We start from the raw sequence: 288,358 nt of genomic DNA, 5'->3' as shown, positions 1-288,358 counted from the left end.
GAATTATTTTTCCTAATCCTCTAGATCTGCGAAAAATGGATGAGATCTGCAGCTTCTGCTTCATTTACCTGAAACACTCTCTATATTAATCCACGGTAGGTAGTTATCTTGTATGTGTCACTGCAACTAATGTTTACCAATGTCTGTGTACTCGGATGTACGAGTAGTTCCGAATGCACTCTACCGTAGATAGGAGTGTTACACTCTTACAAAGCGGTGTCAAACTTAACCTTTCTCAATTGCAAACTTTCACTTCCAATCATTTGGGGAAGAATAGTTTAACACAGCGATACTACCTGTGTGTTTGCTCGTTCCTCATATTGAAAGCTCGTGTGATGAAGAAGACGGATGAACAAAATTGACGGTAACGGAAGTTGTGGAGTTTTTGGTTTTTCTGCATTGACTATATCCATTGCTTTATTGATATAATGTAAGGATAACGGCTACTCTATCGGTCGGTAGTAATGTGTGTGTGGCTATCTGCTGGATTAGTGGATCCCAAAGTGTTGCAATAATCCCCTGACGGATAAAATATAATTTTCTGACTGGTAGAAACAAAAGGGTTCAATTCGTATTTCGGTTACGAAGTTAAAACTACCAGACCTCAATTTTTTTCTAGAGGAAGGAAAATTTTTCTTTGTGCTCTGATGCTCTTAGATGATTTTTAGTGATTTTAGATGCATGATTTGTAGACATAAATATGTCTGCTTTCAAAACATACTTTGGGCTCTGGCTCTGAGCACTATGGGACTCAACTTATGAAATCATCAGTCCCCTAGAACTTAGAACTACTTAAACCTAACTAACCTAAGGACATCACACGCATCCATGCCCGAGGCAGGATTCGAACCTGCGACCGTAGCGGTCTCGCGGTTCAACACTGAAGCGCCTAGAACCGCTCGGTCACACCGACCGGCAAAACATACCTTGTGCAGTTGGTTTCTTTTTTATGGACTAAAATAATTATGAAATATTCACTGTCATAATAAATAAACTGATAATGCAATAATTACCATGCAAAATAACAATAATAATATTTGATTATATAGTGGAATATAACTAACCAATCAATTCCGAACTAACCAGCCACTTCTGTTTATTTCTGTTTATTCTGGCGGCCACAAGATATATTCACTTGATGATACTTTCATAGATATGCCCAACACAAGTGCTTGTGCATGGTGAAAGGCCTAAATATTCGCAAATGTGTACAAGAGATTTCCACTGAGGAAAAATATTTCTGTTGCAGCTAATACAAAGTGAACATTAATGTACACATTTGTAGGCCGACGGTCTGAAGGAATAAATTACGCTTAACACATCATTACTGTTATCGCTATATAGTGAGACTAAAATATTTATTACAAAAGTTACGAGTAATTACGTTTTGTTTTTCAAATGCTACCTTTAACGTGTGACACAATTTGGTAGATGTTACAGCTCGTGAAACGAATTTATGAACGTCATTTCCTCAGTCTATTCACTACGCACATACTTTGTACCGTGGTCTAGGACACTACCGGCACGGTAGCTTAGCATCTTGGCTCAGAGGGTTGAGTGCCCTCTTTAAGAAAAGAAACTGAATGAAGTATTGAACGATGAACATGAAGTGTGGACAAGTGACGTTTGCCCAACCAAAGTAGCCAGAACAATAGGGCATAGTGAGAAAAGGATAGCGTCTTTGATTACTAATCCGAACGTCCGCCACCACATGTTCGAACATCACCCTGCTTAAATTTTGAATTAAAGTCATCTGCAATGGCCGCCGAAGGCTTCCACCATAGTAAATCACCCGCGTTCTGCCAACGGCCACGTCAAAGAGGGGGGCAGCAGTGGATAGAGGTCACTCTATTGCCCTTGGGCTGGGAAACTGCCACGCAAAAGGCGGAAAAATCAGCAGTGATCAACGGCATGAAGATGCAGAAGGCAATGGAATTCACTACACTAAAGACACACGATCTAATGGATATGTCGCCTGTAATTGAAGAAACTGTCATCATGAGCTCCCCATTGGCAAATATTTCTGACTAGTCCACCAGTCGGATCTTCGGGCGGGAACTTCCAGCGGCAGGGGAATGTGAGAAAGGAACTGAATAACCAGCGGAAGGATAGCGTTCTACTTGTCAGGGCAAGGAATATTAGAAGATTGAACTTGATAGGGAATCTAGAAAATGTCAAAAGGGAAATGTTATGGCTCAAACTAGATATAGCGCGGGTCAATGAAGTGAAATGGAATGAAGACGAGGATTTCTGGTACGATGAATATAGAGCAGAATCGACAGCAGCTGAAAACGCTACAGCAGGAACTGGGTTTGCTGTGAACAGGAAAGTAGAGGAGAGAGTGAACAATTCGGTGGTAGAGTTGTTCTTTTCAGAATCGGCAGCAAACTAATACTGAACGTATACATGTCGATATCACAAGTATAACATAAAGACAGATTGAAAGTATACTGGGATACTGAATGGATAACTTTGTACGTAAAGGCAGATGAAAATAATCAGGGAGGACTCGAATGCGGTTGTAGGGACGTGAGTAGAACAAGGAGTTACGGGAGAATATGGATTTTGTAGTAAGCATGAAAGAAGAGAAAGGCTAATAGAGTTCTGCAATAAGTTGCAGCTTAAAATGGCGAATACTCTGTTCAACAATCATAACACGAAATGGTATACTAGGAAAAGGCTGGGAGATACAGGAAGATTCCAGTTAGATTACAGCAGGGTCATGCAGAGATTAAGAAATCAGACATTGGATTCTAAGGCGTACCAGGGAACATATACAAACTCAGGTCACACTTTAGTACTGATAAAGAGTGGGCTTAAGTTTAATAAACTCGTTAGGAAGAATGAGAATGCAAAGAAGTGGGATACAGTATTACTAACAATTGAAAATATACTCTTGACGATCTCTTAGGCTATAGATGCTGTGACAATGTATAGCTCAGCACGGAGTTCAGTAGATGAGAAATAGACATTTCAGAAAAAGAGAATCACAGAAGTTGGAAAGAAAAATATAGGTACAAGGAAGGTAACTGCTAAGAAACGCAAGGTAACAGATGAAATACATCAGTTGATCGACTAAAGAAGGAAGTAAAAGCATCTGCAGGGAAATTCTGAAATACATAAGTACACGTCAATTACGAATGAAATCAGTAGGAAGTGCAGGGAAGCTAGAGCGAAATGGCTACAAGAAGAATGTGAAGAAATCGAATAAGGATTTTCTACTGGAAGGACTACCCCAGAACACAGTCAAATCAGCCTTCGGTGAAATTAAAAGCAAGGATGGCAACACTAAGAGTGCAGTGGGAATTCCATTGTTAAGTGCAAAGGAGACAGCAGATAGGTGGGAAGATTATATTGAATGCCTTTATTATGGGGATGATTTGTCTGATGACGTCATAGAAGAGGAGACATTAGCCGATAGGGAAGTGATACGGAAACCAGTATTAGAATCAGAATTTAAAAGAGCTTTGGAGCACTTAGGATCGAATGAGGCAGATGAGACAGATAACACTCCATCTGAGTTTCTGTAATCGTTAGGGGAAGTTACAACAAAACGACTATTCACATTGGTGTGTAGGATGTATGAGACTGGTGAGATACCACCAAACTTTCGGAACAATTCCAAAGATTGCAAGATCCGGCAAGTATGAGATTTATTGCACTATCAACTTAACAGGTTATGCATCCAAGTTGCTGACAAGAATGACACACAGAAGAATGGAAAAGAAAATTGACGATCTCTTCGATGAGAATAAAATTGTCTTTAGGAAAAGCAAAGTCACACGTCCACAGGATTTGTCGACCTGGAAAAAGTGTTCGATAATTTAAAATGGTGCAAGATATTCGAAATTCTGAGAAAGATATGGGTAAGCTTTAGAGAAATACGGTTAATATACATCGTGTACAAATCCCAAGACGGAACAATAAGACTGAGAGACCAAGAACGATGTGCTCTGATTAAAAAGGCTGTGAGAATCGCATGTAGTCTTTCGCCTCCACTGTTCACTCCACACATCGAAGAAGCAACAGGGAAAATAAGAGGAAGGTTTGATTAAAATTCAGGATGAAAGGATATCGACGATAAGATCCTGTGATGACATTTCTTCCCTTAATGCAAATGAAGAAGGATTAAGCGTTGACATCCTGAAGTCTTCCAGTCTGTTGAACTAAATGAACCGCGAAATCGGTATTGAATCTCGTTCGAAAGTATATTGAAAAAAGACGAAATTAATCGGAACCACCAGAAACCAGGGCAGCGATAGACTTAAATTCAGTATCTAAGATCACGAAGTAGACGACGTCGATGAATTCTGATACCTCGGAAGCAAAATGACCCTGACAGAAAAACTGAGACACCTTTCATCAGATATGCTCATATATCTCCGGGCTGCAGATCTTTACTGCAATAGAATAGAAATTCCTTCATTATTTATTTCGCAACAGTACACAAACTAACTGACAGAGCAACACAACAGTAACTATGTTGAGGCTATTATACAAGTGTAGGGCCAAGGCAGTATAATTATTAAGCGTTGACGTCCTGAAGTCGTCCAGTTCATGACATTTCAAAAGCCAGTAGCCTCGCTGTCAAGTGATTTACAAATACCAGGTCGAATATTTTTGTTCATTTGAAATATGGGTGCAGTGTGTGGGTGAATCAAGTGTCGGTAGAGAGAGGCGTCGGGCAAAGCAAGAATGTTTTTCAACAAGTGTCTACCGCTATTGTGAAAAGTAAGTTATCTTTCTTGAGATGGAGTGGTAGGCAGCATTCGCGATGCACCGAGAACAGCTTTATTATTCTATAAGAAAAAGGTTGTTGGATATAGACAGTGCCAGTTGTCTCACTATCATTAATTCGTCATTTAGTAAAACCGCTACAATTCTAAATATATTTTTTGTTGTTTTAAAAATAAATGTGTCCAAATAATTAATTTTAATCGATACTCATTTCATCATTGACTTTCTGCTACAGCAACTAGTTATAATTTTTTTTTAAATTAAGGCAGTCTCGGTTGCACCCGAGGCTGCCTTTGTTCAAACAAATTCCATTTTGCGCTGCTGTTGACTATGGCATGGGAAGTGTGGGAAGTGGCGGGACAGGGAGCTCTAGAAAATATTTCATTGCAACGAGGTGGTCAGAAAGATTGGCAACCACTGCGCTGGAGTGTTAGAAAACTGTTAAAACCTGTCTCTAACAACACGGGAAAGATCTCTAGTACATAATATCTCTTTTACCAGATTCTTATAACTTTAAGTTAGAACTTCCGCGGCAACAGGCCGTGTATATTGTATATGAAAACTTTCCTTTATCATTTGCTCATTGTAAACGTTGCTTTAATTTGGTTTGGCGTAACCATTTTTTAATATGGGCCTACAAATGACACTTCGAAGAACATACTAAGTGCATAAAGCTGGACTAAAACTGCGTTACGAACAGATTGCGATGTCGATATTATGAGTAATACTAGGATTTCTGAATGTTTATTGGTCGTGTCCCGGACCGTAAGCTGTCTCCATTTTTGTAGAAGTACTACAAGAATAGTAGCTCTGAAACTTCCACATTTATTTCTGAAACTGCTGAATGCTGCTGAGTACAACTGAACATACAGACTCTTTGCTTGTTTTTATCATTACAACACGGATCTACAGAATTTTCCCTGACAAATATAACTCAAAATTATCCTATTCATTTATGACCCACAGTATACAAGCACAACGCAATCTGACTGCAAATAATTAACACAACAGAATGGCCCTGAATTAGAAGAAATCCTAACAGTAACCTACACATTTTCATGACTCATTTACCTCACAGACAATCTTCATGACACGACTATAGCAAATACAGCAAGTATACAGCCAGCTAAACAAAAATATTCTAACTACTATAGGCTCTAGCTTCTAACAGACATGTCGTCAGCAAAGGAAAGATTTTGTTGCCGAGCAAACAATGTATTTAGCAGATTTTACCTTAATCATGTGACATCCAATTCCACAAATTATATAATCAACAATAATTCCATTTCCCAAACGTTAGCAAACACATCAATCATCATTTTATATCCATGTCAAGGCAATACCAAATCTTCATGAAGGACACACGTCCAAACCGTCCGCTAGCGCTGCTAACCTCCATCGCTGCTTACTATTAACCTCTAACTGCAAGACTGTCCAGCCACAGAATCTCTTAGCGGGGCTGCAGAGCGCTTTCAATGATATTAATGTAGCCTATAGCGCTGCCAACATACATACACCTAAACAGGCTACTTACATAGCCTCTCTGCTCCTCTCAAAAATTTTGCAACGTGTTTTGGTCAGTGGCCAATACTAATTTATTAAAAATTTTTATATTAACAATATCAAAGAGATCAGATGCACAGAATTATTAAAATACTAATGGCCAATAAAGCAAAAATTCTCCTCTTAGTCCCGAAAGACAGTCCTAATCCTTAATTAGAAGAGTAGTCTATGACAGTTTTATGCATAAAGGCTGAGCAGTAAAAAAATGCAAATGTATGTAGTGGTTCACCATGTAGTCTAGAAGTAGTGTTGTCCTCCCCATGGAAGCACAGTGCTGCCTCTTGATACGAAGATTTCAGTTGAGAAGATTGGTAATGGACCACAACAGAGCAGACCCACATCAGAGTCAATCGAAGTCTTGATGAATACTGGTAGAACTGGTAAGTACCACAGAACAGATCCACAGTATTCCTTGTGAAGAGTATGGTAGTAATGGGCCACCAAAGGAGCAGAATCACTGTAGTCCTTATACAAATTATGCTAGTAATGAGTCACCAAAGGTGCAGATCCACTGTAGTCATTGTAGAGATTATGGTAGTAGTGGGCCACCAAAGGTGGAGACTAACTGTATTCCTTGTAGAGATGGCCAGCAGCCATCCGTTGCGACTGTTCAGGTGCACAATCACAACTGAAGAGTCCTGAGGATAATGTAGCAAGTCAATGACCCACCACCTGTGCACTATTTTTTTTTTTTGCAATTTCCTTAGGGCGAGCTGTGCTGTTAACCAGTCCCTTGCTGAATTATTAACACACATGCAAACACTAACACAGTGATATAGTCTTTGGAACAGTATGACCAACAAACAAATGTGTACATTAAAATGAATCCCTTCCATTTATCTAACTTGGAAAACTGGTGTCTATACAATTACAGTTTTACAGCATAAGAATACAATTACAAATGTAAAGAAAACGTCACTACAGTAAAGAACATGATAATACAAAGAACATTTGTAGTGATACAGGCTTTACAAAAAGAACGGAAATAAACATATATAAGAGTATTACAGCAATTATGATATAAGTAAATAAATGAAAAATATGAATATCAGTAGAAACATTAACAGGACACATGAGCAACGTAGCAGAATAAATAATGTCTGAACATTATGCCAAAGCAAAGAATGTTGTATAAAAACAGATTAGATTTGAGGATACAAGTATTCCTCATCACAGTGAATACAGCTCAGTACTAGAGGAAAAAAATTCTACCAAATATGTCTTATCAGGTAAACACACAGAGACAGGAAGAACACAGAAACACAAGGGTATGGATGGACATAGTGGAATAACATAAAAGAAAAGGACAGGGACTGTATTTAGTGTAACATTTAGTACTGCAGTACTTGTGGTGAGCATCTCATACTTCTTTTTCATTTTTCTCCTTTCAATAATATCTTTCATGCTTATACCTCGTTTACTTTCAGTCAAGACTACTTCATTTACAACCAAAACATCATTTAATTCTCGCAAATCTCTTATTATTTCAACATTTGTACTCACAAAAAAATCCTGTGTAAGCATGCTTCCTGTATTTATACTTTCATATACTTCTTAGCTCTTCATTCGTTTCCCAGAAAATCCTACCTAAACCTACTGTCTCTATACCCTACTTATATCTGTTCATTTCCTATGTCAAAACAATTATTCCTCACTATACAATGCTTTTTTGGCCAGACATTTTCCTTATAACTTCTTAATACATTTCTTTCCAACTGATCACAACACATGTTATTATATAGCATACCCCCACTAAAGCTAACTTAAATCTACATAGGTCAGATACATAAACTACAGAATGAGGCAATGCAGCAGCACAAAACATTAACACAAACAACAACGACGGAAATACAACTTGGCAAAGCAAGCAGCAGCATATCTAAATTAGCAAAGCAAATACAACATTACAACTAATATAAGGCAATATGCAGCAAACTAGAAAAATAAATCGGTGGTGAAACTGGCTTAGCACAGTAATACAAAATAAAATTCAATATGACAATGCCTGACAAATAGCAGCAGCAAACACAATAACTTATACCTAAACATGACAAAGTACAGGCAGAAGGAATATTACAGTAAAGACAGTAACACAGATAAAGGATATGACTATTCACATGTTAATATCTATGTCACATCTTAACACTAAAGTGGTGAACCCCAACAACTTATTCTACCAAAAAAAAAAAAAATTTCCAAGTAATAGAGTGTCGTGTTTGTAGTGTGTTATGCAAAGAAATGTCAATAGCGAGGTCAACGGCCTCTCTTCTCTACAGCTGTGTCAGTGCTTGCGGGAGTGCAGTAAGATTAAAAGTAGCTAAAGCAACACCAGTTAAGTTGAAAGGCAACACAACAATGGGTTTTTCCTGCTAGGTAGCGCGCCACCCAGTGCAGCAGAGCATTACGTCAAGGTCACATACGATAAACATCACACAAAACACTCGCAGTATTACCATGATTCCTAAAGTAAATATGAACTGTTCCCAACATCCAAACATAGTACAATTTCATAAGTGCAAACTAATGCAACTGCATAATTAACTAGACATGTGTCAGATTATTTCTCTCAGATAAAGGACCAGATCGCTGTGCAATTCTGTGTTAGAGAAATATGGTACACGTGTATAAGCAAATACCATATTAATAGTGCTCCTTGTGCTTGCCTCATTCGTGGTACATAAAGTAGGCGTACCCCCATGATAGATAATCTAATTATGCTTCAGATATTACAGATTAAACTGTGGATGAAATGTATTACCGAAAACCTTCTCTGTATCATTGCAGTTCAAAAAATATTTCTAAAAAATATTCCAAGTAAAAAAAAATAATCACCCAAATGCGTGTCCTGCAGCGCTAAACTATAGTTCTTGTTGTAAGAAAATTTCTGTCATTGCTTAACGGTAAAAATATACTTAGCAAGTGTCGTAGTTTCCGTCGTCTACAAGCAAAGTTCTTCAAAAGTCAATGTACTTAGCGTGTCATATACAAAATAAGGTGTTTTGCGTGTAAATGTCGTAGTTATTACGTTCATTGCCATGACCTTGAAAGTACTATACTGTAACGTATTGTTGTGTTACGAAAATATCTGTCTCATTGTAGCTATGCAACAAAAATCATTACCAAAGCGTGTTTTACTTTCCAGAAGAGCGTAGAAAAACTGTGCAGACGTAAAACAGATACAGCGTAAAAGCAAGAATGAAAACCGTGTCACCCATTAGTAGCGTCACAGTATAGTAGTGTAGCTGCCAAACAAACCAAATACTCTGTCATATGTGATCCCTCATAAAGTATTTTAATTAAAACTGTGTTTTTTAAGTAAACCAAAATTTGCAGTAAAATCTCATTATCAGTATATGTTCCAAGAATGTGATCATTATAGTCGTGACGTAATCGTGCAATTAACAAGCAAAAATGTACACACAATTATACTTTATCGTCTGTTCCCTATAAAAGTGAGCTTGTAAAATTACTGTCTTAATAAGTTCCATAGGTTGTTACTAGACAGCTGACTCCGAAACATCACTGCATGGTAAACGTGACAAACCTTAATAGAGACATGAAGTGAAAAGCTTTATACGAACGACTAAGTCAGAAAGCAAATAATTTCTCAATAAATTTACATGGGAAATATGTTGTAACCCTTTGTTAATTTTTTTGTGCTCTAGCAACCAATTAGGAAGAAAACATTGATAAAATTGATGCAGACAAGCCTGTGGATGTATGTCATTACCAGAGTTTTACGTGTTATGATAAAGAGCTTGTAGTCAAAGTCATCGTAACGCCGAGTCGCAAATCGATAATTCTTACGTCATGTCGGCGGTTCAATCTCAAGGCTCGCTGCACCTTGCCACTCTTTTCAAAATCTCCGAAATACAGTGTTATTACTTTGTAACCTATCTGTGTTTCTAAATCCCTCTTCCCGTGTCGAAATGCGAGTATCCCCTGAAATATATAATTCTTATATCAAGTGTACCAGCTGATTTTGTACTTCCCGCATTTCTCTTTTGTGTTGCGTATTAATTTGTTTCTGATTCCGTTTGAATTTTCCAATTATCCCGTACTCTTCTGTGTCAGTAAAGGCTACCGGTCTTGTATCATTCAAATCATCATCTACCATCGTAGATAAATTTGTTAAAACATCTGAAATTTCGGCAACTTTTCCGATAATATGCTAATTTCCTACGTGTGTTTTTCTGAGCCAAGTTTTAGAGTGTCCATTTGTGTCATAATCGTATCTACTGTGTCTTTTTAAGTTTTTCTTTTTGTGGGACTTGACATCTGAGGTCATCAGTCCCATAGACTTAGAACTACTGAACCCTAACTAACCTATGGACATCACACACGTCCATGCCCCAGGCGGGATTCGAACCTGCGACTGCAGCAGCCGCATGGTTCCAGACTGAAGCGCCTAGAAACGCTCGACCACAGCGAACGGCTTCGTGATCCTATCGGTAGATGCAACAGAGTCAATTTTAGCTTGCAAGGTGTGATTTTCATGTGCAATGATCTGCAGTTCTTCTATGGCTGCTTCATGGTTTTGTAAAGTGTTTTCATGTCGCGTAAAAATAGGCTGAAAATGCTCACAAATGTGTGTTTTTAAACCTTCAGAATTTTTTTGGTATTTCAATTCCGTTTTGAGTAAGTCGGAGGTTAAAACTTTACGTGTTTGTTCAAGTTTTCTTCAATTTGTTTCTGATTTTGTTGCATTAATTGCAATAACAATGTATTAGTAAATGAAACATATTGCTTTTCGCTTTTCGGCAGTGCATTTTCACCGGAAAATACTAATTCTGAAGAGAAAATAATGAATCTTGACTTAATTGAGAAAATGGGAATAACGCAATACCTGAATCTACGGTATTTGCACGATTTGGTTCTGTTATTTCGCATTCCTGAGGCGATCAGTTACGGACCGATGGATCGACAATACTTCCCCTTCACTGATCATTTCAATGTCCACACCGTTATTTACTGCCTGCTCCGTGTCCCTATGCACTATTATCACATTATTACTTTGAAAATTTGTCAATTCGTTACATGGTGTTACTAACAAGCTACACTCACGTCACTGTCGCTTCCTAATTTGCTTTGCACCCTAGTACTACGCTTTTCACGTGCTCTCATTATCAAACTGTTTCACACGATAACGAAGAAAAAACACAATTTGAGAAGCAGAACTAGGAAGACACACTAAACTGGCACTGAAAATAATAAATATCTAATTAATTATAAAAGCGACTGCGAAATATTTGTGGAAATCCCAATTCATGCCACAAATGCTTTACTCACTACAGTACCATACAACAATAAGAGACTACAACTACAAAGAAAATTCCAAATACAATTACACACTAGCAGTGAACAATAACTAATCTCTACACATGCATTAATTATTCAGACTACAAGAAAATCAGGAGATTCCAGTGATGCACCCTCGGCTAATGGTCGACAGGTGAAACTGCTGAGTGCAGCTAAACCAATAGTATGTTTGCTTGTTTCTACAATTACAACAGTGACCTACAGAATTTTCACTGACAAATATAACTCTAACTTATCTATTCATTTATGATCCACAGTATACAAGCGCAACGCAGTCTGACTGCAACTAATTAACACAAAAGAATAGCCCTCAGTTAGAAGAAATCCTAACAATAACCTACACTTTTTCATGACTCACTTACCTCACAGACAATCTTCATGACACGAAGTACAGCAAATACAGTAAGCATACAGCCAGCTAAGTAAAAGAGTCTAACTACTAAAGCCTCCCATTTCTAATAGGCATGTGGTTAGCAAAGGAAAGCTTTTGTTGCAGAGTAAACAGTGTATTTAGGAGATTTTACCTTAATTATGTGACATTCAGTTCCAAAACTTACATAATCGTCAATAATTCCATTTCCTAAACATTAGCAAATACGTGAATCATCAATTTTCTATCCATGTCAAACCGATACTAAATCTTCATGAAGGACACACGTCCAAACCGTCCGCTCGCACTGCTAACCTCAATCACTGCAAACTATTAACTTCTAATTGCAAGAGCGTCCAGTCACAGAGTCTCTTAGCGAGAGCGCAGAGCGCTGTCAGAGATATTAATGCAGTCTATAGCGCTACCAACATACAAACGTATAAACAGGCTACATACACCACAAAGTGCCACCGACACAAAATGGGACGTGGCGCTTTACTCTGCGTCAGAACCGCTGGCAATCGTATATAGTTCTACAACATACACAAGACAAAACGAATATTTTAAAGCTCTTTTGACAAAAAGTCTTCCTTTACTATGAGCGCTGATATCAGAAGATAGGAACTGAAATAATTTCACATGAGTTTCGTAGAAGGACGTTACGACGAAGGGGGACATCTAAAGGAGCAGTGTAAAATTATTGCAGGAGAAATGCTGACGTAGAAATCTTTCCTTGAGGGGCCTCACACACACACACACACACACACACACACACACACACACACACGCAGGGACAGAGTGTTTCAGGTTTCAGGTGCGCTTATGGTATAACCATAATCAAACTCCCATGTACAAAAGCGGTTTCTCACTATCTAATTTCGCACAATGATCTGATTTCGCAAGTATATCCAGTGGCATATGTGGATACCGTCTGCAAAATATATCGCCCGTACAGTTAGTGGCGAAGAAGTAATAAATTCAAACGTCATTCTCATCTTACAATTATATTGTGTGAACAGCGAAAATTTAGTATGCAATACACATTTTCTCCTTCCGTCATTTGCGATGGGTGTAAGCGAGAATCATGTGTCAAGTTTGTTGTAAGTCACTAAGTTCTCTCGACCCAAACAATGAATGAGTATAATTTTGGTAGTTTTCACTTTGTGAGTTACGCTGCATCAGGATGTATTTACATTTTCTAACTGTTGTACTTGACTCAATGTGTTAAACGTTTCGGTAAGTAATGTGATATCTTCTTATGCTTTTACAAAATTAGCTACAAACTGTTTATTGCTTGCTGTTTTTACATGGATTCATAACAGGCTTGTTTCTGTGTTTTCGCCATTTTTAAGTGTTCCTTCTAACATTACATTTATGAAGCATTTTATTCTACGTCTATGTAACAGTACTATAATGCTTTTATCCTGTATTATACAATACTTACGACCAGACAGCATTGTTAATGTACGCCATGTATTTACTTTCTATAGGAATTTTGTGTCATTTTTAGACAGTTGCCGAATGACAGATCGTCCCATTAATTCACTACGTTTACAAGTAAATTATATCTTAGATAGTCAGAGATATGTTTTTGCCAGAGATGCTTCTCATTATGCAATCTTAATGCTGTCTATCGACTTTTGTTTATCATGTTGTGTTCATCTCGTTTCTTTTCCTGTTACGTTTATAAAGTTTAGCAGATAATTTTCATGTTTGAGGTCTATATGTTTGTTTAGGATGTCATTTTGATATACATTTAGCATCTATGAATTTCTGTTCTACCAAAATTTTCTTGGTTTGATTTCCTGGTGTCCTATGTAGAATTTTCAGAGCGTTTTCGACTGTGTGCAGCCCGTGCTTTTTATTTCTTAAGTGTGGGTAAAAACTTGATTGGTTACTTTCGGAATCTTATACTAAAAGTTCGTCCTGTTTGTCCAATTTAAAAACTACTGCAGTCGTCACAAGGTATATTTTATATACTTGGATTAGCAGTGGTACGTACGTCGCATTTTCCTAATATAGCCTTTGTTTGTAAGCTATTGGTAGTTCGAAAAGTAGTTGCATTTTTGTATTCTTTAACAATTTGTTTATTTTGTATGATAAAATGGCACAAATGCCGACAAGCTTGTCGTGGACCCAGCTAATCTTGTAAAAGTATAAAAAGAAATCACATGACGACTGTATGTGGGCTGCATGCACAGCAGAGAAGTTATTTGATATACCCTTTACGGAAGAGACTATGACAGAATTTTTAGTTTTTAAATACGGTCTGTAACTGTCTGTAACATCGAAAATCAAGTTTTTGTCCCGCTTTTAGGTAGACAACCTCTACCTGGCACCTTGTCCGTGGCGAAACGTTTAGTAATACAAAAGGCTAATTTGGTAACGAGGTGAGCATTACAAGGGATATATTACCTGTGAAGATAGTATAACAATGAAACAGTCAGAGCATGACTATCACCTGCTAAGGTAGTATAACAAAACTACTTAACAGGAACGGCTTTGGCTGTCATTCGTCCATGAAATGAGTGTCCAGTGACTGAAATAAGTGGGCGAAGGGATTTACAAGCCGACCAACCAAAGACTTAACAAAAATTTCAATAAAGCTAATTGCCGTCATAAGCAGCAATCTTTGTGTGTGTAACGCTGAAATGTAGATATGCAGGGCGATCAGATGCAGACCGAGAAGCTTGTAAGGGTGTTGAAGGGTAGTTCGTACTGATAAATAATTTTTAAGGAAAAGATACGCTATTATGCACCATTTTCGAGTTAGTTAGCTATGAAGTTTGGCAATGAGGACGTTACACGAGCAAATTCAAGCGGCCCGCCAGAGTTGGTAGCAGAAAACGTGATCTTCATTTGGTTCCCTAAAATCGAACAAGAGAGCGATAGAAAAGCTGGACAGAGTACGGTAGTAAGGAACGCCCACCAGCCAAAGGCTGAGCAATCTGGTGCGCTATAATCTATTCTAGGGAACTAATTACACTAATTGAGGGGGTCAGAAGCAAAGGTGTATTAGTGACATATCCCACAAAAATAAGAAAAGTGCATCTAGAGCTTGGTAAGGCTTGCAAAATTATTCAGCCAAAGAGATATCAATGAAATCCCACTCTGTTCACATGGTGAACAAAAGAAAACTAGTTAAAAGACATCACGAAATAGTTACGTTCGTGTAGGGCTATAGTGGTTTTTACGTTGTATATTATCCTAATAATCTTCTTATGGTGCAGGAGAAGATGGAAGGGACCGAGACGGTGTGAAATATTTTCAATGATGTGTAATGCATCAAACAGTATTCTTTCTTATATTGTTTCACTGCTGGAAGCCACAAAATGCGTGGTGTTCATGTAGAATTACATAAATGTGGTATTCTAGCTCTAAACAGCAATTTGACGATACCTGAATCGGTAACAACAATCAAAATAGAATTTTACAGAAAACCTAGGACACATTCACCAATGTACCTTAAATTAGGAATGTGGGTTCACTCAACGGCTATGATATGAGTTTAAAATGACAGAGCAAAGCAATCAGTCGTCCTTTTCTTACAGGTTTTATTAGGCAAATACAGATTTCGGGAAGCGCCTAGGCATTATCGGTACACTAATTCATGGAATCAGGACATTGATACCATGAAACAGTGCATTAATAATGCCTAGGCACTAGCCGAAATATAGATTTGCCTAGTAAAACGTTAAAGAAACGGACTTCTGTTTGCTGTGCTCTATCATTTGAAAGCTAAATCACATTCATCTTAATTCACAATATTCTGCATAATACTTTTAAAAGTTTTGATACAAAACCTCATTTATTTTGCCCTGTTATTTCAACAAGTAAACAGAAAGTGCTACAAAGTATTTTTATGTCTAGCGTACCCAAAAAATTGAAATTCCATTTTCCAATCTCTAGAGAATTCTGAAACCATGTGAACTTCAATTGTACCCCTTTGCTTCTGAGTCCTTCAATTGTATCCTACCAGGCGCTTAAATTTGTGAGCGTTACGCTCTGACTGGCTAACTGCAATGATAATTATCTCGGAAACGGCGAAACGTTTAGAATTTTTTCTTAACGATTATTTGTCAGCACAGCCTACCCTGCAACGCCCGCACAGGCTTCTCAGCTTATTTCCGAGCACCCAGCATATATTGTTGTGAACTGTCTTTCACGCATATACTCACACTCTTATTCACGTAATACACAGAGCCCTGCATATTATCGCGTACAATATATGAATCCTTTGCGTTTACACACAGACCGGACGTCACCTACTATGAGTCAAAATTCAATTACTTGTTCACATAAAATTCATCATTGAAACATTGTGGAAATAAAATTTCAGCTTTGCCGTATGTGCTATTCCTCCTCAACTCTATTACTGATTTCGCAATAACCTTTCGAAAAAGTCTGAGGATGAATTTATTAGCAGGTCGGGGTACTAAGCATCAGAATGTGCACTGGAATTATAATGTAACGATTTAATACGAATTATAATAAAAAGACACTCAAATACTCTCTTTCTGTGAATTGAGGTCAATATGACATTAAATGTATCCGAATTATCTGCAAATGCACCGTAATAGCGAAACCTCAGTGCTACGCGATAACCTGATTACACGAAATGAATCCCAAATTCAAAGCTACTGTGGAACGCTGCAATGAAACGTCCATGGATGAAAGATCAGAGCTTAATTTGTGTTAGTCACCCTGCGTTAAGCACCACCAGTAGCGATTTGGCCGAACTGGTCGCAGTAATTTGCATACCTCTCATTAGCGGGGAAGATTTGCATCTGTACTATAATTCATGCCGCCAACCACCCGTACAACAACAGAGAGGAAGTACCGAACTAAATAACTTGCATGTTAGGCAATATACCATCCTAAAACCGCGCAGAATTTCGGTATGATTCCCGTGCGATAAAAACAGACGTAATCAAACGTGTGTACTTTAGAATATGCGTCTGCTAGCCTAGACGTAGAGGACCACATCTCTTAACGCTGCGCTTCATCAAATGTATCCTCTGACAATAGAATAACCCGTTTCCATTGCTTAAGTGTATGGTAAAAGCGTAGATATATAAAAATAGGGGCAACTTAAAGAGGACCCTTAGTCTCGATTATTTTCGTTATCCCCAGTACTCGAAGTACTCGTACGTACTACAGCGTATGACAGGATTCGTGAATATGCGGTCCGCGGGCGGTATGCACCGTGAATCAAGTATTCTTGCGGTCGAAAGTTCTCAGCCGTATTTCATAATAATATTCCTCTAGCAACTATCCTTTCAGAGGATCCTGACTTCGGACTAAAGATGTTGTGGTCTTCAGTCCTGAGACTGGTTTGATGCAGCTCTATATGCTACTCTATCCTGTGCAAGCTTCTTCATCTCCAAGTACCTACTGCAACCAACATCCTTCTGAATCTGCTTAGTGTATTGATCTCTTGGTCTCCCTCTACGATTTTTACCCTCCACGCTGCCCTCCAATGCTAAATTTGTGATCCCTTGATGCCTCAAAACATGTCCTACCAGCCGATCCCTTCTTCTAGTCAAGTTGTGCCACAAACTTCTCTTCTCCCCAATCCTATTCAATCCCCCCTCATTAGTTACGTGATCTACCCACTTTATCTTCAGCATTCTTCTGTAGCACCACATTTCGAAAGCTTCTATTCTCTTCTTGTCCAAACTAGTTATCGTCCATGTTTCACTTCCATACATGGCTACACTCCATACAAATACTTCCAGAAACGACTTCCTGACACTTAAATCTATATTCGATGTTAACAAATTTCTCTTCTTCAGAAACGATTTCCTTGCCATTGCCAGCCTACATTTTATATCCTCTCTACTTCGACCATCATCAGTTATTTTACTCCCTAAATAGCAAAACTCCTTTACTACTTTAAGTGTCTCATTTCCTAATCTAATCCCCTCAGCATCACCCGATTTCATTTGACTACATTCCATTATCCTTGTTTTGCTTTTGTTGATGTTCATCTTATATCCTCCTTTCAAGACACTGTCCATTCCGTTCAACAGCTCTTCCAAGTCCTTTGCTGTCTCTGACAGAATTACAATGTCATCGGCGAACCTCAAAGTTTTTACTTCTTCTCCATGAATTTTAATACCTACTCCGAATTTTTCTTTTGTTTCCTTTACTGCTTGCTCAATATACAGATTGAATAACATCGGGGAGAGGCTACAACCCTGTCTCACTCCTTTCCCAACCACTGCTTCCCTTTCATGCCCCTCGACTCATATAACTGCCATCTGGTTTCTGTACAAATTGTAAATAGCCTTTCGCTCCCTGTATTTTACCCCTGCCACCTTCAGAATTTGAAAGAGAGTATTCCAGTTAACGTTGTCAAAAGATTTCTCTAAGTCTACAAATGCTAGAAACGTAGGTTTGCCTTTTCTTAACAACAACAAATAGAGCAGATCGGATGTTGAGTGGATAGTTACAAAACGTAAATGCTGCGCCGCACCTTTTGTCTTTTGTTATGAGACAATCTCTTGGGGGGGGGGGGGGGGGGGGGATCTGATATTGTGTACTGTAAATGTACCACACTGACTATATAACAAAGAGCGGAGCATTAGGTTACAGATTCGTATTTAACACATGATCATGTTGCATAGACTACACACAAGCTATAAGAATGAAACGAGGGAAATGTTTACTCCACAGTCGCCAGTACCGTGGATAAATTTCTATTTCGCACCTCTCGTGTCTCGTAGTAGAGGTAAGATAAAAATTTAGAAGTCTTTCCTACTTGATAACCGATTACCTGTTCAGTATACAATTAGATTTTTCGTACGTATCCTTTGAACTGCACCATAAGTCTCTGGAGGGACCCGTGGCAGCTACACAAAGTTTGTGTTTCTCTGTAATAAACAAATAACTCTATCATGCGTTCTGGAAAATTGTGCTTTTTATAAATCCAGATGCGTTTCGCATCCAATGCAAGTACAGTATCGCGAACCTTTTTTTACGTATGCTCGTTATTTTCATACTTCATGTCGGCACAGACTGTCGTACAACGGCGATCGTCATCCTGCGCTGAATCTGCAAAGGGAAAACTAACACACTCTTCCTAAACAATTACATGCCTGATAAAAGTACGGTAAAATTGCGAGCATCCCAAGCTCACGAAGACGTTTGTCTATGGCCATATTAATTTCCTTTATTTAATTGCTGAGTGCCTGACGTTTCTCGGATATCTATTTATTCAAATCTTCTATTAGTCCATCACATCCCTCACCCTTTCTCTGTCCATCTGAACCTCCACCTGTTCTCTGTCCATCTCCTCCTCTCCCCTCCCTCTGCCCACCTCTTTTCATTTCTCTGTCCATTTCCTCCTTTCTCTCCCCCCCCCCCCCCACCTCTTTTGGTTCATCTCCTCCTCCTTCTCTCTCTTCCTCTCTTTCTTCCCTGTCTCTGTCCATCGCTTCCTCTTTCCATTCTCTGTCCGTTTCCCCTTCTCCCCTTCTCTGTCCATCTCCTCCTCGTCCATATCTGTGCCCATCTCTTCTGTACCCCTCTCTCTCTGTTCATCTTCTCCTGCTCCCTTCTCTATGCTATCACCCTCAAGCCAATAAGATGCTTGTATTTGTTACCTCCACAGTATTTCGTTCCAAATCATAACTAATATGTATTCCAATTTTAACTGAAATCATTCCAGCCGTTTAGGATGAGCTTTTTCCCTATGGCTTTGGCCACGTACACACTTGTTAAAGATGGACCACTAATACTTAACGCATGTCGCAAGAATTTGTAGATATATTTCCCCTGTACTTCCAGCGAATATTATCCTGCAGTTTCATTTTTACGCAGCTTATTGTTTATTGCGTCGTATCTCCTAAACTCTGTGTTGCACAATGACATAATTTTGCAAATACATCCAGTGGTATATGTGGATACCGTCTGGAAAATGTGTTGGTAATAGACTTACTAGCAATGAAAGTAATACATTTAAACGTCTTGCATGATGCTGCAGCTACTCACGCATCTCCGTGTTTAATACCGTCATATCCCCTGAACTATGTGTCGTACAATGATATAATTTTGCTGGTACATTTAATGGTATACGTGAGTATTTTCTGTACGGCATGTATCGAATGCAGTTAGTAGTAAATAAGTTATAAATTAAACCGTTATGCATCATGTAAAACATTTACTGCATGAACAGCGAAAGTGTACTAAGAGATAAGTTTTATTACTTTCATCATTTCGCAGAGCTTGTCAGCGTGAAAAAAAAGTTCGTAAGAGTTTGAAATGATGTGTAGAGTTTGTTCCAAGTCATTAAGTGTTCTCATTCTGAAGTAAAGGCGACTAAATTGAGGGTATTGCACATCCACCCTCACCTCTTTGATAGGTAGGCGGGTCTTACACCCGCAGCAAATATTCGGACACAGTATGTGGTATGAGTACCAAATTTGGCTCAAATTTCTCTGATGGTTTACGAGGAGACGTGGTACATACGTACAGGAAAAAATATACTTACATTCGTTTTTATAATATTTAAGGATTGTTCTACATCTGTTAACGTACCGCAGGTAGAATATACAGAACATCAGCAGACATTCAAATCATGTAACCGATGCTAGCAATACGAGCTAGTTTTATCCTGGCCATGCGATGCAAGTCTACGGAAGGTGCTTCCCCAATATGGCCGAAAGCGGAGATGTATGTTGCCACGGTAAAAAGAAAATTCCCTTTGCGCAAGTGCGAAAGTAGAATATTCCTAGTGACGAACGACAAGTGTCTCATTGTTGGTGTGACCGTGTTCTGCAGCGTTCAACGCAGAGGTTCGTTTCTAGCAGTGCGCAAATCAAGCTTCTGTCCGCTATCATCATTTCCGCTTACGTAACGCACCATACATAACTCATAATCTTCTCCATTTATGACATCACTGATCGCCGCTGGCGACTGCGTCCCTCAATAGCTCCTTCTGCTATTTTCCCGAAGATGTTACTGTGTCTTTAGATGTGTCCTACGAGTTTATCTCTCTTCGTTTGGATGGGCAGCAACTTATCTTGAATGGAGAAGCATTAACATACGTAAAAGTAACTTTGGATGTGATTGCTGCTCATGCTGTGTATTTATGACCTTGCAGACAATACTAACCTTTTGTAGAAAATGCAGTTATATGAAGTGAAATACGAGGGGTGTTCAGTAAGTGACACAACACGATTTTTCTGAAAGCAAGGTTGGTTTCATTCAGCCACTATATTATTCCCCCTATTAAACTTATTTTTCAACATAATCTCCGTTCAATGGGACGAGTTTACGCCACCCTCTGGGAACGCCTGTATTCCGCCATGGTACCACTCTAAAGGTCGACGTCGGAGCCAACGTGTGCTGCACCAATATCCTCACCATCACCCATGTACTGCTTCCTGCAGAGTTCATCCTTCATAGGGCCAAACAGATGGAAGTCGGAAGGTGCAAGATCCGGGCCGCAGAGTGGGTGAGGAAGAACACTCCCATGAAGTTTTGTGAGCTCCTGTCGGGTGCGCAGATTTGTGAGGACTCGCGTATTCATTTGCATTTTTGTGGCAACGGATACGCTGAAGTCGTTTCTTCAGTTTTGTGAGGGTAACACGGAACACATCGTTGCACCATGAGGGAAGACATCAGTCCCCTTCAGCTTCCCAGAAAACCGTCTTTATGACTCAACAGGCTGAAGGTGCTCCTCTGAAGCAAGAGTCTCGAGGGACCTGACTTAAAAGTAAGTCCACTGCCGATCAGAGAGGAGGGACAGGAGAGCTCCATAAGAAGCGATTGAGATCCCCGGACACTTGCTACAACACAGATAATTGCTGCTCGAGGACTATCTTCAAGCCGCGCTGCATTAGCCGAGAGGTCTAGGGCGCTGCAGTCCTGGACTGTGCGGCTGATCCCGGCGGAGGTTCGAGTCGTCCCTCGGGCATGGGTGTGTGTGTGTTTGTCCTTAGGGTGATTTGGGTTAAGTAGTGTGTAAGATTAGGGACTGATGACCTCAACAGCTAAGTCCCATAAGATTTCACACTTATTTGAACATTTTTGAACTTTCTTCAACAAAAGCAACCGTTTGTCCTCTCCTGCCCCATCTCAGGTCTGTCAATAGCCTAGATGCCTACCTGTTGCTCCAAAAGACTGGGGACAGGTTCCACCTCTGACACTGTGGGCGCCACTGATGATGTTAAGTATTAGGGTAACCCTTCTCTTAGGACCAACTCATCCACTACACCTGTCACATCCAACATGTTAAGCACCTCTTGAGTGTAGTGCTGTGTTTATTTATCCAACTTCTGTTGAAAATATTTTTGGTCTCCCTTAAGACCCTTGAGAAGGGAGCAGTACGAGACTTAAAATAAATTTTGTTTCTTATTTTTGTATGCCTTGCTGCTTTTCTTTCATTAGGTTAAATGTAATATTTTAAGGGACAACACTATTTACACATGTGTACTGGGATGCAAGGTCACAAAAAACAAATATACTAACATTCAAAACATCTTTTGAAATTGACTCATGTATTTATCTTGTCTTTGTCATTTACGTAAATTTTCACTATGTTACACATGTCACTCAAATATTGTTAACTCTATGTTATGTTGTACTAAAATATCCATATGCACTGAATGCATGTGTAGATTTTGTCATATTATGCCCTCCATGGAAGATTTAATCTCTGTGAATACTTGGGCGAGGGTAACAAAATCTCTGAGGCAGAGAATGCTCAGTGCTCAACAAAATTCTATTGTGGTTAGGGAAACGAATCATCTCTTATCTAAGTTTCGGTGTGAACGGGTTAGTTAAATGTGTGTATGACCTCTTAACTCTTCATTCGTTGTATTTATAGTCATGGGTGTACGTCAAAGACTTGAGGGTCCACAGAATTTTGCATAAAAAAACTTTTTCAGTGAATGTGTATGACCCCTGGTTGAAAGAGGTCAACAGAAAGGGTAGTTTTTTTGTTTTGATTGGTAAAGCTGTCATGGCCCAGCAAGTCGTTCTCAGAGATGCAGTTCGGGTGTCATAATTCCTTCTGCTTCGTGGCACACTATACTCTTTATTGAGGTGTGCCACTCCCTATGCATAAATTATTGGATGGGTGGCACGCCACTCTCTCAATTTAAAGACACTGTCAGTCAGATTAATATACGTACACTATGTGATAAAAAGTATCCGGACACCTGGCAGAAAATGACTTACAAGTTCGTGATGCCCTCCATCGGTAATGCCGGAATTCAATATGATGTTGGCCCACCCTTAGCCTTGATGACAACTTCCACTCTCACAGTCATACATTCAATCAGGTGCTGGAAGATTTCTTGGGGAATGGCAACCCATTCTTCAAGGAGTGCTGCACTCAGGAGAGGTATCGATGTCGGTAGGTGGGCCTGGCACGAAGTCACCATCCCCGAATTGCACTTCAACAGTGGGAAGCAAGAAGGTGCTTAAACCATCAATCTAGGCCTGTGATGAAATAGTGTCACGTAAAACAACAAGGGGTGCAAGCACACGCCATGGAAACTCGACCATACCATAACACCACGATCTCCGAATTTTACTTATGGCAGTACACACGCCGCCAGATGACGTTCACGGAGCATTCGCCACACTCACACGCTCCCACATTGTGTACCGTGATTCGTCACTCGACAGAAAGTTTTTCCACTGTTCAATCGTCCAACGTTTACGCTCTTTACACCAAGCGATGCATCGTTTGGCATTTACCGGCGTGATGTGTGGCTTATGAGCAGCCGCTCGACCATTAAATCCAAGTTTTCTCACCTCCCACTGGGCTGTGATGGCACTTTCAGTGGATTCTGATGCAGTTTGGAATTCCTGTGTGATGATCTAGATAGATGTCTGCCTATTACACATAACGTCCCTCCTCAACTGTAGGCCGTCTCTTTCAGTGAACAGACAAAGTCAGCCTGTACGCTTTTGTGCTGTACGTGTCACTTCACGTTTCCACTTCACTATCACATCGAAAACAGTGGACCTAGGAATGTTTAGGAGTGTGGAAATCTCACGTACAGACGTATGACATAAGTGACACCCAGGCACCAGACCCCGTTCGAAGTCCGTGAGTTCGGCAGAGCGTCCCACCATGTCTATGTCTACTGAGGTCGTTGATATGGAGTACCTGACAGCAGGTGGCAGCACTATGTACCTAATATGAAAAACGTATGTTTTGGGGGTCGGCCGGATACTTATGATCACAGTGTATTTTAGGTCATGGTCTTGGTGTTACCCAGTACTGCATTTGGTATGTGTGGTATATGACTCTTTTACACGAGTAAATTGTGGGCAGAATGATCATAACTGCATGTGTAGCCGGTAGAGAACTTGTATCCATGGGGCTCTAGTGGAGGCGACGGAGAACAAGGACAGAGATGGAATGAGGGTCATAAATGTTGAGTCCACTGCCCTGGCTGTGCCAGTGATTCTGGGAAGCCACACTGTATGGACTGTACGTGTAGAGGGATTAGAGGCCATGACACTCCCCTCTTTCCATTTTGGGTGGGAGCAAGAGAGCGTCAGTTCACAAAACATTTTACCCGAGCCAGGCAACAGTCCGTCGCAACGGCGGCGACTTAGAGGGAAGTGAGTGGAGGAAGCAGTTTAGCAGAGACTGGTGTAATCAGAGCTTTTCTGCAATTGTGGGCAGTTAATAAAACTCCGACCATTCTGATGATAGAACCTGGGACGGTACATACGTAGGGGCTGGTGTGCTTGTTTAGTGGAGAGAAGACTGTAACTCCCCTGACTTCAGGTAGTCGCTAGGTTCTTCAGAGGGAAAAACATATATTTCATGAGCACGACACTCTCTGGGAAGCTTAACGTCCTTCTTTCAAAAATTGCGAATGGTTATTCTGCAAATTAGACCTCCCTGTAAATGATTGACTGTGGTCCCACGTAAATAGATTTTTTTTTCCGAAACATGACCATGCTTACCGTGAGAACGACGCGTCCCTAGACTAAAATCTTCGTTCCCAGACAACAGCGATTTGCTTCGCTCTGTATATTCAAAGCAAAGAATTGCTTCTCCTGCGTGAGAACCCCAGTGCTGCGCCTGGATTGGCACCAAGCAAAGAGAACAGTCAAGAGGGGAGATCGAATGGGTAGAGGACAGCTCGATTGGCTTGTTCAGTATGGAAGTGGTTTCGTTTTTGCTAATTCAGCTCCCTTGACTAGGTCTGGTGGAAAGTAGATGGGATTCCTTGCCTTCTTCGTCTTCTGGTCCTCCGCTGGTGGAGAACTTCAGGTCTTTCCCTAGAGGCTGAGACTTGTGGTGTAGAACTTGTGGTGGACTAAGAGCCAGCGACAGTTTCCAACTGTACCGACAGTGGAACTGCTTATCATATTAGGCATATCATATATCACGAGTGGACTTATTCGTTCTGAGTCGGCCATCTGATGTTTGACACTTCCAACATGCATCGTCGTACCTGTGAGTCAAGTTGGTTTGACCATACCAGGGAACGTCGCACTGAAAAGTATCGGGATCTCTGGTTTCTGCTAGAGGAGTTTCGTGCATTCTAATAATCAGTAGGCCATCCCTCGTAGTTTGCAAATTTTCGTGGACAGCTGCTGCAGCGTGGCGTCCCTCGTCCACAGCGCACTGTTTGCTGCTGTCGCTTGAATCAAGGTGAAAGGGTAAAAGTATTGCTGCACAAGCGTAGCGTTGTTAAATGATATTCACGGCTCCCTGTTCTTCGTTAACGATAGTTTATGGTGTACTTGGTTGTAGCTGATTCCATTTGAATTTAATTGGTCATCAAAGCGGATTCATGTAAAAAAGTCAGATTGAATTCTAAAAGGTAATAATTCAGGGGAGAATATATATAGTTTCTACCCCAATGAATGCTTTGCCAGTCAAGCACCATCCCTTCTCTGTTTGTTATTTTGTAAGATTTATCAGCTTATTGTAGTTGTAAAAGGATTAATAAAAACTTGTCATTACCTTTGTAAACTTAAATATGTCACTGTTCTCACTCATGCTCATGCCCTATCCACTGTTTTTATTTCGTTGCGGTGTTACATGGATACACCAGCAATTAAAGGTTGAATCTTATTAAATTAGTTAGTTTGATTATTATTTTGAGTCCTGAAAGTGACCGCAGGCATAGGCAAAAACAGTGTAATGAGGAAATTCAGTAGTTTCATTTATAAAAATTAAGGGTGTATCTCACGATTTGAAAAAGATAATACTTTTTCTTTATGTAAAGAAATTAACATTTAACATCACTTGCTCGTATATTTACGATTGAAGCAAAAGACGGCTTCCACCTTTCAGTCAGTATGTTATTAATTTTATATCCAGAATTCAAAAGCCTAATATCTCGATAACAGACTTTCAACCAGCGGTCCCCTTTATTAAATAATGGGACAAGAACTGCTGTTTGCCAAGTCACTGTCGTCATGCTGTATTTCCAATATTATTTATTTTGCGAAATAAAATATATAAGTAGTATTTTCTCGTATTATTTGGAAGTAGAGTAATATTAAGTACATAAATACAGAGCCGCACAAGGGCGAGTAGGCCTCGAGCTCTGTAATTTCGTGTGCCTCAATAGCCTGGTGCCAGTCTACTACTGGACCCTACCAGAGTATCCTAAGTTGAGCTCACTACATTCAGAGGTAAAGTCTTGGTTAAAAGAAAGACTGGAAAAAAACTATGTTTCGACCTGTATTCAATCCTGCGACTAGCATGAGCCTCACAGTTACACTACGAGGTCCGATATCCGTAAAGACAGTTAATCGGTGGGTTCTGATGACAGAGTGTGCATCAAATCATTTGATGCATGTGGCCGTATCTTTTGATTGCATTGATTTAGATGCTTAAATCATTTACAGGTACACCTCCAAGGGACAATACACATTTATATTCGGCGTAAATTTAAAGTTGGTACCACCCCGCTCCCTGAGAAAAACGGGTCCTATTAGTTGGCCAGACAGAGAGGAAGACAGACGAACAAGCTAGTGATCCGGTAAGGGTTCCATTTCCAGTGTTTAAGGTACGGATTCCAAAAAGCATATATATCTACATCATACTCCGTACGTCACCTAATGGTGTGTCTCGGAGGGTACTTCTGTTACACTCGCGAAAAGCGTCTGGGAAAATTGAATGTTGATAAGCCTCTCCACTGGCTGTAATTTCTCGAATTTTTTCTTCTTGATCATTTTTTGAGAGCCAGCCGGTGTGGCTGAACGGTTCTAGGCGCTTCAGTCTGGAACCGCGCGACCGCTACGGGCGCAGGTTCGGATCCTGCCTCGGGCATGGATGTCTGTGATGTCCTTAGGTTAGTTAGGTTTAAGTGGTTCTAAGTTCTAGGGGACTGATGACCTCAGATGTTAAGTCCCATAGTGCTCAGAGCCATTTGAACCATTTTTTGAGATTATATGCTAGGAATGAATATTCTGTCTTCCCGGAAAGTGTTCCATCGAAATAGCAATATTAAACATCTACCTGACGCCCGACGTCTCTCTTGTAACGTCTGCCACCGAAGTTAACTAAGCACATCTGTAACTCTCTCGCACCGGCTAGATGGTCCCATGACGAAATGTGCCGCTCTTCTTTGGATCTTCTATATCTCTTCTATGAGTGCTAGATTGATGTACAGCACTCAGGAGTTATTTATGAGATACTTCCTTCGTAGGTGAGTTACATTTCCTTAAGATTACTTCTATGAAACTCAGTCGGGACTCTGCTTTTCCTGTTTATTTCATGCGGTAATTACACTTAAGTTCGCTCTGGATAGTTACTTTTAGATATTTTATCGTAGATATTGTTTCCAGCAATTTTTGATCATTAGTGTAGGTGTAGAGCTGTATATTTCTTTTTCCTAGGTATGTGCGCTGTGTAACATTCAATAACGTTCAGGGTCAACTGCCAGAGCTTGCACTATTCATCAGTCCTACGCAGGTCATTCTACTAACTGTCATCTGGCGTTGCTACTATTTTATAGACAACCCACCATCTGCGAATAGTAGAGTATTAAAGAGGCTGAACGATATTTCCACAATTTGAAATAACTTCTTTATATTACTGTCATAATTTCGACCTTAAGCCATTGTTACATTATCAGTTACGGCAATTTTGGGTGTACTTACGCTTAGTTTATTCAAGCCACCCTGAAGAGGTATTGGACTGTGTGTCCCAGCATGTAGATAAGCACAAAACCATCGAAATGTGTGGTAGACAAGAAGCAGAGCTGATTTCCAGCCATAAAACCATTAAGCCGCAAAGTAAACATAAATAGAGTGGTTATATGTGCAGCGAACATGGTCTGAAAATATAGTTTCAGCATGTTCACTGTACATGTAACGAATGTAGTTATCTTTATTCTCTGGTTAAATTGTTCTATGGATGAAAAACATGTCTGCCACTCTTGTGCCAAACATTTGGGTTATGTTGTACTTATTTACACACTGGGACACCCAGCTCAGTACGTCTTGACGATGATTTCACTTTTAAAAAATCTAATTATTTTAAACATTATTATACTTCATAATGGCTTAAGGACGAAATCATGATTTTAATATAACATAACGAAGTTTGTGCTGTCGAGTGGCGGAAATATCGTTCAAATATTATAACATGAATGCGACCCAAAAATATGAAAATATTGTCATCCCTAAAGAGCTTCTGATGCTTTCTACCACACATTCTATACACTCTGTAAATAGAATAGGACCTATCACACTTTCTATGGCTATTCCGGGAATTACTTTTACATTTGTCGACTTTGTTTTGTTAAGGGCGACTTGTTGAGTTCGACCTGCAAGGAACTCTTGAATCTAGTCGCAAATCTGGTCGGATACTAGATAAGCTGTTTTTTAAATTTGCTAACCGACATTGCGAGACGGTGTCAAGCACTTAAGCACTTTTCTGAAGTAGTGGAACATGGCATTAATTTGCTATGGATCTCATGTGGGAAAAGGGCGAGATCTGTGTTCGCGGAATCTTTGCTGATTCTTGTAGAGGAGGCTTTTGTTCTCAGAAAAAAAAGTAAATTCCTAAGGGACCAAACTGCTGATGTTATCGGTCCCTAGACTTACACAATACTTAACTAACCTATACTAAGAACAACACACACAGCCATGCCCGGGGCAGGGCCCGAACCTCCGTTGGGAGGGGCCTCGCAATCCGTGAAATGGCGCCTCAAACTGAGCGGCCACTCCACGCGGCGTTCCCCAAAAGCGTGATTTTTGAGCATACAATGAGCCCTTATTATTGAACAAAGACTCCAGTCTATCAGTGCTGAGGTCCTGCGAAACCTGAAACCGGCTCTTATATATCGACACAGCTTAAACTGAATATTATTCCAATAGGCCACAAATATTCACTGTTAACAGCTCTCGGCTGTTTTCAGGTAAGCTTCTAAATGGGCGTGATTCCCCCGGATGGCATTCGATATGAAGAGCAGCCACACAGAGTTTCACCTGGCAAAGACCGTCGCTGGCACGGGAATCACTAGAGATGTGCAAATGGCTCGCATTACGGCGCGTTATCTGCCACTCGAAGCGGCCCGCAGCGCTTTTGCAACAACAGAACGGCTGCGAGCGGCGGGGTCTCCGGTGTCATAGGCCGGGGCCGGCCGCGTCCGCCGGGAACCGTTTTGGTGGCCTGTCGCTCGGCGATAGCCGCACCGGGGCGCCCCGCCGCGCGCCATTTGTCAACAGGCCGCGCAGATAACCTGTCCCGGTATATTGCACCACGCAATCGCTTTCGGAAAATCAAATACCGTATCGCACGCTTCGGCACTGTTCGCTCCTTTCGAATAAATAAATAAATGTGCTGGCGAAATCGCAAACCGTGCACGGCACGAATCGCTGCCATCAGGAAGGTTTCTCTGCTCTCTGTATTCCACGTGAGGTCCCAAGTCAACAGAAGGCCAGTTCATCACGTGAAATTTTAGCCATGTAGCAATAGCGTTACTTTCGGAAGACGGATTTCTTCGCGGCAGGCTTAGAAATGGTTCAAATGGCTCTGAGTACTGTGCGATTTAACTTCTGAGGTCATCAGTCGCCTAGAACTTAGAACTAATGAAACCTAACTAACCTAAGGACATCACACACAACCATGCCCGAGGCAGGATTCGAACCTGCGACCGTAGCGGACGCTCGGCTCCAGACTGTAGCGCCTAGAACCTCACGGCCACTCCGGCCGGCACGGCAGGCTTACCTCGTGGCGTTAAATAATGCTTCGTGATGTGTATCAAGGTAAACAGGCTTCACCTAATTGTATGAGCCATGAGTTCAAATGGTTCAAAATGGCTCTGAGCACTATGGGACTCATCTTCTGAGATCATAAGTCCCCTAGGACTTAGAACTACTTAAACCTCACTAAGCTAGGGACATCACACACATCCTCGCATGAGGCAGGATTCGAACCTGCGACCGTTGTGGTCGCGTGGTTCCAGACTGAAGCGCCTAGAGCCGCTCGGCCACAACGGCCGGCGAGCGATGAGTCTCATTGTCGCGTTCAGTAATTATGCTCTGGGTGAGTGGAGTGACTGATTATAAATTTAGAGTTTCATGCAAATATTATATTCTACCAGTCAATACGTGTACTGAATGCACAGTAGCATGTAGGACAATGTGGTGTCACCGCCAGACACCACACTTGCTAGGTGGTAGCTTTAAATCGGCCGCGGTCCATTAGTACATGTCGGACCCGCGTGTCGCCACTGTTAGTGATCGCAAACCGAGCGCCACCACACGGCAGGTCTCGAGAGACGGACTAGCACTCGCCCCAGTTGTACGGACGACGTAGCTAGCGATGCACACTGACGAAACCTCACTCATTTGCAGAGCTGATAGTTAGAATAGCTTTCAGCTAAGTCAATGGCTACGACCTAGCAAGGCGCCATTAGTAGGTTATTGCCTGGATCTACAGAGTCTCACTTGCATCGTCAATAGCGATGTACAACAAGGATGGATTAAAGTTAAGTATTCCAGCAGCTACGTACTTTTCTTTATAGCATTCATTACGTATCCTGTTTCAGACCTATCTCTAGCCTGCGTGAGTTAACGCGTGCCTTTCGGCTACTTCCGAGTGGCGTGGCTGTTAACCTACGCCACTACAGACAAAAACTCGTAAACTGGTTATTATCTGTACTGACTCGAAATTATGTTTATCGTATACGACAGTTGTCTGATAACGAACTACACATATCTCCGTATTAACTCTACACAATAGAAGTAAATCGTCGTAGCTCCGTCGTATGATGGTAACTATTTTCGGACACCTATGCCCACTTTCGGACCATCCGTATCGTAAGTGTGGCAATACAGGTGAAAGTCTATGTACAAAAGTTGCCTCTCCAGTGACGATGAAAGGGTACTATGGCCGACGCACTTTTGTGCATAGGCTTTCGCTTGTAATGTCACACTTACGAGACGGATGGTTTGTGAATGGACATAGGTGCCCGAAAGTAGTAAACAACAAGAAATTAAAAAAAAAAACACTTCCCAGGTTTCACTGAAGATTATCAGTCGTGTCTTCTACATCCACACGGATACTCTGCGAATCATATTTAAGTACCTGGCGGAGGGTTCATCGATCCACCTTCAAGATTCTCTATTATTCCAATCTTGTATAGCTCGCGGATAGAATAAACACCTATATCTTTCCGTAAGAGCAATGATTTCCATTATTTTATCGTGGTGATCGTTCCGCCCTATGTAGGTCGGTGTCAACAAAATATTTTCGCATTCGGAGGATAGAGTTGGTGATTGGAATTTCGTGAGATTGTTATTTAGTGAGAAGATTCCGTCGCATCGAAAAACGCCTTTCTTTTACAATTTCCAGCCCAAATCCTGCATCATTTCTATGACACTCTCTCCCAATTTCGCGATAATACAAAATGTGCTGCGTTTGTTTGAACTTTTTCGATGCATTCCGTCAGTCCTACCTGGTAAGGATACCACACCGCGCTGCACTATTCTAAAAGAGGACAGACAAGCGTAGTGTAGTCAGATTTTTTAGACTGATTTATCGTGTAACCGAAGTTTAACGAGTTCCTTTTAGCACTCATGTGGATGAACTCACACTTGTCGTTATTTAGGGTCAACTGCCACTTTTCGCACCATTCAGATATTTTTTTCTAAATCGTTTTGCAGTTTGTTTTTATTTTCAGATGACTTTATTAGCAGATAAACGATAGCGTCGTCTGCAAACAACCGAAGACAGCTGCTCGTATTGTCTCCCAAATCGTTTATATAGATAAAGAACAGCAAAGGGCCTATAAAACTACCATTGGTGAACGCCTGAAATCACTTCCGTTTTACTCGATGACTTCCGTCAGTTACTACGAACTGTGACCTCTCTGATAGGAAATCGCCAATCCAGTCACATAACTGAGTGACTGCACTGATTGCAGCTACTACCACCACCTGAAGATGTCGAGCAGTTGCAGTGATGAAACACTCTGGGATTTAAACAATACGATCCGGCGTCAAACCCGAGAATTGTATTTACAACAGATCCGTTGGGAAAGCCAGAAAAACTGCAATACAAAAGATACTCGTTAATGCAGTTTGTGGCGGAGCTACAACCATGTATTTCAATCATGAAACCAGTTACAGACCAATCATTCACGTGCAGCGTACTGAAAGTTCGTAACCCCACACAAACCCAGTACATTCTTATTATGCCACGCAGAACCCGAAAGGATCGAAAATAAAAGTAATTCACGACAACAGATTCGTTTTTGTATTGCAGTCATTGTGTCGAAGAGTAGAAGAAAAAATTGTTGAAATTTGTGTGAATTCCTAAGATACCAAACTTCTGAGGTCATCGGTACCTAGACTTACACAGTACTTAAAGTAACTTATGCTAAAAACAACACACACACCCATGCCCGAGGGATGGGCCGCGCAGTCCGTGACATGGCGCCTCAATAAGCGCGGCCACTCCGCGCGGCTATGAGCGGATGATCAATAATGTTGGCGAGGAATGTATTTTAATGGTACTGATAGCCGTGGTGTACGACAGTTAATTACACATAAAATATTGCTTCTTTATCGCGGATATTTGTTAATTATCAATATACATCCGAAATATACATTTAGGATGGTTAGAATTATTTTCCGTTTATTATCACATATGAAATTATAACGGCAGTATTTCCGTGCACATAATATATCCATATTATACATGTTTGTATATTCATTGAACCTATTCTTCCGTATGGTGTGTGGCTCGCCGTTGATGAGAAGCACACGATTGCTGGTCAAATAATGCTATTTGTTCAAATATTACGTGAAGTACTTCGCAATAGTGGTCTATACAGAAGCAGCATAAATCGACCTCCAGACGGTCAGTATTGTAGCCCATTAAATGGCTCAAAGCACTATGGGACTTAACGTCTGAGTTCATCAGTCCCCTAGACCTAGAACTACTTAAACCTAACTAACCTACGGACATCACACACACCCATGACCGAGGCAGGATTCGAACCTGCGACCGTAGCAGGAGCGCGGTTCCGGACTGAAGCGCCTAGAACCGCTCGGCCACAACAGCCGGCGTAGCCCGTTACTTTGCCGTTTCCGTCAGCGCAGTAATATTTAAAATATGTAAGTTACGTGTAGAGCTTGCGCAGTAAAACTCAAAGATATCAAAAGTTTTCGAAGTGTGTAGCGCTATCTGAGAACTATTGTGCAATCTGTGGGTAGACTGACAACTTCCTTACCAGTCGCTCACGTGGTTAATTGAAATACAGTACAATCTCTCGGCGTGTCTGTGTACGTTGTTGTTTGTTTTTGTGTCAATCTATTAAAATGAGCTCAAAATGTCCGCCCCCGGTAGCTGAATGCCGGCGCGGTAGATCAGCGTGTTCGGTCAGAGAGCTGCGTGCTCTCTCTAATAAAAAAAAAAAAACTGAGTCAAGGAATCAACGATAAACTTGATCGGGTGTCTTTTGACGTCCGCTCAGACCAAATGCAACGAACTATATCGATCAAAATGAAAGTAAAAAAAAATGTTCTGCGTGACAGAACGTCGATCCTTCGGGTCTGGGTCATCAAGGGTACAGGACTGGGCCTTCGGCTTCAAAAGTGCGCGTCATTTATGTTGGCGGCCGAGTTTAGGTTCGTTCTGCGCATCTGACGTCACAAAACACAGTCAGCCAATGAACAGAGAACGACGTTGCCAGATCTCGACTGCAGTGCAGAGCATGGACGAGTGTCTTCAGTTTTAGAAACGTTCAGTCATAAATAAAGTAATAGAACAAAAGCAATGTCTTGATAGCAGACTTTCTTTTATAGAACGTTTGGAAAAATCATTCTTTATACCAACTGCTTCATATTCTATTAATTAATTAAACAAAACAAGCAATAAGACTCCTAATTCAGGCGATAGCAAGGAAAGGTCTTTGTATCAATGTCACGAACGGCTTTTTCGCAATAAAGAACAGCGGTAATTGTTTATTTCCTATTGAACGTCGACGAAGCGTGAATATTCATAATCGTACCAACGGTGTTGGTCAGTATTTTGCGTGACGTGTTATACTTCTTAAGGAGTAACGAATTCATGTGAGTTGCGGTAGCGTAATGGTGTAGGTGCTGGGCTCCTACGCATTATCTCTGCTTAGCAACGTAAACAGAGATCGCAGTTTGGTTCGCATTGTGAAATAATTTAAAAATATAATTGTATTGGAGCCAGTTACACTTTGAGCGGTGTCCATTATCGTTCATAGCCTTCTGACAAGCAATTACACATAAGTTTCGCTTATTTGGAACCAGAATATCGGCTTTTCCGGCCGTCCTGAGCGGACGCGCTGTGGCGCTTCTGTTTGGAATTCATGACTCTGCGTAACAGTGTTGTGTAAAATTGTGATTGTGGTGATGCAGCATTTTAGTTTCCTTGTATTCGCGAACTGTTAACTGCTGACATGGCAACAATGTTTCCCAGAAAGCTTACCCTAAGATTTGGATTTGACAAAGCAACCTGTAATGTTCAGCCAAGTTCACTAGAAATTCATGACTGGATCGTTGACGTTATTGGCATTACTTCGGATCAGACGCACACTGCTTATTATGAGTTGAAGCAATACTGCTTTTTTGTGAAGCTGCTTTCCCCGTTGGTGTTGGAACGGATTTTGCAGAAATTTGAAGGAAATTCCGCCATAGCGATAATTCTGTGAGTACAGTTACTATTTCAAATGCTGATGTTGATTGTAAACAAGTCAGAGTATTTAATTTGCCTCCTGAGGTAGAAAACTGCTACTTAAAAGACGCATTATCTAAATACGGTGACGTCAGACAAATTCGTAATGAACGATGGTCAAGCCAGCATAGATTGAAATGCTTTAGTGGCGTTCGTTCTGTCGATATACATGTCAAACAAAACATTCCATCTCATATTTTGGTTTGTGGCTACAAAGCGCACGTTATATACAATGGACAGACTTTGACTTGTCATATATGTAATGAAAGTGGGCATCTCCGGCAAAACTGTCCAAAAAAGGTGTTTGTATTGCAGAATAATTTACAACAGCGTAAAAGGTTAGCACTGACCGAACTTGTGACTGAAAATCAGATGACGGGTGGTGAAGTTTCCAGCATTTCGGGGAATGTAGAAGACAGGCCACAAAATACTCTTGAAGCATTTCCACCTTTACTCAGGAAAGACACTGTAGACAATCCGGCTGGAAAAAGTAGTATAGCCACTAACAAGAGACGTCGAACTTGTGACGGCAGTAGCACAGATGAAGAAGATATCAACCTATCGCTAAAAGCTGTAGGTGACATTCAGAAAACAGTACTGGAAATTGTTTCAGACAATATTGTCAGCATAGATTCGAACTCTGAGTCAAGTACATCAGTAGACAGATCGAATATGCTACCATCACCTGAACAGGTCGAAGTGACATCAGAATCCCATTCTGTAGCGCTGGACGCGCCAGTAGATGGCAATGCGCTGCTCTTGGTGACGCCACAACCCCGCGCTGCAGTACCCGTACGTCAATCAATGCAGACAGATTCACTCGCAGATGCAACTGAAAGCAAACATGACGAGGTAGCGAGTGATTGTCAACATCAGGCGACGTCACAGCCCAAATCCCAAGACGAAGAAGCGGAGTTTTACAACAATAACGCACAAACAGTAAACGAAAGTGTTCATAGAAGTGATGGGGCATTGGAAGAGTGTTTGCAAACTGCTTCTGCGCCGCCTTTGGCAGACGAGATGGTGGCACACGACTGCATCTCAGATCCACCGACACCGCTCTCGGTGGAAAACTGTTCAGGGGGTGGGCGGAGCAGACATTCGGTGAAGGCTAGTGTCAATGCAAACCGCAAGAAAAGTAAAAAGAAAGGTTCTAATGCAAACCGTGACGGTGGTCTCCAGTCAGATTCTCAGGAAGTATCCGGCATGGAGTGGCATGAAATGATAGACTAGCGGGAAAAAGGTCACTCCCCTATGTTACAGTCATATACGATTACCACGTTAAACATTAATAGAATACAGTCGGATGTTAAAATAGCTGCTCTGAAACAGTTTCTGTATGAGTCAGCGACGGATATTGCTCTCCTACAGGAAGTGGTATTCCCACAATTAAATTTTTCCAATTACGTTAATTTTTACAATATTTCCACTGAAACGAATGTTGGCACGGCCATTTTAGTTAAAGAAGGCATCCCCGTACATGACGTTGATAAATTAGAATCGGGGCGAGGTATTGGAATAAATGTAGCAGGAGTTACTATGGTCAATTTATATGCTCCTTCTGGCAGCAGTAATAGAGCTGCAAGAGCCACATTCTTTAACGAAAGCGTAATTTATTTACTGAGGAAAAACCCCCTCCAACTTATAATAGGGGGAGCTTTTTAATTGTGTATTGAGTCGAAAGGATCAAACCCCCAACTTCAATTACTCAACTGACTTGAGACGTCTTGTTGTTGATTTAAAATTAAAAGATGCGTGGGAAATAAGATACCCAACAATGGTGAACTTCACTCATATTGTTGCGAATTCCTGTAGTAGAATTCACAGAATTTACGTATCGGTAAATTTAGCAGATAAAGTACTGAAAACAGAAACTGTTCCCGTTAGTTTTTCCGATCACAGTGCGTTGCTGACCTGCGTAAATTTAACACCACAACCTACCCGAAGAGTAAGAAGCCAGTGCAATCTAAATATATCGTTATTATCAGAAGAAGACTTAGAAGATGCCCTAACCAGAGCTTGGGAAATGTGTCTCCGTTCACTGAACAACTTTCCAAGTGTGATAGAATGGTGGACCCAACGAGCGAAACCGAAGCTAAGGAAAGTTTTAATATCTTTTAGTATAGATATGGCCAGAGAAAGGAAACAGACTGTAGAATTCTACTACAGCGTGCTCAGGGACCTCTACGATCAGACAGATGCAATTCCTACAAGATTAAAAGACATCAAGAAAATAAAAGCAAAGTTAATAAGTCTGAAACGTAAGGAACTGGAGGGACTTAAAATAAAATCCAAAGCAAAGTCAGTCACTGAAGATGAGACTGCTGCATTGTACCACCTTGTCAGACACGCCAAAAATAGAAGAAGAAGTTTCATGGATGAACTTCAAATAGATGATGGTACCATAATCACCACCCAGAAGGAAATAGTTAAAGAGATCTCAGCGTACTATGAACGTATGTATGCGTCAGGAGAAACAAACGAAGAAGAATACGATGACCTCTTTGGGACATATCTTCCACGAATATCGTGAGATGGTGATGAGAACATTTCTTCGGACATCACCAAGGAAGATGTATTAGAAATCGTGTGCAGCTCCCCTGCTAGAAAATCTCCAGGACCTGACGGACTGCCCATTGAATTCTATAAACGATTTTGGACCCTAATAGGAGAAAAGTTCACCGAAATTGTCAATGAAGTCTTACAAGGAAAGCCAGTGCCTGCAGAGTTCAAACAATGCAAAATCGTGTTGATCCCGAACAACAGAGGCTGCAAAAAATAAACAACCTACGGCCGATTTCGCTTTTAAATTCAGATTATAAAATTATAGCTCGAGTAATTAACAAGCGCTTTACACCATGCACTGCTGACATCATAGGCCAACAGCAGACTTGTGCTTTTAGAAGAACGATTTTATAAACTGCGGCTTTGTATCGCGATGTCATTGCGCTAGCGCAGGCAAGTAACATAAAATGTGGACTGCTTTTCATAGACTTCCATAAGGCATTTGATCAAATTAATCACAAATACCTGATAGAGATAATGCGCCGAATGGACTTCCTGCCAAAAACCATCGACATCATCAAGAACATGGCAATGGGTGTTACTGCACAAATCTCCGTTAACTGTCAACTGACAAAAAAAATTGAAATAAAAAGGGATGTTACCCAAGGAAGCCCCTTATCCATGCTCCTGTTCGTTATATCGCTGGAACCTTTCTTGAGACAGCTACAGCACAGGCTGACAGGCATTACCATTCAAGGAACAAAGACCGTGGTAGGTGCTTACGCGGACGATGTAGGCGTAATCATCAGAGACCAAACAGATGTGACAAAACTAGAGATGATACTTGAAAAATACTGTTCCGCATCAGGTGCGAGGGTAAATGAAAATAAAAGTAAATTTCTAAATATAAAGCGGCTTGCTAACTTACGCATTGAGTGGGCGAACCATGTTAATGAACACAAAGCTCTTGGAATGGCATTGACAACGTCCCTTTTAAAAATGATAGCAATAAATTGGCGGGACGTGGCAAGAAAAATCAAGGGAGCTTTGATTGAAAACTGTTAACGTAGCATAGACCAGTTCCAGAGAATATTGTTTATCAACATGTATATTTTATTCAAGGCCTACTACATAGCACAGGTTCTCCCCATTCCATCAATGGTAGCGAAGACGATCATGTCCACCTTAGCAAAGTTCTTGTGGAAAGGGGAATTGTTTCGAGTGCCGGTGAAGACAGCTGTTTTGGGTCCAAGCAATGGAGGAATGGGTCTAACCGACATCAAGTCTAAACCGATGGCATTGTATGTCAAACGAACATGGAGCATAATGTGTAATGATCCAGGGTGCATTACAGCAAAACTATACGATATTGTCAGGCCAGAAAGTGTAGAGCCGCCGATAAATATACAAAAAATAAGTTTTAAGCTGAAACACATTATGGAGTATTATCTTGAACTAAGTTATCTCAGCAAAATTATTTTAAACTCCAAAAACGTTACAGCAAAGGCGATTTTAGCTGAAAGGCGGAAACATGAAAGGAAAAATAACATAGAAACCAAATATGCTGGAATAGCATGGAATGTGTTCTGGAAAAACATTAGTAGTGATGTTCTTTCGTCTGACGTGAGAACAGCGTGGTACAAGGTAGTCAATAACACCATCAGCACTAATGAGCGCCTCTTTGCCGTCGGTTTAAGTGACACTAACCTCTGCAGCAAATGCAACCTCGTTGATAGTGTGCCTCATCGTTACACTTGTGGAGATCGGATTATCAACTGGAGGTGGACCAGGGAGAAAATTGCTCAAATAACAAGAACTTCAGCAAACAATGTACCGACTAACATTTTCTTCAGACCAGAGGAAAGTTACTACCCTCAGGCAAAAAATAACGCAGTGATTTGGTTAATGGGCAAATATACAAGTTATGTTTTAAACAATATTGGGAGCGATGAACATATTGAATACAAGATGTATATGGAAAATGAATTCGAGAAAATACTCAAATATCAGAATCACAATAAGAAATATGGTAACATGCTCCGAATTGTCTTCAACCGAATGGGTATAGGTTAGGAACTGGATTCCTAGTAGAGAGGGAATGGATTGGGTCACGTTCCCGACCCTAACCTCACCTGCAAGTCACACATGAAAAATAAATCAGCAGTACAGCAGATACAAGAATATGGCGAGAAACATCTGGAGTCTGATATAAAGGAAGATCTTGAACTCCCTATAGATGCGTTTAGAAGGCTGGAACTGACAAAAATAACAAGGCAGTGAAATATTTTGCGATGTCGCTGTTCGGGACTTCTCTTCTGTCCATGTAATTTACCCTGGAAAGAACACATATCAAGGATTTACTGAATGATTAATTTGGGTCTGGGAAATGATGATGAGGAACCGGCTGCAGAAGAAGAAAATGTGCGTGCTGAACTGTCACCAGTTGAAGGTGAAAGTGAAGGTGCTAAATTGTGCTACTACTAAAGACTCATTTTTTGAATGCTGTAATTCATGACTGCAATTATCTGTCACCTTATTTATGTCATTTCATTGTAGCCATTTTTGTTACTGTTTCTAGTGAATAAAAAAAAAAGAAAGGTTATGAGTTCAATCCTTGTGAGGTGCATAATTTTTTTCTTTATTTAAAAACAATATTGAAGTGCCATACTTAACGAATTTTATTCGTTTGAATGCAATTTTTCGAAATTTCTAGTACTTTGTCTCTTCATTAACCCTTTCGCTGCTGCAGACACGTGCTCCCCGCATTCCGCGCTGTGCCCGATTTTGTCATCACTGCACTGCTCGCCTGTGCAGACACATGGTGTTCCCACTGTTTTGACACATTTATCATTCGATTTCACAAAAACTATTTGGCCCAAAAATTTGATTTTTACACGTCTTCTTGACTGATACCTTTTCCCCATAAATGACTTAATTTTGTTTCGATGTTCCACGCAGTTATTTTGCATCATTAAATGTAGTAAACCATTGCACGAAATTTTGAAGAGTTTGCAGAAGTAAAGTCCATAGCGTATACTTTCCGTATGGTCGATTTTAGTTGCCACAGTGTTGAGAATGAGATGTGGACAAGATACCTAAATTTCATATAAAATTTACTGTATAACATCATCTCATTTGATTTGAGTACCACATAGGTGTCGTACGTAATATTGAGAAATATTCCGTCTTTCGCGACTGTAATAAAAATTTTATTTACACCGGGCGCGTTTGGCTTTATTTTAAAGCACTTCAATCAATGAAAGGTATGGCACATACACAATGGTAATCATGTTCTCTTTCTTGCTTTTGTTCCACAGTCGCAGTTTTACCAATGGTATTGAAATATATTCCTCTTCTGTAACTGTAATAAGCGACTTATTTAGACCAGACGCGTATCTCTCTTTTGAAGCATCTTCAGTGGACAGTATTTTGTCTCCTCCATTGCCAAGTCACCTCTCGTAGTTGTGTGCTGCGGTTACACAATATTCAACGTTTGTGTTGGCTAATCAGTGTTTTAGCAAATAAATGTTGTTTGTGTGTGCCACACACAAAAATTATATTTGATATAGCTCAGAGGACTTTACTGATAGACGGTATATTCAAGTCCTAATGTTTTTGTTAAGTCCACAGTTTTGTTTAATGTATTTTGTGTACCGCCTTTTGATTGAAGTGCTTTAAAATAAAGCCAAACGTGCCCTATGTAAATAAAACTTTAGTTACAGTCGCGAAAGATGGAATATTTCTCAATGTTACATACGACACCTATGTGGTACTTAAATTAAATGAGATATTGTTATACAGTAAATTTCATATGAAATTTAGGTATCTTGTCCACATTTCATTCCCAACATTGTGGCAACTAAAATCGACCATACGGAAAGTGTACTCTATGAACTTTTACCCCTGCAAACTCTTCAAAATTTCGTGCAATGGTTTACTATATTTAATGCTGCATAATAACTGCGTTGAACATCGAAACAAAATTAAGTCATTTATGGGGGGAAGGTATCAGTCAAGAAGATGTGTAAAAATCAAATTTTTGGGCCAAATAGTTTTTGTGGAATCGAATCAGTCGGAACACGATGCGTCTCCACAGGCGAGCACGTCTTTGTAGCAGCGAAAGGGTTAATGCGGCCGTGCTGGCTTTACTTCATGTACTGTGCGCTGCCCCCTAAACGTAAGCTTGCGAACTATACTATACTATGGCGCTGCTTCTCTTGGCGCGTGCGTCGTGTGCAACTGGCAACGCAGCAATCTCCTGCGTCTGGGCAGGCATGCGCGAGCCGCCAAGATAAAAGAATTCAACTATAACAATACCACCACTTGCAAAGTAGGTTAGAAATAAGATTATTAATGTTGCTCACGCAGCATATGTTCGCTTTATCGGCAACAACAAAGTTACTGACTGTCGATGGTATCGTCAGAATGGAAATAATAAAGTCACTGCAAAAAAGTCATTAATTTTACTGGTATCGAGAAATGGAATTGGAGTGCCGTAATGGTCACGTAAATAAAGAACCATTACAGGTTCCGAAAACCCATATCGACCATGTTTCGTTGAATGGTTCGCGTGCAGTCACTTGTTGATGGGCCAGCATTTAAAACTGCAGCAGTATGCGGAGGGGTTGCACTTCTGTCACTTCAAACCATTCTCTTGTTTACCGCTGGCGCGGTAACTCAGCTTGTTCGGTCAGAGGGTTTAGCTACTCTCCGTAGTAAAAAAACTGAGTGAACGGATCAACGAACAACCGGAACGGGTGTCCTCGGACGTCCGCCACAAACAAATTCTACGAACAATACAGAAAAAAAATAGATAAAATAAAATGGTCAGCGCCACAGAATGTCAAACCTAAGGGCCCTGGTTCGATTCCCAGCTGGGTCGGGAATTTTCTCCACTCAGGGACTGGGTGTTGTCCTAATCATTATCATTTCATCCCCATCGACACGCAAGTCGCCGAAGTGGCGTCAAATTTAAAAACTTGCACCCAGCGAACGGTATACCCGACGGGAGGCCCTAGTCACACGACAACGATTCTCTTCAGTCGTCATTGGTTCAGTTTTTGCAGGATCTTTCTCCTGCTGCAACGATGTCGGAGAGTTGATGCTTTACCGCATTCCTGATATTCACGGTACACTCGTGAAATGTTCGTAAGGGAAAATCCCCACTTCATCGCTAGCTCGCAGATGCTGTGCCCATCGCTCGTGAGCCGACATAAACGCCATGTTAAAACCCACTTAAATCTTGATAACCTGCCGTTGTAGCAGCAGTAACCGATCTAACAACTGCGCCAGACCCTTGTTGTCTTATATAGAAGTTGCCGACCACAGTGCTGTATTCTGCCTGTTTACATATCTCTGCATATGAATACGCTTCCCTATACCAGTTTCTTTGGCGCTTCAGAGCACGTCCAACCATGGCGAAAAGTGGAAAGACTAGATTCTAAAGGAAATTAAAGACTGCAAGTACACACACATCTTCGCCAGTTTCAATAATGTTGAAACAGGAAATACTTATAAACTGAGAAGAAAATATGAAACTGTTTTCAAGAAATATATTCATAATTCTCTAAAATAATTTATATAATTTCATTTTCTACATTAAAATGTCACTGTTTCTCTTACTGTAATGTATTTAGTCTACCTATGTCAGAAATGTACAGAAGACAAAGCAAGTGACTGACAACACTAGGACAGATATATCGACACTTAAATTGAAAAAAGATTTGTTTTGTCTGCCATCTTGTTTTTGCTGCACAGTAGAGTTAATTGTGAAGTCTTCTTTCAAATATGCTTAACAAGTTTATGAACAGAGGTTAACAAGATCCAAAGAGCTATTGCAGTACAGATAACTGAACACTCGGCAAGGAGACAGCCATTTCAATTGGAAAAAGATGTACACAGCACATACCAATACTGTACAAAACAAGCTTAATATCAATGTTTTATAACTGCCATTATGACCTCAAGATGAGATTTATACGTTGGAACATACAGCTTCATTAAATAACTTAAGAAGTCTAAAAATTTTGTTACTAGCAACGTCTTTGAAAAATCTTTTCAAATCCTCAATTTTCTCAACAAGCTTTTGTGAGTCAGTTATTGAGGCTAATTTTACCATTTTTTTATCCTTGTTTCTTCTTCGGCTTGAAAGAAGGTAGAGCAGTTATACAGCAACAGTGCCTGGACAACCCAAAATTCGGAATCAGAAAAAGGAAAAAGCATTAATTTATATTAATAATGATTGTCCAAAGACTTTCTGCAGCTGTCCCTTCCATAGACTTGACTGTGGACCGTGATGCGGAGTGGTCGTGGGAAAAAAAAATGCTATTTTCGCGATTTGAGTGATGTTTCAAGGATCTAGATAGAAGTGGATTCACGTCGTGAATAGACACGCGGTATAGAATTTAAGTGTGAAAAGGTTTAGTCATGCCTCGTAGCATATGATCTGTTGTTCTTTTGTACGAGCCTCTGTAGGGCTCTGGAAGACACACGAACAAATAAAATTAGCATGATTATGCTAAACATAACTGTTCTTATTTTGGAACCATAATTATCTTGTTCATTACGGAAGAGACACTGGTTTAGCGAGGAGAAGAATGGTCATACAATAGTTTTATCATTTTTCAGTTGTTATCTTGTCCTGTCTTATCCTATCACTTCCAATGTTTGTAGAGAGCACCCATTTCTATGAAGCACTTTGACTCTAACATAGTTCGAAAACTTGTTTAAACTAAAACAAGCAAGTTAACGAATTATAAGCACAGGCTAGTGGGAATGTGGAAGCATAGTTTGGCCAAAGACGGGGAAGTAAATTGGTAGCCGCCATTTGAAAGTAAAAATGTATCCTCAGATTGATGTACCATTTAATCCAATACTATAGATGTGAAGGAGATAAAATTGTTACCACGAATGTATGACATAATGGTTGAGATACTAGACCCATTTAATACTACCTATTATGTATATTACAAGGTTTAAGAGTATCACATCTTACATTTTAATTTTTATAACTTTTTCCTGATAAAAATGTTATTTTTTCTATACTTTAGTTGATGCTACAATAAAGCTTAGATCTACTACATACGTGTGGACTATTGCAAGTTACAGAAAAAAATTAGAGCAATGCTTTATAACCTTTGGAAGTATTTGTACCTGAATTCTGAGAAATACAACTTGCAGGAAATTGCGACTGAAGATATGAGTCCAGTTAAACTATGCCTCAGAATATTCCTGAAGCATAGTCTTCATCCTGCAGCATTTCTTCATCTTCAGGCTTCCTCTTGGCATTCCTTTTTAGCACTTACTGCTTCTTTGGTAACTTGAAGAGCGAATCTTCCAACTTCATGCACCCATTGTCAGACGCAAGCAATTGATCTTCCGTATTAGAGCCACATTTTGTAACCAAATTTCTCAGGACTTCCAACCTTCCTATCACTCCGTCATTCAAACATATCATTGCATCTAGTACACCAACTTTTAATGTATTTAGTCCCACAAAAACATTCTTGGGTAATCTTTCCCATATGCAATGGCTGAAACTTTCATTTGTATTCTAAGTGCACCCATGTAGAGATTTACTATGAAAAACAGTGTCACACAGGTCTCTAAAAATTGGTTTTATTTCATTCATAACAGACTCAGGATGTGAATGGTTTTGATGGCATATTTGACCACTTTCTATTGCTTTTTGGTAACGACACCAAGAATCTGCCCCTGAGGGCTAAGTCCGTGAACAGCCATCGTCTGTGGATAATGTATGAAAGTAGGTGGCACATACAGCTTTTCTCACTGCTGTAACATCATTCAGAGGTGCAGTTCATCTAATGGCCAGCCCATAAAAAGCTCTGAACAAAGTCTGTTTCACTTTCTGTCAATCAGCCTCAGACAGGTTCTAGGCGCTACAGTCTGGAACCGCGTGACCGCTACGGTCGCAGGTTCGAATCCTGCCTCGGTCATGGATGTGTGTGATGTCCTTAGTTTAGTTAGGTATGTAGTTCTAAGTTCTAGGGTACTGATGACCTCGTAAGTTAAGTCCCATAGTGCTCAGAGCCATTTGAACCATTTTGCCTCGGCCAGACAGAGATTTTCCATCAGACAGAAAGTTTCCTTTCATTTCTCTCCGTACCTTCATAATTCTAGCACTCACCTTCTTTTTCACAAGTTCACAACGCTCCAGTTTTGTTACCAAGGTATCACCATAAACATTGAATTCATTAATATTCAAAATATGGCTCTAAGCACTATGGGACTTAACATCTGAGGTCATCAGTCCCCTAGACTTAGAACTACTTAAACCTAAAAAACCTAAGGACATCACACATATCCATGCCCGAGGCAGGATTCGAACCTGCGACCGCAGCAGTCGCGCAGTTCCGGACTGAAGCGCCTAGAACCGCTTGCAGCGTCATTGTTATCATAAAAATTTTTATTCACCAGGAGGTGTGCCATATGAGATTTTCTTTCCTGAAGAACTGATACATACGTTACTTTAAACAGTGTGGGTTGCTTTGTTTGTGAACTGGTTACCACGGAATTTCCTTTCACTGAATTTCTTTACGTGTGGCATAGTTCGTATTTATTGTACACTGAAGGATTTTCCACAAATATATGTAGCATTTGGGCAACAAACAGTCAGTAACGCGTGACCAAACTGCTTCAGTGAAACAAAAGTAAATACTAGCAAAGATAATCTTTTACAGATACTATAAACCTGCACTGTTACCAACATATACAATGTATCATACGTATAATCGCTGGAAACACAAAGTTCACAGTTCTTTTCGAAGTAATGCTGGTTTCTACAATGTAAATAATGGAAGCGTGGTGGCACACATGACTGTAGCTTTAAAATTTGGTATATATCGGTCATTTCTCATTTGAAAGAAAAGTGCTTCAGATGGCTCTAAGCACTATGGGACTTAACATCTGAAGTCATCAGTCCCCTAGACTTAGAACTACTTCAACCTAACTAACCTAAGGACATCACACACATCCACGCCCTAGGCAGGATTAGAACCTGCGACCGTAGCAGCAGCGGGTTTCCGGACTGAAGCGCCTAGAACACAGCGACCGGCTCTTTCATTTGAAACCCTATAATGTATATATCAATGTAATCAGGAAAGACTATAGAATTAAATATAAAGTCATAAAAAATTTCGATTTTTCCACCATTTATTAGCACCCTGTATCCTTAGTCTTCTTTAATAACTCTGCTTTACTGGAACTGCCAACGGTAACCATACCGTTTCACCTATAAATGTGGTAGAGTAGTTAGTACACTGGACTCGCTTTCGGCATAACGACGGTTCAAACCTGCGTCCGGCAATCCAGATTTAAGTTTTCCGTGATTTCCTTAAATCGTTCCAATCAGAAGCTGCGATGTTTCCTTTGTAATGTCATGGCCGATTCCCTTCCCCGTCCTTGACACAATCGAAGCTCATGTTCTGTCTCTAATGACCTCGACGTCGACAGGACGTTAAACTCAATCTCCCTTCATTCTTCATTACTTCAATACCGTTGCTACTGCGCGGTGATGATATTAATTGTTTTGCCGCTGGTATACTTCAAATACGACCAGAAGCTCTTCGGATTTTATAACTGATTTCGAGACATAATTTCACTGTGCACACTATTGAAAGCGTCTCGCACTGAAGTTCGCACTAAATTTCTAACCAATCTTAGACATCACCAACCTTTGGGAGTTTTCTTCCCTTGAAATTTTATGTGCCGTTTCCGTGGCTTCAACTGTTTTCTAGCCTGTTTTGTGTACCAATGGATTCAGTTATGTCTATTTTTAATTTATTAGGTATAAATCTCTCCATTTCTGTTGATACATTTCTTTGAATGAAAGCCACATCTGATCTACACTCTCATAGTTTAGAAGGCACCAAGGGATTTTTATCTGGTTTTATAAATGTGTATAAAAAACATAAATTCCGTCCACAGTCCGCGCCGGACGCAGAGGTACCGACCGATCGCCGCGTCATGCTCCGCCAACAGGCGTCACCGGATGCGGATATGGAGGGTCATATGGTCAGCACACCGCTGTCCCGGGCGTATATCAATTTCCAAGACCGGAGTGCTACTTCTCAATCAAGCAGCTCCTCAGTTTGCGTCACAAGGGCTGAGTGCACCCCACTTGCCATCAGGGCTCAGCAGATGGGATGGTCACCCACCCAAGTGCTACCCCAGCCCGAGAGCGCTTAACTACGGTAATTTGACGGGAACCGGTGTTACCACTGCGGCAAGGGCGTTGGCGTAAATACATATACTTTGTGTTTATTTTTACGTGGTTTTGGGTTTCAGGGTATACAGTCTCGCTACAACGACCTTGTCGCTAAATGATGTATCAGTCGTAATGCTCCCTATTTTCTCACAGTTATTTGTTACTAACAGGTCGATTATGTTTTCGAAACCATTTACACTCGGAGTGGGTGCCTGAAACAATTGTTCTAAATAATTTTGAGAGAAAGTATTTAGTAGGATTTCCGAAGATGTTTTATGCTTACCACCGAATTTTAACATGTATTTTCCCCAACATATCTTCTTAGTTTGAAGTCAGGCTTCTTCATTATTGTGAAGGTATTTTCACAAAAACGAGGCTGATTGTAGCAACAAATCGAATAAATGTTATTACCATTATCACTCTGTAACACCAGAATATTCAGAATGTAACGCTGCACAAACTCTGAAAGATTGTCGGTGGAATTCTGGTTCACCAAGTAGAGTGGAAGTCATACACCGAAGAGCCAAAGTAATTGGCACATCTGCTTAATATCGTGTAGAGCCCTCACGAACAGGCAAAAGTGCCTCAACAAGACGTGACATCGACTCGACTAATGTCTGATGTAGTGTCGGAGGGAACTGACACCATGAACCCTGAAGGGCTGTCCATGAATCCACAAGATCACGATGGGGTGGACATATCTTCTGAAAAGCACACTGCAAGGTATACCAGATATGCTGAATAATAGTCATGTCTGTTCAGTTTGATGCCCAGCGGAAGTGTTTAAACTCAAAGAGAGTTCCTGGAACCACTTTGTAGTAATTCTGGACGTATAGGTGTCTCATTGTCCTGCTGGAATTGCGAAATTCCATGGACTTCACAACGGACATGAATTACTTACATATGTGCGATCTCTCTAAGTCATATCTAGACGAATCAGATGTCCCTTATCACTCCAACTGCACACGCCCCACACCATTACAGAGTCTCCACCAGCTAGAACAGTTCCCCATTGACGTTCAGGGTCCATGTATGCATGAGGCTGACTCCACACCCATACAAGTTCATGGCTCCTACGGTGAAGACGTAGTGAGCGTCTAGAAGTGAATATCTCGCAAGCTGTGTTGTTGTTCATAACTTATTACGTGCTGTAGGAATCTATTGTTTTCTTGTTATTCAACTTATATTTTATTTCACTGCTGCACCATCGACACCAATAAGTGTTTTGTAGAAATATACCACATTCTCAAAAGTATTTCTACTATCGTACTCATCATTTAAAGTCGTTAAGGTAGAACCTGCAGATTTTATTTAATTGCAATCATTCATTTATAAACGTATAGGTTACTTTCATAATTCGCAACTGCCGAGTGATAGAAACCTTCGACCATTTGATTCATCTGTGTATTCTTATCGTATACTGTAGACTCAGCAATATTTGGCCTGTAATGCGGCAACTAAGTATCCCAGCCCCTAGAAAAAAAAAATCAGCCAAAACTTTTAATATTTCAACTCTGAGTCGGAGGGTACGTAGCTGAGGGCCACCACTAAAATCATTTCATTTCACATTTTTATATTTCGAAAGCTAACAGAAAATTACTATAATCTATATAAATAGAAACCCATTGCCGTATGTATGACAGATCATCATATGAGAACGACTTTCCTGATTTGGTTGACATTATTTTCTTGTTGTGTTCGTTATTGTTAGGACAAGGTTTCTAAAGAACAATTTCGGAAACTCCTACGAAAAAGTCGGTAATTAGCTACAATTGTCGCACGTGCGAGGAACATCAGTTATGAACGCTCGACAGGTCTGGCTGATTATTGTCTTTGTTGTGTCAGTCATTGTCAGGAAAAGGTTTGTATCAAAGAAAATTTTTCGAAAATCCACCAGAAGAGTCGGAAATTAAATTCTGGAAGATCATCACATCATCACTTGAGAAAAGCTCAACCGATCTGGTAATTTTTTTTATTGTTGTGTTCGTAATTGTGAATGATAGTCGTATTTTTGGTATGAAAAAGAAAATTAAAAATAAAATGCTTTCAGTTTGACATTTCTTCTGTCACATCTTTTCATAAGAAAAAAAAATCAGTTTGTCTATTTTATATAAAAAGGGGAAAATCTGCTACCGAAAATCTCGAACAGTACTTGACCAATTTACTGCAGATTTTTAGAAGACACTCTAATGAAAGTTCGGGCGGACATAGGCTACATATTTTTCTGAAATGTGCATGATGTCCCATTTATCTTGCTCGCCTAAAATAACTTTTTTTCTCATCCGTTAAATGTAAAATTGTTTCAACCACTCACGACCTAACGCGCCAACTGGACATAATTTGGCACAATATCACACACGAGGACATCCAACAACTCCGTCTATCAGTAGCAAGCCGAACAACTGCTTGCATAGGGAACTCACGTGGACTAACGCTTTATTGATTAGCTCGATTTGTGAAACTGTTTCTCTTAAATATATCATCCAATTTTTCTGAAATTGTTATCATTTGTTTCTCTGTAGATGAACATCACATCTACCGATTGTAGTTCCATTCTGATAATTTCTTTGTGGTGTGTTGTTTTTCTTTTTTTTTCTTTTTTCGTCTTGTGTTAGAGAGTCTACTGAGATGCAGTGTAATGAAGGATTAATGTAAGCTTAATGCAATGTGGCAAATTTATTTGTTTTATGACCATAAATACATACACTGCTGGCCACCGTAAATGCAACACCCTGAAGGAAGCATCCGAATCAAGTGAAATTTACACCATGGGTTTGCAGCGATGAGATATGCAACTGATTAGAATTTCAGCGCAGACGCACATCACGCGCGCCTGTGGCGCCACCTCATAGCGCCATTTAAGGCTTGGCGATTTCGATGACTGTACGTTCGGCACGTGTGTTTACCTTGTGGTTGTTTCACAAGACGATCAGTTATGCCTCGTAGACAACAGCGAACATCGTTTGATCAAGTATCCGAGTTCGACAGACGAAGGATAGTGGCTTACCGAGATTGTGGATTATCATACAGAGAAATCGCTAGTCGTGTTGGACGAAACCATACAACCGTAATGCGGATATGTGACCGTTGGATGCAGGAGGGTACGACGGACCGACGTGGTCCATCGCTTTCACCTCGGTGCACCACTGCACGTGCTGATAGGCAAATTGTGCGCATGGCAGTGACGGATCGCTCAGTGACATCCCGAACCATAGCACAGCACATTGCGTCTGTAACGCATCATCCAGTGTCTACGCATACCATTCGACGCCGTTTACAGCAGAGTGGTCTGTCCGCAAGACGTCCATTGCTTCGTCTACCATTGACGCAGAACCGCAGACGTCTCCGTCGCCAATGGTGTGATGACAGATGGATGTGGACGGCAGAATGGAATGACGTTGTCTTTACTGACGAGGCACGCTTCTGTCTGCAGCACCATGATGGTCGGATTCGAGTGTGGAGACACCGTGGAGAGAGGATGCTGGACAGCTGCATTATGCACCGCCACTCTGGTCTTGCACCGGGTATTATGGTATGGGGCGGTATTGGATATTACTCTCGCACGCCTCTAGTACGCATTGCCAGTACTTTAAATAGCCGGCGCTACATATCCGAGGTGCTGGAGCCAGTTATCCTTCCTTACCTTCAGGGCTTTGCCACAGCCATACTTCAACAGGATAATGCGCGACCACACGTGGCACGCATTGTCCGAAAGTTCTTCGTCAATAACCAGATTGAATTGCTTCCCTGGCTGGCTCGCTCTCCGGATCTTTCGCCGATAGAAAACATGTGGTCCATGGTTGCTCAACGAGTGACCCAGATTACATCCCCAGCTGCCACACCAGATGATCTTTGGCAACGTGTGGAAGCTGCTTGGGCTGCTGTACCCAAGGAACACATCCAACGTCTCTTTGACTCAATGCCGAGACGTGTGGCAGCGGTGATCTCCAACAATGGCGGCTACTCTGGCTACTGCTTCTGGCAGGAACCACATGTCACAGACGTCTGTAAACGTAATCATTTGATACTTGGTCAACATGTTATCTACAAAATAAATTTCGTTGTGCTACCTCTTGTCTTTCTTGGTGTTGCATTTACGGTGGCCAGCAGTGTACATCAAAGGAAGTTTAGCATCACCTCTTTTCCGAGAGTTCCGCAACCTGTACTGAAAACTGGAATAGTGATCAACGTAAACATGATTTCCGCCCTTTTTATTTGTCATGGAAACCACACATTGCATGTTGTAGCACCATACAGCGAGACCTTCAGAGGTGGTGGTGCGGATTGCTGTACACACCGGTAACTCTAACAGCCAGTAGCTAGTCCTCTTACATTGATGCTTGCCTGTATTCGTCGTGGCATACTCTCCACAATATCAACAAGGCATATTGGTCAAGATTGTCCTACTCCTCAACGGCGACTCGGCTTGGAACCCTCAGAGTGGCTCGTGAGTTACGTGGTCCATAAACAGCCCTTTTCAAACCATCCCATGCGTGTTCGATAGGGTTCATGTCTGGAGAACATACTCGTCAATCTAGTCGAGCGACGTCGTTATCCCCAAGAAAGACATTCTAGATGTGCACGACGGGGGCACGAATTCTCTTCCATAAAGACGAATGCCTCGCCAATATGCTGCCGATATGGTTGCACTATACGTCGGAGGATGGCATTCACGTATCGTATAGCCGTTCGGCCGCTTCAATGACCACCAGTGGTGTACGTCGGCCTCACATAATGCCACTCTAAAACAGCGGGGAACCACCACCAGGGAACCTCCACCTTGCTGCACTCGCTGGAATGTGTGTCTAAGCCGTTCAGACTGACCGGGTTGCCTCCGAACACGTTCCGACGATTGTCTGGTAGAAGGCATATGCGACACATCGATGAAGAAAACGTGATGCTGATCCTGAGCGGTCCATTCGGCATGTCGTTGGGCCCTCTGTACCGCGTTGCATAGTGTCGTGGTTGCAAAAATGGACCTCGCCATAGACTTCGGGAGTGAAGTTGCGCATCATGCCCACAGTTTGAGTCGTAACACGAGGTCCTGTGGCTGCACGAAAAGCATTGGTGGCGTTGCTGTCAGGGTTCCTCCGAGCCATAATCCGTAGGTCGCGATCATTCACGGCAGTAATAGCCCTTGGGCGGCCTGAGCGAGGCATGTTATCGAGAGTTACTGTTTCTCTGTATCTCCTCCATGTCCGAACAACATCGCTTTGATTCACTCTGAGATGCCGGACACTTTCGTTATTGAGCGCCCTTCCTGACACAAAGTAACAATGCGGACGCGATCGAACTTCGGTATTGACCGTCTAGGCATGGTTGAACTACAGACAACACGAGGCTTGTACCTCCTTCCAGGTGGACTGACTTGATCTAATCGGCTGTCGAACCCCACCAGTCTAATAGGCGCTGCTCATGCATGGTTCTTTACATCTTTGGGTGGTTTTAGTGACATCACTGAAGAGTCGAAGTGTCTGTGTCTGTGATACAATATCCGCAGCCAACGTCTATCTTCAGGAGTTCTGGAAACCGGGGTGATGCGAAACATTTTTTTGGTGTGTGTATACGAGATACGTGATACTTAAATTTGGTAATGTGACAATGTGACGCTTATCAAGCCGATAAAATAAGACTCCTTTTAGGACGAGGCTCATTTGTGAATATGACGTACACTATATAACAGTCCTTGTCGCATTTCTGTATTATACAGATTTCGAATCCTTTGTGAAACAACAGCAAGCTATACTACTAGTACCGTACGATTATTACATTCTACATCTACATCTACATATATACTCCGCTAGCCACCAACTGTTGTGTGGCGGAGGGCACTATTCGCGCCAAAGTCATATTTCCCCCCTCAGTTCCATTCGCGGATCGCGCGAGTGAAACACGTCTGTCTGAACGCCTCAGTATGAGCTCTAATTTCCCTTATCTTTGGATCGTGATCATTGCGCGATATGAATGTTGGAGGTAATAATATATGCTCTACATCCTCAGCGAAGATCGGATTTTGAAATTTAGTCAGCAGTCCTTTCCGTTTAACTCGTCGTCTATCTGCTAGTGTGTCCCCCTTCAAACTTTCCATGAGATTTGTAACGCTCTCTAAATGTCTAAATGTACCAGTTACGAATATTTCCGCTCTTCTTTGCACCTACTCAATATCTTGAAACAGACCCAACTGGTAAGGGTCCAATATGGACGAAAAATACTGGACGAACTGAAGTATTGTAAGCAATTTCCTTTGTTGAAGGACTGCATCGCAATCTAGAGTTCGTCTTACCCGTTACTTGTGTAATCTGATCGTTCCATTTGGGACCATTTCGAATAGTCACACCCAGATACTTGACGGATGTTACCGCTTCCAAAGACTGAGAACTTATTTTGTACTCGTACATTGATGGAAATTGTAGCTTTGTTATACGCAGTGGGTTACACCTACTAATATTGAGAGATAACTGCCAGTCATTGCACCATTCTTTTATTTTCTGCAAATCCTCATTGATTTGCTCACAAATTTGTGTTATACTATTTTCCTGTAGACTACAGCATCATCGGCAAACAGTCTAATGCCGCTGTCAGTACCATCAAACAGATCGTTTACGTAAATCGTAAAAAGCAGCGGACCTATTACGCTGCCCTGGGGCACACCTGATGTTACGCTTGGTTCTGTTGAAGTCACCACCTTCAGAACGACATACTGTTCTCTGTTTGTTAGAAAACTTTCTATCCAACCGCATAAGTCATCGGATAGACCGTAAGCGCGAACTTTTTGGAGAAAGCGACGGTGTGAAACTGAGTCGAACGCCTTTCGAAAGTCGAGGAATATGGCAACAACCTGGGAGCCAGTATCTAGAGCCTGTTTTATATCATGCACAAAGAAGGCCAGCTGTGTCTCGCATGACCGCCGTTTCCTAAAACAGCGCTGGTCTCTGCAGATGAGCTTCACAGAATCTAGAATAGGTCATTATGTCTGAGCGCAAAATATGTTCCATGATACTACAACAAATCGATGTCAGTGAAATTGGCCGGTGATTATGTGCATCCGATTTTCTACCCTTTTTATTGATTGATATATCCTGGGCATTTTTCGAGTCCCATGCAACTTTCCGCTGTTCCAGTTATCCAGAAATGGTGCTATGTTTGTAGCATCTTACGGGGATACCGTCTGGGCCAGATGCCTTCCTGGCGTCTATCGATCTTAACTGTTTTCCTAGCTCAGATACACTAAATCTCTGTCAGCCATCCTTGCGTTTGTTCGATAATTAAAAGGGAGAATGGTGCTGCAGTCATCTACATTAACCGAGTTTTTTGAAAGCTGGGTCTAGAATTTCGGCCTTCTGGTTATCATCATCCGTTGCTTACTTGTACTGTCAGCAAAAGAACGTACTGAATTATTTGTAGTGTCCATAGATTTGACGTACGACATTAGTTCCCATAAGGATAAAAGAAAATTATATTTATTGAAGTCCCTGAATAAAGAAAGTATGTAATATTTAATACTGATGTAGGTACAGTTTTACGTAAAATTCAGAAAATAAATACACTAAAACGGAAAACGTATTGCATGCTAGAATATGATAAAGACGAAACCAATTACAAAAAAGTGTAATGGAAAAATGTGAGTCGATAAATAGTAGCTTTTCATAGCGCCAAATTCCAATTTTGGGCTTGTGTAAATGAGTTGGCAAAATATTCGTAGGTACAAATTTTTCCTGTTACTCCTCAGAAACTGTCAAGTGCAGTAGAAAGTCTGAAAAATGGTAACGGTTATTCCTTCTTTCCCTATAAAATAAAAATGACACAAACACATAGAATTTTATTATTGAATTAGATATTAGACTCCATTTGGCCAAAAATAAATGAAAATGGTACCAGTACCCTAGTTCCGACTAGGTTTTCCGTGAGGCTTTCCATGATCATCATATAAGTGCTGTAATTAGAAATTCCCTCCCAAATATTTCCAATTGGGTCCTTCTCTGTCCATCTCCCAGCCTATTCAGCTAATTGCTTGAAAATAACACAGTTTTACATCTCGCTCAGCTCTCATGTACTGTGAATGAAATGTGTGAAAAAAATAATAAATTAAGTGAATTTTCCGTTTTGGAGTACACAGAATTACTTATTCTCTCGACATTTTTTACATTTACGAAGGCTTTTCAGTTGGAAATAAGCACATGAATTTCCTTCATAAATTATTAAGATGTCTCACGACGCGCACATAGAATTGACGACACTTTTAACGTCGATCTGTCTGTGCCAGCGATGTTAACACATTCAAAACCTGCCGAGCAGTTACGGTCATACTTGAAGGCGTACCTGTGTGGCATGATCTTCACAGGAAAGTATACTGACAAACAAAATCCCGTTTCGGGCATCTCAGAGCTCACTCCAAAGATATTTCAACTCTACGGTACCAATGCAAAGCCCCCAATAAAGATAAATGTCATTGAAATATTTGGCCTCATACAGAGAGCTATTTCGCAGGGTCACACACAATGACAGAAAAAAATCGCAGCACCAAGACATGTTTCTACACCTGAAATACACTTCTGGAAATTGAAATAAGAACACCGTGAATTCATTGTCCCAGGAAGGGGAAACTTTATTGACACATTCCTGGGGTCAGATACATCACATGATCACACTGACAGAACCAGAGGCACATAGACACAGGCAACAGAGCATGCACAATATCGGCACTAGTACAGTGTATATCCAGCTTTCGCAGCAATGCAGGCTGCTATTCTCCCATGGAGACGATCGTAGAGATGCTGGATGTAGTCCTGTGGAACGGCTTGCCATGCCATTTCCACCTGGCGCCTCAGTTGGACCAGCGTTCGTGCTGGACGTGCAGACCGCGTGAGACGACGCTTCATCCAGTCCCAAACATGCTCAATGGGGGACAGATCCGGAGATCTTGCTGGCCAGGGTAGTTGACTTACACCTTCTAGAGCACGTTGGGTGGCACGGGATACATGCGGACGTGCATTGTTCTGTTGGAATGCCGGTCTAGGAATGGTAGAACGATGGGTTCGATGACGGTTTGGATGTACCGTGCACTATTCAGTGTCCCCTAGACGATCACCAGTGGTGTACGGCCAGTGTAGGAGATCGCTCCCCACACCATGATGCCGGGTGTTGGCCCAGTGTGCCTCGGTCGTATGCAGTCCTGATTGTGGCGCTCACCTGCACGGCGCCAAACACGCATACGACCATCATTGGCACCAAGGCAGAAGCGACTCTCATCGCTGAAGACGACACGTCTCCATTCGTCCCTCCATTCACGCCTGTGTCGACACCACTGGAGGCGGGCTGCACGATGTTGGGGTGTGAGCGGAAGACGGCCTAACGGTGTGCGGGACCGTAGCCCAGCTTCATGGAGACGGTTGCGAATGGTCCTCGCCGATACCCCAGGAGCAACAGTGTCCCTAATTTGCTGGGAAGTGGCGGTGCGGTCCCCTACGGCACTGCGTAGGATCCTACGGTCTTGGCGTGCATCCGTGCGTCGCTGCGGTCCGGTCCCAGGTCGACGGGCACGTGCACCTTCCGCCGACCACTGGCGACAACATCGATGTACTGTGGAGACCTCACGCCCCACGTGTTGAGCAATTCGGCGGTACGTCCACCCGGCCTCCCGCATGCCCACTATACGCCCTCGCTCAAAGTCCGTCAACTGCACATACGGTTCACGTCCACGCTGTCGCGGCATGCTACCAGTGTTAAAGACTGCGATGGAGCTCCGTATGCCACGGCAAACTGGCTGACACTGACGGCGGCGGTGCACAAATGCTGCGCAGCTAGCGCCATTCGACGGCCAACACCGCGGTTCCTGGTGTGTCCGCTGTGCCGTGCTTGTACAGCCCTCTCGCAGTGTCCGGAGCAAGTATGGTGGGTCTGACACACCGGTGTCAATGTGTTCTTTTTTCCATTTCCAGGAGTGTATGATGTCTATTGAAATGTCGCACCAGTGGGTAGTATCGCAACTATGAGGACATAAATCAGGTTCGTTTTAAATGCACGCTGTAACCATCGTGATCGATACTTACCTTCGAGGTTTGGCGTCGTGATTTAAGTCAAGAATACCTTTAAATTGACGAAGACTCCATTATCAACACCTCGCTGGGTTTGAACGAGGTCGTGTAACTGGGCTACGACAAGCTGGATGCTCCCTCTGGGATACTGCAAAAATTCTTGGCCAGCGTGTAGTCACCCAACATGATTTCTGGTAGCGGTGGTCACGAAAATGTACAGTCGCTAGAAGACAGAGCTTTAGGCGGTCACGTGGCATTACCGAGAGGGAAGACCATCGTGTTCGGCCGATGGTCTGGTGCATAGTACTGCAACGGCAGAAACAGTCTGAGCAGTAGTTGCTACCATAGTGAGACAACGATCTGTTACAAATCGGTTACTTGAACGTCAGCTCCGACCCAGACGCTCTGAAGCGTGCGTTCCACGTACCCAAAACCGGAATCATTTGCGACTTCTGTTATTTCAAGTGAGGCTCACTGGAGGACAGGATGATGGAGGCCTGTTATGTTTTCTTATGAAGGCTGGTTCGGTCTTGGTATGAGTGACGGGCATGTGTTAGAAGGAAGCCAGTTGAGGGCGTGCAACCAACAAGACAGTGTGCTAGACGCATTGGACCAACACTTGAAGTTATGGTCTTCAGTGCGATATTTTACTACAGGAGCGTTCTTATCCCACGCACCGAGACTGCGAAACTGTACGTCAGTCTGCTGATTCTTCCTGTGGTGCTGCCATTGATCAACAGCACTGCAAGGGGTGTTTTCGAACAGGATAACGCTCGCCCGCATACCAATGTTGTAACGTAACAAGCTTTACAGAATGTCGACACGTTTCCCTGGCCTGCTCGATCGCCAGATGTGTCACGGATGAAGCACTTATGGGACATCAACGGACGAGAACTACAGCGTAATTCGCAACCAACGCTAATGATCCCTCAACTGACCGATCATGTGCAACAGGCATGGATGACATCCACCACCTGTACAACACAACGCATGCACGTTTGCAAGCTTGCTTTCAACAGTCTGGCGCTTAGAGGTGTTACTAATGTACCATCATTTCACTTTTGCATTGGCTTATCTCGCACTTACATTAAACGGTGATCTTGCATTGATAATTACTAAAATATGTTACCTGGACAAATTTATTCACGAAATTTCATACCTATACATTGAATATTCTTTTGTGTTGCGATATTTTTCCGTCAATTTAGTTTAAATGTTAACTCAGAACGTTGTGGGCACCATTTTTTCGCAGAATATTGGGATTTTCCAAGCCAAGGGATATGTGCCATCCGAGAAACATCAGCAGCAGCGCATGGTGGTTCTTAAATGTTACTTTCTTCAGTTACTTATTAAAAAAACCTCTTCCCTGGACTCAACGACGAAAGCAATGACACAAAGAGTCTCTTAAGTGGGCAACCTGGATATCGAGAATGGACACTGTAATATTGTATTCCTGGTATGGTGAACGGACTATTGAGTTAACGTTGTCAAAGAAACAAAAACACAAATTTTCTCAGTCTTCGTGAGGTGTTCCACATACGGCTTTTTCACCGTTCGGTGGGGCTACATCGAAAAATGGTGCACCTTTATAGGCAAATGCCATTCAGACAATGAAGACGGGAGAGATCTTCGAAAGCGAGAATTATCATCTTTATCATTAGCCGAGCAAACGGTATATAATTCATAGGCAATACGAATTTGATTTTGTATATTTAATTTAATTATTGAAAGATTTTAAAATTTTAAGATATTCATTAATAGGTGTAATCTTATGTTAAGGATATACCACAGTAAGACTAGTACTACGCTTAGTATCTGTGTATATGTCCCCGAGGCAGCGCAGATCATCAAGTGCAGATCGCTCGGAATGTAGTCATCCAGTACTTGACAATGAGAGCACCTAGCGACTTCCAAAAATCTTTAAACATAATTTCAAACCTATATCGAACATTTTATCACTACTCCCAGCACAAGATAGCGAAAGGAAACAAGTTTATCGCTTACGATACATTCCCTGTTCTTGCATTTCAACTTCACCAACAGGCAAGACGTTTTACTTTGTTACTTATTTACAACTAACTGAATTAGCAACACATTTTGCAGTCGGTATCCACATATAGCAACTAATAAGCTTATAAAATTACATCATCGTGCGACACATACTTCAGAGGTATGTCGTCACAAATGTTGACATATGTGAAGAAACTAGCTATTGCTTAAAATGAGTCCAAATGACACATACCATGTTCATCCAGTGTTTCATAACGAAAGAATTTAGCGATATACAACAAACATAAAAAATAATATAGAATATAGCCAAAACTTCTTCTTACTTACATGCTTAACTAATCTGTAAAGTACTCAGATGTTTGAAGCTGTTTTGTACAAGGAAGTGTTGTTCTTTAAAGGATCGGTGGTATATTGGTTTAAATCTAACGCGGCGAAAAAGAAAAAAACTGATCGAATATTTTCTCTTGTGTTCCTACTTCTCCCTTCGTACTGACACCTGCCACCACTTACTTGTAATGTCAGACGAGATTAATGATATACAGCACAAGTAGCACAAAAAGGCTCTACTTTGGAAACAAAATTACAGCATCTTAAATTAAACAACAATTAAGTATTCATAGTACGTTACACGAATTTTTTTAGATATAAGTGAACTCTTGTAATTTGGCGATGACAGGCCAGTACACGAGAATGAGATTACAAGTCTGACTACATCGCTCGTGAAATATTCAACGTCTGTGGTTTGTAACACACAAAGTTTTGAAAGGTCTTGTAGAACAACTTTCGGCAGAACTTTGCCCTGGCTCATCGCAGCCACAAAGGTTGTCGGTTATCCCTTGCTCGCCACGTCCCGAGCAAAAATGGAATAACTTGGCAGCGAAGACTCTGGCGTTTGAAGCATAGTTTAACAGCAATCAGCTACAGCCGTAAATTCTCAGGGCTTGTCGCTCAGACGCAGCTCCTGTTACACTGACAAAAATGATTGTAAACACCCACACCAGAAACCAGGCCTCATGTCTTACCAATAGTGAATCCACTAACGTCATTAATTAGCTCTTATGTCAATCTGACGACCTCTACGTCAGTGGAGGGTGTAAACAATAGAATGCACTGTTTTACTCTCTATCCTGTGCTGCAGTGCAGTGTCTGACTCAGCACCCATATTAAGACTAAACTCGTAAATTGCGATTACGGTTGCGCATCAGCTGTACAGTATTTCAGAACAATTGAAAGGAGCCTGCCGGGACTCGAACCCGGACTTCATGCTTCTCGCTAGCTGTTGCGGAATCACGATCGTAAATTTAGAATTCATTCTTAATATAAAGCGTCTCTTGATCGTCAGTGCATTGTTCCAAACATTAGACTGCAGTATTTCATGCCTTAGCAAGACAGTTACCAGAGTTAACAGAGTGCATCCTGTGCAGTAATCACGGTAAAATAGAGCGAGCACAAGGGAGAGTAAATACCAGAACGAATGGAGATTAGGGCAGCTCCTATGAGCGTGCTCGGAGAACCGAAATGGTCAAAACGGCTGCTTGCGACAAGTGGGAAATACGTCTTCGAGTCCTGGTTTGGCATAAATTTTCACTTGTTCTCAAGTATTGTATAAGTGATGCGGAGCAGTAATAGCAACTTATGAGTTCACTCCTCACATTGTATTTACTTACCAGAGATTCGTCCAAGAAATGTCAGCTTCATCCAATGACATCCCTATAAGTTCCGCAAGCAAAATGTTACTCTTCACGAGAGCCACTTTTTGAGTTTACGTTGATACCTGGCAGTTGCAATGCGCTGGCGTGGCAGCTTCCCAGGCCTACCTCAGACGGTAAAGTAAATCGATTTTGTAAATGTCTCCATGGCAACGCCTCACTGTTGTCATAGCTTTGTGGATGGCTACAGTTTTCCCTTCAGTCTGTAGCTCTTTGCAGCTGAAATCTTCCAACAGCCCTCCGAGCTGTGAGAGATCTTCTGCTCTGTGTAAGCATATATTTTTAATATATATGAAACTATCAGCCTCGATTGCGGTAATGAAACCAACGCTCACCTAGGTTCAGGCTGTTTTAGTTTTATTTCTAGACCATGGCCTCGTAGACATATTGTAAAATCAGGTTTATCTTCTGAAGAAGGATCAATTACTTAGGATGAAACCTAGGTAAAGGTTGGTTTCATTACCGCAATCGAGGCTGATAGTTTGATATATTAGACTATCACGATTGCTGACTGGGCTGCAATGTTGAAAGTGCTGCCATATAATTATAGTTACCACCTCTGAAAAAAAAGTCATCGATCGAGGTAGTATTGTGCTTAGCATAGTAATCACGCATTCGGGAGAACGACGGTTCAAATCCGTGTCGGACCACTCTGGTTTGGATCCCCCGTCCCTGTAGGAAAATATCGAGACAGTTCCTTTGAAAGAAGCCACAGAATCCTTCTCCACCCACGAAACAATCTGAGCTTGTGCTCCGCCTCTAATAACCTAGTTGCCGACCGGACGGTAAACTATAATCTTCCTACCTTCTTCCTTTCGAAAGCCGGCCGAAGTGGCCCAGCGGTTCTAGGCGCTACAGTCTGGAACCGCGCCACCGCTACGGTCGCAAGTTCGAATCCTGCCTCGGGCATGGATGTGTGTGATGTCATTAGGTTAGTTAGGTTTAAGCAGTTCTAAGTTCTAGGGGACTGATGACCTCGGAAGTTAAGTCCCATAGTGCTCAGAGCCATTTTTGTTTCCTTTTTCGAAAAAGTCTAGCGACGATGATGAAATTTTGTCATAGTATTAGGCAGCTTAATATTCACCCCTCAATGCGACACTTTCACTGCCGATGGATGACTTGGCAGAAATCTTAGTTTTTAAAGTCAGGAAACGTTCCATCTAGAAAATCACATAGATGTCTTTTGGGAAATGTCGCAACGCAACAGCTTCTTCATACCAGTAAAGAGGAAGATATTACCGGGTGCCATTTCGGGAAAATACTTGGGGTGGGACAAAACTTGACAGCCCGAAAGAATCAAGCTGACGCAGATGTAACAGATCCGCTACTGCCTCGATACATCAGACATTTAAAAAGATGTGTGCAGTCGCGAAACCTAGCGAGCGGCGATCGTTGTCGTATTCAAAACGTTATGCAAGACTAGCAAAACGGATCCTAGACAGATTTTCAATTCTTTTCACTACCGCATCGACTGTTGCACGCCTCTCTTAGCTGAGCGGAGCGGGACGGGCAGCGTAGAACGTGGGTCCCCACACAGGATGCAACACAAAGCTATATGGCGATGTGGTAGAGTTCAGCCGGCAAGCGTTTCCGTAGGCGCGTGCAGTTGGCAGTAAGAGCATGCAGCGGGGCGTGTGCTTTCAACACAAAACAGTTCGTGTTCCTCGAGCGTGCAGCGAGCGGCGAGCCACGTTGTTTGAAGAAATTACCACAGCGGTACAAGACACATCAGAAATTTGGCAAACTAATCATTCTTAGTATAAAGCTATGTCAACTGGGAGGAAGATATGAAGTGAAATAGCAGTGAAGCCAAAACTGAGAGTAAGGAAATATTTTTATAGCCCTATATACTGAAGCGCCAGAGAAATTGGTATAGGCATGCGTATTTAAAGACAGAGATTTGTAAAAATGAAGAATACAGCGCTGCAGTCGGCAACACCTTCTTAAGACAACAAGTGTCAGGCACAGTTGTTCGATCGGTTACTGCTGCTACAATGGCAGGTTATCAAGATTTAAGAGAGCATGAACGTCGTTTTACAGTCGGCGCACGATCAATGGGACACAGCATCTCCCAGGTAGCGACGAAGTGGGGATTTTCCCCTACAACCGTTTCATGAGTGTACCGTGAATATCAGGAATCCGGTAGAACATCAAATCACTGACATCGCTGCGGCCGGAAAAAGATCTTACAAGAACGGGACCAACGACGACTGAAGAGAATTGTTCAACGTGACGGAAGTGTAACCCTCTCGCAAATCGCTGCAGATTTCAATGCTTGTCCATCAACATGTGTCGGTGTCCGCCTGCTTAGATGGGTGTGCCGGCATGGTAGTTCAGCGTGTTCGGTCAGAGAGCTCGCTCGCCTCTGCCATAAAAAAAACTGAGTGGAACGACCAACAAAGAGCTTCAACAGGTGTCATGTGACGTCCGCTACGAATAAATACGACGAACAAATGCAAGTCGCCTAATGTGGCGTCGAATGAAATGAGACTTGCACTTGGTGGCCGAACTTCCCCAAATATGACCTCCCGGACCACGATGCCATACGCTCACTTCATTTCAACATGTGTCTTCGTGCGAACCATTCAACGAAACATAATCGATACGGGCTCCCGGAGCCGAAGGCCCACTTGTGCATCCTTGATGACTGCACTACACAAAGCTTTACGCCCCGCCTGGGTGTTGACAAAACCCACATTGGACTGATGGTGACTAGAATCATGCTGCCTGGTCGGACTAGTCTTGTCGGGTATGAAGACAACCTCATCAATCCATGGACCCTGAATGTCAGTAGGGGGCTGTTCAAGCTGTTGGGGGCTCTATAATGTTGTGCGACATGTGCAGTTGGAATGATATGGGACCGCTGGTATCTTTAGATATGACTCTGTCAGTTGACACGTACGCTAGCATCATGTCTGATCACCTGCACCCATTCACGTCCTTTGTGCATTACGACGGTATTGGGCGATTACAGCAGGTGAGTGCGACACCCCACACGTCCGAAATTGCTACAGAGTGGCTCCAGGAACACTCCTCAGGGCTTAAACACTTCCGCTTGCCTCCGAACTCCCCTCACGATATTAGACAATCGTATAACTTTCTTTAGCTGTTCAGTGCAAAATGCATTTTAACCATCAGTTGTTTGGTTCAAATGGCTCTGAGCACTATGCGACTTAACTTCTGAGGTCATCAGTCGCCTAGAACTTTGAACTAATTAAACCTAACTAACCTAAGGACATCACACACATCCATGCCCGAGGCAGGATTCGAACCTGCGACCGTAGCGGTGGCGCGGCTCTAGACTGCAGCGCCTAGAACCGCACGGCCACTCCGGCCGGCATCAGTTGTTTATTTGTCCCATTAGTCATCTACCGACTTCGCTTATTAACCATCATCCAGGATGTAGGGTGCCACAGATTAGTTAACAGTATCCCATACAACTCTCTGGATGCTTTTGGGGGCGCTTTTAACCAATTTGTTGTACTCTGCGTTAATAACCGAAACCGGTATGTTACTAATGGGACAGATAAACAGCTGATGGTTAAAATGCATTTTATAAAGTACTTTACGACTGTTGAAACTCACCATGTGGAAACATTTTTATTGTGTTTTTCTGTTCAGACGAAAGTAATTTACAAACATGTGTCGCACACTTTTTGCCACTAGTAATGTTAGCCGGCCGGGGTGGATGAGCGGTTCTAGGCGCTTCAGTCTGGAACCGCGCGACCGCTGTGGTCGCAGGTTCGAATCTTGCCTCGGGCATGGATGTGTGTGATGTCCTTAGATTAGTTAGGTTTAAGTAGTTCAAAGTTCTAGGGGGACTGATGACGTCAGATGTTAAGTCCTATAGTGCTCAGAGCCAGAGCCACTAGTGGTGTTAGATGCAAATTTTGAAACTGAGTAATACTATTTTAATTTAAAATTAAATTTGAAAAAAATTGTTGAATACACTATCACTAGCGTCGGGGTAACTGCAAGTTCTTTCTCTGGCAACGTACTTGAATGGGAAGGTGAAGGGTACTCTCAGGCGTACACCGATTGTTTTCAAAACGTAATCAAATGAAGACAGAGACATTCTCGTATATTGACAGAATTTATCGGGATCCGATCGTAAGCTCTCTTACAATGAATTAAACACTTCACACAACTGTCTCTGTTTCACTAGATAACTTGGAACTTACCTTACAATGAATAAACGGACTTTTAGAAATGTGTTTCCTTCCAGTATCGAATTGGACTTCGATGCATCCGTCAATATTGTTTGTCTGATAACTGCGGAACGCTAGAATACATGACTGAATAAGGCTGCGTTCACAGTGGCACCGACAACCACTCGATAACATCGCCCAACAGCGCGATCATAGTGCTTCCGATCCCATTCGTCGGTTTTTGCCAGATTCAAGAAGGTTACCTTTGGTTAGAATCTATTCTATTTAATAAGTTGGTTGGATTTTAACCTCTTATGGTGTGTAGATACCTCGACGCCTCTGTGCTCGCCTACGGGTACTACGAGGTAAGTCAATTATTATCCGCTAAGTAGTTATAAAATTTTATTGTAATCGAATAGGAAACTTACAAGAACATAATTTTTCGACGTAATCACCTTGCGTTTCAACGCACTTGGTCTATCGTAGTACAAGATTCCTGATGCCCTCATAAAAGAAGATTATCCGTTGAGCTGCGATCCAGGAATGCACTTCTTCTTTCACTGCTTCGTGCGAGGCAAATCGACGGCCCCTTAATGCATGTTCGAGTGTACATAATAGGTCAGAAGGGGCAAGATCGGCAAGATATGGAGGATGACCCAGTAGTTCAGATTTGTGTTTCTAATGTGTTTCAGCAGTGTGGGCAGCAGTATGCGGACGGGCATTGTCGTGCAATAACACATCTTTTGACAGCAATCCTCGGCTGTTGCTTCGTATTGCTGGCTTTAGCCTGGCAGTAAGCGTACACTGTTTACCATTGGTCCCCTTTCCCAATAATGTTCCAGTACAGGACCTTGTGGCTCTAAAAAACTGTAGGTATCAGTTTCCCTGCGGACGGTTGGGTCTTGAACTTTTTCTTGCACGGCGAATTTTGATGTTTCCATTCCATACTCTGCCATTTACTCGCCGACTCGTAATGATGGATCCATGTTTCGTCTCCAGTAATGATCTTGTGTAAGAAGTTGACCCCTTCGTTACCATAGCGATCGAAATATTTTTTACAGATGTCCAATCGCGTTATTTTATGCAACTGTGTAAGTTGTTTTGGGACCCATCTTGCACAAACTTTATGAAACCCAAGTCTGTTATAGATGATTTCGTAAGCAAAGCCGGGACTAATTTGCAGAAACTGTCTAAGAGAATCATTTCACGTGAACTCTCAATGGTTTCTTCATTTGTGGCGGTAAAGAGTTGTCCGGCTCCGTCATCATGCGTAACACTTCTGCGGCCATTTCGGAAGTTTTCAATCCATTCGTAGACACTCCGTTGTGGCAAAACACTGTTCCCGTACTGTACCGAAAGTCTTCGACGAGTTTCGGCCCCTGATACGCTTTCACATCACAAGAAACGGATCACTGAACGTTGCTCTTCTTTGGTGTAAATTGACAGCGGAGCAGCCATGATTAACAGAACGCCAGCGATAACGAAACTAACCTAGCAGCTTGAAAACTGCAGATATCTAACAACAAATAAACAAAGCATGCGCCATCAACGTAAAACGACAGTACTACCAAAATAAACAAATATATAACAAAATTGGGGATAATAAGTGACATTCCATCGTTCATAGCAGCTTCTGCTACTGAAGAGGCGCCGAAAGCATGCGAATGATGTTTCCTGTCTCGTGAAGTACGTGGCGAGTAATACACACTCTCTCCTCAGATATCGGATTAACCAGACAAGTTTTACGAATTTATGAGATGACGGGGGGAACGTTCTGTTAGATACTCGAGATAAATCGTGTTGACGTAAAAAGCAAGCTATAAATCCTCTGTTTAGCTGTATTTATTTAAAGTCGTGCATACGTATACTTAACCGTCAATGACTATGATTTAGCACACAATTGGAAGACAACCAGAAACCCTTTAAAGTGGAAATACATACCGTACACCACATTCGCAGACCACTTCATATTAACAGAATCACTGCACAAATGGCCTAAAACGCCAGTAAGTAATATAATAATTTGTAGACAACTAATGACAATCTACCACAATGAAGGTTCAGTACACCAGCTTTAAGCATATAAGACAAGTCACCCTTTTCACTTGAACAAATTATTTTTAAGGTTATAATCTACGCCAAAAATTTTCAATAAAGGTTTTGCCTACTTGAGGTTTCAAATAAACCTGAGACTTCAGTCCATAGATTCCGAACTGTATCGCGATTATGATATTTTCATCCTCAGGATGGCACAAACTCACTCTTTCTTGGACTAAACTTGTTTCTCACACTCCATATTTCGTGTGGGAGAGCGTTGGTCGATTTGACCGAAGAACACAGATTAGAACTTCACCAATTGTCATCCGAAGTCTGTAAGATCGGGAGATAAGATTAGCCATAATGTGACAGCGCACATAGGGCGTACTAATTTGATAATATCGGTCTTCTCCGGCTGATGCCGGTCGTCTGCGGAATGCACCGATACCAGCTCCACTATGATCGCAACCTAAGTGCTGTTCCAAACACTTCAAAATCAAATGGCTCTGAGCACTATGGGCCGTAACGTCTGAGGTCATCAGTCACCTAGAACTTAGAACTACTTAAACCTAACTAACCTAAAGACATCACTCACATCCATGTCCGAGGCAGGATTCGAACCAGCGACCATAGCAGTCGCGCGGTTCCGGACTGAAGCGCCTAGAACCGCTCGTCCACCACGGCCGGTTGTTCCAAACACTACAGCGGACCCTAGTTTATGACGTCATAGAGCGTTCTACCCGGTCTCTGACACGCTGCATTCAGGCCGTAGTCGGTTGTTCACAGAAAGATGGTCTTCAACTTTTTTCTTCGTCATTCAGAGGTGCTTGACAACACTTTAGGCGCCTGCGTCATGTCAACCACAGAGTAATATGATGCTGTAATGCTGTCGTACACTTCCAAGAAGGCACGGACTTTTGTAGTGCTCTTGCCTTGCAAATCCAGATAACGGATTATCGCACGATCAGCCAATTTATCAGTGGGCTGTCTCACTTCGACGTGGCTACTCTAACGGCGTGATACGGTATCACGTCGTGGGGGTTTCAGTGTGTAAATAGATTACAGACGTGTTCCTGCTAACAAACAAAAAACAAACAAAGCTTAATTGTTGAGGAGTGGTATTTAAAACATTCTGACTGCCTCTCGTACTTTTGGATGTACAGATCCTTGCAGCGCGTCAGACTTCAGTGAATGCCTCCGATCGGAGAACTTGATAAGGAGATGGAACACCGAGTATGTACTTCTCTGGTATCCGACGCATTAGAGACTTCGAAGTGGCTTATTTAAAATTTTCACAGAATCCTCGAACGAACCTAAGTCGCTTAGTAGAAGCAGTGCAGTGACGGCACGGCTCTGTCGAAGTCATTTCCAGTGTGTACTGTCTGAAAGTGCGACAGGCCAGCTCATGAGCCGTAGCAGATGGTCTACTTCTGCAATTTCTTGCGACGTCGTCTTCATCCTGCACTGTGAAGAGAGCGCCACCACCAACTAACACTGCATCCCATCACCTTCTATGACACTGCACGTGCTACATGGCGAATCCCGTGCAGGAGATCCAGCGAACATTACGGCGGTGTTCGTTCAATGTGAGTCCGTGCGACTACGACCTGTTCGCCAAAATGAAAAAAATCTCTTTGTGACAAACACTACAATAGAAAATGTCAGCCGTGCCATAGGTGGTCTTTTCGAGGCAGCTGCACGCGCTGACGATGTACTACGCCTTCCGTCTGTTTGAGGGAAGGTAATCCAGAGGCGTGACGGTTATATTGAGCGCATCTAATATGGTAAACGTCTGTCGGTCGTGTTTGGTATGAATTATAAAGTATTGCCACTACTTTTTATCCAATCCATGTACGAGAGTTTGTAGCCTTTTCCACAGGTGTATATACCGGTGACCGACTCCAGATGTTTCTTACTTCCGCTGTAGTCTGATAAGATTTGGTGCTTACTGCTTTCTACGAAAACTACTTTACATTATCAACATTTTAGGACAGCTACCATTCAGTGAATCAACTGAACGTGCTTTTCAAGTTATTCTGCATTTACGTACAATCGCCTGGTGCCGACACGTTCCCGTATATGAAAACATTATCGTTTCGTTAAACAACCTGGAAGTGCTGCTGAACAAGGCTTTATGGACCCTGACTAAAAAAAACCAGCGCGACAGTAGTAGGGTAGAGGAGCCCTAAGTGCCATTTTGATATCAAACTGATATGCAGATTTATTAAATTGATCACTTAACCATTCCTGTCCTCACTCACCCCCGCCCACTCCCAATCACCCCCACACACCCCCGGACATTCCCGCCCTAGCCACGCCCACCCCCAAATGACGTCATGTCTAACATTCTGCGTGGTGTCTGTTTGTTGTATATCGTGTCTCCCTACCACTTTCGCGCAACGACGCTCTGAGCGTGTTTTTTAGGGAATTGACTAGTTTGAACCTGGGACCTGTTGCTGGTAAGGAGACGCCAGACCACACATGACATGTAGAATTCAGAAGAGTTCAGTGAGACTAGCGATGATATAAACAAATACTTCATGATTTCAGCGTCAGCTCCACTGCACTCCCTGTAAAAGAATCTTAATACTAACTAAGTTTAGTGGAAGGGGTTCAAGGCTTTCCTATTTTTAGTTAGCTGGTAAAATAAGGTCGAAAAAACAGTTAAGTTTACCATTGGAAATTTTATTCTACTCACAAAACATTGTTTATAAATTGCACTATTGATAAAAAGAAATGTTTTAATACAGGATGATAAAAACCAACTGCGTTGAACAGAAATGTGAACGAATATTCCCTGAGTGGGTTTCCAAGTTCTACAATGGATCGAAGGATGACCTATGCCGTATCACATCTATAATCTCGGTTTAATTTAAGTTTCACAAGAGAGAAAATTATCAAAATGGTCTACAGTGACCCTCAATTATATTTAATTACTTATCTAACTTGTCGTTAATTACAGTGGCTGATGTGGCTTCTCAATAACTATATAACAGAAAAATCATCGTGTTTCAGATTTTTACTTCAAGTGGCAAATGTGAACACCATGAGCTTTAATTGACGATCGACACTAGTATTACGCAAAAAGGGGGTGTAACAGATGAGACTTCTGCAGTTCTGAGTGAAGCTTTATGCGCTGTTATGCGGCATCGCGTGCGTTCATTACCTTGTCGGTGTTCGTCAGGGGGCGGCGGGCAGCACAGCTCCGCTCACCTCGCTGTCTCGGAAGCAACTCTCTCCTAACTTCTCTTTACTACAATTTACCGAAGTTGGTTTAAAAAAACTATCTGGCTGTGTTTTCATCTGACCAATCAGGGTCTCAATGTTAACCTTAAGCTCCGCCTACAAAAATTCTGTCTATCCAATGAGAAACGTTATACTTTTCATGGTGGGCCAATGTTTTTAAAGTTTGCAACATAACAGTGTAATCGTAAGATCTATACTGTTCTTCTGGAGGACTCTATCTTTTAACATGGTCTGGGGCGTGGTCCTGACGTAACAGAGACGCGAAAATGTCTCACGCTAAAACTTGCAGCTGGGGTGGCCCTTTTAGTGTTATCGTAAGATCTATACTGTTCTTCTGGAGGGCTCTAGCCTTTAACATGGGCTGGGGGTGGTCCTAGCGGTTAGCTGGAGACTGGGGTGTCCGTCCCTTATGGTAGGGCCTTCCAGCTTAGCACGGTTCTGCTCTTGGCTTCTGTTCTCGTTTCTCCCCTCGGAACTGTGTCTGTCTCACGGTGGGAAGGTATGACATGCATTTAGGCATTCATGTGTTAGTCTGTGGTATTCCATTTGCTCACTCGTTACTCGTATTACTTTGGTTAATATAATGTCACGATTTATTCGGAGCTATGTGATATGCTACTGGATTGGCTTATCATGTCAGGGTTTTCATGGAAGGTGTTGGATTTGCCTGACACCTTACACATGTGTTTCCTCAGCTGCACATGTGCCCCAGCCCCCTCCTCCCACTCACCCCTCCCTTCACCCCTACCCCTCCCCCCAAACGTTCCCTATGGGTGGGAACTCCCAATTTTGTCTGGAAATTAAAATTGACAGTATCCTTCCCTGGACTCGAACCATGGTCCTCCTGGGTGAAAAGCTCATATAGATAAAAAAAAGGGCGTTGCTATTCTTTCGGCTATCTAGTTTCAGCTAATTTTCCAGGTCACCCAAGTACACACTGATTTGCAAGAACACATTATCCTGCCAACAAGCGATAAATAGTCTCCTATTTACGATAATCCACTCACATATTTTGCATAGTTATAGTGCAAAGCAGCAAAAATAAGTAGATGGGTGACCTGGGAAGGTACTTGAAATTAGGTAATCGAAAGTATAGCCATCTTTTCATACCTATATGAGAGGGGCTGTTCCAATAACTCAGACCTGAAAGTGTACCTGTAGCAGCGATGGGGGGAGGTTTTCTGAGAGGTATGGGGGGAGGGGGTGGGGGAACAACAGGTTAAGGACCTGTCAATCAAAAGGAAGGATCCTTTCAGCAGAACAATATGTTAAGTACCTGTTAATCAAAGGAGAACAATAGGTTTGCCCATGAGTGCATACCTGCATCTGATGTAGGCAATCCACACTAACAAAATGCGCTGGTAGCGGCCTTCGTCCACTACTAGCAGTAGGGTAGTGGGGACCTTGGTGCAATTTTAATATCAAATTGATATGGAAAGTAATTAAATTGATCAATTAAGGACCCCCACCCTGTCTGACCCGCCCTCTACCTGGCCCAACCCCAATCCCCAGATGACATCACGTATTTTTTCAGCTCCACATGTGCCCCAGCCCCTTCATCCCCTCCCGCCTACACCACCACCCTCCCAGCCTATCCCATGGCGGGAATTTCTAATTTTGGGCGGAATTTCTTTGTCTCAGGGCTGTGCTGAGATGTCCACCCTATCCAACACCAGGGAATTGACAGGAAATTAAAAATTGGCAGTACCCTTTCTGGGTCTCGTACCTTTGTCTTCCAGCACGGTGATATGCCATGTTCCCATTTCTAATCAGTGGTCAACACGCGCTCCTGTCGCATTAACTTAGGTCGCCTGTTTCCCTACAGGATGCAGAAGGTCTTAGATATAGTGCTCTCCAACTTCCGTAAAAGTCAGACTTTAATTTGGCCGATCACATAGACTAAGCTGCTTGTGTGGTGGGGACATAGAATTACGTGCAGTTACAAGATGCAGAGCGACAGTCTAAGAAAAAATGTTCAAAAGTCTGTGAAACCTTATGAGACTTAGCTGCTAAGGTCATCAGTCCCTAAGCTTACACACTACTTAACCTAAATTATCCTAAGGACAAACGCACTCACCCATGCCCTAGGGTGGACTCGAACCTCCGCCGGGACCAGCCGCACAGTCCACGACTGAAGCGCCTAAGACCTCTCGGCTAATCCCGCGCGGCGACAGTCTAAGAACTAGTGCTGGAGTTTTTGCCGTATGGGAACCTTAGGTGACAGGTTCGAAAATGGTGACTCATTTCGAGATATGAGAGTGCCACGAATATGATTCACCAGTGGCTGTAATCATTAAAATATGACTCTACAGGATCCAACGCATGTAAGTGGTTGAATGGGTAGACTTGGGCCCAAATCGCAAACAGTTTTTCTAAAAGAAAGCTTTACACAATCAGTGGCTCGTGTTTGTACCTGTAGACTCAAGACCGCTTTTTATGCAGGGTGATGGTAACATAGTGGCGACGATCGTATTTTTAATAGCACGATCCTTACGCGATATGTATGATGTGGGCTGTAGAATCCCTCTGTTGTCAGCTTCATATGTCATTTCTCAAATCTTTTCCTCGAAAAGAACATTGTGTTCCCTCCACGGGTTCCCACTAGAGCTACCTTTTATGTATAATCAGACTACAGAAAAAAACTACTTGTCATGCAAACTGACTCTCATGGTCAATTTAATTTCGAAATAGCAAGGACATACTGCGGTGATCGGTAGTTTTCGCATCAAAGTAGTCGAAGTTTATTTCCTGACTTTAAGGGTGGGTGTGTCTCCGATGATCATTTGTGATCGGTGGCGGTGCACTTCAGTGGACGTCACAAAATAATGAGATGCGATTGCAGCTGAATGTAAAAACTGTACCGATTTTGTTCACAAAACTAAATGAAAATGGATTTTGTCTATTTTAGAGGAAAGAGGACTTTTATTATCATCAAGAATGTTTTTTCTCCTTATTTTAATAGTTGCTTTATTGTAAGAGTTGATTGGAAATAGTCCAGTGGAGAACGGCGGGCGACTTTCCTCCCTCGGTCCCATCTGGAGCATCCGGCGGATGGGTGGGGTTATGCTACTTAATTTCCCTTTTGTGTAGTCTAGGACTGCCACCTGAAGGCATGGCGCATATTGCTAGTGCCACGGAGGGCGTACAGCTGTACGAGGGTCGGCAGAAAAGCAATAAAGGGTGCTGAACACAACTGCTCTCTGTCTACGGGAGGCAGTGCTTGGGGGCTCTGTCGCTTTATTTTTGACGAACAAGTTACATTTTGGGAGGAGACCGTCTTATCTCCTGTTGTTTAGCTGACTATACACACTTCTGTTCAGACGTAGGAACATCACCTTAAGGCGGCGGGTAGATGGTGGAAAGCCGAGTGCGGGCAGTCAGTAGAACCGATCTCCAGGATTTCGTTGTTGTTAGAAAGGGCTTTGGTCATTCCGAGAAATACTTTCAACAGACTGCAATAAAGAGTTGTTGACGTTGAATAAAAGTGTTTTCATCGTAGAATGAGAGGCTTATTGGAGGTGCTGGGGACACACCTAGTCTGTGTCCGACCGTGATAATGTGCATTGACATCAGTTAGCTGGGCAGTAGGGTGAATTTTAGTAGGTGTCTGTAGCGAACTCTCATGTCAAACAGCGATAGATACTGTATGCTTACGGGTAATACACTTTTAAACTCCTCTCTATCCAACACCAGCATCTCGTCAATTGAACATATAAAGAATAAAGGTAGTACCCTGCACCCCACCCTTTTCCATGGCAGCTTGTAGGTGTAGGGTATAGTTTGAGTGCTTCTGTCGCTGGTTTGGTGCTGCGAATTTTTTTCCCACCACCATAACACCAGTTGTATGGTATCATCACTTTTTGCGGTTTATTGAACCTCTTTTCCGTCCTTGTGTAGCGCTATGCATATTGTTGTGTAATTAGGCCTGATCTTTGTGATTAATTACGTCATTAAGATCGATATTTGCGTCAGTTTCGAGTGGTATTGCGAAATTTTTTCCCAGCAGGATAACAAAAGTTTTATGGTATCATCAGTTTTCGTGCTGTATTGCACTTATATGCCGTCCTTGTGTAGCGCTACGCATATAGTTGTGTAATTCGGACCGATCTTTGTGATTAAATATGTAATTAGGGTCGATATTTGCTTCAGTTTCGTGACCAAAATAAATAAAGTACACTAACCTAACCTTCCTCTCCCACATCTGGACAGTTTCCGTGTGTTAGGGGGTGCGCTTGGAATTTCCATCCAGTAGAATCAGGGGTCGATTGCCAGAAGGGCACCACCATTTTTAACTCCCTATCAATTCCAAGCGCCTCTGGTGATTTACTTGCGCTAGGAGGGTACATTTCGGCTTTCAGTGCAGGAGGACCAGGGTTCGAGTCTCAGAAAGGGTACTGTCAGTTTTTAATTTCCCGCCAATTGCCGATTCCCGGTTGGGGGTGGGGTGGGTACATCAGTTCTGCCCTGGGACAAAGAACATCTCATGAAAATTCGAAATTCCCGCTAAAATTCTGCCATAATTCTAAATTACTGCCAATGGGGTAGGTTGGTGGGAGGAGAAGGGGGATGGGGGGGGGGGGGGCTGGAGCACACGTGCAGCTGAGAAAACACGTGGCGTCATGTAGGGGTTGGGAGTGTGTGTTTGGCGTTGGGGTGGGTTTTGGGCGGAGGTGATTAATTGATCAATTTCAATAATTTGAATGTCAATTTGATATCAAAATTGCACCGAGGTCGCCACTACCTTACTACTCCTGACTGCACACTCTCATTCAAGGTGATCGACAGATCATAATAAAACACCTAGCTGTTCAGCTGCAAGTATGTGCTGGTAGTGCTGACACACACATCCTCCAGTTCGGGAACTTAAAGATGTGTTCTCCCAGAATTCCTCATCCCCTAACAGAAGACCATAAAAAGCAACAAAGGACTACCTGTGGGGAGTTGTTGTACACTGAAGTTCAAAAATCCATGATAATGCATTGTGCGAAATTAAAAATTGGAGACGTCGGATGGCAAGAGATTTAAAAATTCAAGATGTCAGATGGGTAAGAGATTTAAAAATCCGGGATGAGCGATGGGGAGTAAGTTTAAAGTTTAATGATGGCAGACGGACAGCAGAGTTTGAAGTTGTAGATGGAGGATAGTGGGTAATTTAAAAGTTAAGTACGGCAGATGGTGAGAATCTGAATATTAAAGATTCTGGTAATGATGAATATAAAAAAGGGCAAGAAAATGCTGGTGATTTAAATTAAAAAATTAAAAATAGCAGCTGGTGGTAAATTTAAAAACTGTAGGTGATATGAGGGTCACCGCTCAGAACAGGAGGTCCGTGGGCATTGAGGTTCAACAGGGGAGGCAGTGATGTTGCAAGTGTTGGAGGCCGAGCTCTGAGGGCTGGTGATGTTCCCGGCTTATGACCAATGTGTCACTGAAACCAAGCCATTGGTATCAAATGGCTCTAAGCACTATGGGACTTAACATCTGAGGTCATCAGTCCCCTTAAACCATGGTATCTTTAGTAAGAGGTTACTAACGTGATTACTAGATTGAATACTGCTTCCTTCTGTGCACATGAAGTGCGCCGGGCTGCTCACTCAGGCGCCGGCAGTTCACGTACCTTTCAGCAAGTCACGCACACTGTCTGACAGCGAAATGGTGCTGGGCGATGTACCGGGAGCCAGAGAGGTTGCCCACTGCAGTGCTTTTATGGATACAGTGGGCGTCCGTGCTCTCGAAGATGCGCATTTTCAGGATGGCAGTTGTTGGGAATGTGGAAGCCCAGAGATTCCTCAGTACACATGAGATACAGCCAGGAATGTGGAACACATACGGGCTAGGCAGTGGCACTGAGGTGGTCATCCAACAAGCAGAAGATGCAACTTGCATCAGTCAGCTTAACCCCTCCCCAGATACAGTTCTAGTACGTCCACATCTTCTATCAGTCACAGCTGTGACCCATCGATAACAGTAGCATGGAGTGACGAAACCCAAACATGGCATGCAGGCTGCAGTATTTTAGATGATGTCTTTATACAGGCAGCGAGGAGCACATCATGGTTCACAAGAACAGAGTTAACTGTCAAGATCAGTGATGCAGACAGAGTGACCAGACACGTAGGCCGACATATCTGAAATATGGATATTTAATGTAGTGTTGGCAGAAGAGCCAACACTGTGTTGCTAGAGGAGGCCGAAATGCACGCGTTTAATTACACGCTGACTGGCGTGAGGTCTGGAACAGTTAAAGGAATTAATAGTAGCGAATAAAGTAAGTAGTTGACATAATACTTAACTTTAATCCACAATTGTAGAACATCGCTCTTGATGATACATGCTTCACATAATAAATATCAATTGAATACGGCGCCCTGCTAGGTCGTAGCAAATGTAGCTGAAGGCTATGCTAACTATCGTCTCGGCAAATGAGAGCGTATTTGTCAGTGAACCATTGCTATGAACGTCGGCTGTACAACCCATCGATAACAGTAGCATGGAGTGACGAAACCCAAACATGGCATGCAAGCTGCAGTATTTTAGATGATGTCTTTATACAGGCAGCGTCCGTGCTCTGGAAGATGCTAGTAAGTCTCTCCAGACCTGCCGTGTGGTGGCGCTCCGTCTGCTATCACTGACAGTGGCGACACGCGGGTCCGGCGTATACTAATGGACCGCGGCCGATTTAAAGGCTACCACCTAGCAAGTGTGGTGTCTGGCGGTGACACCACATTTAAAACTAGACCTCATGCCATTTTAGCAAATTAGGCGACCTTTTGCTCTCATTTAAACAACTTGCATGAGCGGTCCTGTCCACTCAATGATGTCTCAGTTACCGGTAAGTTCCCCTACCTATCCATTTCTCACAAGTACTATAATGGTTTGGAACGCATGTTATTACTCTGTACTGTACAGGTTGCAGAACTACGTCCTGGTTGCAGTCATACTCCACTGTTTGCGCTCCTTGCGTTGAGCGATAGCTTTGAAAATTTATTACTGTAGACCAGAGTGGGGTTGGTGTTCAACGACGGTTAATAGAACATCAAAAACTCAAAATGGCAGTTCTAGCTCAGCTGTGCACTGTAACACTTCCCTATCCCCTCACGCCCCATCCTCTAATTGTAATCTATTAGTTTACGGGCCATTAAAATGAGAAGCCAGTCTCAACGCAGTCATGTTGCTGCATAGAAGTGCCCAAGCACTATGAATCACTTTGGTCTCTGAGCGCAACTATTTACCCAAAAAATTACATAAATGACATTACTAGCAACATAATTGACCTGTCCCGGAAGGATCCATTTGCTCTGAATTCTTTACGCTACGTTCAAACGCAATTATTCAAAAAATTATGTAGAACACTACTTCCATACTTGCAAAATTCGATTTCTGTTCAAAAGGCGATTTAAGGCGAAACAGAGCCTCAAATTAAATAATTTCCACAACTAAATTCTTGTCAAGTCTCACGAGGCCGGCAGGCAATCATCGGCAAAACTGAAATTGCTAAATGATTGTTTTGCGTGTTCAGACAAGTCTTGTGTTGCTTTCATGTAACGCATTCGATTATAATCAGAACGTAGTTTGAAACTTAATGAAACATTGCAGAACACACATGGGCTCTACTGTTGCTTTAAGTTTCAGGTTAGAGCGCACTAGTAAACTTGATTTACCAAAGCAGGCTATATTATTCCCAATCACATTAGTCAAACATTATAGTAGTCTCGTGCTAGAGTGTTAACCTCATCTTGTTGCTAAAAATGTTTGTCATCGTCTACTGTCTTGTAGTGGAAACTGGGCCTACATGACACTGTGATGCAACAGCCCACTGAACTGTAATAATACGTATTTTCACAGGTAAGACCTGACGATTGATATAGTTTCAGTTAGTCAGATATTTAAGTGATCCCATGTATTCTGCAGAACAAAAATGTACCACCTTGTAATAATGGCTCAAAAAATGGTTCACATGGCTCTGAGCACTATTGGATTTAACATATGAGGTCATGAGTCCCCTAGAACTTAGACCTACTTAAACCTAACAAACTTAAGGACATCACATACATCCATGCCCAAGGCAGGATTCCAACCTGCGACCGTAGTGGACGCACGGTTCCAAACTGAAGCGCCTAGAACCGCTCGGCCACATCGACCGGCTGTATTAATGTTAAATCACGCTGTCATACCGTGGAGATATAGTGTGTGAACTGGGACATTTGACATTTTACTTGCATTTGCTATGATTTAACAGCTATGGGGAGTGTCATCTAGTGGGGGTGACATATACTGGATGGCAGTCTTCCAGTGTAGCAACAAAACAGCTAACAGGTAGTGCGTAACAGGTAATAGTAAACAGTAATGGTAATTAATAATGGGTTATGGTGTAGTGGGGTAATAGTGTAATGGGATAATGGCATAATGATATAGTTGCCGAACTGTGTGTGAGGTATAGGGCATGGTGTAAAAAGTAAGAGATAACAATATATGGGTAACAGGTTACAGGGATAATAGAGAAATATGGTACAGCGTAGTCAAACAACAGTGTAGTGGGATGATGGTGTAAAACTGTAATAGGGCAATGGTGTAAGGGCGTAATGGCATAATGCTCTTTAGGATAATAGGAACTACCATTTGGAGTAACGATAGTCATCATGAGTAGGTAATGGCAGTCACTATGTGTGTTTAGGATAATGGTTGTCACTATGACTGGGTTAGTGGGAGTACCTCTTAAACCATCCCTCTCCCGATCAGTAATAATATTCACCACACATTCAGGGTAATGGGATAGTGGTAGTCACGAACTACGTTCAGTATGTTATTTCGTCGAAGTGTCATGCAATTTTTGCAGTGTCACCACGTGATTCAGCATTATTAGTAGAATACGAAAAAAGTTTTGTACTGCAAGATAAAGCTAATACTGTAGCGTGGGGTCACTATAATTCTTGGCTGACTTCGAATGTGTGATGTTGAAAACTTATTACTCTTACCCATGTACCTTTATCCATTACATATTACACACTACGAGTTATCCGTTTTCCTTTTACCATTCAGCATTAGTGAATTTCACAATTACCGCTTGCAGTCCTCGAACCAATCTTCCATTTACTGTTTTCAGTTACCCATTTACTATTTATAATTACCTTACACCCTTACCGGCCCATTTCTTGGTTACATCGGAAAATCGTCCCCCAAAAGCTGACAGCACAGGGGAACTGCTAGTAAATTGTGTAAAGCTCTTAGAAGAACTGTGATGTACAAAATTTCTAGCAAATTTGTAACCTGAAAACACTAGTTTCCACTACGTAACAACGTGATGTTGCATTAGCGGCAAAAAATGACAAACGTTTTGGAATGAAAATTAAAGCTAATACCCCGCATGGACATCACCGAGGTGCTTGGCTGACTTTGATGTACGTTTTAGTGGCTAGCTTTTGACATGAAAATAATGTTCTTCAGTATTCTAACTGCCGTCGACAAGTGCACTTTAAGCTGTAAGTTAGATCAGCTGAAGTGCTCAAGCGCATTGTGCCATGTGGAATGCTTCCCATATTACATCTGGACGAGAGCGAAATGTATCGAATGCAAGGAAGGCAAGACTTGTCAAAACAAGCCAATTACTCACTCAGTTCTGTCCTGTTGATGCCTGATCACGTGGTACAGAAAATTCAGTTTGTCAGTGTAATGTCAGTGGAGTCACTGGCCAGAGTCAATGAACACGAAAGTTTTCTGAGTAATGTACTGTGTGACACTGTCAAAAACTTTTACTGACTAAACCAAAATATAAGTCATGGTTAGCGTGTTCTTCTGTATCTGCTTGTGCACCAGAAAACTTTCATTTCAAAATTCGGGACGTTGGCTTACTTTGGAGCATAGGCAATATGAGTACATTGTCATTTGTTGTGTAATTATAATGCTCAGCAATCAACGTTTAGTATGCAAGTTACGCCTTCTACAACATTTTTTTTACGAGTATTTTTAAACATAGCACAAAAACATTTAGGAGCTATGTGTAGTTTTTAACAGCAAAATGGTTACATTGTGACCGGATATTTCATTTTAATAGTAAAGTACTGCACTCTGACTGGGGCAGAAGAGTGGGGAAGGTAGGGAAATGTGTTAGAAAGCAAAACTGAGCTAGTTCCATCATACTAGACTATATAAATATTTTTATTCATGTTTAATTGTTCAATTTACCACTGCTCACCATCTTTCATTTTTAAATTTTTCGCCAGTGACATTTTATCGTATTATTTATCACCGCTGTCATATAAAATTTTTAAATTTTCTCCTCCCGCCATATATAATATTAAAATATTTCATGATACACCACCTATAATTTTCGAAATTTCCAGCAAAATCGCCATCTTCAATTTTTAAATTTCCTGTCCATTCGTCAGCTTGGATTTTTAAATTTATGTCAGCCATCTTGGATTTTTAAATTTCCAGCCACCTGACGTATTGATGCAGCCATGTGCTCAAGGTCGTTGATGAAGACAATGTCCCTATAATGTAGCCAGCCCCTGCCCCTTTGTGTAGAGAACCTGACTGGAGGAGGTCAAAGTGAGCTGGAGTTTTCATAGTTTTGCTACTTGTGTAATATTTGAAATATTGTTATACGAAACAGTTTCGCTTAAATCTTGTAGTCTGATGGAATGAATCAATAATTTGCAAATTAGCGTACTTAGTATGCGTATTATACATGGGGCTAAGAGAGATTCACACAAATTGTAAGACCACTCATAGTCCACAGCATATGACAAGCCACGTGCAGTACATATTAATAAGACAGCGTACTCGAAATTACTGGTCGCATTGTTGGAAGCCCAAAGAGTGATTTCTTTTCTACACTTCTGGAAATGGAAAAAAGAACACATTGACACCGGTGTGTCAGACCCACCATACTTTCTCCGGACACTGCGAGAGGGCTGTACAAGCATTGATCACACGCACGGCACAGCGGACACACCAGGAACCGCGGTGTTGGCCGTCGAATTGCGCTAGCTGCGCAGCATTTGTGCACCGCCGCCGTCAGTGTCAGCCAGTTTGCCGTGGCATACGGAGCTCCATCGCAGTCTTTAACACTGGTAGCATGCCGCGACAGCGTGGACGTGAACCGTATGTGCAGTTGACGGACTTTGAGCGAGGGCGTATAGTGGGCATGCGGGAGGCCGGGTGGACGTACCGCCGAATTGCTCAACACGTGGGGCGTGAGGTCTCCACAGTACATCGATGTTGTCGCCAGTGGTCGGCGGAAGGTGCACGTGCCCGTCGACCTGGGACCGGACCGCAGCGACGCACGGATGCACGCCAAGACCGTAGGATCCTACGCAGTGCCGTAGGGGACCGCACCGCCACTTCCCAGCAAATTAGGGACACTGTTGCTCCTGGGGTATCGGCGAGGACCATTCGCAACCGTCTCCATGAAGCTGGGCTACGGTCCCGCACACCGTTAGGTCGTCTTCCGCTCACGCCCCAACATCGTGCAGCCCGTCTCCAGTGGTGTCGCGACAGGCGTGAATGGAGGGACGAATGGAGACGTGTCGTCTTCAGCGATGAGAGTCGCTTCTGCCTTGGTGCCAATGATGGTCGTATGCGTGTTTGGCGCCGTGCAGGTGAGCGCCACAATCAGGACTGCATACGACCGAGGCACACAGGGCCAACACCCGGCATCATGGTGTGGGGAGCGATCTCCTACACTGGCCGTACACCACTGGTGATCGTCGAGGGGACACTGAATAGTGCACGGTACATCCAAACCGTCATCGAACCCATCGTTCTACCATTCCTAGACCGGAAAGGGAACTTGCTGTTCCAACAGGACAATGCACGTCCGAATGTATCCCGTGCCACCCAACGTGCTCTAGAAGGTGTAAGTCAACTACCCTGGCCAACAAGATCTCCGGATCTGTCCCCCATTGAGCATGTTTGGGACTGAATGAAGCGTCGTCTCACGCGGTCTGCACGTCCAGCACGAACGCTGGTCCAACTGAGGCGCCAGGTGGAAATGGCATGGCAAGCCGTTCCACAGGACTACATCCAGCTTCTCTACGATCGTCTCCATGGGAGAATAGCAGCCTGCATTGCTGCGAAAGGTGGATATACACTGTACTAGTGCCGACATTGTGCATGCTCTGTTGCCTGTGTCTATGTGCCTGTGGTTCTGTCAGTGTGATCATGTGATGTATCTGACCCCAGGAATGTGTCAATAAAGTGTCCCTTTCCTGGGACAATGAATTCACGGTGTTCTTATTTCAATTTCCAGAAGTGTATATTGTGAAGTTTCAACATAGGTCTGCATCTTTGGTGATTTACGAATAAACTATATCTTTTGATTTTACTCTTAAGTAAGAAAATATCGACGTATCTGCCCATTCTGTCACAGTCTTAAAGTTGGTTTTGAAGGCACTGTAGACACGTGATTGGTTCACATTTGCCCAGTAACATTCTTTGTTTTTTTTTCTTTTTTTTTTTTTTTGGGGGGGGGGGGGGGGGGTTAGCAGCACAAAATCGAGGTTATTAGCATCGCTAGATCCCGTGCCTCATTTCGTCACAAAACTGCATTCAGTGTAGAGCCAAATATAATTGGACGATAAAGATGCAAACTCTATAATAGCCATGTGTACGGCTTTATACATCAATCTGTCAGCACTAATTACCTAATTACGCGACGATGTGTACACTGTCAAATCAAATGACAAATCCCTGATCGATGTGCGCTTCTCTTCCATATGTCATTACACCTATGCTAGACTTCATTGTATGGTATATATAATGCTTTTCCGTAGAGTTTTAAACTACACCTGTTAATGCAGCGGACATACACATGCTGAGAAATATCTGTTGAAGAGCGCAGATAATTAGTACTTGTGGTTATAGAAGTTATTCATGTAATACTGTAGACTTATCTGCATATGCAACGTCGATGGTTGAAAATGTAAACTACTGTTAGATTTATTCTCACGTAAGTCTAGTTATTCTATAAGTTTTGCCATTATTGCGATAAGCTGTACCATGTCACGTTCCTTCCCAAGAGTTCATCCAATTAGTCGAGCCTGGTGGTCTAGCGGATACAAGGTACCGCACGCTATTAAAAATTACTAAATAGAGTGAACCGGGTAAAACAAGACAGCATTCAACAAAGTTAATGTTAATTCACACAGACGTCTTGCTAATAATGAAGGAAAACAGCTTCGGACTGTTTTCAGGACTATTTCTGAATGAAAGAAATTTGTAAGTAGAGGAGACTAAGTCAGCATGAAGCGAAGATGTTGATGAATGTATTTGTTTCGAAATAATTCAGACATAAGTTTCGTATAGTTTTATAGCATCCCCCTTATTAACAAAAGGGAGTGAAGATGAGAAAATAAGTGCTATTTGTAAAACGATTTCAGCAGGAAGCAAGGAAGTTAAGCTCTCAGTAATGCAGTTGTGTGTGGAAGATATTTCCACATTGTATGTAGAAACCTACAGAACCAAGGAGAAAAAAGACTTTGAATTGTTGAAAGTAGTCCAGAACATAATCATACAGGTAGATCAGCTTCAGGCACTAGCCAAACATCTATGCCAAGATTTGCAGTGCAGTGCGGTGCCTCCTTCAGGCATGGCTACTTGGGTGACGTCATAGATTTGTTGTTTACTATACTGCAGACAATACTTTTTAATAAGATATACAATACTCTAGACGAAGATGCAATGGAAAAATACGACATGATTCCAGTTGGGAACAGGACCACAAGTGATAAGTCCCCATCAGTACTGTCACGGTCAAGTATCGTCCTTCTGAATGCATGATTTCTTCTTGTTTCAGAGTGAATAGAAGCTACTGTACTCCATTGTTCTGCGTGGTGAACGTTTTCCAAAACTTGTTTGTATCATAATGATAAAAGGACCTAAAGTTGTTTTGCACCCTGCATTTGGACCACAAGCCAAAATTTTCTAGTTCAGCTAATTTCCAGGTCTGAAACTACTGTCTACAATGATCATTATCAATACCTTAATGTCCAGGAACATACTTTGTCAAATTTCCTAGAAATAGTTGGACAACATGATTACTTCCGACATTAGCTGGATGCTGAATTTGGAAGTGGTCACTGTAGTGAAACATGCAAAACTTCCAGAAATTTTCATATGCTGTCAGCTCAAAAATGCTTTCTAATAAACCTCGTAGAAGCCTGTGGAATAGGCCCAGAACCAGGAGTGGAAGAACAGTCCATAGGCCAAATTGTTTCAGACACAGAAACAGAATCCGGTGAAGTTGTGGAAATAGCAAGCAAAGTACAATACAGTGATGGTTATTGTAAAGCTGAAGGTGACTAAAGAAGAAATTAGTTTAATACTTATTGAAGTTACGTGCTGGGGCCATTGATACCGTTCACTATTATATGAAATATGACGCTATTGTGATGAAAGAACGGAAATGTTTTAGCGTTATTATTATTATTATTATTATTATTGTTATTATGAGCTGAAAAGGAACAAAGGCAACAACCCTGACATATTTAAATTTTACAACAACAAAAAAAAGAGGTAAAGCGCTTGAGTGGAAAACGAGAGGTCGCAGCACCGAATCCTGGTCAGCCCTTGGATTTTTCTGGGTTTCAACCAAGTCATCAGTTCTCAACGCCGTGAGAGGTCACCAGAAATACTTGTGGTTCCAACTGCACTTGAAGCTATAGGTTTCCTTACCCGCTTGGATAACTGGGGTATTTTAGATAAGAAAGTAGCCCAAGTGGAGTCCAATTAAGACTTGCAGCAGGCCAATGAGCCTACACGAAAGAAAAATATAAAAATGCTTATTTCTGAAGTATCTGTGTAGAACAGTTATATAAAATTCCTATGTATTACTTTCATTATAAGCTAATATTTATTTTCAATTTTTGGCGTAAAAACACGGATTTCGGATTTACAGCTACTACGTTTATCGTGACCACATTGTCCCCAATTGTGAAGTGGACGTATTTCTAAATGCTTCCACTACTTTCTTTACCTCTATTACACTCTTGTCTTTCTTTCTCTCTCTTGTTTCATTTCGACCCATTGTTTGAACATAATCTGCTATTTAACTCGCCTGTCAGGCACTTAACTTTAATTTCTGGATAAAGGCATTCTCTCCTAGATGTTTAGTTGTATTACCATCATACGATGCATGCGCCACATTTCTCAAACAGGTTTCCAAATTTTATCCACCCTCCATGGATTTCTCGGTCAATTTGGGCTTTTATTATCCCCTGGACTGCAATAAAGAATTTTCTTCGTCGGTCTAAGATGAATTTACCTGATTATAGATTTAGGAAGTAATTCTGAAAGTCCGTAACACAGCGTAGTGTGGATGTGGATAATGGTTTACGCAGGAACCGGAGAAGAACAGAATCGAAGGCTTTCAGACGTGGTGGTGTAAAAGGATGCCGAGGATTAGATGGCTTGATATTAGCTGAGGAAGTTTTCCACAGAATCGGCGAGAATATACATACTAATATATCCTAGAAATAATGTTGTTAGGTGCAAGAGATACTATCATACGAAGAAACTGGCAGAGGAGAGAAAGTCTTGGGGGGCTGCATCGATCCAGTCTGAAGAGTGATTAAAAAAGGGTCACACATACTTTCATATAAGCCTCTTTACAGTCACAATTGCATCTATCGCTCCAGTTTTTTCCCATATCCATATGCTTCCTTTAATCTCTCTCCTGATAATGCGCTACATGTATCTAAATTTCCCGCCGAATGACTTTAATTTTTGAAATCCCAAGAAGACTCTATGTAACTTACGTAAAAGAAAGTTGGGTACTACACAAACTGTTTGCACATTGGGAGATCTGTTGTGGCAAACCTACTTTGTTTATCGAAAGCACAGCGGCCATTTTTTCTGTACTGTTTATTTATTCTCCTATCTACCATGCCATTGTTTTCAACTGCTCTGTAAAGAAAACTTACCACCAGGCGCTATGAATACATTGTTAATTTGTATTTTTTTCATTTTGTTTATTTTAAATATTCCTTCAATAGACCACAAAAACTCAACTTGATGTTTTTCATCGCATGGAAATTTAATTTTTTGATGAATGTGTTAATAGATGACGCTTTACAGGCGCAGACATATTCCTGGTTAGGTTGCACATGATATGGACATCTGAATAGACTTTTTTTCGAATGACTGAATTGGTTAAAAGTTAATAAACTATCAACAGTTTGTATACAGGATTCGTAAGAGCGCGTCTATGTCGGCCTTTGAGGCTATTAGCCAGTCATGGAGGTCGTAAGAGAAGGATAATTTCGGCGTCGGTTCAAAGACCGGTAAAAAGGTGTAAAAGAGGATTCATGTCATTGCTGGTTCGATGCCGGTGCCAGAGAGAGCGTATAGCCTGGAACTAATGCTTCAGGCGGTAGCCACCAGATAACACTTGATTTATCTCCGTCACACCCTATTGGCTACCGGCAGCAGAGTACAGAGGCGCTTTGCCAGCAGACCTGCGTTACTGGAACATACAGCCTTTGCTGAAGATACTATCGCACTCGCCACGTTAGCCACAACGATGACCGGTTATGTAACCTTCCCATTGCTTTGAGCGAATTGGTCCTCTTCACCCTACCGACAGGCATAAATGCTCAAGCATAATTCGTGAAGCCTACTACCATTAGATAAATTACTAACTAAAACAATTAACATCTTTAAATGCTGAACAAATGTAGAACTGTACATCTTTTAACATACACCCGGTCTAGATGTGTCGCGGCGTGGTGGCGACGTACCCATGATTCCTGTTTCAGTGTTTGCCGAGAACGTACTGTAACGCCGTATTCGCAAGAGCGTAGGGCGATGGTGAATCGTGCCAGGCCTCAGCTCACTGCCCTCTCTCAACGTTACCTTGAAGGAATTTCTGGTTTGGGCGCACGCACGCGACGGGTTAGTGCATAAGCTTCAGTCTACGAAAGTATATGCACTTCGTGACAGCGGAGCGGCGCCACCATTGGAGCACGTTGATTGCTGTTCTCACGACTTATGATTAGCGGCGCTCAGATACTCAACGCAATGTAAGGTCTGTCCTCCATGCACATAAGTCACACTGTACTCTACACAACGTCTCCACACTGCCAACATTACGGTGGTCTACGGACTCTCCTATGGGTCCGTTCCTGGGGAAGCTACGATGGATCTGCTTGCCGACGTCACGGAGGAAGAAGTCTATGATGCAATCCAGTGGGTTTTTACAACGAAGTCGTCCGGCCTTGACATCCTCCCACTAGAGTCTTATCGTACACTTCCTTCCCTGCTGGCGCCGGTGTGGACGGAAATTTGTCAGGACCTTAACGGCGCCTCATGCAAATCCCAGACGGTTTCTTCGACGGTCTCCTCATTGACATCCACAGGACTCGAGGTGCATCATGGACTTACGATTACCACTCCTTCACGTTCCTCAACAGCAAGAGAAAGATCTTTACCAGGCTATTGGCTGCACGGATTAAACGAACTGCTCGGTATGTGATTTCTCCTTATCAAACCTCTTCGGTAGGTGGCAATAACTTCTGCTCTGCTCTCTGTCGCTGTCGAGGCATAACCACTGTTGCTCACGCTCGTCGTGTGCCTAGACTTTTGGCCACTCTTGATTTGAGCCAAGGCGTTCTATCAGGTCGACCACTACTACCTAGAAGGGGTACTCCGTAGTATAGGATATATAGGATGTCGTGATACTGCTGTCGGCGTCACAGTGCATCAACTTCGCGGAGCGGCGTCCCGCCTCACTTTCCCCATCTTGATCTGTTGTTCGGTTCGTCAAGGCTGTCCGTTCTCTGCTGTGTTGTTTGCTTTCGCAATGGAACTGTTGTTCTGCGGCTTCCGTCAACGACAGTCTGTGATGTCTCTCGGTGGCGCTGTACTTTGGTGCACTGCTTAAGCGGACGATCTCGTCCTCGTTCTTCGTAGCGGTGCTGAGGTCAGGGAACTATTGACACGCGTTACCACCAACGATGAAGCTTCTGGTAGCTGACTTAGTATCCGAAATCGAGCGCCATGGCTATAGGTGCGGGGCCTCCTGAGGACGGCACTGCTCAATTCCGTGTAGCTGCACTATCCGATGCTGAAGATTCGGTTTCGAGAGTGATCTGCGTCGCACGGTTGCCCTCAACTGCCACCGCCTACTGTCCCAGTTACGAGCTGAGCTCCAAGTTATCGTTTATGTGCCTTCGATCTTCTGTAGCGGACACCGTATGTGCATGTATATTTGCCGTCAAGCATTCTCGCATGGGGCAGACGCTCCCCATTCCGCCATCCACGACCCGCCGAATGCTACCTGCATTGTGTTCATATGTTTACCATGGCTTGCTGTTCAAGATATGGTGTGGGCTGTGCGGCTGGTCCCGGCGGAGGTTCGAGTCCTCCCTCGAGCATGGGTGTGTTTGTCCTTAGGATAATTTAGGTTACGTTTTGTGTAAGCTTAGGGACTGATGACCTTAGCAGTTAAGTCCCATAAGATTTGACACACATTTGAACATTTTAAGGTATGGGACTCTCACCCTCCCGCAGTGCAGGGTGGTTTAGGCCTGTATCATGTTCCTGACAGAGAGATAGCCTTTTTCATCAGCTCTCACATGGAGCTGTGCTGTGCACTGCTGTTCTATGTGCCCTACCGGCCTGTTTCTGGAGGCTCTTGCACCACGTCCTCACTCAGCCTCTATCCAACTTTCGTATGTGCTGCCTCCCTACTTTTATTTCCGCCATTTTTTCCTCGAAATGAGCTATGTCCATACTGTGGTATTGAAAAATGCGCTTCTATACTCACGAAGACAATCTAGGACTTTCTTCGTCAGAACAGGTCACCGAATGTGGTTAGGGGAAATGCTCCTTTGTTTATTGGCGTGCCATCTAGCGACTGGCATGTGCTCCTTATTTTGCCACTGACATCCGGGCTTTATGTTACCTCACTGTCAATGAGAAGCAAGTATGCCAGTCACCTCTTCACAGGGTTCGCCTTGCAGACGCCCTGTTTGGTGCTGCCTCTGATGTTCTGGACACCAACGACCATGACCTGGTGTACGAATTGGCAATAAGTGTCTGGTTCTTGGTGCGGCAGTGAAATCCCCTGCTATACCCGCAGGACAGGACAGATAGTTTAATTTGTGGAAAGGGGCCAAAATGAGCGGCTTCCAGTTGCACTCGAACATACTACTTTATTCATTTGACAATCTTTACAAGAGTAAAGAAAACATTAAAAACAGGGGTAGCCAAATACAAATTTTAGAGATTAATTTCGGTCTAAATGTGCCATTAAATCTCACGCCTCAATGGAAAAACAACTTTAATTTAAAACCGGCTGAAGGCAATTTCTTAAGACTCAAAAACAAGAGTTTGGATATTAAAAGGCAGAAGGCCTCGTCTTAAAACATATCTCTAAATTAGGCTGAAGGCCCAAACAATCTCACGCCTTAAGGGCAAAACAACTTTGATTTAAAATAGGCTGAAGGCCAGTTACTTAGAACTCAAAAATAGGAATTTGAAATTAAAAGGCAGAAGGCCTTAAAACATTTCACTAAATTAAACTAAAGGCCCAAACATTCTCGTTTCATAAGGGAAAAACAACTTTAATTTAAAATCGGCTAGAAGTTATACATAAACAAACAACAAAGACAAATAAGAAAAGGCAACACATCAAACGGCTCTCAAAAGTTTCCAAGATTCGGCCTGGAATTGAAACACTAACGCTCGCTTAGGTGAGACAGGCAGTCGACCCAACAATTCTCAATCCGACGGCAACCCAACCGACAGACAGTCAACGGACCATGTGACAGGATAACTTACACTCCACTCAACCAGCACAAATTAGGGAGTTCAATGGAACAAAAAATGATTCAAATGGCTCTGAGCACTATGGGACTCAACTGTTGAGGTCATTAGTGCCCTAGAACTTAGAACTAGTTAAACCTAACTAACCTAAGGACATCACAAATATCCATGCCTGAGGCAGGATTCGAACCTGCGACCGTAGTGGTCTTGCGGTTCCAGACTGCAGCGCCTTTAACCGCACGGCCACTTCGGCCGGCTTCAATGGAACAACACAGAAGGTATCGGCGCCCACAACGAATTACACATTCAGCTGTCAAACTATACGCCGTGCTGGACAGCCACATCACGACGAAGAAAATACACTGCCTGAATTTATGTCAACGGCCAGGGCAGGTAACTGGAACGTTAACGACCACAAGGCAGAGCACTTCAATTCAAAAATAATTAAGTTAAACTCCACAGGAGGGCGGCCAGAATTTCGCCAACTTGAAAACACACGTTGTTGCTTGCGGGAATGTACCAACAGCCCACAACGAAATTCCAACGACAAAATGTGTTAGTTGAGGCTGGCTGGTAGATTAGTAAAGACTCAACTTTCGTGTCCCGGACCGGTGAGCCACGGACCTCGTAGCAATGGGAACAGCCCCTCACACTCGGAGCGCGCGTGGATACTGCCAGACACGCGCCACGGGGACTTCATCGCTGCTCCGTGCCAACCGACAAACTCCCGCACACAACACAACCGGAAACTACCAGCACGAGGCCAAACATAGTAGGAGGGTGCGAATATCGATACACACTGCTGCTGCCACTCGTGGAGAGAGAGAGGATAACAGCATAATCGCGATAACTACGGCACTCGGCACTCGGGATACTTCCAACAAACGGAAACGACTCCGTGAAGTGGATTTGTGGACATACGGTTCATTACTTGTTTGCTGACCACGATGAAGGTGTTAACTGAAACTTCTGTCGGTTCTTGGTAGAACAGCATTATAATAAATGAAAAGCACTAATTTGCTTTTGTTCTTGAGTATTTACTGTGCAATGCTCATAGCATTACCAGTATAGTGTCAAAGATGTTACTTAATGTATGTTTCTGCTTCAATACAGGTGTGTAACTTCTCTTCGAATGTTGTTTACAAATGTTGCAACGTATTTGGTGAAAATAGTAAATATCTGAAGATGCCCTTGTAAGCCGAAAACTGGCTAACACAATAAAAGTAATACTGTAGAACAAAAGCGAACTAGTGCTTTTCATTCATGATAGAGATGTTCGTGATTTTTGGCTTTTGCCTAATGAACGACATTGAGCAGTTGTCCTCAATCCCAAATACAAACAGCTTCTCTCTACCTTTCTTTGTGGTATCTTTTTTAACCTAACCAAGGGTTGGGGTTGTCACTGCTGTGAGGAGTTGATTCACGCATTTTTCACTCTTAGTAACGTTATTCTCTGCTCAGTGCAATGTTCTACTCCGAAAATCTATGCGTCGATAGTGTCCACGAGCGTGACAAATTGCGATTCCCTACTCACTGCAGAAGAATGAAAAAAATAGGTCTCATTTATGTGCTTTGTAAGTTTACTCCCCCATGAACCATGGACCTTGCCGTTGGTGGGGAGGCTTGCGTGCCTCAGCGATACAGATGGCCGTACCGTAGGTGCAACCACAACGGAGGGGTATCTGTTGAGAGGCCAGACAAACATGTGGTTCCTGAAGAGGGGCAGCAGCCTTTTCAGTAGTTGCAGGGGCAACAGTCTGGATGATAGACTGATCTGGCCTTATAACATTAACCAAAACGGCCTTGCTGTGCTGGTACTGCGAACGGCTGAAAGCACGGGGAAACTACAGCCGTAATTTTTCCCGAGGACATGCAGCTTTACTGTATGATTAAATGATGGTGGCGTCCTCTTGGGTAAAATATTCCGGAGGTAAAATAGTCCCCCATTCAGCTCTCCGGGCCGGGATTACTCAAGAGAACGTCATTATCAGGAGAAAGAAAACTGTCATTCTATGGATCGGAGCGTGGAATGTCAGATCCCTTAATCGGTCAGGTAGGTTAGAAAATTTAAAAAGGGAAATGGATAGGTTAAAGTTAGATATAGTGGGAATTAGTGAAGTTCGGTGGCAGGAGGAACAAGACTTTTGGTCAGGTGATTACAGGGTTATAAATACAAAATCAAATAGGGGTAATGCAGGAGTAGGTTTAATAATGAATAAAGAAATAGGAGTGCGGGTTAGCTACTACAAACAGCATAGTGAACGCATTATTGTGGCCAAGGAAGACACAAAGCCCATGCCTACTACAGTAGTACAAGTTTATATGCCAACTAACTCTGCAGATGATGAAGAAATAGATGAAATGTATGACGAGATAAAAGAAATTATTCAGGTAGTGAAGGGAGACGAAAATTTAATAGTCATGGGCGACTGGAATCCGTCAGTAGGAAAAGGGAGAGAAGGAAACACAGTAGGTGAATTTGGATTGGGGGGAAGGAATGAGAGAGGAAGCCGCCTTGTAGAATTTTGCTCAGAGCATAACTTAATCATAGCTAACACTTGGTTCAAGAATCATAAAAGAAGGTTGTATACCTGGAAGAATCCTGGAGATACTAAAAGGTATCAGATAGATTATATAATGGTAAGACAGAGATTGAGGAACCAGGTTTTAAATTGTAAGACATTTCTAGGGGCAGATGTGGATTCTGACCACAATCTATTGGTTATGAACTGCAGATTGAAACTGAAGAAACTGCAAAAAGGTGGGAATTTAAGGAGATGGGACCTGGATAAACTGAAAGAACCAGAGGTTGTAGAGAGTTTCAGGGAGAGCATAAGGGAACAATTGACAGGAATGGGGGAAAGAAATACAGTAGAAGAAGAATGGGTAGCTCCGAGGGATGAAGTAGTGAAGGCAGCAGACGATCAAGTAGGTAAAAAGACGAGGGCTAATAGAAATCCTTTGGTAACAGTAGAAATATTGAATTTAATTGATGAAAGGAGAAAATATAAAAATGCAGTAAATGAAGCAGGCAAAAAGGAATACAAACGTCTCAAAAATGATATCGACAGGAAGTGCAAAATGGCTAAGCATGGATGGCTAGAGGACAAAGGTAAGGATGTAGAGGCTTGTCTCACTAGGGGTAAGATAGATACTGCCTACAGGAAGAATAAAGAGACCTTTGGAGAGAAGAGAACCACTTGTACGAATATCAGGAGCTCAGATGGCAACCCAGTTCTAAGCAAAGAAGGAAGGCAGAAAGGTGGAAGGAGTATATAGAGGGTTTATACAAGGGCGATGTACTTGAGGACAATATTATGGAAATGGAAGAGGATGTAGATGAAGACGAAATGGGAGATAAGATACTGCGTGAAGAGTTTGACAGAGCACTGAAAGACCTGATTCGAAATAAGGCCCCGGGAGTAGACAACATTCCATTAGAACTACTGATGGCCTCGGGAGATCCAGTCATGACAAAACTCTACCATCTGCTGAGCACGATGTATGAGACAGGCGAAATACCCTCAGACTTCAAGAAGAATATAATAATTCCAATCCCAAAGAAAGCAGGTGTTGACAGATGTGAAAATTATCGAACTATCAGTTTAATAAGTCACAGCTGCAAAATACTAACGCGAATTCTTTACAGACGAATGGTAAAACTGGTAGAAGCCGACCTCGGGGAAGATCAGTTTGGATTCCGTAGAAATGTTGGAACACGTGAGGCAATACTGACCTTATGACTTATCTTAGAAGAAAGATTAAGAAAAGGCAAACCTACATTTCTAGCATTTGTAGACTTAGAGAAAGCTTTTGACAATGATAACTGGAATACTCTCTTTCAAATTCTGAAGGTGGCAGGGGTTAAATACAGGGAGCGAAAGGCTATTTACAATTTGTACAGAAACCAGATGGCAGTTATAAGAGTCGAGGGGCATGAAAGGGAAGCAGTGGTTGGGAAAGGAGTGAGACAGGGTTGTAGCCTTTCCCCGATGTTATTCAATCTGTATATTGAGCAAGCAGTAAAGGAAACAAAAGAAAAATTCGGAGTAGGTATTAAAATTCATGGAGAAGAAGTAAAAACTTAGAGGTTCGCCGATGACATTGTAATTCTGTCAGAGACAGCAAAGGACTTGGAAGAGCAGTTGAACGGAATGGACAGTGTCTTGAAAGGAGTATAATTTAATGTAGTCTAATTAAGTCGGGTGATGCTGAGGGAATTAGATTAGGAAATGAGACACTTAAAGTAGTAAAGGAGTTTTGCTTTTTAGGGAGTAAAATAACCGATGATGGTCGAAGTAGAGAGGATATAAAATGTAGACTGGCAATGGCAAGGAATGTGTTTCTCAAGAAGAGAAATTTGTTAACATCGAGTATAGATTTAAGTGTCAGGAAGTCGTTTCTGAAAGTATTTGTATGGAGTGTAGCCATGTATGGAAGTGAAACGTGGACGATAACTAGTTTGGACAAGAAGAGAATAGAAGCTTTCGAAATGTGGTGCTACAGAAGAATGCTGAAGATAAGGTGGGTAGATCACGTAACTAATGAGGAGGTATTGAATAGGATTGGGGAGAAGAGAAGTTTGTGGCGCAACTTGACTAGAAGAAGGGATCGGTTGGTAGGACATGTTTTGAGGCATCGAGGGATCATAAATTTAGCATTGGAGGGCACCGTGGAGGGTAAAAATCGTAGAGGGAGACCAAGAGATGAATACACTAAGCAGATTCAGAAGGATGTAGGTTGCAGTAGGTACTGGGAGATGAAGAAACTTGCACAGGATAGAGTAGCATGGAGAGCTGCATCAAACCAGTCTCAGGACTGAAGACCACAACAACGACAAGAAGTTTACTCCACGTTTCCTGCGCTTTCCTTGGTTCCTGGGGGAGGGAACGGGACATGGTGCGTAGCCTCGGGCTTCGTCCCCTGCCAACTTCGTCACCATAACTTCGTTTGCGACGCAGGAAGGCTCCACTGGATAAAAAAAAGAAAAAAAAACAAAGTTAGCATCTTTGACAGTAATCAATTCGCTCTCAGTCCGGGGTTCCAGCCTCTCCACTGCTTAAATTTTGAACAAAAATCGTCTGCGATGGTGGCCGATGACTCAGCATAAGATGTTACCATCGTCTGGCATCTGCCTTATCAAGAGGGAGGAGGAGGAAGAGAGGTAGAACTAAGAGAGTATAAGGACCCTCTCTTGCCCGTCGTGTAGATGCTGCCACTACAAGATGGAAATCAGCAATGGTAACAGCATGAGGACGTAGAAGGCAATGGATACCACTGCAAAAAAATGGTTCAAATGGCTCTGAGCAGTATGGGACTCAACTGCTGTGGTCATAAGTCCCCTAGAACTTAGAACTACTTAAACCTAACTAAGCTAAGGACATCACACACATCCATGCCCGAGGCAGGATTCGAACCTGCGACCGTAGCAGCAGCGCGGCTCCGGACTGGAGCGCCTAGAACCGCATGGCCACCGCGGCCGGCTGATACCACTGCATCAGACACACATAATGTGTATCTACAGGACATGTGGCCTTTCATTAAAAACGTGTTATGATGATCTCTCCATTGGCAAAATATTATAGACTAGTCCCCCATTTGGATCTCCAGAAGGAAACTGCTAAGTGGGTGGCGTCCAAGAGAAAGAGACTCAATAACCAATGAAAGGGCAACGTAGGGGCGCGGAATGTAAGAAGTTTGAAAGTGACAGGGAAGCTAGAAGAACTGAAAAGGGAAATGCAGAGGCTCAGTTTAGATACAGTCTGGGGCAGTGAAGTGAAATTGAAAGAAGACAAGGACATTGGGTCAAAACTGTGTAGGTTAATACCAACAACAGCAAAAATGATACAACATAAGTAGGATTCGTTGTGAACAGGAAGGTAGGGCAGAGAAAGAGTCACTGTGAACAGTTCCGTGATAGTCTTTGTTGGTCTATTATGGATATGGGGTATCGGCCAGTCCCATATTTACCAATGAGAATCGCCAAACAGTCGTATGTTTTGAGAAGTTATTTTATTTTGACAACCAGTATCGGCATCTCTACAAAGCCATCTGCAGACCGCTGCATATTGAAAACGAGCGTTTATGAAGATATACTATAGCTGAGTTTACAGAAAATGAAGCATTATAATAAAAGTTCTTAAAACCTACATTACTCAGTGTGCAGCCTTAAGACAAGTACTTGTGCCCATACAACACAACAAATCAAAATATCTACATATAAAATACGCAATAGCGTGCCTATCTGTCGCCTAATATTATCACTGATGAAGATATATTATAATTAGTTGACCCAACATCAAAAACTCAGCCAGATGGGAAACCCAACGGCCGACAAAACGGCAAGTGACTAGCGGTATGCAAGGAACATGAGAAGAATACTTATGAAATGCCTAGAGGACACATGTTACATACCAAATCAAAAAATTAAAAGATATGACTAGGTGCTCTTACATAAATTAATGGGCGGGCAATTACTAGAGTGGAACAAACAAGGATCTCCAATCTATATTAATAAAGGGGAGTCCTACAAAACCTCATTTCCCTGGAAATGTATCATGCAATTCACCAAACTATAAAATGACGCACCCATCCAAAGCAGAACTGCCATAGCAAATTATATCGCAATGGGTATTATAAAGATGAAGAAAGTTAAAGGCGAGGTAAGTGTGTGAAGACCAACAAGACGCCAAATCATAAGCCCAGCAAATAAAGAACATACAGGTGCAGAGAGGGGCAACAAATCTGAACGAAAAACAAGTTGTTAAATAGCCTCATACTATAAACCAGTCATGGAAAGAAACAATACTAAATCAAAACCTTGTAAATCATGAGGGAAACCAAGGCTGTAGACCAAACAATGTAATAGCACGAGCCTGATTATGCCAGGAGCCTCGAGCCACACAGCAAAATTGGTGACCCACAGCAGTAACACGTAACATACTCAAAACTCACAGCTATCATGAGGTTGACATCAATCAAAAATCCATAAAGATCATAAAATACGGTTGTATGGTAAGAACATCATACAATTCTCCATAAGGGGTATGGCCAAGTAAGAGTCACAAAGCCAGAAATATAATAAGCCAACCAAATATAACTCATGAGACGCAGTCAGGAAGCGCCGAATACTCCCCACAGGACCTGGGGAATATGTCAGTTTGGGTCTATGAGCCAAAGAAAATACAACTAAATAACGAAAGAAAACATACTAAAATACCTGTTATCCTGGTTTACCTATATTTGTGTACTCTCTCATTAACTCAGTTTCTTATGTCTTTGACCATTATGTTTCCAATATTCTATACCTTTCTTTATTTGTAGTATTTTGTCTTCGATTCTTAGTATGCATGTGCTATGTTACTATTAATGAAATGCGTTGCTTTGTCTGCCTGTGAGTATTCGTACAGCTCACAGATCTTTGTTGTTTCTGCAACTCTGTGAATCGCGCCTTATAACGCTCTGTACTATTGGTATGCAACATGTTTTTATTATTGACCATGTTTTGGTCTTTTGTAGGCTTATATGCTTCTGTGATCAAATTTTCCTTACGTTAGTGATGTCTTCTTGATTCAAAGGACGGTGAGGTTCCTGCTGCTTCGTTGTGGTCTGCTTTTTTGTAATCAGTCCATTTTCATACCATTTTAGCCTGTTACATTTTTGACTCAAACTGACATATCATCCGGGTCATGTGTGGAGTATTAGGTGTTTACTGACTGCGTCTGGTGAGTTTGGTTTAGTTGGTTTAGTATTCTGATAAGAACTGTGACCGGTTAGCGTAGTGGTTTAGTATATTGTAACTTTGTGAATATTTTATGATCCTTGTGGATTCTGGTTTGAAGTCGACCTGTGGTGGGTCACAAATGCTACTGTGTGACTCGGAACTGCTTGCATATGTAGGCTTCCACTACAACAATGTTTGTTTAGAATCCTTGGACTTTCTTGGGCTTCCTCATTATCCACAATGTTTTGATTTAGTATTGGGCTATACATATCGAAATTGCAAGCATAGGACAATGAGGTAGAGAAAATATGCGAGCGTACTGAATGGGTAATTCAGTACGTAAAGGGGTTATTAAAATCTAATGGTCATGGGGAATTGGAATGTGATTTTAGGGGAGGGAATAGAAGAAAATGTTACGAGAGAATATGGGTTTGGTAACAGGACGGAAGAGGAGAAAGACCAATTGAGTTCCGCAGTAAATGTAAGTTAGCAATAGTGAATAATCAGTTCAAGAATCACAAGAGGAGGAAGTATACTCGGAAAAGGCTGAGAAATACGTCAAGATTACAGCTAGATTACAACATGTCAGGCAAAATTCTCAAATCACGCGTTGGGTTGTAAGGCTTACTAAGGAACAAATATAGGCCCAGAACACAATAAAGCTAAGATGAATACATGCTCAAGAAAGTGGGATACAGAAGCACTAAGGAATGAAGAGGCAGGCTTGAAATTCTCTGAGGCTATTGATACTGCAATAATGAATAGCTCAGTAGGCAGTTCAGGTGAAAAGGAATGGACGCCTCTAAGAAGGGCGACTAAAGAAGTTGGAAAGACAACCACAGTTACAAGGAAGATAACTGCCAGAAACCGAGGCTAACAGAGAAAATACCTCGATTGATCGACGAAAGAAGTGACTACAAAAATGTGTAAGGAAATTCATTAACACAGAAATTCAGGTCACTTAGGAATGAAATCAGTAGGAGTGCTGGGAAGCTAAGGCGAAATAACTATATGAAAAACGTGAAGAAATCGAAAAAGAACCGATTGTCGGAAGGACTAACTCAGCACACTGAAAAATCAAAACAACCTTTGTTGAAATTGGAGGCAAGGGCAGTAATAATGTGGTATAAAGGGATTTTCACTATGAGGAGAGAGGGGATGGACTGCAAGAGTATGCTGCAGACCTCTGTGAGGAGGAAGACTTGTGTGATGACGTGATAACGAGGAAACGTGAGATAACAGGAAAGATACGGAGATCCAGTTCTAGAATCAAAATTTAGAATACCTTCGACTGACATAAGATCAGACAACTCAGAATGGGTAGACAGCATTCCACCGGTATTTCTAAAATCGTTGGGGAAGTGGCTAAAAAACGACTATTCAAATTTGTGTCTTGAATCTACAAGACTGGCGATATAATATTAGACTTTTGGAAAAATGTTGTCGTACTTCTGACCTTTGTATCTGCACAGTGAGTGTACTAATGTGTGCAAATGTAGCCCACCACTTAGCGCGCAACTGGGCAAAACACATGAACTGTCTTCTCAAGCCCAGGGTGTCAAATAGACACACTAAATAACTGTGACCCTGGCCCTGTAAGGCAGCTAATATCAGGTGTGGATGGTAACAAAATCATTAGAAATGCTGCTGTCACGTACCTATAATGCATAAATTAATAAAAGTGAAGGTTGGGAGTCTATTCTAGAAATACAACACAGCTATTCCCTTTTTTATTCTGTATATAATTTATCAACTGTGTTTCCAGGGGTCAAGTGATAAACAACAATCATGTTCAATTACCTCTGACACTCAATAACAAAATAATTAATTCTTGGACATACTGAAATTACGATTATTAAAATTGGTATCTCTATATATGAAAATTTTTATCACAGGAGAAAATGATTACTGAAAATCCTCATCAGCTCATTTAAATCTACGTTGTCATAGCTGGTGAATGCACTGAGCTGATGCAGAATAAATTCGCTTTTTTAACCAATGGAAAAAACCTCTCATATACTCAATGTGAGTTTAGGTTAGTATCCTAGCTTTTGATAGTCAATGGTCAAAGCGTACGCTATTTGGAATGAGCAAAATCTAAACTCAACATTTACTGTGGCCTAATGCACGATGGTACTTTACCAAGCAGCATCTGCAATGGTGTTACCTCTGTGCTGAATCTGAAATGCTAATTCCCTACTCTGGCCTTCACTGAATTCACGCAGTTGCACCTTTCCTGCATTCCATAGAACATTAATCGTTCCCTACTCAAAATAATGGCTATTGCACACTCACAATGGGTTGGAGCGACGTGACAATTTCTTTGCCCTTAATAATTCCCACAGGAATAATTAACTACTGCTTTGCTATCTGTCGCCACGATACATGAGGCATATCGTTCTCACTTTGCAGAAAGCAAATCTCTCGGCGCCCTCACTTATTTTCACACTCTTGTACGGTCCACCACGAGATGAGAGACAGAGATAGATATTGTACGTCTCAAAACACTTTTATATAGGGGGATCTCCCCACCTTGTCGCGTTTGCGTCACCAAGTAGGGCTTCAGCCAATCACTGGCTTGCTGGAGGTGAATGTATTTTTAATTTTCTTGCTGGGTTGCAGCCTAGCCCTGTTAATGATGTGCAGCCACTTGTCCTCGGTCCTGGCCTTATTTACGTTAAGAGGAATAATGTACTGTTCTCGCCTTATCCCTTTGTGTGCTGAAGCTCGCAGTTCTCATGCTAAATGGGACTTTTACGATATCAGTAACCACCTGCTTAGTCATCTCCAAAAATGTGTTTCACTTTAACTTGTTTTTTTTTTTTTAAATCTTTCATGCCAGTCCATATATTGGTAGATATTGTTTTGTTAGTTTTCGATACACGAGATTAACTACAATTGCCTTTTGTTGATATAATATAATTATTATTTTCTGAGGATCTCATACTGTATCGTCCTGTATCTATGGATCAAGCTCATGTAAGGTCCATAAAATCCGAACGCCTTACAATACCATTCCACAAGTTAGTAAGAGAAGACAAGAGCGAGAATGGTCACACATTCAGCTTTGCAGTTCATGCATTCAAGTTTCTGACAAGACTGGTAAACAGAAGAATTGAAAAAAAAAACTGAGGAACTGTCAGAGGACGATCAGTTTGCCTTTAGGAAAAGTAAAGGCATTATAGCAGGAGTTAAGACATTGCGAGTGATAATGAAAGCAAGAGTAAAGAAAAGTCAAGACACTTCCATAGCATCTGTCGACTTGGAAACAGTATTTGGCTGTGTAAAGTGGTTGAAGATGTTCGAAACTCTGAGAAAGAAACTAGGGACGTGTTATAAAGCAAGACGGGTAGTACACTGTATGTATATACAATAAGACTGGAAGACCAATAACGAAGTGCTATTACTAAAAGGGGTGTAAGACGGAGGTGTAATTTTTAGCCCCTACTGTTCAATTTATACATCGAAGAAACAATGAGAGAAATAAAAGAAAGGTTCAATATTAAGATTAAAATTCATGGTGAAAGGATATCAACAATAAGTTTCACTGTTGACTTTGGTGTCCTGAGTGAAACTGAAGAAGAATTGCGGGATTTGTTGAGTGAAATGAACAGTCCCTAAGTAAAAGCTGTAGATGGAGAGTTATCCGAAGAAGGACGACTGTAATGAGGACTAGCAGATACGAGAACAACGAAATAGTTAACATCAAAGTAGGGGATTACGAAGTAGAAGTAGTTAAGTTATTCTGCTAACTAGGCAGCAAAATAAGCCGCCACGAACAGAGAAATGAGGACATAAAAAGCACATTGGCTGAGAGAAGTCTGCTAATAGCAAAATATACGAGTAGATCTTAATTTGAGGAAGAAGTTTCTATGAATGTGTGTTGGGAGTAAAACATTGTATGGTAGTGAGACATGGGTTATGAAAAAAACGAAACGTAAGAGAATCGGAGCCTTTGAGACGTGCTGCTACAGAAAAATGTTGAATATTAGTTGGAGAGATAAGGCAAGGAATTATGAGGCTCTCTGCATAATCGACGAGGAAAGGAACGTATGAAAAACATTGACAAGAACAATGGATATAATGATACGACATCTGTTAAGACATCGGGGATAACGTTCCATGGTGCTAGAGGGACGGTAGAGGGTGAAACTGTAGAGGAAGACAGAGACTCGAATACATTCAGAAAATAACTGAGGACTTAGGCTGCAAGCACTACTCTGAGATGGAGGGGTAGGTACAGGAGAGGAATTTGTGGCGGAACGCATCAAACCCGTCAGAAGAGTGTTGATTCAAAAACAATGTAGAAATATATTCTCCATTATTCTGGTGATGAGAAAAAAAGGAATCATGACATTCTTGGTTAGCTTATTCATGAAACCCTCACTTCTCGATACTGAAAATTAAATGAAGTTTTATAGAACTGAAACCTATACTGCAGTGTCTGGCTAAGTTCCTCTTCAATAACTGCGTAGCAGAGAACGAGAAATCCTTGGATCGGACAAGACTTAATTTTCAAAATGTTCGTTGCCGGTACGCACCTCTTCAACCATAGAACCTCCCCACCTCCCCCCACCACCAATTACACGAATCACATGTTTCGATTTTTGAAAACACGTGGTAAATGTTACAACGAGAAATCATGTTTTGAAAACACTGTTTGATATTATTGCTTTTAAAACATAATTTCTTATGATAAAAATAAATAAACGACAAAATTTAATATAAACAACAGGTGCTACACAGTAGCAGTGTCACTGTGCTCCGTAGTTCTGCTGGATACACGTCGGCACCAGTCGGTAATCTCCATGTCTGTCAAGTCATCTCTTCAACAGCTGCCAGCCGCAACGTCAGTTGCGTTGTAGGTGCTCGGTGAACGTGAATACGGCATTGATTTCTTGGGTACAGGGAGGTAGTTGAAAATAATCTATGTGAATCTCTACTTACCTGGTTTATACTGTGGATCTATTTGATAGTTGGTAGTCGTAAGCAAAAGACAGGCTACCTGACGGTTACTTATCTCGGGTGTATTGTACACACACACACACACATATACGTGCGCGCGCGCGAGCCCGTGCGAGCACACAATGCCTCACCCCACGCTCCCGCCCATAGCGCCGCATTGGTGTCTTGGAGCAACGCCAAATTATAGTTAGTTTGCAATTTAATACACGCGTATGGTTTGAAATCTCCGGTGCCGACTTGTTCCAATGAGTTAAAAATAATATCCGGAGTTCCGGCCGGGATTAAGCCCTGGGATAGGTCACGAGATACCCTGACTGCAGATGTAGTCACGTTGTGGGATTATATGACATATATCCTACAAATGATGTACACAAGAATCGTACTCGAATGTGTGTCAAGATGCTGCAGCTTATCATCATGCCATACATAAACAGAATAACCAATCTGTGTGAACCGTGTACACGTAGCACCGTTATTTATGCTTTTCCTTAGTAAACCTTTAACACATAAATGACCTTATTTCATACCTTTAATATTTTCTAAGTTTCCAGTTTAAATTAAATAAATGAATGTAAAAAAACTATTAATATTTTTAGAAAAAAATATTACACTTCTAGCTGTCTCGACAAGTAGATCATAACGAACAGCTCCTAATATTTCAATACTTTCTTTCGACACAGCACTAACACGCGAAATTGTCAACGTGTAGTCAGATATTACAAACATAGCATTGCTGCTTTGAGTTTCATTTGCATTCCCACTCCTGCCTTTTCAATCGCATGTGTAGTTAAGTAAGTTATGATTTCTACCACAATACATGATGTTCATGGTTTTATGTGTAACGTACTTCCAGTCCGATTCCTATCGAAACAGAAACTGAAAGAGAAAGCTGAGCTCTTGTATCATTCCTGGGAATCGAATAACAGGAATATTTTGATTTCCAGGGTAACGGATAACACATGCTTTGACCCCTAACATAGCTACTGCGTTTTTCAGTAGCTTTCCCGCAATTCAGGTCCGATGTACCGGCACATCACATTCAAGCTTATCAACGCCTCCCATGTGCTTGTGTTCGAATCAGTCTAGGCTGTGAATTATGATGATCGGTTTTGTTCAGACTTCCTCCGTCATTTGCCCTGAATCTTTAGCTACAGACTTTCTCCGTCATTTGACCGGAATCGTTGGCTACAGTTCCTGACAGTTAAACAGCACTTTCATACAACTGTTGTCTTTTTACATTACTGCTAGTTTTTCGGTTTTAGTGTCATAACTGTGATCATAGGTTCCCCTTTCTTCATTATGTCATTCTAACACTCAATGGTGAAGGTATTCATTGTGTTTGAACGGGAAGTGTTGTTTATCCAACTTACATTTCTTTAAGAAGATCTGTCTGGCGAAATCTCGTAATAAAATAGGCGAAGTACTTTTTATCATCTTCAGGATTGTCCAACAAGAAACTCTTCTTCTGTAGCTCCTACCGCAACAACTGAAACGTCATTGTAATCACTCGTTTCTCCTTCATGTAGCGTCTTCTAGTGGCAGTAACCTCATCACGGACAGCGTGTTGCACACTGCTTGAACCAATATCTCACTGGCTTCCCTCTAGGGAACTGTTTGAGAAGATAATGACCACAGTATGAAACTGTTATCGTGTTGATATTTAGGCACGGACAGCGTGTTGCACACTGCTTGAACCAATATAACACTGGCTTCCCTCTAGGGAACTGTTTGAGAAGATAATGACCACAGTATGAAACTGTTATCGTGTTGATATTTAGGCATTTAGAGTACTCTGAGTACTTGATGAAACTGTTTTTGGGATGAATAATAAAGAGACGAATTTTGTAGCGTTCGTCCCTTTGTTCAGGTTTATTGCTACTGAGGGGCGCTTTGTTAGTGAGTATTTATTTTGTCAACAAGGAGCATACTAACTATTTACTATATACTCCTTTACTCCTAACTGTCTCGCTCGCTTTTGATAGATACATTACTGTTAATAGCTTCCAACTTCAACAGTCATCGTTGAAACAAAAAAAAAAAAATAAAATAAAAATAAAAATAAAATACGGAAACAACTAAACAGGCTGCGTTTTGTAGTACTTGACACCTTATTATGGTAACAAGATACAGAATTTTTTGTTCTGTTGATGACTGTCTGGAGTTGGGAATGGTCAACTGTAATGTATCTGTCAAAAGCAATGAAGTGTTTAATTGTTGAGATGAAAATACTGCTTTACTTCTAGATCCTCATCTTCGTTCGAGTACAGTTACTTTTGTAAGACGACGTGGTATCCTCCTTAAAGCAATATCCATAAAATCTTTCTGAGGCAGTTTTTCGGCAGATGGAAATCCCACAATGAATACTGGGCACATTCAGTGACAACCAGAATCAAAACTGGTACATCAAACAAATTGTCTTAAACATTTCAACTATGACTCTTCAAGCTTTCCGGGCGGATATCCTGCCAATAGTCTTCACTGGTGTGCCGCCGGCTGACGCTGTGCAGATTCCACAATATTTTGTTGCTTAATATCTGACATCACCGTTAGCACCTCTCATAGGCAATTGTGACCATAATAATCGAATCTATGACGATTTCCTAGATCCCCAGAAAACTCTTAGATTGCGATCGTCGGATCTGTTTGCAAGTTTTGATGTTGTTTCTTTATTTAGAAAGGCACCCTTGAAAGACTCTTCAGAGCCCATTAGCAACATGTTTCAGGAGGATATAGTTGCCTTATTTAAACACATGCTTACTTAAACCTACTTTTTATTTCATGACCAATATTGTGAAGAAGTGGACGGTGTCGCCATGGAAAGCCCCCTGTCTTCTGTGGTGGCCAATTATTTTATGGAAGACTTTGAAGAAAGAGCACTACAGTCAGCCATACTCAAGCCCTCTTGTTTTCTGCGGTATGTGGATGATATATTTGTGGTGTGTCCACATGGACTTCATACTCTACCTTCGTTTCTTCAGCATTTAAATTCGCTCCATACGAATATAAACTTCACACTGGAAGTGGAAAAAGATGGTACCTTACCTTTTCTTAATGTTCTATTACGAAAGAAAGCAGATGGAACCTCAGGACACAGCGACTGCCGCAAGCCAAGGCATACATATCTATATCTGCAGGCCAAAAGCTGCCATCACCCTGCACAGTGAAGGTGTGAATTACGCATGTCAGTTATAGACCACGTGTGGTGTCTGATCTCGAAAGCCTTTCAAGTGAGATACAACGTTTGAGGACAGTGTTTCGACAAAACAGTTATTCCTGGAGACAGATGCGTAATGCATTCTGGTCCAAGTGAGTACAGTTCATGGAGCAGAATGAAGATACGAGGACACCCACCACTTTGACCGTCTCGTCAAGAATCGAAAGTGTCCTTGGAAAATATGACATTAAATGTTTTTTTCGACCATCTGCAAAACTGAGGAACCTATTGGGTTCTGGTCAGAATGACCTTGGCCTGAGGAAACGTGGTGTGCATACGATTTCTTGTCAGTGTGGGACGGCATATATAGGCTAAACATGTCGCACGGTACAAGTACTCTGCAACGAACGTCAGCGTTATACACGTCTACGCCAATCGGAGATATCGGCAATTGCAGAACACTGTCTGAATACAGAACATAGCATGATTTATGAAAATCCCCGGCATCATCCTTCCGGGATTGCGTTATTAAGGAAGCAATACAAATTTTAAAGCTGATAATCTCGTCAATAGGGAACGTAGCCTGGAACCCAGCATTGGCCGCTGTTAAATCACGATGAGAAAAGAGATTATCAAGAATTGTCGCAAACAGTGTACAGCGCACGCACAGGAATGTCGCTCTGCGATTGTCGCCAGAGGACGCTTGAGTACGGCGCCATCTTTCTGCAACTCATTACGCAAGCGTGTTTTCCGCCCCTGCGCATTCTTCGCGTGCGTGTGTGGACGTGCGGATACTCCACCTAGCCACCAGCAACGTTCAACCACCTGAATATGTCGGACAGTTGCTCTGAGGAAATATTTTTGAATTTGCAAGTCATCCAGGGGCAAACTCGTAAGGACTATTTACAATTCAACAACTGTCTTTCCTTTTATAGCAGCCGCCAGACTGCTTTTCCGCTGATCAGTTGCTTCACAAGTAGGTGGCTGTGTCTGTGGCTAGCGTCTTTCCTTCCACGCTTTTAATTCATACGAATATCAACATTATATCTTACGCTTCCATTGACATTTGTAAACTGCAGAGATGTGTCGCTATCAAGTGTGGTACATCGGATGGAAACTCTTCCTCCAAAACATTTTATCAGTATACAAACAGTCCGATACATCATCTACCAATTTGGAGTAATTTCTACCATACCAAAGAATTTATTCGTCATCAGTATTCACGGTGTTACGATCATAGAAAGTTTCTTTAATTTCAATAACACTCAAGTCGCTCCAGTAACAAACTGCAATCAGAAAGGTAAATGAGAGGAAGTAACCAATTCACATTGAAGATATCGTGAGTGCTAATCGGTAACGAAAGTTAAAGACTTCCTCATGGAAAACTAAAAACTATTTGTAAGGCTAAAAGTGATGATCCCCCCCCCCCCCCAAATTCATCAAAAAAGTTTAGAAAACAAAGTAGGAACGGATGCGGCAAACCGTGTATACTCCTACGTGGCTAACGATTTTCAAAAACAAACACATATTGTAAACTTCATAAAACATACATTTAAACACAAAATAGTTACCACACCTCACATGTTTAACAAGATATTCACAATCAACCTACTCACAGGTAGTCCTCTGCAACATTGTGAAATAGTTGCCATTTTTACCAACCTACAGATAATGAAATAATGCACACAATAAAGGAAATCACCAAATCCATATCGTGGAAGTTGATGGACAGGAGGGGATTGACTTAGTACTGCTACTGTGAGATACAAAACAATATCGTTCACCTTTTTGATGTCACATTTTGCGTGTATTTTGTTATAACGACACAGTTTTCTCCACAACTTATAGTAAGTGGACAACGTTTCCGCCAGAGTAGGTAATTACTTTCCTTAAAGGCAGTACCGACTCATGTTATCTTATTAGCAGAGATCTAAGGAATTTTCACAGACACTTTCCTTAAACTTTCTTCTTATATTCCTTTTTAGGTAATGTTGCGAGGCGACACTACCTCAAGGGGCAGAAACAGTTTACTTTTATCTCTTGCCTGAAATAATATTCTGTGAATACCGCGTGGCGTTATTCTTTCTTCGCAATTATAGTCAAAGAGTAAGAACTTCTTTCCAACATGAAAGGCAAGTTTTTAAGATGTAGACATGTTAAGAGGGAATCAAAATAAGAGACGGTGGTTTCTCGTTTTGCATTTATCGTTCCTACATAGAGGTTGCAGGGTCCTTGATGCAGTTTCTCGTATTAGTTAATACGCATACCATTCCTACGACAGCCACTTCATTTTCTTAATAAATTCCTATTTCGTGAAATGTTTATAAAAGAACCTGAGAAACTGTTACGGGTACGTGGTAGCCTTCAGCAGAAACGCAATATTCACTCATTTATCAAAATGTAAAAATGAAATTGTTACTTAGTCTTGAGTTAAAAGCGAGTGCAATCGTTACCTTTTGTTATTTGTGGTCATGAAAAGCATCTTTGTTTTAATGAATTAAATCTGTATTAATGATTAGAGAAATTTATAAGTGCATTTGTTGCAAAGAGCAAAAGCAACTGTATTAATAAGAGACCACAAATAACATTCATGTAACTATATACAGTATACATACTGCAATATATAATGAACATTTAGCCTGCACACTGTGGTTGTTTTACAGGGAGGAGGAAAATCTATAATTAACATTCAGGAGTTACGTTGATTCTTCTTTCACATTATATGGAAACTGAAATATCGGTCCAGTTATCCGGATTTAGGTTTTCTGCGACAGCTTTAAATCCCGTAAGACAATCACCAGGATAATTTCATACAAAAGACATGGCCGACCTTATTCACCATCCTTCCTCCATTCTTAGCTTGAGCTCCGTCTCTGAAGATCTCATCACCCACGAGACATTAAACTTTAATCTTCCTATTCCTGTTTCATACAACATCTAGAAACATTCGTGAAATGTGGATAAGGAATGATGAAGTTCTATCGCTTTTACTCATTGGTGCCTGTGCTGGGATACTGTGACATCCCGACGAGTGTCACACACTCATAATCTTCTAGTCTACAGTCGGAATATTCTTCGTCATCATTATAATTAAAGTAGAGCTACTCGGAGTCCATGGCACAATACTAGTGCGAGCGTAGAGGAGCTCCATTTGAGAACGGTATCTACAGAGTTAGTCAGATTAATACATGTCACTTGTCAAAACCTCGAGATATTTCAACACTGCTCACCGAAGAGAAACCGGAGAGTTTTCCATTGACATGTACACAGTTTAAAAAACCATTCCCTTACATTCGTAGAGTTTTATCAGAAAATGGTACGTCATGGTTGAAATATGAATATGTAATACGTTTGTTTGACGAAGATTCGTCAGACCTGATAAATGTTTGACAAGAAGTAATTAAAAAACAAAACAGCTGGTTGCTGCATTTATCTTCATATATCAAATGCCTCTTTTGCGTGTTTGGTAAATATAAAAGTACAAGCTGGAAAAAGGAACTCTTCTTTTATTGACATGATTATGTGGAGATGAAGTAACAATGAGCGTTGAAAGACATGTGGAAACATGTTTACAAAATGAACATGAAGAAATAATCTTCATAGGATTTATAACCTTTCATTATGGAGCAATGGTGAATAAGTAATAAAAATGAGGAACTGACAATGTATTACATACTTCTTCCTCTTTAGGTAATGGTCACGAATGCTCAATTTTCAGAACATTTATTGCTCGAGGGATCTGGAATTCACAGATTTCTTTTTTCAATAAAAAATGTAGGTCACATAGTATAAAATAACAGATGTATCGTTTGTTTTAAATAGGTAGTCCACGACCTCTCATTCGTTAAGTCTTTGAGGAATGGAGGATATGAGAGAGCTACAAATATTTTGAGCTACTTAATGCACTGACACATGGAGACTCCTTAATGTTTGAGACAGATCCTATAATCCAGGCAGAGAATCTGAAATCTGATTGCCATCTTCAAACCATTTACTGGGGCAGATACAATAATTTATTCTGAAATGCACAGCACTGTGTGATCTGCAGATCTGAAAACACTTATATCGATTGTCAGTAACATGATTCAAGAAAAGTAAAGAATTTGTATGTAATTACGGTGCCGATGTCTGATCCATGTCAAGTGGAAGCATAATACAGCACTGATCAGTTTCACAGACGTTCACGTGGTTTCAGGTTAACTGGAAAGCTGGAAGCAGAGAAATGGAACGTTTATAAAACCTTATTAAAACAGGTTGGGAGAACATGATGACTTTCAATAGTTTACAAGACTGTTTGAGGGGGTGAAGCAGTCAAATTTACAATGAATTTGGCAGTATGAGGTCATTAACTACGTAGTATGACGTTAAACACCGCATAGTCCGCACGCATGCACTATTTAGGTCGAAGAGGCTTTCATAAGGCCGTAGCATTCACTCCTGAGACAAGCTGGCCTACAACTGTTGTGACTAGTCCTTGACATACCGGATACTGGCATTGGGACAAAGATGACGTCTGAGCTGCTACCACACTTTTTCTATCGATGACCCTCCTGGGCATCTTGCTGGCCGTCGGAGTACCTCAATGCAACGCGTAGCTCATAGGGACACATGCCAGGTATGGGTGGCAATATCCTGTTGAAAACTGGCACCACGATACTTCCGTTAGAGAGTTAACACATGAGTACGCAGGATTTCAATGACATACTTTTGAACCGCCATAGATCATTATATCAGTGTTGACAGTGACTTGAAGTCATATCCACTGGCTACCTGGACCATGACTCCAGCAGCAACACCATTGTACTTCTCTACAACATTACGAGAATGGGTCCTCCCCCACGTAAAACGTTTACAAAGTGTGATGAAGCAGAAATAACGCCGACGCAGAGGAACAAAAAACGGCTTCAAAAAAGACGAAAAATTATCAAGAGCGAATGTGAAAGTAAGTTTCTTTTGATGTCATCTTCCGATAATTACGAAGGAGAGAACAGAAGTTTGTTGAAGATCTAAACAAGAGGCAGAAACATCTTAAGTAAATTTAATATTTTAACCCTCCTCAGCAACTATGGTTATATGTAAAGAAATAATAAGCCACCAGCTGCATAAAATAAATTTAATTTAGTTTACGGTTTCACGCAGCTGGTACCCTTCTTCAGAATGTTATATCTATCGCATTGTTTGTGAATGTCAACAATAAGAAGCACGCCGAAAAATGATATGGTCCTAGACAATTCAGGAGCAATAAGTAATACACTACTGGATCCAATTACAAAATAAGAGCTCGTAGATGCTTACATGTGGTTTATAGCGTGTACTATTTTGGTACACTCACTATGAACCACGTGTAAACATATACGAGCTCTTACTTTATTAATGGATTCAGTAGTGTATTACTTATTGCTCCTGTATTTTTTTTAGGACTGCGGTATCTTGCTGCATGCCTCTTATTGTTGACCTTCGTAAATAATGCGATAGGTATAACCTTTTGAAGAACGGTAATAACTTCGCGAAACTAGCAAATAAATCGATTTGTTTAATGCAACTGGTTGCTTATTATTTCGTTACATAAGTATGTCATCTTTAGAAGAAAATACTGTCTTTCATCTATAAAGATCAATAAGTACAGATAAATTATACATCCATAGTTCCAGAATGACCACAGAAGATAATTCATAAACAAGCGAAACACGTCTACCGTAAAAATACTCTTTGATGCCAGTGGGCTTAAGACGGAAAGAAACCAATAATAATTGATTATAGCAGCTGCCACGTAAGATAGCATTGCAAACAAACGAATCAGTATTTAAGGTATATGTTTATATTATCAGGAACGGCCACTCATTGGATATTATTCGTTTACAATACACTGCCGGTAAAGGAAAGCATCACCCTCAGGGACAGCGTTCATTTGCATTGGGATATAACATGTGTATACTCAAGCGTTGTAAAGTTATTCATTTGTCACTGTCATCGACAATCACATAGCGCTCAGGAGGTCTGTCTGTGCACACTGCGTGTTTACCCCCCGCGCCAAGAGGTTCGGGTTCGATTCCCGGAAGGGGCGGGAGATTTTCTCCACTCAGGGACTGGGTGTTGTGTTGCCCTCATCATCATATCAACCCCCTCTCCGACGCGCAAGTTGCCCAATCTGGCGTCGAATGCAATAAGTACCTGCCCTTGGCGGCCGAACTTCCCCTAATGGGGGACTGCCGGCCCACAATGCCGTACGCTCATTTCCATTTGACTCAGCAGGCAGAAACTGTGTTGAGCTTAGAAATGCACAGTTTTTGGAACAGTCTTTCTATGGTACAATCATGCCCCACCACCGAGTAGGTACTCGTTTTTGAACAGCTTAAGCCATATGAACGGGGTCGCAGGGAGGACGTGTCGAAGAATTGCAGCACATGTTACTCACACTGTATTGTGTCGTTGCTTTCAACATTGGTCTGTGGACATTCCCAAACCTAAAGACCTTCTTCTGGATGTCCTCGTAGTACAGACACACGTCAAGATCGAGGATTGCGCGAGCAGCGGTGGCCGATTGAACATCGTTAGGTGCCAAACAGTGGCACATGTTGCACCTGCTACGTGATCAGAGATCACTGGAAGCCGTCGGCTTGAAGCAGGTTTACGACTGCTTATGCCTCTGTCCAGATAATCATGCCTACTCTGGTTGGCTGGAGAATTGAATGGCACTCTGTTGTCTTCAGTGATGATATAGATTATTCCTATATGCGTGCACTGGACGTACACATGTGCGGCGTGGGCATTGTGAGCTGCCTACTCCAGAGTGCATCCACCCATGACACACCGATACGAACCCTGGCTTCATGATGTAGGGACCTATCAGTTACAATTTGCTGTCATATTTGTTTTTTCTGCAGGCTAAAGTAACAAGTAGCCACTAGACTGCATAAGCTGTTATCCACATGCAACTACCATTTCCTCGACAGGAAGGTGATGTGACTTTTCATCAGGACAACTCACGTCCACATACACCACCTGCAAAGCATCGGACCCATCCTGTTGTACAGAAACTACTCTGGCGAATATCCCACCAGTTCTCTCACCAATTAACACGTACTGGACGTGATTAGAACTTACTCGTTCTACAAGACCTGCGAGAACCACTGCTGAATGCATCGGAAGTGCAATGTCCTTGCGACAGTCTATCGTAGAATACCATTCTGCACATTTAGGATCGTCTGCGTTCGAGAGTGCATCCCTGCGTTGCAACCAGAGGAGGTTACACTGTGTATTGATGCGACTCTTCGGTCAAGCATTACTTTGACACGTTTGTTTCATTCGGTCTAAATGTGTTACTATGTACTCCTACAGTGATGAACTACCTATTACCTCATTTGTAAATAAAATGACCTAGCCCTTTTTAACTGTAAATCGCTCATATTCACCAGTTCATCGCTCATCAATTTCCACTCTCTCGCCTTTATCCTGTCCCACTGGCACTGTCTTCTTCATTCTTTTCCTAGCACTGTTCTGTCAACTATGTTCCACTGTAACTGTGTTCCTTCTTTCTCTCACACTGATAATATCTGCTTTGCTCTTTCTATACCAAAACCACTGCCTACTATGTTCCAGTACTTATATTTAGACTCTTTCCCAATGCTACTTTCTCCTTCTCTCTTTAGCGTAAAAAGTGCGGATATGTTCGCATGGCCAAAGTTTTGATAACATTTTTAAATATGGTCGGGAAGACAGAATTTGGTACTCAGTAGTCCACTTTTCAGTCAGAATCTTATTATAAACATGAGTTTATTCAGGATTTCTGTGCTCCGATACGTGCATTTTTCCGCTGGTTGCATTATTTTTCCTGCTACAACAGGGAATGTTACTCGTACGAAAAGAACTTTATGTGTCAGTAGTACTTTCATGATTTGCTTATGTGAAATTGAATCAACCCAAAACTACAAAATTTGACACCTCAGACCGCATTTTATGAGCAAAAAAATTTTGCGTTTACTTCAGCACTATAATAACATGACTTCACTACAGCCCTTACGAGGCACTTTGCAACAAAATTCTCCGTACCACGTCCGTTTATAAACTACGTTTGTACTTCACATCAGATTTAACGTGTACAAGTGGGATCACTCTGAACCTCTGTGCCTCGGAAACGGATACAGATACCACGAAAGTATTCAGGTTTATTCAAGATGACGATCTTAGAGATATGTCGTACAAATTTTAGCCATTTACTGTGCATGGTCATCGTAGAAACCGCGCCTTCGTTTTGGTTCCCAAAGACAAAATATTTCGGGTTTTTTTGACATACCTTCATAACCTAACTAGCGTCTTTATAGGCCTCTTGAAGCCCACCATAGAGCACATCTATTGCGATAAGCAGCAATCGGTTTGTTCCATTTACATAAGTTCGAGGAAGTGTATAATACTTAGACTTCGATCCTGCATTGTAGGATGGTTACAGTAGGACGAGTCTTCTGCTGGGTACACAAATAGTCCCTAGCCCAAAGATTACCTAAAACACTCGAATATGCATTTTTATCATCAAAAGAAATCGAGGAACAATCCCCTGAAAAATTGAGATTTTATGCGCAGCGCTATGAAACATACTAGTTAGCGCGTACTGTCGTATGCGTACTATTTTGAAGCATTTACAGGACAAACAAAATAGAGTATCGCTGCCTGTTCTTTCAAGTTTACCATATCAAAGCCTGGCGGCGGTTGGGGTGGTATATCACACGCCCGTCTCCTCTTTTGTTATGTCCCCTACTTCATCTCTTCTGTTCTTAATGTATCGTATTTGCTACGTTTTCCTATACATTTCATCCCCGCACTGTGGTATGCTTTCATAAACGTACTAATACTTGTAAGTAAATGCCAATTTGCTTAAAAAAACAGGGCGAACGGATAGTGTTTCCTTTCTTTTTCAGTATAGAAAAATTAACTGTAAAATCGTATTTCACTTCATGTATATCTATTTTAGATAGAAATATAACGCTCGGTATTGGTTACTTGCAGCACAGAAGGAAGGGGAGACGTTGGGAAAACAAGACAATTCCAGTCGCCAGTTATTACCCGACGGAGCATGGAGCATAATCTCGGAGAGTTATAGTCCCGCAACTACTGGCTTTCTCATTATTGCGGAGCGTCGTGTTTCGTAGAAATCACGTTCCGAGATATTCCTTTGAGACTCCTCGCAGTATACTGTAACTAATGTTCATAGCTGAAGCGAAGGGATAGAGGTGCTAAAGCTACAACCGCGTCTTGCACTGAGGATGCCCTACATTTAACAGAACTATTTGACTGTAAAGCAAAATTTAAATCAATTATTGGTTCTATATACTGTTTCATGTTAATGAAGTTAAGGGCAGTTGGAACGCCCTATCCCGATAATATTAAATTTAGTAACTTGGCTTCCCTGTATTGCAGCAACCACTGTAGCCATTGACAAGAAACTTTTACAGGACATTAATCTGTGTGTTCTGAGTCTACTGAACTACAGTAGTTGCATTTCAGCCACTGATTTCGTAGATATAATTCTTTAAGTGTACGGTGAAAAAGAAACTTTTACAGGACATTAATCTGTGTGTTCTGAGTCTACTGAACTACAGTAGTTGCATTTCAGCCACTGCTTTCGTAAATATAATTCTTTAAGTATACGGTGAAAATTCTGTGTACATAACATTATGTTCTTCTTTATTTCAGTATACTCATTATATGTATGTTATTACTCCCTGGAAATTTGAATACTCTACTGGAAGTGGTTTCTGAGATTTAGGGAAAAATGCAACAGAAAATGTAAATTTTCAGGAACGGCTTCTAAAGTTTCAAAAGACTGTAACTCAATATATGCTTACCTTTTTTAATTTTTAGTCACTCAGAAGCACCCTACACCATACTGTATATCATCCTTTTGATCTATTTCCAAGTCTTTTCTTCTTTCTGTACTCCTTAGTGGCCGACTGTGCTTCATACTGTGCTTTATCAATGCGAACCTGGTCCATCCGTTCAAGTTCTCTGAAATTAATTGCCATATGCTGTAGCACGTTCACCCTACCTATGTTGCCATCATTAAAAGCAATAACAGCATCACTGACCCCCGACTTTAGTATCTTCATTCCAACAAAAGTAATCATTTTATTCGGAAAATTTCAAATTTTATAACGAGATAAAAAATTTGTTTTCCTTTCTAACTCCCCTTATTTGTAACACACCTGCACACTTTTATTTTTCGCCAGAGGGACAACATACAGCAGATACACATTATCTTATTATCATGTTATAATTGGTACCGTATGTTAAATTATTTTGTAATCTTATGAAAGGCATCGCCGAAAAAAAACTATTTGAGTTTAGCAGTACTGTCACGATAATACTTAAAAGAAAAATGATTAAATAGTCCAGCATCGAACCACTATCCGGTGTCCAGCACTGTACATTGAAGTAAGTGTTACTAATGTTAGTGTTTCGGCTTAAAGCTGCATGAATGGTGCTGTTCAAACCAGTCCCACCTGTACGGAGAGTAAAGAGGCGCGAGTGAGATTAACAACTGACAGCGTGCCATTCAAATGTCAGACGTTTTTTAAAAAATGTGTTACACTTGATATTTTTTGCGTTATTTATAAACGAGTTATATTATTGCACCTGCTCATACATATCTGCAACTGTGTTGCAAAAATTCCATGATCCCATTTAAAAAAGAACACTGGTGCACTTTGTATATTGTATTCTGGAACATTTCGTTCAAAAGATTTTAACTAAATACCCATTTTCCAGACTCGTTTCTTGTCACATCAGCCTAAACATATTTCTTCCAGATGTCAGAGTTATATGGACATCCTGTTTATGTGTTCGATTAAAGAGCATCTAGAAGGATGACTGGTATTCATCCTAGGCCTTTTGTAATAACTGGCTAGGTGCTATTTCTAATAGCAATATTAGTACTAATACTAATAATAATATTAATAACAGTAATTATAGTAGTTGGATATATGAATGTAATCATGAGTAGTGCACTAAAATGACACATTATATCACAATCAGAGCTAAGTTCGCTACGATCTCTACGAACTGAATAACACAAGTATGATGCATGTAAACGTGAACCTGGGTGGGGGGTACTTTTGCCCCACCATACTTCTCTATGTGTCAAATTTGCTCCGCTTCTCCCTCTCGGCGACCTGCTCTAAAATTAGTCAGGTTAAAATACTCTGACTTATACACGCGTATTACTTGTAATGTCTGTGTTATTAAAAATCTTTATCTGATTGTGATCTTTGTCTATGTGCTTTCGTATTCGGACACTGACCACAGTGATGTACCAGTAAATAGTCGCAACGCACTATCTGCGCGGATTCGAATATATCACCGCTTTTCGAAAGCAAAATATTACAATCGCTACTTCTTCAAAATTGAAGAAATTGCAATTTTTTTAATAAATAACAGATTCAGCTCTGCAGTGCTGACATCTGCTCACCGCTGCCGAGATGTATTTCAAAGGATCGCATTTTCTTCATGTGTCACTGTATTTGGCCTTACAAGTACCACGCACCTCTCCACAAGTAGACAGTCTTGTAGCAGAAGCAGGGGGAATTTATTCCTGGCAGAAAGCTCTAAGCTAACTTTAAACAGTAGCCATAAAGTCAAAACCCATAGTATCTTGTTGGTAAAGTAGTTATCCAGCACATAACCTGCTGTCTTGATATCACTTACACAGTTTCAGGTGAGTACGATGACTGCTAGATACCTATTTGTGTTTTTGATACTGCTACATATGATTCCGAGCCGATAAAGTGTCAGAAGTCCGCCAGATAAAGGTAATTTATTCTGAAGAAAAAAGTATTCTGCAAAATCAATTGCGTGCCTAAAATGGAGTTTCCGATCTTTACTGAATCTATACCAAAAGTTGGAATTCTCTGAGCCAACGCACACATTGAGTTTGCGCCTGATTTATAGGTATGTACCTAACCACGTATGTCACCGTATCATACCCTGATGATGGTGACGACACGTTGAGCGACGGACCACATTAGACACTGAAAATGCTAGGACCTGATCCCGATCCTTTACTTCACAGTCGCCACCTGCAAATGCAAGGAACTTGTTCGTGGCTGGATCTACCTCGCAAGATACTCTACCAGCTGTCAACAACCTCGTTGCTAACAGGTGACATGGAGTTGGAAAGAAAACTTTTTCTGTGTGTAGAGGGATGGGTGGGTAGAGGGTGGTGGCAGGATGGAGGGGGTGGGCTAACTTCCATCAGTGCATCATGTTCATCAAACCCTTGTGTCAGAGCTCTTGTGCGATGAAGCAGTACATTGTCGCGAAGGAGACACGAAGACGTAAGGAGCCCTATGAAGTTTAATTTACAAAACCCGTCCTGTTTGCTAATGAAGTGTATCTCCTCGCGAGCGTGTCGAGATACGCGTTTCATGCTATTAGAGTGTAGCTAAACAGATGATAATCACTGGGATGTCCGCCCCTGTTAGCTAAGAAGTCAGCCCGACAGAATGTCATTCCTAAGGGCCCGGGGATCGATTTCCGGCTGTGTCGGAGATTTTCTCCGCTCAGTTACTGGGTGTTGTGTTGTTCTAATCATCATCATTTCATCCCCATGGACGCGCAAGTCGCCGAAGTGGTATCAAATCGAAAGACTTCCACGCGGCGAACGGTCTACCCGATGAGAGGCCCCCGCCACACGACATTTACATTTATTTATCACTGTGATGTGAGATAGAGAAGGAAACATGCATCTGCATTCAATAGCTACGTGATGTTCATGAGTAATATACACTGATGTGCGGAAACATTATGACCACCTGCTCCATAGCCTGTTTTTCCCTTTCTGGAACGAAATATATGACTGATTCGGTGTATTAGGTCGCCAACAGTTTGTTGGTAGGTTTGTAGAAGTATGTGGCACTAGATGCCCACACACTGGTCACGTCATTCGAATAAATGACTGGCAGCTGAGCTGCGCAAGCGGTGATGGCGATCGATAGTGACCCAGAGGGGTGCCGTAGGATTTACATCAAGCGAACGTGGTCGCCGAGATATCAACGTAAGTTTACTATAATGCTCATATGAGAACTGTAGCATGGTTCTGACTCCGAGACATGAACAATTATACTGATGAATGGTGGTATCGCCTTCGGGGAAGACATCAAGCATGAATGGATGCAGGTGGTTTGAAGCTGTCAGCGTGTCTTCGCTTACTACCAAAGGGCCCGTGAAAGGGCAGCAGAATGTCTCCCACAGCATAGTACAACCGCCACCAGACTGCGTCCATGGCGCGCTGCACGTTTCGAACCGCCCTTCATCTCGATGGCTTCTTTTGGGGAGACAACGTATTGCAGCAAAATAGCGATGAGTCGACATATTTCCTTTGATTGACGGTGGAATTCCGATGCAATCGTAACTGACAATGTCGTTAGGTCAACATGTAAACCCATAGGGGCGGTGGTTTGCTGCGGGGCTCTATGCTCAACAATGTGCGATGAACGGTGTGCTCCGCAACACTTGTGCGTGCACTAGCATTGTACTCTTTCGGCAGAGATGCCACAGATCACCATCTATCCTACTCAACAGAGCAGACAAGCCTTCAAATGCCACATTCTGTGAAGAGTCGTGGACGTCCAACCATTTAGCGCCTAGTGGTAGTTTCACTGTGCTACCTCTTTCCGTAGATGCTCACAACAGTAGCACGTGAACATTCGACCAGCTTCGCCGTTTTCGAGATACTCGTTCACAGGCCCTGTGCAATGTCAATCTGTCGAAGTCGTTTATCTCAATATATTTCCCCATTTGCAGCACATCTTCTAGCTAGGGTGATTCCCCGTTCGTGCCTCCTCTGCTTACAGTTTTTCTTTACCGCATCACGTATCCACAACGCCATAAGGCGGCATCCAACGTCTCGGTGGGCTGTGTAACAATATTTTGACTGATCGTGTACTGTGTGATGTAATTAAAGTACCAGTTTCAAAATGCTGTAAAAACAAAAAAAGAGAGAGAGAGAAAAAGAAAGCGTATCTTTAAAATGAGGTCAAATAAGGACGGAATATTGTCGAAGGAAAGGGAAAAGTTATGGAAAGAAATACATTTAACGAAAATTTAACCGCTAGACGCCGCTGTCAGCGGAAGAATATGCAAAATAAATGACGTTGGGTGTCCGGCTGTTCCTCAGTTTGTGTCTGAGACGTTCTGAATGACATTCTCGAAGCAGTGTCGCAAGCTGCTGGTAAAGTTGTTTTACGAAATTGTTGACTATACAACAATAGCTGTGCAGAAATTCCGGACCCTTAAGGATACGCAAAAAGGCATTCGTCCGATACTTGCCAAGAATCTGGAGAAAATGATAACGAAATTAGAAATACAGGTTCGGGTGACAGAGGAAAGCAATTGGTCCTACATTAATAGAAAATGTGGCCACTGCACTGCCGGAGGGGTCGAGGGTGCTGTGAAGACAAGCAGTGCGCGGCGAACTGCCCTTACTTTGGACAAGCCTATGAGCATAGTGCATAAACTTCTACAAAACATCATGCATTGTTATCCATACAAAATCACCTATGTTTAGGAGTCGCTTCTTGCTGATTTGCCATAAGGCAAATGTTGACTGTAGAATTTCTTGCTCACGTGGAATAGCCATTGAACATGCGGTGGACGGATGAAGCTCATTCCCATCTCGAAGGAAACCTCAATACACAGAATTGCAGAATATAGGCAACAAAAAATCTGCTGGCACTTCAACGGACAACACTCATTCTGCGAAGGAAACAGTTTCGTCCAGGTTGACGGTAGTGTCTATCGGAGGGCCCTATTTTTGGGAGGAGATGAGTCCTGCAGGTCTGCTTTCCTGTGCCGTTACTAGTAAACGCTATGAGAGTCTTTTGTGCATCAACGTCATTCCACGCATTAAACAGCTCAGAAATGTGAGTAGGATAATTTTTATGCAAGATGGCGCTCCTCCGAAGATTGCACAGCCACTGCAGAGGCAGTCTGAAAATTATTCACTTATGAGCCTTCATTTCCCTATAGCCTCGCGGTCGACACCAGCTGATCTTCACGCTTTACAGTTATCTGAAAGATGCTGTGTTCAGTGCTCCAATTACAAACGTAGTTGAACTGAAGGCACATATTGCGTAACGCATTTTGAACATTGCTCCCGTGACACTACTACGTGTTGAGGAACATGCTATTTCTCGATATTAACTTCTGCCAAGGAGGTGGCCGGCCGCGGTGGTCTAGCGGTTCTAGGCGCTCAGTCCGGAACCGTGTGACTGCTACGGTCGCAGGTTCGAATCCTGCCTCGGGCATGGATGTGTGTGATGTCCTTAGGTTAGTTAGGTTTAAGTAGTTCTAAGTTTTAGGGGACTGATGACCACAGATGTTAAGTCCCATAGTGCTCAGAGCCATTTGAACCATTTGAGCCAAGGAGGTGGTCAACCTACTAGTTATGTCTTGCGACAGTCTCACGACAGTTAAAATCCGATTTGATCGTTGCTTTCCTTGCGTTTTTTTCCTCAGAACAACAAAAAATGATTTTTCCCTCAGATGCGGTACAGTGCCACAGCTGTTAAATGTTAAACTTGTGCGGTCACGCATATTGCACAGTACTGATCTGTCATGTACAACTCACACCACGGGCCGTCGTTTTGCCACTCATCTGTCATTTGTAACAAACCCAATTACAAAATGACGTTTACAGTGCCACTATTGGCAACATTTGCGTTAACTTTTTAGTTTCCATGAAGTTTTCCCCTTCTTGATAATATTCCGTTCGAATTTGACGTCACTACGAGCAGCAGTTTTTTTTTTCTTTTTAACATTATTTTGAAACTGTAACGTTAATTATCACCACCTGCATGTATTTGACGACTACTGTCCACCAGTGAAATGCAACTGATTTTGCTGCGCGGCGTCGGCCAATTGACTGATACGACTCCTGCCATTACAGTAACAGGTGGCGGCTGACGGGCGACGCCGTTTCCCAGAATCGAAGTACAGCCTCTGCAGATTCTGCGATGTGACAAGAGATAATTACAAGTGCTTCATCGGAGATGATGTGTACCTTTCGTCAACAGTATAGTGGTTACTTCAATAACTGGACAATTAACCAGAATTATAGTATTACACCTGTAATGTTAGATAACTGCAATAAAATACGTCATGACGTCATGTAGGAAACCAGTACGGAGCTGCACTGGCCAAGTACTAACCAGCTGGTTACTCATGATGAACAAGACAAGTAGTCTCTGAAGCGATAATGTTTACAGCGAGCTGCAAATGTAACAATTTCACCCACTCTGTGCAGGCTGAAGTATAGCACACTACTGATCGATTCACTGTAGGCGCTTTTCGCTTGCTCGTCTTTGTAAGCCGCACGAAGCGGCCGCGTGGTTTTAGTCGCCATGCCACGGATTGCGCGGCCCTCCCGCCAGTGGTTCGAGTCCTCCCTCTGGCATGGGTGTGTGTGTTGTTCTTAGCATAAGTTATTTTAAGTTGTGTGTAAGTCTAGGGGCCAATGACCTTAGCAGTTTTGTCCCATAGGAACTCACACACATTTGAACATGGTAGCTTGGTGCTGGTGAGGTTGGAAAGATACTGTGCTCAGAGAAATTAACACGTTACCGTAGCTTAGAAGCATACTATATTACATCTGCATATGTGACGTGAGGTTTCGAAATCGATCATGCAATTAACTTGTAACATTACACCTTCAGCCTGAGCGTAGTTTTATTATTCTCATTAATATAAGCAGGAGCGTTCTCATCTTCACACCATCCACTCTGATGGATAATGAAGATATGTGTCAGCTGTTCCTTGGTTGTGGAACATGTTCTTCATTAGAGCCAAGATTTTTCCGTGTTTTTCCTTCAGATCTATATTGGAATCCTTAATGGCTTATTTCACACATTCCTGATCCACTCTGAAATGGGGTGTACACATGTTGTCAGTTGTTTCACCGCTCAAGAACTTCTTTGAAAACGATACCAAGAAGCAAGGGCTTTACTCATTACAACTTTATCGACTGACATTCATTTCAAAACCTTAGTCAATAACTCACTAACTCACCCCGTCAATAACTAATCAATACATTAAATTAAATATTACCTCTGTCAACACAACACATCTTTGAGAGTCATAACCATGAACGCAGAAGGTATAAAGGGAAGAACTTTCACATCATAGCTAAGCCAAATCCATCTCTTGTTCCTTCCATTAAACAAACTATTAAATTAAAATACATCCACAACCTATAATTTATGTTATTACTATCGTTATTTAAGCTTGCAACAAATTTAAACAAAATTTCTTGTATGCTTTTCACTTTTTTTTGAAAATTTGCAACAAAAAATTAAAGAAATATACTAGTAGTAAAAATGAATTTGTATGAAGGAACATGTGAAATCACACAATGTACGGCCTGCTATATAATAACCGGCAGCAAGTCTTAACTTAAGAAATAAATAAATAATAAAATAAAAAAGTAAATAAATAGTAATAAAAATGGTTCATCACAAACAAAGTTTGTCTGCAAATTAGAAAAGGCCACAGTTCCCGTTGTAATTAGGATTACAGCTTGTGCATAGTTACATCAGTAGAAGCCTACTGGATAGGAGCTGCCTTCAAAAAGGAGTAAAAATTGGACTAGGAGCCTAAAGAACACGGTGCACCTGTGAATCACTAATCCATCAAGAAAACACAAAAAAATAACAAGTATTGGTAACAACTGTGGAAAAGTGGTATGCAGTTGTCATTTCGGACAGATTATGATGTACTTAGAATGTTGTGAAGATGAGTAGATGTATTGTGCTGATTTGATCATTTCTAAGCTCAATAAAACTAGAATAAGTATTTCATTTTCCTTTTTTTACCATCACTGTAGAAATAACAAAAACTGAGAAATAAATGAAATATTTCTGTTGTATTCAGAAACATGAAATTAAACGGTATGTCCCAGAAGCGTTTAATAATGAAAACTAGCAATAGCATGTAAGTTGTAAAAAAATGAACAAGCATACGGTAACAAAAAGCAGTTTAAAACAAAATGTTGCAAAATATATAATGCTGATTTTTCTCGCACACAACTTAAGAAACAAATTCTCATTAGATGTATACGACCCATTAATAATAAAATCAGTATGGAACATAACAATCGGATGTTACAACAAAGAAATGACTACAGAACGCATCAATAAATAAAGTGCTCCAGTAATATGAACTGGGGTCTTGAAAGACCCCAAGTGACGAGTCACGTAACTTTTCCAACGCGGCCAGCAGTGGCTTAACATCTATGCTGTTTACTCATATCACTTCCCTCGTGATTCTCTTTCACAGTAAGACCCTCACAAATCTTTACACTCACTTGAAACGATAGAACTCTCTTCTTAATCTCATCATACTCCTTGTGAGACGTATCCCGTATTTCAGGGTATTTATTCACCCCTTCAGTGACCAACTCAGTGTCCATAGCGGCTGCATTCATAACACGCTGGCGGCAGCTGTTGCTGGCGTTTCAGACGCGTCTTCTGTGCCTCATTCCATTCCTCGCGGCGAGATGTCAACGTCACTGAAGTAGTGTACACGGCTCGATTGTTTCACATGCACTGCTGGATCGCGCGACAAAATGACTCTGGGAACTCGCGATACTAAACTGCTCGTGGGCATCGAGCCTAATATACCAGGCTAACCTAGTGAGCACTTCATCAGGAGCGCTCTCTCTCCGACACAATCTCTCTAATTCATGTCTTTGTAATTGTATTTCCTTGGTGAGGATACTGGTGGCCAGAACTGAGCATTAGCTTCCAGTCTGCTGTGACTCTACACAGTGAGAGCTGAGCCTCGTGTGTGGCGCGTGTGTTGCAGGGCGCGGAGCGGCGGCGGCCCGCGGGCGCAGATGCGGCCGGGCTGGAGGATGCGCCCGCGCCCGCCCCGGCCCGGCTAGCCTCACCATGAGAGCGGCCTGCCGCTGCTGTCTCATCGCCATGGCCGCTCACGTCGTCCTATCCCTCACTCCAGGTGCGGCTGTGCGTTAGCGCAAAGTGCTCCGCAGGTGTATCTTAGCCCAATGTGTCACTCAAAAAAATACACTGCTGATCATTAAAATTACAGCTGCGTGACTCTCAGTATGCGCCATAATAAAATAAAGAATAAATAAATAATAATATAAATGTTTCATGACAAACAAAGTTTGTCTGCAAATTGTAGTTAGGGCGACAGCTTGTGCATCTTTACATCAATAGAAGACTACTGGATAGCAAGGGCCTTCAAAAGGGAGTAAAAATTGTTAAAGACAAGTATACTAAAAATTTTTTAGGGCAGATAAACAGTAAGATGAAGAACAGCCTTGAACAATAAAAACCTTGCAGCAAGAAAAACATCTTACTTGTCTAGGATTACTTACGAATATAGCCATGAAGTCGACCAAAGATTAAATAAATTTACTTCCACTTATGGAAGCACAGTAAAAAGTTTGCAGATTAAAGTCAAGAAAGAAATCCAGCTGAAGTTTTACAAAGCAATAGCACTACCATCCCCTAATTATGGAAGTGAAGCATGGGCAACAACATAACGTCAAGAAAGTAGAATAAAGGACCAAAATTTGAGATTTCTAAGATGAGTGGTTCAAATGGCTCTGTGCAGTGTGAGATTTAACATCTATGGTCATCAGTCCCCTAGAACTTAGAACTACTTAAACCTAACTAACCTAAGGACAGCACACAACATCCAGTCATCACGAGGCAGAGAAAATCCCTGACCCCGCCGGGAATCGAAACCGGGAACCTGGGCGTGGGAAGCGAGAACGCTACCGCACGACCACGAGCTGCGGACAAGATGAGTGGAAGGATGTACAAGGCAAGATCGAAAAAGAAATGCAGCTGTAAGGGAAGTTTTAGGAATACATAAACTAAAAGAAAATATAGAGAAAAAAAGAGAGAATGGAACTATAGACCACCTCACTGAAAAAAGTTTCCACGTAAAGGCTCTAAATTATAAGTGCTCTGGAAGAAGAAATTTAAGAAGATCATGCAAGAGACAGGTACTTTAAAAGGCCATTTGCGTAATATATGAAGTGAAGAAGTAGAACACAAAATGTTTGAGAAGTTGATACAATCTAGTGTAGTGTCCCACCTGAACAACAATAATATCACAGCCAACCACAGTTTAGATACTAAAACTGTTACTCTTCTGAGAATGCCACTTAGGTGTTAACTCACCAAGTTCTCAGGCATTAAAAAATAAAATAGAGCCGGTTGACGTTTCCTCCCACCCATCTGAAGCATTTGACTGAGTGAATCACAGGGAAATTGAAATTCTATGTGTCTGATAGTATAGCCAGACGAAGAATAATGTATGTAGAAAAAAAAAATGCTGAAAGCTGTAGTTAGTAATTTAATCAGTATAGGTCGGTGATATTATTCTGATTGGGGAGAAATTGAGTATGGGTTGCCCCAAGGCTCAGTGTTAGGACCACTGTTGTTCCTCATACATGTAAACAAACTCTGATACACAACAAGCAGAATAACTGTGTTGTGCAGATGACACTAGGCTATAATCAGTCCAGGCATCCATACAGCTACAGAAGAAATGGTAAATATCATTCTTAAAAGTATCATTTACTGATTTCCTACGAACGGTCTCACCCTCAACTTTAAAAAGACAGAAACTATTCATTCTTCACTTCTTGGTGTACTGCACTACTGTTATGTGGAACATACAATGTTAAAATAATAAATACTGTGGTAACTTCTAAATTCTCAGGTGCCCATACTGATGAGAACTTCGATCGGAAAAATGCAGTTTTGGAACTCAGAAAATACCTTGGTTCAGTCACATTTGTACTTAGAATAATTGAAAATCTTGGCCAGTGACAAATCACTAATATGACATACTTCCATTACTTTCATTCGATAATATCTTATTGATTAAAGTTTTGGAGTAGCTCACTTTAAGATAGAAACTCCCCAATGTTCAAAAACCTAGTGTAAAAGTAGTATCATTTTCTAGACATCCGTTTAAGAAGTTAGGCTTTATGACTATTGCTTCTCTGTATATTTATTCCCACATGAAGGTTGCTCTAAATAATCTGCTGCAGTTGAAAAGCACACTGATGTACAGAACTACAACGCCTGAAGGAAAAATTACTTACATTACTCGACACAATGGTTGTCTACAGCACAAAGATGGGTGCACAATGTTGTTGTTGTTGTTGTGGTCATTAGTCCTGAGACTGGCTTGATGCGGCTCTCCATGCTACTCTATCCTGTGCAAGCTTCTTCATCTCCCAGTAACTACTGCAACGTACATTATTCTGAATCTGCTTAGTGTATTCATCTCTTGGTCTCCCTCTACGATTTTTACCCTCCACGCTGCCCTCCAATATTAAATTGGTGATCCCTTGATGCCTCAGAACATGTCCTACCAACCGATACCTTCTTCTAGTCAAGTGGTGCCACAAATTCCTCTTCTCCCCAATCATATTCAATACCTCCTCATTAGTTATGTGATCTACCCATCTAATCTTCAGCATTCTTCTGTAGCACCACATTTCAAAAGCTTCTATTCTCTTCCTGTCCAAACTATTTATCGTCCACGTTTCACTTCCATACATGGCTACACTCCATACAAATACTTTCAGAAACGACTTCCTGACACTGAAATCTATACTCGATGTTACCAAATTTCTCTTCTTCAAAAACGCTTTCCTTGTCATTGCCAGTCTACATTTTATATCCTCTCTATTTCGACCATCATCAGTTATTTTGCTCCCCAAACAGCAAAACTCCTTTACTACTTTAAGTGTCTCATTTCTCAATCTAATTCCCTCAGCATCACCCGACTTAATTCGACTACATTCCGTTATCGTAGTTTTGCTTTTGTTGATGTTCATCTTATGTCCTCCTTTCAAGACACTATCCATTCCGTTCAACTGCTCTTCCAAGTCCTTTGCTCTCTCTGACAGAATTACAATGTCATTGGCAATCCTCAGTTTTTATTTCTTCTCCATGGATTTTAATACCTACTCCGAATTTTTCTTTTGTTCTCTTCACTGCTTGCTTAATATACAGATTGAATAACATCGGGGAGAAGCTACAATCCTGTCTCACTTCCTTCCCAACCACTGCTTCCCTTTCGTGTCCCTGGACTCTTATAACTGCCATCTGGTTTCTGTACGAATTGTAAATAGCCTTTCGCTCCCTGTATTTTACCCCTGCCACCTTCAGAATTTGAGAGTTTGACAGAGCACTGAAAGACCCGAGTCGAAACAAGGCCCCAGGAGTAGACAACTTTCCGTTAGAACTACTGACAGCCTTGGGAGAGCCAGTCCTGACAAAACTCTACCATCTGGTGAGCAAGATATATGAGACAGGCGAAATACCATCAGACTTCAAGAAGAATATAATAATTCCAATCCTAAAGAAAGCAGGTGTTGACAGATGTGAAAATTACCGAACTATCAGTTTAATAAGTCACGGCTTCAAAATACTAACGCGAATTCTTTACAGACGAATGGAAAAACTAGTAGAAGCCGACCTCGGGGAAGATCAGTTTGGATTCAGTAAAAATGTTGGAACACGTGAGGCTATACTGACCCTACGACTTATCTTAGAAGCTATATTAAGGAAAGGCAAACCTACGTTTCTAGGATTTGTAGACTTACAGAAAGCTTTTGACAATGTTGACTGGGATACTCTCTTTCAAATTCTGAAGGTGGCATGGGTGCACATTATTGCAACTAAAATTGTTGCTAACTAGCCGGCCTCGGTGGCCTCGCGGTACTAGGCACTGCAGTCCGGAACCGCGGGACTGCTGCGGTCGCAGGTTCGAATTCTGCCTCGGACATGGATGCGTGTGATGTCTTTAGGTTAGTTAGGTTTAAGTAGTTCTAAGTTCTAGGGGACTGATGACCTAAGATGTTAAGTCCCATAGTGCTCAGAGCCATTTGAACCATTTTGTTTGTTGCTAACTTACCCAGTGGTATAGCACGTCTGTCACACAGCAGAGTAAATTTTGAACACATGCTGAAAAAAAATTTCTTTCAGAATTCCTTGTGCTCCGTAGAAGAACTTCTTGTATTTTAGTTTGTAAAAGGTGCTCGTTGAGAATTAATCACATCTGTGTACTTAAAAAAACGTAAAACTTTTATAAATATTCGGCATGTAGCCATATTTGCAAATTAATTTGCGATGTGAGTGAAGAAGTCTTGTTGCACATCATTACGATTTATCGTGCAAATGATCCGTGGAACATAAAACTAACTAACCGGCTAATAGGGTTGGTTGTGAAAATGAATTTCAAAAGTTGGTGCGCCACAGGTCGTAAATAGTTCAAGAACGTCATGATTTTTTGGCAAGAGTTGCTGGTAAAAAAATGTTTTTATGGACCAGATGATTGTCTGTGGAGCGAAACTGGTTGCTCAGTAAAGAGATATTATTGAACAACCAGTGTCAGTCCACAAACAATAATCAGCACCATCAAAGTATTTGTAACGGCATGATAAGGCGATATAAAATCAATGATGTCAGATAAATCCACTAAGTCGTCACTGTTGACGCATAGTAGTATGACGACGTAATTTATATAACTATGTGACAACAATGACGAATTCATAAATTATATTATCTGAAGCCAGGAATCCTAGCACAGAATTGAAGCACCACGAAATGGCTTACCCATACCTGTCAACCGAGCTGATTTCAATCTGATACCCAACCAGATTAGACCATTTGTTGCTGCGAAAGGGGTTAGCCATGTGAACTACATTTTGCGCCGTCTGCATCCCTAAATCATCATCAGATTTGATCATGTATTCTTCTTACCGTAGTGCATAACCACAATAAGTAAAATTTCACTGTTTTTCATCTGTCCTGGTTTTGCAGTTGTAAAAGCCAGCAGCGTCCATCTACAGCTATGGCCTGCATTCAGATGTGACGTTTATCGTAGAGGTTAAGTCCCACAGTACCAGTTGTTAGAGTTTATTTTCAGTCCATTCATTTATGGTTCTCGGGTATAATAACTGGTTAAGGCCCTCTTTGCACGCTGTAACTAACCCTCTGCTTGCAAAAGTTGTATGGATATCTGCCCGACCAACGCCATGCACTCTCGCTTTCCCTAACCATTTACCTACGCTCGTATGAATCCGCTTCCAACTCGTAAAGTTCTTACCTCTCGTCACCCACATCGAACTCCTGCTCGTATATCATACTGACCGTAAACTAGATTCCAATAACACTATTGTCTCCCCTCTGAACATCAACTCTGGTATGCTGCGGCATCATTAACAACACGTGTCACCGTCCCTACATCGACGAACACTCCATATACTATCCCCGCACAATACCAACCAAATACCTCTTTCAGACAAGGAGATCCGGCCCAATATGTATCACCCTCTAGCGACTATAACTCTTCCACACCTGTCCCACTCCAGGTCAGGGCTCTCCTCTTCTTTTCCCTCTCCATCGATTCCCATTCCTTTTCTTTTTTTACCACTACCATACCGTAACGTACCCATCACTCCTTCACTCGTCCCTAGATATGTGACCATGTCACCAAATCGAACCTGAAGCCACGGTCTAATGTCAGTCGAGGCTCTCGCCAGAATATACAACCTGACTCAATTCATAGCCAAAGCCCAAACCCCATTTTTCCTTCACTCCACTATGCTTTCCAAACTCACTCCACTTTGACTGTTCTAACATACCAATCGAAATGCGTTATCGCTTCTATACGCCAGTCCAATAATTATGCTCCTCCAGTTCCACTGCTTACCGTGACAGACACCAGACGTCTACAAGCAGTTACAGATAATTTTGGAACTTTCGAAGAAACTGGTTTACATTATAGGGAATGTTAAACATTCGCGGACATTGTGGACCATTCTCGAATTTATTCCATTGAAAACTACAGTGATGAGGAAGAGACGATATACTGGTGATCGCTACGGTTTAATGGTGACACGCACGTCTCATCAACTACAACACCTACCAAAAACACAAACACCATATTGTACACTGGGGAAACCAGGGAAGCACCATAAACAGATCCCGTGATTAGTCGTGAATGGTGTTGAAGGTACTGTTAACTTCATCCACAAAGACATTAATAAATAGAATGAGGTGACAAACGTCCTGGGATCCCTCCAGACACCGCATCAGACCACCTTTTGCCCAATATGGTGTGGACTCAGCAATTCGTTGGAAATTCTCTGCAGAAATATTAACCTGCTCTTCTCCTGTAGCCGTCCATATACGTGAAAGTGTTGCCGGTGGACAATTTTGTGCACGAAATTGCCTCCCGATTACGTCCTGTAATGTTAAATAGTATTTGAATGGCCAAATCATTTGCTCGAGTTGTGTAGAGTGTACTTCAGACCAATTGTCAACAAATATGGCCTGCTGAAATGGTGCACACTCATCCATAAGAATCCATCGACGTTTGGGAATATGGTGTCCATGAACTTCTGCGAATAATCCTCAAATAGCCGGAGAGAACGCGTTGGCGATGGTCCAGTCCATTCCATGAAAACAGAACCCACACTATTATGGAGCCTCCACGGGATTGCACAATGCCTTGTTGACAACTTGGGTCTTTGGCTTCATGGGATCTGAGCCACGCAGAAACACTGCCATGACCTCATTACCAACTGAAATCGGGACTCATACGACCAGTCTCATATTTTCGGTCGCTAATGACCGCGCAGTTGAGAATCCCACAAACCAAACATCATTATCATCATCATCATCATCATCATCATCATCATCAGTTTTAGGTTTAGCACTCGTCTAAGGTCCCACTGATATGGTTAGAAGCCTAGTGGAGGCATTCTAGTTCATGTCGCGTTATTAAGCAAAGGCATTCGCTTCTGTCGTCTACCACTATAGCCCATTAATGCTAAATTTCACCGCACTGTCCCAACGGATACGTTGACTTAGTAGTTATTTCACGCAGTTGGTTCAAATGGCTCTGAGCACTATGGGACTTAACTTCTAAGGTAATCAGTCCAATAGAACTTAGCACTACTTAAACCTAACTAACCTAAGGACGTCACACACATCCATGCCTGAGGCAGGATTCGAACCTGCGACCGTGGCGGTAGCGCGGTTCCAAACTGTAGTATTTCACGCAGTGTTGCTCGTCTGTCAACACTGAGAACTCTACGGACACGCCACTGCTTTCAGTCGTCAAATGAATGCCAACGGCCATTGCGTTGTCTTCCGTGCGAGGAAATACTTGACATTTGGCATTCTCGGCACGCTTTTGCCACGGTGAATCTCGGAATATTGAATTTACTAATGATTTCCGAACTGGAATGTCCCATGCGTCTAGCTCCAAGTACCATTCTGCATTCAAAGTCTGTTAATTCGCATCGTGCTACCATAATCATGTTGAATATCTTTTCACATGCATCACCTGAATACCAATGACAGCTCTGCCAGTGCACTGCCCTTTTTTTATACCTTGTGGTCGCGATACTACTGCCATCTGCTTATGTGCATATCATTATCCCATGACTTTTGTCACATCAATGTATATTTATTCGTAAACTGTTTCGATACGCGAAGGCAGCAACTTCAGATGCTAAATGGTGGTGGCTCACAACACCTAATGACACACTGAAGCAGTGTGATGTGCTGACGTTGTCTCACATTCCGATACACTCCAGCTTTGTACCTGTACAGTGCATTGCCAGCTAACATGATTTTTGATCTTGAAGGAGCGTGGTGTGTGAGTGGTGGGATTTGGGGCCCTCTGGAAACGCTGTTGACATTTTACAATGACTTTTACTAACGGCAATATATAACGCCGCGATGCCAACACGCCTCTCGGTGTTGTGTCATGGCTGGCACTGACATATGTGTAGTGATTATCGCTCTAGTTGCTAAAACCGCACCACGAGACACTGACGGGAGGCGCATGATGGGTCGGCAGTGTACGCCCACATCCATTGGCGTAAGCTGCGCGCTGCTTACCTCACTGTCGTGGAGCGCTTGCAGGTCCTCACTACACTCGTCACCACGGTGGTGTGCGAAGAAGGCTGTGTGGGGCATAACTCACTGCCCTCAGATGATGATTGGCGCTGTGGCGCATAGTCTCACTAGGAACTCAGCGTTGAGGCAGCAAGCAAGGGCGGTATGTCGACGAGGCCGTGGCACCAAGACCCGTTAAGGATTAAGAGCTGGAAGCAGCCACAGCCCGGTCTGGAACCCATCGCTGCCGCTGATAATGCCTAGTTGTCTTGTTGTCCAGAATACTTCTGGTGTCGTGGTGGTGCAACTAGTTTCCAGCGACGACCAGTCACCCCTTGCCTTAAAATGAAAACTTATTTATATGCCTCTGGCGCCCACTTCTTTCACAAAAACAACCATAACAAGAGACTGGCCCTAGTGTGGTGAAATACCCCGTTTGCTAAGTGATTAACAACGTGCGGTGCAGTTTATTGCTGTGCTCAGCTGTCCTTCACTTACAATCATCTGCTTCTCTGTTACTGTCAGCCACAAATAACAATACTGGTGGCTAAAGACTCTCGACTGCTGATACAGTGCTCTGTGGTGGTTTTTTCATTACGTCTTATTACTTTTGCTAGAGACTTACAATTTTTGTCTCAAGACTGGGAAGCACACTGCAGTCTGGAAATAATAACTTCGTAGTAGCGAAATTGGTTGAAATAGTTCAGTTTTTAACGAGATTCATCGGATTTCACATGACTTGGTCTTCTACATGAATCAAGATCGATACTTGGAGTGAAATTAAACTTAAGCATTGAAGCTAAAAGACTGTCACGGTGCCAAATGTTATCGACTTTATCGACTGGTTCATATTCTGGCTGGTCTATTGTTCATTAAGCAAAGTGCACCGAGTCAGTATTCGGTTAACACAACAAGAGTAAGCATTCCGCATTCTGTATTTCAACAGCTGCAAATCACTTCCGGTTCTGTAGCTTGATATGTGGCGGGAATACTCCAATGCACCCCCTATAGCAGAAAACATCTACTGTAAAATGACGCCAGAAGTTACTACGCACTAGTCAAGTAAGGGGATAGCCACAGGTCGTCCCTTTGTGCTCATTCGAGGTGGTAAGAGTATTCAAGACAATTATGCGGGTACGAATAGTCACCTGAAGCCTCCCAATCTCAGATGGGAATTATCCATTCATGTGTCTGCCTTGCGAGCCCTACGATTACTTTAATGTTGCAGACGATATACACTGAAAGGTCGGAAGCTTCCGGACACCACTATGTAATGCAGAATCGACTACTACATTCACGAAAGGCGGACGTGACACTATAAAAGAAAGAGGAGTTATTGTAGTAGAGAAGCTGTTCGAATAGAATGGACCTGTCAGCAGAGCTCAGTGACGTCCAAAGTGTGCCAGTCATTGGATTTCACCTGAGAAACTTGTTCATTAGGGATATTTTAACACTTCTAAAGCAGCCAAGCTCAGATGTTGGCGATGGAACTGTGAAGCGGAGACGCGAGGGGAAGACCAAAAATTGTTCAAATGGTTCTAAACACTATGTGACTTAACATCTGAGGTCATCAGTCCCCTAGACTCAGAACTACTTAAACCTAACTAACCCGAGGTCATCACACACATCCATGTCGTAGGCGGGATTCGAACCTGCGACCGTAGCAGCAGCGCGGTTCCGGACTGAAGTGCCTAGAAGCGCTCGGCCACTCCTACCGGCAAGGGAAGACCAAGCAGACTTCATGTACTGGTGGGTCGGGACCGTCGAGAACTGCAGAAAGTAGTTGTAAAAATCATGTGAAGTCAGCAGAAGGAATCACTTGTGAGTTCCAACGTGCTGAGTGAAGCTTGAGGTGCTGTTAAGTAGGAAGTCACTCACAGTGGATGACTGAAAACGAGTGGTAAGTCACGCAGTACCGTGTGGCGGTGCAATGGTAGGGTTTGGGTTCGACAAATGCGTGGAAATGTTACCAGCCAACAGTGAGGTATGGACGAGGATGTATAGTTGTTTACAGGTGTTTTTCGTGGTTAGGGCGCGGTTCCCTTATAGTGCTTAAGAAAACGCTAAATGCGAAGTAATATGAACACGTTTTACAGGACTGTGTAATTCTTACAGTTGAATGTCATTTCGGTACGATGATTGTTTGCATCATCATGACAGGAAGTCTCTTCTGTGAAGTAATGGTCTGCAGAGACAGCATTTTTGAAATGGACTCGCCTTCAGAATGAAACGTCGACTTCATCCAGTCCGCAGCCATCAACAGCAGTAACTTTTCTGATTTCTGGTGCACTTCCTCCTCAGACACGTCACTGAAAGTTCAAGCCCTCATAAAGGCTTAGGGTAAACGTACGCCTTATTAATGTCATCTAATAGGTGTCCGCATACTTTCTTCCAGTAGTATATGATTAATTTTCTACACGATCCTCATGATGACGATAAACAACTACGTGAAGAGTTGTGTGAAGTTATTTTGGGTGTTGATAATGTTGATGACAGTTTTCGATCTCGTTTAGTGTTCAGTGATGAGGTTAGGATCCATTTTAAGTGAAAAAGTGAACCGCCGAAACGTAAAAATATAAGGAAGATAGGAGCTACATAGTAAAATAAGAGAGAAACTTGGCCCAGATTCATGTATTCTGCCCCGTTTGCCGAGACAAGACTACGGTTCTTTCTTTTTAGTGGATGAGAAGCTTACAGAAATCACGTACTCAAATGTCTTGGAGCTCTGGCATTTTCCTCAACTACGAGAACAAGCCGAATATTTCATTTTTAAGCATGACTGATGACATAAGATAAAAACCCTCCACGGTCACATTATCTCATGAATTGTAATTTTTTCTTCTTGGTGGTTAATGAGGGACTCCGTCTGTGAGCCTTCCCTGCCTTCAATAATGTCAGAAGTGCGGCGACGCATAGCAGTTGCGAATGTCGAAGCCCAGACATGCTTGCTTTAGGAAAGGTAAAGGCACCAAAGAGGCGGTTCTCACGTTGTGGTTGATAATGCAAGCAAGACTGAATAAAAGTGAAGAAATTTTCATAGGATTTAACGACATGGGAAAAACATTTTTCAATGTAAAATGGTGCGAGATATTCGAAATCCATAGGAGAACTGGGATACACTACGGGGAAAGAAGGATAATAGACTCAGGTGACAAAAGTCATAGGATACGTCCTTTGGCCACAAGTGGTGCAACAACTCTACGTCTCTTGCACTCAGTAAGTAGGTGGAAGACCTTGCAGAAATATTCAGCCATGCTACATCTATTGTCGCCCATAATTGCGAAAGTGTTGCCGGTGCAGGATGTTGTTCATGAACTAACTTCTCAATGATATCCCATAAATCTTCGATGGATACATGTCGGGCGACCTGGATGGACGAACCATTCTCTCGAATTGTACAGAACGTTCTTCAGACCAATCGCGAACAATATTGGCGTGTTGTCAAGGCGCATTGTCGGCCATAACAATAGCATCGCCGAATGGCTGCAAATGGTCTCCAGGTAACCGAACGTAGAAATGTCTAGTCAATGAACGGTTCAGTAGGACCAGAGGATCAAGTTCGTTCCATGTAAACACAGCCAACACCATTATTGAGCACCAGCCTGCACAGTGCTTTGTTGACAACTTGTGTCTTTGTGGGCCAGTAGTAAACTCGAACCCTGCTATTAGCTGTTACAAACTGACATAATTACCCACCTGAGCAGGTCACGCTTTTCTAACCGACTACTGTCCACCTGATATAATAACGAGCCCAGGAGAGGCGCTGCCGGCGATTTCGTGCTTTTAGTAAAGCCACAGGTGCAGATCGTCTTCTGCCATAGCCCATTAACGCCAGATTACGCCGCTCTGTTCTAACGGACACGTTCGTCTCACGTCCCACACTCTTTTCTGCTGTTATTTAACTCAGTGTTTATTTTCTCTTAGCAATGACAACTCCTAGCAAACACCGCCGTCGACCTCTGCGATATGCGAAATGTAATGTCCCACGCGTCTAGCTCGAACTATCATACCAGTCGTGCGGCCATAAGAAAGCCTTTCATATGAATTACCTGAGTACAAATTACTGCTCCGCCAGTTCGCTCGTCTTTAATACCTTGTGTACGCGATACTACCGTCACCTGTATATGTGTTTATATCTGCTCAAAATTCAAATGTGTGTGAAATTTTATGGGACTTAACTTCTAAGGTCATCAGTCCCTAAGCTTACTCACTACTTAACCTAAATTATCCTAAGGACAAACACACAAGCCCATACCCGAGGGAGGATTCGAACTTCCGCCGGGACCAGCCGCGCAGTCCATGACTGCAGCGCCTTAGACCGATTTATATCTGTATAGCATGAATTTTATCACCTCAAAGTACACAATATGGATAAGAACCAGGAGGACAATAAGACTAGAAACTGAGAACGAACTGTTTAGAATAAAAAGTCTTTCAGTCCTACTGTTGAGTCTGTGTGTCAAAGAGGGAATGACGGAAAGAAAATATTGGTTCAACGGTTGAGCTAAAATTAAGGATGAAAGGATATGAGTGATGAGATTCGCTGACGACATTGTAGTCTTTAATGAACCTGAGGAAAACTTACAGGATCTGCTGAGTTCTGAATAGGGATTGAGAGTGAATCGAAGAAAGACGATAGTAAGGAAAAATAGGAGAAAAGAGAACAGCAATAAACTTAACATCAAAATCTATGGTCACTGAAATTAAGGAATTCTGCTACCTTGGGAGCAAAATATGCCATGACCGACGTAGCAAGAAGAAAATAAAAGGCAGCCATGACTGATAAACAGGGCATTTCGTGGCCAAGAGAATTCTAGTGGTATCACACTTAGGACTTAAATTGAGGAAGAAATTTTTGAGAATGAGTGGAGAACAGTGGTTGTGGTTCTTGGACAGTGAGACAACTGGTAAAGAAGAATACTGAAGTGTCAGACATGTGTGCCTAGAGAAACCATTTGAATGTGTTGAGAACTGATAAGAAAAGTAATTAGGATGTTCTCCACAGAATCGGCAAGAAATGGAATATATGGAAAACACTGACCTGAAGAAGGGGCAAGATGATGGGACATGTGTTAAGACATAAGAGAATAGTACCCTTGGGACTAGAGGAACTGTAAAGGCTAACAACTGTAAGGGAAGACAGAGAGCCGAATATATCCAGAAAGTAACTGACAACGGAGGAAGCAAATGTTGGTCTGAAATGAAGAGGTTACATCAGGAGGGCTAGTCATCTCGTTAAACTGTCCACCATTTCTAATTTCATCCTTTGTAGTGCAATATCAGCAGGACATTTATTTAAATTAACAGTAATGCTGCAAAAAAGTGCAGTAAAGTTCCCTGGGGAGAGAAAAAGGAAACCTAATTAGCTCCTTAAGCGCAATATACAAAAATTCCGTGGCAACCTGGCGCTAAAGTTACTGGGCATCATGTGAAGTCGCTGCTTTTGGATTATGTGGCGGCGTCTTACCGACCGTGGGAGTTGCTCTCCCTTCGCGTGTGCAAGGCAAGGGATGAAGATGGTTCTTCCACGTGAGGCTCTCTTGTGATGGTATCCTAAGACCGCTGGTAGGGGAGCCACTCAATGGATAAATTTGAACGACGAAGACATAAAGCCGCCAGCATTTCTTTAAAATAACGTAATCTCCCTCTTTCATATCTGTCATCGCCGCCTTGCCAAAATGAGAATAGGTTATCCATGAGGTGACCTCTCGCGTCATTATCTTTCCTTGCTCTAAGCACAATCCTTTTATCTCTGACAAGGTCCATGATAAAGTAGTCATTGCGGTGACCAGCTGTGGAAGAACAATGTTATCTTCCCAGTTTTCTATGAAACGTATACAGATACGTGTGTGCGTGTTTACAAGTCACGCTTTGAGCACAGATAGGCGCTCCGTGTAATATAATGGACACATTCTTGATAGGCCACTTTAAAGTACCACCTCATTGTCAAACGCATCTGTAAACTGCTTTTATTAGTTATTTGTTTTTCTTATAGATATGACTTGTGTGTAGGTGTTGACAGATGTGAAAATTACCGAACTATCTGTTTAATAAGTCACAGCTGCAAAATACTAAGGCGAATTCTCTACAGACGAATGGAAAAACTGGTTGAAGCCGACTTCGGGGAAGATCAGTTTGGATTCCGTAGAAATATTGGAACACGTGAGGTAATACTGAACTTACGACTTATCTTAGAAGAAACATTAAGGAAAGGCAAACCTACGTTCCTAGCATTTGTAGACTTAGAGAAAGCTTTTGACAATGTTGACTGGAATACTCTCTTTCAAATTCTAAATGTGGCAGGGGTAAAATACAGGGAGCGAAAGGCTATTTACAATTTGTACAGAAACCAGGTGGCAGTTATAAGTGTCGAGGGGAGGGGCATGAAAGGGAAGCACTGGTTGAGAAGGGGGTGAGACAGGATTGTAGCCTAACCCCGATGTTATTCAATCTATATATTGAGCAAGCAGTAAAGGAAACAAAAGAAAAATTCGGAGTAGGTATTAAAATTCATGGAGAAGAAATAAAAACTTTGAGGTTCGCCGATGACATTATAATTGGGTCAGAGACAGCAAAGGACTTGGAACAGCGGTTGAACGCAATGGACAGTGTCTTGAAAGGAGGATATAAGATGAACATCAAGAAAAGCAAAACGAAGATAATGGAATGTAGTCGAATTAAGTCGGGTGATGCTGAGGGAATTAGATTGAGAAATGAGACACTTGAAATAGTAAAGGAGTTTTGCTGTTTGGGGAGCAAAATAACTGATGATGGTCGAAGTAGAGAGGATATAAAATGTAGACTGTCAATGGCAAGGAAAGCATTTCTGAAGATGAGAAATTTGTTAACATCGAGTATAGATTTAAGTGTCAGGAAGTCGTTTCTGAAAGTATTAGTATGGAGTGTAGCCATGTATGGAAGTGAAACATGGACGGTAAATAGTTTGTACAAGAAGAGAATAGAAGGTTTCGAAATGTGGTGCTACAGAAGAATGCTGAAGATTGGATGGGTAGATAACATAGCTAATGATGAGGTACTGAATAGAATTGGAAAGAAGAGAAATTTGTGGCACAACTTGACAAGGAGAAGGGAAAGGTTGGTAGGACATGTTATGAGGCATCAAGGGATCACAAACTTAGCATTGGAGGGCAGCATGGAGGGTAAAAATTGTAGAGGGCGACCAAGAGATGGATACAGTATGAAGATTCAGAAGGATGTCGGTAGCAGTAGGTACTGGGAGATGAAGAAGCTTGCACAGGATAGAGTAGCATGGAGAACTGCATCAAACCATCTCAGGACTGAAGACCAAAATAACAACAACAACATTACTTTTTAATCGATTGATTAACGGTCTTTGGAGAGAGGTCTTATCCTTTACAAGTGTAAGGAAATAAGAAAGCTATTTTCGTAATACCCGACTATTTAGCCTATGTCGGTACATACGCTTGCGCAGTCGTTCTCGGAAGTGGGCCAGTTGAAATCCTGGTTGTGGAATTTTCTCACTGCCACTTTTTGGTTGGGGTGTGCCTGATCATCAGTCTTTGCACCAATGTCTTGGTGTAAATTTGAAAGTTCTCCGCATTGTCTCATGAGATCAGGGCATGTGGCTCTTTTGACAGTGATCAGTTGCATGGGAACGACAAGCCCCGCGACTCCCTAGATGTTCGTCGAGTGGCATCGGGTGCGGGCAACGACTCTCGCCATTTTCCTTCATTTCATCCATAACTAAACCTGCCCAATAACCCACTGTGAAGGCACTCACCGCAGGGATACACACTTGAAACATCATATCAAGCAGACGAAAGGCAATGACAAACCCCTTCCACTAGGGCCACACCTAGATCAGCGCTGCAGGAGTCATAATGCTGCTCCCCTATGCCTTTTCCGTAAGTGTTTGACTACTTTGGCTGCTATCAACATTACAAGATTCGAATCTGTCCTGAAAGTAGGCTCAAAAATCAGAATTACCAGCACATTATCTTTGGCGCTGCGTGTGGATTAATTTCACACACGCAGCATCACCTTCCAAAAGACCACTCCTCCGCCCGGCCCTCCCTCTCCCCACTCCGCCCTCCTCCACAGACACTTCCATCCGCTCAAGTCTTCTTAATCTCCGCGATACTTCACGGTGGCGGCACACTGAACATTTATGAAAGGTATATGATAACACCGACCTTGAAGGTAGTTGAGAAAAGCACCTCAATGTTGCATATGAACACACACGTGTTACCAAACAAGGAGAAGGTAGATGGCAGCATGCTAAAAACTTAACTCTTCATCAAGAAAAAAAAACAAATTTATTTTAAAAATTTCTTCGAACTATTATCAAGAATTTCTTCTCACGTGTGAAATTTGAGAAACATAAGTAAATGCAAGAAAACTAGCAACGAGACATTAATATTTGAAATTTAGGCTACTTTCAGTTAAAGTTTTCAGTCGTGACATTAAGTTGACTCTTGCCTCAAATAAATTAAATAAAGCATCGTATGAATTTAGGCCTTAGTAAAGATAATAAAAATTTCATTTAACACATGCCACAAAGAAAAAATGAAACCTCGGGCATAACTGAATTTCTAGTTATCATATGAGTTTACATAGCATATTTGAAAACCAAACTACAGCCATAAAATAGTGTGAATACAAGCTTTGAGTAAAACAGAGAAATTATATTTGAAATCCTATAAGGTGGTAATGGGTTTCTTGTAAAAGGAAAAGGATCAGAATATCGGATTTAATTAGATTATATTTCTCTCAGGCTAGTTCTATAAAATAATTTATAAATTATATTCAAAAAATAGTTTAAAACAAAGCAGCAAGTAGTAACACAGAACTTACATTAATCCTGAGGAGTAACTAAATTTCACAATACCACAGCAAATAGTACCCATAAACCAACAACTTTCGGAAAAACATCACGCACGTAATCTCGAATATAGCAATCAGCGTAATAGCTCATGCGTCCGAGATGACAATAGGACTAATACACAGAACAATTGTAAAGAAAATTGTAAATCTATTAAATGACGATCAATTTGGCTTCTGATTAGTAAAGGGACGAGAGAGACCTGGCGCTTGATAGGATTCGTCGAGCTAGAAAATTTCTCGAAGGTGCAAAATAGTGTATGTTATTCGAGACTCTGAGACAAATGGGAGTAAGCTGCAGAGAAAGGCGGGTAATATACAATATGTACAAGAGTCAAGAGAGAACTACAAGAATGTAAGACCAAGAATGGTGTGCGTGGATTAAAAAAGGTGTAAGACAGGACTGCAGTCTCTGTCGCATACTGTTCGATCTATACATCGAAGAAGCAATGACGGAGGACAAAAGAAATGTTTAAGAGTAGGATTAAAATACTTTGTGAAAGGATATCGATGATCAAATTTGCTGATGGCACTGATATCATCAGTGAAAGGGAAGATGAATTATAGGATGTGTTGAATGGAATGAAAAGTATAATATGTACAGAAAATGGGCTGAGAGTACAACAGAAAAAGCCAAAGGTAATAAGATGTACCAAAAATCAGAATAACGAGAAGCTTGACATCAAAATTGGTGATCACGAAGTTAAGGAATTGTGCTAACTTGCCAACAGATTTACCCAGGACGGACGAAGCGAGGAATGCATAAAAGACATTATAGCAGAGTCAAAGAGGACATTGCTGGCAAAGAACGTCCACTGGTACTAAACATAGGCCTTAATTTGAGGAAGAAATTTCTGAGTGTGTACGTTTTGTATACAGCATTGTGTGGTAGAGAATCCTGGATAGTGGAAAAACGAGAACAGAACAGAATCGAAGCTTGTGAGATGTAATGCTATAGAAGAATGTTGAGAATTAGGTGGACTGATATAGAATAAGAAGGGCCTTGGCAGAATCAACGAAGTAAGCAACACATGGAAAACATTGACGCGGAAACGGTATAGGATGATAGGAGATTTGTTACATCAGGGACTAACCTCACGGTTCTTGAGGATGCTGCAGAGGTTAGAAACTGTAAGAGAAGAGAGAGATTTGAATACTTTAAACTAATCATTGAGGACATGGGGTTCAAGTGCTGCTCTGAGATGAATAAGTTGGCCCAGGACAGGAATTCGAGGTGATACGTATTAAACCAGTCAGAAGATTGGTGGATCAAAAAAAAAGTCCGTTCTCAAGGCTCGCGTTCCCCTCTCCACTTTCTGGGCCTTAACTGTAGTTACATCTTTATAAAGGATGGCTGGAACACCTCAGCTGTTCAGTGTAAAATGGTAAATCAAAGTATCTCCAGCTTTATTTTATTTTTGATACCACTTTCGCCTTTACACTACGCTATCTTTATGCCCCCTCCCGGTGTGCCGTAGGGTTTTGGAACATATATTGTATTCGAACATTACGAAGTACCTCGAAGAATACGATTTACTGACACATAGCACGGTTTCAGAAAATATCTTTCTTGTGAAACACAACTAGCTCTTTATGCTCGTGAAGTAATAACTGCTATTGAATTGGCATGTCAAATTGATTCCATATCTTTAGATTTCCAGAAGGCTTTCGACACCGTTCCTCACAAGCGTCTTCTAACCAAACTGCGTGCCTACGGAGTATCACCTCAGTTGTGTGACTGGATTCGTGATTTCCTGTCAGAAAGGTCACAGTTCGTAGTAATGGATAGAAAGTCACCGAGTAAAACAGAAGTAATATCCGGCGTTCCCCAAGAATGGGTCATACGGCCTCTATTGTTTCTGATCTGTACTAACGACAGAGGAGACAATCTGAGTAACCGTCTTAGATTGTTTATAGATGATGCTGTCATTGTCGTCTTGTAAAGTCATCAGATGATCAAAACGGCTTGCAAACTGATTTAGATAAGATATCTGCATGGTGCGAAAAGTGGCAATTGACCGTGAATAAGGAAAAGTGTGAAGTTATTCACATGAGTGCTAAAAGAAATCAGCTAAATTTCGATTACGCGATTAGTCACACAAATCTGAAGGTTGTAAATTCAACAAAATGGTTAGGGATTAAAATTACAAATAACCTAAACTGGAACGATCACATAGATAATATAGTGGGTGGAGCAAACCAAAGAGCGCAATTCATTGGCAGAACACTTAGCAGGCGCAACAGGTCTCCTAAAGGGCCTGCTTACATCACGCTTGTCCGCCCTATTCTGGGGTATTTCTGTGCGGTGTGGGATCCGCGTTAGGTGGGACTGACGGAATACATCACAAAAGTGCAAAGAAGAGCTGCTGGTTTTGTATTATCGCAAAGTAGGGGAGATAGTGTCCCAGACATTATACGTGTATTGGAGTGGCAATCATTAAAACAAAGGCGTTTTTCTTTGCGACGGGATCTTCTCATGAAATTTAAATCACCACTTTTCTCCTTCGATTGCGAAAACATTCTCTTGGCACGCACTTACATAGGGCGAAATGATCATACGATAAAATGAAAGAAATCAGGGCTCGCACAGAAAAATTTAAGTGCTCGTTTTTCCCGCGTGCCGTTCGAGAGTGGAACGGTAGAGACACAGTTTGAAGGTAGTTCATTGAACCCTCTGCCAGGCACGTTATTGTGAATAGCAGAGTAATCACGTAGGTGTATATGTAGATGTAGATGTGAAGGAAGAATCCCTCCTGTTGTACAATTCAAACAGGGGCCAGCAAGTATCTGTAGATTTCTTTTTAACCAAGCGATTGCTTTGACCATCGCTTTGTTTAAAAGAAGTCTGCTGTGCCGTCAGGTCTGTTTGCTACCACTGCCTCTTTATAAAAAGCTTACTGCTAACTGCCGGATTATTCTGCAGCACTGCGCAACGCAGTGAACTGACTTCGGTTATCTGCCGAGTTTCAGTAAATCTAGAATTTAGGAAAAAAACAAACCAGCGAAATAAATGACACCTCACATCTTGTGAAATCTGTGAATTCTACAGTTGTACTCCTTACAGTTCCTAGGGATTAACTGCACACAAACAGATCTGTTGGTACGCCTGCAGAACCCGGGACCGCCTCCAGCAGCAGCGCGGCGACCACGGCGACGCCCGCCGGCAGCCTGAGCGAGTCGCCGGCCGCCGCTGGCGCGCCGCAGCCCCCGGAGGCGGCGCAGCTGCAGAGCAGCGCCTCTCCCCAACCGCCGCCGCCGCCGCCCCCGCACGTCGCCCACGCGGCGCCCACGCCCGGTGCCGCTGGCAGTGGGCGGCGGCCGGGCCAGCACACGGTGGCGCCGCTGCTCCTGGCGCACATCTTCGACACACACTCGCCCGCCAACAAGCACCACCACCACGACCACCGCTGGGGACCTCACTTCGAGGACGACGGCCTCAACGTCACCAACGTCACCGTCCAGGTCGGCGACACCGCCGTCCTCAACTGCAAGATCAGCCTCTTGCAGGACAAAGTGGTAAGTCACCGTGTGTCACATACGTTGCGGAGTCATAGAAGGTCATCACGTTGCGGCAGGCCGGGTTGTCCTCGCACTATTCTTTACACAATCAGCTCATCTTCCTGGATAGGTTTCTGGTTGTCTGCCCCTTCACTCGGCGATGGTAGATACAGGTTTAGCCAATAAAAACAGCGTTGACGAAAATTCGACTAAATAACGACTACGAAAAGGCCACATAACTCCAGTTCGTGGGCAGTAACTGCTAGTTTGTTAAACTATCGAGCGTTCGGGATATCTAAAATTTACTTTAAATTGGTTTATTTACTTTGAAACACAGGACATGTTTAGCGAGTCCGTATTTAACATCCCAACATCAATTATGCAATGTTACTGATTATCTCTGTTAGAAGTTCACACGCGAAATCATCCAGAAGAAATTTAATCCTAAACAATCGCTGGCCCACTACTACTTGCGAGTGAACATACTCAGTCGTTTAGTGAGCTTCTTGTAAGAAGTGCACGCCGTAATATTTCGTAATCTGCGCGAAACACGCCACGTGGAGTTTATGTACGACATGAAATGTTCACACGAAAATATCTTCTAAAATAAACTATTTACGAAACTCAAACTTTCACAAAATACACAACACTTTAGTTGCTTTTCGTCAACGACACGAGAATTGGTCAAACGTGCGAATATCTTCATTTTGGTACAGGTTTGGCATAGGTCTTTAGCAGAAGACGCCTCCCGAGCGACTATAACGACTCATGGATCTGAGAAACAAAGCCCTATTCAAACGCGTGGGAAATGTTGAATTCGTATTGGCTAGTGTGTTAAGCAGCCAATGGCATCATCTCGTGCACTTCTATACTCGCGGCATTTGTAATGTCAGCCAATCGGATTACCCCAAATAATTTAGGCTAGAAATTTCGTAATTCCGAAACTAAATAATATTTAATGAAAACAAAATAGGATTTCTTTCCACAAAGTAATTTACTAATGAATTTAATACTCAACGCCCCTTCCGGCTGCCTTTTTAGACGTCTAGCTCTCTATGGTCATTAATCACAAACTCCCTTCATGCACATCAACTTTTTTCACACATACATTTACATTGTTTGAACTAAAACACTCACAGAGCCAAAACATGTTGAAATATTACTTTTCCATTTAACTTTTAATGAAAACAGAAATCCGTCTAATGAACCCAAAGAAAAATTGTAATAATTAGATTATGTCAACTAGTCATCTTGGTTGTAGCTTCATTTGGTACTATAGATGAATGCATTACAGTCCAGGACGTGTTTTAGGTAAAAAGTTGACTCTCAGAAAGTGCTGACGTACTTGATACGAAATTTTAAATGTATTGTTGTGTTATCCATAGAATTTCTTATACTAACTATGTAAACGATTGACTAATATTTAATAGTACTTCTTTAGATTCATATAGAGTATGTATAACGCATTGAAATCAGCATTTCGCAAGTACACTGTTCGCTCGGCTAAGTAGCTAGCGTGAGAATCAAAATCTGCTATCCTCCCGCCTCCAAGGCAAGCTACTCTTTCAGTGCAAGATGACGGAATAGTTTGCTTAGTTACAACGTCTCTTAGCTAACTTGGCATAGGAACGAGAGAAATAAACATAACGGTGAAAAAAATCACCGATCCTTAGGAGCTATCAGACTAATGCAATGTAACACCGGCACTAGCCTTGACAATGGACAGGAAGGGAATCCACAATCTTAGCCCCGTATACCGCATCCAGCTGAAGTCATTAATTGCTGATCACCCCGTTAGAGCTGTAAAATTGCACCCATGTCAATTGTTTCGTTTCTTCCAGTGTTTCAGATAGTCCAAGACATTTACGTCTATTTATTCAGGGGTTCAGTTGTGGTGCGACAGGGGTAGGTTAAGGAACACATGTGTGCTACCCTAAGAACACAGAAGTTGTCTTGTATTGTAACACTACCGGCAGTTACCAAATTAGCCTCTCCAATAACGGAACCCTACTGAGAACCGTTTAGCCTGATCGTGGCTGTACGTAATGACAGGGAATCTGACTATAATTTAGTAATGGCGAAGTAAGTGAAACAGAAACAATAACAAAGCGAAGGGTTTTGACCTGACATTATAATAATATTTGGGGAAACTGTAATTATATATACATGCAGTCGCTAGACTAATTAGGCAATGCGATATCAAGTTTTATGGCAAAGTGGAAATAAACTTCGCCTAAGAAAACTTTCCTCACTTGGGGCCCTAACTAATGTCTTCCAACACAGTTACTCTCCAAATTGTACGCTTAGTTGCCCTAGCGAACAACACAACAGCTAACCCTTGTTCAGAATATAGAATGGTCAATAAATAAAACAGAACACACTGTCTCACAATAACACTTCCTATTGTGCAAAAATTACTATGCAGTATAATGAACAAATACCGAAGGGAATATGAACCTATTATTAAAGTCTGCCTGGCAGTATCATGAGCTACAATTCTCTTAATGAACTATCACAAAAAATCATGATTTGGAACAGTAGTAATTACCATAGGCTTCAGAAATTTGCACATGCAGTCACAATACTCTATGGAAATAGGTAGTACAGCTGCTAATATTATTAAAAAATTGGTGCATAATTCATGAATATACCGATTGCTACACTTGCTCAGAAGGAACCTTGACTTTCATTTACCACACAAATGAAGTAGCTTAGGTGGTCCCTTGAGCTGGTATGGTTTTTAAGAACCGTAATTAGTTGTAAATCGTAACACACAAAATCAAGGAAATGGCAAATATGTTTAGTAACACCTTTAAGAATAATGACTAGTGCAAAATTAGTCAAACGGTTAACAAGGGGACCTAGCGACTAGTCTATCATTGGACTCAAAACCAAACTGACTTCATAAATGAATGTATAACTTGAAACAAACGTCTGTTTACAAACTCGCTCAAAGGGAAATAATACTGCTTGGCAACTTCTTACTTAATGAAAATCATTCGTTGTGAACACAGTTTAGGAAACTCCAAGATGAAAATTTGTGTCGAGAAAATCATTTACCACTCTACAGGAAACTAACCAAACTTCATATTCCACAAATTTAATAAAAACTGCAAAATGTTTTTCTGCCAAAACTGTTTCTTTAATAAAATCTGGACACTCGGTCTTAATTCACTTCGAAAGGACCCTGTCTAGGAATGTGACTGGGGATAGTCGTGGGTGTGCACATGTAAGTTATGAGTTCCATAAAAAGTTGTTATTCGATACATCATACCTGGTACATTGGATGTACATATTTAGATACCAGTTCTGCTGAAGGTGGTGGCGCGTGTGGCAAATTACTGTGGCTATACAACTGGTTGTAAAGCAACCATGGTTTTTGATTTTAGCCATGCCCTGATATAGCGCTTCTTGGAGTCGTAAATTTAACCAAACAGGGATAATAATCTTACCTTGCTCGACAGGTCACTTAACATTCTCACTGAACATTCCATTCGAGGCTAATTTAGATGCTCGCAAGCTCTTCTTGCCTCGGTTTATACATCGAAATTAACCACAAGGCTGATCAAGGCTGCCACCGACCACTCAGTGGCACACTCAGAACTCGAATATTCATTCTATTCATTATCACAGTCAGAACTCGAATTGCCACTCGCCACAAAGGAAACAAGCGCCTTGAGCGCTTCTTTAGATCCACCAAGCTACGTCCATGGTGTCGGGGCTTTACTCCGGGTCTTACAATTAGCTTCACTACTTGTGGACCAGTAAAAATAGAGAATTTTTATAAACTATTACATTCACAGAGTATTACATATAAAATGAAAGGCACAGCTACAATGTAATTTCTTAAAACGTCAAATATTAATAAATTCTTAAAAACCAAAGATATTTACCATGCAGATACACAAGTGTACAATGTCAGCAGAGAACGTACACGGAAAGCACTTTAATCTATAGATTACTGGTGTTACTGCCTCATTTCTAAACATGCAAAATCACGACTTTTCGTCATGTAAAATAACTACAGTTGTTGTGTCAGTTGGCTCAGTGGAGACGGGCGACTTAATGTGCCACTGTGAGCAATTGCATTTTGCTAGGTGCACGACTCTAAAAGTACACAGTTTGTAGTTCCCATCATAGTGTTTGTGTGGAAACTTTTTGAGTCGTGATGCAGCAATTATTGTCTGGTTTGAAACCGACGGTCATTATCAATACGTTGCACTCGTCTCCAGGCTCTCTCGGTTAGCATATTTTCCATGTTCTGTTCTAACACCGTTTTACATGGCTGCAAGTGATATGACGATGCGCGATAATACACCGACAATTCTGGCAGCTTCATTCCTGGTGTGGCCATGAGCACATCCCATCATTATTCCTCCTTTCTGCCATTCTGTCTCTTTGTCGACCCATATTTCTAAACTGATTGTTTGCTAACGGCTGGCCTATGTACATCACTTCATTGTTCTGGCTTAAATCGTTGGGCGGTACATGACATCGCTCTAACAATTCTTCAGCGCCCCAATGTTCACTTTTAAGAGGTAACTAATAGTTTGTCTGATAATATTATAAGGAGCAGTGAATCATTCTCTTGAAAAATTATAAATGACTGTGCTGGTAAACTTCTACGTTATTTGATTTTCAAGCAGCTGAGCAAAACTCAACGTACTCAGTTTTCTCTTTACTTATTCTAATCATCACTAAACTGACACAATATTTTTAGCGCAACGCAATCTGACTTTCAGTAATACTTCACAAGAATGGCCCTGACTAACAATATCCTATACTTTTCATGAATCATTTACCTCACAAAAATCTTCGTTACTCAACCACTGAAATACAGCGAGTGCTAATACTGCCAGCTAAATAAAAGTTTCTAACTACTGAAGGCACTAACTACTGATAGGCATAGTTAGCAAATGAAAGATTTTGATAGAGAACAAACAATGTATTTACCTTAACAATGTTCAAAAGTTATAATATATATCTATGAATTCATGACATCCATCTTGACAAATTTCCTTTTTGTGGCTGACACACGTCCAGATCGTACGCTTACAGTAGCCTCTCAAAACTCTGGCATCTCACTCTCCACATCCACCACTGCAGGCGGCTCACCTCCAACTGCACAACGCTACGCGCTGTTCACATCCAACTGCCCAACACTACACAAGCGAATATTCCAACAGTGAGTCCAACCAGCCACAGACTGCACACAACACAGTCAAGGATTTACAAACAGAGCGCTACGTCGCGTTACTAACATAAGAACCTAAACAGCCTACTTACAGCAGCCTTTACTCGGAAGTGTCGTGTGCCTCATCACTATCAGATACGGAAAATCATAAGACTCGGTTATCTTAGTGTGATGCCCTAAACTGACATTTCATGATTCTATCTGCCAGCATTCCACTTGTTATATCTTAGCTTTGGTACAGCCTGCGATTTTTGTCTGAATATCGCCTCTGCACCTTACACCCACACCTCTTTCTGTGAAGTTAAATATCTCTGTACTTCCTAAGAGTGGCGGCGTCAGTGGTGTGAACTGATTAGTAGATTTGTAATGCTTAGAGGAAATTCCATTAAACATGAAATACATATTGTTTAATCTTAGAGCACATATTTTTTACTACCAAGAAAGTACTAGTTGACTTCTAGAATCCCTTGAAGGCCTCCTGGTGCTGGTGTGGAATCAGAGCATTATGTAAAAATAAGTACGTTAATCCCATTTTCAGTCTTTGTGGCATGTAGAGCTAAAGTCAGTCTCAGTCATGTGCTGTGTGTATAAAACAGAGTGCTTGTGTCTGTGTCTGGGCTATCCTCCCAAACCACAGTATTGATTTCAATCAAATTTGCCTGAGAAACAGCTCTCCTCACGAGTGTCAGTACTGTTTTATAGCCTCCTAGCTGTTACAGGATTGGAGATGTGGCCAAAACGAGTTTTCTTCGTGTTTCTGCCGTGTAGACTGCCACGCATGAAAGGCATGTTGTGTGGGAACACTATTATCCTGTCTTGCTCTCCAGGCCAGCATGTACGTCAGAGGGCAGAAACAGTTGACTTGCCCTGGACGTGTAGGCTGCCCTGCGTGACAGGCTTCTTGTATTGGAGTATTATAAGTCTACTTCACTGATCTGCTTTGCATGACAGCCTACATGTAAGGGGAAAATACATGATTTTCTTGTTGTGTAGCCCACCCTGCAAGATGTATGTCATGTGGGTATTATCAGCCAGGTTTATGGAACAGTTTTGCAGGGGCTGTAGAAACAGTTGCCTAGCCCTGGACGTGTAGGCTGCCCTGCGTGACAGGCTTGTTATATTCGAATATTATAAGTCTACTTCGCCGACCCGCTTTGCATGACACTCTTTGTGTAAGGGGAAAATACATGATTTACAAGACTTTGTAGTGTAGCCCACCCTGTACGACAGGTATGTTTTGTGGGTATTATCAACCAGGTTTATGGAACAGTATTGCAGGGCATAGCTGGTGACACATTGAGATAGATATTGAAGGGGATGGAAGAACTGGACAAAGAGATCAGATGGTGGGAATGAAGAGACAGAGATTGGGGAGAAGGCAATAGACAAATCGAAATAAGAGAATGAGGTGGACAGACAGAGGGATGAAGAGGTGAGCACAGCGAGGGGAATGGGTTGGTGTGTTCAGTATAGGGGTTAAACCAGGGGGAAGAGGCTAGTTAGACCATAAAGCTGAAATTTTGTTAAAGAAAACGAATGAAACTGTATAATATTCTGAAGGTTCTCGAAAACAAAAGGTAAAAGAATTTTAAACTAACTAAAGATTGCCAAAAATATGTACGTATGCTTTTATGTTCTGAGGATCATTCATCTTCCTACACCCATATGAATGCACACGCACAAGTGCGGAAGGGAGGAAGAAGTTTTAGGGTTATGGACTAATCTTTGTTTCTTAAATCACTTGCATCGTATTCTAAAAACATGCTAATTTTTAGAACATATAGATAAAATTACTTTGACTTTATACACTTGATGAACTGCATTCCTTTATCATGATATGGAAACTTCGCATAAAAGTAGTCAGTTGGTATTATATGCACAGGAAAACGTTGAGGCTATTGCTCTAGGGTCAGACCGATATGCCTGTTAGCGTTCTTATAATAATCGTATTAACAAATTACAGAAAAAGTAACAATAAAATTTAATAAAGCAATAACGATTTGTTTTAGTACCGTTAATTTCAATGCAAAAAGTACTTAAAATTCTTGCATTAACTAACTGTTCCCATTGCCAGAAGCACTGAATGAGAAACAAATCATTGCAGATGTGGCCACTAAATATGAATTTAATAGAGGACTTTATAAGTGTTGTTTATGTCTTTCAAAGTAACAGCTGATTGTCACTAATGGTAGCCATTCCTATATAAATGTAACAATAATGCTGTCTGCACACGAAACACACATGAGCCCACCCACCGCAGGAGCAATAGTGCACCATCTCTTCCACAAAGGAGTCCTTGTAAATATGCCAGTCAGTCTTAATCGTGCTCCATCTTATTCCATTGTTTCCATAACTATAAAGTCAATCTTGGAAGGACCTTAATCCAGTTTTTGACAACGTTAATTAAGAAAGGTACAAGATTTTATACATACTGATACATCTTTCTGCATGAAAATGGTTTTACTCCGCACCCTACATACATTTGCAGCAATGTAATTTTTTAAAGTGTTTTACTGCTGGAATAATGCCCTTCCAGTGGTATTCATTTTCGTGTGCCATCTTTCGAGTACCTAATACACCATGCATTACGTTTCGCTTTTCGTAGTCCAACTGTTATAATTTCTGAACACTTGCTTAAACATCAAGAAAAGAAAGAAAGGTGAACGTAATACCGGAAATTAAGAACAAAAAGTTGTAATAATAGCTAGAGTGGAAGATCATGAGTATACTACTAGTTTCAGAAAGGAAAACCGTTGAAGAATGGAGGTCAGTACAATGCTGTATCAGAATACATTATTACCTTTACCGTTGCGTCTTTCGTCTCAAAAGAGGATGACAAAGTAGTGTTTCATTCGTTGTGCTTCGTTCTAGTTGCTATGACAAGTGTTTTGGAAACCTCACAGAAAATGATTGTACTGATATACTGCGATGTTCCCGAGAGTTTATCACAAAAACAAACAGAACACATTTTTAATTGGCTTTCATGTTGCAAACCCGATATGTAGAAGAAGGATGGCCAAGGCGTCGATCCTTTTAGCAAATTGTCACAGAAGCACAGACGCATTCCCTATTATTTCTTGTGTCAGTATGTACTGAACAACTTGGTGTGTACGGAGCGAGGTGGCGCAGTGGTTAGCACACTCGACTCGCATTCGGGAGGACGACGGTTCAATCCCGTCTCTGGCCATCCTGATTTAGGTTTTCCGCTGTTTCCCTAAATCGCTTCAGGCAAATGCTGGGATGGTTCCTTTGAAAGGGCACGGCCGATTTCCTTCCCCATCCTTCCCTCACCCGAGCTTCCGCTCCGTCTCTAATGACCTCGATGTCGATGGGACGTTAAACACTAATATCCTCCTCCTCCTCCGACTTGGTGTGTGCTGTATAACTTTTGTTTCTATCTTTGCTATAACAGGGAACAGAGTAACAAGGCTTCAGCTATTAATGCTTCGAAGGCTTCAGCTATTAATGCTTCGGAAGAAGAGTCCACAAGATATGCGGCGAATGTGCTATAGCACCTGCAGTTGTAAAAGTCATTCCTATATAAAAGTCACCGTACTCTTCACGTGCCGGCCGGAGTGGCCGAGCGGTTATAGGCGCTTCAGTCTGGAACCGCGCGACTGCTACGGTCGCAGGTTCGAATCCTGCCTCGGGCATGGATGTGTGTGATGTCCTTAGGTTAGTTAGGTTTAAGTAGTTCTAAGTTCTAGGGGACTGATGACCACAGCAGTTAAGTCCCATAGTGCTCAGAGCCATTTGAACCATTTTTGAACTCTTCACGTGAATTTAGATATTTGGACTACTTGCTCACAACGCAGTCGATGTACGACTCGTTTCAAACAAAAATAATTTCTGGTACTACATATAAGTGCCATGCCAAATAATTCACTAAACATTTCAGCTGTCATTCGGTCCACCACTAGTTGACACATACATGAAATGAGAAGAACTCACATTAAAATGAAAAGTTCTATGTTGAACGATACTGCCAAAATAGTAGCTGTCGTAGAGCTTGTTGTACGTAAACTCTGAACTGATAAGTTCTCCAAGAGCATGAAACCTACTGAGGAAGAATGCAAAGATAGTGATTCACTGCTTGATACTTGTTTTGACTTCATGCAAAACTTTCTATTACCAAAGCGGAGTATACAGGACGCACTGTATCTTCAGCAGCTATGTGTAAATGTATTTTTATACGTTATCATGAAAATAACTACTCTGTAGTGCATGTATACCATGAAGGTATTGCGAAGAAAGGAGCAGATGAAGTGTGCACCTTCCTATTCGACTTTGTATGAAGGAATATGTACTAGAAAATGTCAAAGAGCTATGCTCGAATTCCGGTAGCTGCATTGGGCAAAATAAGGATCTCTGTACTATTCGAATATGTGCAACTATGGTGGCTAGTAAACTTTGCGTGGAATTTTGTATAATTCATGTTACAGAACCCCCACCCCCATGAACCATGGACCTTGCCGTTGGTGGGGAGGCTTGCGTGCCTCAGCGATACAGATAGCCGTACCGTAGGTGCAACCACAACGGAGGGGTATCTGTTGAGAGGCCAGACAAACGTGTGGTTCCTGAAGAGGGGCAGCAGCCTTTTCAGTAGTTGCAAGGGCAACAGTCTGGATGATTGACTGATCTGGCCTTCTAACAATAACCAAAACGGCCTTGCTGTGCTGGTACTGCGAACGGCTGAAAGCAAGGGGAAACTACGGCCGTAATTTTTCCCGAGGGCATGCAGCTTTACTGTATGATTAAACGATGATGGCGTCCTCTTGGGTAAAATATTCCGGAGGTAAAGTAGTCCCCCATTCGGATCTCCGGGCGGGGACTACTCAAGAGGATGTCGTTAGCAGGAGAAAGAAAACTGGCGTTCTACGGATCGGAGCGTGGAAAGTGAGATATCTTAATCGAGCAGGTAGGTTAGAAAATTTAAAAAGGGAAATGGATAGGTTGAAGTTAGATATAGTGGCAGTAAGTGAAATTCGGTGGAAGGAGGAACAAGACTTTTGGTCAGGTGACTACAGGGTTATAAACACAAAATCAAATAGGGGTAATGCAGAAGTAGGTTTAATAATGAATAGGAAAATAGGAATGCGGGTAAGCTACTACAAACAGCACAGTGAACGCATTATTGTGGCCAAGATAGATACGAAGCCCACACCTACTACAGTAGTACAAGTTTATTCGCCAACTAGCTCTGCAGATGACGAAGAAATTTAAGAAATGTATGATGAAATAAAAGAAATTATTCAGATAGTGAAGGGAGACGAAAATTTAATAGTCATGGGTGATTGGAATTCGAGTGTAGGAAAAGGGAGAAAAGGAAACAGTCGGTGAATATGGATTGGGGCTAAGAAATGAAAGAGGAAGCCGCCCGGTAGAATTTTGCACAGAGCACAACATAATCATAGCTAACACTTGGTTTAAGAATCATGAAAGAAGGTTGTATACATGGAAGAACTCTGGAGTTACTAAAAGGTATCAGATAGATTATATAATGGTAAGACAGAGATTTAGGAACCAGGTTTTAAATTGTAAGACATTTGTAGGGGCAGATGTGGACTCGGACCACAATCTATTGGTTACGACCTGTATATTTAATCTGAAGAAACTGCAAAAAGGTGGGAATTTAAGGAGATGGGACCTGGAAAAACTGAAGGAACCAGAGGTTGTACAGAGTTTGAGGGAGAGCATAAGGGAGCAATTGACAGGAATGGGGGAAAGAAATACAGAAGAAGAAGAATGGGTAGCTTTGAGGGATGAAGTAGTGATGGCAGCAGAGGATCAAGTAGGTAAAGAGACGAGCGATAGTAGAAATCCTTGGGTAACCGAAGAAATATTGAATTTAATTGATGAAAGGAGAAAATATAAAAATGCAGTAAATGAAGCAGGCAAAAAGGAATACAAACGTCTCAAAAATGAGATCGAAAGGAAGTGCAAAATGGCTAAGCAGGGATGGCTAGAGGACAAATGTAAGGATGTAGAGGCTTCTCTCACTAGGGTAAGATAGATACTGCCTACAGGAATATTAAAGAGACCTTTGGAGATAAGAGAACGACTTGTCTGAATATCAAGAGCTCAGATGGAAACCCAGTTTTAAGCAAAGAAGGGAAAGCAGAAAGGTGGAAGGAGTATATAGAGGGTCTATACAAGGGCGATGTGCTTGAGGACAATATTATGGAAATGGAAGAGGATGTAGATGAAGATAAAATGGGAGATACGATACTGCGTGAAGAGTTTGACAGAGCACTGAACGACCTGAGTCGAAACAAGGCCCCCAGAGTAGACAACATTCCATTGGAACTACTGACGGCCTTGGGAGAGCCAGTCCTGACATAACTCTACCATCTGGTGAGCAAGATGTATGAAAGAGGCGAAATACCCTCAGACTTCAAGAAGAATATAATAATTCCAATCCCAAAGAAAGGAGGTGTTGACAGATGTGAAAATTACCGAACTATTAGTTTAATAAGTCACAGCTGCAAAATACTAACACGAATTCTTTACAGACTAATGGAAAAACTAGTAGAAGCCAACCTCGGGGAAGATCAGTTTGGATTCCGTAGAAACACTGGAACACGTGAGGCAATACTGACTTTACGACTTATCTTAGAAGAAAGAATAAGGAAAGGCAAACCTACGTTTCTAGCATTTGTAGACGTAGAGAAAGCTTTTGACAATGTTGACTGGAATACTCTCTTTCAAATTCTAAAGGTGGCAGGGGTAAAATACAGGGAGCGAAAGGCTATTTACAATTTGTACAGAAACCAGATGGCAGTTATAAGAGTCGAGGGGTATGAAAGGGAAGCAGTGGTTGGGAAGGGAGTAAGACAGGGTTGTAGCCTCTCCCCGATGTTGTTCAATCTGTATATTGAGCAAGCAGTAAAGGAAACAAAAGAAAAATTTGGAGTAGGTATTAAAATCCATGGAGAAGAAATAAAAACTTTGAGGTTCGCTGATGACATTGTAATTCTGTCAGAGACAGCAAAGGACTTGGAAGAGCAGTTGAATGGAATGGACAGTGTCTTGAAAGGAGGATATAATATGAACATCAACAAATGCAAAACGAAGATAATGAAATGTAGTCGAATTAAGTCGGGTGATGCTGAGGGAATTAGATTAGGAAATGAGACACTTGAAGTAGTAAAGGAGTTTTGCTATTTGGGGAGCAAAATAACTGATGATGGTCGAAGTAGAGAGGATATAAAATGTAGGCTGGCAATGGCAAGGAAAGCTTTTCTGAAGAAGAAAAATTTGTTAACATCGAGTATAGATTTCAGTGTCAGGAAGTCATTTCTGAAAGCATTTGTATGGAGTGTAGCCATGTATGGAAGTGAAACATGGACGATAAATAGTTGGACATGAAGAGAATAGAAGCATTCGAAATGTGGTGCTACAGAAGAATGCTGAAGATTAGATGGGTAGATCACATAACTAATGAGGAAGTATTGAATAGGATTGGGGAGAAGAGAAGTTTGTGGCACAACTTGACCAGAAGACGGGATCGGTTGGTAGGACATGTTCTGAGGCATCAAGGGATCACCAATTTAGTATTGGAGGGCAGCGTGGTGGGTAAAAATCGTAGAGGGAGACCAAGAGATGAATACACTAAGCAGATTCAGAAGGATGTAGATTGCAGTAGGTCCTGGGAGATGGAGAAGCTTGCACAGGATAGAGTAGCATGGAGAGCTGCATCAAACCAGTCTCAGGACTGAAGACTACAACAACAAACAACATGTTATAGAAAATTTTCCATGGTGAAACCGATAGTGAGGAGACCTAATAGACGGTACACGGTGAATAAATACTGTGAAATGATTTCCATTGGTTCCAAAAATACTAAATTAACCATAAAATAATGGAAACTAAATACATTTATAACTTCGGCCTGGAATCTCACTCACAACCGGCTTGGGGTTTTGACGATCTAATGCCCCAGTTGGTGAGAATTCGGCACTACATGCCTCAGTAGCATATCCCACAACCCATTTAATGCCAAGACGAAGAACTGCTTGCATAACGGGCAATGATGGACCAACGCGTTATTGACTTGCTCAACTTGTGAAACTCTTTCTCTTGGATAAATCACACAGTGTTCCTAAAATTGTAATCGTTTGTTTCTTTGCGCATGTAGATTATTTGTAGTCTATTTGCATGCAGAAATCAGGGAGCCATTGTCCAGCATAAAATGATTTAACGTTCTAGAATGGACTTCAATACCTTACGTAAGAACTATTTATATTTCCATGTTTAAAATTCTGGAATTCCAATCACAATAATTATTTTCTAAAGCCCTAACCGGAATGAGTGCATTCAATAATTTCGCCTAGTCTTGTCGTATTTTGGTAACAGGTCGTCAAGAATCGGAAGTGTCCTCTGAAGATATGACACTGAATGTGTTTTTCGACGATCTGCAAAACTGAGGAACCTATCTGGTTCTGCCTCGGGCATGGATGTGTGTGATGTCGGTAAGTAAGTTAGGTTTAAGTAGTTCTATGTTCTAGGGGACTGATGACATCAGATGTTAAGTCCCATAGTGCTCAGAGTCATTTGAACCATTTTTAAAGTAATAACCACAAAGAACAAATTAACAGCAATGTGTAAACTGCTGACGACAAACTTGTTTGTGCTGAGCGGTTTCTTACTAGCTGTTACGGCGTTGTTTGAAATACTGGAAACTGGTAAAAGTAGTACCTGAAAAACAGGAGCATATCTATCAACCACCTCAACAATTAGCATTCAGAATTATCTTCTGTTTCATTGTAAAGTTTTTCACAATATACCGCAACAAACCTTCTCAGCACGATCCGAGTAAATAATCCAGTTCCAGATAACCTTAGGTTTAAGACAATTCGGCGGTTAATTACTGTTTGAAAGTACTTGCGTCTCAGTTGGTTTGCCAATTATCACACAGAAAATGCTAAATTCCTCGTCGACTATCTAGGATACAGGTGTGCTTGTGAGGCGTCAGAAGGCGACAACAGTATTATCATATCTGTAATTGCAAATTCAGAAATAAGCGACGCAGAAGAGGTGATCGTATGATCGTATGTTGTCTAGCTGGGTGAACTGTAACACAATCTAGGTAGATGTTATGTAGTGCGTGCCAAGCATAATTTTCAGCAGGAGTACAGTCTGATTCTGAACGTGTTCTTAGAATAACCAGGCTCAAAAATTGGACGACCAACGATTGGTTACAAAGCGTGTGGGAAACAGAGTTAAACGTTGTTCAGATGGCAGAGAAGGTTTTCTGTGTCTATGGCAAACATATTTTGGAACTGAAGTTGTCACTTCAAGTTCTGGAGGAAGATGCGCTTAAAGTAGCCAAGGAACTCCCTTAAAGCATCCATCTTGTCACATTGTCACAGAGAAAATTGTTCGTGTACATTGAAGAATAATTTTTTTAGGTTTTCGATAAAATATAACAGCCAGGCAGTTACAAACGCTAGTGCAGAATGTTGCAGTGAAATTTTAGTCATAAGAAATACGATAAGATTATTTTAAGAGACAGTCCACGATGCAGATAATTTGCTTCGCATATTTTAAGGTTAATGAAACTACGTTGGTACGTAAATGTTAAAAGCGTTATAATCTTCAGAACAAACAGAAACATTAGAGACGTTAACATGAATACATAAGTACGTTTTTGTGTTTCAATATGACCTATAGCTCAAAAGAGTCTCCCTCAAGCACACTGAATGAGCACCACCGGACGCAGTGGCCGAGCAGTTCTAGGCGCTTCAGTCCAGAACCTTGCGACTGCAATGGTCGCAGGTTCGAATCCTGCCTCGGGCATGGATGTATGTGTTGTCCTTAGGTTAGTTAGGTTTAATTAGTTCTAAGTTCTAGGGGACTGATAACCTAAGATGTTAAGTCCCATAGTGCTCAGAGCCATTTGAACCATTTGAATGAGCACCATACACAGGGTATCCCAGGAGTAATGTTCAGTATTCAGAGATTTGACAGGAACGATAATTAGAAGCAAAAATGTCTGGCAAACAAGAGTTCTAAAACGTAAACTTCAGGGCTATTAACACTCGTTCACGAGAGGAGTTGAGCTTCGCAGTATCGAAGACAAATAAGCGCTCATAGTTTCTAAGGTATACTGTTTAGAACCCATGTTTGGTGGACATTTTATCTTGCTTTGGTCCACACAAGCACTTCTCAAAATATGGAAACCAAAGAGCTTGCAATAGAAGAGACTTGACTCACAGCGTTGAAGATAAAGAGTAATCAGGAAATTAATTCTGAGATCTGAATCTCTGACAATAAACGAAGTTATAAAAAAAACGTATCATTAGCTTTAAAAATAAAATTAGTCTTCTAGATGGCAAAGTTAATTCAAAAGTTCGGAATGGGCACCTATAATCGCAACTGATATCCTGAAAACTCACCATTGTCCTACTGATCGATTGCACAGATTCCTTGGCTGAATGTTAAATTGGAATAAACGCGTACATCTACCAATGCACTGACGGATGTCATACTGTTAAACGCAGTACTTAGACTGATTTCTGTTCAGGGATTGTCTTAACAAGCAGCTGTTGCTGCTCACCATGAATGATCAGCCCAAGAGGAGCAGAGTGTTGCAAGAGGAGCGGAACGTTGCACATTTCTCTGTCTCTCTTAAATGTGGAGGTAGGGTCGCACTTCTGCATACTCGAAATTAGGAACCACAGTGGGCTGCTCCAGTGGAGACTGCAGCCCGCTGAGATGTGCTCAGCACCAAGACGCACTTCGAAGTACTCGTCTTGTCAGTCTGAATCTAACTGCCTACTCTTTTCTTCCCGCAATAAAACATGGTCGCCATTCATTTTATACGTCTCTCTGCCACCAAAATCATAACTGCTTCTTCAACGACATATCCCACCAAGAAAGCATGTCACCCTTAAAAGACTCCATTGATTTCTCTATCCTCCCTTCTTCTTCAAAAAACTTCCGTCTATTTGATTCGACCTAATGATGTCACATGAGGTTTATCAGTCAGTGTATCTGTGTCCAGCAGGGAGCCTCGCTTAACAGATCCTGGGAAAGTTAAAGGACAATGCCTGAGGCCAGCAGCTAATTCTAAGGGATCTCCATATCTTCATGTTTTTTGAAAGTGACAGATTCTTATCTGGTGAACGCACTTTTCTTAGTACAGGCAGTACACCAGTCTCTTGCTGATAAAATTTCTTTCTCCCATCTCACAGCTCTCTTCTCGGCCAGTCACAGTCCAAGCGTGTCATGAAACCGAACAATTTCAGTAGTCCAGCAGCGAGACACACTGCGACGCAATTTTTAAACTGACAACGCTTCTCTCTCTATCTAAAGTTTTGTCTGACTGTGTTTCCAAAAATACTTTTTTTCCACCTGCATACTTAGCCCCACTCTTTTCTGCCAGACCCTGCATCGCCTGCCCTACGTCCATTGCATTTATGATCCCTGAGATCTCTTAGGAAAACAAAGCATCGACCTAGCTGCAGGTTAAATGTGAAATTGCTAATTAAAACAGGAAGTTAGCATACACAGTAACTGCAGTCATATTTCTTCTTCAAAGCTATTGTTTTCGGATCCTGCCTCATCATCATTCCCTAGTTCAATTAATTACCATGTTAAGTGAAGAGATAGAAGCCAAATGGCTTGCCACTTTACACCTTGACCTTTACCCTCAGTAAATAATCTTACTTTGGTGGGAAAAACTGTGCAGTAATCACTCTAACGTCTTCACTGCATTAGGAGCTAATAATACAATTGATATTACTGTGGCCTTATTACTACTTTGAGTTTATCATTGTTCGGTAATCGTAACAGTAATATAATCGAGAGTTCTTCCTACAATCGTTATGTACACGAATGTTCATTTGGGTGGTAGTACTTAAGAAGAGCCTATAATTAATCACAGACAATCTCAGATATTCCAAACCCAGAAAAAATTCTTCGGATTTTCTAATGATTAACCACATGGCTTAATACACTTGCTTATACCACGAAAGCTAGCTTCGCTACTGAAATGTCTCCTACTATGGCCACGCTTTGTGTCTCTGAAACACTTGTCTGTCATTTTGTAATTGTTATGGTTAGTGTAAAAAACAATGTAACGCAATATTTATCCCAGACCAGCGATGCTACTGTAAAATTTTCAACTATGACAATCGTTTAGTTTGCTAAAAAACTTGTCTGGCCATATCTAATTCATCTACATGCATACTCCGCATATCACACTCAACTGTCTGGCAGACGTTATCGATAATCCAAAAATGATTTGAAGAATTACTTTTTCCAACCCAAAAATTAATTACTCGTGCATTCAATAAAGTCTCAAACAGACTTGGATAAAGTATGCAAAGAATAATAGTGTAAAATTCATAAGTAAAATACAACGATACATGACCAAATTAAGTTTACCTCTGAATTTATCAACAACGTAAGACAACACAGAATAAATGATCTCGTGTATGAAAAGTGGAATATACATATTTTGAGTTACACTGAAGAGCCAAAGAAACTGGTACGCCTGCCTAGCATCGTGTAGGGGCCCCGCGAGCTGCAGAAGTGCCACAACACGACGTGGCACGGACCCGACTAATGTTTGAAGTAGTGCTGGAGGGAGCTGACACCATAAATCCTGCAGAGCTGTCCATAAATCCGTAAGAGTACGAGGGGATGGAGTTCTCTTCAGAACAGGACGTTGGAAGGCATTCCAGATACGCTCAATAATGTTCATGATTGGGGAGTCTGGTGGCCAGTGAAAGTGTTTAAACTGAGAAGAGTGGTACTGGTGCCACTCTGTAGCAATGCGGAACATGTTGGGTGTTGCACTGTTCTGCTGGAATTTTCCAGGTCGGTCGGAATGCACATTAAACATGAACTGATGCAGGTGATCAGACAAGATGCTTATGTACGTGTCACCAGCCAGAGTCGTGTCTAGATGTATCAGGGGTCCCATGTCACTCTAACTGCACATGACCCACACCATTACGGAGCCTCCACCAGCTTGAATGGTCCACTGCTGACATGCAGGGTCCATGGATTCGTGAGGCTGTCTCCATGCACGTACACGTCCATCCGCTCAATGCAATTTGAAACGAGACTCGTCAGACCAGGCTACATGTATCCAGTCATCAACAGCCCAATGTCGGTGTTGACGGGCCCAGGAGAGCGTAAATCTTATGTCGTCCAGTCATCAAGGGTACACGAGTGAGTCTTCTTCTCCGAGAGCCAAAATCGTTGATGTTTCGTTGAAAATGGCTAGCACACTGACACTTGTTGATGGCCTGGCATTGAAATCCGCGGGAATTTGCAGAAGAGTCGCTCTTCTATCATGTTGAACGATTCTCTTCAGTCATCGTTGGCCCGATCTTGCAGGATCTTTATTCTCTGCAGTGATATCGAAGAGATGTTATTTTGTGGGATTCTTGATAATCACGGTACACTCGTGAAAACGTCGTACAGGAAAATTCCCACTTCATATGTCCCATCGCTCGTGCGCCGACTAAAACACCATGTTCAAACTCATTTAAGTCTTAATAACTTGTCATTGTAACATCCGTAACCTTTCGAACAAGTGCGCCAGACACTTGTTGTTTTACATAGGCGTTGCCGACCGCAGAACCGTATTCTGCATTCTCACAGATATCTGCATCTGAATACGCATGGGTATACCAGTATCTTTGGGGCTTCAGTGTATATCGCATGGCTATTGATCAAAACTAATTTCTATATCATGAAGTTTTTTACCATTATTTTATTAAATTTCAACTAACGAGTCATACTAGCTCATACGGATAGATGATACCACCGTCGAAGAAGACATCAAGCATCAAGAGATGCAGGTGATTCGCAGCCGTCCGTAAAAATTTAATGATGTATACAGATAGTCCATGTGTAGCTTTTGATGAGTGAGTTTGCGACTATCAAAATATGTGATATAAGTGGTCCTATCTTTTCATTGTATTCACGTAGAATCATAAATGTTTTACACCACAAGGATCTGGAGAGCTTAGTGTCAGGCATAAATGTCGGCTTGATACCTCTATCTGTTTCTGAGGAAATGTGTTAACTGAAGGGCAGATAGATGAACAAAAATATGATCCTATGAAGGTTCCGTTTTTGCCGATTGAGGTACGAAAACCGAAATCTGACATTCCTTATCTGCACAGCATTACATCTGTAACTACCAGACCCCACAGACAATCCTTTTTTTTTTCATTCACAGAATAAATGTTCATCTTCACAAAGTCATTTAAGCTATGCAAAAACATTAAGTTGCATACTACCAGTTGGTCTGCTTCTTGCTCCTGTTAGCTGTGTTGCGGTATGCTTATCTCTACAAATTCCGGATATTATAGTTGCAAGTGACCGAAAGATGGAGCGTTTCCGACACCTACTGTTACACGGAGTAGAGGCAAATGAAAACACAGCTCAACAATAGCCTGCAAAGAACTATTTTGACATATATTAAAATTAACTACTGATACAGACGCTCATGGTTTATTCACGATTGATGTACATTTTCGAAGAAGGACCGAGTATGTCTAGTTTTATAGCATTAGCTGAAACATCTTAGGTACACTCCGACATCCCGTATCACATTATCTGCGGAGTACAAAAATTTATGTTTGCACTTTCTCTGTGGTAACTATGCACTGTCCTTTGAATACTTAGACTTCCTCTATTCATACCCTATCAAAATAGTTACACAGAATAAGACGACTGTAAAATCATAGATAACACTGTTCCCTATAGTCACCACGCAAATCATCGAAAACAATTCTCTCCTCACTCGGTATGTAAGAAAAAAACAATTTTTCTTTTCTCTATGCATGTAGCCTACATTTGTACTGAAATAGCCACAGAAATTTACATCTGAAAGAAGAGTAAGATGACAGCAAGATTTTGACCGAAGATCCGTAAATACAGAGGTCTCAAAGATTCTCATATAAGGCGTCAGAACCGTAGACCGTTAACATCTTCCAAGTCAAATACCAGCAGCGAAGAAATATAGCAGAATTACATCAGTGATAGTATTATATAGATTGCATGTCTAAGCATTATAATTTGTAATATTATTTTAGATGAAAGTCCAGATTCAGTGATTTAATTACAATGGAAACACGACACTCTGACGCATGTGATTCTATTTATTTAGACCAAAGCTCAACATTCCAACTACCGACCCAACTTCTTGAAGAAACAATCGTCAAATCAAACACGCAGAGGGTCTTACAGTAACACCCTTTAATCATATAAATGGCTCTTTGAACAAATTACGTTTTTATGTTTCTATAAGTTACAAATTTATATAATACAATTTAAAACTGGATGCTCCTGAGGCCACATTCTTAATCTGGTACCTCCGATACAACACAGCTTTTATTTCATCGTGTGTTGGGTCCTTGGACACGTTATTGTTGTGGTCTTCAATCCAAAGACTGGTTTGGTGCACTTCTCCATGCTACTCTATCCTGTGCAAAGCCTCTTCATCTCCGAATAATTTCTGCAGCCTTCATCCTACTGAATCTGCCTACTGTATTTATCTCTTCGCCTCCCTCTCTAAATTTCACCCCCACATTTCCCCTTAATACGAAATTGGTGATCCCTTCATGTCTCAGAATGTGTGCTATCAACCAATACCTTCTTCTAATCAGGCTGTGCCACGAATTTCTCTTCTCCCCAATTTTATCCAATACCCTTTCATAAGCTACATGATCCACCCAGCTCATATTAAGCATTCTTCTGAAGCGCAGCATTTCAAAGGCCTCTGTGCTCTTCTTGTCTAAACCGTTTACTGTCCATGTTTCACTTCCATACATATCTGCACTCCAGACAGATAACTGCAGAAAATATTTCTGTCATTGCCATGTCTATACTTACATCCTCTCTGCTTCGGCAATCATGAATTATTTTGCTGCCAAAACAACACAAATCGTCTACTACTTGGTCTCGTTTCCTTATCTAATTCCCTCAGTTCCACGTGGTTTAAAGATTACATTCCATTTCCTTGTTTAGCTTTTGTTGATGTTCATATTATATCCTCCTTTCAAGAAACTGTCCATTCCGTTCACCTGCTCTTCCAAGTCTTTTGCTGTATCTGACATAATTACAATGTCATCGGCATACCTGAAAGGGCCGCCCCGCGTAGCAGTGCGGTCTCAGGCGCAATGCCACGGTTCGTGCGGCCCCTCCCGTCGGACGTTCGAGTCCTCCCTCGGGCATGGGTGTGTGAGTTGTCCTTAGCCTCAGATAGTTTAAGTTAGGTTAAGTAACGTGTAATCCTAGGAACCGATGATCTTACCATAAATTTCCAAAACTCAAAATTTTTATTTCTTCTCCCTGAACATTAAATTCTACTCGAAATTTTTCTTTGGTTTCCTTCATTTCTTGTTCAATGTACAGTTTGAATAACATCAGTAATAAGTTAAAAGCTTGCATCACTCCCTCCTCAACTAATGTTTCTCCCTGACTCTCGTCGACCCTTATAATTTCTTTCTGGTTTCAGCGCAAGTTGTAAATAGCCTATCGCTCCCTGTATTTTACCCAGGCCACCTTAAGAATTTCAAATATAATATCCCAGCCGACACTGTTAAAAGCCTTCTCTATGGCTACAAATTCTATAAACGTAGATTTGCCTTTATTTATCCTGTCTTCTAAGATATGTCGTAGGTTGAGTACTGCCTCGCGTATTCCTACATTTCTCCGGAATCCAAACTGATCTTCTCGACGTCAGCTTCTACCAGTTATTCCATTCTTTTGCAAGGAGTTCGTGTTTGTATTTTGGAACAAAGACTTATTAAACTGATAGTTCAGTAACATTCACACCTGTCAGCACCATCTTTCTTTGGAATTGGAATTATTATATTCTTTTTGAAGTGCGCGTGTATTTCACCTGTCTCATACATCTGACACATCTGGCTCACCTGGTGGAAGACTTCCGTCATGGCTGGCTTTCACAACGCTGTCCATAGTTGTAATGGAATGTCGTCTACTCCTCCTGGGGCCTATTTGCAACAAGATCTTTCAGTTTCTCGCAGTATAGTATCTCCAATATCATCTTCCTCTTCGTCCTCTTTCGTTTCTCCAATATTGCACTGAAGTTCATCTCCCATGTATAGACCCTCTATATACATCTTCCATCTTTCATCCTTCCATTCTTTGCTTAGGATTGGTTTTCCATATGAGTTCTTGATATTCACATAGCTGCTTCTGTTTCCTCCAAAGGCCTCTGTAATTTTCATGGAGGCTGTATCAGTCTTTCCCCATGTGATAAATGATTGTGAATTATTACATTTGTCCTCCAGCAATTCCTGATGAGACATTTTGCACTTCTGTTCAATCTCATTTTCTTAGATGTTTTTATTCTCTTTCTCCTGCTCCATTTGCTACATTTTTATATTTTTCCCTTTCATCAATTAAATTAAGTATCTCTTGTGATATCCAAGGATTTCTATTAGGCCTTGTCTTTTTACTTGTTTTATCCTCTGCTGCCTGAACTGTTTCATCTCTCAAGGGTCTTTTATTGTATTCCTTTTCCTGTTCTATTCAATCGTTGCGTAGTGATCTCTTTGAAACTCTCTACAACTTCTGGTTCCTTTAAGTTAACTAGGCCACACCTCCTTAATCTCCTACTTTTTGTAATGTCTTAATTTTTAATCTACAGTTCACAACCAATATATTGTGGTCAGAGTCCACATCAGCTACTGGAAATGCCTTGCAATTTAAAATTTGGTTCGGGAGTTCCTGTCTTACTATTATATTCTCAATGTGAAATCTTTCGGTGTCTCCAGTTCTCTTTCACCTTCTTCCATAAATCTTGAACCAAGTGTTAGCGATGATTAAATTTTTCTCTGTGCAAAATTCTGCCAGACGACTTCCTCTTTCATCCCTTTGCCCCAGCCCATATTCAGCTACAATTTTTCCTTCTTTTCTTTTCCCTGCTATCGAATTCCAGTCCCCATCACAATTAAATTTTCGCCTCCCTTAACTATCTGAGTAATTTCTTTTATCTCACCATACATTTCTTCAGTCTCATCATCATCTGCGAAGCACGTTGGCATTTAAACGTGTACTGTTGTGGTGGGTTTAGGCTTCGTGGCTATCTTGGCTACAAAAATGCACTGATTAAGCTGTTCATAGCAGCTTACCCGCATTCCTGTTTTCTTATTCATTATTTCATTTTGTACTTATAGAACTGCTTTTACATGACCAGTTGTAATGTTCGTCTTGTCACAGACCTTCACTAATTCCCGCTATATCTAATTTCAACCTATCTGTTTCCCTACTTGCCCGATTAATGAATCTATACTCTATGCTCCGATCAGTAGAACGCCAGTTTTGTCTTACCTGATGACGACATATTTCTGGGTATTCACCGCCCGGAGATCCGATTGGGAGACTCTTTTACTTCCAGAATATTTTACACAAGAGGAAGCCCTCATCATGTATTCACACAGTAGAGCTGCATGCTCTCGAAAAAAAAAACTGCTGTAGTTTTCCCTTGCTTTCAGCCGTTCACAGTTACACACATCAAGGCCATTTTGATTAATGACACAAGGCCAGAGCAGCAAATAATCCAGGCCGTGGCCCTTGAAACTGCTGAGAAGGCTGCCTCTCACCTTCAGGAATCACACGTTTGTCCGACCTCTCAACAGATACCCTCCCCTCCACGCCCCTCGTTGTGGTTGCACCCACGATACTGCTAAGTGTATCGCCAACACACTAAGGGCAGGGTCCATGGTTCATGGGGGTAAGGTCCTTGAACATAAAATTTATTTAATTGTTTCGTCCCTTCAGTCGTGTCACTAACAGAGAAGCCTTGTTGATGAGCTAAAATTCATTCTTTGTTGACCTGTTACGGCTTCTCGGGAACAGTTACAAGAATCTCAGTTTTTGGAGGTGTCTTTGTACTGATAACGAATGAAGTATCTATACAAGGAAATTTTCCTGTATCATTGATTCAGACTATCCTGTCTTTCCTCAGCAACGTTTGAGTATGTCTCATTGAAGTCAGTTAGTGATTTACATTAGCACGAAGCAGTCAAACTACATATAACTGTTTCTGCATCCAGGTCATTTTTACAACGCCTTGAAGATCTCTATCATAATGTTAATTCTACGGCACTTCTCCGAACATAAGTTCTTATTTCTAGAAAATGAAATTAATATCATCTCAACGTACACCCGACTGCTGATTGCGCCATCCGAAGTAGCGGTGCCTAGTACTTGGTTTTCTCATGGCACCGGAGCCAGTACTGGTGATAGTATGACAGCAGCCTTTTTTTTTCCTGGGAACTGCTGCCATGATCTAAGTCTATTTTAGGGATCTTTACGAAAATCAGTAACGTTTAGCCAGCATGAGTCTAAGGCGTCCTGGTAATGCCTATATGTTGTGCTCTTATCTTAACCCTCCTACATCATAAACTATGACGATGAGAGATTTTTCAAGTTTTTACAAGGAAAGATTCATCTACGTTGTTCAGCAGGTAGGTCGTTGGAATGTACTTGCAACCGTTTATTGTGTGATTGACGCTCAACTTGAGCAAGAGTCGAAATCCATCTTTACGAGTTAAAACTCTTATCTCTAAGTTTTAATGCAAAAATTTCCCAGGTTGACAATCTCACCCACAAGACGTTCTACATTCCCCAAGCTTCCATTCGAACAACGCTTTTTTACTGATAATTGTCACAACAGAAAACATTTCCCTACATTTCAACATTACCGTGTAGTAGCTCTCTAAAATGCGAGGGGCGGTACCTAGTATACGCATACCAATATGTCGCCCCTTTTATATGCAAATATTATGCTGTGGAAACATAGCTTCCGACTGTCGTTCTGGCTAGACATATATACCGATATTCGATATAGTCTTTTCACAAGGATGGTCATGAAAGTTTACCACTAATAAAAAAAAAAAATATTTAGCCTTGAGCAACGTATAAAAATACATGCAAACTACTGGCAATTTTGCACGTACGTAAACATCGAACATCAAGTTATATTATTATATCTAGCACCGCTAAATTTGCCAGACGTTGTTCAGATGTACCTCTGAGGTTTTAAATGTACCTTAACTGCAAGGGACACGATAACATAAGACGAAAGATGCTCCTTAACACTCTTCTAGAAGTGTACCAGGTGTAATGTCATAGATTATAGCTCACTGAGGACACTAAACGTCCGAGATTTTCAACTTTTACGACTTAAGAGAGGTAATAACCAGCAATAAATAAACCAATCTGTATTTTCATCTACGATTTATTCCATAGACAACCGGTTTCAGCGTTTCATAATGCCCTCATCGTGTATTATCAACAATATAGTAACAGCAATACTGCACCTGATGTCGCATAAAACTGTGTGTAACAGATGTCACGTGAAATGTGAATAACTACACTAACAAGCCTATAATGGTGAGCCATAACATTATGGCTACCTGCTTCATTGCTGATTTATCCGTCTTTCGAATGAAATACACCACTGATTCTGCGTATCAGACATCCAACAGTTTGTGGGTAAGTTTAGATGACTACGCACAGGTCACGTAATTAACGTAAATTATTTACGCGACCATGATGGATTGCATACGACGTACATCAGGCGAATTTGGTCGTCGATACATCAAAGTGAATTCGCTATAAAGCTCCTCAAACAACCGTAGCACGGTTCTGGCTCTGAAAAAATGGTTCAAATAGCTCTGACCACTATGGGACTTAACATCTGAGGTCATCAGTCCCCTAGAACTTAGAACTACTCAAACGTAACTAACGTAAGGGCATCACACACAGCCATGCCTTAGACAGGATTCTAACCTACGACAGTAGCGGTCGCGCGGTTCCAAACTGAAGCGCCTAGAACAACCCGGCCACATCGGCCGGCTCTGGCGCTGAGACACTGGCAAGTGTACTGCTGAAAGATGATACCACCGTCGGGGAAGACATCAAGCATCAAGAGATGCAGGTGATTCGCAGCCGTCAGAGTGACTTCGATTACTTCTACAGCGCTGGAGAATGTACTAATCCCACCAACCTGTGTCCGTGGCACGCTGCGTTCAGTGCCGCTACTCACATCGATGACGGTGTTCGTAGAGACGACCAGCTACCTAGTGAAGCAGAAATGTGATTGCTCGACGGTCGAATCTTGATGAGTTCTTGCCCACTACAATCATAATTAACGATGTCGTTGGGCCAACATATGAACACGTAGGGGTAGTCCACTGCGGAGCTTCGTATTCAACAGTGTACAATCTACAATTAACGATGTGCTTCGAAACGCTTTGCGTTTAACACCATTGTGCTCTTTTCTTATGGATGTCACTGATCACCACCTATACTTCACAAAGTAGACAAACCTCCGAGCCCCACTTTGTGTGAAATGGACCTACAATAATTGAGCGCCTATTGTTAGTTTCACTGTCCTTCTACCTCCTTCCGTAGATGCTCATGACAGTAACAAGTGAACATTTTAGCGGCTTCACCGTTTCCGAGATACTCGTTAACTCTGCGTAATAATAATCTGACCTTTGTTAAAGACACTTATCTGAATGGATTTCCCCACTCGCAGCTCATTTTCGCTAGTTGTCTGCTACTCTTACGTACTTTCGTTACCCGTCATGGGCCGGCAACGCCACCAGGTGGCATCCAATGAGGCCGTGGGCAGTGGTCAAAATGTTTTGACTGACCGGTGTATAACTAAATACAACAAATTGTTATAGGAGAATCTGAAAGTAGTATTGCAGGCTCCAGGTATATTACTTACTAAAGGAAATTAAATAAGAAATGAATAAAATAGACTATAATCCTAATCTGGACCAAAAAAGCGGCGAATAAACTTGCATTAGGAGACCACAGTTATATAATTCCATGTCAATCGTAGCTAAAAGAAGATAGATAGAATATGCAGTATGTAGCAGACATATCTCCGTGTCAAATGCAGCGTGTGGTATCGAAGGAAAGATAATCCTGATCGGTTTCAAACTCTATACGTATCGTTGTGTTGACGCCTTGTCAAGGAAACCAAAGCCACAAGAACAAATAATGTCGTCTCTTAGGTCAGTTAACATTTGCTTATGTGTACGAGGCAACAACGAAATTGAACTGTCTGCAACACTGTTCAGTATCACAAAGAAGGAGACGGACATATTACAAGGTGAAAGACCCCCTACCAAAAATCCACAATAACAGTTAAAATGCCAGAAATATGGAGTAAAGGGACCAGGGAACAGCCTCCCAATAATACCTGTATGTAGCCGCAAAGCACGACGCAAATGTAACCGAATCAATGTATATAAAGAACACTTATTATGTCTGATAGGGAACAACATGTCTATTATGGAATAGCAACATACAACAAAGGAACATATATGTACGCAACCTGCTTTGCACAGCAAGGAACTTGAAGCTACATATCATGTCACCGCGCAATCGCAGCTACCCAATCATAAACACATAGACAAAAAACCATATTTAACGGATACAGCACAACATATAAACATCTAGTCGAGATCCCGTTAATTATACATCGAGATGACAAAAGTCATGGGATAGCGAGATGCATATATATAGATAGCGGTGAAATTGCACGCACAAGGTACAAAAGGGTAGTACATTGGCGAAATTGTTATTTCTACTGAGGTGATCCACGCGAAAAGATTTCCGACCTCTGACCACGGACTACGCAGTGGCCGATGGCATTCGCTTAGACGAGGGGGAGTAGCCGCATTTGCGTATAGTTTTCAGTGCTGATAGGCAAGTGACATTGCCTGAAATAACCGCAGAATCAATGTGGGATGTGCGATGGGCGTATCCGTTAGGACACTGCGGCGAAATTTAGCAGACGATTTACTCGGTTGTCTTTGCTAACGGCACGACATCGACTGCAGGAGGTTTCTGTGCTCTGTCCTTGGTTGGATTCTAGATTAATGAGAAACCCTGGCCTGCTCAGATGAGTCGTGATTTAAGTTGGCAAGAGCCGAAAGTAGGGTGCGATTGTGGCGCCGATCTCACGATGTCATGGACCCAGGTCGTCAACAACACCGAGTACAACTTGGTGTTGGATCCCACTACATTCATGCTCATAAATGAAGGATAATGCTGTTACATGGTGAAACAATGGTCTGGTGGGCGGTTTGCGGGTTTAAATCACCTCGGCGTATGACCATGCAGTGCATTTGACCTGCGGTCGTCGCACAGTGACGCTGGTAGCGGTCCACATACGGAGAGGGGTGTTGGTGCATGTCAGAGTACGGTGCAGCGAGTAAGTGTGCAGACATTTTCTGATGTGCTAATGGTGACTGTGTGTTGAAAATGGCTCAAAGAACACATATTGATGACGTTATGAGGGGTAGAATACTAGGGTGACTGGAGGCTGGTCCAACACAGTAGGTCGTAGCACAGGCCTTCCGTGTGCCACAAAGTGTGATGTCAAGATTATGGAAACGATTCCAGTAGACAGGAAATGAGTCCAGGCGCTACAGTACGGGACGTCCATAGTGTACAACACCACAATAAGACCGATATCTGACCATCAGTGCCCGCAGACGGCCACGGAGTACTGCACGTAGCCTTGCTTCGGACCTTACCGCAGCCACTGGAACAGTTGTCTCCAGACACACAGTCTACAGACGACTGAACAGACATGGCTTATTCGCCCGGAGAACTGCAAGGTGCATTCCACTGACCCCTGGTCACAAGAGAGCTCGTAAAGCCTAGTGTCAAGAACACAGTACATGGTCATTGGAACAGTGGTCACATGTTATCTTCACAGACGAGTCCAGGTACAGTCTCAACAGTGATTCTCACCAGGTTTTCATCTGGTGTGAACCAGGAACAAGATTCCAACCCTTTAATGTCCTTGAAAGGGACCTGTATGGTGGTCGTGATTTGATGGTGTGTGTTGGGATTATGATTGGTGCACGTACACCCCTGCATGTCTTTGACAGAGGAACAGTAACAGGTCGTGTGTATCGGAACATCACTTTGCCCCAGTCTTCCCATCTTCTCAGGGGCGCAGTGGGTCCCACCTTCAATCTGATGGATGATAACGCAAAGTCCCACCGAGCTGCAATCTTGGAGGAGTACCTTGAAACAGAAGATATCAGGCGAATGGAGTGGCCTGCCTGTTCTCCAGACCTAAACCCCATCAAGCCTGTCTGGGATGCTCTTGGTCGACGCATTGTTGCACATCTTCAAACCCCTAGGACACTTCAGGAGCTCCGACAAAAATGGTTCAAATGGCTCTGAGCACTATAGGACTTAACATCTGAGGTCATCAGTACCCTAGAACTTAGAACCACCTAAACCTAACTAACCTAAGGACATCACACACATCCATGCCCGAGGCCGGATTCGAACCTGCGACCGTAGCGGTCGCGTGGTTCCCGACTGAAGCCCCTAGAACCGCTCGGCCACACTGGCCGGTAGGAGCTCCGACAGGCACTGGCGCAAGAATGGGAGGTTATACCATCTGACCCAGAGTATGCCAAACCGTTGTGCTGCCTGTGTGCGTGTGCATGGTGATCATATCCCATATTGATGTCGGAGTACATGTCTAGGAAACAGTGGCGTTGTGTAGCACATGTGTTTCGGGACGGTTTTCTCAACTTATCACCAATACCGTGTACTTACACATCTGTGCCGTTCCCTGTGTGCCTATGCTATTAGCGCCAGTCGTATGTAGTGCCATGTGGTGTGGCACCACTTCTGCAATTATCGTTAATTTATGAGCATTAGTGTACACACTCTGGTCCATTGAAGCGATCATTGACTGGAAATGGTTATGTCTGGCAACTTGAAGAACATCTGCAGCCATTCGTGGACTTTATATTACCAAACAACGATGGAATTCTTATGAATGACAATGCGCCATGTCATCGCTCCACAATTAATCAAATGTTCAAATGGGTGTGAAATCTTATGGAACTTAACTGCTAAGGTCATCAGTCCCTAAGCTCACACACTACTTAACCTAAATTAGCCTAAGAACAAATACACACACCCATGCCTGAGGGAGGACTCGAACCTCCGCCGGGACGACCCGCACAATCCATGACTGCAGCGGTCGAGACCGCTCGGCTAGTCCCGCGATTGGTTTGAAACATATTCTGGACAATTCGAGAGAATGATTTGGCCACTCAGATCGCCCGACATGAATCACATCGAACATTTATGTGACGCTACCTGTGGCCCTGGGTTAGCGATTTTGAGTAGCAATAAAACGTATCGAGTTCGAATTTCGCTACAGCATAAATTTTGAATAAAATTCATCGGCAATGGCGGCCGAAGACTTCCGTCTTAAAAAGCCACTCCTGTTCTGCCAACGACCTCGTTAGCAGATGGGAGGAGCGGACAGAGGTGCAGGGCAGTCTCTTGCCCTTGGGTCGGGAAACTGCCCCTAAAGGCGGAAGAATCAGCAGTGATCAGCGGCATGGGTATGCCAAAGGCTGCGGAAATCACTGCAGTAGAAACAGATATTGCGTTTCCACAGAACATGGGGCTTGTAAATGGTAAAGTGCCATGACGTTATCTCCATCGGTAAAAGTTTCAGGAATAGCCCCCATTCGTATATCCGGGAGGCAACCGCTAAGGGGGAGGTGACCATGAGAATAAAACTGAATAACCATCGGTAGGATGATGTTATACGTGTCGGGGAGTGAAATGTCAAAAGTTTGAAAGCGGTGGGAAACTAAAAAATTTTAAAAGGGCAGTGTTAAGGCTGATCTCGAAATTGTGGGGGTCAGTGAAATTAACTGGAAACAAGACATTTCCTGTCAGAAGAGTATAGGGTAATATGGACGGCAGTAGAAAATAGTACAACGGACATAGGATTAGTTAAGAACAGGATATAGATCAGAATTGAGCTACTGCTAACAGCTCAGTGACAGGGTTGTTATCATCAGAATCGTCAGTAAACCAACACCGACAACATTAGTTCAGGTATGTATGCCAAAGTCGCAAGCAGAAGACGAAAAGATAGAGACAGTATATGAGAATACTGAACAGGTGATCCAATACATAAGGGGATGAAAATTTAATAGTCAAGAGGGACTGGAATGCTGTTGTAGGGGAAGGAGTAGAAGAAAGTGTTATAGGAGAATATGGGTTTCGTAATATGGACGAGAGGAGAGAAAGGGTAAATGACTTGTATTTGGAAATGGCCTGGAGATACAAGAAGATTTAATTTAGATAACATCATCGTGAGACGGAGATTCCAAAATCAGATACTGGATTGTACGGAGTACCCAGCAGCAGATTATAGGCTCTGAGCACTGTGTGACTCAACATCGGTGGTCATCAGTCCCCTAGAACTTAGAACAACTTAAACCTAACTAACCTAAGGACAACACACACATCCATGCCCGAGGCACGTTTCGAACCTGCGACCGTAGCGGTCACGCGGTTCCAGACTGACGCGCCTAGAACCGCACGGCAGCAGCAGATTATACTCAGCTCATAATTTAGTAGTGATGAAGACTGGGCTGAAATTTAAGAGAGTAGTCATGAAGAAACAATGCGTAATGAAGTGGAGTACGGAAGTGCAAAAGAGTGAAGAGATATTCTTGAAGTTCTCACAGGCTATGTATACTGCGATGATGAACAGGTCGGTAGCCAGTTTAGTTGAAGAGGAATGAACATCTCTGAAATGGCTAACACGGAAGTTGGAAATAAGAAAATAGGTACAAGAGAGTTAACTATGAAGAAACCATAGGTAACAGAAGTTATACTTCAGCTGTCAGGAATAGAGAGATGAAAGCCACTTAGGAATGAAATAAATAGGAAGCTCAGGGAAGCTAAGGTTGCCTCATCTAACATATAGAAAAGTCATAGGAGCCATTGTTGAAACTAAAATCAAGGTCGGTAACACTGAGAGTGAAATGTGCGAGAGCTGACAGATGGAAAGATTAGATTCAAGGCCTCTATGAAGCTAATGACTAATCTGATGACGGGATGCAAGAAGAAATAGGAGTCGATAGAGAAGAGATACGGGGAGCTTAGGGCGACTTTAGATCAAATAAGGCTGGCAGGTAAGATAACATTCCAACTGAATTTCTAATATCACTGGGGAAAGTGGAAAGAAAACGACTATACGCGTTGGCGTGTAGACTGAGTGAGACTGGAGATATACCATCAGACTTTCAGAAAAACGCCATCAACACAATTCAGAAGAAAGGGAGGGCTGACAAGTGCACTACCTACAGCATAGTCAGCTTAACACCTCACGCATTCAAGTTACTGACAAGAGTAATATACAGGTGAACACAAAACGAATTTGAGGATCTGTTAGATGACGATAAGTTTGGCTTCAGGAAAGGTAAAATCAGCAGAGAGGCAGTTCTAACATTGCACTTGATACTGGAAGCATGAATGAAGCAAAATTAAGGTTCATAGGATTTGTCGATCTGGAAGAAGAATTGGGCACTGTGACATGGCGCCAGATCTTCGAAATCACGAGAATAATAGGGGTAATCTGTAGGGAATGGTGGGCTATAACCAAGAGGGAATAATAAGAATGGAAAACAGGGATGTAGTCTTTCGTCTCTACTATTCAATTTGTATAACAGATAAGCAATGACGAAAATGAAAGAAAATATTAAGAGTGAGATCAAAATTCAGTGTGAAAGGATATCTATAACACGATTCGCGAATAACATTGCTACATTGCTATCCTGTGTGTAAGTGAAGAAGAATTACAGGGTGTCCTGAATGGAACAAACAATCTAATGAGTACAGAATATGGACTGAGAGTAAACTGAAGAAAGACGAAATTAAGGAGATTTTGCAGAAATGAGAATACCGACAACATCACAATTGGGGACCACTAAGTAGAAGATGTTAAGGATATCGGCAATCTATACAGTAAAATAACCCATGACGGACGGAGCACGGAGCACGGAGGATATAAAACGCTGACTAGCTTCGACAAAAAGGTCATTTCTCGCCAAGAAATATCTACTGGCACCAAACATAAGTCTTAATTTGAGGAAGAAATTTCTGAGAATGTGGATTTGGAGCATAACATTGTATAGTAGTGAAGCATAGACTGTGGTAAAACCGTAACAGAAAAGAATGGAAGTACCTGGGATGCAGTTCTGCACAAGTTTAGTTTGCAGATTTGGTGGACTGATAAGTTAAGCAATGATGTGGTTCTCCGCAGAATCGGAGAGGAAAGGAATATTTGGAAAACTCCCACAGGAAGGAGAGACAAGATGAAAGGTCATCTATGAAGACATTGAGGGTTAACTTCTATGGTAATAGAAAGAACTGTAGAGGGTAAAAACTGTACAAGAAGACAGAGACTGGAAAAGAACCAAAAGGTAATTGAGGACTCAGGTTTCAGCTGCTACTCTGACATCAAAAGGTTGGCACAGAAGAGGCATTCATTGCGGACCGAGCTTAAGTGGTCACATGACTGATGATACGAAAAAAATTTCGAGGAGTCAGTTTGTGCACAATATTCGACACAGGCAACACTTTTGGTATTATGGACGGCTATAGAGACACCATAGCTCAGTAGTTCTGCAGGTACTTCCAACGGCTACTTGTGTCCAAATCACATCGAGTTCCGGCACTACACCAAGCAAAACGAACGCCAGCACGATATTAAGAGGCATCTTTGACAATGCATTGTAGGTTCCTTAATGTAATTTTGTGTAATCTCAGTTGGGACAGGCGTCGGAAGGCTCAACGTTTCCGACCGACCGCCGTGTCACCATCAGCCGATTGGCTTCACTTGATATGGATATGGAGGGACGCGTGGTCATCACACGGCTCTCTGACCCTGATCTGAACCGCTAGTTCTTAATGAAGATGCTCTTCAATTAGCCTCACTAGTGCTGAAAGCATCCCTCCTGCCAACAGCATCCGACTGAGCGGAACAGTGAACCATCCAAGCGTTAGCCTAGCCCGATAGCGATGAATTTCGGTGATCTGACGAGAACGGGTGTTAATTCTGCTGCAGCTTTGTCTAATGATAATAAATAATTCATAAGAAGTTTGCTACCCACAATTTGATGACATCTCAGGTGTACTGCTGTTGCTCTGTTGATCATAGGGTCTGATATTGACAAAATGGACTGCCGAAACCGGTTGCTTCTGGAATTAATCAGAGATGAAAATACAGTTGTTGGTTTATTCATTACTGGTTCTGTATGTATAAACATATCGACTCTCCTCCAAGCGTCCTTCTTAGCGAGGATGGATGAAGCGAAAACAGAAGAATACTTCTGTTAAGACAGTGACGAAAAATTTTAAATGGTATCTTATTCGATCTTTTGGGATGTGCGATAAAATCCTGGAGTATATGTAAGAGTAATACGTTTATGACAAGTAGTCAGTGCTAGTTGCAAATATTGTATGAAGAATTGGATGTAACCATCATCATTCCTATGAGATATAATCATCTTTTTGCATTAGGAAAGCTGTCCAATGATATCAGCAGCTGCAGCTCGCAAACCAATTCGTAATATGTACAAGAGAATTTTTCGCGGAGACCAGTTTCTCATCCTTTCTCTCTTTTGTTCAAGAAGGGTGTTCGTGACGACGGACTATTGATTAGCCTCCAGATGAGCTGGAATCTCCCTCCTTCTCTCGACGTGATCATTCCATGAAAGTAATATGGTTGAATGTGTTACGTCGCTTGCGTTTTCACGAGACGTGCGTTCTCGGTATTTTGACAGTACACCTTCTTTTTTCCTCCAAAATATATATTTGATATGTACTATTTTCACAGTGGCTCTCTCGTACCGTTTGCCTCTGGAAGCGCATGAGCACGTTTGTGACCTTTTCGTGCTCTGCACTTATTTGGACCCTAAACCCACCTGGTAAACGTACCAGAAAGATGAACGACACTCATCTGTCACTGGAACGAGATTTCTGTTGGATATTTTCGTCTTGATTGATTCGTCTTTTATTACGATTATTGCTATGAAGCTCTGTCCGATATATGTCGTCCCTCCAACGTCCGGGCTGCCATGCGCTATTGCCATTTTTCGGGGTGCACTCAGCCCTGTGATGCCAATTGAGGAGCTACTCGACCGAATAGTAGTGGCTCCGGTCAAAGAAAACCAATATGTAGTTCTACTCCGGAATTCATACCCCTTAAATATACTTTCACGTAATCTACGATTCCTTTTTTTAAATTTTGGATCCCACAATTAAACAGATAATTGTACCAATGCACGGGTCTGACCAAGGTTTTCGGGGGTTGTAAGACACTTGCCTCCCAAGTATTACGAAGGGGCTTCAGAAAGTGAGTCACACGTCAGTGTGCCAGGACAGGTAACTTTTATTGAATGCTGCACTACGCTACAAAAGTGACACAGATACATGACACTATATTTTAACTCAGGCAAGAAGTGTCAGTAAAAAACGGTCGGAAACTTATACCTGTATTATAAGTACTAGTGCCATTCGTGAACCGCTGCGTGAAAGTCTTCGTAGTCGGAAAATCTGTGACTGAAGTGTATCAGTTTCTTGATTCTCTGGACGTAGTCGTCTGTGGCTGAGGTCGACGGCCTTCCATCCTGAGCATCAACGAAGTCTCAGGTACCCTATTCTATCTGTTGGCATAATTCCATTACAGCTGGAGGTGACATAACATGTGGCCCACATACCACCAGAATTTCACGGCGACGCGATGTGCAAAATATTTTACGCAAGATCCATGCTGCCCCGCGTACCTCAGCTTTGGACTACCATTCCAGTTCCGCACCATTCCACTGTCACACACTGCTGCACCCTTTTACGCTTAGAGCAACGTAACTGCGTCCGTAGGAAATTCGGACCATGTGCTCTCTTCGGAAAGTTCGCCACTCTTGCTGCTCAGTGTTATCGTGGGATGGCATGTGTAACGTATTTTTTGAAATCCTCTCGCCTTATTGAGATTCCCTTGGCTCAGTTATCATTTAACCTGTTATGTGGCTGGCAAGTTCTTGACTCTTCCCTGAATCATTAGTTGAAGAATCTGATCCACGTTAAAGGATAAGAAACGATTTTTTTTTTAAAGAAAGAAGGTAAAGTCATACCGCTGGATGTTTTCTGTAGGTAGGTGCGCTTTGGATTGTGTGTGTGTGTGTGTGTGTGTGTGTGTGTGTGTGTGTGTGTCTGTGTGTGTGCGTGCATAAAGGCTTCCCCCTCACATAATAACACCTCAGATGAGGATGTTTATGGCTTTAGGGCGCAAAAATATACGATCGTCAGCGACCAAACGAAATATTAGACGAATAAGGTTAAAATCGATTAAAACTGTAAAAATCTCCAGAACTGAACAGGAATAACAAAATAATAAGTCGAACAGGATATTAAATGCAATACTGACTCAAACACGGTCATCGGTTGCAGTAACACGCAACACAGATAACAATGCAGAATGACGATAAAGATTTTATACTGCAGTAAAAATACTTTCAAAACATAACCTGATTAGTGTAGCCGAGTGACCTGTTAGTGAAAGTGAGTGACCCAGTGTCTTTGTAACGCGCTGAAATTTCCCTCCCAATATTTTGGAAACAAGGAGACAAATTAACAATAGAAGACAGGGTCTACTTTACAGGGAGCTCTTTTGTTTTCTTTAAAAGATTTTGCTACACACAATGGACGACCTACGCTGATGCTGTTAGCGTTGCTTAACGGAATGATCATCTGTATTTTCTAGAGAACACAATCGATTTCATGTTTTCGGTATAAGTTTCATCTAAAAACATGATCGTTATATTACCAAAGAGCAAATATGTATAAAATCTTCTTTCCATGTAGAAACAGCTCTGTGGAAATGTGCGCTCAAACCTTATTCCCAGCACTGTCCTAATTTAACATCAAGTTCAGAAATCTCAGAATGTGAATAGAGATAGTGAAAATCGCTATTGCTGAGCAAACGGTCTTGTTTGAGGAGATATGGATTCAAAGGCTGGGTGTCTTTCATCTTAAGAGCAGACACCACACATACAAATATAGGCACCTTGACGGCAAATATTGATACCTTCAGTGCGAATGCGCTCTTCGTTCGACGTCACGCGGGAGTCAGGTGTGAGTGGGAGTAATGAGGATATTGGACAGTGGAGATTGGACAGTGCGAGACATGGAAATTTTGGATGGATTGTCAGGATCTTCTGTCAGCCGAAGTTTTACGGCGAGTGCTTGCGATAAGCGGGTAATCCGTTTACAGTTACTAGTCCTGCACAACTTTTCATTTGTCGCTATGGGAATTATTTGAATGCTCGATTGCAGCAGATGTCGAAATTTCTCTTTCATCAGATGTGTTTCAGAAGACTTTTTCATCTCATTGGGAAATTTTATTCTCTGATAAATGTTGCTGTTCTTTTTTTGGCTGTTTATCCTTGGTAGCTGCAAGAACAAAACGTTCTTATTTCATCATTTTGTGTAAGAGTCCGGGATAGTATGTGTTCTCACATGGCGCAGTAGGGATAACGAGTTTTTTTAGAAGATTCCTTGCAATGAGCCTCAATACTGTTTCTAGATATTGTTCCTGCGGCCCGTTTTAGCATTTCAAAAATTATGTCCATGTTTTGCGCCTTAGATCTGCAGAAAACAGTCACACAGCTAAAAAGAGAGTTTACGTAGAAGTAGTGGGTCACCACAAGACACTCGCTGTTACATACTCATCATACACTCCTGGAAATTGAAATAAGAACACCGTGAATTCATTGTCCCAGGAAGGGGAAACTTTATTGACACATTCCTGGGGTCAGATACATCACATGATCACACTGACAGAACCACAGGCACATAGGCACAGGCAACAGAGCATGCACAATGTCGGCACTAGTACAGTGTATATCCACCTTTCGCAGCAATGCAGGCTGCTATTCTCCCATGGAGACGATCGTAGAGATGCTGGATGTAGTCCTGTGGAACGGCTTGCCATGCCATTTCCACCTGGCGCCTCAGTTGGACCAGCGTTCGTGCTGGACGTGCAGACCGCGTGAGACGACGCTTCATCCAGTCCCAAACATGCTCAATGGGGGACAGATCCGGAGATCTTGCTGGCCAGGGTAGTTGACTTACACCTTCTAGAGCATGTTGGGTGGCACGGGATACATGCGGACGTGCATTGTCCTCTTGGAACAGCAAGTTCCCTTGCCGGTCTAGGAATGGTAGAACGATGGGTTCGATGACGGTTTGGATGTACCGTGCACTATTCAGTGTACCCTCGACGATCACCAGTGGTGTACGGCCAGTGTAGGAGATCGCTCCCCACACCATGATGCCGGGTGTTGGCCCTGTGTGCCTCGGTCGTATGCAGTCCTGATTGTGGCGCTCACCTGCACGGCGCCAAACACGCATACGACCATCATTGGCACCAAGGCAGAAGCGACTCTCATCGCTGAAGACGACACGTCTCCATTCGTCCCTCCATTCACGCCTGTCGCGACACCACTGGAGGCGGGCTGCACGATGTTGGGGCGTGAGCGGAAGACGGCCTAAGGGTGTGCGGGACCGTTGCCCAGCATCATGGAGACGGTTGCGAATGGTCCTCGCCGATACCCCAGGAGCAACAGTGTCCCTAATTTGCTGGGAAGTGGCGGTGCGATCCCCTACGGCACTGCGTAGGATCCTACGGTCTTGGCGTGCATCCGTGCGTCGCTGCGGTCCGGTCCCAGGTCGACGGGCACGTGCACCTTCCGCCGACCACTGGCGACAACATCGATGTACTGTGGAGACCCCACGCCCCACGTGTTGAGCAATTCGGCGGTACGTCCACCCGGCCTCCCGTATGCCCACTATACGCCCTCGCTCAAAGTCCGTCAACTGCACATATGGTTCACGTCCACGCTGTCACGGCATGCTACCAGTGTTAAAGACTGCGATGGAGCTCCGTATGCCACGGCAAACTGGCTGACACTGACGGCGGCGGTGCACAAATGCTGCGCAGCTAGCGCCATTCGACGGCCAACACCGCGGTTCCTGGTGTGTCCGCTGTGCCGTGCGTGTGATCATTGCTTGTACAGCCCTCTCGCAGTGTCCGGAGCAAGTATGGTGGGTCTGACACACCGGTGTCAATGTGTTCTTTTTTCCATTTCCAGGAGTGTAGAACCCTAACATGCTGAACACATTCGTTTTGTATCTGTGTTTATTACTGAATCTATGAATTTATCAAGTATGTTTAATGTGAGAGACTTGTTTTCCATCTTTTTGCTGAGGTGCGTACTATTCGTTTTATTTGTGTTCAGTGTTAATTTATTAAATTCTGCCCAATCGTGAACACCCTTGAGTTTTTCGCTTTCTTTCTCTAAGACGAATTCCGACTTTTAATGATTAAGATGTTAATGTCGTCAGCAAATAGTTATGTTTGTCCATGTTTTATACTGTTTGGAAAGTCATTAATTTATACTAACCGCAGAACTGGACCTAATTCACTGTCTTGAGGGTAGTAAACACGTTTCTTATCTCACAGTTCATTCCCTAAAAATTTATAATCAGCAGGCACAAACTATTTCTGCCTTTTCCACTCTGTTTTCCAGGTAACATTGGAGCAAATATTCGCTATTCGCTCTCCTCAGTCAGTCAATTTTTAACAGCAGCTTACATATTGCATTGAAGGCTTCCTTGGCGTTGACTTTTCACACTACACGGAGAGCAGGGAAGAAGTCACTGCTGTTGTGCGTTTCGCCCCCGGATTCGTTTGCCATAATCTTACATTTTGGAACCAGCAATTTTTTGTGGTGTCATGTGTGCTTCCAATTGTGTGACTACAACATAGAAGGCTATAAGGTAAAGAATTTCAACTAAATGTCCGTCGTTCTGAATGTATAGAAAGCCGTTTCCAAAACAAAGCAAGCTTATTGGCCGGAAAAATAATATCAGTGAGTAAGTGCATTTGAATTCCAGAGATCGGCCAACAGCCACATTCGTGAAATGGTAGTTCAACTGTTTTATGAATTAGTCCCAATATTGGTTAGCTCCAGTCAGATGATAAAAATTGGTAGTAGCTTCATAGGCGTCCCCCTCCCCTTTACTCTTAAAAGTGGAGTCCCAACATTTTTCTAACTACAGAATTCACACACATTTCTCTAAGTAATGTGTCATTATTCCGCCAGCCTCTCATTTAGCTACTTGTAGTCTAATCTGGCTGATCTCAGTAAGACCATGTTTGTTTTGTATCACAAACTACGCTTTTAAAATCTTTATTCCCTTTCTCGCCCACACCCTCCTCCTCACGTGTAATTTCCGGACGCCCGTGAGATTGTTGTACCTATTGTTGCATACATCCCAGGAAAAGCCAGTACTATTCCTGTGTTTGACGGAACAAAACGCTAGTCTCGTGACGATGTAGATAATAAACATCGTTGCTGATAATGCTGTTGCGACTTGCGATTAAGGTATAGTATATTGTTGAATTAGAAGTGCATTCGTTAAATATCAATGCGAAAATGCACTCGAATTGGTATGTGTTGCCGTTAGAATTTACATGTGCGTTGCACCACTCCTGAAGGCCCTTTAACAGACGAAAAATCCTACTCCTTACCGTGCTACGATGAATATCACTGTTCACAGTAAATGCATCACGAACACAGAAAGCATTTTTACACTGTTTCTGTGATGCATATTAAATGTACTAGAATTCCTGAATCTCTGTACCTCGTTACGTTTTAATCAAATTTGCAAAGTTTCCCCTTTGTAGCCACCATGACGAGCGCTACGTGAATTAATCATTATCCATTTACAGTGGTGCCTAATTGTTTTGTAATTTTAATCACAACCTCAAATTAATGACCCTGTTAACAATGACGCCTGTTTCAGGCAGAAGGTGTCTTGCATCTTCATGAAGGCCCGTATTTACGTCACATCCCTCATAGGCCAGCGTTTGGCAAAGTTGGCGCCCCTATATTAAACTAAAAATATATGTAATGGTATACCATGGTGTAGGATGTCCAAGAGCTCTCTTGAACTTTCTATGTAGTGTAAGAAACTACTGATCAAGAAAGTGCTGATTTTTATTTTGTAATATTTCATCAATCAGTAGTTCACATTGTAATGTTTCTAGTTCTAACAACTGCTGAAGACCTAAGATCCAGATGACATAATAACGAATAAGAAAGCATGCAGTTCATTGTGCATGTGAGTACAACATAGAAATCTGTGGAAGATAACCGCTGCGAATCTATTCGTTGTGCTCGTTGTTCTTCACGCCCTCTTAACAACAAGAAAATATTAAAATCAGATGTGCCTCTTTTTCAATTTTCAAGTTGCATAAGCCTCAGCACACAACATCGACTAACTCACTGAGATCATTGAAGACAGATGACAGGCTTGGACATTTTCTTAGAGCAAAGAATGTGAAATTCAGAACACTGGGTATATCAAGTGTTTGCTCTAAAAATAAATCATGCAACAGGACTTGCTTTGTTGCAAGTCCTAGGCATCCACGGCCAGTCCCAATTTCATTAATTTTTTTTTGTTACTAGGTTATGCTACTCTGTAAAATGAGAGACGAAATATACACACCCGTATTTAGACTGAGTTGCAGTGGTCCTCTTCAGGGCGACGATACTTTAGTGATCTTCCGTATACACTGCTTAGTTTCTCGACTGTCATGTTATAAATAACGTCACAATCCTTTGGCGTCTCTGGTCTGTGATAACACGTCGTTATATATGGTGGACTGATTTTACGGCCGGTTATTCCTTGTGCTGCTCTTTCAGGGGGGGGGGGGGGGGGGAGACAAAGGCTAATCGGCAGGTTGTTCGTAGTGGCAGCGTTTAACTACAGCAAGCCATTCGTGCTGCACGGCAGTTCTCTTTTGTCTTCTGTTTACTTCCTTGCAGCTGAGCAGCTACCTAGCTGGGCTTAATACTCCGGTACGTCTGCAGATAGAGGATATCCTCCCTGCTAATCCTGTGATCCCTTTTAGCAATCCGACTAACCTCTCATATTTTAGTTTGTTTCATCCACGTCTGTCGCAAAGTTCTTTTGGAATCTGATGCGGCAATCATAGTCAGTTATCGATCATCTCCTGCTTATTTGATGAGTTGTCCCTACCTCACATTGCGTTAAGGGTCTCTGGCATATGCGGTGGTTTGTCTGTTACCAATGTGTACACACATTGTAGGACTCACTCCAAACTTCGTGCACAAAATATGTTGTCTTTTTACCCCTATGCAACAGACAACTTCCTCTTGCCTGGCGAGTATCTGTTACCGTAATACGAGCAATGGTTTCCGCACAAACATATCACTCAAGCATCATAGTGTTTTTATAACGGTTGTAGTAGACGTAGTGAAGTAATTTTGTTACTTGAGTACCAAAACCACACACGACGGGCTATGCACGGCGGATATAGCAAAGACGCTTTTGAGGGCGCGACCTTAGCCGAACCAAGTTTCCAAGTATTGAACGTAGACGTTACTTTAAGGAATAAATACCTCAGAATGTGCATCTGGAACACAGCATCGTATGGAACGGAATCGCCCAATGAGGAAGACCGGGAAGGAAATTAATTTGTTCGAGATTTAATTTTACGGATGATGCTTATAACGGTATGGACAGAAGACAAAAAACGATAAAAAGAAGAAATACATAACTCTCCACAGTGTGACTGAGTATAGTTGTGTGTTGAAAATACTGACTAGGAGAAGGGACAGAACGTTTAGCTGAGAGTTTAACGTTGGATAGTAACTTGTACGTTATTGGAGGGAGCCTCAGAGAACCATAATTGTAGAGGTACACATATAATGGAATATTTCTCATTAATAACCGATGACGTGAGGAGCAGGTGCCGGTGTGAAATTCAGAGATTACCTCAGAACAATAACTCGCGGCAAAACTCATCACACCAGTCAGACGACTGATGACAAAAAGATTTGCTCAAAACAGTGACGAGTCTATGGCATAGTACTTTGAAATGATTTGGTAAACAAAGAGGAAAATCTTCAGAATCCACCAGTTTCCTCATCTTTTAAGCGGACGGTTGCCCATTAATTGTAGAACAACACTATCCAGTACACCTATGGATTTTGTTGGAACTCAGAGTTTGTGGAGAAGCATATGCAGCCGTAGTACTTGATGTATGAGGTTTTTTTTTTTTTTGTTTTTTTTTTTGTTTTTTCTTTTCGAGGACTCATCAATGTAGTCACCCTGAAGAGAAAAGAGAATCACAGCCGAAGGAACAGGATGTGCTTCTTTGTTTATAGTTCTTATCTACTCCTTCATCCTAACGCCGAAATGCATTTTACTCAAGGTGTGTGTTGGCAAACAAAGTAAACGGCGGAGGAGAACTGATTATTTCTCTGAATGGTTAGACTGTAAGGCTGTTCTTACTCCTCTCTCACGGCTGCTACGTTCGTTCGTGACACAATACGTGTGGAATGGAAAAATTAAGCAAATAATGAGATATTAAGGAAAACCCCACACACAGAGCTGAAGAACTGATAGTTTTTCGATTACTGACTTGTTCCGTTGAACAGATACTGACTACTGCTCGTCAATGCGAACAGCAATTCAGTTGGAAGGAAACGTTAAAAAAATTCTGTACAGATTCTTAATATAATCTAAATACTTATCAAGTACACACTACTCCTCTAAGGTACACACTACTCCTCTAAGGCTGTGTCGATTGGGAACGATTTATGCCGGTCAGAGGGTACCTTAGTGAACACCTATAAATTGTGCGAACGAAATTTGTGATGAAATATTACAGTGTACGACAACTAAAAACGCGACACACAAATGTGAATTAGAAAATTCCTGTTGCTGTACACATAATGCAACCCTTTTCTGGGCACGAATATGCATTAAAATTTATAGAGTTGCCCAAAAATACGTACCATAGAAAGTAAAGCCATGGAAGTAAGCAAAGAGAACAGGTTCTTTTGTTTCACCATCCCTATCGCTCGATGGTATTATTGTATCAAGAAATACTGAATTTCTGTGTAACATTCGATTTGTCATACGTCGAAGAAAGATATTCACCTAGTCTCAATCATAAAACTTTTGAATATTGATCTGCTTGTTATTTTATGTCACTGTAACGAATTTTTCTTCCAAGAATTCCGTGTCGGAAACTCACTGCCCTTTGTTTTGATAATCAGAGCCTTGTGAATATTCGCTCCCCTCCCACAACTTTATCAGACTTAATTTTGTTTATTACACATTAGAGAACAATCGTCTGCATGCTACACACTAGATACGAAAGAGCCGTTTTAGAAAATTCTCATTAAGTCCATGATGCAGCAATTCAAAGAAATGTGTGTGATGATTTGCATCTTGACATGTTTTTTGTTGAATTTAAGAAGATAAAGACCTTTATGTGTAAACGATTTCCCTTTGCCATTAATAATTTGCGTTCTCGTGTCCACCACTGCCACAATCATGTATAGTGGCTACATACCTGCCAAGTCTTTCTGCAATATCACAGAACGGACATTCAGTCCCTCGTAGCCCAATGACTCGACCTCGTTCTAACTCTGGCAAGTGTTGACAATGGCGTCTTTGTCGACTTAAAGGAATTCTTGAATAATATCAACTCACCACGCCCAATCTCAAAGGTAACTAACGATCTTGAATTTTACAGCGTGTATTTAAAGTAAGCCTGATTTGCATTCTCTTAGTGGCGCTACAAGCGCAACTCTTATGCGACAGGCGCGAAATTTGAACTGACATCATCCTTCATCTGCAGGAACGTGCCTACCAACTTTCTATTATGTCACTCCCTCATGATACTGTGTTTCTTTTTTCAGTTAGTGTATTTACAAAATGGAAGCCACTCTCAGACTTATACCGTAGCTGACTACAGAATATGATACCGTACACTGAACGGCATCGTTTCCAACAATAAGTTAATGCAAATCGACCTGTGAAAACTACTATCACACACATTGCACAGCTCTCCAACTTCCGTCAATACAATCCATTTTTTTCGTATGACTCGATACCTTTGGTGGTTTATTCTTGAAATCTACTTACAACCTGAGGAAAAAAATGGTTCAAATGGCTCTCAGCACTATGGGACTTAACATCTATGATCATCAGTCCCCTAGAACTTAGAACTACTTAAACCTAACTAACCTAAGGATATCACACAACACCCAGTCAAACTGAGAAAAATTCGTGTTAAATCGAGATTACTACGTTGGAGGTACAAGTAATTATAACAAGGTCACCAGCTTCCTATTTCATTTTTGTTGTTGTTGTTGTGGTCTTCAGTCCTGAGACTGGTTTGATGCAGCTCTCCATGCTACTCTATACTGTGCAAGCTTCTTCATCTCCCAGTACCTACTGCAACCTACATCCTTCTGAATCTGCTTAGTGTATTCATCTCTTGGTCTCCCTTTACGATTTTTACCCTCCACGCTGCCCTCCAATGCTAAATTTGTGATCCCTTGATGCCTCAAAACATGTCCTACCAACCTATCCCTTCTTCTAGTCAAGTTGTGCCACAAACTTCTCTTCTCCCCAATCCTATTCAATACCTCCTCATTAGTTACGTGATCTACCCACCTTATCTTCAGCATTCTTCTGTAGCACCACATTTAGAAAGCTTCTATTCTCTTCTTGTCCAAACTAGTTATCGTCCATGTTTCACTTCCATACATGGCTACACTCCATACAAATGCTTTCAGAAATGACTTCCTGACACTGAAATCTATACTCGATGTTAACAAATTTTTCTTCTTCAGAAAAGCTTTCCTTGCCATTGCCAGTCTACATTTTATATCCTCTCTACTTCGACCATCATCACTTATATTACTCCCTAAGTAGCAAAATTCCTTTACTACTTTGTCTCATTTCCTAATCTAATTCCCTCAGCATCACCCGACTTAATTCGACTACATTCCATTATCTTCGTTTTGATTTTGTTGATGTTCATCTTATATCCTCCTTTCAAGACACTGTCCATTCCGTTCAACTGCTCTTCCAAGTCCTTTGCTGTCTCTGACAGAATTACAATGTCATCGGCGAACCTCAAAGTTTTTACTTCTTCTCCGAATTTTTCTTTTGTTTCCTTTACTGCTTGCTCAATATACAGATTGAATAACATCGGGGACAGGCTACAACCCTGTCTCACTCCTTTCCCAACCACTGCTTCCCTTTCATGCCCCTCGACTCTTATAACTGCCATCTGGTTCCTGTACAAATTGTAAATAGCCTTTCGCTCCCTGTATTTTACCCCTGCCACCTTCAGAATTTGAAAGAGAGTATTCCAGTTAACATTGTCAAAAGCTTTCATTTTTATGCAGCTGAAATAATAAACTGGTATGCAAAACTTAAGCAGAAGAGTAGCTGCCACACGGCTTACAACGAAAAGTAACGCACCTCGATGAAACAAGGACCTAAAATTGATAAAACTGCTACAGCTTAGTACTGATGGTAACTGATAGATATACTCAATGAAACGAATAGGAATGTCACTTTTATTCTAAGATCATAATCACACTGAAGTAACCACGATTCTTAAAGGTCGCCTGGACATTACAAAAGACGGATCATGGTTCTTAATAGGGCGTACAATCGACACGGATGGTAGTGCTTCCTCTGTAACGTTCCTCCATACTGGGCACAATGTTGGTAGTAAGGATTCTTGTGGTAGGGCATTACACTCCTCCACCAGTTCGATTCACAACTGCTGGGACGGTAGAAGTGGACTTGCTGCATTACGTCTCCTCACTGCATCTCGCACTTGTTCGGTGGGATGTAAGTCAGAGGTCTGGGGACTGGAGAGGCCAGTCCACTCGCCGGATATCCTCTCGTTCCAAGATCTCCTCCACTCGTGCTATTCAGTTCGATAGGGCATACTCACCCATGAAAATGATCCCATGGCCGATGGCACTCCTGCAAAGACGCACGTGGGGAAATAGTACAGTCACACAATAATGTCGACCGGTGAGTGTACAGTGTTCAAATTTTGGTGTTCAGCACGCCCGGACAGGACTACGCCTCTCCACACCACAACATCTGGACCAACAAAGCGATCATGTTCAACAGTGCTGGACGTACCCCCAGACAGCGAGAGGAGGGAACACGTAGTGCTCCCAGGAATATCGTCGAACATAGTCCTCTAGATGGTCTAGGTGTTACGGTGTGAGGAGGCATAAAGTTGCAGAAGCATACTGACATCTAGATCTCTGAACGCAGTACAAACTAACACTCTACCACAAGGACTCCTTACTAAACTTCTGACCAGGAAGGGACCATGTTGCAGAGCGTGAAATTTCTTTCAAATAGTTCAAATGGCTCTGAGCACTATGGGACTTAACATATGAGGTCATCAGTCCCTAGAACTTAGAACTACTTAAACCTAACCAACCTAAGGACATCAAGCACATCCATGCCCGGGGCAGCATTCGAACCTGCGACCGTAGCGGTCGCGCGGTTCCTGACTGAAGCGCTTGGAACCGCTCGGTCACAGCGGCCGGCGTGAATTTCCATGCGTAGTCATCACACATCCTGTTAAAACCATGGCCCGCAGTTTGTAATGTCGAGTGAACCATCACAAATCTCGAGAATTTCAATGTCATTATTGTCTTTGAATAAAACTGTCATTTCTGTTCGTCTCAGTGCGTATTGCTTTCAATTACCTTCTTACTATACAGTATCAGTTCTTTCTATGGATGGTGCCAGCTCCATCGAGCTATGTTACCTGGCAGTGATATACCGCAAGAAAGGTCCCAACGCCATTTAATTTTGCATACCAGTGAATATTCCTTTGTCGTCATCGAGGCAATTCCATATAGTTAAGGGAAACAGCACGTTGGCTGGTCAACACATGGTAAGGTCCTGTTGACAAGCCACACCTCAAGGAACACATTCAGAGGAAGATGATACAAGATTTCGCATATAGTAAAATGTGTTAATGGTTTCAGGGCCACGAAACGTGTGTGTGTGTGTGTGTGTGTGTGTGTGTGTGTGTGTGTGTGTGTGTGTGTGTGTGTGTGCATGTGTGTGTTTGTGAGTGTGTGTGCTCGTGTGTGGATGCATAAGAAAAATGACTACCGTTGGAGTTCACATATTTATTGTATTTAGTTCACATATTTATTGTATTTCCTTTCAAGTTAGTGATACTACTGTCAGATGAGCGTGTGATATTTCTCGCTTAATAATTTCGAAAAACGAATGAAGCGACTTAAATGCGTTACGAGAAAAGTGTAAGCATTTCGTTGTTTGCTTATCTCTTGTCTTTATTTATCTCTTGTCCGCAGCTTTTAATTAATGGTATTCTCCAATACTTCACATAACATTGCTGAAATGAACATAAATTTACAAATTTATCACAAATGGTATGTTTACTCCCAGTAACCCACCATTCATGAAAGAATTCGTATAACCGAGTATCTGGTAACTCAATTTTTCAGTCTGAGAGAATGTTAATAAAGAATTAAATGGAAACTGCAGACATAAGTTGTACCACTCATTATCTGACCCAGAGAAAGAATTCAGTAGTTTACACAGAAAAAGAGTAGGTACTACACATTACTTAGAAATATAAATTAAGAAAAAATGTGTATACTTTTATTTACAACTTATGTCGAAGCCCTCTGGATAAATATCTTTTAATGTGGTTTCTTTCTATATTAACGATCTACATGTCGGAAAGAACTCTAGTTTTGCACATAAATATGTTTCAGGAGTTGGCTGTGTGGAGGTGTGAATCCAGTTTCGCAGACATAAGAAGTATATAGCAGTTCTTTCGTTATGATTGTATTAAAGAAAGAGTTCAAAAGTAAGTCAAATTGCTAACGGAATTCAATGGACATCAGCACTAAATATGTAGAAGCTGAAGCATAGCTGTGTGTTCTGTAGCCGTAAAAGTGGATAGTTGTGTCGCATGTTTCGTTGCAAATACTTTAAACAATATGAACTGATATTAGACACTGTTAATACGAAAACGAATTAACTTCTAGAAAAGGTTCTGTTTGCTTGGCATCAATGTGTAGCTGATCGATGTGCTGCTTGTAAGTCCCCACGACAAGAAAACATACCTGTCTTTGTAGGTAACCGGCTGGACGAAAATAGAGGAAATTTGTGAAGAGCTATTTCCTTTAAGAGACGTCCGTGAAAATAATGAAATCGTCAGAGATATCCGCTGCGGGCAGACTGTAAGTCTGGGGGCACAGAAACCAAACTGTACGTATCGCTCTGTGTCTCTCATAGCATGTTGCTGTGGCTTCACGCAGATATGAGGCTCGCCTTTTTAGCCTGCTTTGACATCGTAAATATCATTGTCAAATATCTGTGTAGCATTACTGTTGTTCGACGCTCATATACAGTGAGAATCGCAAATGTTTTATGATGGTGTGTGGAGATGATAAAGGGAAATACATTTACGTGTATTTTTAGTTCTTGAAAGTGCATTGCTCTTCAAATGAGAAACAGAGATAGTGTTCAGTAAGACAAAAATCTCGCAAAGCATGATTTTAGCACTAATTGCAGACTATATGTAGGATATGTACTGCAATTACGATTAACTGTGAACTGAATGCAACAGGATATGCTGGAACATATGATTGTAGCATTATAGCGCTATCTAAACGCAAGCTTAGGAAAAATTGTAATCATTTACGTACATTAGAGCATAGACACTTCCTTTGGTGGTTAGTGGTAGCGAGAACTACTGTACGATAACTACAAAGATGTATTATGGATAGTAAAGCACAAGACCAGTGGACGGCAAATATCTTCGTATTCAGCTGCGGCGTACATAACGGTGAGAAACGATACGAGAAAGTACATTCTAAATAGAAACTTATTTATAGATATGTGATTTCTGCACTGCCCGCATCTCGTGGTCGTGCGGTAGCGTTCTCGCTTCCCACGCCCGGGTTCCCGGGTTCGATTCCCGGCGGGGTCAGGGATTTTCTCTGCCTCGTGATGGCTGGGTGTTGTGTGCTGTCCTTAGGTTAGTTAGGTTTAAGTAGTTCTAAGTTGTAGGGGACTGATGACCATAGATGTTAAGTCCCATAGTGCTCAGAGCCATTTGAACCATTTTTTTGTGATTTCTGAAACATCAACAAATCTCTTCCGTCGAGGTGGCAAGGTAGTCAAAGCAGTTGATGCAGAGGATCGGTGTTCAGTCCATCCAGATGTAAGTGTTTCATAGATGTCTTTAAGAAATAACAATGAAAGACACCACGAGAAAGACTTTATATATCTTGGAGAGGCTTACAAAATTACATTCAAGCTCGAGTCAGCTGAGGTAGTATTTCCTCCAATATGAATCTTGGCTTATTACCAAGAAGTTAACACCGCATTAAAAACAAAAATGGGTTCACAGATACCGACCGTGTTCCTTTCTGCTTACCATTAGGAAGGGAGATAATGGGTGACCGGGGGGGGGGGAGCAGAAGGGGGGGGGGTAGGGGTAGATAATACTGTGCACTGTGTACTCATAGGTATATAACCTGTAGTGGCTTTCGGAGTACACACGAATATGTAAATCTTTTTCAGTACACTGTGACTAAGAAACTTCTGATCTCTTACGCATAAGACGAGCATTATCTCACGACGCTAGAGAGCCTATTGCTTTCATTCCACCACTATACGTGATACACCTACAACATCCGGTTAAAAACACAGCAAGCTCATTACTCACATGTCCAGAAGATGTAACAGAGGAAACCCGATACAAATGGTGTATGATATGCTGAAGCTGGCACGCAGAGTGCCATATGAAGAACAAAATCACACGAATAAATGGTAAAAAGAAGAAAATATTATAACCGAGACTTACTCGTGGTAAACGATGACATAATATAGGTTCTGCGGAGTAAAATGTACGTTTACTAAAGTTCAGACTTGGGGACTACCCAGAACGTGCAGTATGACAAAAAAACGGCAATGTGTAATCCATGGAAAAATAAGATTTTAGTAAAGTGCAGCTCGATTTGGGTCCATACAAACCAGTAGCAGACGTGAACATAACCTGGGCGTCTCTGATGTGCGAAAGAAATAAAACGGAAGGTAATGTGAGATAACGTTAAAAGTTCATTGAGTGGGACGAATATCAAGAGCAGTTTCGAAAATCTGAGAGAAACAACAATGAATTAGACTGTAAGATCGTAATCCACAAGAGATTAGTGCAATAAAAATACTGAAATAAATCAAGAAAGACAGTTCAGAGCTAACAAACTGAGTAACGCAGAACTGTAGACTATTGCACCTGAGGGTATAAAAATAAAGCTTGGAATAGGAATTTAAATGAAGCGGAAACGATAGTATTGTTCAAGATTAAGGTATTTACAGCCTTGGTCTCTCGTAAGATGGGAGATAGGTATCGACATTATTAAAAGGGTAACGTGGTTTTGTAATGCAACTACAGCACCTAACTCATGCTTTTGTCAACATCAAAATCATCGCCCAGAAATCAGGAGATGAGGTGGCACAAACAATAATTGAGGATTTTCACCATGATTATGATCAGCATCATCTTCTTCATCACACCTCCGACAACTACTGTTACACAAATGCCTCCCCTAGACTTTAACAAGCATTAAAGTCATGTAAGTATTAGAAATAAAAAAGCAATAATTGTCGTTGCAGTAGGTGAAATGAAGGTACGTGGCGTAATAATGTAAACACGGTATGGGATAGTTTCATTTTTCCCAGCCATACAGTACAAATAAGAACTAACAAAAAACTGAAAGGTATGGAAGACCACGATCTGATGCTCGTATTAAAATCTGTGTAAGACGAGGGTACAGTAGTTCTCAATTCATGTTAAAAACTGTACATCGAAGAAGTAATGGCAGAAATAAAAGATAAGCTCCACAATCGGATTAAAATTCAGGTTGAAAGAATATCAACGATAAATTCGCTGATGGCATTGCTAAGAGGAATCGCAGAATGTTAATGAATGTATTGAATAGTGTACTGAGACTGGCGGTTAATTGAGATTGAACACGAGAGAAACAAGAATAAATTAGAGAGAGAATCGTAATCCACACGAGGCTATTGTAATAATGAAATTGAAACAAATCAAGAAACACAGTTCAGAGCTAAAAAAAAAATAAAAAAACAAGTATTCCAACAGTTGTTTATCAAAAAAATACTAAAGGTATAAAATACTACAGGTATAAAATACTAAAGGTAATGGGGAACTGCAGAAATGAGATTTGTGACACAATTCGGGACGATAGAGTAGACGAAGTGATGGAATTCTGCTATCGCGCAGATAAAATAATGTATGAAGAATGAAGCAAGGAGGACATATGAAGCAGACTAATATGGGCAAGAGGGCGTTCCTAGCTCAGAAATGTCTATTAGTGTCAAACGTTGAACTTAATGTGTGGAAGAAATTGCCTATAATGTACACCTGGAGCTCAGCACTGTACGGAGGAGAATCATGGACTTTGCAGGAAATGGAGAAGAAGAGAATCGAAGCACTTTTTGTGTGTGGTGCCGTTGAAGGGTGCTGAATTGGGTGGAGTGACAAAATAAGAAATGACGAGATTCTGAGCAGAATCGGGGAGCACAATGAGAAGAGATGGGATTGTACGAAAAGATTTGAGAAATAAATGAATTGCCCCCGTGGTACAGGAGGGAGCTGTAGACCACAAGAACTCTAACGATACAAAGAGATTTGAATGCGCCCAAGGAATGATAATGTCGAGTGGGAGTGATACTCTCAAGTGAAGAGGTTGGCGCAGGATTGGAGCTCGTGGTGGACTGCATAAAACGGTTAGATGACTGACGGCCCAACAAGACGTACACTGATAAAGTGTAATCATAGTTACCATAAACACAAAATGTACTTAAATAATTGGAAGTATCATTTCTAGGTATGGTGACACACCATGCTTCTCATGGAATGTAAATGTTTGGTCGTGCGACTCACCATCGGGCTTATGACACCGCCCCCGCCCCCTCACACTAGCCCTACACAATGATATTGCTCAGTTCGTGAAATTAACCAGCACATGCTCGCAAATTTTTCCATCAACTTTCTCGAGGACACATACAGTTTCTTGTCTGAGTTGCAACAGATAACGGCTTTTCTTCTGGTACGTCGATAGGAGGAACTGGCTTCAGGTAACAAGATGAAGGTTTGTAGTTTTGGTCCCCTCGCAACTAGATTAGTCTGTCCGGGAGCATTTCACGCAACAGAGTTTAAGTAATGTCTAAGTATTGGGACCGATGACCTCAGCAGTTTGGTCCTTTAGGAATTCACATAGATTTGCTTGTTCAGAAAGCCGTTTAAATAGTAGTGAGCCTCATCTAAGTTGGACCATCTTGTAAGAACAATAAATTCTAGATATTCATTTGATCCCAACTGAGCCATAGGAAACGGTGATGCGGTGTGGCCGCTCGGATTAAGGCGCCATGTCAAGGATTGCGCGGCCCCTCCCGCCGGAGATTCGAGTCCTCCCTCGGGCGTGGGTGTGTGTGTGTTGTCTTTAGTGTAAGATAGTTTAAGTAATGTCTAAGTATTGGGACCGATGACCTCAGCAGTTTGGTCCTTTAGGAATTCACATAGATTTGCTTGTTCAGAAAGCCGTTTAAATAGTAGTGAGCCTCATCTAAGAAAATGGTGCATTTTACGAAAGCATGGCTCTCTCGTCCCTTTTCCACGATCCATGAAGTGGTGTAGTTTACCATGTACGGGTGTAAGTACAAATGTTTTGTTAAGAATACATGCACTTTTGCTGAAAACACGCGCATTTCATTTGCAAGTCGGCGATGTTATTCTCCCGGACAGAATCACGCTCAGCAACGTTTGCCTCATTCCGACAATTTCGAGGGCGTCCACGGTTTTTGATATCAATTGTTGAACGTGCTTTTTTTTCAAATTTCTCGATCAGTCTATGAACAGTTGATTCGTTTGGTACATTGTTGTGTCCAACAATAATACGGAGTTTCCAAATGGTTACCGGCAAGCTTTCACCTTATCACAATCAACACTGGCTCTTCCATACTTTAGCTTTCCATGCCAGTGCTCCTCAAATACCGACCTGGAAAAAGAAAAGCACACTATTACACATAACGTCAATGATTACTGGTGACAACTGCAGATCCGACTTCTTTTTGAGATACCCATTACATAAAAGAAAATTCTACGAAATAAGCGCACACTCTAGACACCTCGAACGCATGAGAGGAATGAATAATGAAAGGCCTTTGTCAACACAGTCTTGGTCTGGAACAAAATCCAGTATTCCTTCCACTGTTCATACAAAAATATTCCTTCCTTTCCCCCCTCCCCCCTCTCCCGCTCTACCACCCACCACCCCACGCCTGAAGTAGCAAAAGTGACGTATTGGTGTCGTTATGACAGATGTTCACAAAAACCTTCTTAAATGATGCAAAATTACTTAGAGTGGTAATAAACAATGTCTGATTTAGACTATCAGTCACGTAAAAGTTACCACCACGTATGTTCAACATCGACGTGCAATAACCACTCACAGACAGGAGCTGGCAGGACTAGCAGTGGAGAGAATGTAAACGAGGTCAGGGGCCGGGAAAAATTGTAGTCGTTGTCACAATGCGGAAAATGGAGAGATTCCCTTACGTCCAGTATGATACGATCATTGGCTGTCGGGAAAGGGTGGAAGCACTTTCGAAACAGCGGAGTTTCAAACTGTTCACTTGCCGCCATTACTAACGTATACCGTGCGTGGCAAAATGGCTCAAATCAAAACTGGTGCTACGGCATCTGTCGTGCACCACAGGCCATACATGACAGTTGTGAACGTCGCCTGCAGAGATGTGTACGGGCAATTAGACACGCAACTGTTGAGCAACTGACCTCACAGATGAGCCAGGGGGGCCACTGACGGTGGCTCCTCAACGACCTTTCAGGAAACGTTGCTGCTAATGGGCCTCCGCTTGCTTTATGCACACCTTACTGACTGCTGTTCATCAGCAACGAAGGCTCGAATTTGCACGCCAGTACCTCAGCTGGACGTCCATTGCGTGGCAACAGATGGCCATTTAATATGAATCGCGTTTTATACTTCATCGGACAGATGGCGTCTACGGCTTGAAATAGCTGAAAGCAAACACCCTGCAACAGTCCTCGGAAGCGTCCAGGATGAAGATGGGGGTGTTACGGTAGGTGGAATGCTTTTTGGCACTCTCTTGGAGATGTCGTCATTCTAGAAGGCATAGAGGATCAACACAACTATGCATCTATCCTTGGGGACCATGTCCACCCCTTGATGCAGTTAGTGTTTCACTTGTCCTTAGAAGAACGATGTATATTGCACAAATCACGGCCGGCTTCAGTCCAAAGGCGAACCGTCCTCAGACTGTTCTCTGCAATACAGAATCTATAAATACAGTGGGACATACAGATACAATATAAACTATTGCATTAAAACCAAGTTCCACCCATTTTTATTACGTTATATACATTTTATCTGAATGTCCGTCTTTACCTACAGTAATCTATAGATGAGAGTAGGGTCTGAAAATAGTCCATCTCTAGATTAAAACCGGTCACCAAAAATATGCTTTGTGCGATATGGACTGTTTTTCGAACTACAATTGTGAATTTCGATCGCTGTTCTTCCCCTAATGTTTACGGAAAGTTTGTTTTTTCTCGGCAGGACAATCCAACGTGTCACACAGCTAGCAGTGAACGTGCGCGGTTCGAAGAGCGTCAAGATGAGTTTACCATACTACCCTGGCCATCAAACTCCCCCGATTTAACCCATTCGAGAATCAGCGGGCCAACAGCCTTGCCGCTGTGGTAACACTGGTTCCCGTCGGATCACCGAAGTTAAACGCTGTCCGGCTGGGCTAGCACTTGGATGGGTGACCATCCGGTTTGCCGAACGCTGTTGGCAAGCGGGGTGCACTCAGCCCTTGTGAGGCTAACTGAGGAGCTACTTGATTGAGAAGTAGCGGCTCCGGTCTCGGAAAATGACATACGGACAGGAGAGTGGAGTGCTGACCACATGCCTCTCCATATCCACATCCAGTGCTGCCTGTGGGCCGAGGATGACACGGCGGCTAGTCGGTACCCTTGGGCCTTCATGGCCTGTTCGGGAGGAGTTTCGAATCAGCGGGACCATCTGTATCGGGCTGTCTGTACCATGGACCTTCAACCGACAAACGTGGCGCAGCTGCCATGGCACTAGAGTCGTCGTGGGTCCACATCCCTGTCCGTAGCTTCCAGAACCTGACTGACCTCCTACCTACCAATCTCTCTACAGTCCACGATGTAGAAAATGGTTATCCAAGCATTTGACATTACTGTGACTGGATTGTGTATTTAGCAACTTATTTAAGATTTGACAGGACGGAAGGCCGACATTTTTATGTTTGACATTTATGTTACAATGCTTCAAAGACTTTGTTATCGCCATAGAAACATCGATATTTAAATCCTTATCACTCACATTTAGTAATCACTCACATTTAGTTACTATCGACATTCGCCGATCGTCTCTACTTCAAAAAATCGATTTTTCTCCCTTTTGTACCAATGAACAAAAAGTGACATACGACTTGTGGCTGCTACACAATTGTATAATTAATAGAAGAAAAGTGATCTGCATAACGGCTGCAGCTGGACTTTTGTTTATTGTCACAACCGGTTCGCTGCATTAAAACAGCATCCTCAGGTGAAATACATAAGAAGGAAAGGATCCTATCTAATAAACGTGATCAGAATACTATAAGAATCTTAAAAAATTTACTTAATTTTTAAACTTTTTCGAGAAATTTTTAAAAATATTTCATAGGCACTATGCAAAGAATTTAAACAGGCAGAAAAAATCGAACTTACTTACAATCAAACTTACTTACAACACTTACACGTTAGCGCATTAAGATATCCCCAACGTTCCTATTCAGAAATCAAACCCCTGAACAGGAATGTCGTCAAAAAAGATAAAACAGAACGTCGGGGCGAATAGTGTGGTGGCGTCCTACGAGAAAAAAGTCGTATATAAATAGAATGAGAGAAAACGGAAGACATAAATGAGATCCGTTAAGGCCTCGGAGTCAATCGCATTGTGTGGAAGTAAATATAGCGAACAAACTGTGATCGTCTTACATCTACGAACTGCAGCTACAATAGCTTGCAGGTCAGTTGCTAGTGGAAGAACAGAGGAGTGTTGTGCATTACTGATGAACGATGCGACGCCTCCGATGACCCTTTCCCCAGTAAGGTCATTCTTGCGATATAGTGCATAGCCCTACTGGACAGGGGTACCAGACGCTCTAAAATGCGTTTCCTGCAAACACAGCCACAGCGGGCATTTTTGTGCTAACAGTTTCAATTTCTCCACATGTTCTCTGAACCCATTATGTTACGCTGTACAACGGGGGCCATCTATCACGGGGTAGCACTTACATCTTGTCTTCCTGCTGGGGAGGGGAGCCCGCAATAGATGGATTCCCCAGTACGACATCAATGTCCTTCGCATCTAAAGGAGAATCGAGAGAGAAAGGATGACGTCGACATCATCGGACTACTTAATTCCCGACTCGGTCAATAGAGGACGCTTCGCCTTTTCTGAAGTTCTGGGTGTACGTAAAGGCGTCGAAGTAACATAAGCAGCACACTGCATTGACAAACGTGGATCTAGTGCTGGCACTAGCAAACCCCGTTTGTGTAACAGCATCGGCTTTCTGCATTGGCTGTTTAACAAACGAAGGAAAGGAGGTAGTAAACGTGGGGGGGGGGGGGGGGGGGTAACATGGCCTTATACACCTTTTTGGCCGCACCGTATGGGATGCGATTCGTAGTCTTAAGCTCTTGTATCTCTCGTTCTTCGACATGTACGTTGCATTCCCGACTCTGCACAGAGTGAGCTCAGAGAAATTCACACGCTTCAACGGAGATGAACAAGCGACTCTTCGTGGCCAGCCTTACCACATCTGCCACAACTGGCTTCTCCAAGACTCCCAAGAACATTATGCTCAAAGCGCTAACATTTGAAACAACTTATTGTGTTGGTGATATTAGGCCGCACGCTTTGACGAAACCTGCCTTGACGTGCTCAGGAAGTTTCGTGCTACCAAACGTCACGATGAAGGAGTCGGATTTTATAAGATCCCCATCCACCCTCTCCATTATGTTTTGCACGACGACTGTACCTTCTGGAGCCATCTCACCATCCAGTTCTTCCTTGGGAATGGCCGCCAGATCCCTGCACATCACAACAATTTAGTTGTAATTCAATGTGCATGCAGCTCAGTTTCGATGTCATGTTCCCCAAGGCACCCAACTTCCAGGAGGACTCTAACGTTTTGGAAACTAGAAGTTTCTACCAACAGTGTTCCATTACACAATCGCTTAACTGATTTTAAAGTGCCAGCGGTGCACTGTAAGTCTTTTTGAAAACACAAAAGCGAAACTTTCTCGATGCTAACCTCTTTCCTGTTGACTACAGAAAACAAATTATGAAGACCAGCGTGCGTACTGTCACTAGGCCCATTACTAATCGGATTAACTCCCGAGTCAGGGGGACTATATCCATAGCACTACCAGCAATCACCCATCCCTGTTTTAGCCAAGATCAACTATTGTACATTTTTTGTTTGCTCGAGCTCAATTGTTTTTTGTTAATCAATTCAGCTCTTACTAGCAACTGAATTAAGAGTAAATGCTGCCGTTTATTGTTTTTCTTCTGTTTGCCTACGCGACACAGTTTCTAATTGCGGATTAGTAAGTGACAAGAAAATTGAGGAAAACCGATTCTGATTCATCCACTAGTATTATAGTAAGTCAAAACGATACACACACTACTATGATATAATAATTACCGATCTACAGCTGTTTCTTTGGAGACTGCCAGAACTTTGGAGTTGTAGAATCTCACTATTTCGTAATGCAGCGGAATGATATATACACTCATCAGCCAGAACGTTGTGACCACCTACCTAATAGCCGGTATGTCCACCTTTGGGACGAATGACAGAGGCGACGGGTGGTCGCATGGAAGCAATGAGGCCCTTGGTAGTTCGCTGCAGGGAGCTGACACCACATCTCCACACACCAGTCATCTAATTCCCGTAAATTCCGGGGAGGGAGCGATGAGCTCTTACATCACGTTCAATGATTCCCCAGATGTGTTCCATTGAGTTCAGATCTGGCAAGTTGGGGACCAGCATAACGACTGGAACTCGTCAACGTGTTCCGCGAACCGTTCCATTACAATACTGGCCTTTTCACATGGCGCATTACCTTGTTGAATAATGCTCGATAGTTACGAAGGGGTGTACGTGGTATGCAGCCAGCGTACGATACTCCTTGGCCGTCGTGATACCTTGGACGAACTGCACAGGGCCCATGCATGCCCACGTGAATCTTCCCCAGAGAGAGTCAATGTAGCCACCGTCAGCTTGTCTCCGTCCTGCAGTACAGGTGTCAAGGAGATGTTTTCTGGAAGACAACGGTTTCGCATCCATCCAGTGGCATGAGGAAGAGGGTATTGACATTCATCAGACTATTCAACAATCTGCCACTCCGTCAACGCCCACTGTCGATGCTCAAGTGCCCACTCGAGTTGTAGCTGCCAATGTCTTAGTGTTAACATTGGCAAATGTATGGGTCCTCAGTTGCAGGACCCATAATTAGAAGTGTTCAGTGCACTGTGTGTTCAGACACGCTTGTACTCTGCCCAGCATTGAGGTATGATGTTAGTTTCGCCACAGTTCTCTGTCTGTCCTGTCCAGCTTACGATGTCCGACATCTATAGTGGGGATTGTCCGCCCAGCCTCACGCCGTCTCGACGAGTTTCTCCATGGTTCCGCTAAGTGTTGAAGACCTTAGCACTCGTCGAGAGGCCGACAAGTCGTGCAGCTTCCGAAATGCTCGTGCCGATACTCCTTGCCATCACAATCCACCCTCGGTCAAAGAGATACATTGTGCACTTTCCCCACTCTACGCACGGCCAGCACGCTCACTCATGCTACATCCACCGTGCTTGGGTCTGACTAGCTTTTTTTCCCCGCCACTGACGCTGCTATATCCTGGACTGGTGTACATTGATAGTAGGTCGGTTCTCATAACATTCTGGCTGATCAGTGTCTGATTACATTAAATTAAAACAACTCCATAAAATCACATTGGGATTTGTCTTTGTCGTCCAAAAATACCACCCAAACGTCACGTCGATCGTGGCATTGCTTTTAAAAAGATTGCTAAATATTGTATCATTAAAAGCCCAAATGGCAAAATATTGCCACTCCGGTCACCCACGTGGTTCTCATGTATGAAATCCAGATATGTTACTTAACGATGGGCGGGGTGGGGGGAGTTTGTAGAGAGTGGCGGTGGCGAGGATATCTAATGATAGCACATTTTATAATTCGATTTCCAATAAAATTTCAGCGATCTGTTTCATTTCGTCCGAGCTGATTGCACCCTACATTTCCGCGCCCCTCATCCCCCAGTCCCGTCCACTTTAAATATGCATGCATTCATGCGCCAGATATGCACAAATAAAGGAAAAACATACAATATCAGAATTCTATCTTTTCTAGTGATGCATTTTATTTTCTTTTAAAACAATGTACAAAAACCAGTTTGTCTATATTATCCATCCATCTGGTTAGCTCTGGGCATTGCGGCGATGAGGTAGCAATCCGTGGATTCAAGAGGCGAAATAATGGTTCAAATGCCTCTAAGCATTATGGGACTTAACATCTGAGGTCATCAGTCCCCTATACTTAGAACTACGTAAACCTATCTAACCTAAGGACATCACACACCTCCAAGACCGAAGCAGGATTCGAACCGGTGACCGTAGCAGCCACGTGGTTCCGGAGTGAAGGGCCTAGAACCGTTCGACCACAGCGTGAAGAGTCGAGATGGTTCGAATTCATCCTCTAGTAACCTTGAAAATGCTTTTCTTTGTTTCCATTTAAGATTCAAGCAATTGCTGGAGGTGGTCTCTTAATGTAGGTCATAGCCAATTTCTTCTGAAGTCCTTTCTTTTGTGACAGATTCCTATACACTTAAGGATGCAGTCTCTTTTCTTAAATGAAAATAGCTGTATCGAAGGCAAGCCAAACATTTCTTCGGAGACTCTGGGTACTAAGAGCCATAAGTTAAACACATAATAATGCAGATCTAGTGATTTAGGCTCATGCATTTGTCTACTGGGACATTCTTCAATGCAGAAAATGATCTTTCTACATTGTAGGAAGGTCAGATGCATACTTAAACGAGGAAATCTGGGGAAACCTAAGGTAAAATGATTTCAGATCCTTTTAATTTTCTCCTCCAAAAATAGTTGTAGGCTCTCTGTCGAACAGAGATCTCTTTACCCTAAAATCCCTGTACATAATAATTACGGTTTCCCGAAAAATTGACGCTCGTCCGCTCATAATCACCTCCTCAGCTCACATCCCGACTGAAAGAGGAAGAGTGTAAAGTGACTTTGTAGGGTTTAGGGAGACTGGAGCATGAGTGCTTCGTAGTGGTTTGCCAAAATAGAGCACACGTAAGTAACTAGTTATATCCCCTGCATGGTGAAAACTCCGAGATCATTGTGGAATAAAATGGGCTTGTAGTTCTGTATGGTACGTTTCAGAATAAACGAAAAATATGAGTCTTTCTAAGGTCCTCTTCAAGAAATCGGACCACTCAACCATTCCCAACCCCTTTTGGCAAAAAATCATGGCTACGTCCTTGTTTGTTTGGGTGTTGGTATCTGTCCCCTGGGAAGAGAAGTAGAGAATTTCGATGGTTTCATCCCCGTCCCACAAACATCCAGGGAAATAAGAGTCCACCTAGACAGAGTACCGCGTGCCTACGTAAGTCTTATACGACTGGGGTGCGGCAGGTTCCCGAGTAGACGCCCGCTTACGACTGTTTCACAACAGCCATGCATCTCATAGGCGCTCAGCACAACTTGCGGTTTAGAGTTTTTTACTATTCGTGAGATCCGGGCGGGCAAGCCAAAATCCCCGTTCCCTGTGACACAACGTTCCAGCTTACAGTGTTGGCGGCGCTTACCATTTCCTAACCCAAGAACTCTATGGTCGCGGAGCCCGTACCCAGAAAACGAATGCTTGGTCCCTGAGGGCCGAGATTTCTTAGCACGAAAGGTTGGGGATCGGCCTAACAATGAAAGACTGTATCATAAGACAGGATAATTTTAATCTAAGGTCCTCCATTACATGGATTTCTTATGGATACTCTTACCGGCTTGTTGCTCAATCTGCCTTACTGTCTCGACATTTATTCATATTGCTGTAAGGGTGAGTGAAGGAAAGAGGGTGTGTGAAAGCGTCAGTGGTTGGCGGAGTTGCTTATTTAGCTCGCTGGAGGCCACAATATTGATCTTTCCTTATTTATGTCTTTCGTTTTCACTCATGGTACTTAAATATTTTCTTTCTCGTAGTGCGTCATCGTGCTAATCTTCCCTATATCCTGTTTTATTTATTTTGACGACTTCCTCCTCATTATAGTTTTGATTTTTTGACTACGAATGTCGGAGGCATCTTGGTGCGGTAATGTGACACTGTTTTTACCTTAGGATTATGTTTCAATGTAGCAAAACCGCTTATGACAGTAAACATTTTACTTCCATTCATTATGAAGTTTAATGGCTGTGGCCGCTCGCTCTACAAAGTTCTTTGTTTACAGTTTTTATTTCTAACTGTCGCTTTTCCTCCTGCAGGCAAATGTCTCCGCTAACTACATTTGGTCTTCGACTTTCATGTTGTTCGCTGATACGTTGCACACGGCTTCAAATGGCTCTGAGCACTATGGGACTTAACATCTATGGTCATCAGTCCTCTAGAACTTAGAACTACTTAAACCTAACTAACCTAAGGTCATCACACAACACCCAGTCATCATGAGGCAGAGAAAATCCCTGACCCCGTCGGGAATCGAACCCGAGAACCCGGGCGCGGGAAGCGAGAACGCTACCGCACGACCACGAGCTGCGGACTGCACACGGCTTCCACGGTAGGCTTTTTTACTACTTTAAAGTGCAAATTGTCAGCTGGTGGTGTTCGCTTGTAGTCATTAGGGAGCAGGGAGTGGCAGTGAGCGCAGTTTTCTCCAGGCCGTGCGCTTCCAGCTGTTGTACCATTTGTGGAGCAGCCAACATTAGACACGGGCCTCATTGCTAAGCTAACGGTGGCTACACGACTTTACGCCTGCCTGGTGGGCGCACGGCGGGCAGGGGTACAGGATCCGAGCATCGCCGGAAGCGCCGGGCCGGCTTCATTAGCAGAATCCTCCTTGTTCTGCACACGTAGCCCACATGCGCTCGAGCCGGAACTACGGTATTAACGATAAGCGCAACGTGCAGGTTTTCTCCTTTAAATGGGCCGGCAATATCGTCTGCGCACGTGCTGAAAATATCGAATCTACCGTGTTCCACCCAATAGCACGTTTCAGACTTAGTGCACCGCATTATAGGAACACTAACAAAATGAACACACGTAATGCTTCGCTGTAGGCAGACAACAGTGTTGTAACTACCAGCAAGAGACGTAATGAAAGAAATCAATACATATTTATCGAATTTAGCATAAGCATACAGCACCCTCGGTTAACTGGGATAATTTTAATCAATGCAGGAACATACAGCAGTGAGCTGTTTGCCGGATGAATACATTCGTAAACAGTTATCGATATTCCAAATTTCAGGCACACGTATCTCATCAGAAGTTAGCCACAAGTCAGTCCACTGAAGTAGATTTCAATTCTCTCCTTTAACTGATTATGATTTCCTGCTAATATGAAAAGGTACATACAAAAGGAATAAGGTTTCCGACAAATCTGGATCTCGAATGCAAAGTGAAGGCAAACTATATTATTAGAAGCAACTAGCATCCGAGTTTTAACTTCTTCACACGATTAGAACATTTTAGAGAGTGTCTGTGTCCGTGATTGTCATGGAGCGTCAGTTTCGAAAAGACATACACAGTAAGTAACGGATATTTGAAAAAAATTATTGGTAAAAGTAATTACATAGCAGTGTCATTACGCTATTATACATATGAAGTGGTCATAATACGACATTGTAGAACTTTTTTAATTAAAAGTCCACAGAGCACCACTCACCCACAAAGGTAGCTTGGTTCATGGCCTGATTAAGCCATAATATCCTACATACGGAGCTTACGGGCGCTCAACGTGGAGGTTATTAACGAATAACCTATATGCGATAACGATGACCCCGTTGTAGAAAGCTGACTTCATGTATGTAACGTAAAGAATTTCTGCAGTGTTCTTTTATATTAATTTTCCTTCCGAACTAACCGTTTCTATTGTAAAACCATAATGTTTTCGCACCTTTTGTTTCTTCAGTTCTCGAAAAAGACCACTGTATGCTTCTAGTTTACCTCTCGACCAGTGCAGAGTAAATTTGTCTCTATTGGTGAATACTGTTCCCAGTGCCGTGTTAACCCTTTGGGTACCAGTGTTTCTGCCTTCAAGCATCGTTTCACAATTTTTTTTAACCTGAACTAACATTTCTAATGTTTCTCACGTAACTAACATGCTGCGGTCTGTCAGACCTCGGAAGTTTATGATCCATCTTTGCTGAAAATAATTTTATTGCCAAAAATAGTTATTGTCAAGAAAAATATTGCATATGGAGAAAAAACGATCACTTTAAGCTTTAGACTGAAGGCTGTGACTGCCTGAATAAAAACGCTCTTATTTTATCGTTTCAAAGGACATATTTTTCGTGAACATTGAAGACATACTGCGCGTCAACACTGTTGACAAGGATATTTAGTCATCCTCTTCACTTTCAGAGGACAAAAGTCACAGGTTTTGCTTTTTTTAAAAGTGTCCTCAAGAACCTGTAGTCGTGGGGGTTCTTCGTCTAGTATCTGCAGTATGCGTCTGATTGAAAGAGTAAATTTGCTTGGAAGACTTCTTATCTGCAGTCGGCGTGTCACAAGGGTATATGTTAGTGCCTTTGCTAACGATTTCATGAAGTCAAGACGTGTTATGTCTGCAGTCTTCTTGAAAGATTGGTATAGGCAATATGTACCACAGCGAAAAAAATTGCTACAGACCATCTTCTTGTCCTTCGGCTTCGGTATAGGCTGCACAATTTTGATGCAGAGAATCCACGCCGCCTTTCGAGACGTTATTGAAAGAGATAATTTCTGGTTTACCATTCTCTGGATCGAGGCTCTCAGAATTATGCATACTGGAGACGGGGATTACAGCTTTCCCCTTATTCGGAACATAAGAGAGAAGTGACATCTTTTCCGTGAAGCCATGAGCGGCAGTCTTCTTCACTCTTCTTCTTTGAGGAAGAAAGTTATTACAGATTTATGGCTTATTCTACTTTACTGTGCTCACAAATGTCAGCCCTTCTTAAGAAGGTGTTGAACCAGTTCTGTAGGACCAAACCAGTTATCTGCTGTCACGTTTCTAAGAGTTTCTTCTATTGGCTTCACCGGTCTAACCATTTGATGAAGTCCAACTTTGACTCCCTCTTCCACAGTAGACGTATGCATTATAAAGATAACGAGTTCTTGCACAATCCAGACGCATTTACTTTTATGCCATGTTTTACAGGTTTCTTTGGCATGTAACAACGAAGCAGCAATGCTCTATGAACGATACCAGCATCTCATCCACAATCACTATAGCTCCCTAGAGTGTTGAATTTTTTCAAGAAACAAATTAAAAACCTTTGGAATTGCTGCAGCAGGATCTCCCATCTTTCTTTCCTCCCTGTCTCCTGGGTTAATAAACGTAAGAGCAGTCAAAAGGAACAACATCCTAATTTTTTGTCGTGATACATCGAAAAATGTCACTTCCTGCCACATTAGATGCAAAGCAACAGTCTAGGGACTAGTTTCCCGATTGGAAAGTAAGAAGACGAATGAATGCTTTTAGTTCAGTAATTTCAAGGTCATGAAGATATCTCTCATGGTTCTCATAATTTGTTCTCATTTTTGATACTTCTGCATTACTTCTGCATATGATAATTTCTAACAGAATAATTTTCAGAAAACAGAAGTTCCCATATGGATACCATTTCAGGATTTTTCCCAAACTTCTAGACAGTGGTCGAAGTACAGGGACTTCAACGATTGTGTTACAGCGTCTTATGTTTATATTCAATGGAGGTTGTTCCTTTCGCAACTTGAAATACTTACTTTTTCCGTAAAATTATGTGTAAGAGTCATCATTCCTACTATAACTCACAGTATTTCTCATCGCTCTCATTATTGCTACCATCAGTAGAGCTATATTCCATCTTTGGTACGTTGCCTAATTCTTGCTCAGAATCTGAGCTATGACTACTTTCAACTTCGTAAGATCCTTCCATATCACTATTATTGTTAAGGCCCATAGCAAGCGAAGCCCTAAGAGGAATCTCAAAATTAGGGCCCTTTAGCCCTAAGAGGAATCTCAAAATTAGGGCCCTTTCCCCTTACAATAATCGATGTAGATGGTCTTTCTGCCGTTATCTCTGTAATGAATAAATCTGGAACTAAGTTTCTTTGTTACACGACATTTAAAGCTAAAGAAATAAAAATGAATTTAAATGTATAGAAAACAAATTACCCGAAAAAGTTAACTGCTATGCCGCGATCTCACAGACCGTTCCACACAACAATGAGGGACCTAATAACGATAGAAACACAATCTTTTCACTGCATGGCCTCCACACTCAAACTGAAAGGCAGGTAGAGGGTAAAGGTGGTAGCTCCAAAACTTCAACACACAGGAAGCGAGAAGTAAATGGTACCGGTCTACGAGATTTCTGTATGTCAGTAAAAGGTTAAGTATCTGTGCATTACGCTCGAAGCCACCGATGCTATTGAAAGACAGAGACATATACTAGTATACGGACGTACTTCTACGAAGGCAGTACATTGCAGGCATCACAGCGATCAAAGCAACAGTCGGCACGGTGATATTGCTACGTGATTGTAGGATATTTTTCTTAATGGTGCTGCCGCTATTTTACTGTAATAATTTTTATTTTATTGTTATACGATCCATATTTCAGCCTTAGGCTAAGTACAAAAACATATCAGGTCTTATTGGTTACATCTGTCAGTAGTCCAAGTGAGATCATCTCTAAAGCTTTTACTAATGATAGATCTGGCCTATATGACCAGATACGCTTTCTCGACAATGACCTACGTTTTATAGTAATCTGACGTCTTTTGTATTTGAAAATGGCCTAAGGCAAAAATCTCGATCACATAAGTATAAAATAATTATTACGGTCAATTGACGGCAGAATCATTTAAAAAATTTGCCGCGCTTGTGGCTCCAGCCAAAATAAACAGTAGTGATTGTAGGAGATCGTGGCCCGTGTTCCTTTTTATGTAGTAATCATATTGAGGAGAACACTGACTCTGAAATTAAGTTTATCTGAAGGAATTGTAACGTAAATTTGAATTTGCACTACTGCTTGTATAAGAGGTTTCGAAATGAAACCCACCGGAGTAGTACGTACTCTTCATATAAATTTAGTAAATTTTAAGCCCATTTTTGCTTGTTGTTTAGAACCATGATTTGCTTTAGGCATTATAAGTTCATGGAACTTTACAGGTGAAATTCCTTTCAAATACATCGACGGGTGATAGAAAACGGTATGTCCCATTGGTTCCCTACTGAAACCAGGACTTCAAAACAATTGTTTGTCAATTTTTGCAAATTGCTTCTTGTGTTCTTTGCTTACTGTGATAATGGGTTGAGCGTTAAGAGAGCCTCGCTGACGCGACGGAAAATGCATTATGGATCACTGGTGTTGAGCGGGTGGTGACAGCGTGAAAGATAACTTTGGACTTCCTACACCTGAGGTCTGTCATATTCCGCCAAAACATGGAAAATATTACACCATACGAACGCAGCGCGGTGTGTCCTAACGTGTCACGGAACATTTACTCAACGTATTACTCGGGGAGGAAAATCAATCTGCGTTATCAGATCACATCTTAACGCAAAAGCGTGTGTTCGATTTCGAAGAGACTTCAATCATCCACTGAGTTTTCTATGAGAGCATTACTACGGAGGCACCAGTCTTGGCAACCAGTCTTTGAAGCAATTAAGACAGGAGAGGCAGCACTCAGCATCGTAAAGGTCGAAAGCAAATTACTAGTTACGTAAAACAATCAGCAGGGTTGCTGTTTCATGGCTTTGGAGGGACTTTGAGAGATCTGAATCGGCCGGCCGCAGTGGCCGTGCGGTTAAAGGCGCTGCAGTCTGGAACCACAAGACCGCTACGGTCGCAGGTTGGAATCCTGCCTCGGGCATGGATGTTTGTGATGTCCTTAGGTTAGTTAGGTTTAACTAGTTCTAAGTTCTAGGGGACTAATGACCTCAGCAGTTGAGTCCCATAGCGCTCAGAGCCATTAGATCTGAATCCCCGCCACAGGCGTATTGAGGAGACGGACTGCGACACACCAATCCTTCGCCAAAAAGTGGAGAACGACGGAAGCCTTTCAGAGGAGTTACAAATTAAACTTCGAAATTATGCGGGAAGAGAGCCGTGAAGATTTTACTGAACGACATGCAGCGTTATCCTTTGTAGACACATTACGTAATCTGTGTGAAAATTAACGAAGTCTGCAGGTCTCTTCCATGTGTACAACCTTCTAACTAGCATGTAAGATTCAAACTGACTACCTTGCATGCTAGTTGGCATTTTCTTCTATCAAGTACTATGCTTGAAGTTATCGTGCATCGTTATATGAGTTCAGTGGACTTCGTCTGGCAATGAAGATGATAACTTTGCGATTGAAATCGATAAATAAGCATAAAGAAACGGTTTCAAAGTTATACGACTAATGCAGGAATTTCCCGTGTTTGAATCCTTTAAATATCACTGATAGTATGACAACGTGTCAGACTGCTTTGGACAATGTAGCACCGAATATACTAACATTCACATAGGCGTTACTGCCATGTATGTTTTTATTGGCAAGACTGCAAGTATTTTCAATATATTACTGAAATCTCGAAACAATGTAAATCAAAAACTCGCTCTTCGAGGTTCCATCTAATATTGTTACAACAGCATTAGAAACAGCGACAGGTGGCACTGGATCCTCTTCATATAGCAAATTCTTAATTACTGCTTTTCTATCAAACTGGCATAACTAGTGAATTATCTTACTCTTCCCGTAGGCAGATCATTAGAACCATCTAAGCATCAATTCACGAAGATGCAATTCACAAAGATCGCTCCACTAAGCTGTCAGTGTAAAAGCATAGCAAACTCGGCATCCAGCCGTAAGGGAAGTTCATATTCGGAATCGCCATCGATAATGAATTTATAGATAATGTCTCTTTTCACAAAATCAACTTTTGGACTTCCTACTTTAGTTGCTTGTTCAAGAGGTCTCGCTTGTAATGTGGTAGTGCTTTCCCCAGTACGCTCTTTAATATTTTATTTGGGTGTCCAAAGTTGCCACGGCAACGAATTGTTATTCTTTAATATTCCTATTCCAGTCTTTCCCAGTTCAGCACACAGTCTCTCAACTCGAAGCGTGTGATTACCGTGAAGTTCATCAGGAATATCATGATGGCCTGAACTACAGATTGTATGTATGCTCACGCCAGAGGGCGCTCCGGCCCTATGCTGTGTGTGCGCCCTGTCCCCACTCTTCAAAATTACTGGTCTCTCTATAACGACAAAAGTCGTAAAGCACTCCTCCGAAAGGCTAGCTGGATGACCCACAGTCTCCGCCTGCTAATACCTTACACCACCAAGGTCATCTATAGCATCTTGGTGCTGCAATTTGCTTATAATCGGTCCGTTAATGTTCTTTGCCATTGTACCATTGAAGTTGGGGACTTCGAAACCTACTAGTTTAACGAGCCATGATGGAAAATACTGATTACGATACTACACATCATCCCTACAATGACATTCACTCTGTCAGCTGCTGTATGTGTTTTGCCTTTGACTCCAACTGCACATGACATGCACTGGCCTAACATCTTCTAGTTATGGCGCTGTGTCCCACTGTTCTGAGAAAATGGACGTAATTATCGTTATTATCTCATGGTGTGGTAACCAAATCTCCATGAGTATAGTACAGCAGCATACACTGTGCATCCACTGCAAACAGTTCTACAAGCATGTGCGCATCAATATATTCAGTTTTCACAGAACCTTTGCAACCTCGTAGATACTTGTTTCCACTCATGAAATCTACTTCCAGCTCACGTTGAATTTCCAAGGATCAATAAACTTTAAAAGAAATTTCCCCGAACTCATCATTACGACCCTTGACAACACCATTTGTGCATCAAACGGATTCCTCTTTTAAATGATCTACAACAAAATAATCTGCAGCTGTGCAACCGGCACAATGGCTGGCCACCCACATTGCTGCCCTTTCTGGTCTGCAGTGACATCAGACAATCCGCTTTAGGAAAATGGCATCTAATGGCTTAACTGGAGGGTTCCAGTGGAGACACTCTCGGAATGACATATGGCATAATTTCTCCTACCTCTTAACAATGACTACCTCTAATTTCATGGTGAATTATTTTTCCACTCGCCTTCTGCATTGCATTCGTCTCTCCCATCATTTTGCACCTGAGGATGGGTCCGCCCCTCTGAACTACGCCATATTTTTAATTCTTGTTTTTGTTATTATGCCATATTGCAAAACTTCGTGACGCTGCACTCGGAACTCCCGTCGTCATAACTCTTTTTTTTTGTGCTCACTTCAACAAAATTAACATCCATTTATTTAGATTATCATCTACCGCCTTATCGTAAACAATAGTGTTATCTGCAGAGTTAGTACCTCTGAAAGTTCACGAACAAGAGAGAAGTATCCGTGTATAGGTACACTAAGAGCTAAGTTGGCAAGCCAGCACTAATAAAGGAAAGGTTCAAATGGTTCAAATGGCTCTGAGCACTATGGGACTCAACTGCTGAGGTCATTAGTCCCCTAGAACTTAGAACTAGTTAAACCTAACTAACCTAAGGACACCACACACATCCATGCCCGAGCCAGGATTCGAACCTGCGACCGTAGCGGTCTCGCGGTTCCAGACTGCAGCGCCAGAACCGCGCGGCCACTTCGGCCGGCAATAAAGGAAAGGCAGGAGGGTGAAGAGAATGTGTACGACTATTGAGAGGAAACAAAGTTGAAGACACTACTATGGAAAGTGAAGAGGAAAATTATTCAATTGATATGGGGAATGCTTTACTGCTAGACGAATTTGATAGAATACTGAAAGACATAAATCGAAACAAGAAGCATGTGTTAGACCAAAAATTCCATCAAAGGCTGTCCTTGCTAGAATATACCATTAAGAAACTATTCCGTTGTGTATGCAACATACATGAGACAGGCAAAATACCCTCAGATGTAAAGAAGAACCTAGTAATTCTAATTCTAATGAAGGCAGATACTGACTGGTGCGAATATTAGCGAATATTCTGTTTAACAAGTTATGGTTGCTAAACAGACGAATTATTATAACTTCTGGAAGGAACGAGTGGTAGAAGTCGACGTCGGATAATACCAGATTTGGTTCTGAAGAAATGTAGGAAAATGGGAACACTGAGCCTTTGACTAACCTTAGACTGACGAAAGGAGAAGCAATGTTGTGTATTTATAGAAAGCTTTTAATAATGTTGACCGGATTAAATATCTATAGTTAACAGGGATAAAATCTAGATCTACATCTACATCCACACTCCGCAAGCCACCTGACGATGTGTGGCGGAGGGTACCTTGAGTATATCAGTTCTCCCTTCTATTTCAGTCTCGTATTGTACATGGAATGAAGGATCGTCTGTATGCCTCTGCGTGGGCTCTAATCTCTCTGATTTTATTCTCATGGTCTGTTCGCGAGATATACGTAGGAGGGAGCAATATAGTGCTTGACTCCTTGGTGAAGGTACGATCTCGAAACTTCAAAAAAAGCCCGTACCGAGCTACTGAGCGTCACTCTTGCAGAGTCTTCCATTAGAATTTATCTATCATCTCCGTTACGCTTTCAGGATTACTGAATGATCCTGTAACGAAGCGCGCTGCTCTCCGCTGGAGCTTCTCTATCGCTTCTATGAACCCTATCTGGTACGGATCCCACACTGGTGAGCAGTATTCAAGCAGTGGGCGAACAAGTGTACTGTAATCTACTTCCTTTGTTTTCGGACTGCATTTCCGTAGGATTCTTCCAATGAATCTCAGTCTGGCATCTGCTTTACCGATGATTAATTTTATGAGGTCATTCCATTTTAAATCACTCCTAATGCCTATTCCCAGATAATTTATTGAATTAGCTGCTTCCAGTTACTGACCTGCTATATTGTAGCTAATGATAAAAGATCTTTATTTCTCTGTACTCGCATCACATTACACTTCTCTACAGTAAGAGGTAAGGAGGTAATCTACAACCGTACAGAAATCCGATATCAGAATCGAAGTACATCAAAAAAGCACTGTTTGAGAAGGAAGTGAGACAGGATTAAATTGTATCCCTGATATTATTCAGTCTGCACTCTGAGCGAACAATAAACTGAACGTAATTTGGAAAGGGAATAAATGTAAAGGGACAAGAAATAAACCCATTTACTTTTGCCAGTGGTATAGTAATACTGTCAGTGACGGGAAGGGACTTGAAGCATCAGTTGCACGAAATAAACAGTGTCATGAAGCGAGGTTATAGCAGAAATATCATCAATAGTAAAACAAAGGATATGGAACGTAGTCGATTTATCTTAGGTATGACGATGAATATACACTCCTGGAAATGGAAAAAAGAACACATTGACACCGGTGTGTCAGACCCACCATACTTGCTCCGGACACTGCGAGAGGGCTGTACAAGCAATGATCACACGCACGGCACAGCGGACACACCAGGAACCGCGGTGTTGGCCGTCGAATGGCGCTAGCTGCGCAGCATTTGTGCACCGCCGCCGTCAGTGTCAGCCAGTTTGCCGTGGCATACGGAGCTCCATCGCAATCTTTAACACTGGTAGCATGCCGCGACAGCCTGGACGTGAACCGTATGTGCAGTTGACGGACTTTGAGCAAGGGCGTATAGTGGGCATGCGGGAGGCAGGGTGGACGTACCGCCGAATTGCTCAACATGTGGGGCGTGAGGTCTCCACAGTACATCGATGTTGTCGCCAGTGGTCGGCGGAAGGTGCACGTGCCCGTCGACCTGGGCCGGACCGCAGCGACGCACGGATGCACGCCAAGACCGTAGGATCCTACGCAGTGCCGTAGGGGACCGCACCGCCACTTCCCAGCAAATTAGGGACACTGTTGCTCCTGGGGTATCGGCGAGGACCATTCGCAACCGTCTCCATGAAGCTGGGCTACGGTCCCGCACACCGTTAGGCCGTCTTCCGCTCACGCCCCAACATTGTGCAGCCCGCCTCCAGTGGTGTCGCGACAGGCGTGAATGAAGGGACGAATGAAGACGTGTCGTCTTCAGCGATGAGAGTCGCTTCTGCCTTGGTGCCAATGATGGTCGTATGCGTGTTTGGCGCCGTGCAGGTGAGCGCCACAATCAGGACTGCATACGACCGAGGCACACAGGGCCAACACCCGGCATCATGGTGTGGGGAGCGATCTCCTACACGGGCCGTACACCACTGGTGATCGTCGAGGGGACACTGAATAGTGCACGGTACATCCAAACCGTCATCGAACCCATCGTTCTACCATTCCTAGACCGGCAAGGGAACTTGCTGTTCCAACAGGACAATGCACGTCCGCATGTATCCCGTGCCACCCAACGTGCTCTAGAAGGTGTAAGTCAACTACCCTGGCCAGCAAGATCTCCGGATCTGTCCCCCATTGAGCATGTTTGGGACTGGATGAAGCGTCGTCTCACGCGGTCTGCACGTCCAGCACGAACGCTGGTCCAACTGAGGCGCCAGGTGGAAATGGCATGGCAAGCCGTTCCACAGGACTACATCCAGCATCTCTACGATCGTCTCCATGGGAGAATAGCAGCCTGCATTGCTGCGAAAGGTGGATATACACTGTACTAGTGCCGACATTGTGCATGCTCTGTTGCCTGTTCTATGTGCCTGTGGTTCTGTCAGTGTGATCATGTGATGTATCTGACCCCAGGAATGTGTCAATAAAGTTTCCCCTCCTGGGACAATGAATTCACGGTGTTCTTATTTCAATTTCCAGGAGTGTAGATTAGGAAATAACCTACTGAAAGTAGCATATTAGTTTTACTATTTGGGCAAAGCAGAGAACATATAACATCAACACTGTCAACAGCAAAAAATGCATGCCAGAAAAGAAAATTTCTTATAACTGAATGTATATTTATGTGCTACATAATCATTCCTGATGGCTTTTTGTCTGTTTTGAAGGTTTTTACTATATGAGATGTGAATGATAAACAGTTCAGAAGAAGAGATTAGAAACTCTTGAAATATCGAGCTGCATAACGACGCTAAAGATTAGATTGGTACTCCACAATTTATTGAAACGATTTGGCGAGGAAATAAATCTATAACACACGTTGACCAAGTAATATGCACTAAAACAGAGACAGGAATGCTCAATGTATGGTCCATGGGTAATAGGGCTAGGTGGTTTCTGTCACAACTTCCATTGTCGTCAAATTTACCCAATATGGTGCCCGTAAATGTGACAACATCACACTGACGTCAGGAAACTCCTATGCTATCACCAATCCCGCAAAATCCTGGAAATGACGGGAAACTATCAGTGTCTGCTGATCTGCAGAAGGACGTAAGACCTTTATTCATTTATTTTGGCACGAAATGTGTTCTTAGTGGTGTTACCTTGCAGGTGGATTGTCCTCCCCACTCCACTACACCGGCCTCCACTTTCTGCCACCCTTCCCCCCACTTTTTCAATCGCGCAGTTGGATATTTGCTTCGAAATTTGAAGGCATATTTATTGCAATAGACCACAAGACTGCCCCCAAAGGGTACTCGAGACTATTCTACAATCATACATACCCCCACATTCTGCCATCCCGCGCCTCACTGACCGAGTTTAAGCTGCTGTTGGGAGGCACTAACAGAGAGAAAAATATTTCAGAGTCCTACACCTACTGTGGGCCTAATTTCTATTTGCTGCTATAGCTAGGGATGTTAAGGCACTTAATTTCTGTTTTCCTCGCCTTCCGAAGCACAGTTCTATAATGGGTAACACACACCAATGTCTAAGCACAGATCGGAAAATCAGAACAAGTACATTTCTAAAAGCTCATTAGATATTTCGAAACCCACAAGCACAGACTCACAACGGATCAGATCTCTGAAAGATTCTCCTAGAATTCCAAGTACCGTACTACAGATGGGATGAATGGCTGATATCCTCTGTGAATTTTCAATGTCCTACAATTGCTGGTCTGGAGATGCTCTAAAGCCACAGTAATGGTTGGGGACAGAATCCGACATGTCCAAGCCAGAGGAAGGTACTTTGCCTCGAAGTGTCTTTGAGAGCTCCAACAAATAAAATATCACATGACTCTTTGAAGTTACGAAACTTTCCGTAGATGCCTTATTCTGCCCCTGTCTTGTTCGAAACAGTCTGTAGAGACTCTTATGCCTCCCACAAAGAATGTCGGGTGACTGTCTGACGTCATAGAACTTCCTGTGAATGGAGCACACTAATTAGTTCTTATTAAGATTACCTGCTAAAATGTTGCTGCTGATATGGGAGCATTCACCGCCACATTTCGCAGACAGATAAATTACGAGAGTTTGGCTGGAAAACTATTTTGAATAGTTCGAAAAAAAAAAACAGACAGCAGTCATTTGCACTGTCAGTTACACCATGCGAAAGTGGTCTACAGCTCATGAAATACAGAAACAATCGCCTAAGAAACTTAGTCATTTTCATTGATCTGCTACTGTCGAGGAAAGCTTGACTTTTCCGGCGTGAAAACGAACTGCAACCAAGTTATAGCACCACAAACGTTTCGACTAGCATACCATATCGCTACGCTGTTACACTAAACACATTCATTTACTGTACCGTAGAAAATCGTCACTTCTGCATTCTGCATATAGCTGTGGACAACCAGAACGTTCTACATATACCACGAAAACACACAGCTTCCAAAATCATAAGCATATGGACCATATGGAGACATCCCCGTGAGGGCGGTCGGTCATCCACTGGGGCCACTGGTCACGAGGCAACTGCTTCCATTTGCCGGTCTTACGTGCGATCACTTTGGAACGCCCTCAGCAGACCGTGGTCGCTGTCCGAACTTGTGTACAAAGGCTGGGCTGGTTCCTCCGGGACAAAGGCGTCCGCTAACGATATACTTTCCTTCTAGGCCTGCTCACCGCCGTGGCTTCTGCAACTATCTGCGACCAACTCCAGACACTAGGATTACAAGCATATTTACCTTCTGGGCTCTGTTGATGAGAAATGCTTCTCTAATCGCGAATTAATTTGCATGACTCGAAACCGTTATGAGCTGCAATATACGATTTTACACGCCTTAACCACGACATTTGTAACAATTTTATGCTGAAATCATCTAGTAGCATATGAAACATAAAGGAGCATATGAAAATATCCAGATTATCATGTATTTTCTCATGGACTGCCGGAATATCATACCATTTACGTGACTTCTCAAAATCAGTCGCATAGAAGAATGATAGCGTAATTCTGAAGGTTAACAATGGAAATTGTGTTTTCTGAGAGCCTAAACTTTGACCAGATCATTATGTGAGATATGCTGCAAACCATTGAGAAACTAGAAACGTACCTCACTGCAGAGATTTTTATGTGAATACTCGAAAATGGAGGAAACTGATAGTACCAATCCTATTCTTTAACGCATACCGTTTCAATACTCATAATCATACGTGTTTCCCTTGTGTAGAGAACCATAAGATGTCTCTCCCACCAGTATTTCCCATCTCCATGCAAATAACACTTCACAGTTGATGTTCTTTCAACCATATAAAGACGGGAACGTATAGAATGACAATATACCTCACAGTCGAACAAGACGCTGCTGGATATTTTGGAACTGCCAGACCGGCGACACGCAAAGATAGAGACTTGTAACGACTTGGCTCACTACAGCACCTATAAAGAAGTGTGATATCACAGGTCACACCACCCCACAGTCGCACAACAGGTTTCTGTTTCCGGTCTACAGAAATCAAACACAGATAGACTAAAGACTAAAGAACAGATGCTTCCTGCAAGCTGTTACATGTAGTTCTGTAAAAGACTGGCTCCGCTGGAACAACATAGAAATACCTGACTATACGACATGGATGAAGAACTGAACAGTCAATAACGCTATGTTTTCAATGTTCTGCATGAGGCGGCACTGTCTGATAGTGGTCGTCGGCTAAGCAAAATCAGACCCGAGCTGGGAAAACATTCGACTGGTCAGAGTTATTCCTTTACATTTCTCACTGCTAATACATTTTTTCATCCTGATACTTATACCTACTCGAAACTTCTAGCACTGCTATATGGTCTCCTGTTCGTATTCCAGTTTATCAGATGACCTTAAATGAATGGTCGGTCGTTTGTTGCATTTAGTATCACATGAGAGATGTTCACAGCACCGCTTTCAAGAAAAATTGATGGGAACGCTGAATTGCTTTATAGCCTAGTCCACATGAATTTGTCGATGGAGTTCACTCAAAATTCCTTCCTAAACGCATTTACAGATCATGCACGAAGAATACTCAGTGAACAAGTGCGGGGCCCAGTTCACGGAAATATCCGGTGTGCATGGCCTCAGGGGCCGTGAGAGCGACGTCTGCGGCTGGCTAACAATCCAGGAATGTACGGTGTCGGGCTCACAGTGACGTTCTCCCCAATACCAGAATCAAAAACCTCGTCCTCGTACCGCAACTCTCTATCGAGGAACATCGCCCATCTAGTCCATCAAAAACTCTACAGCCTGCCTTCTCTAAAGGATGCTCTCTGGTGATTTCGTCCTATTCCGCTGTCCCATGAAACGTCCCCTTAGAAAAATTTATAAATGACTGTGCTGATATACCTCATACATTATCTGCTTTTCAAACAACTGAGAAAACGGAACGTACTCAGACATACTCTCTTTACTTATTCTGATCAACACTAAACTGACACACAACATTTGAGCGCAACGCAATCAGACTTTTAATAATCCCTACAAAAGAATGGCCCTGACTAACAATAACCTACACCTTTCATGAATCACTTACCTAACAAAAATCTTCGTTACTCGAACTACTGCAATGCAGCGAGAGCCAGTACTGCCAGCTAGATAAAAGATTCAAACTACTGAAGGCATTAAGCAAATGAAAGATTTTGATAGAGAACGAACAATGTATTTACCTTAATAGTGTTCAAAAGTCATAATATATGTATCAGTTCATGACATCCAGTCTTACAAATTTACTGTCTCTGGTGGACACACGTCCAGATCATCCACTCTGAAAACTCTGACATTTCTCTCCCCACATCCACCACTGCTGGCGGCTCACCTCCAACTGCGCAACGCTAAGCGCTGTTAACAGCCAACTGCCCAACACTACAATAGCGACTATTTCAACAATGCTAACCAGCCACAGACTGCACAGAGCACAGCCAGTGATTTTCATACAGAGCGCTAAGTGGCGTTACAAATATAAAAACTTAAACAGCCTACTTACACCCAGAGCCATCGCACGGAGTTAGTTCACAATACAACCTTCGGAAAACTCATCCAGTAGGAAAAGCTACAATATTAAAGATCATTTAGCTGAACTGGCCATACCACCTTGGTGCTCGAAACCCACAGATCCCGATGCCCAAAGTAACAGAAAATGTACCATGAATATGTCTGAGACAACCGCCACTCTAGATTTGCTGCGAGAAACCATTAAGAGCATTATACACGCTGCTAATACTTGTAAGCGACCAAAGCATCGAAAAAAATCGTGAAAAATCACTGTAATGAAAGAAAGATCCAGCCAGAACACTGGCGGCAGTTGTGAGTGATCACCTGCGCATCAGAGGACCAATTAAATCAGTTCGCAATTTGACAGGTAGAGGGTGCTGTGAGCAGCAGTCTCCTATCTTCCTGCCTCCGCCCCTCCCGTAACCATCGCACTGGTTTGTCTACTGACACAAATATGTGCCTAACCTCACGTGTACACATGGACGAGCCGGCCGCTGTGGCTGAGTGGTTCTAGGCGCTAGTCTGGAACCGCGCTACCGCTACGGTCGCAGGTTCGAATCCTGCCTCGGGCATGGATGTGTGTGATGTCCTTAGGTTAGTTAGGTTTAAGTAGTTCTAAGTTCTAGGGTACTGATGGCCTCAGATGTTAAATCTTATAATGCTCAGAGCCATTTGAACCATCTGAACATGGACGAAAGCAAAGAGAAGCTGTCACTGCTCTGCAACAATAATGTATTTCTACCTGCGTGTGTGGTATTTGGCCAGTGGAACCAGACAGTTCTTCCTAAAGAAAATTCCTATATTGAATATCCCACGAAGTGTTGAGCGTTCTGGCTTCAAGGACGTTCCCGAGCGCTGAGAATAAATGTTCTTCGCAAACCGAAACATGGGTACCTCCTGATAAATAGTAAAACACCTCTCTGCTGACCATGTCTTCCAAAATATGTATCCCTGCCTCGTATTCGTAGTGACTGAGCAAACACGTGTTTTCACATCGCTGAAGTATAGTTAAAATCATGTACAACAGTATATAAGAGACTGTATGTTTCCTCTAAGTATTCTCTCATCCGGTAAAAAACAAAAAGGGAATCTGTTATTGTCAGCTGAATATCTGTCATCACAGGTTTAGAATATTAAACTCATTTCACGCACCTACGAAGCCTTTCAAAGTATTCAAACAGCAGCCCAGAGGAATTCTAAATATACTATACTATGCTACGTGCGACTCTATCAGTTTCGTATATCGTTGACTTTATTATGATGGCTGTCTCCCCTAGTGCAGCTTGGAGATCACAACATGTACAGGGTGTTAATTTTGACATTACAGCAAGAGCGCTACCAAATGTCATGAAACACCCCTCCTTAGTTCTTACATCCCTCCGAGTGCTCTGAAATATACATCGGTATTTTCCGCAAATGTCGAGACATGGTGAAAGGATTGTCTTTTCTGAACATTAGACACATCTCTCCATCGCTTGTAGCAGCGCACTATAGTAAATGAAAATGCGCTTGCAAAACGTGTGTTATTTCCTAACATCCAGCGGGATAATAGGTTGAGAACGCTACCAAAACCTTATGTCGTCTTTCCCAGAGATTTATTTTTCCATCATATATTCGAATGGAGTATGCCAACCCGTACGATCCTAGCAGCATCCGGATGAAGATTTGCTTCACATGTTGTTGTTGTTGTGGTCTTCAGTCCTGAGACTGGTTTGATGCAGCTCTTCATGCTATTCTATCCTGTGCAAGCTTCTTCATCTCCCAGAACCTACTGCAACCTACATCCTTCTGAATCTGCTTAGTGTATTCATCTCTTGGTCTCTTCCTACGATTTTTACCCTCCACGCTGCCCTCCAATACTAAATTGGTGATTCCTTGATGCCTCAGAACATGTCCTACCAACCGATCCCTTCTTCTGGTCAAGTTGTGCCACAAACTCCTCTTCTCCCCAATCCTATTCAGTACCTCCTCATCAGTTATGTGATCTACCCATCTAATATTCAGCATTCTTCTGTAGCACCACATTTCGAAAGCTTCTATTCTCTTCTTGTCCAAACTATTTACCGTCCATGTTTCACTTCCATACATGGCTACACTCCATACAAATACTTTCAGAAATGACTTCCTCACACTTAAATCAATACTCGATGTTAACAAATTTCTCTTCTTCAGAAACGCTTTCCTTGCCATTGCCAGTCTACATTTTACATCCTCTCTACTTCGACCATCATCAGTTATTTTGCTCCCAAAATAGCAAAACTCCTTTACTACTTGAAGTGTCTCATTTCCTAATCTAATACCCTCAACATCACCCGACTTAATTCGACTACATTCCATTATCCTCGTTTTGCCTTTGTTGATGTTCATCTTATATCCTCCCTTCAAGACACCATCCATTCCGTTCAACTGCTCTTCCAAGTCCTTTGCTGTCTCTGACAGAATTACAATGTCATCGGCGAACCTCAAAGTTTTTATTTCTTCTCCATGGATTTTAATACCTACTCCGAATTTTTCTTTTATTTTCTTTACTGCTTGCTCAATATACAGATTGAATAACATCGGGGAGAGGCTACAACCCTGTCTTACTCCCTTTCCAACCACTGCTTCCCTTTCATGTCCCTCGACTCTTATAACTGCCATCTGGTTTCTGTACAAATTGTAAATAGCCTTTCGCTCCCTGTATTTTACCCCTGCCACCTTTAGAATTTGAAAGAGAGTATTCCAGTCAACATTGTCAAAAGCTTTCTCTAAGTCTACAAATGCTACAAACGTAGGTTTTCCTTTCCTTAATCTTTCTTCTAAGATAAGTCGTAAGGTCAGTATTGCCTCACGTGTTCCAGTATCTCTACGGAATCCAAACTGATCTTCCCTGAGGTCGGCTTCTACTAGTTTTTCCATTCGTCTGTAAAGAATTCGTGTTAGTATTTTGCAGCTGTGGCTTATTAAACTGATTGTTCGGTAATTCTCAGATCTGTCAACACCTGCTTTCTTTGGGATTGGAATTATTATATTCTTCTTGAAGTCTGAGGGTATTTCGCCTGTTTCATACATCTTGCTCACCAGATGGTAGAGTTTTGTCAGGACTGGCTCTCCCAAGGCTGTCAGTAGTTCTAATGGAATGTTGTCTACTCCGGGGGCCTTGTTTCGACTCAGGTCTTTCAGTGCTCTGTCAAACTCTTCACGCAGTATCGTATCTCCCATTTCATCTTCATCTACATCCTCTTCCATTTCTAGAATATTGTCCTCAAGTACATCGCCCTTGTATAGACCTTCTATATACTCCTTCCACCTTTCTGCTTTCCCTTCTTTGCTTAGAACTGGATTTCCATCAGAGCTCTTGATGTTCATACAAGTGGATGTTCATACAAGTTTAGAGATAAGCCTCTACATCCTTACATTTGTCCTCTAGGCATGCCTCCTTAGCCATTCTGCACTTCCTGTCGATGTCATTTTTGAGACGTTTGTATTCCTTTTTGCCTGCTTCATTTACTGCATTTTTATATTTTCTCCTTTCATCAATTGAATTCAATATTTCTTCGGTTACCCAAGGATTTCTACTATCCCTCGTCTTTTTACCTACTTGATTCTCTGCTGCCTTCACTACTTCATCCCTCAAAGCTACCCATTCTTCTTCTTCTGTATTTCTTTCCCCCATTCCTGTCAATTGTTCCCTTATGCTCTCCCTCAAACTCTGTACAACCTCTGGTTCTTTCAGTTTATCCAGGTCCCATCTCCTTAAATTCCCACCTTTTTGCAGTTTCTTCAGTTTGGTTCCACAGGTCAAATTCCGCACACAATTAAAAATACGCTATTTTTGCTGAGCAGCGATAGCTCCTGTTTGCTTTTGTCCATATGTACACGTGAGGTTAAATGCCTATTTGTGTGAAGATCCTCAGAATTGACCACATCAACATAGAAACCAGCGCGAGGGTTAGAAGAGGGGAAGGAGGGAGAAGGATGGGAGGCTGCTTCTCTCTGCGCCTTGTACACGTGAAATGTGACCTAATTTAGCTGCTCCTGTGATGCCTCCACTCCCCTGGCTGAAAGGTATGTTTTTTACAGTGATTTCTCGCGATTTTTTCAGTCATTTGGTCGCTTCCAAATATCAGAAGTGTTTATAATACTCTGAATGGTTTCTCACGACTATTTAGAGTGGTGTTTATCTCGTAAGTTGTTTATGGTTCAATTTCTGTCATTTGGGGAGCAGTGATCTATGTGTTTTGAGCACAAAGGTTGTTTTCCAATTCAGTTATAATATCTGTAATGTTATAAATTTTCCTAGTGGAGATTTTCGAAGGCAGTGTTGTGAACTAACTCTCTGCGAACCGTGAGGCACTTTGCAGCAGGACGAAGTCGCCAGAGAGCATCGTTTAGATAACCCGGGGGCTGAAATGTTTGGTGGAATAGGCCGGCGGTATTTCCAAGTTTCTTATCATTAGACTTGTAGTATGAAGATGAGGTTTTTGAAAGCTGGTACTGGCGAACGCCGAACTGTGAGCTCACGCAACATACTTGTCTGTGTTAGCAGCTGGAGGTGTCTCCCAGCAGCTGACGTCACGCTGGCCAGGTGCCGCCGTGACTCGTACCCTGCAACTCCGCACGTGTTGGCTGCGCATTCTTTGTACATGGGCTATGAACGCGTTTAGGAAGGTTTTATGAGTGAACTCAGTTGTCAGATTCATGAGGGCCAGGGTACACCGCAATGTAGCGTTCCTGTAATTTTTTCCGAAATCAGTACTGTGAAATCTTATGTGGTATAAATACAAACAAAAACAGACGATAAAAGTTTCTGGCGGGTATAGATATGAGGGTATCAGTAGTAAGAAGCGTCAAAGAGTTGCTAGTCTAACATACTAGCTTGAGGGATGTCCCGCTTCAGAGAAGCTGTTCTGGAAAGCCTTGAAATGAAATAATGCTCGTTTAACGCGTAATACGAAATCTGACGAATGAGGCTATGTACAGGATACCATTTTTCAGTGCTAAAGGTTTCCAGCAGGTATAGATATAAGGGAAAAATAGAGGCATAAGCAGTGCGAAGCATAAAAGTGTAGCCTTGAGCAGCCTAATGTTTTTCCTTCATCAGCCTGATTTCACTTAGCTGAGAACTGCTGTCAGACAGTACCAGCAGATCCAGAACGTTTGAAAGCACAGCGCTGTTGACCGTTTAGTTCTTCATCCGTGACAAATAGTCAGGTTTTTTGCTATTGTTTCTGGGGGACCATTCTTTTCTAGAATAAGATTAACATCGTGCAGGACGCATTCTTTTGTTGAGTATTTTGTCCATCTGTGATTGATTTCTGTAGACAGGAAACAAAAGCCTATTGTTCAACTGTGAGGTGGTGTGATCAGTGACATCATACTTTATCGTCAGGGCAGTAGGGAGAGAAAGGAAATCGTTAGGAGTCTCTCTCTCTCTCTCTCTCTCTCTCTCTCTGTGTATGTGTGTTATTGGCCCAGCGGGTCCGAAATCTCCAGAAGCCTTTTGAACGACCTTTAAAGTATTTTGCCATTCTACATTCTCATTTCTTCATCGGGTTAAGAGAACGTCAAGTGTGATGTGTTACTTGTATCGAGACGGTGAAACACGTGCGGAAGAGACATTTCCTGGTTCCGTAGAAATGAGAGTCGCTTGTGATTATTAATATTGAAACATTAATTGAGGTCGTAAAGCACAAGGGTGATCTGGAATTTCTTATATCACTGACATCTTTATTCATTAAAAACAGGAGTGGTAGTTTTCTATATTTTCGATTTTTCACATAAAAATCTCTGCAGATGAGGTAAGTCTCTAGTTTCTCAGTGGTTTTGCAGCGCATCCCATGTAATGACTTTGTTAAAGTTTCCGCTCTCAAAGACAAATTTCCACACTTAATTTTGGGAATTATACTAGCTTTCTGCTTTATAGTTGATATCAAAACAGTCACGTATTTGGTGTGATATTGCGGCAGACCATGTGAAAATACAAGAAATTCTGGAAATTTTCATATCTCAGTCGATGATTACACCATAAAAGTGTAACAAATATCGTCGTTATGACGTGTAAAATCGGATATTACAGATGATAACGGTTTCGAGGTAGGGAAATTAATTCGTGATTGACGAATCACTTCTCATTGACAGAGATCAGAAATTAAATGTTCTTTTAATGTCTGAGTCTGGAAATGGTCGCAGCTCTTTGCAGAAACCATGGCAGCAGGCAGCCCTGGTCGGAATAATATCGTTAGCGGACACCTTTGTGCCAGAGGAACCATTCCACCCTTCGTAAATCAGTTCGGGCAGAGACCCCAATCGGTAGAGGGCGTCCCGATAGTGCATCAAGACAGGGCATCCAAGGGCAGTTGCTTCGTGGCCTTTAGCAATAGTGGATTGCCAACCGACCTAAAGGGGAATGCCTGGTGCTACGACTATATATGGTGCATGTTTTTCTGCTTTTGGGACCTGTGTGACTTTGCAGTATTTGTAGGAGTGTCTCGTGGTCAGCAGAAATGTGCAGAATGGAGAAGTGATGATTTTGTTTGGTGCACGGTACTAATTGTGCTTACTTCAGCAACGTAGCAATATGGTATGGTGTACAAGCGTTTATGGTGCTATAGCCTGGTAGAAATTTGTTTTCCCGACGAAAAATTCAAGCTTTCCTCGTCAGTAGCAGAGACGTTTTACTGAATGTCTTTGCTGATAGTTGCTGTATTTCATGTTCTGTAGATCAATGTTGCGTGGTTTAACTGTCAGTGTAATATGTCTGCTGTATGTTTCTTTCGATCTTTATAAAATACTTTTCCGTTGAAATCGTTGTAATTTGTCAATTTGCAGAAAGTAGCGTACAGTGCCCCAAAACCAGCAGCAGCATTGTGATGGGAAAATTCAGTAATAACCCTTGAGAGTTTTCCATTCAGAGGAATTTCCATGGCATCAGAGGCATAGGCATGAGAGGCATGGGAGTCTCTAGAGATTGTATCGAAGAAGACAGGGGCAGAACAAAAGTCTACGGAAAGTTCAGTGACATCAGAGAGTCACGTGACGTCTTTTATATTCGAGCATTCAAAGATATGTCATTGCACAGCAGCATTTTCTGGTTGACAGGTGGGATGCTGTCCTTCGATTTCTAGGAGACCTTCGGCCATTCGAACTACCGTCGGTCCGTGCTTTTTTCTTCACGATCTTGTGGGTTTGGAAAAATGTAAATTTTTTAATATATTAATGTTCCAATTTTCCCATCTGTGCTTAGACACCAGTGTGGGTTACTCATTGTAGAACTATGCTTCGAAAACTGACGAAAATAAAAACTAAATTACTTAACACCCCTAACTCCTGACGAAAACATAAATTAAGCCCAGTTAGCGTTTCAGAAAAGTCATGAACCCTTGAGTAGCTCTAGGACTCTGCAGTTATTTTCTCTCTGACAGTACCTCCAAACAAGCAGCTGAAAGTAAAACAATTGGAGGGGTGGGGATGGCGAAATGTAAGCGGTGGCTGTTGGGTAGGTGAGTACACTCTGCTGCCTGTTTTGTGGAATAGGGCAGTCTGTCTTCAAATGAACATTCAGAAAAGTGGGGGTGGAGATTGGAGGGTAGTCGACGTGGCGGTGGCTGAGTGGAGAGTACAATCGAGCAACAAGATAACACCTCCATGAATACATTTCGCACCTTCCTCTCCTGTAGCTCAGCATGGACTGAACGTTACCCGCATTTCTATGGAGAACGTGGTGTTGTGAGTTGGTGACATCCTTGGAGTGGGAGAAGGGTGGGACGTGTTACGTTTTTGAAGTGCTCCAGTTGCCCTACTTCCCAACAAAATTTTAATTTCCAGCTATGACGTCCGTGTGACATTGTCACATCTATGGCAACCATCTGGGACTCGCTACCTTGGAGAAACTTGTCAACAGTGCAGGCTGTACCACAAAGCGCCTAGCCCCATTACTCTTGCAGGCCGTATGTGGTCCAAAGCAAATATCAGTGCAGACCTGGATCGAGCATCTAAGTGAGTATCTTACATAAAGTGATGGTAAACTGAACATTTTCAGACGTGCCACACGATGGTTTTCACTCGTCCATCTTTGGTTTTGTAGTTTTTTTTCTTTTCTGATCTTTATTACTATTAATTATATTATTCAGTGTGGCCCGGGTAAGCTCAAAGGTAGGAGCCCTTGCACTAAAGTATCATTAGTTTCGTAATGGCGGAAAGGGCCGGGAGTATAATCAGTAAAGGGAGACGGAGACTTGACTTTCCCAAGCACAGTCAAATGGCTGTATGTTACTGTAGTTATACAGAGATGAAGAGTCTTGAATAGGCTATACCAGTGACGAAAGCAGCATCAAATCTGTTTTCGGACGCAGGACCACAACAACCACAAACAACTTAATATTATTTTTCTTCGTCTTAGTTTTGTTATATTTAAGTCTCTGTCTGTTTAAGATAGGCAACGAAATACAACAGAACTGTGAGAAAGAAAAAATAATGTTAAGTTTGAGGTTGATGTGGCCATATGTCTGAAAACTGATTTGATGCAGCTTGCCACACTGGTAGAGCAAGTCTCTTCACTTCTGGATAACTACTTCTAGAGGGCATTAGAGGATAACATTAAACACCTCGTTAACCTGTTTATTATGTCCTAATGCCCTTTAGATATGATATTACCACGTTGTATTGTTTGTTGACACAGTCTCAATCACGTTCGAATTATCAATTACGTGCACTTTTCCGCTAATTGCTGCCGTGTTCTATTTGAGGTTTTTGTTACATTTGGTTTTCGTTCTACATACAACGTTATGAAGGCAATTCACCAAGAATCGAGAGGAGAGTACAAATATAAAAGTTTCTAAATTTGCAAGCTTTCGGGGCCACTGGCTCCTTCTTCTGGCCAAAGGGATGAACGGGAAGGAAAAGATGTGAGTGACAAATATTGATGAGGCTTAGAAAATGGAAAGAGTTCGGAAAAGTCAGCCATAATCCCGGTTCAGGTACAATGCACCAGGCGGGATGAAATGAAACACTTATTGCGTGGGTCTGCACCAGACGAGATTCGAAAACATTAGAACTTAAGGTGTAAGACAGGATAAAACGCGAGACAGAAGTTATTGCCAGATGTGGGTGAGGGGAGAGGACGGGGCGGGAAGAAATTAAATGATCAGAGAGTGAAACACATAGAAACCTAAAAGGTAGTGAATATAGAAACAGTTAGGAGAAATGCTGAGACCGAGGAAATTAACGTAAATTAGGGTCAGATAGGTGTCGAGAACCACCAACATGTTGTAACACCAATTCCCAATAGAGGAGGTCTGAGAAACTGGTGTTTGGAGGACGAATCCGCATGGCGTGTGTGATGAAACAGGCATCGAGATCAAGACAGTCTTGTTGTACGGAATGCTCAGCAACAGGCCAATATATACCCTCAGTCTGTGCCCATTCATCCTAACGGATAACTTTGTTGTAGTTATGCCGATGTAAAAGGCCGAACAGTGTTAACATAGTAGCTGGTATATGGCGTATCTCGTGTCACAAGTGGCTCTCCCTTTGGTGGTATATGTTTCCCCAGTTACATGGTTGGTATAGGTGTTAGCGGGAGGGTGCAAAGAGCAAGTCTTACAGAGGGGAAGATCGCAGTGGTAGGAGCTTTAGGGTACAGAAATGTGTCCATATGGAGCATGGGTTTGAAAAGGATATTGAGGGGATTGGGATGGTGACAGAAAACTGTTCTGTGGGTGGAAATATGTGCGGAATGGACCACATTTCAGGGCATGATTTTGGGAAATCATAGCCTTGGTGAAGCAGCTGAATAATGCATTCAAGACCAGGGTAATACTGCGTGAAAAGATGTTACTCCTAAGTTGGTTTTTCGGAGGGATCACCAGTACCAGGATTGGACGTGATGGCCTGGAAAAAGTGATTTTGAACTATGCTGGTGGGGTAATCACGTCCAGTGAAAGCTGTTGAGGGAATACTGATGAACTGCTGTAAAGAGCCTGCATCTGGACAAATTCGAGTACTTTTACCTCAAATGCCAAGACTTTATGTGAGGGAACGTTTGATATGGAAAGGATGACGACCATTGCCACTTTCCTTGACGTTAGCTCAATCGTCACCGAAGGCTAGCTGCACTTTTCTATTGATATTAAACCTACCAACAAATAACGATACTTACGTTTTGACAGTTGCCATATTACACACATCAAGGTATTTAAATTTGAAAGCTTACGAAGCCAGTGGCTCCGTCTTCTGGCAGAAGGGAAAGGAAGTGAGGTGAAGAAAAGTATTGGTGCGGTTTAGGACATATGGAGAATTCGGAAAAGCCGCTCCGAGCCCTAGAACAGAGGAGAGTTATCGGATGGAATGGGAGGGTAACACAGGTTGTTGGGTACTGAACCGGTCGAGATTTGGAATCCTGAGAGCTTAAAGGTGTAAGACAGGTTAATACACAATACAGAGATCACTGTCATGCACGTGAGGTGATTAGATTTTTCATCAATCCAATTACATTCTATTTCCAAAAACCGATTATTTTCCTTGATATGCAACATGTTACTCTGTTTCCCAAAGAACCATTCTAAAAAATTGCTTACTTTTGTCTTTGTAAGCCGTCTACATATAGCCGTTATTTTCGAAAAATGCTGAAACTGTTGGTTAACATCATGCGATATACTTGGCTATAACTGAATAAATATCCATAATTAACGTCTATGGTTTTCTGCCTATTTCTTTCTTAATGAACGGCGAAGAATTGACTCCTTCGAATTGTGGTGTTGGAGGAAACTTCTTAGAGTTCTATGGACTGTAAAGAGAACCAAGAGATCAATATTGGATTAAATAAACCCAGATTTCTCCCTGGAGGGTCTAATGTTAAAACAAAAGCCGACCTACTTTGGACACACAATGCGAAGGCATGCTTCGCTGGAAAAAACATTAATGCTGGGGTAGATTGAAGGAACTAGAAGAAGAGGACGTCAGAGGATGAGATGGATCGATGGCATCACAGAAGCAATGTGTTCCAACCTGGAAGTTCTACGCGAGAAAGTGCAAGACAGGAAAGAAGTGGCGTGATTTGGTTCATGGGGTCACGAAGAGTCGGAACCGACTAAACGAATAGAGAGAGAGAGAGAGAGAGAAACTTTACATTATCGGTTTATGATTGGAGATCAGGATTTAACATTCTGTGGACATCGAGGTCATCAGAGACGGAACGCAGGCTCTGATTAAGGTAGCCTGGGGAAGGAAATCGGCAGTGTCCTTTCAAAGAAACCATCTCAAAATTTACCTGAAGCGATTTGGGGAAATCACCGAAAATCTAAGTCCGCATGGCCGGATGGACATTTGAAACGTCGTTCTCCAGAACTCGAGTCAAGTGTACAGACCACTGCGGTACCTTGCTCGGTATTATTCCGTGTCGTCCTAGATTACTTTGTAATCTAAATACGCCTGGGACTACTGTAGCCTATACCAGCTCCTCATTACTTAATGAAAAGTCGTTAATTTTCATTTTTATTTACATTCGCTTCTTGATAAGACTATTTTCTATTCGCTGTTCTATGCTTCTGAAATTTGTTTTTGGTGTAAATATATTAATGTCTGCAAAATCTTCTGACGTATCTTATATGTCATTTCTGGAACAGTATCCAAAATTCTCTATGAGGAACCATTATCTAGACCCTCTCCTGCTTTTAGATTTTAATCCCCCCTTACATTACAGTCGTGGGATTTACTGCCGTTCATTTTATTTCTCTTCCTTTTCACAGGAGGCTACTTGGTGATAAGAATGTTTGCTCACTGACGAGTAATTTTACAAGATTACTGTTGAATATTTTTGTATATTTCAATATCGTGCCTTCATAATTCATCTGAGATTTCATCAGCATCTCTACAACTCTTTTTAATCATCGTGGTTAGAATACAGTTCAGTTTCTTCCCTCGCCTATTTATACATAAGAATTAAGCATTACAGTCTTTTTTGTAAAGGAACACTTATCAGAACTTACAGATAACATAACCCTTTAGTGAGAGATCCGTAACGCTTACGTTCCACTGCTGACTGTTAGAATAAAATTAATTTACTCTGCGACAATGAATTGAAGCGAATAGCATTTGACATCTGCTGTATGATTTTGCAGATAGGATTACGTTGAAGTTTCCGATAATCGCAGGACAGCCATTTCCTATTACGGGGCTTCGCATCCAGCCAAAAATAGCAATAAAAACGAGACAGATAAGTGTGCTACCTACGTATCGAGATTCATAGTTTCCCTTGCTGTTCCGGCTTGGAACCTCCTACATTATGATCAAATAGAATAGATTGATGACACACTTATTAATCTCAGGTTGTTAATGTACTTCAGATTTTTTGTTTCTTTTAATCGTAACACTCAATTCGAGAGGCAGTTACGGAGCTTCTTAAATAGTTTCACAAATTCCTTTCTTTGTGGCAGTGCCTATATCACGTTTGCAGTTGAAATCAAGGTCGCACATCCGTTTGTGCTTCTAGTCATACCCGGAAATATACCATTTTGTGTGTATTTCGTCTTATCAGTCTACCCTATTGTTAAAAAAATTAACAAACGTCATTTGCTTTCCATGTTTAATTAATGATCTTTTATTTCATCAGCAACAGTCAAGAAAATATAGCGACAAATTCTGTTTAAGGAAATTTAAGGTCTTTGTAACGTTAGAATGTGTCACAGAATGGTATAACACCTCGATTACGTGCTTACGTTGAGTGTGAACCCTTGTTGTCAATATTAATAGTGGTCTCATCTTGCTAGAATAACATTCATCCTATTTGTTTCCTTCAGTTTAGGTCCACAACAGTCATTAAATCTTCTTCTTAGCAGCGTTACAGTACTGTCATAGTTGAATCGCCGATTTTCCGCCATACGTTATAAGTGAAGTATGTTCGAAAATCTGTTAGTTCACAAGAGTAGCGCTTGCGCACAATATCGAAGCACGGGCGTAGACACGCATTGTCGTCGTCAGCGCTGGGTGATTCCACCCTATTGTCCTGAAGGGATGGTCGCCTCCTGCCTCCGAACGGTTGTTCACATGGAACGTTTAATGGACAACACAGGACTCCAATCTTCACTTATCATACGTACAGGAAATTCTCTTAATGAGGCACGTTTGGTTCATCACTATGTAGCCCCCACCACAGCCGTCACCAATTACCGCTCTGGGTACACAGATATTGGCCAAACTGTTTTGTGAGATTCGTACCTACTGCCCAGAATGTAACCCTTGCTTTGTTTAGAGTACCACACAAAGGGAGCTAGAGAGTAATGTCACAAATTGTATGTGATTTCACACTTTGTCAGAGATCGTCCATCGCTTTAGCAGCATTATTATTTATTGAGAATGATAATATAATCAGAAATCTCCGTTTCTTTATGTGAGGGACGTTCTTTTCGGTCTCTTTATGTGGAAAAAAAGCTTCTTACGCGGAAAAATGTTCGTATCCTGGCGTGCATTTGTGCCGGTCTCTTCCCGACTGCGTTTGTACCATCTTGGTGTGCTGTAGAATATGGGCACTAAACACTGATTGTGGTATAATAATATTATGAATTTTATCCATAGTGGATGCTGTCGATCTCCGAGACTGTTACTTTATGGGGTTGTAGAAAAATATCCGCTACCAGTCACAATAAAAGGTTGTTTATTTGTCACACGACCGGTTTCGGGCTAGCGCCTATCTTCAGGTGTTTATACATTCATGTACATGTTTGTACTGTTGGAGATCACTGTATAAATACAAAAAAATTATTTGCTGGTGACTACACAGATACAAGTGGGAAATTGAAAGTGGTAAGGAAGCATTTGACGAAAATATATCTGTACTTACAAAAAGATAAAGCACCATTATTACAGTTATGCTGTGGTGATAGTTTTGCCACTTAGTTACACGCTTATGGTCATTTTCACGTCCATATATCAGTTTTACCAAGTATAGCTCCATATTACACTATTATTATGTGCACTTGTGAAATACACTGTGTGTACATACAAACATGTGGGCTGTGGTCAAAGAACTTAGATGTAGCAGATGTAAATATTTTCGTCAATTGCTGCCTTACCACTTACAGTTGTCCCACTTGTATCTGTGTAGTCACCAGCAAATATTTTTTTTTGTTTTTATGCAGTAATCTCCAACAGTACAAACATGTACATGAAAGTACAAACATGTACATGAAAGTACAAACACCTAAAGATGGGCACAAGCCCGAAACCGGTCGTGTGACAAATAAACAACCTTTTATTGTGACTGGTAGCGGATATTTTTTCTACAAACCCGTATAATAATTTTCGTTTAAACACTTTCTATTTTGTGCCTGTGGTTTCTACAAACTTTTCTCTTGTCGAGTTTTATCCTCCGCCGTTGTGACGGCGGTGAAAGGGTGGCTAATTGCCGGAGGCGGTGGTTTGCAGGTGTCGTGGGTGTTCCGGCAGGACGGCTCTGAGGACATGCAGCTGCTGACGGTGGGCCACGCGACGTACAGCGCCGACCAGCGCTACGTCGTCGACTTCCAGTACCCCAACAACTGGCGCCTGCTGGTGCAGCGCGCCGCCATCCGCGACCAGGGCTTGTACGAGTGTCAGGTGTCGACGCACCCGCCGCGCGCCGCGCAGTCCTACCTCCTGGTCCAGAGTGAGTCTGCCTTCCTCCGTTCACACTAGCTACCACTTGCACTTGTACCCTAGCGGCTAATTCTGTTAGAAGCATCTCGTGGACGTGAGTTCTAGAACAGGTAGCTGTAGACACTTCACTGTATATGGCAAGCTCTTCGTCTTACACGACTGGCCATTACAATTGCTACACCAAGAACAAATGCAGATGATAAAACGGTATTCATTGGACAAATATATTATACTAGAACTGACATGTGATTACACTTTCACGCAATTTGGGTGCATAGATCCTGAGAAATCAGTACCCAGAACAACCACCTCTGGCCGTAATAACGGTCTTCTCACGCCTGGGCATTGAGTCAAATAGAGCTTCGATGGCGTGTACAGGTACAGCTGCCCATGCAGCTTCAACATGATACCTCAGTTCATCAAGAGTAGTGATCGGCGTATTGTGACGATCCAGTTGCTCGGCCACCATTGACCAGACGTTTTCAATTGGTGAGAGATCTGGAGAACGTGCTGGCCAGAGCAGCAGACGAACATTTTCTGTATCCAGAAAGACCTGTACAGGACCTGTAACATGCGGTCCTGCATTATCCTGCTGAAATTTAGAGTTTCACAGGGATCGAATGACAGGTCGTAAAACATCTGAAATGTAACGTCCACTGTTCAAAGTGCCGTCAATGCGAACAAGAGGTGGCCGAGACGTGGAACCAATGGCACCCCATACCATCACGCCGGGCGATGACGAATACACGCTTCCAATGTGCGTTCACCACGATGTCGCCAAACACAGAAGCTACCATCATGATGCTGTAAAGAGAACCTGGATTCATCCGAAAAAATGACGTTTTGCCATTCGTGCGCCCAGGCTCTCCTGTCTGTGATGCAGCATCAAGGGTAACCGCAGCCATGGTCTCCGAGCTGATAGTCCATGCTGCCGCAAACGTCGTCGAACTGTTCGTGCAGATGGTTGTTGTCTTGCAAACGTGCCCATCTGTTGACTCAGGGATCGAGACGTGGCTGCACGATCCGTTACAGCCATAAGATGCCTGTCATCTCGACTGCTAGTTATACGAGGCCGTTGGGATCCAGCACGGCGTTCCATATTACCCTCCTGAACACACTGATTCCATATTCTGCTAGCATTCATTGGATCTCGACCACCGCGAGCGGCAATGTAGCGATACGATAAACCACAATCGCGATAGGCTACAATCCGACCTTTATCAAAGTCGGAAACGTGATGGTATGCCTTTCTTGTACTTACACGAGGCATCACAACAACACTACACCAGGCAACGCCGGTCAATTGCTGTTTGTGTGTGAGAAATCGGTTGAAAACTTTCCTCATGGTAGCACGTTGTAGGTGTCGCCACCGACGCCAACGTTGTGTGAATGCTCTGAAATCTGCGTATCACAGCTTCCAGTTGGTTAAGTTTCGCGTTTGTAGCACGTCATCTTCGTGGTGTAGCAATTTTAATGGCCAGTAACACAGGAAGAAAATGAAAATTACCAACGGCGGCGCTAATCTGGGTTGACTGAAGCCTGTAGACCATTGGTCGATCATGACTAAACTGTAGTATTTTACCTGCTTCTAGATATCACTGAGTTACTACTACAAACGACAGTGTCATATATCACGTTGATGGTTGGTATGACGCGATGGCGGCGGAAAAATGAATTCACCTATGGTAACGTCCTGGCCTCCCCCTGTCAGACAACTCCAAGTAACACGATTCATTTCCTGTACAGGTCGCACTGTTGGAACCAGTACGAGATGTTCTTGCCTTGACATTAAGGAATTTTACGTTTACCGCTGTCTCTATTTTCCTCGTCTACTGTGAAATGCACTTTCTAGGACATGCAACTGTTTTAGAAGGAACCGCCTCTGCTAATGTTTGTTCCTTTGGCGGAAACTCAGAAATTTCCTCGTTTCTCCTGCTGCTGCTAGAATCTACGTCGTATTTTCCCAACATTGCCAGCCATCTTCTGGGTATCGCTCGGCCCATGTCAAGGTGAACCGAATGTAATATCGCCTCATCTTTTTGGTTATCTGAATGTCGCTGAAGAGTTCACTCAAGATTAAAGACGACAAGAAATGGTTGTGTAGTTACGCAGGGGCTATTAGTGGAACCACGCGTCAAGAGCAACTTACTCACTTCTGCCTCTATGTATAGCGAATTATAATTACCAAAGTTCTTTAAATGAAAAGAATAAGGCACAGTTCATTCTGTCACTTCTGTTTACTTTATAGTCCCTTTTCAGATTCTCTCAATCGAGCAGCCCTCAGTTTGCTTAGCCACGGATGTCGGTTCGTTTCAGTTTCTCACGCTGTGAATAATACATTTATTTAGTTACTTCAGAACACCTACAAGTATGATTGCCTAAGATTAGTACTGATTCACCTAGCTGAAGTGACGAATTAAAACTTGCCCCAAGGCTGGGATTCGAACTTGGGTCTCCTGCTCAGTAGGCAGATGGACTAACCACTACGCTACCCTGGCAACCTGCATAACTCTACGGTCTACCCTATCACACCTCCCTCTTCAATACCAAGGGATGGGGACGTGCTAAGATAGACCGAGCAGTTGTGCAATAATGAACAGCAGACGCAGGTTCGAATCTTGGCCTTCGTACAAACTTTCATCCGTCTTTTCAGTCTGCATATATAGATCATGAATGTCTGAGACTCTAAAAGGTCTCTGAAATCGTATAGTTTTGTGTCATTCATGAAACACTTCGCGATCATCAAAAAATACTCAAAATTCGGTTCTACCCATCTTTTTACAATACTACCTGCTTTGAATGTTTAATCATGACACGAATCGCATAGTTCTCCTTTTCACAAGTTGATTTAATACCATCTAGGCCACTCACCAGCGTGTAACTCACCCTCATGATCGAAAGCGCTATCTCCCGGAGATTCGCCTGTCGTTTGTGTGTAGCTGCTATTTCTGTGTATTGTAAAACGATAGCGCTATTGCAGCTACCAGAAATTCTACGATTATATCAATACTGTTATAAAGGTATCGATGATGTTACCCTCACACTGTCCATTAAATCTACCTGAAACTCCGTACTTACTTGCAAACAAAGCATACAGCACTAATGTGGGTAGTGCTTGCTCTGGGCCATGCAATTACTCTGCAGCTGATATGTCGCCATCCACTACACTGTCACCAAATGTGAGGAATACATTCTGCACTGTACTGCATTTTGAGGAAATGCATGGATCTCTGTGACCTCAAAAACTGATCACCATACTTCCTTATCTTATTTTCTATCAAATATTTTTGTCAAATTTGCTATCAGTGACTTATTGAAACAGCTGGATAGTGAAATGGAATACATAGATGCTATTATAGTAAAATTCAGTTCACCACTTTCACCTTTCGCAAATGTTTTAACTCAAAATTTTTGATTGGTCGAAAGTACCATACACCATGAATGTTTTATTAATCTTTATCTAAAGCTGCCACGCATTACAAAATATAAGGTGTCCAATTACAGCTCCGGAGGTTATGATAGTCGACGAGCAAGGCCATCAAGTCCACGACAAGTTCTATGAGGCGGAGAGCACGATACAGCTGTCATGTCTCGTGAGGCATGTTTCCATGACGTCATCAGTCGTCACGTGGCTTCATGGTGACCGCGTTCTAAACTACGACACGACAAGAGGCGGGATAAGGTAAGCACAGTTCGTCTGCTCCATCGCTAGCTGCCCTCACCCCTGTGCACGGCGACTTCTCCTACGTGTGCCGCTATCCATTAATCTTCTCCAGCCACCCTCCCCATTCCTCCCTACATGGACGATTGACTCCACGCATGCCCTTCTACCTTTTTTGCTCAAGTCAATAATCCGCAATGTGTCCGTTTCCTTATATTTTTTTCAATATGCTATTTGTCTGCTATGGTCCACATAGTTTGTTTAACTAGTTCGTAACTATACATTCCAGTCTTGGTCATCAGTGATTCTTTAACGTCATGAATCTCTTCTTATAATCAGATACACCTTGTTATTTACTAACTTGCAGCATGCCGCAGGTTAAAAATAGGTCCCAACTTGTCTTATAATTGAAATAAATGGTTGTAGCTCCGCCAAAAATTGCATTGATAAGTATCCTTTTTTTATTTAGTGATGCTGACTAGTTCCGGACACCTGTGTCAATTTTCAAACCATTCGTGTTGTAAGTGTCAAATACAGGCGAATGCCTATGTACAAAAAACAGCCCATGCGGTGATGACAGTGGTGATCAGGGCGGCAGCATGGCATATTCAACAACAGTAAATACACCACTTTGGACGGACACTACAGTTAATAATGTTGAGTCGACCATAGAGCAACTCTTACCATCAGTGCTGGGGTAGGTTTCTACATAGGCCATCGCCTGTATTTGTCACAATTATGACACGGATGTTTTGAAGATGGACAAAATTGTTCGAATATGGTCACCATCAAGAAATAAAAAATTGTACTTCCCAATGCAGCTTTTGACGCAGCTAAAGTCATTTATTTCGACATCTTGTGATTGTTTGTTACATCGCCCTGAAGGGTGAAATCTGCGGGAGTAGGTATAAAGTATGTACGGGACTTGTGGTAGCAATGAGTCGCTCGGGTTAAAACTGTTATAGATTACTTAACCGAAATGGAAACTAGTCTAAGATTTCTCGTTATACAATTATTGTGGGAAACAAGCAGCATCGAAGAGCCTTCTAACAAGCTTTGTAGTAGTTAGCAAAACGAACTCAGTTAAGAGCGTTCGTGACCATAATGAAAGTAATGTCAGCGTTATGTACAGTCGTGCTCAAAAGTATCCGAAAGACCTGAATTGCATTTCGCCTGATTCGCATGCAACCCATATAACGCAGCTGTCTAGCAGGTCCTCTAATCGCTCCTTGGTACAGTCGTTTCACTATTGAAAATGGCTCCAACAAGTCACCACTAGAAAACTCGGCTCTGTATCGCAATAACTCAAGATGTAAAGTAATACCACGATACTACAAATATCAGGGAACACCTTATCACAGATAAGACTGTCCTTAAGGCTTGTAAGCTTACATTTATTGCAATAAATGACATGCCTGAAATGTTACCACTCTCATTATTACGTCAGATAGGTAATGCACGTAGTAAGTTCGTCGTATTCATAATTTCCTCTTCAAAGTAACATACCGTACTTGTTATTTAACACAAAATGAAATTAAAAATTTAAGTTATTCACGAGTAGCTAGTTAGGAATATGTATGAACTTCAAATGACACGACGAACCGTCTCGTTCTTCATTTGGATTCAAACCCAGGTCATACAGACAAAGATTTCATGACTGACGGAAACTAACAGTCATTCCTGACTAGGCATACAGAGAGTGATATACCTCCATTTTAGACAGTATCAATTAGCAAATATCAACTTTAAATTACATAACGTAAATATTTTTAACGGATGCGAATTCCTGCCCAGTATCTATTGTTCCTGCTAACGAACTACGAGAGATGTTAAGTATTGCTTCTTCACAAGTAACTTACATGAAATGCCGTTATGTAAAGCTTTGTGGTGGACACGGATTCAAACCCAGAACGTAATCGGTTTGTTATCGAAGCACAATCAACTGTGACACATCGGATTTTCTCGGCAGTAGCTAGATGTTTTAACTGAAATGACGAGAAGAAACATTAATTTTTCCCTTCCCGGAACCTATCGCTGTTATTTATTAGCGAAAACGAACGTTAAATATGGGTTTGTTACATCAGCAGCGACATGTGAGCATGTTGGAACTAGAAGTAATATGACGAAGAGTTCAATGACGGGAAATCGAACCCCACACATACCGTTGTTGACTACACACAAAGAGACGTCAGCTACATAATTTTTCTCCACCAGCAGCTCGGAAGAACATCTTTGAACTTAGAGTGAACTCTCAAATAGTTATGTGTCTCACTGGGAGTCAAAAACGTCAGATATTGTTAGTGTTGACAACGAATGAAAATACAATAAAAATCAAAATTATTATCCATCAGCAGATATCTATCTCATGCTAGATCTTGTTAATACATAATGAAAACTTTAGTGCCGGGCCAGCATTCGAACCCATTCACGCGCAATATGTGGAGATGTTGAGGAATCTGCAGTTTTGAAGAAACAACAAACTGTTCTCGAGCTGTATTGACGCGAAGGGAGCAAATTCCGCGTTAAGGGCGGTCTGAGTGACATTCCTAGTTCAAAACCAATTTTATCGACATACAGAAGCTCAAATAAAAGATTGAACAAGGGTCCTGTGACCCTACATAGCGTTTGTTTCGTTACTATAAAAAAAAAATAACTAGTATAAGAGAGGTTACTGGTGACAGAGTTACTACATTTCACCGCTCCTGACTTTATTGTGGTGCAACCTAACGACTACTTGGTAGAGAAGGAATATCGTGCTTAATGTGAATTTCAGACCACAATGCAATCTGTCTCTCCCTATTAAAAATCGTGAGCCGAAGTTGGAATCGAACCCAGACCATCATCACAGGAACTTATCATCAATCCAACAGACCACCAAATCATCTGCTGTCTGACTCATTTTTCTTTCATAACACCGTTGCGGCACTCTGGATGACAATTCTGTCACAGAGGCTCCCTGTAGTGGTTTTCAACATGTTCACTACATTCATTTACTTGGTTGACCGAATCGCCATGAACTAGCTGCCTGGGCTACCCAGTGCATACACTCGACTCTATTTTGAAACCACCTACACAGAACTGCCAACAGTGTAGGATGCAGAAATTTAACGAGGAAGTGATCCTTTCCATTTGAGCTACTCTATTGCGCTATCTGTTTGTTGAAAACGTCGTGCAGTGCAAAAGAAAAGCTGTAACTGTCTGTCGCTCAGAAGTCTAGATCCGGCCATACTGATTTATGATGCTTAGTTTGCAGTCAGTTCTGAGTAACTACGCTCCAGTCCCTAAACCTGGTTACAGAAATGCGAATCGGACGTATTACGTATTCCAGGCCGTCGCAGCCGCGTCTTGGAAAGGCCAGTTGTGGACACTTCCCAGCCCGCTGTAGGAGCACATCGGTTCGTCTTCTTCCTGCTAGTACTGTAACTGAGATTTGGCAACAAGGCAAGGTATATTATGGCAACTCTGTGATGGACGATTTACTTCCTGGTGCGCACGGAATTAAGCCTCAAAGTTCACTTGATTTTTCCTCTCATTTCCAGTGAATAATCTGAGTTATTATTGCTTCAGGTGTAACAAAGAAAATTTACGGTTTTCAACCCAGAAAAGTCGTTGCATGAGTACATAGCAACTAAACTCGTCCTTTAAATAGCGGTTTACGAGTTCTAGACACTATTGGCCTCATAAAAGAAGTGGGAAAAACATACCTCTTCGGTAGCCGTGTGGTGACATGCTGACCTCTGAAAAAGTTTCTGTAATGGTTCACGGTTCTAGTCTCGCTGAATGTAACGTTTTCATCATTTCTGTGAAAGAGCTACAAGCAGTCAGATCAAACATCGATAAGGAAATCGCAAGAAAATACTTTCAGCTCATAGTGCAATGGTGAGAAACTTACAATGCTGCACAACAGGTAACGCCTCGTTCCGCTGCTGACAAGCAAATTTTGGGTCTCTAGGAATACATAACTTTATTTATGAAATGTCATATTTGCATACCTGCTGAGTATGACACAGCATACCAGTTAAACACAGACCGAATCGAAATCTAAATGAGTAGTATTTTACTAAATCATGCCGATAGAGGCACGCGTGTGTACAGATACTCAGTTTTATCAAAAAAGACTTTCGTCGTAAGTTTATCGTGGTTAGTTTTATTTCATTTCTTTCAATTCAGTGCACAGTTTTCGTAAGGTTTCTTTTAGTGTTGTTAAAACAATACTAAGCATGAGAGAGAAATTAATCATCAACGATATATGCGAATTCTCTGATGTGATCTATAACAGTCTGACATTGCACATACAGTTTATAGATTACATGCATGTAGAAAACTTGTTCTCAGTTAAAGCTGTCAAACAAGGTTTGAAGAAGAATAAAATGCCACTACCAGACGACAGCTAATGTAGAAAATACTTTTCTGACAATTTTGGCACGATGTGCTCTCCCCATACATAATACAAAAGCTTCGAGACGCATCTGCTGCCTGGCCGTCTATTAAACCTAAAAACAACAAAATATCGCAGAAGTTAGCCGTTTTTCCACATGCGGCTATTTTGTGCTGAGAAGTGAAGGTAATTATGTTCAAAGTTACATTAACTTGTTAACTTCAGCAGACAGCAGAATTGCGTTGTAAAAAATGTAACAGCGAATGAAATGGAAAAAAATGGCTCTGAGCACTATGGGACTCAACTGCTGAGGTCATTAGTCCCCTAGTACCTAGAACTAGTTAAACCTAACTAACCTAAGGACATCACAACCATCCATGCTCGAGGCAGGATTCGAACCTGCGACCGTAGCGGTCTTGCGGTTCCAGACTGCAGCGCCTTTAACCGCACGGCCACTTCGGCCGGCGATTCCTCAGCATCTCCACATATTGCGCGTGAATGGGTTCGAATGCTGGCCCGGCACTAAAGTTTTCATTATGTATTATCAAGCTCTAGCATGAGATAGATATCAGCTGATGGATAATAATTTTGATTTTTAATGCATTTTCATTGGTTGTCAACACTAACAATATCTGACGTTTTTGACTCCCCGTGAGACACATAACTATTTGAGAGTTCACTCTAAGTTCAAAGATGTTCTTCCGAGCTGCTGGTGGAGAAAAATTATGTAGCTGACGTCTCTTTGTGTGTAGTCAACAACGGTATGTGTGGGTTTCGATTCCCCGTCAGCATTGAACTCTTCGTCATATTATTTCTAGTTCAAACATGCTCACATGTCGCTGCTGATAGAACAAACCCATATTTAACGTTCGTTTTCTCTAATAAATAACAGCGATAGGTTCCGGGTTGGAGTCCTGGGAAGGGAAAAATTAATGTTTCTTCTCGTCATTTCAGAAGCAATATTTAACATCTCTCGTAGTTCGTTAGCAGGAACAATAGATGCTGGACAGGAATTCGCGTCCGTAAAAAATGTTTACGTTATGTAATTTAAAGTTGATATACGCTAACTGATACTGTCTACAATGGAGGTATATCACTCTCTGTATGCCTAGTCAGGAATGACTGTTAGTTTCCGTCAGTCACGAAATCTTAGTCTGCATGACCTTGGTTTGAATCCAAATGCAGAACGAGACGGTTCGTCGTGTCATTTGAAGTTCATACATATTCTCAACTAGCTGCTCCTGAATAACTTAAATTTTTAATTTCATTTTGTGTTAAATAACAAGTACGGTATATTACTTTGAAGAGGAAATCGTGAATACGACGAACTTACTACGTGCATTACCTATCTGACGTAATAATGAGAGTGGTAACATTTCAGGTATGTCATTTATTGCAATAATTGTGAGCTTACAAGCCTTAAGGACAGTCTTATCTGTGATAAGGTGTTCCCTGATATTTGTAGTATCGTGGTATTACTTTACATCTTGAGTTATTGCGATACAGAGCCGAGTTTTCTAGTGGTGACTTGTTGGAGCCATTTTCAATAGTGAAACGACTGTACCAAGGAGCGATTAGAGGACCTGCTAGACAGCTGCGTTATGTGGGTTGCATGCGAATCAGGCGAAATGTAATTCGGTCGTTCGGTTCCTTTTGAACACGACTGTACCTAATCAAAACAATTAACTGTCTATTTATATACTAGTTTTAAACGTTGTTAATTATTTTATGAGTGAAATACTCGAAAAATTCGTGAGTCAGCCATAGAAGGAAACCAAAGTGTGACTTATCGTAGGAGACCACGATGCGATAAGCAATGAAATAAATGAGAGATAAAATAATTGGGAGATGAATAAAGTTCGCGAGATCGGTGGGATTTTCAAATCCTTGAAACTCATATGACAACTAGAAGGATAGATAGAGAGGATGCAATTCATTTGAGAGGTGACGGAGACGGTAGACCTTCTTACAGACTTATATTGATAGGGCCAGTTGAAGAAAAGTAACTGCAGTGTATGATGGTGTGCTCGTGCTTATCTGCTCTGTCTGCACGCAGCGAAATTCATGCACATGCTCTCTCTGAAGACTATTATGCGATGTAATCTAGGTAACAATATATAAACATGAAGGAGAGGGAACATTAGTCTGCCATGCATGTTCAGGTATAATAAGTACAGGTCAAAAGGTATATGGATTAGTGCTTTAGGCAAGTTATTCTTAATATTGTCATAATGCATGTACAACAAATGCATTACAATTTCAGCTTCGTAATACATGTACAGCGTGTAGTGTACTATTTCAGTTTTATAATCGTGCCATGAGGCATACTGTGGTACCTAGCGAATATTGTCAAACAAAGGATACCACATTTATGTCACAACCCCAAGCAAAGACAAGGTGACAGTAAATACAATGCTGCCGACGCTAATGTTCGGAAATCAAAGTGGAGTAGATCCACGTTTGCAACAGACCACTCCTAGTGTAAGTATTCGGTCAGTGGGCCACAATCAACATGCAGTTTTGAGCACATAGGTGTTCAGTAAAAGCATAATGCTGATGAATGCTGACAATCCTTCTCGATAACGATATGTGTTAGTATTTTTAAATTCTCCGAACACTCGTTATCCTTCAAAAGCATTCGTGAACGTAAGTATTCAAAAGTATTCAAGACATAACACAGCAAACAGGGAGTAACATTTTTCATGCAGCGGACGATAGCCGTACTATAGACTGAGACATTCTGCTCCTATGTCAAGAATAAAGGAGCACATTGACTCTGACTGTAATGTAATTCTTCTATTCTACGTAAACGGTTATGTACATTTGTTACAGGTTTCACAGACCACTTACTGTAAGACTTAGTTGTAGATGAAATGTTAGTGGTGCAGATTACATATGATCAAATTAACAGTGAAATACAAAGTGGTGGAAACCTTTCGTGGAAATAGAAATATATTTCTTGCATTCAAACTGAATACAGTAATTCAGTGTAAGTACTATTCCAGGTACTTTTAGCATACTAACTTCTACGGTATAATAGTTTATGATACGCTAGGCGTCCACGAAAAACATTTTTAGCCCAGTATGAGGCGGTCAGAACTATCCGTGGCGACACACAAATGCACGGGAAACGTTGCACAATTTTTAGGAATTCAAGGTTTCTGCTGTAAAATGTCGTCTCAATCAATAGGAGCTGTAGCATAAACTCGGCCAACGCCGGACAAAAACACCAGTGAACAGAATTTTCTGTACACTTCGGCACAATCCCTTCTCTATAGGCTTACAATACAACTACAAATGTGAACCAGTGAATCCCACATTTCCGAATCTAATTTCAAAGACTTCGTAGAGGCTACCTACTTTTATTCATGAATTTCCTCTCAACTGCTTGGGACTTTTCCAATCTATGCCTAGTTTACGAGAATATGTAAGTAGATTACCCACAGAAATTTCAACATATATGATGCCTGCTTGTGTATGTGTGTGTGTGTGTGTGTGTGTGTGTGTGTGTGTGTGTGTGGTTATTTTGAGTCCGAGATGCCCGCACTGATGAGTCATAACATTATGGCCACGTGCTTGATAAATGAAAAAGCACGTCAGGATTGTATGATTTAACTGCCGACCAAGGTTTCAATCTGATATTCAGATCATGGCACCACAAAGTGCAAATTGTAAATTTTAGTATGAAACTGACACAAAATATTGAGGCATTGCATAAGTTTGTAGGGTTTCCCATAAGTTTAATAATACACAAAAGCAACACGTAACATAGGTTTTAGTCATCAATAATATATCTCCTTCGCTATTTACTACAGTCTGACAACGTTGGGGTAACTTTTTCATTCCGCGACTGTTGAAATCACGTGGTTTTCAGAAAAATAGTTCAAATGGCTCTGAGCACTATGGGACTCAACTGCTGTGGTCATTAGTCCACTAGAACTTAGAACTACTTAAACCTACCTAACTAACGTAAGGACATCACACACCCGAGGCAGGATTCGAACCTGCGACCGTAGCGGTCGTGCGGTTCCAGACTGTGGCGCCTTTAACCGCTCGGCCACTCCGGCCGGCCTCGTGGTTTTGAGCCTAAGAACTCGTCAAGCAAAGTTCGGAGGGCATTTTCATTCGCAAAGGAAGGCCCTTCAAGGTTGTTCGATAGAGGGCGGAGAAGGTGAAAATCTGAGGGTGCAAGACTGTGTGAATGAGGTGGTGCGGAATGCCTTCACAACCCAACTCCGGTACAGTGTTTCCTGTCAGTCTAACGAATGCAAGCGGGCGTTATCGAGGAGGAGCATCATTTCACGCAGTATTCCTGGTTGTTGTTCTTTGATTCCGCCTGAGAGACCTCTCAGTTGCCGTCAGTAAATGTCAGCAGTGTTGGTTACACCTTGGGGAAGCAATTCGTAGTACGACAAGTAGTCGCTGCTCCAGCAGATACGTAACATTATCTTTCGTCGATGCGGGCAGGGCTTGGTACGGGAAGCTGCTGCTTTGTTTGGGCTTAACCATTCCTTTATTTTCCTTACGTGAGCATGAATACACCATTTTTCGTCACCACTAGAGATGCAGGATAGGAATGGTCGATGTTGCTCACGAGCCAATTGCTGACCAACGAACAGAGATTCGCATATGGCCACGCGCTGATTTCTGTGATTCATGCTTAGAGCATGTGGTACCCATGCACCCGATTTTTAAACCTTCCCCACTGCATGCAAATGTTGCGCGATGGGGAATGATCACAGTTCATGAAATTTGCCAACTCTCGAGTACACCGACTTGGATCATTGCAGATTAATGCATTTAAGAGATCATCATTAAACCCCGAAGGTCTTCCTCAACGTAGTCACTAATGTCAAAACAATCCTCCTTAAAACGAGAAAAACATTTTTGGCGTGCTCTTTCCAGTGGCGTTATCCCCATCCACAGCCCAAATATTTCTGTCTGTCTCCGTTGCTGTCACCCTTCTACTGAAATCAAACAGGAGAATATGTCGGAAACGTTTCAATTTCACCCCTTGGCACTCCCTTTTCTAGCATCCACAGTTCCATTCACTATTTCCGAATGACAAAATGGCAATATGTAAACTTAAAAAGCAACAGAGAGCTACAAATCAAAACTGACAATCGCTAGATAAATCCAAAGCAACCGGAACAACAATATACGAGACAAATAGGCTGTGAATTTATGCATGAACCTAATACAATGTTCTATATTTATATATACGTACATACTCCACAAGCCACCTGCAATGTTTGGTTAAGGGCACCTTGTACCACAACTTATCGTTTTCTTTCGTGTTCCACTCACAAACAGAGCGAGGGAAAAAGTGTCTAAAACCGTCCTTACGAGCCCTACTTTCTGGCATCTTGTCTTGGCTGTCCTGCGAAATGAACTTTGTCGGCCATAGAATCGTTCTGCAGTCGCCTCTAATGCCGATTCTCCATATTTTTGGAACTGTGCGTTGCGAAAATAATGTCGCTTTCGCGCCGGAAATTCTCATTAGAGTCCTGGAAGCATCTTCGGTTACCTGCGCCCTAGTCGAACCCAGCGGTAAAATACCTAGCAACACCCCTCTGAACTGCCTCGACGTTTTCGTTTAATCTGCCCCAGCTGGGATTCCAACACTCGAACGGAACTCAAAAAGAGTTGCATTAGCGTTCCATCTACTGTCTCCTTTATTTAGTGAGCTACATTTTCCCAAAATTTCCCCAATAAAACTAAACCGAGAATTCGCCCTCCGTACTATCAGCCAGATTTTCATTCAATTTCATATCGCTGTGCATGTTGATGCCTAGTTATTGATGTGACTGTGTCAAGCTGTACCCTACTAATGTCGTATTCGAATATTACAGGATTTTTTTCCATACTTCTCCGTATTAACTTTCATTTATTTACATTTAGTGCAAGCTGCCATTGATCACGCCACATCTGAACTGCGACAGTTTGCCGTACATCACCGTATCATCAGCAAACACCCTGGCAGTGAAGTCATTTTTTTATACAGAGAATAAAAGCGGTCCTATCACGTTTCCCTTGGGAACTCCTGACGATACGGTTGTCTCTGATGAACTCTCGCCGCCGAGGACAAGGTACTGGTTTCTATACTTCGAGCCTATCATATATCATGGAACCTGACCCGTAAGCTCGGACCTTTGTCAACATTCTGCAGTGGGCACCATTTCAAGCGCTTTCCGGAAATATAGGAGTATGGTATCTGCATGCTGCCCTTCAGCCATGGTTTACAGAATGACGCGTGAGAAAAGGGCAAGCTGAGTCTCGCAAGAGCGATTCTTACTAAATCCCTGCTTGATCGTGGTTCAGATGGTTCAAATGGTTCAAATGGTTCTGAGAACTATGGGACTTAACATCTGCGGCCATCAGTCTTCTGCAACTTAGAACTACTTAAACGTAAGTAACCTAAGGACTTCACACACATCCATGCCCGAGGCAGGATTCGAACCTGAGACCGTAGCGGTCACGCGGTTCCAGACTGAATCGCCTAGAAACCGCTCGGCCACATCGGCCAGCTGCTTGATTGTGGACAGATGCTTTAATGCCTCAAGAACATTTATAATTTTTTAACTCAGAGTGTGTTCAAGAATTCTGTAGCAAACAGATGTTTCGGATATTACTCTGTAATTATACGGGTCAGTTCCTTTATCTTTCTTATATACGGGAGTCACTTGCGTTTCCTTCCAGTCGCTTTGGACTGACAGAGAGATTCACGATAAATTCAAGCAAAGCAAGAGGCTAATGCCACCACCCCCAGTACTCTCTGTAAAATCAAACTGAGATTCCATCCGGGCCTGTCGACTTACTTGTTTTCAGCTCTTCCAATTGCTTCCCTATGCTGTGCATGCCGATTTCTATGGCCTGCACGATGGAGTCTGTACAACAGTCAAATGATGATATGCTTGTACGAATCTCCTGCATGAATGATTTTCTAAACGTGAAATTAAAACTTTATCTTTCCTTTTGCTGTCTTCCATTGCCACCCGTGACTGGTCGACGAATGACTGGATGGAAGCCTTCGACTCATTTTGTGATTTCGCGTATGAGCAGAATTTTCTCGGCTTCTCGGCAAGACTATTTGCAAAGGTGTGACGGAGCAAATTGTTCTATGCTTTGCGCATTGATGTTACGGACTCAAGAAAATCATGTGCTTAAAAGTGTGCTGGTCCTCTTTTCCAACTCAGTACAGCAGCGATTCAGCTAGGATTGGGTTCGACAAAACCTTGCTCTGGTTCTGGAAGTTTATGACATCAGATCTCAAAAGATCAACGGGTGTTCACTAACATGTACGAGGTGCATTCAAGTTCTAATGCCTTCGATTTTTTTTCTCCGCACTGGAAAGAGATAGAAACATGCGCATTGTTTTAAAATGAGGCCGCGTTCATTGTCAATACGTCTCAGAGATGGCAGCACCGTACGGCACATGGCATTTTACCTCCAGCGGCGAGAATGAGGACTGTTTTAAATACTTAAAATGGCGACGTTTTCCTTACTTGAACAGCGTGCAATCATTCGTTTTCTGAATTTGCATGGTGTGAAACCAATTGAAATTCATCGACAGTTGAAGGAGACATGTGGTGATGGAGTTATGGATGTGTGAAAGTGCGTTCGTGGGTGCGACAGTTTAATGAAGGCAGAACATCATGTGACAACAAACCGAAACAACCTTGGGCTCGCACAAGCCGATCGCGAAACTGGAGAGAATTGTTTTGGGGGATCGCCGAATGACTGTTGAACAGATCGCCTCCAGAGTTGGCTTTTCTGTGGGTTCTGTGCCCACAATCCTGCATGACGACCTGAAAATGCGAAAAGTGTCGTCCAGGTGGTTGCCACGAATACTGACGGACGACCACATGGCTGCCCGTGTGGCATGTTGCCAAGCAATGTTGACGCGCAACGACAGCATGAATGAGACTTTCTTTTCGTCAGTTGTGACAATGGATGAGACGTGGGTGCCATTTTTCAATCCAGAAACAAAGCGCCAGTCAGCTCAATGGGAGCACACAGATTCACCGCCACCAAAACAATTTCGGGTAACCGCCAGTGCTGAAAAAATGATGGTGTCCATGTTCTGGGACAGCGAGGGCGTAATCCTTACCCATTGCGTTCCAAAGAGCACTACGGTAACAGGTGCATCCTACGAAAATGTTTTGAAGAACAAATTCCTTCCTGCACTGCAACAAAAACGTCCGGGATGGGCAGCGTGTGTGATGTTTCAACAAGACAATGCACCCGCACATCGAGCTAACGTTACGTAACAGTTTCTTCGTGATAACAACATTGAAGTGATTCCTCACGCTCCCTACTCACCTGACATTGCTCCTAGTGACTTTTGGCTTTTTCCAACAATGAAAGAAACTCTCCGTGGCTGCACATTCACCAGCCGTGCTGCTATTGCCTCAGCGATTTTCCAGTGGTCAAAACAGACTCCTAAAGAAGCCTTCGCCGCTGCCATGGAATCATGGCGTCAGCGTTGTGAAAAATGTGTACGTCTGCAGGGCGATTACGTCGAGAAGTAACGCCAGTTTCATCGATTTCGTGTGAGTAGTTAATTAGAAAAAAAAATCGGAGACCTTAGAACTTGAATGCACCTCGTAACATGACTTTGGCCTTGAGATACAGTTATCCTGGTGAAAAATGTCATCGCCGCTTCGAAGACGTGAAGTATGAAGGGATGCAAGAGGTTGGCAATAATGTTATCATCGTGCCTTAAAATTTCCAGCTCAGACTAATGTCCTTTGTAAGATAAGTCAGCTACCACCGGCCTTGATCTGTGGTGCGCTGCACGTAACGTGCAGTGATTCGCCAAGATTACGGCATTCCAGACATGGTGGACGGTCTTGTGTAACAAGGAACGTGATCCGATCAGGTAACTTGTAACATTGATCCACAGAATACACTGTCGGTGTTCCTGTGCCCACCGCAATCTTAATTGATGACAGGAACACGTAGGGGTCTACTACTACGTAACGACAGTTTCAGAAACAATAGTTGTGGTTGCACAATAATTGTTCTCAGTCGTCAGATCTTTACACAGCAGGTAGGCTGTGCTGTGACGTGCCACGGACGCCCAAAACCTTGTCACCTATTCGCGGTTTCCCTGTCTTTTCCAATGATGTTCACGGTATTATCACATGAACCGAGATGTCCGTACAGAGGCGGGAGGCCGTAACAATCATCCCTTTGTCAAAGACGCTTATTTCAGTCGAGTGTGTCGTTTGCTGCCCGTATCGTCGCTAGCGTGATTTCCTGCGCGTCACTGCCCCACTTACATTCTTTCTTTACCTTGTCTCGTGCTCTCATCACCATCAGCGGGTATTCAGCCTTACGGTGCGCAGTAGTCATAATGGTTTGTTTTTTTTCATCAGTCTACTGACTGGTTTGATGCGGCCCGCCACGAATTCCTTTCCTGTGCTAACCTCTTCATCTCAGAGTAGCACTTGCAACCTACGTCCTCAATTATTTGCTTGACATATTCCAAACTCTGTCTTCCTCTACAGTTTTTGCCTTCTACAGCTCCCTCTAGTGCCATAGAAGTCATTCCCTCATGTCTTAGCAGATGTCCTATCATTCTGTTCATTCTCCTTATCAGTGTTTTCCACATATTCCTTTCCTCTCCGATTCTGCGTAGAACCTCCTCTTTCCTTACCTTATCAGTCCACCCAATTTTCAACATTCGTCTATAGCACCACATCTCAAATGCTTCGATTCTCTTCTGTTCCGGTTTACTCACAGTCCATGTTTCACTACCATACAATGCTGTACTCCAGACGTACATCCTCAGAAATTTCTTCCTCAAATTAAGGCCGGTATTTGATATTAGTAGACTTCTCTTGGCCAGAAATGCCTCTTTTGCCATAGCGAGTCTGCTTTTGATGTCCTCCTTGCTCCGTCCGTCATTGGTTATTTTACTGCCTAGGTAGCAGAATTCCTTAACTTCATTGACTTCGTGACCATCAATCTGATGTTAAGTTTTTCGCTGTTCTCATTTCTACTACTTCTCATTACCTTCGTCTTTCTCCGATTTACTCTCAAACCATACTGTGTACTCATTAGACTGTTTATTCCGTTCAGCAGGTCATTTAATTCTTCTTCACTTTCACTCAGGATAGCAATGTCATCAGCGAATCGTATCATTGATATCCTTTCACCTTGTATTTTAATTCCACTCCTGAACATTTCTTTTATTTCCATCATTGCTTCCTCGATGTACAGATTGAAGAGTAGGGGCGGAAGGCTACAGCCTTGTCTTACACCCTTCTTAATACGAGCACTTCGTTCTTGATCGTCCACTCTTACTATTCCCTCTTGGTTGTTGTACAAATTGTATATGACCCGTCTCTCCCTATAGCTTACCCCCACTTTTTTCAGAATCTCGAACAGCTTGCACCATTTTATATTGTCGAACGCTTTTTCCAGGTCGACAAATCCTATGAAAGTGTCCTGATTTTTCTTTAGCCTTGCTTCCATTATTAGCCGTAACGTCAGAATCGCCTCTCTCGTCCCTTTACTTTTCCTAAAGCCAAACTGATCGTCACCTAGCGCATTCTCAATTTTCTTTTCCATTCTTCTGTATATTATTCTTGTAAGCAGCTTCGATGCATGAGCTGTTAAGCTGATTGTGCGATAATTCTCCCACTTGTCAGCTCTTGCCGTCTTCGGAATTGTGTGGATGATGCTTCTCCGAAAGTCAGACTGTATGTCACCAGACTCATATATTCTACACACCAACGTGAATAGTTGTTTTGTTGCCACTTCCCCCAATGATTTTAGAAATTCTGATCGAATGTAATCTTTCCCTTCTGCCTCATTTGACCGTAAGTCCTCCAAAGTTCTTTTAAATTCCGATTCTAATACTGGAATTCCCGTTTCACTCTTAATGTTACCACCGTTGCTTTTAATGTCAACAAAGGTTGTTTTGACTTTCCTGTATGCTGAGTCTGTCCTTCCGACAATCATACCTTTTTCGATGTCTTCACATTTTTCCTGCAGCCATTTCGTCTTAGCTTCCCTGCACTTCCTATTTATTTCATTCCTCAGCGACTTGTATTTCTGTAGTCCTGATTTTCCCGGAACATTGTACTTCCTCCTTTCATCAATCAACTGAAGTATTTCTTCCGTTACCCATGGTTTCTTCGCAGCTACCTTCTTTGTACCTATGTTTTCCTACCCATCTTGTGTGATGGCCCTTTTTAAGGATGTCCATTCCTCTTCAACTGTACTGCCTACTGCGCTATTCCTTATGGCTGTATCTATAGCGTTAGAGAACTTCAAACGTATCTCGTCATTCCTTAGTACTTCCGTATCCCACTTCTTTGCGTATTGATTCTTCCTGACTAATGTCTTGAACTTCAGCCTACTCTTCATCACTACTATATTGTGATCTGAGTCTATATCTGCTCCTGGGTACGCCTTACAATCCAGTATCTGATTTCGGAATCTCTGTCTGACCATGATGTAATCTAATTGAAATCTTCCCGTATCTCCCGGCCTTTTCCAAGTATACGTCCTCCTCTTGTGATTCTTGAACAGGGTGTTTGCTATTACTAGCTGAAACTTGTTACAGAACTCAATTAGTCTTTCTCCTCTTTCATTCCTTGTCCCAAGCCCATATTCTCCTGTAACCTTTTCTTCTACTCCTTCCCCTACAACTGCATTCCAGTCGCCCATGACTATTATATTTTCGTCCCCCTTTACATACTGCATTACCCTTTCAATATCCCCATACACTTTCTCTATCTGTTCATCTTCAGCTTGCGACGTCGGCATGTATACCTGAACTATCGTTGTCGATGTTGGTCTGCTGTCGATTCTGAACAACCCGGTCACTGAACTGTTCACAGTAACACACCCTCTGCCCTACCTTCCTATTCATAAGGAATCCTACATCTGTGTTTTCCATCTCTCCATAATGTAGTCTCTTGAGACTGAGCTCACGTTTAAGTGACAAGCATTATGTATGTCTGACAATTAGTAATAGCACTGACCTTCTACTGTAAGTGTTTAGTTAAGAAAAAGCAGCAGGTAACTGCATCCATAATGCACTCTGTATGCTGTGTGCTGTCACAGCGTGCGCACGGACCTGACCAGTGAAGGCGCCAACAGCTCGCTGTCTGTGGCTCGCGTCGACAAGGCGGACAGCGGCAACTACACCTGCTCCATCTCCACCACCGAGTTCGCTACCGTCGCGGTGCACATCCTCAACGGTGAGTACCCGCCTCGGGTTAGTGAGTGGTGGAACGATAGGCATCATGGTTCCCACGTATCCCGATTTAGGTGGCATTTTCTCTACTTTTCTTTTGAAAAGCTGACTCGAGATTATATCTTCTCGGAATAAGCAAACCTCCGGGTACACGATAACGAGTAATGTTTCAAATAATGAAGTCTATTCACTAGTCAAACACAATGAATGGATGATTTAAGGGGCAAGAAAACTGGGAAAGGAAAGCTCCAAGAAAGGATAAATGTGTGGGAGGGAGTCGTGAGACAGTGTTTACCGAAATGTAAACCAAAGAACTGTGAGGTTAATATGAAAACGAGTGTTCAGTTACCTGTTGTGACTCCACTGTATATAAACATCAGTACGGATATTCTGACGTTCCAGTTATCAAAATTCGGATTTATTTAACTTAAAAAACGGATCGTGCTTTTGTCAGACTGTAAGAATATTTAAGACATGGACGAATGAACGGAACGTAGGCTTAGCGGACGTATGCTGCTGATGAAATATTCTTGGGCTGCCATCCGCGACGTTTCGATGAGTGTTACTCTCATTATCGTCTGGTTATGCGTCAAGATTGCGCTGAAATCCCATTTATATACCAGTTCCAAAACCCGGCATTGCCCGGGTACACATTTTTCCAACTTTTTGTTAGAAATAAAAACTATGTTTGTAGTGAAATGTTGAATAAATTTCATTTCCATATTTAGGCCTGAATGCACCGAGAATCGAACGGCGTTCCTCGCCCCCAACACAGATCCTTAAATCCCACGCCTGTGTGATGGAATGCAGAGAGACGGCCACAAATTAGGTATACGTATGGGACGCCAGTGCAATCTCGACACTTTGTGGGAAGATGATGTAACACTCATCGGAACGTCGCAGAATGTCAACGCAGTAATCTAGATGGGAGTCCGAGAAGACTTCATCGTTATCAACGAATATAATTACAGAGAGAACACTTGGGTAGCAAAGCTCCTTCGGAATCAGCAGCACTATTCATTGGATCGAATAAATTGAATTTAAAACAATGAGATAATTTTCTGTCAAATTTAGAGGGAATATAATAAACACTTTCACAGATGAACGACTAGTCAACGTGTAAACAAAAAGACAGAATTGCCCAATGGTCATTTCTGGGCGCACTTTAGCAATATGCTAGGGAAAAGAATGTCTAACGTATTTAGCAGTATTGAAGTGCGTTATGTTTATAATTTTTTATTGATAATTTATGTAGTGAACACATTTTGGAACGTAAATCATGCATTAATCACGAGGATTCGACTGTTTGTAAAGGGCTGCGTATGTGGGATGATATACCAGTGAACATTATATTGTGTCAAATCACAACAGATGCAAACATATGTTTAAGGAATACATGCGTTCAGAGGCTTGTGTTGACAGTTGTGTTTAGTTGGCATGGATGAATACACAACAAGACAATACAGTCTTTGGTAGGTGAGTGATACTTGATTATCGCCAGTTCTGTGAGAGTGTTAAGGAATGTCATAATACGACTTGTACAATGGAGAGTGTTTTAAACTTGATAACGCTCGTTTTATTCGTGTATGCTTCTGAGGTATATAATACTACGTGGACAATATAGTCAGATACGTATATTAGTATGTCAAATGATGCGAAATAATGACTTGTGTTTCCATTGTCTGCAGTACCTGATAATACAACCATGTCTTCCTGTAAAACGTTTTTTTTAATTAAATAAATCAATTGATATGACAAATAGTACGTCAGAATCTCCGTACCGATCACTAGGAGTAAGATAATGTCAATAGCTCTAAGTATCAGCGAGCAATTACTAAAGAAAGAGGAAAATTTCCATTCCCTGGCGAGCGTGATTCAACAGTACGAGTAATGATAAGCAGATTAGTGAAAGGAAAATGCAAGCACAACGAAATTTTGCAGAGGCTAAGAAGCTTATTCAGGACGACGGATGTAGTAGCAAAAAGCAAACTAGTGTTATACCGTGCATACTATGCTCCAGTAATCACGTATGCATCGGACACTGCTTATTGAATAAATGAAGGTGAGTAGGCTGCAGATTTGCGAAGTAAAACGTCAAATAAGCAAGATAGGAATAGCTGGAATAGACAGAGTAACAAGTGAAGCAGTGAGAGCTACAGAGAAACAGAATTCATGCAAGGAACTATAGAAAAGAAATAAGACATTTTAAAAGAATGGATTTTGGTAGGATATCAAGAGGGGCTCATGAAACTGTGACTCAGGAGACGTTGGGAGTTGAATGTCGCTGTGGGTTGTGTAGGCATAAACCACTGACCACGTGTAAATAATTTTTTTTTAAACCGTATAATAACTCGGAGCGCGTAAAGGAGAAGGAACAAAGAAAGAATCACCACTAAGTTTATCAAATGGCACTAGACGTCTGAATGGTAATACATCATCAAATACTAACTCAATTGGCATTAAGCAGCTTTGCGAAAGGGTATACGGATAAATATACCGAACTATTAAATCACTAACCTACGACAACAGCACAAGGTATCAATAACGTAGCGTCTGTGACCAAGTACATTACAATAAAGTGGAAATAACAATATTCTCAGCAACAGGCGACGCAAGAATAAGAAACAAAAGATCATAGTATAGTAACTAATCATACAAAGCTGCCAAAAAAGGCCTACACCCTAAGTGAACACTAGACAGTGAATACAAACAGAGCCCCAGTCAACAGTACGACATCAGTTAGATGCACACGGTAACAAGCAAGATAAAGAAAAGCAACAGCAAAAACAGAAAAAATTCAATCAAATGGAGTTCTGCCATACAAATTCCAGGTCCAACAACGGCCTAGCTCTAGCTGTGCGTCACAAATGCAATCTCTTGGTGGCTTTAGGCCATCTTTGACTCAACCTTTTGAAAGGCAATATAGCATCAGACCTAGAAGATTTCTAGGTATCGCACCGTACCATTATTGAAAACCAAAGCTATAGACCCTGAATAATGCCACTGTAATCGTGGCCGAACAGCTGATTCCTCCACTATAGTTTTTTATATTATGACACGGTACGATGCTCAGAAAACTTTTATGTCAACTGACTGGCAGCGAAATTCTACGCAGTTATAAATACAGCACTAGTCACAAACACACTCTGCTATACCTGTTATGGCAGAAAACTCGCTACAGCATGCACTTCCTAGATCCCAGCAGCGCCATGACCCTCGGACGCGTAAAGCTAAACACTGACCGCTGCTCCAGGCGGAGTTGGTTGGTTGGTTGTTTTGGGGGAAGGAGATCAGACAGCGAGGTCATCGGTCTCATCGGATTAGGGAAGGACGGGGAAGGAAGTCGGCCGTGCCCTTTGAAAGGAACCATCCCGGCATTTGCCTGGAGCGATTTAGGGACATCACAGAAAACCTAAATCACGATGGCCGGACGCGGGATTGAACCGTCGTCCTCCCGAATGCGAGTCCAGTGTCTAACCACTGCGCCACCTCGCTCGGTCCAGCCGGAGTGGAGTCCATTGTTGATAGCAACCCATAATCAGCCTCTGCTGTTAATCCATCAGTATGCCCTGCTGTTCCCCTGCACTTCTTGCTTCATCTCCAGGCAGTTATACAGAGCTCCAGTTCGCTAGAAGAAATCATTTTTATTGGCTGATTCCAACTCCTCCTAGTTTCAAAGACGAACGCGGCTACTGCGTCTTCCATCTTCACTGGCCAACCCCTGGGTCAACCATATCGGAAACATCAAAAAGCTCTGTCGGTCCATCATGCCAAGACCGACGCCGATCCAGAAGTGTTGCCCACCACTGCTCAAGGTGTCTTACACCATCTCCAAGTTGGTGTCCCCTATTTCCTTTCTAGCCGTCTGATTGCCGACCACTCTGATTCCAATGCGGCTTTTCGCCGCGCCATGGCACTGGGATTGCCTAAGTCAGAAAAACGAGCAAGCTCTGGCGCGACCGAATCACATGTGCACTGGTCGAAGAGCAAGGCACTGCAGGAAATTTGTGTCACGATTTGCTAATTCACAGCATAAACTGACGATACGAGGCAAGACCTGGAGGAAGCCCAAGAGAAAGACGGATCATTTAAGTGAAGGAATGTGTGAAGAAGAGACGAGGAGAATGGGACAGGCTGGACAGATAAACGTGGTGAGAACGAAGGGAAAGGGGGAAGGGCTTATTCTGCGAGCAGGCAAATCGTCTGGAAATTTGTAGGTCCTATCACCAGCCTTGGGTAACGGTGTGGCCTAGTGAACCGAAACGGAGCGAGAACGAATTTAATGTGCGTGTTGCATACTTCACATGTCAAGGCGCCGCTGTTACGTCAGCACCAACGAGCTTCCTTTGTTCCCTGTAGGTCCGTGAGTATGACAAGCATGAGAACCGTGGCGCTGCGGTCGCTTCATACTAGTCGACTCGTTCTCTCTTACGGAAGTGTGCAACAGTTTAAGGCTAGTCGTGACTTACAGTTAGCACGGAGGATGACTATACGATCTTGTTGCTGTGAAGTAGCACCGACAAGGTGAAATGAGCACTTGTCGGTATCAGATGGCCTTCAACAAACCTGTATTTTGTGAGACTGGAGGATCTACGACGACAATTACATGTTTCTAACTGCACATTTTTCTGGGTTATATGGCCGTGGTCCATGAAATTCTTCTATTCCTAACGTTTCATCCAATACTACGTTGGACATCCTCAGAGGTATGGCTGGTCCTGCTGAGTTCTGCCGACTCAGCAGGACCAGTCATACCTCTGAGGATGTCCAACGTAGTATTGGACGAAAGGAATAGAAGAATTCCACGGATCACGGCCGTATAACCCGGAAGAATTATCAACAACAGTACCATCCGGTCGTGAAAGCCTTCATTGTATGATCAGACTACACAATTGCGAATATGTTCCGTTAGAGGAGGAGTGATATCTGGAATGAGTTTCATGCTGTAGTCCAGACGAAAAACAAACGAATTTCGTCCAATGCAAGCAAAACGGTTGTGTTCTGGTTTATTCCACCTCCACCATGGGAAAACGTACGTACTGCGCTAACGAAAACTGGGCACAGCACTACGCCACTGTTATATTCCTGAGAAAAATGTGCGCTATTTCTGTGTGTATTTGGTCATGGGAACTTGCGTTTATGGGCATTCATTACTGTAATTTATTTTACTAATTACTCATCATTTACAGATTTCACTTCATGATGTGATTTTTGGTACTGTCGTTAGACATTTGGTAGCGCCTCGAGAGTCTTTGTACGTCAAATAATCGTTAGGCATTTTGTGAATGTAGATATTAAAATAGTAAAAGTAAATTTACTGCAGCCATCAGATAAATTTTGCGTATGACGTAAAATGGTCGAGTGGCACTGATATCTGAGAGTCCACACATGGGAAAGCTCGACAGCCGAGAATCAAGTTTTTTCAGCTGACGCCACACTGGACGTCTTGGGTATCAATGATCATAAACTGATGATGAGGAGAACACAACACCCAGCCCACAAGGGAAGAAATCTCTAACCGATGCGCGAACAGAACCAGGTCCACTGCATGGCAGTCAGACGCCCTGGCCTCTCAGCTAAGGGGAAGGACGTTTGGCCTATATAAATGTATAAAGAAAGCGAACAATACTCGCTGCTAACCGATGAGTCATTACAGTGGTATATACACTACTCCCAATTAAAATTGCTACACCACAAAGATGACGTGCTACAAACGCGAAATTTAACCGACAGTAATAAGATGCTGTGACATGCAAATGATTAGCGTTTCAGAGCATTCACACAAGGTTGGCGCCGGTGGCAACACCTACAACGTGCTGACATGAGGAAAGTTTCCAACCGATTTCTCTAACACAAACAGCAATTGACCGGCGTTTCCTGGTGAAACGATGTTGTGATGCCTCATGTAAGGGGGAGAAATGCGTACCATTACGTTTCCGACTTTGATAAAGGTCGGATGTAGCCTATCACGATTGCAGTTCATCGTATCGCGACATTGCTGCTCACGTTGGTCAAGATCCAATGATTGTTCGCAGAATATGGAATTGTTGGGTTCAGGAGGGTAATACGGAACGCCGTGCTGGATCCCAACTGCCTCGTATCACTAGCAGTCGAGATGACAGGCATCTTATCCCCATGGCTGTAGTGGATCGTGCAGCCACGTCTCGATCCCTGAGTCAACAGATGGGGACGTTTGCAAGACAACAACCATCTGCACGAACAGTTCAACGACGCTTGCAAAAATGGTTCAAATGCCACTGAGCACTATGTGACTTAACTGCTAAGGTCATCAGTCCCGTAGAACTTTGAACTACTTAAAACCAACTAATCTAAGGATATCACATACATCCGTGCCCGAGGCAGGATTCGAACCTGCGACCGTAGCGGTCGCGCGGTTCCAGACTGTAGCGCCTAGCACCGCTCGGCCACTCCTGCCGTCCCACGTTTGCAGCAGCGTGGACTATCAGCTCGGAGACCATGGCTGCTGTTACCCTCGACGCTGCATCACAGAGAGGATCGCCTGCGATGGTGTACTCACCGACGAACCTGGGTGCACGAATGGCAAAACGTCATTTATTCGGATGAACCCAAGTTCTGTTTACAGCATCATGATGTTCACATCCGTGTTTGGTGACATCGTGGTGAACGCACATTGGAAGCGTGTATTCGTCATCGCCATACTGGCGTATCACCCGGCGTGGTGGTATGGGGTGCCATTGGTTACACATCTCGATCACCTCTTGTTCGCATTGACGGCACTTTGAACAGTGGATGTTACATTTCAGATGTGTTACGACCCGTGGCTCTACCCCTCATTCGATCCCTGCGAAACCCTACATTTCAGCAGGATATTGCACTATCGCATGTTGCAGGTCCTGTAAAGGCCTTTTTGGATACAGAAAATGTTCAACTGCTGCCTTGGCCAGCACATTCTCCAAGTCTCTCACCAACTGAAAACGTCTGCTCAATGTTGGCCGAGCAACTGGCTCGTCACAACACGCCAGTCACTACTCTTGATGAACTGTGATATTGTGTTGAAGCTGCATGGGCAGCTGTACCTATACACGCCATCCAAGCTCTGTCTGACTGAATACCCAGGCGTATCAAGGCCGTTATTACGGCTAGAGGTTGTTGTTCTGGGTACTGATTTCTCAGGATGTATGCACCCAAATTTCGTGAAGATGTAATCACATGTCAGTTCTAGTATAATATATTTGTCCAATGAATACCCGCTTCTCATCTGCATTTCTTCTTGGTGTAGCAATTTTAATGGCCAGTAGTGTAATAATTATCATGTCCAATGTTTGCCTCTGTCATTTGGACATGTCGGACGTTTTGTTACATTTCAGCTTGGACTTGACAATGGCAATAAAACCGAAATCATGATTGTGGGAAATACGTAAATGAATAATAAGTTATAGTGTAGTGGCTGAAATCTCTTACAAAACGTTTTCGTATGTAAAGAGAATACCCTAACCCGCGGTTAGACGGGTGAACTCGTATACTCTCTCTACTTTAAGAGCGAGTCGAGTCACTTGTGCCCAACAACTGATTCGGTTGACCACTGGCCAGCGGCGAAGCCTCACGAGTCGAGTCTACGAGAACATAGGACGGCGAGCTCTTCGGAGATGAAGTCACTGGACTCGCAGGTGAGTTTGAAGCGAGTATACGTAAACCACTTCTAATCTCTGGTTTGACCTGCGTGACTGAATCACGACGACGACGACAGAGTGGGTTGAGGTCTACTGAGTTACCTTTAATGTAGAGAGAAGGTCCCCTAGGATAATTAGCACAGATGATTCTGGAGCGGAGAGGAGAAGTTATTGGCTTTGCAGTAAGTGAATGAGGATCTAAAAAGTGGAGGAGGCAGTTTAAGAGCTGTTTATTTCCCAATACTTCAACCTTATTTGGGGAGCTGTCTTCGATTGCACCCTTCCAATCTATATATTAGTCCTTTCAAGCAACTCCCAGTTTCTGGGTTCTGCCTTTCACTATTAGAGGCGCTCGCTATGGATGCAGTTTGGTCTTGCTTACTCTTGTCTACATTGCGACGCACAGAAAGTACTAATTATCACTCGGTGCAATTCACAAAAATAGGAACCTTATTCATAGTAGGAGACATTTACACTACTGGCCATTAAAATTGCTACACCACGAAGATGGCGTGCTACAGACGCGAAATTTAACCAACAGAAAGAAGATGCTGCGACATGCAAATGATTAGCTTTTCAGAAAATTCACACGAAGTTGCCGCTGCTGGCGACACCTACAACGTGCTGACATGAGGAAAGTTTCCAACCGATTTCTCATACACAAACAGCAGTTGACTAGCGTTTCCTGGTGAAACATTTTTGTCATGCCTCGTGTAAGGAGGAGAAATGCGTACCATCACGTTTCCGACTTTCATAATGGTCGGATTGCAGCATATCGCGATTGCGGTTTATCGTATCACGACATTGCTGCTCCCGTTGGTCGAGAACCAATGACTGTTAGCAGAATATGGAATCGGTGGGTTCAGGAGGGTAATACGGAACGCCGTGCTGGATCCCAACAACATCGTATCACTAGCAGTCGAGCATGGCTGCAACGGATCGTGCAGCCTCGTCTCGATTCCTGAGTTAACAGATGGGGACGTTCGCAAGACAATAACCATCTGCACGAACAGTTCGACGACGTTTGCAGCAGCATGGACTATCAGCTCGGAGACCATGGCTGCGGTTACCCTCGACGCTGCATCACAGACAGGAGCGCCTGCGATGGTGTACTCAACGAACCTCGGTGCACGAAAGGGAAAACGTCATTTTTCGGATGAATCCAGGTTCTGTTTAAAGCATCATGATGTTCACATCCGTGATTGGTGACATCGTGGTGAACGCACATTGGAAGCGTGTATTCGTCATCGCCATACTGTCGTATCACCCGGAGTGGTGGTATGGGGTGCCATTTGTTACACGTCTCGATCACCTCTTGTTCGCATTGACGGCACTTTGAACAATGGATGTTACATTTCAGATGTGTTACGACCCATGGCTCTACCCCTCATTCGATCCCTGCGAAACCCTACATTTCAGCTGGATATTGCACTATCGCATGTTGCAGGTCCTGTTCGGGCCTTTCTGGATACAGAAAATGTTCGACTGCTGCCCTGACCAACACAGTCTTCAGACATCTCACCAACTGAAAACGTTTGGTCAATGGTGGCCGAGCAACTGGCTCGTCACAATACGACAGTCACTACTCTTGGTGATCTGTGGTATCGTGTCGAAGCTGCATGGCCAGATGTGGTTTTTCTGGGTACTGATTTCTCAGGACCTATGCACCCAAATTGCGTGAAAATGTAATCACATGTCAGTTCTAGTATAATATATTTGTCCAAGAATACCCGTTTATCATCTGCATTTCTTCTTGGTGTAGCATTTTTAATGGCCAGTAGTGTATATCTTGTATTTAGACATCTCACCCTATTCAACTATCCTTACCCTAATCAAAGGAGAAATTTGTAAAATTAAAGACCTTACGCTGCGCAACAATGTCAACTGTGTTAGTAATATACATGATGTAACTAAAAGGTACGGTCATATTTTCAGGACATATTCTTCTCACACAGGAGAGGAAAAGATGTCATACAGTCAACATTGTTGCTAGTGTTTTGTCCGTCGAATGTTAGGCATGGAGCTCCCCTACGTGCTGTACAAGAGGGATTGGTTATGTGCTGGCACCGAGTTTAATCAGCTCACTTGTCTTAGCATCATATCACTCAAACATGACTCCGCAGTGTACATATACCTCTTACAGAAATCTACATTCAGACACTTGCGACGTAACTGTTACGAAGGCTAGGATGTGTGAAGGAAGTGAAACACTTTTAATTAGACGTCTGAGTAATTTCCCGCTGCCCCCAGACATCAATACCGTATGACTTTCTTCACCACAACAACTCGTTTTTAGCAGTTATTCAGAGTAGATAAATCACGACTATCAAAAGTAATAGAGCTTACCAGTAGACCACATTAAACATTTTTCAAATGAAACGTTAAACCTACCCGTTTGATTGTGTCTAGATTAATTTAGTAATTTTAGGTTCAGTGCCCGTGTTTAGTGTTCTGTTTTACCGGAAGCAATGTTCACATGCGGCTAACGTCTTTTTTTGTGTTGACTTGCGGCAGTGAGTGATTTGGTGAGTACCTACTTGTTTACTAGTGTTCTTAACTTAAGTAGATTAGCGGCACTCAAATCGCCCTAATTGTGTCAAATTGAAAAACTTGCACCTTGCCACTGAGCCACTGCAATTATAAGAGACTTTGTTTCCGGTTCAATGCAATGGAGGTATACACAACTGCTGGCAGATAGATACGAGGGACGTTCAATAAGCAATGAAACATTTTTTTCTGCCAATTTCGATTGAATGAATGTGAAATCTCTTGTGGGTCATCATGGAATATCCTCCCGACACCCCTAATAGCTTTTGACAATGTTGACTGGAATACTCTCTTTCAAATTCTAAAGATGGCAGGGGTAAAATACAGGGAGCGAAAGGCTATTTACAATTTGTACAGAAACCAGATGGCAGTTATAAGAGTCGAGGGACATGAAAGGGAAGCAGTGGTTGGGAAGGGAGTAAGACAGGGTTGTAGCCTGTCCCCGATGTTGTTCAATCTGTATATTGAGCAAGCAGTAAAGGAAACAAAAGAAAAATTCGGAGTAGGTATTAAAATTCATGGAGAAGAAATAAAAACTTTGAGGTTCGCCGATGACATTGTAATTCTGTCAGAGACAGCAAAGGACTTGGAAGAGCAGTTGAATTGAATGCACAGTGTCTTGAAAGGAGGATATAAGATGAACATCAACAAAAGCAAAACATGGATAATGGAATGTAGTCTAATTAAGTCGGGTGACGCTGAGGGAATTAGATTAGGAAATGAGGCACTTAAAGTAGTAAAGGAGTTTTGCTATTTGGGGAGCAAAATAACTGATGATGGTCGAAGTAGAGAGGATATAAAATGTAGGCTGGCAATGGCAAGGAAAGCGTTTCTGAAGAAGAGAAATTTGTTAACATCCAGTATTGATTTAAGTGTCAGGAAGTCATTTCTGAAAGTATTCGTATGGAGTGTAGCCATGTATGGAAGTGAAACATGGACGATAAATAGTTTGGACAAGAAGAGAATAGAAGCTTTCGAAATGTGGTGCTACAGAAGAATGCTGAAGATTAGATGGGTAGATCACATAACTAATGAGGAAGTATTGAATAGGATTGGGGAGAAGAGAAGTTTGTGGCACAACTTGACCAGAAGAAGGGATCGGTTGGTAGGATATGTTCTGAGGCATCAAGGGATCACCAATTTAGTATTGGAGGGCAGCGTGGAGGGTAAAAATCGTAGGGGGAGACCAAGAGATGAATACACTAAGCAGATTCAGAAGGATGTAGGTTGCAGTAGGTACTGGGAGATGAAAAAGCTTGCACAGGATAGAGTAGCATGGAGAGCTGCATCAAACCAGTCTCAGGACTGAAGACCACAACAACAACAACCCCTAATAGTTTCACGTTTACAGAAAACCAGAGCATCGCAAGTGTTCATAGACACTTGCAGAATGTCTCCAGAGACCTTCTAGTGAACAAAAGCACGGCGAGTCATTGAACGAGGCATCTGTAAACATCGCAACAAGGTCGCGCAACCTATTCTGATACGCCGCGTGCCTGCCAGCTGCACACAACTGTGACTTCTGTAATGTTGGAACGTGCGGACACTCTCATTCGAAATGATCTACAGATCACAATCAAACACGTCGCTGCTCCACTGGGAGTCTCTGTTGATAGGACTGATATACTTTTCTACCGGTTTTGGGAACGCAAGACTGTGTGGTTGGTTTGCTCGCTGCCGATCGAAAAACCATAAAGATCAGCGAAGGACCATCTGTGCGGAACTGCTAGCCCGTTACGATGCTGAACGTGACAGCTTTTGTCGCATATCGAAACAGAGGATAATCACTTTAAATCGTAAACAAAGCAGCAATTCATCGTGTGGTGCCGCAGCTTTCCGATCCATTCAACTTATCGATGTCCTGTGCAAGATGTGAACTTTATGACCTTATTGGGTAATGCTACAACTCATTCGCAACACTCAAGGCAATGAAGGCAGGTAACACAACGAAACACAACACATGCTGAAAGAACGCACTGAACATTTACTGTATTGTATTGGTACGTTCTGATTCTATTTCTCAAATTTGACGTATGATGGAAAGTTGTGTAAAATGATTTCTGATATGAACATAAAACGTTTCGAATCGAAATGTCACTGTCACACGTATTTTTCTGGAACTTCATTTTATAGTGTGCATGTAAGCTGATTACCAAATTGTTATCAAACAGCGTCTTAGAACTAGAGAGGAACATAACATAAAATTACTAAAAATAAGAAATCAAAAGCAGTGTCGTCATCCGAGATAAATAGTAATAATTATTATGATTGTAAAACGTATTAATGGAGCTGCTTTGGTACATAGTAATACCAATCAGAATAGGAGCACAGGTGATAAAAGTACCTCGAAAAACATTTCTACCGCAGGGTTGCAACTGTTGAAATGAAAATGTGAAAGAGGTGAAGGGACTATATTGCGCCATCCGTGAATTACCAAGAGGACATCGAAGAGTTAATGAAGAAAAAGTTTTAAATCGTTAAGAGGGGATTCCCTATTAGAATTAATGAGTCTGAGAGGAACGGCGGAAGTTAAAGCGGAGGTCAATTAAGTATCTGAACCTGGAAGACAGAATAACAATCAAAAATCCATCAGCCATAGAAGCTATTGGATTCAAATTTAAGAACATGGAAGATTAGGATAGAAAACGCTGGTGAATATTCACCTACAACAGGAAAGAGCTGATTATAAAATTATACCTCCATGTGAATCAGCGAAGAATCAGCTTAGACCGGACAGTTCAGAAATGAGTAATGATGATGACGCTTATGAAATTTGTAACATATAGCTGTTGTAGAAATAAACACGATAGACGTTGTTGTAACTTTTTGAAGTATAATAATTTCCTGAAGAGCGACTTGGTATAATAATTTCCTGAAGAGCGACTTGCGCTTATGAACTGGTATTGTAGTTCGGATAAATGATGAAGTGAATGGATGAACAACAACAGTAAGCAATTTCTTAAACACATTGTTTCTAACAGTGTCGAACATAATCATCTTTTTTGAGTAAGTTGTTTAGAAAATTTATTTCCGTTGATCGATACTTGTGATAGTGTTTGACACTCTATTGAAGCTCAATGTGTATCTCCTAGACAGCAGATCTTAAACAAAATTTCATAGTTGAAGCTGTATCAGTTTTATTCGAGCCTTTTGACTGATTTCTGGTTGCTTGCAACGAATTCCTCTCTTGTGCTAATCTCTTCATCTTAGGGAAACATAGAAGTCCACCTAGTACCGTGGAGGTTGTTCCCTAATATCTTAACGAATGTCCTAACACTCTATTCTTTCTTCTTCTCATTGTTATCCACTCTTTCCTATCTCCGATCCTGTGGAGAACAAACTCATATCTTATTTGTAAATCTATCTGTAAGGTACAGAATTTCCTCAACGCCATAAAAAATTGGTTTGACTTGACAGACTAAGACAAATGTCCTTAACAAAGCGAAGTGGTGCAGTGGGTAACACACTGGACTCGCACTCGGAAGGACGACGTTTCAAACCCACGTTCGGCCATCCTGATTTAGGTTTTCTGTGATTTTTGTGATTTCAAGCAAGTGCCGGGATGCTTCCTTTAATAGGGCACGGCTGAATTTCTTCCCCATCTTTCCCTCATCCGATGGGACGGATGACCTCGCTGTTTGGTCCCCTCCCACAAATCAACCAACCAGTATGGAAGGCATGTCGTAAAACGAAGACTTTTTTAGAATAGATGTCAATCGTTTCCTTACGCTCAGAGAATTTAACCTTATTGTTAGTGGGACATTAAGCTTATCATAAAACTGAATCCGCAGTGGCGTGTGAGAAAGAGCAGCTGTATATTACAAACTATTTTAGTTATCCTCTGCGATACTAAAGAACATGAACGGCATAATTAGCAGGCGTTTTTACAGTGCTACTCATTGCTGTAGTCATAGATAATAATAATATAGACAGGGAAAAGTGCACATAACCCGACATTACTAACCAGATGTTCAGTATAGCACCTTGTAAGAAACAGAAAATTAAACGATACTTCAATAATATGTGTGAAATCAAACTTCAGACGGCACTTTTCTGTCTTCTGATTCACCAGTTTCACTCAGAAACCCGGGTTTTTAACATTTCGCAATATTTTGTGTAGAATGTTCAAATTTATTCACTCTGCAGTCATAAGCAAATCTTGAGAAATCACAATCCGGAGACGTTACTGAGTTATCCAGAATACAGAGGAAATGGTAATCAGAAGCTACTTGTATCATGGGAACACACATTTTTCCTTTTTTGTCAGTATCCACTTTCCCATCTACATTTCCATGCATGTGATTATAGTTTGCATGCATTTAGCGGTTTTACTTTTAACTCGGGTTTCTGGAAGTAGAAAGAAGAAAATACGTATATAAGGGTTTAACGCCACGCCCCCGATGAGTATAGACATATAACGAAAACTTATTGGACTGGATAGGGAAGCATATTGACAACGTCCTTTTCAAAGCCATTTGGAATTTGGATTAAGCAGTTTAGGGATATGAAACTGGGTATTAGAAAGGCCATATCTTACTGCTGCTTCACCCTGCTCAGTTTCAACAATGAACTCAAGAGCTCAACGCACGAAACTATGAAAGGCCTATAGGGTTTAACATACCATCGACATCGATGTCATTAGAGATGGACCACCAGCTCCGAAAGTTAAGAGCATAGGGAAGGAAATCGGCCGTGTGCTTCCCAAGGAACCGTCCCGGCATTTGCTTGGGGCAATTCAGGGAAATCACGGAAAACCTAAACCTCGATGGAGGGATGCGGGTTTGAACAATCGTCCTCCCTAATGCGAGTCCAGTGTGCTAACCACTGCACCATCTCGTTCGATAAGAAACTGTGGCGACGTTCGTAATTACGAGGAGTGCTCAATAAATGAATCTACACATTTTCTTTCTCGGCAACTTTCGGTTGAAAAATGCGGCTTTTCTGTGGTATGTGGTGGAATATTTCCGCTTCACCCCTTAGAGTTTCGTGGACTTATGATACATGGCGGCGCTATATGTGGTGTTCGAAGCGTCGTTTGTAACGGAGTTGCCTTACAACCAGAGAACAGCCACTGAGTGCCCTTTGGCGGAAAACCCGAGCCATCCATATATTCATAGGCACTTGCAGAATGTCTGAGAAAACATGAAAGTAAACAAAAGCATGGCGAGTCGTAGGGAGAGGCGTCTCTCCCCATCACAACTAGGTTGGGCAAACCTGTTCTGTTTCCCGCGTGACCACTGGCAGCCCACAATTGAGATCCCTCAAATGTTGGAAGGTATGTACACTCTCTTTCGAGGTGACCACAACACCACAACGGGACGTCTTTGTTGGTAGTACCGACACACTCGTCCACCAGTTGGGATACTCAAAGATGTGCATACTCTGGATTCCTCACCGGCTAACAAAATACCATAAAGACCCACGAAGGATCATCTGTGCGGAGTTTCTTGCGCGTTAGGAGACTGATCGTGTCAGTTTTTGTTGAACATCGTCACAGGCAATGAAACATGGGTTTGTCCATATAACCACAAACAAAACGGCAATCCACAATAGGGAGCCGCACCTCTCCTCTGAAGAAAAAGTGCAAAGACGCATCCTTAGCCACTCATCAAAATCTGAAGGGGTTATTCTGCCTGATGTCCTCCCTCATCGTGCAGCGATCAACATTGAAGTGTGTTGTGCTGCGCTAAAGGAAAAGAAATCTGTGGTAAGATGTTATGGGACCAAACTGCTAGGTCATCGGTCCCTAAGCTTATACACCACTTAATCTAAGTTAAAGTTACTTACGCTAAGGACATCACACACACCCATGCCCGAGGGAGGATTCGATCCTCCGACGGGGTGAGCCGCGCGGACCGTGACAAGGCGCCGTAGACCACGCGGCTACCTCGTGCGACAAACTGCAGGTAGGGGGCTTTACCTGTCCCCACTAATGGTCGGAACTGGAGGACAATCTTCCGAACTACAAAGGATTCAACAACGCAGCTCACCAGTAAATGGCAGCAGCCAGCAGGTTGGTCAACAAAGCCTAATGAAGGCGGAGAGGCGCCACGAAGGTCTCAATAGGAGAGCGCGGCAGCTCACACGGACTCAACACCGAAGGCAGTTCCTTGAAGTACACCCCACATCACCATGATGAAACTCTATTCCTCCATACGCCAAACTTCTTCTGCACTGAGCTCTGACAGCAACAGACTGATCTAAGTGATCACTACAGGCCAGGCTCACAGCTTGCCCACCAGAATGCTGCCTGCACCACAAACACGGCCGTTCCTTGAGCAGCCAGGTCTGCCGTCCGTGAACTGCCTCCGAACACATCGTGACTACTTACAGCTACCTCTCCAGACTCCCCTGCAAACTAAATCATAGCACCCTCTTAAGACCAGCCAAACCAAAGAGCCCGATGACAGGCGTATAGTGACACGGAGCAAAATCTTTTGCCAAACACGGAAAGCACATATCACCCACAGCAGTAATTTTGCGAGTAATGGTTATCTGAAAAAATTTGCTCGATTCATTGTTCCCTTCCCTACTCAGACCTGATTATTCAATTGTTTTCCTCCTCCCTGTTGAATCCGTAAACATTGTAGTCCTGTGGAGGGAAGTGGTACCGCATATGTAGAGATAGTGCTGCGATGATATCTGGCTGCATAATCTCAGAGGTGCTATTGAGTCGATCCATGGTGTCGAACAGCTCAGATGCAACACTTTAAAGACCAGTTTGTGCAGTTTGTGGCCGGTGTACAAAGCTGCTACAGAGATTTAGTCATATGCCAGTAGCTCAGCCGAATGTCAGGCCACCTTTGAGGGGAGTCCCCTATGTTCCAGGAGAAAGCCTAGCAGAGCTGCACCTGAGCCACTGTGTGCCGACACCGCCCGCCACCTCCGCCCCGCTGCTGCTGGTGGTAGTTCTGGCCACGCTGTTGGCAGCCCTGCGCGCCGCCAGGTGAGGCCACAACTGCTGGTCTTGTTGCGGACACATATCACCCGAGTGCCTCAGTCGCCAGCAGCTCTGCGGCCACCGACGACGTCTGCGTCGGACCCCACGAGAGTAGCTGACCACGGAGAACGCTGTGCATGCAGTGGTGCGCGACCTCGCCAGGGGTCCAGCGGGCGACATGTACTGTACCTCCAGCCGGCTGTACACTCCGCTTGGAATCTGGTGCTACTCTCGAAACAGAGTCCCATTTGACTTCCTTTCTGGAAGCAATGCTGCGAAAGACACCAAACGAAAGTGTTCAGTTTGTGACTTCCTATCAATGACAGAATTTATTTATTATATTTTAAGAGAATCGCGTACTTCTAGAAGTGTAAATGTGTTCGTCCAGGCGTTCAGACCCGTTTTCTAACGCCCAGAGATTGGTAAAGGACACTGAATTCTAAAAACTATCGTTGTTCGTACGAGAATGTGTTTTCAGTTCGGACTAAAACTTTATTTCCCGTGTTGATGATTCGAGATTGATTTATTGTGGTTGTCTTGGAGATATAAAAATTTTAATCCAGAATATTTTTTTCTGGTGAGCTTTCTAGAGAAGAAATATACTGTCTAATAATGGATAAAAAACGAAATATATATATATATACAGCGTTTTAAAGGTCTACAGGTTTTTACACAAGACCAAGTTCTCGATATTCTAATTTCATTCCATGTATTACTACTGTCGGTGCAACATATTTGAAAATATCGTATCATTGAGGATATGAACAACTGTTTGTATGAATTGATTTCTTGGTGAATTTTTTGATAAGAAGAGGGCCAATTCAATTGTTTAATGCGCACAGAGTAAAAAATACAATGTGTGTTACTGATATGTTAACATGACTTTCCTGTATTCCTTTCTCTCATACATAAGCTACAAGCATTTACATGCAAGGTATGTATGCAACATATTCATAAGCACTGCCATCCTGAATAAAATTGTAGTTTTTCTCCTACTTACGATACGGCAACGAAAAGAAATCACTGCGTGAACTTTGTCTAGGGTGATAATAATAAGATTAAATTAACTTTTTCTCTTTATCAGGATTTGGAGGAAACTATATTAAATTTGTCAAGAAAACGTTCTGAAAGTGCTTAGTTCTTGGTGGTTATAAAGTAGCGACGCTATAATCTGGAAAGTATTATACATGCTCACAGACAGTGGTTGCAAACATTTACACGCCGAAGGATTTCTCACAACTGCACAAAGTACCTACCCATAACAGAAAAATGTTGAGAAAACATTAAAGCATATGTTGGGGATGCGGATGAAGCAAGTGAATGCTATGTTGGTGTAAAACACAGGGTAAGAGGCATATAATGTTATTATCAGAAGTACAAGTAGATTGGAACACTTTAAAAAATGAAATGGCTACATGTAATTAATTTATACAAACACTCAGCCTAGAATACATTCTTATAAACTACGCTCTTATGGCGTCTGCTGAACCAGCGGTGAGTCCTACAATTCCCCCTTACACAGTCCACATCTTGGAATGATCTTCCTGAGTATGCTAAGATCGAAATGAAATCCAAAATGTTGCGGCTTTCCTTTCATTTCTTTGGGCATGTCGTTTAGTGGTCTTTTGTTACGATTATTTTATCTAGTCTATTCATGAGGTTCTCATTATCATGTGTGGTGACTTTGTCGCATCGTATTATCACTAATGTAGATTTTGTGTCAAAGCGCCTAGGTGTGACGGTTTTCTCCGTCCTGCGAATTTGCCCAAAATTATTATAAAGATCCCTGAAAAAAACTCCATTGAAATGGCTTGTGTGTGTGTGTGTGGGGGGGGGGGTAGAAAAGGGGGAGGAGAATAACGGTGACACGCTGCACTTGAGCTGTGCGACTAAGTCCTTTGGTAGGCAGTGTACCGAGCGAGGTGGCGAATGGTTAGCACACTGGACTCGCATTCGAGAGGACGACGGTTCAGTTCCGCGTCCGATCATCCTGATTTAGGTTTCCCGTGATTTTCCTAAATCGCTCCAGGCAAATGGCGGGATGGTTCCTATCAAAAGGCACGGGTGACTTCCTCCCCATCCTTCCCTAATCCGATGAGACCGATGACTTCGCTGTCTGGTCTCCTCCCCAAAAACCACCCAACCCAACCCTTCCATCGTACGCCACGTAGAGAGAGACGCAGGCAGTGTGCCTGCCGCAGTGCGTGTTATAAGACTTGTCGTATGAACTGGATATTTGTTTCTGCAGGATTCATTCACACTACGGTAGTGTTAATTCGAAGCAGCAGCTGTTCTGGTAACGTTGACTTCGAGTAATCTTAAGACGAGCCTGAGATGACAATGACTTCCCCATTGTGAAGTAGTTCTATGGTAAACTACACCACGGAGATGAATGGTTCTGTGCTATCAAATTGGCTTTCCATGAAAGTCGATAATCTCTGGGTGGACAAGCCCTTTTGTCGGCTTGTAATATTGGCTTGACAGTTGTTCGCTTGGAAAACAACGTCCACTTCAAGGTACAAAGGCAATTCCTTCGACACACGTGGAAAATGGGGCGTTTTGCATGAACTTTAACTCGTATACCATATTGTAGAGAATGTTGTTGCTACATAATGACATACTGCCTGTTAGCTTTCTTCTCGGAATCTTCGGCCCTATTTGTTTTGATAATTTGGACTTTTCAGCGGTACGTATAGTTCCTGACATTCACAACGATTAACGCCCTGTTGTTAGTGGCGGACTGGAGTCGAGCATGCAGTTGGAAGTAATACGTATAGTACCCCCAAAACTGATATCCACCCGGAGGTGGGATGGTGGGAGGGCGGGGGTTGAAGGTATTTCCCTCGTTATCATAGCTATAGCTCCTCTGATGGACATTCGCAGCATTACGGGAATCTAGGCTCGATTCCTCTTCAGGGTTTCTTCTTGGTTCTTAAAGCTGTGCTTGTATTTATGAATTTCGGTGGCTTCCATGAACAATGATAGTTCTTTTCCATAGGAATAACCTACAAGGCGGCGAATTTTATTACGTGGTCTGTGTGGAACAGCATGCGCTAGGCCACAGCTAATTTCTCCAATTGCTTCGACTTGCATTACCGTGGTCTGTGTGGAACAGCATGAGCTAGGCCACAGCTAATTTCTCCAATTGCTTCGACTTGCATTACTTTTTATGTACAGCTATTGGCCTATGGATATGTGTGCTTTCGATACCTACTGCGTGCCAGGTTTTTGCTGTTCCTTGTAAGCGGCACTTCTGTAAAGGGTACTTATTGATCCTGTTCTATTTCCACAATAAATTTATTGTTAGAATGATTAAGTCACCTAGCTGTTTATCACTTTGGCTCCATACGACACACTTGTCATCGACGTACCTGTACCGCAGTTTAAGATTAGATGGTTCCAAGTCCAGGGTCTGCCTGTCGAAATTCTCCAACCAGAAATTGACTACTCTTGGCAACCTCGATGCTATTAGCGGAAATCACTATTTCATGTAAGATATCTCGTGAAAAGGAATGTATGGAAAAGACTGACAAGAAAAAAGGGCGGGATGATAGAGCATTTGTTATCACTAGAGTGGCGGAAGTCATATCATAGTGTTTCCCTTCATTGTCATACCCAATTTATTTACTGTGTTAATGAAATCATATGACTTGTCCTAATTTTTTCTCCTCTTTACGATAATTATTTGAATTAGAAAATACTTATAGTTTCTTAAATATTTCAATCCATACACCGAGAATGGCGGAAAGGGTCAATTTGATCCCACTGTAATGATGAAGAATTGTTAGGCATCTTAGAGAATTCCGATGTTCAATCGGAAACTGACATTACTTTTGAAGATGATTATGTACCTGAGACCAGTGAAGTTGAAGACATTGTGAACGAGGAGCGATTAGTGGAAGAGGATTCACATGCTGATCTATGCTAATGATCACCTCTTTCGTCACAGTAGGCGCACTTGGAAGCCTCTACAAAGATGGTCGCTAGGGGTGAAACCGTGTGGGAGAATGCCAATTTTTCATCTTCTGGAAGAAGGTCGGCTGTGAACATTGTGAAAGAGAGAGGAGGTCCCACTGCTTACGCTTTCTAGCGAAGAACTGGACTGTGTCACTTGAAGAGCTGGAGAAACTGATAGCCATCATATAAGTTCGGTGTGTCATTTGTACAAAAGCTATGTATTTGTACAAAAGGTATGTCTGTGGATGACCTCTGGTCGCACTCTCAGGGGCTTACTTTCATCGAGCACGTTATGCCAACGGCAGATTTCAATAGCTTCTCAGATTTCTCCGTTTTTATGAAAAATCAACTCGAACCGGAAGCCTGGTAGCCAGAAACTTCGCCCTTGTAGCTGAATTCACTTCACTGACAGTCTCGTCTTAGGGCTCTGGAGAAAATATAACCATTAACCAGCATCTTTTACCAAGCAAAAGAAAACGCAGGTTCACTCATTTCGTGTCCAACAAACCAGACAATTATGGCCTCAAATTCTGATTGGCTGTCGATGTGACGACAAAGTATATATAATGCTTTCCCACAGTCTATCATAGAGGACACGCATAGGGAGAAGTAACCACTTGGAGATTAATCTTTCTGTATCTCATGGAGCCATTTGCAAAACAAGGAAGAAATGTGACGATGGAGAACTTCTTCATGTTCCTTCAACTTGCTAAGAAACTCAAAGAAGAGGAAACGTCATTAACTGGCACAATGAAGAAGATCCATCGTGAAATTCCCGATGAAGTTCAAATGGTTCAAATGGCTCTGAGCACTATGCCAGTTAACCTCTGAGGTCATCAATCGCCTAAAACTTAGAAATAATTAAACCTAACTAACCTAAGGACATCACACACCTCCATGCCCGAGGCAGGATTCAAACCTGCGACCGTAGCGGTCGCTCGGCTCCAGACTGTAGCGCCTAGAACCGCACGGCCACTCCAGGCGGCTCCGATGAATTACGCAAGGCTAAGGCTGAAATACACATCACCATTTTGTACCACAGGTGCTACACAGGCTGCACCATGACTTTATACCAAAGAAAGAAGAATAAAAATGTCATTTTTATGAGTGCACACCATCCTGGAGTAGAAATAGGGAAGGAAGGAACGAAGAAACCTGAAATCATAACATTCTGCAGTGGAAGGAAGTATGGGGTGAAAGTGGTTGATGAAATGATGGCGGCATGGGTCATCTACAACACAGCAACGAACAAGAAATTGGAACGGATAAAGTTCATATTTCAGCTGGCGAGTGAACAAGTAAACGATAGTGGAAGAGCATCAGGCAAAGGAAGACTTAAATTACCTAGAAAGCGTAAGAAGTGTCAAATAAGAATCTGCAAAGGGAAGAAGACCAGCGAAGACTGTATAAAGTGCCACAAAGCCGTGTGCGGAAAATATTTAGGCAAAAGAGAAATAATATGTGCTTAGAGCGTCTAGTAGATTCCAATGAATTGAATGAAAGGCAATACAAAGACGTGTGCAGCACACATGCGAGAGTAATATGGACTAAATATACTAAATGTGTCTATAAGGCTACACAAACAGTTAATAAACAGAAATCTACTGTTTAGGACACTTGTTAGCATCAACAAAAATAAATTTGAAAGATATTTTATTGTTGAAATATATAAGTAATTATTAGTTATTATGATAAATAACTATTGTGCTTACTAGAAAGAGGGTATGGATTTACAAACACTAAAATGATGTACCAGTTTAAGTCACATAACTAAGTATTTCATGCCGGGTCAAAATGATCCATTCCCGCCGCTATAGCAATGTCATTAACTCCCCGTTCTAGTGTTAAGACATCAGGGTAAAGTTTCCATGGTACTAGATTGTAAAAGGGTAAAAGGGTAAAAACTGTAGAGTAAGTCAGAAAGTAACTGAACACATAGATTGCAGTTGCTACTCTTACATGAAACGGTAGATGCACTAGAAAAATTCGTGGTAGGCCATATCAAACAGTCAAAAGACTGATGATACAAAAAGTCTAGAGCAAGACATCTGGAAAAAAAATCGGTAATTTCCAGATAGTCAATGAGTGACACTTGTAAACAAAGTAAGTACCTATAACACGATAAGATGTAATTTTGTCGTGTTCCAATGACTGGCAAATCCATTAGTACCAGGATCATCAAACAGACGATGTTGCAGGTTGGCACATGTGCAGAAATCTGCCGCAGCGGAGCACATGTTGTATGAGCCCCACCACGTAATAAAATTCACCACCACACACGTTCTCGCTGTGGAGGAGTGCTACCATGCCCATTTGTTCAGGGAAGTAACAATCAAAGAGCTACAGCGATAATAACAAAGGCAGCGTCCCCTGCCGACGTCAACGTGGAGATGACATATAACCTCTGGCAGGGAATCAGGCCACCACAAGTAATGGAGAGAGAATGATAGCCACTCGTGCTGGTGAAGCGTCAAATTCTTTGAACAAACGTCGTCCGAATATCCCGAAATGAAAATCAATAGACAGTTCGGTGGTAACTCATATATTCATGACAGGACGTTACGGTGATGGACGATTTTAATACAGATCTGTTGTAGAAGAACAAGTCTGTGCCACACTAACCTCTGAACGAGTCTCTGAGGTAGTGAAATATTGACTTTATAAATTCAAATGCCTGTTCTGCTGCCATATATTTTTATTATTGTTTCAGAAGCGTATTTGCTTCTACATGAGGCTTACGTTGTGGGTTTAACCTGGAATAATACCATTTGGGTTTTATATACTATGCTTACGTCAGTTGTGAGCTCTGCAAGGTCCATGAGCTATTTTATATTAACGTGAAAAATCCTAATTCTAGGGCTATATTTGTTTTCTGCCATATGGATCTATGCAAACAATTGTAAAAACGGCGATGGTACATTAGTCCTTACTAATGTAAAATTGTTACCTTCTGAAGAAGACAAATTTGTGCCCAGTTCATTTTCGAGACTTATTATGTATTTGTAGACTGGCATGCGGTGGCGGCGATGACGATCCACACGTCGACGAGGCATAGTGCTTCAATGCTGTTTCAGATAGAGCTCACAGCAGAATGATTCCGCTGACGTGCACTGCCCGCTTATATAGAGAACGCTTGACCTGCTTCACGTAACGCGATGATAACGGACTTAGAACGCATCGCTACCTGGACTAGAATATGCCTTCTATGTATATCCGTTATTGTAGGGAAGTGTCTAATGATGGGAAAATACATATATGGATGAATGGACTTGGTGTACTTGCTGAAAATGTAACTGTTACTGGCGATATTACTTTGTACTATAATTATTAATAAAGTGTCATCTGTACTGTCAGCCGATAACCGGTGAGCGTACATCGCGAACCGGGGCCTCAGGGATGCAACAATTTGAAAAAAATTACAAAGCATAGTGCCGCACTGCCCGCTGGGCGCCTAGCCGTCTGGTTACGCAACACGCTGTTTATAATTTTATTATATCTTATTGTATTACTTTGGCAGGATGGAGATACTCTTTCGTCACAAAGCTCCATCGAACATTACGTGGTAGCTACTGGCGGTTTATGCTGGATTCCATCCAGAAGGTCTGTCACCCCTCTTTCCAGCTGAATTTAGCGTTGTAACACGTCGTTGGTTGGGAGGTGAAGACTTGTAGTTTTAGTCGCTTAATAGGAACGGGTTATCTCTCTCCGTTTAGAACGGCCTCTTCCCTCGCTGTGTGGGGTTGTTGTCTGATAGATAGTGTACCTGTGATACATGTGTGTATGGTGTTGGAGTCGTAAGAGTATGAGAGAAGAGAGACGGCGGAAACCGGCGCCAGCATAAGCTACTTCTTTCGATTAGCACCAAAGGATAGCCTCCTACCTTAACGAGCCTATCCGACGAACGGATCACCGTCTACAATTTCACATGCTTTCATTCAGTGAGGCACAGCAGAGCGGTTTGTGAATTAACTCATTAGTCAGAATATTGTCTCAGTATCTGGTGAGCTGGAACTTTGCGCTACGTATCGTCCCATTCAGAGCTATTTAATGGCAGTGAAAACTTGTTCCACCTCCAGGAAAAGAACCGAACCTACAGCACAGGAGTATGTTAGCAACCACGGAGGTGTGCTCTAGCGTACACAGACGACACGATCTCGCTCTCTGTTAGACAAGCCCTCTCTGACATTGGAATATAAAAGTTAAGGACGAAAGTAGCTTTCGCGTGGGCAAGGTGTGTCTCTGCCAAGTCCCATTGCTTGGTGAGACTAGGGCCATACCTAGAAAGAACTGCTACAACGTAGTACTGAAGGTAATGGAAGGAAATACCCAATGATACACCAGCGCATGCTCTTCAACGTGTTCCCACGCTGCCCATGTGGCAGGAAATTTATTCCTCCACCAGCAGGGTTAGCAACTGTTGGATGGTCTTTGGTGCATGTGAACGTTCTGCAATACGTCTCTCCAACAAGTGGCCCGTGAGATTAAGTCGGGAGAACAAGCAGACAATTCCATTCACCGAGTTCGTCTCAATCCAAGAGCTCCCCAACAGAACTCTTCAATGCGGTCGCACATTGTCATACATAAAAATGAAGCTAGGGCCGAATGCATCCTTGGAAAGACGCAAATGGGGATGAAGTAAAGTGTCGCAATAGCAGTGACCGGTGAGTGTACCGTATTCTAAGATTTGGAAGTCAGTACGCCAATGTGACGTTACCCCTCAAGCGATGTATCACGTGGACCACTAAAACGATCACTTTCGACAAATTACCTGGTACAACTACATGTTCTACGCGCAAAACCTAGAGCTTAAAGCCTCTTGCATGGCGAGGGAACTGTTGCTCTTCTTCTCCTGCAAGGAGCTCAACATCTCAACAGAAGTTAGACATTACAAGGCAACTGTACTATCGAAAATCATTTATTGTATCACTTCATGGGGGCCTCGCTAGTAAGACTCAAATGCAGAACATCCAGGTATTGCAAAACGAATCCTTTCAGCGCATTCTTTGGGCTTCACGGTACATACGCATCCTGACACTGCATGAGGAGCTCAATATGGAAACTACTGTAGAAATGGTCAATCTCAGGTCCATAAAAATTCTTGTGAAAATAGACCAACTCAGGCGTGTCACACGTCACATGCGAGAAGTACGTACCACATGCTGGTAGATCCAACACTGTCGAATATGTTTTCATCGGCCTACTGTTATGGTGAGGGAAGGTGTAATGTTACCTCCAGATCTATGAACACAGTACTCTCACTGGTCAACACTATTGTGACACTAAACTTCTCCCGTCCGCAGCTCGTGGTCGTGCGGTAGCGTTCTCGCTTCCCGCGCCCGGGTTCACGGGTTCGATTCCCGGCAGTGTCAGGGATTTTGTCTGCCTCGTGATGACTGGGTGTTGTGTGATGTCCTTAGGTTAGTTAGGTTTAAGTAGTTCTAAGTTCTAGGGGACTGATGACCATAGGTGTTAAGTCCCATAGAGCTCAGAGCCATTTGAACCATTTTTTTGTACTCCTCCCCAAAATCCATATAGTCAGAGGTGATTTCTGCCCTGACTTCATTTTTATGAATGACAATGCACGACTGTATCGAGCAGCGCTAACGCAGAAACCCTTGGAATGAGAAGATAGTTGGTGAATCGACTGGCCTGTCCGTTCTGCTGTCTGAAATTCCATCTAGCACGTTTTGTGTGCTTATGGCTGATGTATTGCAACATGCCCACATGAACCAATGATCAGTCAAAAGTTGACAACCACGCTGGTGGAGCAATGGAACGCCCTACCACAAGAACGTGTTACTAAACTTGTGACGAGCATGGTTGCTGATCACACGCCCTACTGAGACTCATGATCCTCCTTTTCTAATGTCCAGAGGACCATAATGAATTTCAGTGAATTAAAGTGTCATTTATGCTCGTCCCACTGCTTATATCTTTCAGTTACCTTCTGTTCTACACTGCAACAGGTTTTATATTTGTGGTCCAAGTTTCATCGAGGTATGTTACTTGGCAACGACAAATCTTGCAAAAGTTACATTCCTCCTTGAGTTTTCCACACCTTCTAAATAATGACAACTGCCGGAAAAGTTAATAGCAACTTAGGAACCGACCAGTCCATCCGTTTAATCCGTGGTAGAACCCTTGGACGTCAGCTCCTGGATGACGGAATGCGGTTGCCATCGGAAATTACAGAGCCTTCTCAGGACCGGGTAGGCAGCCAGACCTCTAGAAGATGTGAACGGAAGACTTACAACATGGTGACGCGTCAGGCAGTCATGTATCAGGCAGATCAGTCCAACTTTGTGGTGGGACCTTCAAGCTCCTCCCATAGCAGTAAGTCCGTATGTTTCCTCTGCCGACCGTTTAGAATGTGTTTGCTTCTCCTCTCCTGTACTTCTTCCAGAAGACTTCGTTTGCAGTTTTTATCGGATTTGGTCTCTTTGTTCTGCATTCATGAGAACGTGAGTTTCAGTACGAACGATTACAGCATCTCTCACTCATAATATTACTTGATGACTCGTTCTCCAACTTAAGTTTCACGCATAAGCTCTGAAGACAGTCAGCTAGAGGTACTCGCTTCTGAAGACGCCATTCATGTTTCCGAAATTCAGCACATCGATTAAAATTGTAAATGATGTTTCAGCGTGTCAAATGGCAGAAGGCATCCGCCAGACAACCAATAACAGTTCTTTCTAGAGCCACAAAGGCTTCTTGTGTTGTCCTTGTTTTAGATACCAACAGAGTCTCGTCAAGTTTGGCTGGATGCACACCACTCTAACTGTTCAGCTGATGCACAATGATCGTCGCATGTGGGAGTGCGTAAGAGATTCACCTTATGATTTAGTGAAAACAGAGGCAGCGAACGTGCCCCATCATTTAAGATTTACCTTCCTTGTGGATACTGATACTGAGCTCAGCTCACGAGATTGTTCACGGTTCTGAGGTATGTGGCAGCAGTGTCGAAGGTGAGGAAGAATTAGTTACGAGAGCCATTCGCAAACTAACATATGATTGGCTATAAAAACAAAAAATAGATTTTCCATTAATTTTCGGGCATGCAGCCTCGCAGATATTACTTCTTTAGCTAATATTTTGGCAGCGTATCGTCTATCCATCATTAAAGTGAGTCGTAAGACTGATGAGAAAAAAAAGCCCCATAGCTTCTTCAGCGATCTCTGCTTCTCGGTGACAGGGTAAGGTTTTGTCTTCACCAAATTATTTACTTCACATGAAGATGAATTGTAACGTCCACGGGTCCGTAAGTCTTTGCTGCGAGGGTTTGTTTCTTTATTTGTAGCACCACATTTCTAATTTACTGTTTAACTAACACCTGTGGGACTGTGCACCGATGCCAGGGTTCTGCTCTGGTAGTACCTACTTCTCGGTTGTCACGTATGACATGTGTCAGTTGGTCTAATTTCTCATGAATTTTTGTGCACCTGAGTTTGATCATTTCTACAACAGATTACATACAGAGCTCCTCATGCAGCGTCTGGATATGCGTGTATTGTGAAGCCCTCGGGATCCACCAAAGAACTTTATTTTGTAATACATGATTGTGCTGATTTGTGTCTTGCCAGCGAGCTCTCTGATGCGCTCCCACAAAGGATTTTGATGACTTAGTCGTCTTGTAGAGTCTAACTTTTGTTAAGATGTTGATCTCCATACTTCAGAATAATGGCATCACTTCTCTCGCTATGCCAGAGGTTTTAAGATTTAGGTTGTGCATATGTCTAGCGAGAAAGTAAAGGCACCAATGCACTGCGATCCTCAGAAACTTGACAGTTGA

General features: G+C 42.2%; 1 protein-coding gene and 1 non-coding gene across 2 annotated transcripts; both read left to right on the top strand.

Moving 5' to 3' along the window:
- The first annotated feature begins 125,599 nt into the window (after positions 1–125,599).
- On the top strand, positions 125,600–277,327 carry LOC124709015. Its single transcript, XM_047240663.1, has 6 exons — positions 125,600–125,666; positions 145,593–145,996; positions 239,011–239,230; positions 242,725–242,902; positions 259,341–259,477; positions 276,501–277,327. The coding sequence occupies exons 1-6, from the start codon at positions 125,600–125,602 to the stop codon at positions 276,620–276,622; spliced, it is 1,128 nt and encodes a 375-aa protein (XP_047096619.1). The 3' UTR covers positions 276,623–277,327.
- On the top strand, positions 154,287–154,359 carry Trnaa-cgc. Its single transcript has one exon. It is a non-coding gene; the product is annotated as a tRNA-Ala (tRNA).
- Positions 277,328–288,358: the final 11,031 nt, after the last annotated feature.

Source organism: Schistocerca piceifrons, chromosome 7 (assembly GCF_021461385.2).
Source record: "Schistocerca piceifrons isolate TAMUIC-IGC-003096 chromosome 7, iqSchPice1.1, whole genome shotgun sequence".
NCBI lineage: Eukaryota > Metazoa > Arthropoda > Insecta > Orthoptera > Acrididae > Schistocerca > Schistocerca piceifrons.
This window is presented reverse-complemented; position numbering and strand designations above follow the sequence as displayed.

What these genes read in the sequence shown, in the direction of transcription:
- LOC124709015 (XM_047240663.1), top strand. Translation starts at nt 125,600, where the DNA reads ATGAGAGCGGCCTGCCGCTGCTGTCTCATCGCCATGGCCGCTCACGTC. An exon ending in GTCCTACCTCCTGGTCCAGA is followed by an intron (nt 239,231 to 242,724) that starts GTGAGTCTGCCT and finishes GTCCAATTACAG; the next exon opens with CTCCGGAGGTTATGATAGTC. An exon ending in CGCGGTGCACATCCTCAACG is followed by an intron (nt 259,478 to 276,500) that starts GTGAGTACCCGC and finishes CCTATGTTCCAG; the next exon opens with GAGAAAGCCTAGCAGAGCTG.